This window comes from Phacochoerus africanus, chromosome X, assembly GCF_016906955.1.
Source record: "Phacochoerus africanus isolate WHEZ1 chromosome X, ROS_Pafr_v1, whole genome shotgun sequence".
Lineage (NCBI taxonomy): Eukaryota > Metazoa > Chordata > Mammalia > Artiodactyla > Suidae > Phacochoerus > Phacochoerus africanus.
This window is the reverse complement of record NC_062560.1, coordinates 20,547,827-20,836,184: the sequence shown is the minus strand read 5'-3', so window position 1 is coordinate 20,836,184 and position 288,358 is coordinate 20,547,827. Positions and strand designations below refer to the sequence as shown.

The 288,358-nt window shown below is 41.1% G+C and overlaps 1 protein-coding gene across 1 annotated transcript; it reads right to left on the bottom strand.

The window, feature by feature from the left end:
• Positions 1 to 55,660: 55,660 nt before the first annotated feature.
• Positions 55,661 to 281,843, bottom strand: PHEX (phosphate regulating endopeptidase X-linked). Its single transcript, XM_047765574.1, has 22 exons — positions 281,046 to 281,843; positions 274,316 to 274,384; positions 267,674 to 267,835; positions 238,561 to 238,647; positions 237,007 to 237,233; positions 230,565 to 230,633; positions 225,901 to 226,017; positions 222,912 to 222,995; positions 221,342 to 221,487; positions 215,349 to 215,442; positions 212,598 to 212,726; positions 178,523 to 178,624; positions 133,950 to 134,027; positions 117,903 to 118,006; positions 109,496 to 109,554; positions 86,068 to 86,122; positions 80,169 to 80,236; positions 77,782 to 77,912; positions 67,699 to 67,764; positions 66,222 to 66,326; positions 62,023 to 62,099; positions 55,661 to 59,014 (listed from the first exon to the last, which is right to left on the bottom strand). Exons 1-22 carry the CDS (start codon positions 281,161 to 281,163, stop codon positions 58,912 to 58,914), a joined length of 2,250 nt encoding a protein of 749 aa, XP_047621530.1. The 5' UTR covers positions 281,164 to 281,843; the 3' UTR covers positions 55,661 to 58,911.
• Between the last annotated feature and the right edge of the window lie 6,515 nt (positions 281,844 to 288,358).

Below are 288,358 nucleotides of genomic sequence, written 5' to 3'. Positions count from 1 at the left end.
GGAACCCACCTGCAGGTTTGACCAAGACTCATCTGATCTTAGAACAAGGTACGAAACTAACATTATTCTATTTGGGGGTTTGAAGAAGCTAAAATTCATAGAGACAATAAGAGGCAAATAAAAACTGAAGGTAAAGATAAAAAACTCAAGTGTTTGGGAACTTAACGTCTTTGCTCAGTAATATACCATAGTAAGTTTACATTTTACATATATGCACATAGGGATATATATTTACTGTGTCAAAAGGTAATCATGATTGAACATTTCTATATGTATACGTTTACATATGTTTATGTATTTACATGTATATATAAAGAAAAAACTCTCCTTCCCACCCCCTAAAATCCACAAGGATTCACTTTTATTAATTCCTCAAATAAATTTCCAGAATTTCTTTAGGCAAATAGAAATATAGCACTATAATTTTCTCACTTTTAACACATAAGATAGCATACAATACCTACCGCTCTCTACTTTTTTTTTTTTAATTCATAATATATCCTAGAGATCTTTCCATTTCAGGACACAAAGAACTTCTTCATTATTTTTTAATAGCCACATAATATTCCATCCCTTGATTGTTATTGTGGCCTTTTGAACTTCCAATAAGGCTGTGTTACTACTTGAATGATTCCAAGTTATACTTCTTAGAGAAAAATGGTTTATCACTACATTTATTATAAATGGGATAATAATGATTCAAACTGAAAATGTGGTAATTACAGGATGAGTTTTACAGTGTCTGAAAACAATCTCTGAGATGTTGGGAATCTCAATTTAAAAAAAAATTTCAAGAATCCCAAAGACTTCTTGGCAGAAAATATGAATTTAGGAGTAAGAAACTCCTCTGGGGGAATCACTGAAATAAAATAGAAGAACGAAGCCAGTAATGAAATGCCCACAAGATGAGAGCTAAGAGATCCTGTCCTTAGGTGGTCATGTTTTAAATCTTTTCTTGGGGAGCAAACTAAATTGGGCAAAGCCAAGTCTTGCCTTTCATTTTCTTTTAGAAATCTGGGAATATGACTACTGTTTCCATGGGTCTTTGGGGGTCATGTTTTCTCTTGTTCCATCCTTTCCAAGGGCTGGCATCTGGGTTGGGATTTAACGTCTGTTCAAACTTTAGCTTTTTTTTTTTTTTTTTTTTTTTTCATTTTCAGCCACACCTGCAGCATATGGAAATTCCCAGGCCAGGGATAGAATTCAAGCCACAGCTGCGACCTATGCCACAGTGGCAGCAATGCAAGGTCTTTAACCCAGTGTACCACAATGGGAACTCACAAACTCTCACTTTTATAAAATCAGATTCTTTGCTTTTCAGATACTGTGAGGTTTTCAAAATGGCATATCAAGTTCTTTCTTTTGATGTTTAACTCTTACAGATACAAAGATAACTACATGAAGTGATGTGTCAATGGCTTGATCGTGATCATCATTTCACAATGCATAGGTATACTGAACCATCACATTGTATACCTTATATATAATTTCTGTTGAATATAAAAAAGAAATAAAATATATTAAAAACAAAGAATTTAATGTTAAAGAAATTAAGTCCTTATCACACTCATCTGAACTATGAGATAATTCTGTTGATTTGAATCTGTATATACTATTAAAAGCACAAGTCAGCATAGTCTTACAGAGGATGAGGCAGGTATGTCTTCATCACATAGCCCTGTGCCCCTCCCCCTTAGTTGTCTCAAAATAAAATCCTCACATAATGCTCCAACATCCCCGAGAGGGGAAAGATTATAACTGTTTGGAACATGAAACAGTGTGACATGTGAAATCACCTTAAGAAGTTATGAAACCTAAGTGACAGTTGTACTTCCACTGGGATAGTGTGAGAGCGAGTTCAGCAGCGCAGATTCTGCAGATGGACCACCTGGGTCTGAATCCAAGTCATTCTCCTGCCTCTCCTCTCTAGTACCACCATATACTCCTTTCTTGGACTTTCCCACAGATGCTGACTGATCCATTCTGAAGTGGCCCAGAAGAGTTTACCTTCACTATGAAATACTTTTGAGAATTAAGCGCAATATTTGAAAATAGGGATTCAAAGATCACAGTGTGTTGAGGTATGGGGTATGGGAGAAGAGTGGAAAGAGTGATCTCTGGACATAATCTGATATAGTGGTGATAGGTCACTTTGGGAGACAGAGTTTTAATCTCTCCTTAATTTTTTCCAGTTTCTGGTACAAGGGAAAAAAATCCTAGTCATTGCTATTATAAATTACAAAAGCTAACACTGAACACCATGTTAAATGTATTAGCTGTCTACCAAATACTTGTGCTTTTCCTTCTGCAGTGAAATAATGCTGCTGGAAAGCTGCTGCCCAGCCAGGGACTACATTACCCAGATCACTTTGCACCTAGGAGGGGCCATGTGATTGAGTTCTGCCCGATTGGCTATAGATGGAAGTAATCTATACCACATCTGGACCGAATCCTTAGAAACTTCTCAAGGGATCCTCCATGCTCTCTTTTCTCCCATGTAATACCTGCATGACAACACCCATGGTGATTGTGGAAGCCACTTGCTGAAGAAGGCAGAAGAACATCCTTTCCCCTTGGACCTTGAATGCAGTGTCATCCTTTCCTACCTTCAACCAGTTTATAAGTTTAACTGATCTGATAAACTCCAATCAGATCAGTTTATCTGATTGGAATGATAAACTCATTCTCATGAATGATAAACTTCTCCTGTGTAAAGCCAGGCCTTTGGTGGCAGGTGATCTAGGACAGGCCAAGAGTTTTCTTTGGGGAGAAAGACGTTTTTTTCCACCTGGTAATGAAAAGTAAAACTTGGAAGAGATTAGCACCTCCTGCTTAAGAGAATCACTATCTAGGGATTCAAAATCCAGATGTATGTATGCATTTGAGCAAGTGGAACAGACTATTTCTGTGATTCAAACTGATCATTTATTAAGTCTTCCTAGGAAAAAAAGACTCTCCCCACACATTATTATTAGCCTTGGATTTGTGGACCCTAGGATGTCCATGGATGGTCTTCAGGTGGTCTGTACATTCCCTGAGCTAGAATGGAGATTCCCAGGCTAGGGGTCGAATCGGAGCTGTAGCCACTGGTATATATCACAGTCACAGCAACACAGGATCTGAGCCTAGTCTGTGACCTACCCCACAGCTCACAGCAATGCTGGATCCTTAACCCACTGAGAGAGGCCAGAGATGTGTCCTCATGGATGCTAATCAGATTCGTTTCTGCTGAGCCACAATGGGAACTCCACCAACTTTCTTTCTTTCTTTTTTTTTTTTCTTTTTATGGCCCCACCTGCAGCATATGGAAGTTTCTAGGCTAGAAGTAGAACGAGAACCGCAGGTACAGGCCTATACCATAGCCACAGCAATGCTGGATCTGAGCCACATCTGTGAACTACACCACATCTTGCAGCAATGCTAGATCCTTCATCCACTGAGCAAGGCCAGGAATCAAACCTGCATTGTCACAGAGATAACGTCAGGTCCTTAACCAGCTGAGCACAATGGGAACTCCTTTGGTAACCAACTTTCATACAAGCTGTTGAAACCACTTTCTGAACCACTGTCAGTCATGTACCATGGTTCAATGTGAATTACACAATGTCACATGGTATGAGTTAAGCACTAGGCTTTATTGGGGGGGGGGGGGAGGGAAACTCACAAGCCCAGGGTCGGGGAAAAAGAAATCCACATAGTCCCACATTCTCCTGTTAGTCCACTGACAGGCAAACTGAGACCTGGATGGTCCGCTGGACCTGCGGCATGGGTTTGTGCTCCACTAGAGCGGGGGTTCTCAGTCAGGACTGAATTGCATCTTGGGGACTTGTGGTGTGTCTGGAGACAGTTTTGATTGTCACAACTGGAGGGGGTGCTTTCAGTACCTAGTGGGAAAATGCCAGAGATGCTGGTAATCATCCAACAATAGACAGGTCTGCCCAGGGGTCTGTATCAATAGGAGTGGCCTCAAAATAACGCTGCACACAAGAGACTTTCCCAATATGGTAGTCTCTCTCCACGTGGATTCAGAATTCCAAGAGATCTGCTCTGTTAATCTTGCATCCTACGGTAAGACAGGCAAATTCCTACCTTCTGATTTTAGTTCTCCCCCAAAGCAAAGCCTGAGACAAGGCTGTCATGACATGGCTTGCATGTAAGTGGTTTAATTTAGAAAGTTATCCCCTCCCTCCCCCCCAAAAAAAACCAAAAGAAAGTGATCCCAAGGAAAAGCCAATCTAAGGGCACATTATTACGCTGTCACCACTGAGCAACAGGAGCTCAGACTTTCTGGAGATCCCCTGAGGGACCATGTAGAAGGCACTTCAGGACTGTGTGCCCTAAGGACTAATATTTATCTACTGACTGACCTTCCACCCAGCAGTCAAGGATTTTCCCACGGAGATTAACTCCCTTAAGGTTTGTACATATCCTTGGAACACAGAGGCTGCAGGGGAGCCATGGGTGGCTCATTAAGGCAAGATGTTGTTAGGTTCCATCTGCAGATTGCTGGCTGCTACTACAGGAAGATAATGTGGGCCAAGAGGATATGAGGCTGGGCACAGGATACGTCCCACACACTGTGGCAAGCCCTCCCTGCTGCCCACCAGTCAACTTTACAGATAGAAATAAGCAATCAAGTTTCTGGCAATTTTTCTAGTCAAGAGGGAGGCACTAGCCCGGAGGGAGCCTGAATCTCTTTCCTAGTAATGTTCCATTTCTATCTGTTCTGGATATTTCCAAACACCTCCTCGGTGGTAATGCTTCGGATGCCCCAGGGGCCCAGGCAGCATCCTGGGTGAGGCTTTTTGCCCATCCTCTGTCCCTAGGGCTCAGGGCTTGCTTTCAGATTCGTGAGGGAGGAGGGGAGGGTGCTTCAGCACCCAGGATTTGCTCTCACGGTGAGTCCACCACACCAGGATTTCCAAGTCACAGTCAACCTCAGACGGACAATGAAGCTGCTACATCCACCACTGGCCATTCCTGGGTGAGCGGCCTGGCCTGCCCTCTCACGAGCCATGGTGGCTCAAGATTACCCTGGCCATCCAGTGACCTTCCCTCATGCCTAATGACGCTGCTCACCAACCCTCCAGGTACCTTCTCTACACCCTCAGAAGGGGCATCTCCTACTTCCAGCGTGGCCCACTGGACCCTTTCCTGCAGGACAAGAGAAATCCTCTTCACTGGATATGCCAGGGGGGTCCACTTGTGGCCATCACATGTTGTGTTCAAAGACTGAGAACAAAGTCCACACTGTCGTGCCATATAGAGAGAAAGTGGCAACTTACAAGGCCAGGGTCATAAGGGAAGAGAGGTCCTAAATGTCCTCCCTTCCATAACCTACACGGAGAGCTAGCCCAGGGACAGGGCATGGGTTTGCAGTCCAGGGAGAAGCCTCTGGCCTGTTCACCGTCAATCTTAGCGCAAAGATGAAAGACAGTGGTCTTGTCAGGGAGACTACCCACACATTCCTGGGTACCAAGCTGTCTAGATGTGGTCCCAGTTCTTTGCAGGAGTTGCCTGGAACTACCAACCGGCAGGCATGTGGAGGCACTGGAGGCCCACGGGAAGCTCCAATCCCCTTCGTCCAGGTATGGGAACCACTGGTTCTAGGGAAAGCAGAGCTTAGGAGCAACCAGTCCCACTAGGAGAAATGGCACTGACCAGGCTGAATGGAGTAATCTATTTAGGAAGGTAATATTGTCACAATTTTCATTCTCTTCCCATTTCTGAGAAATATAAGGACTTAATTCATGTATTATGCAGCCTGTTTCTGTATTTATGTAAATCCTATCAATAAGAAACAGATAAGCTACTTTTTATTGGGTTGCCACTTAGTTGTCCTCTTTGTTTAGGGACTGTTATAGCCCGTGTGCTTTTTAAGAGATGAGCTGACATGATCAGATTTATCTTTTAGAAAATAATTTTATGATCAAAGAGAGGAAAAGGATTATCAGTAACTACTGGGTACCCAGACACTCCTGCTGGGAGAAAGAGGGGCCCCAGTCCAGCCAGCTCATTGTCCAGGCCACCCAGAGTGAGCCACCTGGGAGTTGTACAATCCAGCTCCTTCCAAAATATTTTGCAGAACCACTGCAAAACACTCGTGTCTTAGCAATGTCTCAGCGAAGCACTATTTCAGCCAGCAGTTCTAATTTTATTGCTCAAAACGCCCTCACATTCGTGTGCACCATTCACTTCTTTCTCTTACAACATTTTCCTTACTCTGCACATACACACCAGCTAAAACCCTCAGCTACCTACACTGACTACAGAAAAGAATGTGACTCTAAGTAGATTTCCTAGGCAACTAGCCATATGACACCCCAATCCCTTCAAAAATAACCAAAAATATCAAATAAATAAATAAATCAGAGTTTAATTATCACTGCACTAAAATTCCCAAGTAGATGCACTTGATTGCCAAAAGACAGCCTAGAAGAATTGCAAAGGGCTAATGCTGACTCTCAGCAGGGGCTGGGAAACAGTGGGAATTCAATGACAAAACATTGCCTCTGCCCAGAGTCTCTCTCTCTAGCCACTACTGCATCCATTCATTTTCTGCCCAGATGACAGCATGCCTCCTAATGTATGCTTCGCCACTTTTATTTTTTCCCCAATCAGCTGCAGCAATCCCCTTGCAAAAGAAAGTGAAAACAAGTGCCTGGTAAGGAAAACACAAAGAAAGCTACACTGGTCTTAGATAGACATGTGCGGTCATCAGCTCTGACAGCAGCCTGAGAAAAGGAGCAGCCAAAATGTTCCATTCTTAAAGTAAGGGGTAGGGGGAGTGGGGGGAGGAAGGAAGGAAAGATATAATTCTAATGCACACTGGGGAGGTTTCCTCAAATAAAGGAGGTAGTAAAAAATATTGCCATTGGGTTTGAACACAATTGATTTCCAGTGTGTTTCTAGCACAGCAGAAATCAACATGAGGAACGGCAAGTAAACAAAACTGCAAATGTCACTGGGTCCTGAGGGGTGCAGCACCCGAACCGCACGTGGAGAGCATCGGTAATCACGTTTTCCCTCAGCCTGCAGTTAACAAATCAGATCGCAGCACAGGGCTCTCTAGGTATAAGGGCGGTCTAAAAATAACCGCCTTGCCTCCTTATGTAACCCAGAGGCAATCTCATTCCGTTTCTAAATTTAGAGTCCTCCGCAAAGGCCAGTCTGGTGGGGAAGTGGCTGGTGGTGCCAGTTACCAGAATGACTCACAGAGCTCAGCTAATAAAAATTAAATTTATCTCTCTCTGGAATAATCTATGAAGTGATACAGGTATAGGAAGCATCTCTGAGAGCCCCAAATAAGATAAAGTAAGCTCCGTTACTGCAATCAGGGAGGGAGAGGGCAGCTGGAATTATCTTGTAATAGAAACAGAAATCATATTATGTTTATCTGGTAATCTTATGGAGAGGAATTCTGAAAGCATCAACTTGCAGCCGATGCTTGCAGACTGTTTATAGGTGTGGGTCAGCAACTGGGTTTGCGGTGACAATTTCAGATGCAAAAACAAGATTTAGGGACTTTGAAGTTTTCCATTAAACAGACACATTCTTTCCTGCTCTGACTCTGGCTGTTCATCTCCTGTATCAGTAAGCTTACAACAGAAACAAACACATACACTCTACAAAAGAATTTCTCCCTTAAAATATACTAGGTTAGTTAAATAATAAAATCAGCTTTGCTTCTCGTCTCTAATCACAAATTATTATTTACCCTGGTAAATTTTCCATTTATCCAGCATGCACATTACCAGAAAATTCTAATGGCCAGAACTGTTTTGCAGTCATGACAAAAGCTCACAGTGGTGGTTGAAGTGTTACATATTCTCAAGTAGCTTCTGAATCAGGACAGAAAGACAGTTTTCCGGTTTGAAAGAAATATATTAAGATTCTTTGAAAACTGTCTCTCTGTAGATACAGGAGAGGAATTTTCCATGGGCTTCAGGGCCTAAAAACACTGGTTCAAGTCCAGACCTGCTGGCAGTTCATTTCAGGATAATACATTTAAACTGTCTGAGCTTCAAAAATCCTCACCTATAAAATAGGGCTGATAATAATATCACAGCAAATACCATAAATCAAGTGAAATAATATATGCAAGAGTACTTTGGAAATTATAAACTCTATAAAATGGTTCAGTTTTGTTTTTTATGCTCTAAAGGCTATGGATATAAAATGTATCAGCATAACCATTTCCATAACCATTCTAGAGAAACATAAATTTATTGTACTTAATTTATGCATTTGTTCATAAAAAAATTGGAGATATACCCACAATGGAAGAAAACAATTGTCAGATTCATAAATCACACTTTTATTTACACATCCACTCCCACAGCTAATTATTTATTTAAATATGAGTATCTTCCCCAAGTAGAGCCTGTAGGGAAAAAAGAGGCTGGAAAAGAAAGAAACATGAGAGTAACAACTAACACTTAATATTGCCCTCACATTGTTTTAAGTACTTTACAAATATCAGTGAAGTTAACCCTTTCAACAAAACAACATATGGTCCTAAAATAAAAGACATATGATCACCCAGGTAATTTTCTCACTTTTCTTCCATTGGTTAAAGAATAAGAATTCTGGAGTTCCAGTCATGGCTTAGTGGAAATGCATCCAGCTAGGAACCATGAGGTCGCAGGTTCGATCCCTGGGCTCGCTCAGTGGGTTAAGGATCCAGCGTTGCCGTGAGCTATGGTGTAAGTCGAAGACATGGCTTGGATCTGCTGTTGCTGTGGCTTTGGAGTAGGCAGGCGGCTACAGGTCTGATTAGACTAGCCTGGGAAGCTCCATATGCCACAGGTGCAGCTCTAAAGAGGCAAAAAAAAAAAAAAAAAAAAAAAGAAAGAAAGAAAGAAAAAGAATCAGAATCCTTGCTTATCTCCACCATATTTAAACTGAAGGAAATTTCGATGCAGCCAATTTCAAAGGCTAAAGATACTGTTTGCTAGGTCTTTCCACTTTGATGTAAGGTGGTGACTAGAAGTGCCGGGTGGGCTCTACTGAGTACTCATTGTTCTCATGATAATATCTGAGGTCTCTCAGCTTATGAGTGACAGCTAAGGGCCCCAAACTCAGTTCAGCCCTTGAGTATCAGTGTTTAACCACTATGCACGTTGCCTGGACCTGGAATCTTTATTTTCCCCACAATGTGGAGGCAGCCTGCTGACCCTGAGTTTGATTCAAGATTCAGGACGGGGTCTCTTGTCACTATTTCCTGTGAACGATATACATACGTTGCCTGAGGAAGTTCCTCTTGAAAGTTCCCATTAGCCAATTATAAAATATATAGTCATAGCACAAAACGAAGCTCTCCCAGGCCAGCAAGACCAATCCCTGTCTCAGGATCCAAAGTACCAAAGGATGCTTGGCTAAGGTCTCCTTTCCATACCTGAAGCCCCTTCTCTTAGGTTAAGTTTCCCATCCTTGACTAAATCAATCAGGAATTCACAGTGTGGTGAGGGCGGGGCTTCCCACCATTCCAGAGCTGATAAGGAACTCATCACAATAAAGCCAGCCTGCCCTTTGCAAGTGTGTTTCTGCCTCCATGACAACTAAAATTCACAAGGAAGAACCAGTGTGACTAAAGTAATAAAAACACTAGATTACAAAACTAATCCAGGAATGCAGTTCTGCCACATCTCCATCACCAACTAGGGGGTAGAACTTGATTGGATCATTAATCTCAGCGCCCATGTGTCACCATCTGTAAACTGCTCATTGGAGAAGAACTCCAAAGCCTTTAATATAAAATTACCCTGCTCTAAAGACACAGGTTTGACTTAAGCAAACAAAGAAACTGAAAAGTAGTACTATACACTTAAGAAAAAGTATGGGTGATTGTAATGGACTTTCTGGTTGGGTTTTAGGGCCATGTTTGCCTCCAAGTCTCAAACTTGTTGGGGAATTTCTTGCCCAAGAGAAACCCCCAAAAGCACTTGGACTCTGGAGACAAATAGGGTCCTAAAACCCAACCAGAAAGTCCATTACATTCATCTTCGACTCTCATATGGGTCTGCCAACTTGACAAGGAACATCTGCTAAATATTAGCCTAACTTAAGAGAACACCCGGTCAGCTACAGCCTCTAAAATTCCAGTCGGAATCATAGAAAATACCCACTTAGTGAGTTAGATATGGAGGGCTTGGTGAACAGTAATACCTGAGAGAGAAATGTAATGGAGAGCCAACAACTAGAGTACCAGAAAGAAATGGTGCTGTGGTCGCTAAATTCAGAGGAAATAATTTGCTAAATTCAGAGTAAATAATTTATGAGAGAGGTATACACACACAGAATATTCTCTTATCTCCTGTAATTACCTGTCTAGCCAGTTCCACTACACAGAAAATAGGAAATTACAAGGCAAAAAAAAACAACCCTGGGCAACCAAAATAGATGGTGCCAAGTTCATGCATAAAGCTTATATACTTTACTCATAAAAAAGAGCCTCATTCAGGTCCTCATTCAGAATTTATGTGTCCTAACTTGACATGCTGTTCCAATAAACTTAGTCACCTGGATGTCATATTTTTAAAAAAGAAGAATGGCTGGAAGTTTGAAGGGGAAATTAGGAGAGACACACTGACTGGGATAACAGACAGAGAGGAAAAGACACAACAACTTAAAAGGGGAAACCCAGGGTAGTATTCAAAAGATACAGTAATGGCAGGCCATTGAAGGGCTCAAAGCCCTTGATTATACCAGTAAGGCTTGAAGCCTTGACACCACCACGGCTAGTCCTGGTGATCCTAAAGCATCCAAAACATTTAGGCCATGTTCAGAATTCTCAAGGAATCAAAGATGATAGAAAAACACTATTAAAATTTCCATCAAATAACTAACATGAATAAAATGTTGATGTGCATATGATTTTCTTATAACTGGAAAATTTTTTTTAACAGGACCATATCACTTCCTTATCATGTCAGCACATTTATTGGTGGTTATCTTGAAGAATCTTTGCAATGCACCATACTAGCAACCTGCCGTAATGGCATGCAAATTACAACAGTCAGAAAAGACATAGAAATGGGGTTTAGGGTTTGCTCTGCAGGCAAGGTTAATGGAGAGGCTGAATGTGATTAAGAAGGTCATAAATGATGAGGCAGGAGAGGGAAGAGCATTTGCTGCTGGAAATACATTATCACTTTAGATACAAAAGCCCTGAAGTGATGAGAACATTATCAAAGCTCTGAAATCATAATCAAAATCCTTATCATTTATGAAGAGACGCCATCTCCAAAATTTAAATCTCTGGACCTGCTTGCTTACTATTTCTTGAGATCGCAGCACAAATACCTAGGCTTTTAAAGAATGCTTGAAAGCCTCTGGAAGTCAGCAATTTGCCACAAAATCCAGTCCCATGCGGTGTCAATGTGAAGGAATCCCACATGGGGTGCTTGCTGTTATACCAGCACCTTTAAAGGCAGGTGAGCAAATGAAACAGCCAGAAGAGTTTTTTGGGGTGGGGAACTTGACTGAATGAATCTTATTACTTCACACTTCAAGCTGGCCATGAAGCACTAAGCAACATGGTGCTTGTTTGATACCACCAGGGCCAGGAAGCTCAACAAATTCTTAATATACATACAACATTTAGCTGAGTCCACAGTATAAACATTATTTCCTCTTAGAGGCACAGAGTATTGATTCCATTGCTATCCCTGGGCAGAGAGACAGAATTAAGATTTTGTCTAGTTGCCTTTGTACAGAAAGCATCTCCATCCAATGTGGCATGAAGAAATGACCCACACAAGCAGGGTCTGATGTGTTCATCTTTCTCTGATATTTGTATTTTCCCTATATATATGTATATAGACATCATAGTTTCCCTCATGACTACAATGAACTGAAAGAAGTTGGAATAAGGTGATGGAAAATCTCCTTACAGAAATCCTTACTGTCAAACAGCATCTCTTACTGAGTCATTTACTCCTCTAACTGCCTAGAAAATGGCCTCTTCCAGTGAAGTAAATGGCATCTCAAGTTGCTTGAGAAATCTAATGTACCTCCTTCTACCAGGCAATCTGTTCTCTTTTCATATGTAGCATTAGGCCTATTATCCTTAATTCCACGCCCACATGGGCTGTTGCCTAGGCAACAATAGCCCCGGATCACAGATTGGTCAAGCCAAAATTTCCATCCATCTCTGTGAGTCAAATGGGTAGCTAATATGCTCAAATATACCAAAAGTGACTTTCAAACAGTTATAAAAGGAAAATCATAAAATAGCTTGAATCTCAGTGGTCAAAAGGAAAGCTGATGTGTGCTGGGAGGTGTGGAGGAAGTTGTCAAGGCATAAGGAAAAGGTCCCTACAGGCCAGCTTGGTCTCTCCAAATCAAGTGGCAATTGAGAAGGGGCTGGTGGTTGTCTGAGGACTTTTCTCTGGTCCTTAGAGGAAAATGTATGATGTTCTATCCATCTGAAGTAGATCTTGAGTCAAGGATTTGGGTATGGGTACTACATTTAGGAGAGGTTCCTAGGCAGGCAGAAAAGGGGAAGAACGCCAACCGTAGATTAATGAACCAGTTATTGCTACAGCAAATGGGGCACAGTCCCACTGAATACCCTCTAGAAAGAGAATGAAACACAACTCAGGATGATCGGAATGATGGCAATGAAGCTGAGCTATCAATCCCCCTACCTCCATGCCTTCTTGGTTGACAGTCACTCTCAGGCAAGAACTCCTAAGCACTTTCAGCATTTCTTCCTAACTTCTCCGTGCTTCAGTTGCCTCATCTGCAAAAGGTAGTGAATACCAATTTCTACATTGAGATTGTTGTGAGAATTAAAGGAGACCGTTTTTATAATATCCTTAATATAATGCCTAGCAGACCCTAAGCAGCCACTAAATGGGGGTGGTTAGGGGAGGAGGAAGGCTTGAGTGGGTTTGTAGACTAAGGATATGGAGACTGTGGAAAGTGAGACGTTTTAGGATAAAGTTGGAAAGTGACATCCCAGAGGGAGAGAAAGGGGGTGGTATTAGGAATCAAGAGCATTATATTCCCGAGGGAATTCTGGTTAAAATCTCTCAAATAATGATTGATCCTATTGTATTATAATTAGCTGTTTATGGGTCCAAATTACCCCCACTGGACTTAGCTCCTCCATGACCTTATGCTTGCTGAACTCAACCTATATGTCAGACACTGCTCTAAGCACTAAAGTAGTGAATCAAGTGCCCTCATGGGGCTTACGGTAGAGTGGGACAAGATAGGCATAAATAAAGACATACACTAATATGTAAGAGGAAAAACAGCCATGAGAGCAGGAAGAAAGAAGATGAGGTCCCCAGAGTGGAGGGTGAGGATGATCAGGGAAGGCTTTTGCTGGTAAATTGATGTTTAAGCAGAGACTTGATAAAAGTGGAGAAAGGGGTCATGTGGATAGCAGGAAAGGGGCATTCCAAACAGAGGAGATAGCGAAAATAAAAGTTGTGAAGCAGCAGAAGCATAGAAGCATAGTGGAAGAGCTTGAGGAAGAGAGTGGAGGCCAGTGGGGTGGCCAGTGGAGCCGGACTGAAGAGAGCAAGGGGGAAGCTGTCTGAGCTAAGGTCCAAAAGGTAGCCGGAGGGTGAGGTCTTATAATACAGTTGATAGGGGAGAGGATCTCTAATTCCACTACACAATACAATCACATGGGATGCTTTGAAAAATCCCAAATTCCAGGCTGCAACACAAACAAGTTTAATCCAAATCTGGGGGTGGGACCCAGCTATCAGATCCCCAGGTACTGATGTGTAGCAAAATATGAGAACAACTGACTTAGGTCTTTAAAGGCCATTTAGCAAAACTCTGACTCTTACTTTGAGAAGGAAAACCACTGGAGGGTTTTGAGCAGAGAAGGGATATGATTTATATTTTAAAAGGCTCACTGTGGCTGCTGTATGTAGAATAGACTAGAAGGGAGAGAGGAGTGACACAACTAGCCCAAAACACTGTCTTACTGATTTCTTGTATCCCCAGCGCCCAGGACAATTACAGACATAAAATTAATATCCCAAAGACATTCCCTCTGCCTGAAACCTCTTCCTCCAGATATGTGCATGGCTTATCACCAGAAGTCCTTCTTAGGATTGCCATATAAAATTCGGCATGTCCAGTTAAATTTTGATTATGGATAAACAATGAATAATTTGCAGTACTGCATAAGACATACCCATACTAAAAAAATATATAAATTGTTTATCTCATATTCAAATATAACTGAACACCCTGTCATTTTATTTATTAAATAAGGCAACTCTACACTCAGGACTTAGTATCAAATATAAAAATGAGCACTCTATCCCCAGAATTTTCTAGCTCCTTTACCCCACTTCATTATTTTCTTTCTTTCTTTCTTTCTTTTTTTTTTTTAGGGCCACACCCATAGCATATGGAAGTTCCCAGGCTAGGGGTTGAATTGGGGCTGTAGCTGTCAGCCTGCATACACCACAGTCACATCAATGCCAGATGCAAGCCATGTCTGCAACTTAAAAAACAGTTCTCAGCAATGCCGGATCCTTAACACACTGAGTGAGGCCAGGGATTGAACTCATCCTCCTGGACACTAGTCAGGTTTGTTACCACTGAGCCAAAAGGGAACTCCAATATTTTTCAAAGCTCTGATACGATACACATTGACTTATTTCTCAGTTGTCTTTCCCACTAGATTCTCACAACCTCACTCACATTCTCTCAAGTTCTGCTCTACCGAAGAGCAGGAATTTGGTCATATTCACTGTGACATCTGCAGAAACTAAAACAGTGCCTGGCATATATCAAACACTCAACAGATATTTGTGGAAAGAAGAAAAATAGGGAGGGAGCAAGAAAATGAATAAAGATAGGAGAAACAAAGAAGAAAAGAATGGAGTACACTACAGATACGTTTTCTAGAGGAGGAAAGGAGTTTGGGCAACTCAGTTCTGACTTTTTTACCCCTCAGGGCATAGGAGCTGAGATTATCTACTAAAACAGCGGGAGGCAAAGTTGGGCAGAAAATTCAGTAAAAGAGACAAATGTTGAGAAAGTCATGGTGGGGAAATAGGAAAGTGAGCACACAGTAGAAAATATAAAAAATTGTTAGAGTAAAGAGTATCTACCTGAGGTTAACAAGCGTAATTTATAATGAAGCTCAGCTAGTCAGACTCACAATTATCACCAATGGGTCCAGAGGCCTAGGGTTAGGAGAAAATACACAGAAAGCAAAGGGCTGAGCCTTGAGAGGGCAAATGAACAAGAAATCCAGAAAATTGACTCATAATTTGAGATAACCTAGGATTCAGGCTGAGTTAGGAGGTGAGAGGATCTTGGGGAAAATAACTACACTTACACCAAAGAAAGTGGCTGAAAACCAAATCTGGGTGCATGAGGTGTAAAGTTAAGATACTACAGTCAGAGAGAGGAATTTGAGAGTAGCAATCATTGGAATAGGTAACGTGGTATCACAAAGATTAATTACTTAGCCTCTAGTAAGCTAGACTGCTGAATTTTGAATCCCAATTCTGCCAATTATTAACCATGCAACTTTGGACAATTGATTTACTATTTCTGTGCCTCAGTTTCCTCAGCTATAAAGTAGGAATACTCATACTTACCTCATAAATAATTGTGTTGTGATTACCTGAGCTAATGTATGTAAATTATTCAGAACAGTTCATGGTAGGTAGTTTGTGTTAGCTATTATAACTATGGGTGTGGGTTGTTACCATTTAGCTGGAATGAATGTGATTATAACACAGGAAGTACACAGTGAATTCTACAAATCAAATGTGCCAGATCAGTTTTCTCTTAAGGAAAAGGCAGGAGTTCCCATTGTGGTTCAGCAGCAATGAACCCGACTAGTATCAATGAGGACTTGGGTTGGATCCCTGGCCTCGCTCAGTGGGTAAAGGATTTGGCATTGCCCTGAGCTGTGGTGTAGGTCACAGACGTGGCTCGGATCCCATGTTGCTGTGGCTGTGGTGGAGGCCGGCAGTAGAAGCTCCGATTCGACCCATAGCCTGGGGAACTTCCATATGCTGTGAGTGTGGCAAGAAAGAAAGAGAGAATGGGGGAGGGGGAGAAAGAAAGAAAGAAGAAAGAAAGAGAAAGAAAGAAAGAAAGAAAGAAAGAAAGAAAGAAAGAAAGAAAGAAAGAAAGAAAGAAAGACAGACAGACAAAAATAATTCCAAGAAAAACTAAAGGAAAGAAAAAATAGAAGTAAGAGAGAGGTATAGAAAACAAAATTGAAAATGTCATATTAGGACTGATCAATTCAACACTTACTTAGTTCTTTGGATACCAAGGGTTGGTGAAGAAGTGAGGAAAAGTGTACCCTTGTGCTCTGTTGGGAATGTAAATTGGTACGACCACTATGGAAAACACTATGGGGGTTCCACAAAAAAATTAAAAATACACGAGTTCCAGCTGTGGCGCAACAGGATGGGCAGCATCTCTGGAGCACTGGCACACAGGTTAGATCCCCAGCCCGGCACAGCGGGTTAAAGGATTCAATCCCTGGCTCAGGAACTCCATATGCCGTGGGGTAGCCAAAAAAGAAAAAAAAAAGTAAAAATACAACTAACATATGAGATATCTAGAAATCTCACCTCTGGGGTACATATACAAAGGAAATGAAATGACTACCACAAAAAGATATGTATATCTCACATTCATCACAGCGTTACTCACAGTAAATAGGCAAGTTATGGAAAACCTAAGTGCCGATCAAAAGATGAATGGTTGAAAAAATGTGGTGTGTACACACAAATCCACAGAAGAAAATCTGCCTGTTGTGACAACATGTATGAACTTCGAGGGCATTACGCTAAGGGAAATAAGACAGACAAAGACAGCTACTGCATGATTTCCAAACTTATAGAAACAGAGTAAAATGGTGCTTTTCCAGGGGTGAGAAGTTGGGGGAAATGGGGAGATAGTGGTCAAACAATACAAACTTTCAATTAAAAGATGAACAGGTTCTAGGTATTTAACATACAGCAAGATGATTCTCATTAACAATACTGTATTATATACTTGAAAGTTGCTGAAAGTAGAGCTTAAATGTTCTTACCACAAAAAGTTAATTGTGCAAAGTGATGGAACTGTTAACTAACATTTTTGAGGTAATCATTTCATAATATATGCGTGTATCAAATCATCACAGTTGTATACCTAAAACTTAAACAGTGTTATACATCAATTATATCTCAAAGTTGGAAGAAAAAGCCTTAGTCTTTGGAAACTTAGTGAATCTTTTTGGCTGTACCCATGGCATATGCAATCCAGGGATGAATCCAAGCTGCAGCTACAACCTATGCCACAGATGCAGCAATGCCAGATCCTTAACCCACTGTGCCACAGCAGGAACTCCAGCAAATCTATTTTTTAAAGATGAAGCAAATAAAAAGAGTATACAGAACATAAAGTATAAGCTATTCATAATTTAATTCTAATCACCAATGACATACTAAGAGCAGGGATTTTATCTTCTTCATCTTTCTATCTGTTATGTATTACACTGGTGTCTCATCAAGTATTTGTTGAATAAATGAATAAATAAATAAATAAGTTTTTTTTAAAAAGAGAAAGAAGTGAAAGAAAGGAAGGAGGCAGGGTTGGAGGGAGGGAGGAATGAAGGAAAGAAGGACGGTCTGTTTGAAAGCATCAGAGATGCTAAGGCAAATAAAACTCTTTTAAAAAGAGGAAGCTGCGGCAAATTGAGCTGGTATTCTGCATCTGCTTTTTCCTGAGGGCAACTGGCAACTCCAGCCATGAGACAATAGGCTGAGAATACAGGCTTTTCCCTGAGAGAAGACTTCTATTAAAAGGCAGAGAAACAGTCATGTTTTGATGGTCTAAGGATCCCAATGAGAAGAAAGTAACAGAGATCTGAGTTTTGTACTTGACCAATTTTCCCCTCAAAATATTTGCCAAATTCTGAAGCTGCACAAAACAGGCAGCAAGAAGCTAAGCAGAAAGCCTCTAAAAAGCAAGGACTTGTACTTAATAGTTTTTCCATGCAGAGGAGACTAAGAGCTTGAGGTCAATAACACTAGAGGTGCCCCACAGAGTACCTCAGGTACTCAGAACCCTTGGGGGACTATACCTTAGGAGCATGACGCAAACAATTGATAGACACTTGAGAAAAAGCAGCCAATCTTGAATCCTTGTCTCTGATTAAACTAAGATAAATCAACCCCCACCCCTCATCTGCCGAGAAAAGAAAAAGATAAAACATCTCTGGGGGAAATGGCAAACTCCAGCCCTTCTAAAACTTTGCATAACATATCTGACATTTAATCAAATACTAAGAGAAGAGCCCCAAATCAAGAGGAAAATGGATAATATTCATTGATAACCCTCAGATTAACCAGATTTTAAAATTAGCAAACGAGAACTTTTTTTTTCTTTTTTGGCCACCCCCACAACATATGGAAGTTCCCGAGCCGAGGACTGAATCTGAGCTGGAGCTGCAACCTACACCACAGCCGTGGCAACACTAGATCCTTAATCCACTGTGCCAGGCCAGGGATCAAACCAGTGCTTCCACAGAGACAAGGTGGATCATTAATTCACTGTGCCATAGTGGAAACTCCTAGCAAGCAAGAACTTTGAAATACCTAAGATTAATATCTTCTAGAAAAATAGTAGAAAAGAGATAGAATAGATGCAAAGATGAAAAATATCATCAGAGAAGTGGCATCTAGAAACAGAAATCAAATGGAATTTCTCGAACTGAAAAATACAGTATTCGAAATCAAGAACTAAACAGTTGTATTTAGCAAGAGATAAGACATAGCAAAAAAGAGGATTCATAAATCAGAGGACGAGTTAAGAGAAAATATACAGACTGAAGCACAGAAAGAAGAAAAGAATGGAAAATTCCTAAGAGGAATAGAAGACACATATGGGAAAAGTAAAATATCTAACACACAGTTGCAGAGAAAAGGAAAGATAGGAATGGGGTAGAAACAATATTTGAAAAGGTACTGTATGAGAATTTTCTCAATTGATGGAAAGTACCAATTCACAGATTCAAGAAGCTTCGTGTACTCGAGACAAGATAAATGCAAAGAAAACCAAAGCTAGGAACATAACAGTAAAACTTGGAAAAATCAAAAAGAAGGTCTTAAAATCAGAGGTTAAAAGATTTATGGAGATAAAACATTAAGATCTCTAGCTGGCTTCTCTAAGGAAGAGATGGAGCCCAGAAGGCAATGGAAGTGACACTTTTAGAGTGCTGAAAGAAAGTAACTGCCAACCTACAATTCTATATGCAATAAAATATTCCTCAAAAAATGTAAGTGAAATAAAGATGTCTTCTAGCAAACACTAAGAATTCATCACCAGCAGGCCTATGGTACAAGAAATACTAAAAATAATTTTTCTGGAAAAAAGAAAATAATCTCAGATAGAAACCAAGAAATACAGAAAGGAATGAAGAACAACAGAAGGTAAATATGAAGGTAAATCTAAATAAGTACTGATTATATAAAATAAGAAAAAGATTTTCTCATGGAGTTTAAAATATATGTGTGATTGAAGTGCGTGACAGTATTATCACAAAAGGCAGAAGGGGAAGAAATAAAGTTGAACTCTTCAAAGATCTAGCACTGTCAGGGAAATGGAAAAAGTACAACATGTTAAACTAATAAATCAAGGAAGCATGTCACAGTCTCTATAGTAACCATTAAATGAATAGCAAAGTATATGTAACTGGGTTGTGATGATCACTGTACAACTATAAATGTAATAAAATTCTTTGAGTTAAAAAAATTAAAAACAAAAAAGGATATGTAACTAACAAGATAATCAAGGGGGTAAATTGAGTAATAAAAAATACTTATTACTCAAAGGAAGGTTAAAAAAGAAGAGAAAAAGGATCACAGAACAGGTAGCTCAATTAGAAAACATATACTAATATGGGAGAATATAAATTCGAATATATTAGTCATTGCGTTAAACGTAAGTGGTCTTAGTGGATTAAAAAATCATATCCCAAGAGTATGATGCCTGCAAGGGAAATATCTTGAACATAAGGACATATAACATTTGAAAATAACATTATTTTTAAAATATATACCATGCAAACAATAACCAGAAGAAAGTTAGTTTAGCTATACTAATGTCAGAAAATAGATTTTAAGGCAAAAAGCAATATTTGAGATTAAAAAAGATATAACAATAAAAAACCAGGAAAATATTAAAAGTTTATAGCCATATGAACCCAATCACATAGCTTCAAAATATGTAAAGTAAAAATTAACAGAAGTAAAAGCAGAAGTAGATAGAGCCATAATCATATTAAGAAAATTAAATTTAATTGGCCATTTATGCAATATAAAAATTAGACCTACAGAAGTAATATTTTACTTTAAAGTATGTTCCCAGTCTATTTTTCTTTAGGTAAGTATTACTTATATTCTTCCCTTTTAAATAGCTATATGCCAAAAGCTACTGTTTTAAACTGAAAAATTAAATAATAGAGATACATTTAACAGGGTCATGATAAACACTAATAAGTATGATACAATCAACTGAAACCAAGCAGTAGAGTGGGGTGAAAAAGAAATGCATTAATTTTATCATTTCTCAAATTAAAAGATTAATAGATGTTTGCTGGGAAAAGAGAGGATTAAAAGCATTATGTGAAGTTATAATTACAAAGCTAGCCGCCAAAACAAATACATGAACATTTCATTTCTAATTATCAGAATAGACTCCCACCAAAAATAAATAAATAAATAAAATTGACCAAACAATAAAGGATTTTTTAAAGATATAAACACCAGCAACTATGACCAAAATAAGATAGGTAGACTTCTGTTAATAACAGATGAGGTAATTTGGATGCACTCCCTCACTCAAGAACCACTAGAGGAGTTCCTGTCGTGGCTCACTGGCTAACAAACCCAACTAGTATCCATGAGGAAGCGGGTTCGACCCCTGGCCTCCCTCAGTGGGTTAAGGATCTGGCATTGCTGTGGCTGTGGCATAGGCCGGCAGCTGTAGCTCTGATTCAACCCCTAGCCTGGGAACCTCCACATGCTGAGGGTGGGGCCCTAAAAAGACAAGGAAAAAAAAAAAAACACTAGAAAAGTATAACAAAATATTTTTTTAATCTGCCTAAAGGCCTCATGATGTTAACAAGGTAGAGAAATATTACCTGGACAGGATCCAGGTGAGAAGAGATACCCTGAGAAATGAACACTGTGTTTATAGTCTCGACTCCTGGGAATGTTTGCTGGTCCTGGATGGGACAAATGAGGGGCTGAGAGGTGAAGCAATATTTCAGTCAACCTGATGGAGCTAAAGGAAGAGACACTGGTGTGGAAGTGGGGGAGGGGGACACTGGTAATTCTTCCTCACTTTGGGTTGGATCTCCAAAGGTCTGCACCCTAAAATCAGTGTCAACTGAAAGTACATGGACGACTGTGGGAAGTGCAGGTCATCTTCTAACCCCCTCAATCCCGGAAATTGGGCAGAGGAGATTAAAACTGCTAGTGGCTCTGGGCATCTGGAAGAAACACATGGGAATCCTCTCTGGAGGAAATCGCATCATCTTGGCCCTCAAATTATTTCTACAAACAAGTTTTCAAATACAATGTCCAAAATGCAAACCAATGCAGACAGGCTGGAGACAAGACAACATGAATTAAGACCAGCGGGAGAAAATAAAGAAAACAAGAATGGGAAGATGTTGGAGTGACCAGAAAAACACTTTAAATAAGTATGTTCACTCACGAATTCAAAGAGATAAAAAGCAACTGCAGCAGAGAAACAGAAACTATATAAGAGAATCGAGGCCCTTCTCCCAGCACCAAATTCTACATGCAAAGTCTAAAAACAAGTGAACATTCTCTGAAGCATTGATATGTAAAATTTTTGATTGATTTATTTCACAGGTATATAATGAGCTAGTTTTTTGTAAAAGCCCTGGTTAGACGCAGAGGGAGATAAGAAGATAAATAAAACATTGGTACCCAGCTATCTCAGACTTTAATAGCTTATGACTATATTTATTTATCATACATGTTATTCGATTCAAAAACAGCACTGATTGGCCATAGCCTGAGGCTCTGTTTTGTTTATTAAAAGGTAAAGAAAAAGGGCTACGTTTTCATGTTTAAACGGTCTGGTCCTAGATATATTCTGAAGGGAAGTTTTTAAAGATGAAAGGGGAGGGTGGGCATCATTACTGTGGTGTGTACAAGGGTTGATCACGTTCATCTGGAGTGGCGACAGGTGAGCCAGAGTCATTCATACCCCACAGCACAATGGCTACCGTCTAAGTATTATGATCATACAGGACTTTGGGGCAGCACCATCCTTCAGGCCCCATCAGGAGCACAAGAACCTTGATCCCATCTATATTTGAAATGGTATTGATTTGGGAGCTGCTGAAAGCAATATATTTCTTTTCAATTTCTTTAAAACAGGAAACTGCCCAGGCCTCCTGGAGAAAATAACCTCTTCTCAATGCTGAGAGGACACTTGAATGAAAGTGTAAGTTACTTAACTTTCCATGATAAATATCCCTCATAGCAAATATGGCCTTGAAAAGTTTCTGCTGAGAGCCTAGGAAGGAACAAAGTCATTTCTTAGAAGTGTGAACAACTTCTCTAAAGCCGAGTCATGAACAAAGGGAATGAAAACTGGTCTTTTAAAAGACAACACTCCTACAAATCTTCTTTAGTAAAGAATTATAGGAAGGCGAAGAACCAGTATCCTCTTATACCACTCTCCTTATCTATATTCCTGTATAATTGGGTGGTCCAACGTCTCTCACTCAAGGTAACACTTCTTAGGCGGTTAGGTAGCTGCTGGGTGCATTACTACAGACACATCCCACTTCCAGAGTGAATCCATAACCATGGCTCCTAAATGTTGGCAGTTATAATGATCTGGGTGATCATACCTGGCTCTAACCACACATGCGAAGCCAAGCCAAAAAGTTATCCAAGATCAGAACAAAACAATATATGGTCCTAAAATAAAAGATATATGAGTCAAAGAATTAGGGTTTTGTACTTAGATCACCCAGGTAATTTTCTCACAACTTCTCTTCCATCAGTTAAATAATCAGAATCTTTGCTATCTCCACCATATTTAAACTGAAGGAAATCTTGATGCAGCCAATTGCAAAGGCTAAAGGTACCGTTTGCTAGGTCTTTCCATTTTGATGTAAGGTGGCAACTAGAAATGCCAGGTGGGCTCTACCAAGCACACATGGTTCTCATAATGATATCAGGGTTTGGGGCAGGGTGGCTTTCAATTCAGGATTTTTAAAGATTTTGAAAATTAATTATTGAATTCACAGTACAAGATAAACTCAGCTTGGTTAATAGTTAATCATATTCTATAAACAAGCAACTACAGTTCCTGGGTATTAACAGTTACAGAGAGGTTCAGAGGGATTCTGGCTTTTCTACCAATCCTTTCTCACTAGGAAATGGAGGAAAACACTTCCCATTTGCTTCTGCAATTCACTTCCTCTCTCATCATGTTACTGGTGCATTTTGCATTGTCCACAAAGATATTTCTGTACTGCCCAATGCTGGTCCAAACTGGTCCATGTCAGACTGGTCCTGCCCTTAGGTCAGAGGTGATATGTTGCACTTGAGAAGTATTCTCAGTTTCCAAATGGTAACTTATCAAATCAAATATTTAAAATTCACAGGAAGTTCCCTTCGTGGCTCAGCGGTTAACGAACCCAACTAGGATCCATGAGGATTAGGGTTCGATCCCTGGCCTCACTCAGTGGGTTAAGGATCTGGCATTGCCATGAGCTGTGGTGTAGGTGTCAGACATGGCTCAGATCTGGCGTTGCTGTGGCCCTGATGTAGGGCAGCAGCTACATCTCCAATTCAACCCTTAGCCTGGGAACTTCCATGGGCTGTGGGTGCAGCCTTAAAAAGCAAAAAATAAATTTAAAAAAATATTTAAAATTCACAACCTTCATCAAATGCATTTCTGTGGCTCCATTTCCATTGTTATTTGCTAGTGCACAGATCTGTCCAAGTGAAAGATGAAGGTTATAACTATTCTGCAGTATAAATGAGTTCTATGATAACTTCGGCCAAGTCCCTGCAAGGCAAAGCCTCCTACAACATGTCTGCAGGAATTCTGTAGACTTATTCTCAGAGGGGGAAAGTAAAAGACTTGGCAGGTTTGAACTAAAACTAGGCTCTTAAGAAACATTTTTAAAAGCAAAAAGCATTTGCCTGTTCCTTCTCCGAAGATGTATTACTGTATAACATATTATTCTTCTTTTAAAAATATTTAAGTCTGATTCATTTTTAACATATTGATGACACACTTATTTTCATAGATTCCCCTGGTCTCCAGTTGACACCTGGGACATGTTTTCCTTGTTAACCTTGAGTGAAGCTCATATTTTATACTTAAATTATAAATCATGGGGGGGGGGACTCTTTTCCATAAAATGTTCTAAATCATCACAAAACTGTCACCACTTTCCTCACAAGAAATGACAATGAAAAAAGGAAATCCTAGATTTCTCCAAAGAACTCATAAGTTAAGGTAAAAGGCAATATTGATTTTATTAAAATCTCCCAAAGTCAAGAAGAAATGACATGGCAGGCAGAATAACGCCTCCCAAAATGTCCACATCCTAATCCCTAGAATCTCTAAATATGTTATGTTACATAGCAAGATGGAATTAAGGTTGCTAATCAGCTGACTTTAAAATAAGGAGAACAGCTTGGATTATCCAGACGAACCCAATATAATCACACTGGACCTTAAGTGGGAAAGAGGAAGGCAGAAGATCAGAACCAGAAAGAGAGCATCATGAGAAAGATTCAATCAGCTATTGCTTGCTCTGAAGATGGAGGAAGAGGTCACAAGCCAAGGAATGCAGGTAGCTTTGAAGCCTAGAAAAATTGAGGACAGGGATTCTCTCCTAGAGCCTCTAGAAGGAATTCAGCCCTGCCAACACCTTGATTTTAGCCTAGTGAGACCTTTTCAGACTTCTGACCTCCCAAAGTGTAAGAGTCAGTTTTTGTTGTTTTAAGCCACTAAATTTCTGGCAATTTTTTACAGAAGCAAATTAATACAAATGCTGGGCTTCCTTGGGGCATTTTGGACTTCCTTGATGTTGCCAGTGGCTTTAAGAAAAACTTGCATGGACGAAGTATTTGTGCAGTATTTAAGCATCTTCTAAATAATTTTCATGTTTCTTAGTATGCGGCTAGGGCCAGCCAGTCTTCCCCTACCATATAATATTAAATGATTTGCCCCCAACACAAACTGCTGGGCTCCATCCCCCAGAGTTTCTAATCTGGAGTGAAGCCTGGAAATTTGCATTTATAACAAATTCCCTGGTGAAGCTGATGCTGCTGGTCAGGGGACAACACTTCGAGACCCAGCAGTCTAGTGGAATAGAAAGGCATGTACACAATTACAGTACAGTTTGATAACTGGCATGATGGAATCTTACAGATGGTACAGTTGCCACAATGCAGAAGCATCAAAATCATGCACTTGGTTGGAGAAGGGTTTTAGAAAGAAGCAATGTTTCTGTTGACAATTGAAAAAGGTATGTAAAAAAACAGAAAAGACAAGGAAAAATGGATGGGGAAAAATAAGGAAAGAAATATCTGGCAGAGGGAAATGTGTATGGGAAGACACAAGGGAAAAAGCTGCCTTTTTTTTTTTTTTTTTGTAGGAGGACACAGATAATATATAAGTAGAGAAAAGGATGCCCACAGGCAAGTGATGGAAAATGAGGCCAGAGAGAGAAACAGGCCAGGTATGAAGGCTTTTCTGTGCTAAGCAAAGAAATGCGACATTGTTCCCAACTCTAGAGCGGCATGTTAGTGTCTAGAAACAGACTTAGGTGTTAGACGGCTTGCTTGGCAGCTGTGTTGGATGAGTGAAGCTGGTGGTGAGACTAGAAGCAGGGAAAGTGAGAAGGCACTTGCCAGAGGAGTGATGATGCCTGTGCTATGGTAAAGGCGGTGGCTTGGGTGGCGTCGCTGTGAGAGAAGCATAAAAGTAGAATCTAAAGACCTTGGCTACCAATTAAATAAATATGAGGAAGTGAGGGAGGGATGCGGAGGGCCCTCTGTTCTGGACTGGATATCGAGTTGGCTAAGGGAACCATTCACCAAGACAGGCAACCCAAGAGGAAGAATCTGCTGCCTGGGAGGTGATGATGCAGCAGTGTGTTCACTGGGGTTGAGGTGCCTGGATTAGAGCCAAGGGAAGTCAGCCGGATGCTAGTATTGAACAGCTCTCAGCTGCCTAGTGTATCAAAGCACACCGTGAAACTCAATGTTCAAATTAAATGAAAATGTTTACTTCTAGATTTTCAAAAAGTAACAAAAGTAGCTTTATTTTCATCAGATACTTTTCAGAGAACACTGCCTAAGGGTTCTCCCATTCCTCCCTGGCCTAGTGTGTGGCGGGCCCCTTTCAGAGTCAAAAGCATTGGAAAAGTAAAAAGACAATAGGAAAGGATACTAAGTGACAATCATTTATTTGTGGAGTTCTCTTGTGGCACAGCAGGTTAAGGATCCTGGATGGTCACTGGTGTGGCACAGGTTCAGTCACTAGCCTGGGAACTTTCATATGCCACAGGCGTACTCTCCCAAAATTTATTTGTGATGAAATCCACCTACTGATAATTATGCTGACTGAGATAGGTGCTCTTTCTCAAAGAATCTGTTCTGGGGTTGGCTACTACCTTGCTCCTTCTCCCCTACAAATATACATGGACTTGTGGATACATTCCAATTTCACCCTCAAGAGATAGCCAGGTATGGCAACTGCAATGAAACATAAGCAAAATGTAGAGTAAACTAATGTTTCCTATTTTAAGCCATGATATAGATATTGCACTAAGAACCTAAATAATTTATGTATATTGAACACTAACTAAAACATATCAAATGCTATTAGATGTTAAAATGCAAATAAGTCACGTGATTTTAAAAGATCAAAACTTAAAGTTGACTCTAACAAATTTAATTTAAATGATTAATTAATAAAGGAGACAGGTTATAGAAAAAGTGGAAACGAGAAATTTCTTTACAGAGTACTATATAAATATATATAAAATATACACAAAAATTCACCTATAGAATTACAGATAATTTTAATTTTTATTTATCCTTTCCTATACTGTTTAAATATTAAATAATGAGCATATATTGCTTTTTAAAAGTAAAACACATAAATTATTATTTTAATATGTGACTTTTTTTTTTTTTGGCTGTACCCTGAGGCATGCAGGAGTTCTGGGGCTGGGGATCGAATCTGAGCCACAGCAGCAACAACAGTGGATCCTTAACCCAGTGCATCATAAGAGAACTCCATAAAAATTATTGTAAGGTTATTTTCCTTAATTACAAAAAAAGTATTTTAAAATACATTTTCAAGTATATTCTCAACTGGAAATCTAAGATGATACAGACATCTGTCCCCAAAACAGATGTGTGCCCAACTGCCTCCTCACTGTCTAAAATTCAGCCAAGTGGTATCCAAAGCGATGTCTGTCTTGATGACAGGCATCTGGGCTTATGCAGAGCTGGGTGGCTAATAGCTTGCTTATATGTGCTTGAAATACAACAGAGAGAGATGGGAAGGCTGGACTAAACAGGAAAAGAAAGTTTTAGGACATCAGTTTAAAAGCCATTTCAGAATACTGGGAGCCATGAAAGGATGGGGTTAAAAAGAGGAGATGGCGCCAAGGTAAGCCATGCTAACTTGAGCCTCCCTAGATGCAAAGAACATACAACATGGTAACTGGCTTTATATACTCCCTGAATACCGATCTGTCAGTCAGAAAGCATAGAGCTAAACCATCAAAATCAGAGCAGGCCGCCATAGCACAGCTACTGCACAAATGGCTCCCACAACCTAGGAGATGCAAGATACCAATTCAGAAGAGAAAATCTGGACTAAGGATTTATGCTAATAAGCAAAAGTCTTTGCATATCATCTTCACTAATTTGATCACCAAGCTCTAGGAAGCACCAGCTGCAAATGTAATATCTGCTTAAGCCAAATCCTCCACAATTTGTTCAATGATACTAAGCAGTTTATTGAAGGTTAATCACCCTTATAACTTGGATATTAATGAGAAAACTAGGAAATGAATATGTGAAGATGACAAAACCTGAAGAAAATACTTAGTATATTAAACCCTTTCAAAGGTGAACTCTCTCCATGGCTTAACATCAGATATTTGTAATTCATGTTTTAAATACATTAGAGCAAATTTTAATAAAATTGGACAGTGTGTAATTCTCTGAGCACAGGGGAAGGTAAGGGTAAAAATGGCTAGTATGAGTTAGCTATCACTGTGCAACAAAGCATCACAAAACTCAGTAACTTAAAACAGTAAGCATTTATATTATTGCTCACAAAACTCTGGGTGGTTCTTCTGGTCTCAGAGGAGCTCATACCTGGGTTGGCAGTGAGGTAGGGGTTGGGTTGGTAGCTCTGCTAATTGTGGCTACACACTCACATGTTTTGAGGTCAACTGATTTTAGGCTGGTCTAGGATGGCTTCGAATGGGAAAATGAGCTCTCCTCAGTGTGTTCTCTCATCTTCCAGCAAGGACGGCCAAGTTTGGATTCTCCTGGTGACAGAGCTCTGAGAGGGTACAAGGACACACGGTCTCTAGGCTCAGAACTGGCACATGGATACTTCTGCCATATTCTAATGACCAAAGTAAACACCAGGCCAGCCCACATTCAAGGGGATGAAAAATGTACTCTATCTCTTGATAAGAGGAATTGTGAGGACACACTACAAGGGTGTAACTATGGGAACGAGTGAAGAATGGAAGCCAATACAATCACTCTATGACATGCAGAAACCAAACAGAAAATCCAAGTCAAATACTGGGAAGAAGGTAAAAACAAAGGAAGTTATGGTCAATGAAGTAAGCAATCCATCTCTTTTCTAATGTGTGACGACATGATGAAAAAAAAAGCAACAGAGGAAAAAAGGTTCTGTATCTCTACTTTATCCCAGCCAAATACGAACTCATTCTCTATTGCATTTTCACTAAGGCTGACCTTGAAAGATGCTTAAAGTATAATTGAGTTCTTCCCATGGGAAATGAAATATATCCATTGACTATTTTGTCAAAGAAAAAAAATGTATTATTTTATTCAACATAATATTGTATTTATGAGCTGTGCCAAATTCTGACACTTTTCAGAATGACTCAGATAAAACTTTGCCAAGAAAATTCCAATACCTGAGGCATTTTTCCTAAATTATCCAATTAATTCCCTACTTCTTCCCCTTCCTTAGTTTTTATTGACACAATCCAAGCAGATTGCATTTTCCCATCTGTAGTTCCTGAGTCATTTGAAAATCAAGACGAGCTGGATCCAGACTAATAACAAAAATATTTTAACAAACAAATATGGGCTGGCCTCGTGTTTACTTTGGTCATTAGAATATGGCAGAAGTGTCGATGTGCCAGCTCTGAGCCTAGAGACCGTGTGTCCTTGTACCCTCTCAGAGCTCTGTCACCAGGAGAATCCAAACTTGGCCGTCCTTGCTGGAAGATGAGAGAACACACTGAGGAGAGCTCATTTTCCCATTCAAAGCCATCCTAGACCAGCCTAAAATCAGCCAACCTCAAAACATGTGAGCGTGTAACTACAATTAACATAAAGCCCTGACCCCATTTCATACAGTACCAAGCAAGTAGGACCTTTTCTATTTCCCTCAGTGTCGGGGGCCCTGACCAACCAGAACATAGTCCTGCACTGGCTTTTGCTCTCTTGTGAGTCCCACCCCCACCTCTCTGCTTGCAAGAGTGAATGTGCCTCTTACTTCACCTCCCAGGAGAAAGACACTTTAAGGAGAACCTTGAGAAGGCGAAATACGTGTTCTCTGGAGCTTTAGGGGCATTCTAAACTGCTGTCTGGAAAACCAAAGTTGCAGGAGACAAGCTGAGTAACTTCTCTGACAGCTGAGGAAGAGGGAGCTGGCAAGATTGGGACTGGCCAGCCCTATCAGTTTATTAGGGAAAAGAAAGTATTTCTTGTGGGCCAGATCTCTCTCTCTCTCTCTCTCTCTCTCTCTCTCTCTCTCTCTCTCTCTCTCACACACACACACACACACACACACACACACACACACACACACACCCCTAGAGGGAGCTAGTGGGAAAGCATCTTCTTGTGGGCCAGATCTCTCTCTCTCTCTCTCTCTCTCTCTCTCTCTCACACACACACACACACACACACACACACACACACACACACACACACACACACCTAGAGGGAGCTAGTGGGAAAGCATCTTCTTGTGGGCCAGATCTCTCTCTCTCTCTCTCTCTCTCACACACACACACACACACACACACACACACACACACACACACACCCCTAGAGGGAGCTAGTGGGAAAGCATCTTCTGCCCTGTCCCAGAGGACTGCCTTGTGGGAATGAACGCAACTCAGTGGAGCGCAGCTGGAGACACTACCAGATTCTCAGGGGCTGAAGAAGAAATAAGAAACTAACTGGAAAAGAGATGTATTTATCTTCATCAAGGGAATTACACGGAGAGATCTGGAGCAATGAGAGCAATTCTTATCAACTACGAAAGTGCCCATGAAAGAAAGAATCAATTCTTTTTTTTTCTTTCTTTCTTTTTTTTTTTTTCCTTTTTTGGCCGCTCTGCAGCATACAGAGTTTGAGGGCCAGGGATCAGATCCAGGCTGCAGTTGTGACCTATGTCACAGCTGCAGCAACACTGGAGCCTTTGACCCACGGTGCCAACCAGGGATCGAACCTGTGTTCTGGTGCTGCAGAGACACTGCCAATCCTATTGTGCCACAGTGGGAACTCTGCAAAGAATTACTTCTTAAAACCCATAGTCAGGCCCATAAAGCACTAACCCTCTTTCCTATGGGACCAATCAAGTAAGACCTTTTCTATTTCCCTTATCTCTGCTCCCCCAATCCCTTGCGTTCCAATACTGGAGGACCTCTACTTAGTGAAATAGGGGAGAAGAAATAAAAGCCAAGATGGATAAGGCAAGAAGTTGACCAACATTCTCCCACAAGTGCTAGTTTTCTACCATCCAGAGCTGGGGAAGTAGGGAAAGGCCTCACTCTTAAATCAATTCCATAGTCTGACCATCACAGTGGACTTGCCACAGGGTTTTCTATCATCTAAGAGTAGACAGAAAAGTCATGAAATGGCCCCAATTTTCACCTGGGACAAAAGAAAATGTAAAAAGCAGGAAAGAAAAATCAAATTGTTTTATAATTACATATCACTCTTTGGCCTTCTCTGATGGACCACTACAAAGACCTACCTCTATTGAAGAAGACATTCCCATGGAGGAAACGAAAATAAGAAAGCAGATAGTTAGAGAATAATTTGTGCCACAAGGGAGTTCCCTGGTGGCTCAGCAGGCATCATCACTGCTGTGGCTCTGGTTATTGCTATGGCAGGGGTTCAGCCCCCGGCCTGGGAACTTATGCATGCCACGAGTGCAGTCAAAAAATAATAATGATAATTAGCACCATGAAGAAAAACCAAGGTGAGGAGATACAGAGGGATGGTGCTACTTCCCACAGACTAGTAAGGAAGGCATTTGAACATGAAGATGAGTGAGAAAGCCAGTCCTATGAAGATCTGTGGGAAGATGGTCCTGGCAGAAAAAACAGTAAGGGCAAAATGCAGAGGCAGGAATGAGCTGGGTGCTCTGATGATCAAAGACAAGCCTGTGTGGCTAGAATAGAGGGAGTAAGGCAAGAATGGGAGGCCAGGAGTTTGGGAAATCCACAGGGAGTCTGTCATCTATTGTCATGAAAAAGGAATCGGACCCGAAGTGCTTCTGGAAACCATGTGAGGACCAAGTTCCATCCTCCAGTGGTTACCTTGGCCGATGTGTACAGGAGGGTGGCAGGCCACAGAGAGAATGGAGACTAGTGCCCAGTAACTAAATTTGTCAGGCAGCAGCTTCCAAATCACCCAGTGTACTTAATGAAAGGACATATCACTAAGCCCCATCCATTCCCCAAACCAGAACCTTCTGGCAATAAAGTAAAGGCTGCTATTTTTAGCTGAGTCTCCAAGAGTTTCTCTCCTGCTGTCAGAATCAGGAATCGCTACCCTACATTACACAGTGGCCATTCTATGAGCATCCACAAAAGAACCTGGGTTGGCATCCGAATTAGGCTCTCTGAAATGCATGATTTTATCTTGCCTCTTTGCTTTAAAGACATCTCGTCCATCATTAACAACTGTGCAGGATTTTCTGGTTCAAATGTTTCTGGTTCCAACTATAACTTGGGCTTGATTTTACTATTCTATCTTCATTTTCCCTTTCCCTGATACTAATTTTTATTTTTCATAAATACTATTTTTAGTAAGTATGCATCCATTTGATTGTTTTTAAGAATTAAACTGCCACTTCAGCAATCGTCAGAGTAACATAAGGCACCGTACATACATTTACTTTGGATTTATGCCTATTCCAGCTTCAAAGTCTTCTCTGATATAAAGCAGCATTCACATTATTCTCTTCCTTAAAGAAAGAAACATTAACATTAATTCTGTTATCTTTCTACACATTGCAGTCATTCAAATAGCAACTGGGTGAATTCATACCTGATGCCATTTAAAATTTTTGTCTGCTACAACACATTTGTCTGATCTGCTTTGCTGCATAACATTTATTTTCTAAACATAACTAATAATCACTTTTTTAAAAAATTGAAGTATAGCTGATTTTCAATGTTGTGTTAAATTCTGCTGTACAACAAAGTGATTCAGTTATATATATATAGATATAGATATATACTTCTTCATATTTTTTTCCATTACAGCTAATCACAGGATATTGAATATAGTTCCCTGTGCTATGCAATAGGACCTTGTTGTTCACCCATTCTGTATATAATAGTTTGTATCTGCTAATCCCAAACTCCCAATCCTCCCCTCCCTCACGCGTCCTTCCACTTTGGCAATCACAAGTCTGTTCTCTATGTCTGTGAGTCTGTTTTTGTTTCATGGGTAAGTTCATCTGTAACATATTTTAAATTCCACATATACATGATATCATATGGTTCATCTTTCTCTCTCTGACTTAGTACGATAATCTCTAGTTTCATCCCCATGTTGCTGCAAAAAAAAATAATAAATAAATCAACATTTTATACCATTGGCACTCTGTACTTTCTCACTAGAAATATTGCATTAACACTGGATTCTCAAATTGCCAGGTATGAAAAATCACTTACTTTTTTTAGAAGTATTAGTTACTTTAGGCTGGTCAAGGTTAAAATGGCCATTTATATTATTTCTAATTTCAGCTCTAAGCACAGAGATGTGTTTGCATCTGATCAGCTAAAATGAGAGTTCGTTTTGCTTGTATCCAACAGAACAAAATGATAAATTATCAATAAGTTCATCCTTTGCCCTAAAGAAATATGTTCTAAATTTATATATTATAAAATGTATAATAAATCATATCCACATACTATATATTTTATATTTAATTATGCACCATTTAGGGGAGGAAAAACTTCATGAAGCTTTATTCAAATGACATATAATAATACCCCAAGAATATCAATTTATATATTATGAATTGTAAGCAGTTACCTTAGGAGGAATGTAACAAGTCCCTATAATGCAAAACTTGATTTGAAAGGCACCTCATAAAGCAATGAAATTCATATAACTATGCCATATTCATTCACATAATTTACTTTTCTCTAATGCAAAGTCATCTGCTAGTCTTCATTAACTTCATGCTAAAATGTTCCAAGTTTAGAATCTTTACCAATAAAAGAAATAGGAGAGGAATAACAGTTTTTTTATAATTTCAAGTTAGAGGGAAAACATTTATCACACAATAATGAGATCCAAGCAAACGCGAGTTTGTGACTATATAAATGCCCATCATTAATACAAATTCAAATTATTCAAATTCCTCCATGGCACTTAAATTGTAGTTTAAAACTCAATAAACAAGAAACCATAAGAACAGGGATGAAATTCTACCACGAAATGAGGAATTTCAGTAAAGTCTATTTAGCCCTAAGTATTTAGTTTAAGACAATGAGCAGAGTGGCACACACTTCATCTAAATGACACCATTTAAGCACTCATTCTGTTACTTAAGATTAGTAACTGTGGTGCGTTATGTGATTCCAACTATTCTGAAAAAAAAAAAAGTATTAATAAGTAACAGCATCCCCATCAGCTTGGAGCCTACAGTATCAATTACTTTGAACATATCTTTCTAAATGATTTAGTAATGCCTTTTAACATTACAAACATAAATCTACCATAGTACTGGAATTTCCCATGTATTTTGGTGCTTCTGAAGCTGCCTAAAAATGAGAAGGCATTCAAGTGAAATTCATTATATACGTACTATACCACAAAATTTCAGTGCCTAAAATATGAACTAATTCTTGGCCATTTAGCTTTTTGCCTTACACTATATTCTAGATTTTTACTTCCAGGATGTTTTATTGCATTTTGGAAAGTTAGAGGTAAAACATGGTTTTAAAACAACAAACAGTATGTCAAAGCATTACCCTGTACACCTTAAATTTATACAGTGCTATGTGTTAATTATATCTCAATAAAACTGGAAGAAAAAGAAACCTTTGTGACTACGCTTAAATTCACATAAAAAAATAGCATTTTTTACAACCATATTGAAATGTAATCCTTTTATGCAGGTTAACAAAATATATCACCGGAAAAAAAAAAAAAACAAAACCTAAACAAAAACAAAACTTTTGAAAGTGGAACAATGCAAATTTATTTCAGGAAGTCAAATTATAAAAGGTCACCTCTGGGTCTGTTTGTCCACTAAAGGAACAAAGTTGTTAAAATACAGCTATGCTCCACTGAGCCATTTATCCACACTGTAGTATAGAACTTGAAGTAAATCATAAAGTCAATGTTTAAAACCATTCTAAGAGATGGCTTACTGGTGGTGGAAGAGATGGGGGGAGTGCATATTCCCCTGGAGGGTGTGACACCACTGGCCAGCTTTGACATTCAGGATGATGGTGATCAGGTGTTGGGGCAGGAGGTGATAGTTCTTTGGTACCTGAATCTGAGTCAGTCTGATTAGGGATGATTATTAAATTGCTGTATTCTCTTGTTGAAAAGCTAACAGTTTCATGATGGACCAAAGGAGGCAGGGGTGGCGACGATTCTGCTGGGGATGCATGGGGATCCTTGTGTGGATGGTTACTGTGCTTGTGTGACACACGTTGGACAGGAGGTGGTGACACGAAGGTGTGCAGCTCTGGTGGAATATGGTTCATACGGTCCTTGTCTAGCAGCTTTCAGGGATTTCAGTTATTGGGGAAGCAGGACAAGGATGGACTTTTGTAAGTGGTAAGCAAGTAACAAGTTCTTTAGTTCTCTTATGGTGGTAGATATGAGCCTTCAAGGCTCTTTGAGACAAGTATGTTTTCCTGCATTCTTGGCCAGAGCTGCAGATGAAGACAGAACCTCATGTATGCTTCTCGGTTCTCAGCACAGGAATACTACAGCCTGGACATATCTTACCTCCATTGTTTTCATATAAATTAGCACAATCCTAGCAAAAAGCATGCTTGCGTGGAATTACACACCCATAGATTTTAATAGGCAAATCACATTTGTCACAGAAATGAACTGGTAAATCATTCTTTTCACCTATGATGTTTATCTTAAAATCATCCCACCTGCATTCAGGAAATGTTTTCTTTCTTCCCAATGGTTCACCTCCTTTGCAATCATACCACCATCCTCCATTACATTCAAATTCTTCTTCACCAGCAGCCATCCCATTCATAGTCCTTGGAATCTGAGACAGATTTGCTTTTGTTCACCTGCCTGGAAATGAGCTTTGAAGGAATTCGCCTTGGAACATTGAGACCACCCAACAATCTAGAACTCTCACCCACTGTCAGTGTCAGCAGGACGCAGTTTAAGGAGGAATGCACCTGGGGGCCCCCAAAGTCAGACTCTACATGCTCAGCACAAGCTTCCCAGCCAGGAGGCAGAAGTTAGATCAGATCCCTCCCCCCAGTCTCTCTAGCATTGACCTTGGAAGGGTTCCCTCTCCTTTTCTCTGCCGGATCTCACTATTCTGGTGAGGGAGTGAGACATAGTTTGGACAGGGGGAGAAAGCTTCAGTGTTGAGGTTGCTATGGCTGCTCCTCATGTACCATGAGAGAAAGAGATCCTGAATTGTAGAAAAAAAGACCGATGGCAATGGGGTGAGGGAGCACAGTGGCGGAAAGAATAAGCTCCCAGCAGACCCCACAGAACGCTACCTTCTGGGACTGCTTTATTTATTTTTATCCTATTGCATTTTTGTAAGTGGCCTTAAATTCCTCATGGTATGTGTCGGTGTGTGCTGGGGCGGGGGGGGGGGGAATGTGTGTACCAGGCACGCACATACACAGCCCTCTAAGATTTTATCATGATACAATGAATATAAAAGCATCTTCAGAGAAAGTGTTTACCTTGTCAAGGCAGAATCACATAAAAAGTCGTGAACTTGGTAATTTTACAGTGATTGACATTTGCTCTTCTGGCTTAAGGAATGATTACAGGTATTTAAGCCAAATTTCCCTAGGTCTCTCTCACCTTCCTGAAAGCAGAAACTGGCACACAAAAACAGTAACCAACCATATTTACCTGGCTCCACCCTACCCATAATTGTAACTCCTCTACATCTTAGGGGGTCTCTCGTGAATGTGTAGACAGTCACCCTTTTGGCTTTGTCCACTGCCAAGTCCCCCCCAAAAACACTAGAAAAAAAAACATTTCTCGATGAAAGCAAAGTTTTTTACTGAAACATAGGAGAACGCTAACTTAACGGACTCTAAATAGTGTCCCAGGAGTTCCCATCGTGGCTCAGGAGAAACGAATCTGACTAGCATCCATGAGGACACAGGTTCGATCCCTGGCCTCGCTCAGTGGGATAAGGATCCAGTGTTGCCGTGAGCTGTACTGTAGATCACAGATGCAGCTCGGATATGGCGTTGCTGTGGCTGTGGTGTAGGCTGGCAGCTACAGCTCTGATTTGACCCCTAGCCATATGCCGCAGGTGTGGCCCTTAAAAAAGAAAAAAAAATTAAAATAAAAAAAAATAAAATGGTGTCCCAGGGTAGAGTATCAGGGACCAGGTTGGGTGATTTGATTTGACTCGATTTGATTTGATTTGATTTTTGTTGTTGTTAGGGTTGGGTGATTTTAGAGCAGGTCTTGCAAAGGGAATTGGGTAGATTTTATAACAGTGCAGCTAAAGATGGGCAGGCACAGGAAATTAATGCTGAAGTGAGTATTAATGCAGAATTTGTTATTCTTGTTAAGCAAACTCTTTTAGTTGGCTCACAATTTTATCTTTCTGGAAAAAAATACTTCTTGGAATAAGTAGCTAAGTTTGCTTATTCTCAGAAGTTTTTAACATGGGAACAGAAAACTATCTGCAGTCGAATTACTGTTTTACATGGTGACAGGGAATTATGTTGGTTTCCTTTCCTCTAGTCTGCTTGTTGGAATATTGATCCTTGGCCACACCAGTGGTGAAAACACAACAATGCCCAGATAGCTACCAAAGGTACCAGTGGTCACTAATGCCCCAAGTCAGTAGTACCCCAACAGAGAAACAATAGTCACTGGAGATGCTGCAAAATCTAGGAAGATAAATGGACTTCCTGGCCTCTTTTAATTCCCTCTATTACATGGCCTACAAAGAACTTCAGATTAATACTTGCCAATGTGTGACAGAGATTTTTCTGAAATGGCTTTTTCAGTTTTTACTTGCTCTTAATTATTGCTCCTTTGGTAAGGACTCAGGCAGTGCCAGCTCCTGGTGGCTGGTTTAAATTTGAACATACAGTGCCACTCACCTCTGACATGCTCCCCTGGTCCTGGGACCTTTTCAGCATTCTAGCAATGCTATCCTCTTAGGATTCATTCACTCCCAGAAGGCAACTTCATTCCTCATGCAAATCAATTCCTTATGGGCCCATCTCCTGGGGTCTCCAAAAATGCCTAACCTGCCAAAACTCTAAGGCCAATACACTGTATTCTGTTAAACCAAACCTTCCATTATGTGTTGTTTGAAATTTTAGATAATTTGAAATTTTGTTGGCTTTTTTTCTTTAAATCAGTATTTAAAAAAAATAAGCCAAAGTGGTTCTTACTAAGCTATGGATGTTCTGCCCCTATTATGAACAATAAACCAGAATTCTAGGTAAAACCTAAAACTTACAGCATTAAGGCATATGCAAATGTTACTGTTTTATAATTACAATTACTTATTTCCAGGCACTTTATGAAGGTTCAATTTTTTTTTTTTAGTGATATGCATATAACTCAAAAATAATGAATACAAAGTGGGGGGGAGGGAAGTCTGTCAAATAAAACGCCCATAACTGATTTTCTCTTGCTTCCTGGAAACAGTGGTTTTCTGTCTAAACTGAGACATTCCTCCTATGACAGAATGCTGTCCTTACACATGACCCTGCATAAAAAGAGCTAGTCTCTTTCCTAATTGGCTAAATTTGCTTTTGTTGCTCATTGGGTCACCTTCAAATTATTTTAGAAATAAATTCTAAGTTCAGCTTTTGAGTCCTGAAAGAAGATCTTAATATAACTTGTCTTAGAGTAAAACATAAGTTACCCTCCCCGACCCACACTCAGAAGCTGCTCCTGGTTCTTGCTTCCAGTAGCTTTGCTTAGAGTATTTGCTTATTTACAGCTGAGAAGCCTGACCTGAATGCCCTTAATAGATATTTTTTGGTGAAACGGTTGATAAGATAAAAGGTATTGACCCTCCATTTATCTGCATCAGATTTAAGAAGCTATCTTGCCACACTAGGAAAGCAGCTTGTACAAAGTGATCCTTATTTAGTGCCTTTAAACAAAAAGTTAAGTGGGCTTCCATTCAGCCACCTCCTTCAGGGCAGAGAAATTCTGTCCTTCAATTTCATTGCTCTTAAAAGTTGTTAGACTTACATTCACTTGACAAAAGAGAGATTTGCTGTCTGTCCACCTGCAACAATGATTGGATATAAAAAGGTTTGGAGATTTAAAAAGAAATTGGACCTTTTGAAATGACTTGGCTTCCTGGAGGCCTGTGAGAATGTGGCTGCCTCCAAAAATATCTAAATGAGGTTGACGATGAATTATGGACTGCACAAGGAAGGAAGAACAATGTGCACAATTAATGCTAGGAAACAGGTTGAGACATCTCCGTTTAAGCCACATGCCATCTGGCCCAGAAGCAGTCATTCTACCAGAGTGACACCAAAGGTCGGCGGGGGTGAGAGCCGAAAGTCCCGCTGCCAGGCTCCTAGATTTTATTTCTCATTTAAGGAAATCTGATCTGTCATTCCTCTGGCTCCTATGGGCTTTAAATTCACATAATCAACATATCACTGCCAGAGACTTAGTAATAGCTGAGGCAGTTTAAAGGTGAGTGGAGAATAATCATGTTCCCAAGCCAGATGCCTTCAGTTCTGCAAAGAAATAAAAAAGTCCATCTCAAGTTCTAAAAAGGAAGGCAAATTGCCTCGTGTGAAAAAGACTTCGGCTGTCCTCCCACGTATACAAGCAGCTCTATTTTACCTCCTGGGAGGGCTGGCCATTCACAAAAGTTTAGAGCAGTGTTTCTCAAAATGGAGTCCACAGACCCCTGGGGATTCTCAAGGGCCTTTCTGAGGTCCTAGAGGTCAAAATTATTTCCATAATAATACCAAGATGTTATTTGCCTTTTCCACCACTTGACATTTGTGATGGGGGTGCAAAAGCAATGTGGAACAAAACTGCTGGCTTCTTAGAATGAAGCAAGGCAGTGGTATCAAATTATACTGGTGGACACTATTTTTTTAGTACCACACGGTAAAGAAAAAAATGCTAGTTTCACTTAAGGATGTATGAACTTTAAGAATGCATTAACTTTAAGAAAATATTAACTTTATTGAATCTGAACCCTTGAGTACACATCTTTTCCATATTTTGTGTGACAAAATGGAAAGTACACATAAAGTACTTTGGGAGCATACCAAAGTACAGTGTCTGTCTCAGAGAAAAGCATTTACACCATCATTTGGATGGAAGGTGAACTATCTGGGGGTGTTTTGTGGAGTATTATTTTCCTAGCAGACATTTTCTCAAAAATGAACAAAGTTAGCCTGTCACTTCAAGAGAAACAACAGACAATATTTGTTACCAATTATAAAATTCAAGCTTCTGAATGAAAATGCGAATTGTGAAAATCTTGTACCTGCCACCTCGATCCTGGCAGCTTCCCAGTATGAAAGATTTATCTGAGGTCTGAGACCAGTAGTAATCAATAATGAATGTAATTTTTTGAAACTGTATCATGAAATGTGTCAACACTTGGAAGTTCTGTATAACTCAGTGAACTGATACTTTGCAAATGACCAATAGTTGATGCTACAAAATCAAACATGATTAAAAGGCCCAATTAAAATCAAGACAGCAGGCAATGTGTGTGTAACCACAAACTTCACTGCCATGTTTCAAATTCCATATTGCAACCAACATTTAAGAAACTACCATTGGTTGAGTCTTGGTTTTATTTCAAAGAAGAATATCCACAATTATCTGAAAAGCTATTCTGATACTCCTCCCTTGTCTAACAATATATCTGTATGAGTCTAGATTTTCTTCTTAAATTTCACCAAAACCAACTATCACAAAAGATTGAACTCAGAAGCAGACATAAGAGCATAGCTGCTTTCTATGAAACTAGATAGTAAAGAGATTTGCAAAAATTTTAAAAAGTGTCACTCTTCTCATTTATTCTTTTTCTTTTGGAAGACATTATTTTTCATAAAAATGTGTAATTTATATTAGTGTATAATAACTTACTTTTTTGGAAATCTTATCTGTTTGTTTTTTCTTTTGTTTTGTGTGGGGTTTTTTGGGTCTTTTGTCTTTTTAGGGCCACATGTGCAGCATATGGAGGTTCCCAGGCTAGGGATCGAATCAGAGCTGCAGCTGCTGGCCTACACCACGGCCATGGCAATGCGGGATCCAAGTCACATCTGTGACCTACACCACAGCTCATGTCAACGTGGGATCCTTAACCCACTGAGCGAGGCCAGGGATTGAACCTGTGTCCTCATGGATACTAGTCAGATTCCTTTCCACTGAGCCATGAAGGGAACTCCAATAATCTATTATTATTATTTTTTGTCTTTTTTCTTTTTAGGGCTGCACCCATGATATATGGAGGTTCCCAGGCTAGGGGTCTAATTGGAGCTGTAGCAGTCAGCCTACACGATAGCCATAGCAACACCAGATCTGAGCTGCTTCTGCAACCTACACCACAGCTCATGGCAACACCGGATCCCCAATCCACTGAGGCCAGGGATCAAACCTGCAACCTCATGGTTCCATGATTCTTTTCCACTGCACCGCAATGGGAACTCCCCAACTTTTCATTTTTAAATGAAATGATAAATATTTTAAAGTTAGTGGATATTCCACATAAACAAAAGCTCTTTGGTGTCCTCAATAATATTTAAGAAGGTAGGGGAGTCCTAAGGGTAATCTTTAATGCCCTTTTACCTTCCTTGCCAGACACACTGCCTTCCCCAGCTTCACTCACCCAAACTCTGTCTCATCCAAATCAAAGTCCCCCAAAGGTCCCAGAATCTCCCCATTTTCAAAAATAGCTGATGGTGGCATGGAGAGGGGGAAGAAAAATCATGAGAGCATAACTGCTAAGCATTGTTCCAGGCACCTAATATAGGGTACCTCATTTACTCCTCCCAACAGCTGTATGATATCTCCAAATAATGGCGCAGCAAGACACAGGGGGAGCCAATGTTACTGTTAGGGTCAGCAAAACCATACATGTTCACTAAGAATTATCCACAGACCAAATAGATAAAAATATCTTACCAATACCATACTAGAGGTTGGTGTTGCTATACCCAAAAATTCATCGTAAATCGTTATCAAATTCACCAAAGCTATAGTCGTTATGTTTTTTAAAAAATTTCAACCAGTGAATTATGACACAAACATGGGAAATAAAAAAAAATAACAATGAAAAGGAAACAAAGAGGTCCATTGTAGCATCATAAGGACACTGAATCCATAGCAAAATCAGAGCCTTAAGGACAATGTTAAGCTGTGAAGGGTGACATCCTTACTACTAAAAGCCGACTTTTGCCATGCAAGGTATTTAAAACTCCAGACAGGGAATTTAGTATACACATATGAAAGGCCAACCAACAGCCTGGTACATTATAGGGTCGGATGGGGCACAAAGTGTTACCAGAATTCTGGGGACATAGAGAACTTCTGGCCAAGATGATCTTGGATGAGCTAAGGCTGGATCTGCATCTTTAAAGATAGAATTTAAATGGGCACATTTAAATAGATAGTAAGGAGGGAACCACAGGAACGAAGATAGATGTGGAAAGCAGGTGTGTTTAAGGGGAATATGCTTGTGTCAATCGAAGGCTCATATAAGGAAGATACAGTTGGCAAAGGCAGTTTTAGACCAAATGTCGAAGGGTCTGGACGGACTAATGAGGAGTATAAACATGTCCCTCTAGGCAATTCCAAATCGAATAAAGATATAAAAGAAAGGGAGCAGAGTGTAGGGTGGAAATGGCAAACTGGCACAGGAATCACCCCTACAGGGAAGCAATTTACAGTTAGTACTATTTTGGTTCAGGTCTGAGTGGGAAATAGAAGCCAAAAGAAATGAGCATGTGGGAGACACTGAATGGCCACAGTTTAGTGGCTAACTTAATGGCAGGGGGCAATGGAGAGGAGGAAAAGGGAGATGACTCCAGGTTTTCAAGCCCAGAAGACTATCACATGACCCAATGAGGAAGGAACCAATTGGCCTGGGGCATAGCTGCCTACTCAACATCCTCCTAAGTTCTGTCCTGGTTCACCAGGGAGTGTAAGGCCTACGTTTAGTGACACAGAGGAATTTTGTCTCAAAAGGTAATCAGAACATGATCCTGAACTCACTGCTGATCAATTCTAAAGCCGCATGGGCGATAGCTGCCCCCCCCCCCACCTTGTGACATAAGACTTGAATTTTAAGGTTGTGCTACCCCAGCCCACATCCAGGCTGCCCCCCTCCCTAAGCAATTCTGTTGGATTCTCTCAGGACTTTGGGACCAGCAATACCTTTGGACTTGGCTTTATTTTTTGAGGATGCTACCTTGGAATGGGGGCCTTGATTTTGTACTGACACCTGGGCTTTCTGATGCATGACTCAACTGTAAGTCGGCTCTACACCACAGCTGTGGGTAAGAGGCACCTGCCCTGACTTGCCCGGCTGCTCTCCCAGACCTTGTTTAACTCTACCTTTTCCGCATCAGCTGGAGAGCAAGATCAACTGGGCTTTCGGCAGAGTACTAACTAACTAGGTCCATTTCTGAAAAGTGCTTGGCCCTAGTTAAAAGGAAAGGGATTGTAGAAATGACACAAGGAAGAAGGACAAGGAAAAAGCTAAAGATGAGCATGTTCAGTCCGGAGAAGGGGAAGGCGAGCGGCATGATGAGATAACCATCTTCGGGTACAGAAAGGGCTCTGTGGGTGAGAGGAAGCCTGGCTGTCCTCCCATCCAGCCAAGGGCAGACCAAGGGCTTAGTTACAACACAGGGGATTTACAGAAGATAAAAGAATTTCTTGAACAAATGTGGAAATGGGTTTCAGAGGGGTTTTGTGTAATTGCCTTCACAGGAGATGGCTAAGAATAGCAAAGCTCCTCTGGCAGCCCGAATGTGAAGAGGTGTTACGTGGACAAGCAGAAAGTGAAGTTCGCTGTTTTCTCACCACCCCTTCCATAATTTCCCCTCTTCTTTTACTGAAGGAATAGAAATGTCTACACTCTGTCAGGCCCCCGTGGAAGAGCTCTGAACCCTTCTCCAGAGTAAAGACTCTTGGCCAATTCCTGATATTTTTAGCATAAAATCAGCAAGTAAGGCTGTTGCCCCAGTGGTCACCCGAACACTGTAGTAGTGATAACTCTGAAAGCCATACAGGCAATTTCTGAGTAAATGATATCATAGGCAGACTAAAAATTGTTTCTTTAACTGAAGGATTGCATGGCTGGTTTTTAAGTAGAATGGATTAATACAGTGTTCCCATTTATAAAAAACAAAACTGAAAGGAATTGCAATGAGGTAGTTAAAATAGGAAAATATCCTCCAGATCCTCCTCCACCTGCATATAGCCCTGAAAAAGAGGGGGGAAATTAAGTAAAATTTTTTTTTTGTCTTTTTGTTGTTGTTGCTGTTGCTATTTCTTGGGCCGCTCCCACGGCATATGGAGGTTCCCAGGCTAGGGGTCGAATCGGAGCTGGAGCCACCGGCCTACGCCAGAGCCACAGCAACGCGGGATCCGAGCCGCGTCTGCAACCTACACCACAGCTGACGGCAATGCCGGATCCTTAACCCACTGAGCAAGGGCAGGGACCGAACCCGCAACCTCATGGTTCCTAGTCGGATTCGTTAACCACTGCGCCACGACGGGAACTCCAAAGTAAAATTTTATGTCATCTTTATATACCTAGATAATCTCTGTATCTAACATCTCATAGTTGCATGTTTATAGTGTATATGTGTGTATATATGTGTGTACATTTATTCATATGTGTACACATATTTCTGTACCTGTATAATCATATAAACACATGCACAAGCGGATTTTTGTTTACAATGGTATATGGCAATGCTTACAGGCACCAGGTTTTTTTCTATTTTCAGAATAGCATTAATACAGGGCTTCTCAGATAAACTACCATTTCCCTCTCAACTGACTTCTTTGGCAAAATCAAGAAGTTTATGTACAGAAGTTCCCACTGTGGCACAGTGGGTTAAGGATCCAGCATTGTCTTGGTAGCAGCTCGGGTTGCTGCTGAGGTGGAGGTTCAACCCCGGCCCGGGAACAACATATGCTGCGTGTGTGGCCAAAAAAAAGTAGAAGTTTGCATGCTAGCGAACAAGATGACCTACCTAATCCTCCACTGAAAAAAATATAAAATGTGTCCCTGAGTTTTCATTCTATGAAGCAATGGTGAGTAGTTGGTAAGCTTTTTTTTTTTTTTTTTTTTTGGTAATAGCAACATCCTTTGAGCTATGTAACTGAAGAAAGGCATTAAAGGAGGAAAGAAAGACCAAGAAGACTGTATGTGTTTCATCATTTATTGAATTAAAGGTTTTACCTTTTTTACATATGTAGCACCATGCCTACATATCAACTCCAAACCCATCAATTTACCAAGTCCCATCAGAACGATTCTGTCTCCTCAAGAGCTTTCATATCTGTCCCCACCTCCCTGTCCCATGCCACCAGCCTGTCATATCTCCCATGGATTACTGCCAAGGCCACTTAACTGGTCCCTCAAGCTTCAGTCTTATCCCTCTCCAAGTGTTCTCCATTCCATCACCACTTACTCTTCATTAAACAGAAATCTAATTGTGTCACCAGTTTGACTTAAATTGTTCCATGGCCCCCAGATGCCTATAGAGTCAAGTTCAACTCAACAGCATAATCCCTCAGGCCCTTCTCCATGTGGCCTCTGCCAAACTCTCTTGCCCAGCACTAACCTCTCCTCAGCCACTCTTCAACCTCCAGCTCTAGCAAGCCATTTCCAGTCCCTCCAAGTGGACATTTTCCCCCTACCACATCTTCATGCTTTGCACCAGCCTGGCCTTTCTGCCAGGAACTTTCTGCTCTCCGCTTGCTCCCCTGGCTGTCCCCAGTGGACGCTACAACACCCAGGTCCAGCTCCATCTCTTCCAAGAGACCCCACACCCTGTCTCATCTCTTACATATGCTCCTATGACAGCTGCAGGATTACCCAAGAATACTAGCCAAGCAAGGGGTCCAAAACTGAGCAAAGATTTTTGAAAGAATTTGATATTCATTATGTCCCTCAGAAAGTATCATAGTAGTTATCATGGGGAACAGATCAGAACTTATGTGCACTTTGTTGTATTTATTTTACTATTATTAAAAAATAACCTTCATAGTGAAATACACATGTATCAAACTGTACAAATCGTTAATATAAGTAGCTTCCAGATCAGTCATTAATTTAAGTAGCTACTAATATTACCAGTAGCTCAAATGCCCCCTTGTGGGAACTTCTACTCACTAACCCTCAAAGGGCAACCATTGCCCTGACTTCTAATAGCACAGATTAGCTTTGCATATTTTTATGTTTCGTATAAATCGAATCGTAAAATATGCTCTCTTTTGTGTTTGGCTCCTTTCATTCAAAAGCATCATGTTTGTGATAAATACTCATATGCATCCAGCTGTAGTTTCTTCATTGTTACTATAGACTAATATTCAAGTATTTACTTACTCTACTGTTGATGGGCGTCAGGGAAGTTCCCAATTTTGAACTATTACAAATAGTGCTTCTATGAACATCTTCTACATGTCTTCTGGTGAACATATGCATGCATTTCTGTTGGGTAAACATTAGGTTGAACAATATGAAATTGCCAATATTCAACCATTTTCGAGCTACTAAGTTAGCAACTTCTTAATACCTAGAAGTGCAATTGCTGGGTTATAGGTTACACATATATTTAGCTTTAGAAGGTACTGGCCTAACAGTTTTCTAAAGTGGCCATACCAATTTATAATCACATCAGCAGTATACGAGAGTTCTGTTTGTCTATATCCTTTTTTATTTTAGCCATTCTGCAGGGAAGGGTATATAAAAGAATCACATTGTGGTTTTAAGGACTAGTAAAGTTAAGCAGCTTTTTATATATTTATTAGCAATTCAGATACCCTTTTTGGTGAAAAAGTTCAAGTCATCTGCCCAATTTCCTATTGAGTTGTCTGCCTTATTTACTATTATTTTTATTCTTTAGATTTCACAGCTGAGGGTATTGCAATTCTTATTGCTTAGCCACAGAAATATTTTTATCCAGTCCTATTCCCAAAGTACCCTGTGTTCACCTCTGTTCTATGATATACTACACTGTTGAAATTATTGTTTACATATCTACTTTTCATTATGAATTATTAAGTAATTTTTAAATCATTAAATAATTGGGAGCCAGAACTCGTATTCCTCATTGTATTCCCAGCCCTAGAATAATATCTAGCAAGTGGTTCAATAAATATTTGTTCAGTTAAATGATGTGCTTTTTTTTTCTTTTTTTTTTTTGGCTGCCCTGAGGCATATGGAATTCCCGGGCCAGGGATCAGATCAGAGCCACAACTTAAGCCACAGCTTGGCATTGCCAGATCCTCAACCCACCATGCCGGGTTGGGGATCGAACCTGCACCCCAGCACTTCCAAGACACCAGCAATCCCATTGCCCCACAGCAGGAATTCCCTGACATGCATTTAATATAGTATTCTTCTTAAATTTGTATTAACTATTTTATACTCCTTTGTCTAAAGTTATTTCCAGCAAGGAAAACTATATGAAGTAGAGAACTTTGGCCCTATCTCCACTTCTTTACAAAAGAACAGCACTAGTTGCAAAAGCAAAAAGATCAGAGCACAGCACAAGAAGCTTTCTACTTAAATTAATGACTACAAATAATAAACAATAAAAAAACTCATATAATTGAAAAGAAAAAAACTAACATCTATGGGAAAACAATCTGAAAAAAATGGATATGTGTATATAACTGAATCACTTTGTTGTACAGCAGAAATTATCACAGTGTTGTAAATCGACTATAATTCAATAAAACTTAAAAAGAAAAAATCAAGATCTTTATAGGTGAATGGACAAAAGGCATTAATGTGTAGATAACTGACATCAAGAGAAGTAAAAACCAAAATGATAATTATTAAAATTCAACAGTCACACTTTTATATATTTAATAGATGCAAAATATCAGTAATAGTTAGAAATTATCAGGTTTTAATAAACATGGCACCTTCTTATGTTTTTCTTCATTTAAATTGTTCTTCATTCTGCTCATGGTTATAGCTGTCAGCTTATACATCTACTTCCCCCAGCATGCCATAACTTTCTTATGGACAGGACCCTTTTCCAATGCAGTTCTGTTGTAAAACGAGTTATATATTCTCACACATACAACCTTGTTAAAAAGCAATCTGTCAGTATATTTCTAAAGCTTATACTTACATTGTACTCTTAAGTATATATTCTAAAGGAAACAATCCAGAAGAAAAGATTCTACACATTAAGATATTCATCTCTGTGTTATTTACAATAGCTAAAAAAACAATAAAACCAATAGTTAAAAACAAAACCAATAATAAATTTCTAACAACAAAGAAATGATTGACCAAAACATCACGGAAACTCTAAAGAATTAGAGTTTTAAAATGGCAGATCATTAAATACCATGGATGCATGCCAGTACTATTAAATGGGAAAAAAAATCATGCAAAATCATATTTTGCTCTAAAATTATGGATCCAGGGAGCAACATGGAAAGAAGCAAATAAAAAAGAAACAACTGGTTCTGAACTGTGTATTCATTACCTCCCCAGCTACCCTCTTAGACACAGCCACTCTGATCTCTCACCTGGATGACTGGTCTTCCTACTTCTTCCTTTGTTCATCCACAATCTCGTCTCCACACAGCCAGAATCATCCTGGAAATCATCAGTCAGATTTTGTCACTCAGAAGTCTCCAGTGGCTTTCCCTTCTCACAATGGACTACACGACCACCAACTATCTGAATGCCAGTGTGCACCTGAACATCATCTTGTTCCACAATCTTCCTTCCTCACTCTGCTCCAGCCAACCTAGGGTCACTCCTACCTCGATACTGGTGAGTATTTTATATATACAGTCTTTGGAAAATTCATTTCAGATGAAAGGAAGCCACCTCTGTCCTCCTTCCAGAGTTGCCCGAGAATGCATCTAGAAGAATGATAGGGTGGATTTGCCATGAATGCTCTAGAAGAAGTTTTTACTCATCAAGGGCCAGGAAAAATGAGTAGGGGAGTGGAAAGAACACTGGTTAGATCTGGGGGGCGGGAGGGGATATGTTAGGTGAGGTGACGGACTCTAAAGTGAAGGGCCCTAAGTTCAGGCTTCTATGAAAGACATGAAAGTCCCTAAGATTGAGAAGATAGGGAAAAGCTTAGTTAATTTGATAAACAAAAAGAAAACCAGTGTAGGAGTTCCCGTCGTGGCGCAGTGGTTAACGAATCCGACTAGGAACCATGAGGTTGCAGGTTCGGTCCCTGCCCTTGCTCAGTGGGTTAACGATCCGGCGTTGCCGTGAGCTGTGGTGTAGGTTGCAGACGTGGCTCGGATCTCGCGTTGCTGTGACTCTGGCGTAGGCCGGTGGCTACAGCTCCGATTCAACCCCTAGCCTGGGAACCTCCATATGCCGAGGGAGCGGCCCAAGAAATAGCAACAACAACAACAACAATAACAACAACAACAACAACAAAAAAGACAAAAAAAAAAGAAAAGAAAACCAGTGTAACTAGGGGAAAAAAAGCAATGGAGACATGACAACAGAAAAGCAGAAAGCCAGGTCATGCAGGGCCTTTAGGTCAGGGTAAACTGTTGGGACTTTACTGTAAATGCAGTGGAAAGATCACTAAAGGGTTTTCAAACAGAGGAATGACAATGCTGTTATTATAGTATTGTTTGTGAACTTCGGGTTAAAGTCACCAAAGTCCTGGATTAATAAAAATGCAATATGATGGCCAGCACTCTGCCTCATGTGTTGTAGCCAGATCTCAAATGACAGTCGATTTTTCTTATTCTACAGTAAATATTACTTTGTACATGTCACCAGTGGACCTAGGTGAGGGAGTGCCTTCATTGTACTGTGTTTGTAGAAAGTTTTAATATGCTGAATGCTTTAAAATAGTTTTTATTCAATGCTTACAATAAAATTGAGGCACTGAGCTTTCAGTTCCTAAAGAACCATTTATGCTTAAAAAGGCTTTTTTTCTTTTCTTTCTTTTTTTTTTTTTTTTCCTTTTTAGGGCTGCACCTGCAACATATGGAGGTTCCCAGGCTAGGGATCGAATCATAGCTACAGCTGCCAGCCTACAACACAGCTCATGGCAACACCAGATCCTTAACCCACTGGAGCAAAGCCAGGGATGGAACCCGCAACCTCATGGTTCCTAGGTGGATTTATTTCTGCTGCCCCATGACGGGAACTCTTAAAAAGGCTTTTGACTGATTTCTTCCCAACAAGCTATATGCATTAATTCAAACTCAATCTGCACAGGAGCGTGTGTGTGTGTGTGTGTGTGTGTGTGTCTGCTCAAATGAGAGTTGAAATGTGAATCTCCGAGGACTGTGTTTGGCTCTTGTTGATAAGTAAAAATTTCCTCCAGAGCTTTCGTGGCCTATCCACCTTAGCATTCTCCTAGACGCATTCCCAGGCAACTCTGGAAGGTGGACAGAGATGCATTCTTTTCATCTCAAATGAATTCTCCAAAGACTAAGTTTTATGCCTTTAGGAGAAATGGAAAATACCAGATGCTCATGCATGCTTGTTTTGTTAAAATAACTAAGAAAAAAAGAGGGTTGGCTTCTGTGTAAAATAAAACCCCTCAATATTCAGCAGTTAAATGGAAGCTTAGACTCTTTAGTTACAGATTTTGCTGGGTAAAGGCAATAATTCAGTAGAACTGTGGCTATATCAGCATTGCTTTCAAAATGAATTTTTGTTATATTTTACCATCAGAAAACAAAACGTAGTCTCCCAGTTACTCAGATATGAATCTACTCTCCCCCTTACAAAAAGGATACTAAAAATACTGAAAAAGCCACATGAGCAAAAACAATAGACCCCCCCCCCCCTTACTAGAAGCAAGCTGAAGTGGCCTACAGACTATCACAAGGCCTCAAGCTGAGGAAGCACAGGTAACAGTGATGCCAGTATGCATGATGGGGTTCCAAACAGAGTGACTGCTCCAAAGTCTATAATTTTCACAGGCCCTCAACTACCCACAGGCAGGGTCACAAAAGTTTTGTTCTCTGGAGAGAGTAAGCTGGAGACTTGCTGATTTTGGAAGACCAAACAAAGAGCACACAGGCAAACACAAGGCTGCCCACGTTGTTCACCTCTCCAAGTCTTGGTGCCCTTACCTATGAGATGGGGATAATAATAGGTACCTGAGTTAGTAATGATTAGATAATACAAATGAATCATTTAGGGTATGTCAGGCAGATGGTACACACTCACTAAATGGTAGCGAGCATCATCAGTGAAGGGCAGGTTCTGAAGAGCTTTCTGGAGGACTCAAGATAGATTTGATTTATACATCAAATACAAACACCTGAAAACTGACTCCCTCCTTCACTTTTTTTTTCCAACTGATGACCAAGGAATATAGCCTGAATTTTTCAATAAGTCACAGGTTAAAAGTAGGTTTGCAACGTTATTTCAAATGCCCAGTAGAGGATTAGAGAATGGGCTTTGAAATCTGACAAAATTCACCTTCTTCCTGGCTCCTCCAGTTACTAATGTGATCTTGGCAAGTCACACAAGTATTCCTCAACTGTGAAGTAGAAATAGTAACAAGTATCTGCAAGATTGTCGTAAGGACTGGCTACGATGCATGCAAGACCCTAGCTGACCATATGGTCCAGCGATCCCACTCATGGGCATATATCCAGAGAAAACTACAATTCAAAAAGACACATGCACCCCAATGTTCATAGCAGCACTATGAACAATAGCCAAGACACGGAAGCAACCTAAATGTCCACTGACAGATGAATGGATAAAGAAGTTGTATATATATATATATATATATATATACACACACACACACACACACACACTAGTATATGTATACACACACACACACAATAGACTATTACTCAGCCATTAAAAAATGAAATAACGCCATTTGCAGCAGCATGGATAGACCTAGAGATTATTATACTAAATGAAGTCAGTCAAAGACAAATACCATATGATATTGCATATATGTGGAATCTTGAAAATAAAGATATAAATGCATTTATTTACAAAACAGAAGGAGACATAGACATAGCAAAGGGAGAAGATTAGCAAAGGGAGAAGGGGGAGGAGATAAATTAGCAGTTGGAATTAACATATACACACCACTATATATAAAATAGATAACCAACGAGAACAGAGAACTATAGTCTAGCACAGAAAACTATACTGAATATCTAGTAACAACCTATAAAGGGCAAGTATATGAAAAAGTATATACTTATAACTAAAACATTGTGCTATACAACTAAAACTATCACAACACTATAAATCAACTATAATTTTTAAAAAGACTCTAGAAAAGTGCCTAGGACATGGTAGGTGTCAAGAAATGTTAGCTGTTTTCATCATGATCATTATTAAGCAATTAAAAAATCATTTATAAATGACTGGCCAATCTGGGAACAGATGTACCCTGGGCTATTCCTATATCAAATGTCATGGGAGTGGGAGGGTCATGTGACTGTTCTCAGTGGAGGGTTTCCACTGACTTCTCCTTTATTTTATTATTATTATTATTTTTAATAATTATTTCCCAATACAATTTTTTCCTACTGTACAGCATGGTGACCCAGTTACACATACATGTACACATTCTATTTTCGCATATTATCATGCTCCATCATAAGTGACTAGACATAGTTCCCAGGGCTACAGAGTGGATCTCATTGCTAATCCATTCCAAAGGCAACAGTTTGTATCTAAGCTCCCCAACCACCCTACTCCCTCCCCCTTGGCAACCACAAGTCTGTTCTACAAGTCCATGATTTTCTTTTCTGTGGAAAGGTTCATCTGTGCCTTAGACTAGATTCCAGGTATAAGTGATATCATACGGTAATTGTGTTTCTCTGACTCATTTCACTCAGGATGAGAGTCTCTGGTTCCATCCATGTTGCTGCAAATGGCATTATTTCATTCTTTTTGATGGCTGAGTAGTACTCAATTGTGTATATATACCACATCTTCCTAATCCAATCATCTATCAGTGGACATTTGGGTTGTTTCCATGTCTTGGCTACTGTGAATAGTGCTGCAATGAACATGCGGGTGCATGTGTCTTTTCTAAGGAAAGTTTTGTCCAGATATACGCCCAGGAGTGGGGTTGCTGGGTCATATGGTAGTTCTACATATAGATTTCTAAGGTATCTCCATACTGATCTCCACAGTGGTTGTACCAGCTTACATTCCCACCAAGAGTCCTTTAAATCAGTTTAGTTCACTTCTAAATGGTAAACTACACTGCTTTTTGCACTTAGGACACCTGCAGACATTTTAGCCTAAATGACAGCATAAATGATACCCAATATTTTAAGTAGCTTTTACACTGAGAATTTTAACTTAATCACTTAGTTCTTCCTCTGTAAAGTGGTGTCTGGAGCCAGAATCAATTGGAACAGTACTTTCATGGCTTGTACATGGACACTTGTCTTTGTTTCTTGGACTCTGAGCCTCAAGTGGAGAAAGCATAAAACACAAATATGAAGAATAGCACTTCTCAGCTCTAATCAATGGAGAAGTAAAAATAATTTTCATATAAATTCCCCAAAAAGCCTAGGAAATATAGCACATATTATTTCAAAGTATATTTTACTTACTGTCTCCATTGGCTATATTTTAAAAGCTTAGAGCATATTATAAATCCATGGCATAGCCACAAAATCTTATATTCAGTTATCTTCCTAATTGAGACAATTAACAAAACAAAATACACATTCAAATGAAATATGTAGCTAAACCATTTATAAATAATTAAAATTATAGATCAGGTTTTCTTTCATTGATCACAAATTATGGTAATGCTTTTGTGGTGCTCATTTCTGGGCTCACTTTGGTGTGTTTATTAAAGCACCGTATTGTCAGATCACAGGGAATATCTCATTTTCATTTTCATATCTCCAATTCTAAAGGGGATTAAATTATCCAATTAAACTGTTAATTAAAAAGACTCCTACAGAATAAACTGCAGGCTACCAGTGGCATTTTAAATTTTCACTGTGCTGTGCTCAAAAGCAATTTCCTAAATTCAGAAGAGCTCAAAGTTACTGCCCAGTATTTCACTTTAGAAGGTGTGGCTGGTAGTGCTAAGTAATAGCCAAAGCCATTTCCTCTTCTTTCTGGGCACACAGCTAGACTATATATCCCAGCCTCCCTGCAGTTAGGTTTGGCCATATAGCTAAGCTCTAGCCAATGGGTTATGAGCAGAAGTGATGTAGATAACTTCCTGGACTAGACCAAACCTTCCACTCAAGATCTTACACCATCTCTTCCCCTTCACCAGCTTCTTGAAAATGAGCATGTATTCAATAGGCAAGGAGAAAATGGCAGAATCAAAATATGGAAGGAACCTTGGTCTCTAAATCACCAGTTGCAGGAGAGAAGCTCACTGATCATTAGCCCATTTATATGTAATGAAAACAAGAAACTAACTTAAGTTGGGTTAAACCATTGAGATGATCTATTTCAATACCTAGTGTGATCTTAATTAACAAAGAAAGCCACTGAACTGGTGGGACATGCAAATACCTTAAACCTAATTAGAAATATCAGCCTCCTTCAAATTTCGATCAAGTCCACTTAGAGATCTAAACACTGAGGCAGACTAATTACCTCATAAAATTGATGAAACGGACCATAGCAAGAGAGATCCCAGACTTCTGGCCTCCATTCCCCCAAAGCCCCTTCTTTCTGTCCATGCCCCAGAGATCACTTATAAGCCATCGCTTCTACACATTTTTCCTTCTGTCATTACCCTATACACAAAAATCCTTATTTCAAGGATCAGCTCAGAAACTAATAATTAACAAGGGACTCTACTTGCACTGCCAGCCTAATCCCCAGATGGCCCACAGAGAAGTGGGGCTGAATGCTATGGAGTGCCTCTGGATCTGTCTAGACTCAGAGAAGGCAGCTGGGCTTTTACTGTCCTGCACCACTCAGTCCCTGTCCAAAGGTTACCAAGGGATATAAACTGCCAGGGGATATAAACTCCCTGGTACTTAGAGTTCTCCAAAAGTACATGGGGCACAGAGGCTCCAGTAGCATGAGGGAAGCCACCCTAAAGAGCCGGAGCCAACACAAAAGAAAAGCAGATGGAGGGTGAGGTTAGCGTGCTTCATAAAAAGGCTGGGATCTGGGCAGAGCCACCAGAAGAGAACCGAATCATTCCTTCTCTGCACACCAACCCACAACCTGATGTCCTTGCATGTCATCACACTTGTCGTGAAACAGGGTGACTCTAACAGTTTTCACATTGGTTCCCCATGTTTACTGAGGCCCAGAGACTGCATTTGATGTGTCTAAAGACACCTGGTTCAGTGATTTCAATATAATGGTGGTCATTCCTTGGGTGTTGAGTAAGTGACTATAAACTGACTCGATTAAAGGTGACAGCACACAGAGTCCTTGGTTTGATAGTAACTGTGATGTTCATTGTCACTTTTGCAAGACCAGCCCTACCATGGTTGATCATTTCCTCAGAAGCCTCTCTTTTCCTCAACAGAAATATTGTCACATATGCAATAAACCACATCTGCTTATATTACTGGAAGAAAATACAATGACCACTTTGCAAATCTCTCATTGTCTGCAGAGAAAGTTATGGCATTCAAATCCCACTTTCTTAAACCAAGAAACCTAGCCTGCTATAGTGCTTTGTGTACTTTGTAGGCAAATATTGTCTAAAACAGAACCGATTATGTTAATACATGTAATCGATTTTAATATACTGTTAAAAAGAGAGGAAACAGAAAATCTTCATTTTTTTATTGTCCTTAAAATGATTGCTCACATTGTTTCACAAGTAGGGGAAGAAAATACAATGACCATTTCGATATAATGCATAATCTAAGAAGACCATTCTTCAGTGGGCACCCCCACTGGCAATGAGAATATTGCTGCATGAAATAATCACATATTCTTCCATAATTTAATATGTAACTGAAACATCATGTTAAAAATATCAAGGAAGAAGCCTATCAAATGCTAAGTGATTACAGAAATAATGATGGAATAAATATATTCAGAAATGGGGTAACCTAAGAGTTGAAGGTTAATACAAAGGTCAGCAGCCTGAAGAACAAAGACTCTGCCTTTCCTGACCCTGGTATACTTGAGAAGCAATTTCAAACCTCTCCAACTGCTCTGGCACAAGCATAACCTGTGTAGCAAGACATAGTTCCCAGATGCTTCTTAGTGATGCTCCAGGGCTAAATAAGATAAAATTTATGTGCTGTGCTTTAAGCTCCATTGAGGAAAGGCACTGAATAAACTTAAGGATAATTTATGAATCCTGAGCTTGCCTTAGTCACTTCCAAGTCCATCTCATAAAAGGAAAAAATGGAAGTAGAAGGCCAATGCTGTGTGGTTGGTGAAAAGCTCAACAAACTTTAGGCAATGATGATAAGCCCAAACAAGACCATTTTATACACATAAGATCCTTAACTAATCCAAGAGAGTTTCACACACATACACACAAAAAAAAAAACCCTAACTCCTTCCACTGCCCAGACAATAGTTCACTGGCAGAACAGGTGGTGTATGAATCAGAGAAATGTGTTGCAGCAGTCCTAGTCTGAGATCCAATATCTAATTTCCTTTTAATTCTGCATAATTATTTTTGTAAAACTTTATGGCTCTACTCCAGTGGATGTGCTTCGCAAGGACTGCCCAAATCCTGTAGTCTCTTCAGAGTCCCATTCTTAGGTCAGCTTTTCCCGATTTCCTCCCCCTCCCTTCCAGTTCCATTTGACCTTCCTCTGTCTACCACTTAATCAGTGTCTGATGCTTTAGCAATCTGTACTGAAGAGAAAGGACAACAAAAATGTACTCTGAAAATTGAAACATGAGCATGTATTTGGAAATCCAATCAATGAGACAATTGTTCCAGCTAGTAGTGATGATTTGGGCTGCTTGGGCTTCGTTTTTAATAACGGCCATCCTATCTACAACTTTCGGTGTAACTGAGTTACATCAAGTAAAGTTAATTGGAACAAGGTAGCCATGCCACGTGGAAACTGCGAGGGCCCTGACTGTTCACCAACTAGTTTGCCTAAACCAACAAGTGACTGAACGAGTCCCATTTTCAAAGTCAATTATAATTCTCTGCTTTTATCAAATACTTTCTCCAACCTGCAGGAATGTGTTTATTGGGAATTTAAAAAAAGAAATCTAGAAGGAAAATACTATTTACATATAAGCCTAAAAAACCTCAGCTGACTTTAACTATCCAAGTATAGGAATAAAACAAGGAGAATCTTGTATGTCTAATCCAAATCAGAACAATTCCTCTAGAAAAAAGACATGTAAGTTTCCAGCACCTGTAACTGCTTGTGTTTAAAAGACAAACTAAGGTCACATTAAGCGTGGTTAACAGAAGGAAAAGGTAGCTGCCCTTCAGGAGTTTATCCATTCGGAGAGGAAGAAATAAAGGGGGACATTGCTCTCCTCTGACTAACACGGCATAATTGTTTGCTCATGATAGTGCCCCTTGCATTTTTCTCCTTTCAGAAGTTCCCATGGTTATACAAGGTCGGGGTACACATTTATATTAAAAAAAAAAAAAGATGACAAATCCCGGGGATGCAAAATGGCTTCCTAAATTTGCCATTTTGCTTTTGAGACTTTTCTATTGGCCTACTTAACCTAGAATCACATGTACAAGGACTAATGCGAAGGGGGATGGGTTTTTTTTAAGAAACCCAAAATGCCAGATAACCACTGTTACCATTTTATCCTCCATACACACCCTCTAACAAGAGATGGAGTCCTTCACCTGAGAGGATGGAGCTCAGAGGATCAGAAACCAGTACTGCTCTTTCTTACAGACTCTTTTAAAGACCTGAAGGGTAAAAATTGTTTCTTTGGACTAGGCAGGGGATTTTAAAACCAATCAATAACTTCTAAAATGTCTTCAATCAAGACATTCCTCAAAGAGGTTTTTTTTTTTTTTAAAGACAGGTTACTTTAACTGAGCCCAAACCAAAGGGCACTTTGCACCCTCTTCAGTGGGCACTCTGTCCCTTTGCACTAAAAAGGAAGGAAAGCCATACACTCCTAATGGGGAATTAGGAAATCATTTTTTTGATGCCTGCTCTTATCATCAACGGGAGAATGCACAAACATGGGGATAACAAGACCAGTAGGAACTGGACTGGAAGGGAAGTATCAGGCAGAAGACATCATGACCAAGGTTTGGGCAGACTGGAATCAAGCTTTGGAGATTTCATCTCCTAGCATCCCGGCTGCTGCATGACTAGGACTTGGGGCTTCTTCTGGGACTTACAGATGGACCCTTTTCTTTCTATTTGATAAACTCAAACCTTTACCAAGCAGCCTTTCAGCCAGCTTTGCTGACTCGGACAGGGCGATGGGCTACATCACACACAAGCTGTGAGGCACGTTTTCATCCCAACAGACTCCAAAGTGGAAGGCCAGAACTTCATCTAGAGTTGTGAAATGAAGAGTCAACAAATTTCTAATGTAACTGCCTTAGAGTTAATAAACGCTATGTAACAACAATACACAAAACCTAGCCCTGCGTCCCACGGAGCAGGAAGACCTCCCAGAAGTCCTCGTATCACCGGGGGCCCAAGTTGAAGAGACAGAATTTTTTTTTCTGGATAGTTTCTACTTAGGGCCCCTGCAGAGCTGCAGATTAAAAGGGTACATACCACGTAGCTGTGGCTTCCATGCTGAAATGGACAATAGCAACAACACAGCAGACAGCATTTTAACAAAAGCAGCCTAGGGATTTACTCCTGTTGGTTTGGTTTTCTAAAGAAACAGCCTGGGTTGAACATTTTGTATTCCACTTTGGAAGCCTTACAACTTTGGATAGATACTGTTTAGATCTAAGCGACACCCAAATAACAAAGATGCGTCAAAAAATAAACATTCTCCAGGGAACACAGGCCTAAAGCAGTAGGTGACGGGAGCTCAGTGAAGCCTCTGCTGGCACTGTACAGCTCTCCCAGCATAAACCATGAACCAGCAGTCCAGCTACCAGAGTCGGCAGGAGTCCGTGCCTCTGTTCATCGTGGAATTGGAGGGACAGTTAAAAGCTTTCTGGAATTCTTCAAAGTTGCTAACTGCACCATTGACCCTGAAAAAGATACGTCAAAGTCCACGTCATTTAATTCCTACATATCAACAGGTTCTGGGTAAAGCATATTTCTTGATGTGATGTTGCATTCATTTAATCTGGTTTTTCTTTTGTTTTGGTGCTTTTTAGGGCCACACCCATGGCATATGGAAATTCCCAGGCTATGGGTTGAATTAGAGCTGCACTTGCTGGCCTGTGCCCCAGCCATAGCAACGTGGGATCCGAGCAGCATACGCGGCCTACACCACAGTTCACGGCAACACCAGATCCCCAACCCAAATGAGCAAGGCCAGGGATCGAACCTGCATCCTCATGGATACTAGTCGGATCTGTTTCCACTGCGCCACAACGGGAACTACCTCATTTCATCTATTTATAGGTAGATCACTGAAGCTGAAAGTGGTTAAGTAAATTGCCAAAGAAATTAAGAGAGCTAAAGACTAGGTGCATGCTATTAATCTTCCAAGTATCTTCGAATTCCTACAAACTGTAGGATTTACCATTCCTGTCAATTGCACATGGGGCTGTACTTACCTATAAATTTATAAATTCCTACAAATACAAGATTTAGCAATACTCAGCTCTTCTATTTTTCAACTTAACTTTTTATAGAAGATATAACTGATATAGAGTCCACACATTATTTTTTTTAACAATTTTGGCTGTGCCCACTATGTGGAGAAGTTCCCAGGCCAGGGACTGAACCCGTGCCACAGCAGTTACCCAAGCCACTGTAGTGACAATGCTGGATCCTTACCCTGCTGGGCCACAAGGAAACTCCAAGTTCACACATTTTTAAGTATAAACGGCATTGATTTTTTTTCCACATGTAGACATCCCTGTTACTACCACCCAGATGAAGACATGGGATATTTCTAGCACCTACAAGGCTCCCCCATGTGCCCTAACAGTAGCACCTCCAAGGAAAACTACTAGTCTGACCTCTATCGCCATCCATTAGTCTTGCCTGTTTTTGAACTTCATGCAAATGGATCACATAGTATGTGCTCTTTTGTCTCTGACTTCTTTCACTCATACTATGTAAGATTCGTCCATGTTGTTGCTTTCTTTAAATTATCTTTACCCATTCAATCTACAAAGACCCTTTCTACCAGTTCCTATTACGTTCGAAGGTGCCTGTTTACCTAGACGTTGTTTCATGCAACAATAAACTAATCAATGGTGCTATTAGTTGTTGATGTGCTGATGAGTAATGTTTTACTGGGGTTAGCTCCAAGACCTGGAGTTCTGGCAAGTTCCCCGACTGCAGTAAAGACTGTGGATTCCTACTCAGCACTTGACTGTAGCTGCCTTTTGGAAGTGGTATTTCCATTGTGTGATTTCTGCTGCCCTCAAAATCTACGGTTACAGCAGACATCACTAACAAGCCAGCAAAAAATCTCCCCCCTCATCTCTTTCTTACACAACTGGGTGTTCAAAGGGTCGACTACAAACAGCATTCTCGGTCACTGACTGTGTCTTCTCTAATGACTTTGTTCCCTCTGGGCATTTGAATGAATATAATGGCCTGTATCCCAAACTCGCCATAAACTCTTGGGTTTTCGATGGGATGTATGGGGAGGGATGCCTATTTCATACTGTGATTACTCACCCTGGGCAAGTGTTAAGGACAGAATTTAGCTGACAATTAGTAAGTATATTCTGCAAATTACCAGCCAAATTCCGATATTACAGGCAACTAGTTAGTAAAAAGAAATAAGCTTCAAAAAACTTATGTGGTGGGTAATTAATCTACTGTGTGGTTTCATCTGCATCATTTGTCAGTGGGAGTACATTTTGGTCCATTAGAGACTGTCAGCATTCTTGACAGTTTAGCCCAGTGGGGGAGAATTTCTAACACAGTGATTAGATTTTTATGCTATTGGGTAGTTTATAGTTAATTTCTGAAACATTTCTAAGGCAAGGTTTTAGGAATAAGATTTTAAAATACAGGAGAAATTTTAGATGGCTTTCCTGCAAAATGCTAATGGATCCATTTAAACATTAAAATATAAAGATATTCAGATTATGTCTCAAGCAAAGAACAAATAAATATAAATTACTAGGGTTTCTTGGATTTCCTATTATAATTCTCTGTCCCTTACTATAGAAAATTCCCCTCAAACTATGCTAGAAACTTAGCACAGGGTAAGTAATATTAACCTCAATTTTGTTTTTACTTAACATTTTATACATTCTGACAATTAAATAAGAGTATAATTCATAATCCTTTTCCCTTCATATATAAGCAACTGTTCAAAAATATGACTCAAACTAAAAGCCAAAACGTAGAGCTTTTGCCTCTAGATATGAATTACAATAGCTAAATAGCACCATATATCCTCCTTTGTGTTCGGAGCTATTCAGAAAGTGGGCACTCATTCATAGACATGCTGGTTGGCTGCATGAAAGAACAAGAGGCATTAAATAGGATATTCTACAACACAAATTAAACCAGAGCTCTAGGTGTTTTAACACACAGTACATAAGATCTCATCTTTGCCTAAGAAAAGAGATTTGGGGGGCATAGATTTAAAAAAGGAAGTGGGTGGATAAGTCAACGATGCTAGTTTACTGAGCACCTATGGTGCGTTCATGGCACCCAAGGACTGCTGCCTTTCAAACAGTAGAAGGTAATAGGTGGGAATTAACACTAAAGCTATGATTTGGATTCTAAATAACCTTTGGAGTCTTGTAAAATCTCATAGATCTCTTGATACCAGAGATGTGTAAAAAGAGGCAACCACAGAAATGTAGATGAAAGAATGTTGACTAAACTGCCTTCCTACTCATTAAAGAAAAGATGCTTAGTTTCTGTTGGGACAGGTTTTTTTGTTTGTTTTTTTTTGTTTTGTTTTGTTTTGTTTTTGTCTGTGAAATGGAACTGTCAGTGTTCACACTGCAGGCTTTTGCTCAGATCATTTGTCTGTAGGACCCTGGGATGGCTGGGTAGGGGAGGAGATGGAGATGCACAGTTAAAAGCTCACGTCACCTATTTGCTTATTTACCTGAATTGAGGGGGGCTGTGAGCACCGACTTGGATTTGTTCTCGGGCGGCTTCTGGTCTGTAGGAATTGCACCTCACCTAGAAGAGGAAAGCATCCTAATAATTATGTTTCCATTTCAAGTACACATTTTCTACAGCCTTAATGGCTCCAAATTATAATGAAGAGTAATTTTTGACTCAATAGATGACAGTTTTAGTAGATCAGATAAAACCTTCATCAGTAGTAGCATCTATTATGCCAATGCCCTGAGTAGAAGGTTTTATCATTGTGAATACTTTCACAATTTGAGTAAATGAGCAAGGTTCCCAGACAAATGCTTTAAATCAAAAGAATACTGTATGCACCCATGAATCAACCAATGTATTCATTCAATTAATATAATGCTTGGGATTGCCCTTATCAAATTCAACCACACTCATTTGAATCAATAAAATGACTCAACCATCTATTTTTGAGTACGGTCAGGAGAAGTCAGTGTATTTGGCACCCTGGGTGCCTTGCTTGCTTCATCCTAATTCAGGCCATAGATAGGTAGACAGTGCTCCATCTCCCTTGACGTTAGGCATGGCTATATGACTCGCTCTGCCCAATGAAATGTGAGCAGAAGTGATATATGTCACTTCCTAGGGGAAGCTTTAAAAACCTGGCAGAAGCCGTAAGGGTCTGAAGAACAATTTAAGATGCTACATTAAGGGCCAGGGCACATTTCTTCACATTTCCTTCCTACTCCAGTGGTGACCATGGAAGCACATGTCAAGATAAAGATTCCCAAACCCAGGTCCTTCCGTAGAAACTATGCACAGAGCCTCACTGTTAACCCATGCTGGACATGGAGCCTGACCAAGAAAAAGCAAAATAAAAACTTGCCTTGTGCTGTTCTCTTGTGTACCATAACCTACTTATTCCTGATTTGAAGTTTGTCTTGAAATATGACACAGCTTGAAGTATGAATAGAACTAGGACACGTGAATATGATGGGGGGATTCCAAGTGGAGGAGAAAATGGAAACAAAGACATATTTGAGAGAAAAAAAAACAAGACATTCAGCTTGGCTGGACTGGGTGGTGCTAGACTGGGCAGCAATGGAGACCAGGGGAGGGTGGGAGGGAGCCAGATTTCTGAAGTCCTGAACAAGAGGCTACAGTGTTTAAAATATATTTAAATTGTTTTTTGAACACAAAGATGATAAAAAATTTTATTTTTAAAAGATCTACCTGGCAGGGGTATAGTAGGAGGAGGAACTTAGAGACTAGTTAGAAGGTTATTTACGGGCCCCAGGAAGGTTCCCAATGAATGTCTACTAAATAAGAGTTGATGAGAATAGAGAGAAGTAGAAGGATGAGAAGAATATCTGAGGGAAAATTGACAGGCCACAGAAACTACAGGGATACAGGAAGCAGCAAAGGTGATACGATGCTATTGCTTTTGATGAAGATAAACCATCCGTCACTGCGGTTCTGACTTTGACTTTGACGATGTTTTTGTAATGTGAGTCCTTAACTTTCTCAGAAGCTAGCAAAGGTGAAGCTGTTTCTCACCATCAATTTTACCTCACTTTTTCTTATTGTATTGCTTCTAACATTCTTATATAGTACTGTCTTTGCTTCATATATCATTTAAAAAATTTCTAAAAACACATTTTTATTCTTACCATTTTCCTAGTACCTTCTCAGGAGAGAAAATAATTTTACTCCTTATAAGCAGACTGATGCCAGTACACCAAAGACTAAAAATCTCCTCGAACCGTCAGGAGGAAAAACTCCAAGATAAATTTCTTGTTAGGAATATGAAATAGCTTGCCATTTTTCCTTAATCTCTTTAAAGGAAGTCAAATCTAGTTTGAAATTTTATTTGGAGACATTTCAAAACTAAGACTGTAATGTTGCTGTAAGTTAGTTTACTTCATCTACTAAGATGGACCTTAAGTAAGTAAGAACCTAAATGAGAACTGACAGACCTTGTACTTTGTCCTCTAGAGCAGAGGACAGCAAGCATTTTCTGCAAAGGGACAGATAATAAATATTTTAGGCTTTGCAGATCATAAGTCTGTTTTAACTACTCAGCCACTGTAGCACAACAACAGCCACAGACAATGTGTAAAGAGCATGGCTGTTTTTCAATAAAACATTATTTACAAAAATAGACAGCAGGCCATATGTAGCCCATGGGCTCAAGTTTGCCAACCCCCACTCCAGAAAGTTCTAACTGTATTCGTGTGCTTATTTTAGATAGCTGACCCAATACTGAACCAAAAGTCTCCTTAATTGAACTGTGTTAATCTTATCCTTTTCAAGCAATTCATCAAAAAATGTCAAGCATCTTCAATATATCCAGCATCTCTGCTGGATGCTATGGAGATAAATAAGAAGCCTAAGAAGATTAGCAATAGAGAGGAAAGTCTTCAACATTTTGATAACAATTAAGTAAGTATTCAGCTGCATGGTAATGAGGCTAAGTGAGGAGGAGGTGGAGTTTTTTTTTTTTTTAATGAGAACTGGAGTCCTTGGGGAAGTTTATGGAAGACATGGAGGAGGTGGAACTTACCTGGATCCTGAAGGGTAAAGACGGAAGTGAATAATCTGAGGGGGAGGAACAGGAAGAGGGTTACTTTATAGGAGGAAAAGCAAAAGCAAAACCACGGGGACAGTAATGAGCATGACACTGAAAGGTGGAAGTGGGGACACCGGCCCAGCTAAAGGTGCATCTGGTAGAACTATGAGAATGTGGAGCTGGTTGGGTAAAGTAGTAAGACTGAGGAGAGTTCAGAAGGGTGTTTGGCCTCGATGCAGTAGGTACATGGGAGCCACCGCAGTTCCTTTAGCAGGTCAGTGATGAAATCAAAGTACTATTTCAGTGGCATGTGCGACAGACAGCTGTGAAAAGACTCCAAAGTCAGGAAAACATGCCCTACCACTGCTGGGATATTCCAGAGTAGATGAGATTGAGACCTAGTCTGTAGATGATGAGATAGGGTAATGGGGAGAAGAAGGGGCTGAATCTGAAGAGTGGTGAAAAAGATGAAGCATCTAGGTTTGGGGACACATGTCCTAAAAATGAGAACAGATAATTCAAAGAAGACCTAAGAATCCAGGTTTTCTAACCAGAAAGACCCAAAGACTGAGGGTATGTTAATCAAAGTGGGAAAACTAAAAAGGCAAGTCACTTCACTGCAGACTCTACTTTTGCTGACATCAGGTAGATCAGTGATCATTTACTTAGTGTTGTCATGTCAACTTTAAGAAATAAAAGACCCAAGTCAAACTTTTTTTCTAGACTGTTAAAATTGGTAAGTGAACTTTTTTAAAAAAATCGTTTTAAAAAAAGAAAGAAAGAAAAGACCCAGACAGGTGAAAATCTTTTAAGCAGAGTCAACCAAAGAAGGCATGGAAATGAATTGAGCTTACTGAGAAGTGAATGAAAAGACTTAGGAACACAAGGTTGTACTGATGAAAACTCTTGCCTAGTCTTGAGCATACAGATACAGATTGGCCCACTGCGAAGCCATGCATCAGAACCATCATCAATACATCCCGGGCTTGTCTGAAAATGAGGCCTACATATTGGTTTTTGTGGCATAAACCAGTGCAATAACCGAGTAACAAAGAACAACTGACACCTGCCTCACTGGCCAGATACTTCAACTCAGAACTGTGCCTATTTAGGGGAAGTCTTCTTTTCATTTCTGCTCAGAGAGCCCATTAAACTCACAAAAGAGTGCCATGACTCTCCTCGCCTTTGTTGTTGTTGTTTTCAGCTCTAGCAGTCTTCACAAGTTCATCTGGCAGTTGGGAACATAGCCGTGAGGGTCCCCCACATGTAGACAGTGGTGGGATAAAAGCAGCCAATGAAGCAGAGGAAGAGCAACGCAGGAAAGGGCAGGGCCAAGAAAGCCAAAGAACAGGTCATCAGAAATGGTTATAAAGTGTATCAAATATATTAAGAAGTCAGGATATACCCAAAAAATATCACGTGAGTTACCCCACTTGATAAATACACCAAGAAACCTTGATTCAATCAGTCAATCAATCATGTTGATAAAATAATAAGAAGGTGAAATGTATCCTGAAAATAAGCAGCAAGATTAAACTTCAGCTGAAATCAAAGTTATGCCATTAAACTTCCGTTCCAAACCTTTGATCTAGGGAGCCAGCCAAAGACCTACACTCCATCTCTGATGCCGCTGCCTTGGTCTTACTCACATGAGCATAACTCAGGAAGAAAAGCTGGTTGTTAGAGAATTCGACACCGGGAAGGAGAGGCTCCTCAACGCCCTGCCTCTTGTCATCTATCCATTTCCTGTATGCCTGGGGAGAGAAGGACAAGAGAAGATCCTCTGTGATAAAGACTTCTCCCTTTTCTCAACCAGGGCAGAGATATTAAATGTATCCTCCACCAGGTAGGTGCAAAATGTATCCTGTCAAGTTCTCCTTTAAGAAAACAAACACCTGGATCACATGGATATGCACATCAATGCTGTGTGGTTTAACAGTGAGGGAGGTTTGCCCACAAAAAGACCTCTTCCTCAATAGACAGCAAAGCAGCTGGGCCAAAGTGCTCAAGTGTTAAATAACTCCCCCTCCCCTACACAAAGCTTTTTTTTTTTTTTTTAATGGCTGCACCCTCATCATATAGAAGTTTCCAGACCAGGGCCTGAATCCAAGCCACAGGTGCAACCTATGCCATGGCTGCAGCAACACTGGATCCTTTAACCCACTGTGCCGGGCCAGGGGTGCAAACCTGCACCTCAACAGCAATCTGAGCTGCTGCTGACGGATTCTCAACCCACTGTGCCCCAGTGGGAACTCTTCTTTTCTGGCCACACCCATGGCAGGTGGAAGTTCCCAGGGCAAGGATCAAATCTGCACATGGCAGTGACTAGAGCCACTGAAGTGACAATGCCTGATCCTTAACCCACTGCACCACAAGGGAACTCCAAAAAGCTATTCTTTCTATTGCTACCAGGGAACAAACATGTCTAATACAATGACAAGCCATGTGGAAATAAATTGGGGGTCAATCTATTGCCAATTTTTTCTTTTGCCAAATAAGAGGGAGGGAAAGCTATGATCTTCAGTCACCATCATTTTATAAAATATATTTTCTCTAGAGTAGAGGAAGGCTATAACCTCAGAATAACAGCTTGATCTTTACAGTGAATGCATTTAGCTTTATGAATATCTCTCTACATCATCCTTATGTGTCTTATTTAACTACAGACCAGTGGATGATGAAAACGTTATTATGGACCTGGTCCACTCTATGAGGACCACTAGCCTCTGACCATAATTTGGAAGTTTGGTATTTTAAGAGAAAATTATGAGGAGGGCTACAGAGAGTACACTTTAAAAAGACACCTATGAAGCTAGCCCCTGAGGAGTTTTCTGTAGCATGTTTTAATGTGGAAGCATTTTCTGAAAACTTTTAAATACATGACCCTTAGTAGCAAATATTTTAGGGTGACTTTATGCCCCAAAAAGAACAAAGAGAGAAATGCACCTCTATTCATCTAATAGAATATAATAGAGTCAATGGGGAAATACCATTCGATTTACAGAAATTCACAGAATTTACAGAAATCTAACTCTAAAGAAAATGTCCGTGATGTAAACTGAGGTGCACCCATACGGTATTTTATACTTTAATTTTAAAAATCACCGCAAATGTTGCAGCGCATACCCTAAAAGCTTGCCGCAGACCTCCATTATCGGCAATATTTTCTCCCAGGGTCCTCTTCCCCTTCACCTAACAAAAAAAAAGAGTGTTTCACAGTTAACTACCATTCAGCAAGAGGCATAAATATGATAGCAAGAAAAAGTGCCATATTTTAAAGAGAGAATTGCATTCAACCAATCAGAGGGAGTCACAATATACTGTGAGATGGGAAACTAATCCCAGCAAGGTGCTCCTGAATGTAATTTTTATTTCATTATGCTACACATTTATTTCTCACCATCTCCCTATTCTCACCAATTTAACCAGCTCCACAAAAATGTTAACAGTATTCCGAGTGACTCTGATTTAATGGGGGAAAAAACAGATTACTTTCTCTGATTAGTGCACATAATTTGAGTATTCTTTTTCATGGCACTTGTGTTCCCCCAAAAAATCTACCATCCACACAGGAACAAGGTTTTAAGACCAACCATTACCATTTTACCTTCAGCAATTTCCATGAAAAATTTAAAAGAGGATAGTTCTCAAGGGGCATGAAAATCAAATAGAAGTAGCGTAGACCACAAGGTCGAGGTTTGCAATATGTATGACAGCCAGGAAAGCATCGTGAAGAAATTCTTCCAAACATAGAAGGACTGTTTCTTAAACACTTAAATAGGCTAGGACAAAAAACACTGTAAACCAAAATGACCCACAAGCCAAAATCCAACCTGCCGCATGCTTTTGTACAGGCTGCAAGGTAAGACTGGACTTTGCATTTTTCAATGCCTGGGCATTAAATAGAAAGTACAATATTCTTTGGTGCGTGAAAATTATGCCAATTTCAAATTTCAGCACCCGTAATTCAAGTTTTACTAGAAAGTAACTACATTTGTTCAAGCATATATTGTCCATGGATATTTTCCTACCATAGCAGGGTTGAGTAGTTGCAACCGAGACCTTACAACCCACAAAGCCTAAAGTATTTACTATCCGGCCCTTTACAGAAAAAGTTTGCCAATCCCTGCATCGGAGACAAAATAATGCCCCCAAATAATAAAGATATCTATGTCCTAAATGCTGAAACATGTGAAAATATTACCTTATGCGGCAAAGGGGACTTCTAAAATACGATTAAATTAAGGGTCTTGAGATAGAGACATTAGCCTATGTTATCCAGGTGAGTCCAATGTAATCACAAGAGTCTGTATAAATACAAGGGAAGGAAGTCAGGAAAGAGTGTCAACCTGAGGAGACCCAGTCAGTCATCGCTGGCTATGAAGAAGCCAGGACCAAGGAATGTGGGTGGCCTCTAAAACCTGGAAAAGCCAAGGAAAGAGATTCTCCCCTAAAGCAGCTAGAAATGGAAGCAGCCCTGCTGACACCTTAATTTTAACCTGCTGAGACCTGAGTAAGAAATACAGAATTGTAAAATACCAAATTTATGATGTTTCAAGTCACTAGGCTAGTGGTGACTTGTTACAGCAGCAACAGGAAACTAATACACACTGTTCTAAATTATCAAGCCATAGACCCCACCAACTCTTGATTTTCCACTATCCCAATAACCCAGGTATCCAGCAATAGCAATGGATAAAAACAAATCTTCAGAAAACATTAATCTCTGTAATCACCCAGAATCCTCCTAGCTTGGGTCCCTAAAAATAACCATTCCTGCTTTATGTAAATTCTTTCTTTTACTACAGTCCTATGAAGTAAGCGCTATTATCACCATCCGTGCTCATTTATTAAAACGAGGACACTAAAGCTCAGAGTGTGTGTATCAAAGATATCACTGGTGCTACACCAGATCCCCTTTTCTACCAGGACTATGGTCCCATTCCTGCAACTGCTACTGGCTCAGGAAGATTAAGCTGGGCTTAGGGGGAACCCCTCACCTAACCTGGAGCAGTTGGAATAGCTCAGCCCCTTATCCCAAGCTGAAAAATTTCTGTAGTGCAATTTATGCTCTGGAATACTCTCTGGGATCAGAATGAAGCTAAACTTCTGAAACCAACATGTTTTACTCACTACCTCACAGGTTTCTCCTGAAACTTCCTGTGCAATGAATCTTTTATCTAAGAAATCCCTTCTTGGGTTCTGCTTCTACTGGACCTGACCTAAGAGAAATTAAGTGAATTGCCTGCACTCCACAGGGATTCAAACCCAAGCAGTCTCTGTCTGGAACCTTGGCTCCATAATATGTTAGCTTCTCAAGTCTTAACTCCTCTTGACTCTAGTGCTGCTGTTTATAACCACTCATGCACAGATTTAATCTCCTTTCTTGTTCCTTTAAGCCTTTTTTAAGAGGTTTGGGGAGTAGCCTCACCCCTCTGGCTCCTGCCACTCTGGACCACCTCAGTAGACCATATGGCCCTAGGCTTACCTCTCAATAGCTGCTTGCAGTCTGTTCTTTGATGCTCCATCAGCATCCCCCCACCCCCACCACGCACCAAGTCCACAGCAAAGAATGATTCCAGCACAGAAGATTGGCCTCCACAAATGGAGCCAGAAAAATAAATCATGGCCCTTTATATCCACAAAGGAAGCCTCCCCCTCTCCTCAGGGAATGAGACTGAAGCTGTTTTCTGATGGCTGAATGGATTTACACTGAGACAGGCATGCCCTTTCTACCGTCCTTGTTGTGAAAGTATGCATTTGTCAGAATTCAGTTTCAATATCTGACACTTTGGCCAAAATGAATGTTGTAGAATAGTCCCCTCCCTCTAACACAGCACCTAGGTATAAAATGAACTTCAAATAAGAGAACAAGAGCCTGAGATGGGAGAAGAGTAGGGATTTTGGAGTCTTACCAACCTAAGCTCTAATGTAGATTCTTTGAGAGATGATGTTTGTATGGCTGCATATAATAATCACCAGGAAATATGCATTCCCTTCCTCCATAAAACTGCTCTTCTATTTCTGTTTGTTTGTTTTTTAGCCCATATTGTTTTGTTCTCTCCTGGGATGGTATACCTATGAATATGTCACAAAGTATTAGGAATATTAAATACAATTTATTGAGCACTCACCATATAGCAGGCATCGTGCCAGTGCTTTACATTATCTCAGTCATTCTAATTCTTTTTTTTTTTCTTTTTAGATCCGCACTTGCAGCATATGGAAGTTCCTAGGCTAGGGGTCGAAATGGAGCTGCAGCTGCAGGCCTACGTCACAGCCAGAGCAACATGGGATCTGAGCCATGTCTGTGACCGCTCACAGCAATGCCAGATCCCTGACCCACTGAGTGAGGCCAGGGACTAAACCCATATACTCATGGATACTAGTCAGACTTGTTTCCACTGAGCCACAACAGAAACTCCTCAGACATTCTAATTATTACAACAAGCTAATGAGTTCAAAAATAGTTTTCCATTAAAAAAAAAAGAACACAAAAAATTTAAAAAAGGAGTTTCCTGGTGGCCCAGCAGATTAAGGGTTTGGTGTTGTCACTGCTGTGGCTCAGGTCACTGCTGTGATGTGGGTTTGAACACTGGCCTGGGAACTTCCACATGCCATAGGCACAGCCAAAACAAAAAGTTATCCATTTCACAGATGAAGACTCAGAGATACAGGAATGTTAAGTAACTTGCCCAAATTAAAACAAAACGGAACAAAACAAAACTTAAAACCTGCTATTGGTTGAACCAAAATTTGGACCCGTGTATGACTCAAAAATCCCTCCTGTATGCTTTTATTGAAGCAACATATATTCTAGAGGGATTTTCACAGATACACAGAAGCACCCTTTTTAGGTCTTCCCATGACACCATTGTAGATATTCTTTAAAATATGGGCAGAGAAGCGGCTTTCCAGGAAACTGACGAAGGAGCTAGAGATACTATTTAAGGACACAGACTCTGGTTTCTCCTCCTGAATAAGGAGTGGTCTCCCTTGTGATGAATACGTTTTAAGAAAACCAGGAGAACCAACTCAGTGTTTATAAATATTCCCTTTACAAGTACATGGATTTTTAACTGAATTCTTCCAGGATGGTGAAATAAGCCTCAGTATAATAGACTTGAGGCATAGCAAAGTTTTGGGTGCTTTCCCAGCCCCAGTAAGTTATCAGGATGGAGTATATGTCTGCCTAACAGACCAAGAGGTTCTAGGGAAACCACATGAAAATACACCGATCTCCTCCATTTCTGTGTGGTCCCCTGCTTCTCGTACATGCTGTGCCTTTGATTGGATGAATTAGGAGCACATAGTGTGCATGTGTGTTTTAGAAGATCTTTCTATATAGATCCGTAACCTACCAACAATTCTTCATTACTGGTCTCTTACTGTCAAATACAGTGACAGAAATTTGAGTCTTCTAATTATGAAAGCAGGGACAGAAAATTCAATGAAAAACTACAAGAAAAAAATTACAGTGGGGGAAGGTCATGAACGCGAACTTAACCAAACCAACGAAATAAGGAAGAAGAAGTAAAAACAATGTACAGGAGATACACTATATAGAGAAAACTCTAAAATTGTATTTGAAAACCTAAAACAAAACATATAGAAAGCCATGCCATGTTTTTGAACGAGAAGACTATATATCATAAAAATGTCAATTCTATATATTTAAAGTGATTTAACTTAGAATCTGAATGGGGGTTTCTTAGGGAATGGGTGGAGAATGGGTAAAATGACCTTGGAGTGTGTATACAAGTATATTTGCGTGAGAATAGCGAAGCCAAGCACTTAAAAGAGGAATGCGAGGGAGAGCTTGTATTGACAGATAGCAGGACAACCCACACAGTCACAGTAGTAATGCATTGGTATAGAAATCAAGAAAAAGATCAGTGGAATAGAATATATAATATAGAAATTTATCTCAGTATACATGCAATTCTAATATTTGACGAACATTCAATTCAGTAAGAAAAAAACCTTTTAATCAATGATACTGAATCAACTGACTCCCCTTGGAAGAAAAGTGAACTTTCATATTAAACTCCATAGCAAAATAAGTTTCACATGCATGAATATTTAAGTGCAAAATAACAAAACAATAAAAAACTTTCCCAGAAAAGCTAGGAGACAACACATATGACATAGAATGGAAATAAAGAAACTATTTTTAAGAGCATTAGGCGCATATATATTTACAACTGTTATATCTTCTTGGATTGATCCTTTGATCATTATGTAGTGTTCTACTTTGTCTCTCGTGACCTTCTTTATCATTAAAAGGCTACAAAAACAAATGCTGGCAAAGGGTGTGGAGAAAAGGGAACCCTCCTACACTGCTAGTGGGAATGTAAAATGGTACAACCCCTGCGGAAAACAGTATGGAGGTTCCTCAGAAAACTAAATATGGAATTACCACATGATCTAGCAATCCCACTCAAGAGCATCCAAACAAAACTTTCATTCAAAAAGATACATGCGGGAGTTTCCATTGTGGCTCCGTGGAAACAAATCTGACTAGCATCCGTGAGGATGCAGGTTAGATCCCTGGCCTCCATCAGTGGGTTAAGGATCTGGCCTTGCCGTGAGCTGTGGTACAGGTCACAGACACAGCTCAGTTCTGGCACTGCTGTGGCTGTGGCATAGACCAGCAGCTCTGATTCGACCCCTAGCCTGGGAACCTCCATATGCTGTGGGTGTGGCCCTGAAAAGACAAAAGACAAAAAAAAGATACATGCACCCCCATGTTCATTGCAGCACTATTCACAATAGCCAAGACATGGAAACAACCTAAATGTTCATCAACAGATCAACTGATTAAGAAGATTTGGTACATATATACAATGGAATACTACTCAGCCATAAAAAGAACAAAATAATGCCATTTGCAACAACATGGATGCAACTAGAGACTCTCATGCTAAGTGAAGTAAGTCAGAGAGAGAAAAAAAATACCATATGATATCACTCACATCTGGAATCTAAAATATGGCACAAATGAACCTATCTACAGAGCAGAAGCAGATTCACAGACACAGAGAACAGACTTGTGGTTGTCAAGTGGGAGTGGGAAAGAAGTGAAATGGATGGGGAATTCAGGGTTGGTAGATGTAAACTATTACATTTAGAATGAATAAGCAATGCGGTCTCTTGGGATAGAATGTGCTAGAACATAGTATGAGAAAAAGAATGCATATATATATATATGTAAGACTGGGTCTCTATGCTGTAAAGCAGAAATTGACACACCGCTGTAAATCAACTATACCAAATAAAAATTTAAAAAATAATCTGTTTCAACAACAACAACAAAAAAAGAGCAATAGGTATCTTTGAGTATAAGGAAATATTTAAATTTTGTATATCGAAAGATACATATGCAAAAAAAAGATGACAAATATACTAGGGGAAATACTATAATGTGAATAACAGATAAAATTTTAACATCTATAATATTTTTTAAAGTTCTCATAAACTGACAAGAAAATAACTCAATACATAAATGTTCCTCCATAAATTACTGGTGGGAATATGAAATATTATAACTTCTTAGTGACAGTAGGAATCTATCCTATAAGGGAAAAAAGAATACATACATAATAAGAGTGTTTACTGCAGCAGCATTACTGTGGAGAAATAATTGGAGACAGAGTGTAACCTCACAACAAGACATTAATGGGTGGTGTTAGAGTACATTCCCACTGTGGACTTTTAGGCAGCCATTGAAAACAATGAAGTAAAGGAGAGAGTGCACACAAAAATGATGAGAGGGGAGTTCCTGTCATGGCTCAGGGGAAACAAACCCGACTAGTATCCATGAGGATGTGGGTTCGATCCCTGGACTTGCTCAGTGGTTAAGGATCCGGCCTTGCTATGAGCTGTGGTGTAGGTCACACACACGGCTCAAATCTGGCATTGCTGTGGCTGTGGTGTAGGCTGGCAGCTGCAGCTCTGATTCAACCCCTAGCCTGGGAACTTCCATATGCCATGGGTACAGCCCTAAAAAGACAAAAAAAAAAAAAAGTGATAAGAGGGAAAGAGGAAGGAGGTGGAGATGAAGACAAAAAAGGAAAGCAACAACATTTCACACACACACAAAAAATGTATAAAATGACATTTGTGCCTTTATAGAAATGAATATATGTATACATAATAGAAAATCAACATGCTAAAAGTTATTCTTTTGTTCAAACTTCTTTATCTAAAAACTCTTGTTTTGTTTTGTTTGGCCACACCTGCAGCATGCAGAAGTTCGGGGGCCAGGGATCAAACCTGTGCCATAGCAGCAATCCGAGGCACAATAGCGATAACACTGGATCTTTAACCTGCTGAGCCACCAGGAAACTCCTAAGAACTCTTAACCAATTCAGAGTCATTACCTCAAATTAGTGGGGTTTTATTTCAATGAACTAAACTTAAGCAGTAGTTTGGAAGGAAATCTTTGTAATGATATAGAGAGTAGATTTGTGAGAATTCTACGGTTTCTCTTGCTACAGTGTTTTCTATATTAATCTGATTTTTCCTATGTCTGAGTGTACCAATTGTAGATTTTTGGTTTGCAGTTACCCTGAAGTCTTGATATAAGAGTATATATAAGAGCATATATATATATATATATATATATATGATTGTTTTAAGTTGGTGGTCTCTTAACTGTAGGTGTATCTCCAGTGTCCTGCATTTGTAACCTCCTCTTCTCATGATTTCTGATTTTGTAGGATATTTGTACGTGGATGATTTCCTACCTTTACTGTATATATGCCTTGACTGGTGAGCCTTCTCACTTGTGGTATTTTTGTTTCTAGTTGTGGCCTTTTCTTCTCTGCCTAGAGAAGTTCCTTTAGTATTTGTTGTAAGGCTGGTTTAGTGTTGCTGAATTCTCTTAGCTTTTGCTTATCTGTAATGCTTTTGATTTCTCCTTCAAATCTGAATGAGAGCCTTGCTGGGTAAAGTCATCTTGGTTGGAGGTTTTTTCCTTTCATCATGTTAAGTATATCATGCCACTCCCTTCTGGCCTGCAGAGTTTCTGCTGAAGAATCTGCTGGTAACCTTATTGAGGTTCCCTTGTATGTTATTTGTTTCTTTTCCCTAGCTGTTTTCAATATTATCTCTTTGTCTTTAATTTTGGTCAGTTTGATTAATATGTGTCCTGGGGTGTTCCTCCTTGGGTCTATTTTATATGGTACTCACTGTGCTTCCTGGATTTGAGTAAGTGGTTCCTTTCGCATGTTAGGGAAGTTTTCGGCTATTATCTCTTGAAATAATTTTTTCTGTCCCTTTCTCTCTTCTCCTTCTGGCACCCCTATAATATGTATGTTGGTGCATTTTATATTGCCCCAGAGTTCTCTGAGGCTCTCTTCATTTGTTTTCAATCTTTTTTCTCTTTTCTGTTCTGCACCAGTGATTTCCACTAGTCTGTCCTCCACCTCACTTATTCATTCTTCTGTCTCCTGTATTCTGCTGGTGGTTGCTTCTAATGATTTTTCTATTTCAGTTATTGTATTTTGCATCTCTTCTTGCTTAAGTTTTAAATCTTGTATCTCTTTGCTCAGTGTTTGCTGTAAATTATCCATCTTTGCCTCCAGTTTATTTCCAATGTCTTGCATCATCTTTAGCATCATCAGTCTGAAGTCTTTTTCCTGGAGGATGATAATCTCCAGATCACTTAGCTTTTTTTCTGGAGTTTTTTCTTTCTCCCTTGCCTGAGTTATAGTTCTCTGCCTTTTCATTTTTATAGGTTTTTGGTGTGGTCTCCTTTTTGCAGACAGTAGAGTTGTAGCCTCTTTTACTTCTGATGTCTGATCACCTTGTGGCCAAAGTTGGTAAGGGGGCTTGCTGTAGGCTTGCTGATGGGAGGGACTGGTGCCTGCCCACTGGTAGGTGGGGCTGATTCCTATCCCTCTGGTGGGTGGGGCTTTGTCTCTGGGTGAGATGAGAGGCATCTGTGTGCCTGGAGGCTCTTTAGGCCTCCTGTTCACGGATGGGTGGGGCTGTGATCCCACCTGGATTATTGTTTGGCCTGGGGGTTCTCAGTGCTGATGGGTGGGGCCAGATTTTCCCAAAATGGCCACCTCTAGAGGAACACACACTGATGAATACTCCCGAGACCCTTGCCTCCAATGTCCTTCCCCGACAACAAGCCACAGTCACTCCATTTTCCCAGGAGATCCTCCAAGCACTGCAGTCAGGTTTGACCCAGATTCCTATGGAGTCTCTGCTTTGCCCTGGGACCCAGCGCACATGAAAGTCTGTGTGTGCCTTTCAAGAATGGGGTCTCTGTTTTCCCCCAGTCCTGTAGAGCTCCTGTATACAAGCCCCACTGGCCTTCAATGCCAGATGCTCCGGGGGCTCTTTCTCCCAATGCCAGATGCCCAGGCATGGGGACCTGATGTGGGGCTCAGGACTCTCATTAATGTAGGTGAGTCTCTGTGATACAGTTACTTTCCAGTCTGTGGGCTGCCCACCCAGTAGGTATGGGGTTGTTTATATCACATAATTGTCCCTCCTACCATCTTTTTGTTGTTGTTGTTGTTGTTGTTGTTGTTGTTGCTATTTCTTGGGCCGATCCCGAGGCATATGGAGGTTCCCAGGCTAGGGGTCTAATCGGAGCTGTAGCCACCGGCCTACACCAGAGCCACAGCAACGAGGGATCCGAGCCGTGTCTGCAACCTACACCACAGCTCATGGCAACGCCGGATCGTTAACCCACTGAGCAAGGGCAGGGACCGAACCCACAACTTCATGGTTCCTAGTCAGATTCGTTAACCACTGCGCCACGATGGGAACTCCCCTCCTACCATCTTGATGTGGCCCCCTCTTTGTTTTCTAGAGTAGGACATCTTTTGGAAAGTTTCTAGTCCATTTGGTTGAAGGCTGTTCCTGTATTAATCTGAATCTGGAGAACAGACTAATGTCTAGGCCTGTGATTCTCAAACTTTAGCTTATATGAGAAACACCTGCAGGCTTATGAAAGTACAGACTGCCAGACTACTGGGTTCCACCCCTGCAACCCCCATCATACCTCCCTGCCTAAGAGTTAGTAGATCTGCAGTAAGACTAAAGAATTTGCATTCCTAACAAGTTCCCCAGAGGCTGATGCCATTGGCCTGGAAACCATGTTTTCAGAACCAATGGTCTAAAGCAAGCTAGTGTCCACATGAGGAAAAATGACTCACAAGATGCCCCCTTGACCAGCATAGTACTCACATTTAAGCCAGCTTTCTTCCAATAATAGTTGCTATACTGGTTAATCATGCACTTTGTTTTTTCCTTAAACTTTTCTTCTGAGTCAACAGACCACCAAGGATCCAGGTTTCCATTTTTATCGTATTTTCTACCTGGCAAAAAGCAAAGTTAAAAGATACTCATATTATTTATGGAAACAAATTTCTTTATCTTCCCTTTCCCTCACTTGGACAAGCCTTGAAGAAACAGTCTCCACAACAAGGACTCCTGGGAGCGGCACCCACCTTCACCCCAGTGTCACACTTTAAGTGTAAAGCGAGGGAGAAAGAGGTCTGAGGAAGTTTTTTCCTCCTAAGCAACAATGAATATCTTAAGTTTTATCAACTTATGGCATGTACCATTCTTAGACTTCCTGTTTTCACCTGCTCTGACCCAAAATCTTCTCCAAATTATGAAATGAAATGGCTTCATTGAGAAAGCCCAGGAAAGGAGTCACAGCACCACTACCAGGGAAATTCCAAACCATCCATAGGAACAGCTTGGGTGAGTCACATACCCTGCGACCATGGCCCCTGACTCAGCTCTAAGGGATCGTGTTTCCTCCAAGTTGCCAGGAGCCAAGAGACACATAAAACCTCTGTTATGAATCATTCTACAGCCATCAGTGTAGATGGAAGGCCCATCTGTCCTGCTTTGATGAGGAAGGTTGCTCTAAAAAGAGAACTTGGAACAAGAATGGAAATCTCCAAAACATAATGGGAAGAAGATTAGTTCTATATGTTTTTTTGCTACAGGCTCGCTTTTTTTCTTTTCTACACAATTCAAAAAAAAGTCTGGGTGTCTCTGAACTTTGACTATACTCAAGGTTACTACAGGTTTAAGCTGAATTATGCAAAGAACTCTTCACTGGGCTTACAAGAAAGGCCCCAAAGCAAAGGTGTCGACTGTAACAATCCAAAGCTCTCTGGCAAGGCTGGATGCCACTATTACCACTTCCTGGGAGAACACAAAGTCAATGTCCTCCACCCACGAAGCAAGCCATCATTAAATAGTTACTGGGGGTGTATTTATATGTGCCATGCACTGCTCTAAGTATTGGTTATAGAGTGAAATGCCACCTTTAGGTTCTATCCTTTAAGAGACTCCAAAAGGCTTCCAGAAGATTCTGAGGGAGAATTATACTTAAATTTCCTAAGAAAAAAGGCCTAGAACCAAGAGACATAGCACTACTGGCTTTTGTTTCTTAGCTAACACTCTGCTCTCAGATTACCCAAACATGCAAAGACTTAAAGTCTAGCTCTGGTGATTCAGACGACTACAAGGCAGCTACATCTTCAAAGGGAGGAGAAACCAGGGGAGCAAAAACCTTAGGTGATTAAGGAAAGACTGGTAGGAGTACAAGAAGAATCATCCAGAAGGAGAGGAACCAAAAGGGTCTCTGGCCCTGGGAGAAGCATCTAGGAAAGGATGGTGAATGGAAATCTGATTAAAAATGATGACTCTCAAAGGGCAATCATTTCTTTAGGTCATAGTCTGTTCTTTCCTTCTGCTTAAATGTCATCAGGATACATAGCATACTGTGTATTATGCATTATTAGGAAAACATAGCCTTTCTAAAACAGATCTAAAGGAGTTCCTATCACGGCTCAGTGGTAACAAACCTGACTAGTATCCATGAGGATGTGGGTTCAATCCCCGGCCCTGCTTAGTGGGCTAAGGATCTGGCATTGCTGTGAACTGTGGGGTAGGTCGCAGACACAGCTCGGATGCACATTGCTGTGACTGTGGAGTAGGCTGGCAGCTACAGCTCCAGTTAGACCCCTAGCCTAGGAACTTCCATATGCTGCGGGTGTGGCCCTAAAAATAATAAATAAATAAATATTAAATAAATAAATAAATAAAACAAACAAATCTGAATATATGACAGCATAGAGAAAAACAGAGATTAAGCACTGAATAATCCTTAACCCGTCAGCCAAGCTTCAGAGTCCTAACTTGCTGAGTCCTATGCTGGCAGCAGGTATAATCATCTCCAGAGCAGAGCTCACACCTCCAGGGAGAGCATCTCCAAACGGTGAATAAAGAAATGAAAGGAAGAGAAACTATAAAGTGATTCCTATAACTATTGTGGCAGCTACAGCCATCCAGATCTAAATGCGAAACCTGTAATTTCAATGAAATTACAAGGTCTTTTTTTCATTCTACCCCAAGTCCGAAAGGAACAATTATTTATTTATTGCAAGCTATCATAGCAGACGTGGGGGAAAGTTTTCAATCAGCAATTATTCTGCTTTGGATAATCGTCAATCTATGATGATGCCACCAGGCGAAAATAATAGCAACAATTAACATCCATATTGTCAACATGACCATAAAAGCGTCAGCTCCTACAATGAACCAGTACTTACCATTATTATCAAATCCATGTGTAAATTCATGTCCAACAATTACTCCTATAGCACCATAACTCAGAGATCTACGGCATAAATATATAATTGGGAGAAAATTACAAGCATGAATCTCAGAACATACCCCTTTAATTTTTGTCCAATGAAAAGCCAAGATAATCTGTTTTCTAGTAACCACGGTAATAGGAATCTAATAATCACATCCACAAAACTGTAAAAAAAAAAAAAAGTAAACACACCCTTCTCATTGAAATAGATAAAGAAAATGTAATTTCTAACACTGTCATTATGACCGTGTATGGGGCTTAGTTCCTACCCTGTGAAATTAAAGATGTGAATGAGATGGTTTCTGAAGCCCCTTCCAGCCCTAAGGCTTCTATGGTGCTATAACTGCTCTAGCTAGAGTTTATATTTCTCAACATCCAAGGCAGCAGCAGGGTTCGAAAAGATCCCTGTCTTTAAACACACTGTTTATTTTTTATTTGAGAACCTGTTGAAAAATCTCTATAGACTTAGAAGTTAAATTGTTTTCCAAATGTAGTCATAAAACAGGAATAGAGCAGAGATTAAAAGGGATCACTCTGCTTTCAAAGGTAGTCACATTCCTCTGCTTCTGTGACAGACAAATTCACAGCTGAACAGCAAAGACTGCGAAGCCAGAACCAGATTTGGAGAAAGTGTTATATTATTTTTCTTCACCTCTAAAGATGCATGTGGTAGATGATCTCCAAAGGCGATCACCCACAATTCCATCCACTCCAAAGGCCTGTGCCCCTGTGTCCCTCCTCCCATCAAGAGGCAATCTATTTCCTTCCCCTTGAACTTGGATGGGCTACAGGACTTGCTGGGATCAAGAGAATGCAGTGGAAGGGGCCAGGTGTGACTTCTGGGCGGAGGTCTTATGGCTTCCTTCCCCCCCCCCCCCCCGGATGTCTGCTGCAATGTAAAGAAGTCGGAGCAATGAGCTGGAGAGAGGCCAAGTGAAGGAAGTAAGAGATGTCAAAAGTTGAGAGACCTCTAAAGGAAACGAGAGGCCCAGCCAGGCCCCAGCCATTCGAGCCAGTCCAGCTGTGGCACCAGACATGTGAGCGAAGTCATCTTCCATCCTATGGCCCAGTCGAGCTGCCCCAGCCAACAGCACAGGAGCAGAAACAGACTGACTCAGCTGAGTCCTGCCCAAATTGCAGAATCATGAGCCAACAGTGGTGATGCTTTCTTACACAGTCAAAGAGAACATATACATGAATTGTGAGGAAATCAATGGCGGGGGGCGGAGGTGGGGGGGGGAAGCTGGGGTTCCTACGTGTGTGTCTGGGATCGTCTTTCTCAACTGAAAGCTCCCTGAAAGCCAAACCCTTATCTACTTGATTGCTGCTAAATTCTCCATACCTAACACACACTAAGAAGGTAACAAATGATTCCGCTAATGATTAATTAACTTTAGCATTTCTTGCAAGTGACAGATCAATATGCAACTTAGTCATTTAATGTGTGCATGAGGATTATAGACAACTTAGAATTCTTGTTGTAAGGATTCTTCCTGAGATCTGTAATTATACTAAAAATATTTCTTCTGTTGGTTCCTGACATGCAACATCAAAGTCACCCAGCAAATAGATAGGAACTATAAGTGGAAAGAATGAAAATTTTTGAAGCAACATGTTATTACAGGACATAATGATCCTAAACATGCTAATTGTTTGTCTCAACTATACCCAAGGAAGTGCTGTAAGATTTAATTTTTCCCCTTGGTGGCAATTCTTTCCTTTGTTATTTCTTTCCTGCAAGGTAATTTGCATTTGAAAAAATGCTTTCCTACTGTTTTTCCATCATTGCAAACCTTCATTAAAGAAGTAAGAGTAAAATTATGCATTTCAATCATAGAACTATCAGAGCAGTATGGGACAAACTTGTAATTTTACATAGTGCTAATTTTTGCAGCAGTAGCTATCACTAGGCAGCCTGTAACATTTCATTTTTTCCAGGACTCTCAGCTCTGAGAATAGTGCTCCGTCCCCTCCAAGCCTCGGTCAATGCTATTGACTGGATGAATTTCAGGGTTGAACAATGGAAGCAACTGCTCTGCAATAAATGTCCCTTAAGAGGGACTGCTCCAACGAGCTTCCTATTTGCAAAGGGTAATAGAGAATTCAGAAAATGATTGAATCATTGCAAGTTCCAATTCTCAGTTATATAATCACAATCCTTTGGACAAGAGACAAAGAAAAAGTAATTGGAGATGACTAAGCCTGACAATGATAATGCTTCATAATACTAAATTCACATTTTCCATTTCATCAATGGACATTATTTAAATTAGCATGTCATTAAAAAAAGAAATAAATAAATAAACCCCTGTGCCTTTTAAAATGTGACTAGCTGGCCAGAAACAAGAAGACTCCTGCAGAGAAAATCTAGCCTTCTAAAAATAAAATGGGGAAGATGACAATTTTTCCACCTACTCACTTTCTCTTTTGTTCTTACTACCCGATGGGTTTCACATATGCACAGGATTTGCTGTCAACAACAAAACCACCTCACTGCTGTCTGGAGCAACCATGATCTCACGCTGTCATCAAGTAAAGGCTACTCTATGCCTGAAGTGAAAATTCATAAAAATCTCAGAGTTGCAAGCAGCTTTAAGGTCACCTGGTTCAATTCCTGAGCAGAGGTATGGGCCCCCTTTCCAAAAACCCACTCAAATGGTCCTAAGATTCCTCCCCTTAGGCATTTCCAATAACCAGGAGCTCATCCCCTTCTGAGGCGGCTCATTCCCTCTTCCAGTAGTTCTAAATGAAAGAGCGCTCCCTAATGTTGATCTGGAATCTCTCTCCTATTTGCTGGTCTAGTGTAGTGGTCTAGAGTGTTCTGGCTGAACATCCTCTAAGCTCCCCAAATACAGTACATTATTCCACCACCTTAACTTTCCTTCAAAAATGTGAAGAAAGTTATGAGGTCATCCCTCAAGGGTTCTCTTCTCAAGTGTTTTCAACTTTTTCACTTTGGTCATGAAGTCTAGTCCAGCATTTCCCAAAACATGAGGTAAAGGGGGGTTGAAGAACCTCGAGTGAAACATACCTAGAGAGGTTCTTCTCGGCAAATTTCTTAGGGCTTTCTATGCTGCTAAGTATTGTGATTCTTCAAAACTAAAGGAAGGGGAGGACCACTTACCTCTATTACTACTTCACAGAACACAACCTTTGGGATACATTGTCTTAGGCCACTTAAAAACCTGTTTCCTCTGGAAACAGTTCAGCTGGCTGATGTCATCACAATTAGACCCAGCACCCATGGGAGGGCTAAGCTGACCAGCGTGAGCAGAAAGGATACCCACCCATTGGTTCTGAAGGATATCCATCTAGGACAGATGGAGATATGGGACCCCATCTCACTAAACTGGGATTCCCATCTCTCCAGCATCTCTGCATTTCCAATGCTGGGTGCCCCAAAGATGTTTAATAATTATTCATTGAATGGGTGTCTTAATAAAGGATGAATGGCTGCAATGGAAACACAGAACCCTTAGGAAAAAAATACAAATTGCTCTCCCACTCAGCATAAGGCTGAATACTGACATTTCCTACATTTCTAGCATGTTGACTCTTGTATCAGAAAATTCATCTCAGGGACCCAGTGAACAAATTCATTGAATCAGTAAAGTCAAAACCCAACCAGGCTATGTCCAAGTGTCCAGGAATATAACCACAATAACAGGAAATCAGTTAAACTGCCAATGGTAGGCAGAATCCATCAATTCCGGGACTTTTTCAGTTTGAGGTAGGCTTAACAAAGGACCTAGACCTTCAATTTTATGAAAATATGTACGAATTTCTAATCTTAACAAGAGAGAAAACTGATTCCAAATATCAGAGCACTGATGAAAATTATGCAGCTGAGACATGGGATGATTTTAATGGATTTGGTCAATATAAGCCGATAATTTTCATTTATGCTAATGAAAGTGGTTCCCTATAGTAGGGTTTATCCATGCCTGCTCCTCTCCCTTGGCACTTACCATTTTCTAGCACGCCAATATGACAGCTTCCAACTGCCAGCACCTGAAACTAGTCACCCGAGGAGTTTCTCCAGCCACCAGAGCCCTCTGGGCCTATGCTGGGCAATGCCAGGGAGTTAATACACCTGGTGGCAGCCCTCAACCAATGATGGCAAGTGAGTTGGAAGACAAACACTCTAGCTCTCTTGCCCCTGAGAATCAAGCTGAAGCATGCTCTACAATTCCCCAGCAGAATGAGTCCCAGGTGCCCACAGTGATAACTGGCTTTAAAAAAAAAAAAAAGTGGAGAGTTCCTGTTGTGGCTCAGCAGTAACAAACCCCAACAGTACCATTGAGGATGTGTGTTTGATCCCTGGCCTCCCTCAGTGGGTTAAGGATCTGGTGTTGCTGTGAGCTGTGGTGTAGGTTACAGATGCAGCTCGGATCCCACATTGCTGTGGCTGTGGTGTGGGCCTGCAGCTACAGCTCTGATTGGACCCCTAGCCTGGGAACTTTCATATGCAGCAGATGTGGCCCTTAAAAAAATAAAATTGAATTTTAAAAAATTTTTAAATAATTTTAATAAGTGGAGGAGAGAGCAAAAGAGGAGAACGAGAGATGTGACTATGGAAGAATGGTGAGAGAAATGCAGTTTTGCTAGTTTGGAAGATGAAGGAAGAGGGTCATGAACCAAGGAATGTGGGCTGCTTCTAGAAGCTAGAAAAGGTTAGGAAATAAGGTCTTTTCTACAGCTTCCAGAAAGAAGTACAGCCCTGCCATTACCTTGTGTCTAGACCGGTGAGACCCATCTTGGACTTCTGACCTACAGAGCTATAAGCTAATAAATTTACATTGTTTTAAGCCCTAAGTTTGGGATAATCCACTATGGCAGTCATAGAAAACTCATACAGCACAATTCACTGGTTTCCTTCTCTCCCTGTCCCACTTCCCCGCTGGTGCTTCCCGGGGACACCTCCCAGAAGAACTACTTGTATTTGAACCCCTGTCAAGAATCTGCTCCGAGGAAGCCCAAATCAAAACACTGCCACTGTATTTCTCTTATTTATGTATGTATGTGATCCCCTATCAATTAACCAGCATAATCATATTCAAATTTTCATTTATTCTACCTAAAACACAAGAGACTATTAAAATTAAGACTAAATTTTCTGCACATTAAAACACCAGAGCAAGCCAAGGCATATAATAAAAGTGGCGCTATTACTGACAATGAATATTATCAGAAATTCTAAATTGTATATATCTACAATCTGTTGCTATTGACAGCCTTTAAAGTGATATCCTTTACTCCAGACACTCAACTTTTGACCTAGGTTATACTTCTCAAGACAAATTTAATTATCTCTACTTGCTCAAAAACTTCAGTATCTCCCACTGCTTAATATCCAGGCTCCTTACCAGCATGCAGAACACTTCAATATCAAACATAGACCTTCTTCCCCAGACTTCTTTTCTACTACTTTCCGTCATAGACCATGTGGACTAGCCACTGGATATTTTAAAAGAAATTTTCTTTCCTTTTCTCACATTGTTTCTTCCATCTGGAATGGATTTAGACCCATCACCATCAACTCAAATCCCAAAATTCCTTCAAGGTCCAAATATTTACAGTAGGTGTCAATGCTTAAGTGAAGAAATGCATTAAAAAATGACAGCTATCTGTGTATAGGTTGGTCTTCCTGCCCAGTCATACACCCTAGCAACAAGAATCAGAAAACAAATACCTAAAATAGTGAGAGTGAGGCTGATCCATGTCAGGTTCCATGACCTCTTTTTGCTGAACAGCCACTGGCTTTGTTTTTGCGACTTTATATTCTGTGCTCTGCCAAAGCATCGTGTTCTTCCTTACTTGTCAGTAATTGCTTTCTTTATTAGTTTACTTACCGAGGATATTCTATTCCCCAAAAGAAAGGCTTCTGGAGCTCTCCTGCTGGAAATCCTGGGAGAAAGACACACAAACAAAACCATAAAGGATATAGAGACTGACTTGATGATGAATACCTGGTTCCGCTATGGCCTTGAAGTTGCAGAGGCCCATCTGAAAGGTGCTCCTCATAGAGTTGGGAGGCCTCTAAGAGATCCAACTGTCGTTAAGGTGATATAAATTCAACTGAGTTTGGAATCAGTGCATTACATGAGTTTCAAGGAAACCATTTTGCATGGATACACTATTGGCGCTGTCCAGATTGCTGTGAACTGGGTTCCTTTGTACACAGCACATGCAAGAGGCTTCCAGCTGTCTTACAGCTTCCCCTGATACAGAAGGAGCCAACTTCTTGGTTGTACAATTCGTGCAGTCACACAGGGCCTCCGTGGGAAAGGACTTGCACTCGACTTAATGCTCTGCCGTCACTGTCTTGCAAGTCTTAATAATTTTATCTTTGAATGTGATTTTAGACCAAGGGGACAGGAAAGCATGAATGTAAGTAAAGGAGCCACACACGGCACTCCTGCCCGTTGTTCCTATTATGCCCCATTTTCACACAGCATCCAATATACTCCCCAGGAACTCAGAACTCCAGAAGACCCATAGCATGAGTGAGTTCAGCAAGACTCAAAGCGAGCAGCAGCTAAGCACATTATATCTAGGGCTGAGTAGCTGGGGGCTCTGACAGCCCCAAGAAGGCTCTTTCTGTTGGAACCAGAATTTGCTTTCATCACCAAAAGGCACCAAGGAACTCTGTCATACTCTGAGTCCTGTTACCTCCCTGATTAGTCAACCACATACACCGAAAATGATGATGTAGAAGGGAAGATAGGGTGACCCATAGTTTGTTTTCCTTTTAGGCCTTCCTTACTCATCAGTAAGTCAAGGTAGAGAGTGTTTATAGAATGTACCTGTATTAAGAAATGAAATAGGAGTTCCTGCTGTGGTACAGTGGGTTAATGATCCTGCTTGTCTTGGTGGAAGCGCCAGTTGATCCCCAGCCTGTTGCAGCGGGTTAAGGATCTGGCATTGCTGCAGCTGTGGCATAGGTGGTAGCTCTGGCGTAAGTCACAACTGTGGCTCAGATTCTACCCCTGGCCCAGGAATGTCCATATGCCACAGGTACATCCAAAAAAGAAAAAAAAAAAAAAAACGAAATGAAATAAAAACTGCTGAGTGAGTTTTATGCAGTGTTTCCACTGTTCTGTTAAGAAGAAAATACACAGGAGTTCCCGTCGTGGCACAGTGGTTAACGAATCAGACTAGGAACCATGAGGTTGCAGGTTCAATCCCTGCCCTTGCTAAGTGGGTTAATGATCCGGCGTTGCCGTGAGCTGTGGTGTAGGTCGCAGACTCAGCTCGGATCTGGCATTGCTGTGGCTCTGGCGTAGGCCGGCGGCTACAGCTCCGATTTGACCCTTAGCCTGGGAACCTCCATATGCCGCGGGAGCGGCCCAAGAAATGGCAAAAAGATCAAAACAAAACAAAACAAAACACAGGCATGTACAAGCTAGAAAATACAAACTACAGTTTTGGTGATTCCGTATATAAGTTAAAAGTTTTTATATCTGTATTTTGGCATTGCACAATATAAAGATGAATGGTAAAATTAGGCTGATTTAAATTTTTAATTTTGCTTACAACTTATAATAGTACTAAATAGCGAATAAAAAATACTTTGACAAGTCTAGAGAAAGAGAGGCCATGGAAGGCAGGACAAAGCTTTATATTTTAGCCCCTTTACAATACTTTTTCCTGCTTTCTAAATAGGAGGCCCCCATATTTTCATTTTCTATGGGCATGGCAAATGATGTAGCTGGCCCTGGGTGCAGATGAGTGGGAGAAATCCCTGTGCTTAGCTCTGCCAATGCAACTCACCACCAAATTCTGTACCCTGAAGTTGTCCCAGGAGCTGCCCTTAAAAGTCATCACAACTTGGAATGCAAAGGATAGTCATCAAAAAAATCAGAGAAAGATACATCTTCTCCAACATCTTTGCCTGCTACAGAGCCACTGCTCAAGGCTCTGGGAGACTCTTTTATGAGTCCCCTCTCCCCCTGTCAACAACCTTGTCTACCTCCCCTTTGTGACAGGACATTATGAGAAGTGAGGGCAGAAAAGCAAGTTCTTTCTTCTTTTCTTTTTTCTTTTTTTTTTTTTTTTTTTTTTTTTTTGCCATTTCTTGGGCAGCTCCCGCGGCATATGGAGGTTCCCAGGCGAGGGGTCGAATCGGAGCTGCAGCCACCGGCCTACGCCAGAGCCACAGCAACTCGGGATCCGATCCGCGTCTGCAACCTACACCACAGCTCACGGCAATGCCAGATCCTTAACCCACTGAGCAAGGGTAGGGACCGAATCCGCAACCTCATGGGTCCTAGTCGGATTCTTTAACCACTGCGCCACGACGGGAACTCCGGATGACTTTTTTTTTATGGTCCCACCCATGGCAAATGGAAGTTGCTGGGCCAGGGACTGAACCCAAGCCACAGCTGCAGCAATGCGAGATCCTTTATCCCACTTCTCAGGGCTAGGGTCGAACCTGCACTCCACAGTGACCTGAGATGCTATAGCTGGATTCTTAACCCACTGAGCCACAGCAGGAATTCTAAGCACGTCCTTAATTTAGAACTGAAATGTTAATTCTATGTAATTCGTATATATTCTTTACAGTTTCCTAACATTAGAGTTTAAGATTTCAAGGTGCAAAAACCTAACTGCAAAACAGAGATGGATCCAGCTAGTAGCCCTCTCTCTTCTGCCGCTTTCACATAAAGGAAAATGCATCCAACTCAGAAGGGGCAATGTCAGACTAATCTTCGTAATTTCCACATTTTCTTAAATATCTTTGGCATCTTTACATCAATACGCCAGCCTCTATTTGGTGATTACTTTTAGTATGTCATTCTGACTTGGATATATATGCAAATATATATCACATATATATGTAAATCACAGTGTTTATATATAAATTCTAACATATCATCAAAAAGCAATGATACTTCCTAATAAGAACAATGATCATAGACTGATGTGATTTAGTTATTAAATCATTACGGCTTTCCTGCTTGGTAATGTGCCCAGCTGGAGGCATTTTATGTTCATTGCCAACCCCTTTGCAGGCAAACATCTGACACCTGCATGGGCCTCCTTTCTGCCGCTGCTAATGTTAGAGGCCCCAGACTCACAGGCTGCAGGCATCACACACACACACCCTCCCAGATCAGCTGTATCTTCACAGCTTGTCAGGGCCAGGGAACCCAACACTGATCAATGGAAGATTCTGATGCCCTTAGGACCGGTTTGCTGAAGTGAACGGATTAACAGTTTAAGCTGCATTTTTGGAGACGTCAGCTGGTGAGAGTGATAGATCAGATCCCAACAGGGCCAACTCGACAGCTTATCTCAGAAAGTGAGCGAGTTCTATTTAGCAAATGTAGAAGGGGAAAATGATGAAATAAATGGGAATGGAATTCTTTTGCTTTTCCTCTCCCCTTTTAAGAGGCTTTTCTTATCTTTTCTTGCATATCCATTTTATTTCCTCTTCTCCCCATTTCAGCACTGCCTCACCACCAGTTTTACATGTTTCAAGCTCCTTTTTCCTCTCATCATATTTGTGCCTGTATACATACGTACACATATATACATACATACACGCAGATATATATATATATATATATATATATATGAATATGAGAGATAGGAGAGAGGGAAGGGGAGGGAGAAAAGAGAAATTAACTATTGGACTGGCAAAAATTAATAACTTGGATAATAGGTAATATTAATAACTTGAATAGCTAATAACTTGAGTAACAAGTGTAGGAAGCATATTGGTGGGAGTGTACATTGTCGCGAGCATTTTGGAAAGCAATTTAGTCATCTCTTAATACTTTAAATGCCATTTTAAAGATTAACTACACGCTGATATGGAAAAGGCTCTAAGCTATTAAGCAAAAAAAAAAAAAAAAAATTAAGTGTAAAACAGCTCCTGTCGTGTATGAGTCTTTTCATGTGTACTTTATGTGTAAATGTATGTATAGGTATAGAGAGTCAGTCCTGCTATGACACGTATATTAACTTGATTGATAGAATAGGGAAAAGACTGGGACACAACTCCACATTTGCTTATGTGCAACTTTGTCCACAAGAAATGCCAGATGAAAGAAAATTGCACCCAAGTAAACTGAGCCACATAGGAGCACACGAAACGCATACATTCCAGCATGGACCAGCTACCTCTGTCCCCTGCATGTGTTAGAAGCCATACCCACCCATGTCTGGTGTTACAACTCTCTTACCAATTTCAGATAAACCTCCTTCCACCACTACAAAGAAACTCGCAAGCTGCAAGCCCTCCAACACCAACTTCCTCAAGCAAACTTCAGGTCTTTCCAAGACAGTGCCACATTTACTGTAGCTTTTTTTTTTTTTTTTTTTTTTTTTCCCAGGGCCGGCCGCACTCACAGCACATGGAGGTTCCCAGGCTAGGGGTTGAAGTGGAGCTACAGCTGCTGCCCTATGCCACAGCCACGCCAGATCTGAGCCACATCTGCAACCTACACCACAGCTCATGGCAATGCCGGATCCTTAACTCACTGAGTGAGGCCAGGGACTGTACCTGCAACCTCATGGTTCCTAGTCGGACTCATTTCTGCTATGCCACAACGGGAACCCCATACTGTAGCATTTAAGTATTTACCCAACTAACATGTATAAAACTGTGCTATCATTTTTATCAGGCTCCAAACTTTTGTTTCCCCATGTCAAAGTTGCCGTTAATTGTGTCCTTAACGCTATTTTTCCTATAAGTCTTATGGCTTATTATGGCAGTTTTGCACAGTGCAGTGATATTAAGGAATATATATGTTGCGTTATAGCCGAACTGAGTAAAAATGTACACATATGCATGTATGTTTATATGTACACATATATATTCCTGGAAGTGGTTCTCAAATTTTGTCATGCATCAGAACCACTTAGAGGCCTTACTGAAATACAGATTGCTGGGCCGCACCCTCAGAGTTTCGGCGTCAGTAGGTCCAGAGCAGTGGCTAAGAATTTGCATCGCTAACAAATTCCCCCGTGATGCTGATGCTGATGGTCTGAGAACCACACTTCCAGAACCACTGCCCAACCACTGGCTCATGTGCACTGTGGAGTCGTGACTACATATTATTGCTGCATTGCTGTAAGTGAGAAATGTGTGCAACAATCTAGATGTCCAACAGGAGGGGTATGACTTAATGATGGTAGAACCATATTAAGGACTGCTATGTGGCAAATGAAAAGAAAGAGGTAGGTCTCCACATTCTAGTATGGGAAACTCTCTAAGATAATGCTGTTGGAAGAAAGCAAGGCATAAATATACATAAGGAAATAACATTTATAGATTTAAAGTAACTATCCTATCAGTTTGAGTATACATATGAAAATTCACAGAAAAGGTCTGTAAAACACATACCCAAGCGATCAAGTGACCAAATCCCAATTAAATCCCAAGTAACCCTTAGGGTTACTTATCTCCTGGAGATAACTGGGATTTGGTGTGGTGGGTGGTTAAGGGGGCTTTGGACATAAACGTAATGTTTAAAATTTTGATTAATCAAGGTAATCAACTTGCGTAACTAAATGAATTCTTTGAGAAACTAGCATGTGTGTGTTTTATTTTTATTTATCTTTTATGTATGTATTTTTTTTCTCCTGTACAGCATGGTGACCCAGTTACACCTACATGTATACATTCTCTTTTCTCACATTACCTGTTCTATCATAAGTGACTAGACAGAGTTCCCAGTGCTACACAGCAGGATCCCATTTATTTATTTTTTTTGTCTTTTGTCTTTTGAGGGCTGCACCCGCGGCATATGGGGTGGAGGTTCCCAGGCTAGGGGTCTAATCAGAGCTGTTGCTGCCGGCCTACATCACAGCCATAGCAGCGCCAGACCTGAGCCGCATCTGTGACCTACACCACAACTCATAGCAACGCCGGATTCTTAACCCACTGAGCGATGCCAGGGATCGAACCCCCAACCTCATGGTTCCTAGTCAGATTTGTTTCCACTGCATCATGACAGGAACTCCAAGCATGTGTGTGTTTTAGAGAAAATTCTTCTAAAGGTTATCCACAAACACTTTACAGTTAACTAAGCTTGCATAGTAGTATTTTGCACTTATATTTGTCAATGCCAGCAAATTTCACTATTTCAGGCAAAGATGCAGACTGTGGTTAAATAATTCCAAATACTAAAATTCTGACAAAAGAAAATATGGTTTCCATATGTTGTAAAAACCTCATTATTTGTTAATAAAAAATTCTCTTTTTCAAATCTGCATGTAGGAAAATCACAAGGCCTGCTTTAGGCTTTCTACTTGGGTTAGCCTTTCATTTTTATTGGGCTTTCTCATAACGCTATCAATGAATATTGACTAACCTGGTTGGAGTCATAGCAAAATGGTGCCTATAAAAGGCAGAAAGTGCTTTTGTTTAGGACGCAACTGCCAAACAACTGATCACATTCAATGAGTCAGGTTCAACTATTTGGCCTTTAAAGTCATAAAGTTATATCCTAGTTGTAGCTACATCTTTCTGGGCAAAATTAAATGCCTCAATGAGTCAGGGTTCCAGTATCCGTGTTACTAGTGTAAAATTGCATTAATTAGGTTTTTTAGCATAGACAAACGTAGAGGAAAAAAAAAAAAAATTAGCCCATTCTCCCACAGCCGAGACCTAAGAAAAAAAAAAAAAACATATTCTCAGGGACAGCAAATTCAAACTGTATGGAGAGATAGAGACATGAGAAAAATTAATACTTTTCCTTTCTTCCCCACAGCCCCCCCCCCAACCCAGAACTTCGCACTACTATCAGCACAGCTACTTTCAGATATTTACTCAAATGTCATCTTCTCCTTAAGGCCTTCCTTAATGCTATACCCACCCCACCCCTCATCCGACCCTGCACCTGCAGTACATGGAAGTTCCCAGGCCAGGGATCAAATCCCAGCCACAGCTGTGACCTATACCATGGATGCAGCAATGCCAGATCCTTAACCTGACGCATCACAGCCAGAACTCCAGCCCTTCGCTAGTGCTTTTTAAAAAAGACAAGTATTATCCTACACCCCTTTCTTGCTTTATATCTTATCATGACACCATCTGTGATACTCCATATTTTACTTATTCTTTATGAAATATTATCTGTCTTTCCCCAACTGAAATGCAAACTCCATAACAAAAAGACTTTTCTTTAGACTGTTCTTTCACTGCAATACCTCCACAGCTAGAACAGTGCCTGGGATGTGGTAAGCCTTCAATAAACATTTGTTGAGTGAATAAAATCTGCACTTTGCGAAACTCTAAAGAGTGACTGAGGTTAAGCACTACCTATAATTATAAGTTTGTGTTAGCCAAAGTCTAAAACATTACATGATACTTTTATGTGCCACTTCTTTAAGTTTCCACATTTAATACCAGAATGGGATTTATTCTATTATTGAAGTTCTGTTTTCATTTTCCTTTTAGATTAAGGACTCTGTTGGTACCATTCCCTTATATTCATGGCCGAACTAGTGTAGTTTTGAGGTTGGCACCTTTTTTTTCCAATAAACTCTCAATCAGAATGCAGATATTGGAGTTCCCGTCGTGGCTTACCAGGTTACAAACCTGACTAGTATCCAGGAGGATGCGGGTTCAATTCCTGGGCTCACTTAGTGAGTTAAGGATCTGGCATTGCCGTGAGCTGTGGTGTAGGTTGCAGATGTAGCTTGAATCCCATGTTGCTGTGGCTGTGGTGTAGGCCAACAGCTGCAGCTCCAATTTGACCCCTAGCCTGGGAACTTCCATATGCTGTACATGCAACCCTAAAAAAAAAAAAAAAAAAAATAGAATGCAGATATTAACAAGATGAAAAGCCCCACCCAGCTCCATACAAGTTCCATCAGCCCTATTTCCTCTTAGCCCTCCCTACAAACAAGGGATAAAAGCAGGCTATTTTCCCTTTGTATGGTTATGCATATGCTACATAGAGAAAATCAGACAATACTGATTTAGATCAGAGTCCTTTGGTCGTAACAATAATGAATAAACTCTTTCCCTACATTCTTTGTATGCTTTTGCATAATTGCCACATTAATTTTAAGTTCCACATCTATCAGCATATGGTTCGGGAAAGTAATTACGTAGCAAGTATTTTGAAAGTATTACCTTCCAGAGTTTTATTATTTGTAAGTTTTGGGGTTTTTTAGGGTTTTATTTATTTATTTATTTATTTATTTATTGGACACTCACAAATGGTGATTATTTTAAGACACTTATAGTCAGGCTGGCACAGACATCATTTCCTGTTGTTTCCATGTTTGGTCAGATTTTTAAAAATGGGAAGCCTCCAACTTTCCATATCTGTCTTCAAAACACAGAGCACCTGCTTCTTCCCTTTCTCTATATTAAACTTTTGAAAATTTACTAATACCTACCATATCTGAGGGTGGATTTCAATCCTTAGTTGGTTAAACCCTTGGCCACAGGGCCTGTGGATAAGGAGGGTCAACTGTACCATTCCAGGCAACTCGAATTCCATCTAAATTTGGGAGTAGCCTGGAGTTCCTGCTGTGGCACAATAGGATCAGTGGAATCTCTGCAGTGCCAGGATGAAGGTTTGACCTCTGGCCTGGCAGAGTGGGTTAAAGGATCCAGCACTGCTGCAGCTATGGCATAGGTTGCAACTGCGGCTCAGATCTGATCCCTGGCCTGGGAACTCTAAATGCTGCAAAGCAGCCAAAATAGAAAAAACAAATTGGGGAGCAGCTCATTCTTAAATTTAACCTCTCCCTTGACTCCTTTGAAGGAATTAGCATTATTGAATTTGTTATGATCCGTCCAGCAGACTCAGGGGCAAGTAACAAAGGAAATTCGGTCCAAAACAAAAGTGATAGAGGGGAAATTCTAAAGGAGAAACCAATGGGATTGAGAATCTGTAGTCCAAGTGCACACTCAACTGCTTAACTAAATCTGTTACCATATTTTCTGCAGAGACATGCTTGGGTTTTCCATTGAGTGTGTATCTGTGCCTGTTTTCTTTCACTATGAGTGTGATAATTTTATTGAGGGGTTGGCTATATTGACACATTGTATTATACCATCAGCTTTGTCAAATAATAGGATGTTTGGTCTTTAGCATGGATTTCTTGATGTATTAATGTGACTTTATTCTATTACATGTGGTGACAGTTATTTTCAAGAGCCTTAAGTGTATGTTTATATTACTGAACATAATGTTGTTCAGTAATATAAGTATGATGTTGTCTTAGCAACATCATACTTCTTAGTGAGATTCACTTGTAGTCACTTCTGCTCACACTTTTGATTATTTCACTTGTTCTGTGCAATAGCTCCAAGTTCGGTGGTTGACTGAGTGAACATATTTTATGACCCTAATTTTGGAGAGATTAATATATTTAAATATCATTATGAAAACTACTGGGAATAGTTTGGTAATGATGGTGCAACTTCCATAGATAACCAGTAACCACTAACACTTACTGAGCACCTATGATGTTCTAAGCCATTCAGGTAAGCTTTTTTAAATTTTTATTTTTATTATAGTTGATTTACAGTGTTATATCAATTTCTACTGTACAGCACAGTGACCCAGTCATATATATACATTCTTTTTCTCATACTGTCTTCCATCATGTTCTATCTCAAGAGATGGAATATAGTTCCCTACGCTATACAGTAGGACCTCAGGGCTTATCCATTCTAAATGTAATAGCGTGAACATATAAATGTCCTCAAAGAACGTACAATCCAGTGAGGGGAAAGGGATGTAACTAGAAAAAAAGATTCTATTTTGCAAAATATAGAAAGGAAGATGAACTCATACCAAAGCTCTATAAAGTGTATTTTTAAATGGAGTATCTTTTAACTCGGTAAAGAAATACTGGATAGGGAGTTCCCATCGTGGTGCAGCGGAAATGAATGTGACTAGGAACCATGAGGTTGTGGGTTCGATCCCTGAACTCACTCAGTGGATTAAGGATCTGGTGCTGCCGTGAGCTGGGGTGTAGGTCACAGACGCAGCTCTGATCTGGCGTGGCTGTGGCTGTGGTGTAGCCTGGCGGCTGTAGCTCTGATTAGACCCCTAGCCTGGGAACCTCCATATTCCTTAGGTGCCGCCCTAAAAAGACAAAAAAGGAAAAGAAAAGAAATACTGGATAAACAGGAGAAGGTGAATAGGCATGTCTGGGGAAAGGAGTTATTTATACACACATGTATGCTAATGGGTAAAAGATTTGTGAGATCAGTGGACCAGAGGCTGCAGCAAGCCTCCAGGTTATTTTGGTGCATCCTAGTTGAAACCCACTGGCTTAAGTCAGGATAAAGATTCTTTTTTAAAAACCTTTTTTTAAAAATTAAAGTAGAGTTGATTTACAATGCTATAGATTAGAGATCCTTAACCCCAACTGTATGTATATCAGAATCCCTTGAGGAGATTTAAAAATATATACCATGATGGGAATTCCCATCGTGGCTCAGCGGTTAATGAGCCCAACTAGCATCCATGAAGACACAGGTTCGATCCCTGGCCTTGCTCAGTGGGTTAAGGATCTGGCTTTTGCCGTGAGCTGTGGCATAGGTCACAGACGCAGCTCAGATCCCGCATTGCTGTTGCTGTGGCGCAGGCCAGCGGCTCCAGCTCTAAATTGTCCCTTAGCCTGGGAACCTCCATATGCTGTGGGTGCAGCCCTAAAAGACAAAAAGACAAAAAAATTAGAAATAAATAAAACATATACCATGCCCGAACCCCTGCTCCAAACCTTTCAACATCACAATGTCTGGGATGGAGCCCCGAGCATCAGTGTGTTTAAAAGCTCCCCAGGTGATGCTAATATGCAAACAAGTTCAGAAATCTTGGAAAGACAAGGAACTGCTTATATATGTAACTTAACTGATGTATCTATATCAGCCCTCTTGTCTCGTTCTCTTGTCTTTACTGCTCCTCAACACCGTGCTTGTAACATACGATTAGATATTTTTATTATAATTTTGCAGACTATTCTTTCAAAACTGAAACTTTACATGGCTTATAAATTATGACTGTACAAAAGGACAAAAATAGTTTTAATTGCAACTGCTTTGGAAAATCCAGGATGAATGCTCACTTTAAGAGAGAATGATGGTTACATCTTATTGAGGATTAGTTCTTATAATCAGATAAGCCAGATACCATTCTTCTAAAATCGAGGGGGCCATCAGTTGGGACATGGAAATTGCTGCAATTACAAAGCACTCTCGGTTATGTTTTTTGCTGTAAAGGGATTTCATTGTCATCACTGCTAAGATTAATAGTGGCTTTTTTTTTTTTCAATTTGGCATCTTGCAGTAGTTTGGTGAATGCCAACCCTCCCCTTTCCAGAAAATATCAAGTTCTAACAGCTGTGACTCGTGTCAAGGGATTCAGCGAGATGCCTTAGCCATCTGCTGGCTTCCTGCAGGTAACCTCCTGCCACCATATCTATCAGCCTAGAATTGACAAGCAGAAAGCAGCTTCTAAAACCCACCCTCCATCTTGAAACCATCTCTTCTGGCCTTTCTACCATTTTCCTGCCATAATTATGTCCCGGGCTGCAACACAGAGAACCTTCTCTTCTTTACCAGGATGACCAACCATCCCTGTTTGCCCAGGCCTGAAGGGGCTTCCTGAGATGTGGAGCTTTTGGTGCTATAGTTGGGGCAGTCCAAGGCAAACCAGGACAAGCTAGCCTCCTGACCTTCGCCCAACAGAGCTGGACCTCCTCTGCATTTGCTGTATTTTTATAGCTCAGCAGTTCTCAAAATTCAGCGTCTAGCAGAGGTTGGATCGTTGAAATCTTCTTAAAACATAAGTTGCTAGGCCCACCCCCAGAGTTTCTGATTTGGGAGGTCAGGGATGGGACCAGGTAATGCCAACTTCTCACAAGTGCTGCTGCTACTGCTGATCCAGGGGCCACAGTTAGGGAGTTGCTGCTATAGCAACATCTGGCAGAGAAAACACAAATTTCCCCCCACTCGGCAGCTCAGTATATCATATTCTACTCACATTCCCACAGGGGTCCTTTCATATGCTCGACTACTGTCCTGGGTGTTCCAAAGTGACACTAGAGGTCAGAGAACACAGAGGACAGGAGAAGCTCAACAAATACTTGTGTGATGTCACTAATTGAAAACCTGACTAACATTTTCCCCTCAGAGGGGAGTTCCCATTGTGGTGCAGCAAAAACGAATCCAACTAGTAACCATGAGGTTGCAGGTTCAATCCCTGGCCTTACTCAGTGGGTTAAAGATCCAGGATTGCCGTGAGCTGTGGTGTTGGTCGAAGATGCATCTCAGATCCTGCACTGCTATGGCTGTGACAGAGGCCAGCAGCTGTAGCTCCAAATAGATCCCTAACCTGGGAACCTCCATATGCCATGGGTGCAGCCCTAAAAAAGAAAAAAAGAAAAAAAAACATTTTCCCCTTATCAGTTAGATCCACAAAACAGAGTCTCTTTATGCAGCTCTTCCAATGGTATCTTTAGGATGCCTAACTCAGCAAAAGAAAATCACCTAATCTAATGTTAATGAAAATATAAACTGGTACCATTTTTCTCAAGAGAAGTAGCATAATAGGTATTTTAAAACCTCTTAAACTGAGCATACCATTTGACTCTGCAATTCCTCCACATCTAGGAATTTACAGTAAAGAAATAGACTCAGTGGGGCTAAGAATCCAACATAGTATATTTGATGATGAGGGTTTGATCCCTAGCCTTGATCAGGAGGTTAAAGACCCAGCATTGCTGTAGCTATGGTGTAAGCCAGTAGCTCCGACTGGACCCTTAGCCCAGCAACTTCCATATGTCACAGTTGCGGCCCTAAAAAGAAAAAAGAAAAAAAAAAAAGAGCCTCAGATAGCCACAAAACTTATCACAGAGGTTTTTGGTGTTTTTTTTTTTTTGGGGGGGGGCGTTTTTGTTACAATAGTGGAACAGTTTATGGGTAGGAAATTAAAGAAATTAAGGAGATTTTATTTGGTGGAATACTATGTGCGATGACTTAGAAGAATATGTAATAAATGGAAAAATTATTCATGGTACAACTCTCAGTGAGGAACAACGGTATTACTGGATGAGTTCATATTTAATTTCAGTTTTTCAATACGGTAAACGTAAGTCTGAGAGATAGTCAACAAAAATTATTAACAGGAGCCATTTTTAAATGATTATCTTTAAATGTTTTTTAGCTTATCTAAAATTTTCTCGATTTTCCACAATAAATATGATCTACTTTTGTAATAAGGGTCAAAGACAGTTGATTTTTTTTCAAGGGAGGACAAGTGAGATCGTGACCATCGAGACCAATGAGTGCAATGGGCCCCTGAGTGACTCCCACCACCATGGCTCTTTTCCAGCTTCCTCAGGCTCCCCTCACCCTGGCCCACATCCAGGCCACTCCCAGTGCACGGCCCCCTCACACCACACCTCTTTCAGCAGACTGATCCTGAAAATCATCCGGTGCTTTCTACTCCCAGGCCTGGCGCAAACCTGCCCGGCCCTCTGCCTGCAAACAGCCACTGTCCTGCTCCACGGGGGTTTTCAGAACTTCATGGCAGGTGGTAGATATGCACCTCTGGGCATAAGTCCTGGGACTCACCAGTTATGGGAATACCACAAGATGGCAGGCTCCCCAGGTGAAAACACCTTTGTGCTCTGGTGGCACTACCCAGACTGTCATTCTCGGCCACCTCCTTGGTCAGGCCTCAGAGACAGGGGCCTGTGTCAGGACCTCCAGAGTCCTCGACTAGACCAGGGCAAGAACATCTTCAAATAGTTGCAGCAGGTGTCCCACAGCCTTGCTAGGTGCCTCACTGGGCAATCTGGCACACTATTTCAAGCTTGCTCGTGATTTAACTTCAACGCAACAAAAACTGTAATATGTCACAGTAAACTTTGTGAAGTAAAACATTTTGGGATAGTACAACAAAATATTCTTTTTAACGTAGGTTAGGAAACCTCTCAAATAACTCTCCCACCCTCTATCTGAATCCAAGGCTGGAAGGAAATCATGGGCATAGCCAAAGGGCTTGCAGAGAGCAGCACTCTTACAGATGGCGACAATCAACAGATGCGTGATGCCACGGGCCTTCAGGACATGAAATCCATGCAACCTGGGGGCTGCCTGACCTCTGACCCTCACACCTCCTGTAATATCTCTTTTCCATACCCAACAGAAACAATCCCCACCCAACATGGGGGAGGGCAGAATATAATAATGATTATTGTAACATACAATTACATCATGCTTCTATCCTCTTGCAAGTGTGTCCACATGTATCATTTCATGTAATTCTTACAGTTCTGATTCAGCATGGAACAGTGTAGGGTGAAAATTAAGAATGCGTAACCACAGAACCTGGATTATACTCCAGCCCTGCAATTTACTAGCTGTGTGCTCTTTGACACGTTACTTGGCCTCCCTGAGCTTCAGTTTCCTCTTCTATAAGATGGGCCACAATGCCAAGCTCAGAGACCCACTGTGAAGATTAGAGATAATATATGTTAAAGGATCCAGCGCAATGCATGACACATTCATGGTTCTCAGTGAAGAGTGGCTGCACAGAACAATTATCTCCAGTTCATGGGAGTCCTTCAAAGCATCAGTGGAAAAGCTGGGAAACTACCTGTATTATCACTACACTGTTATTTGAGAACAATCTTTTGGGATTTACCCTAACTCTTCTCACCACTGCCACTGCCTAAGTTTAGACCTTCTCCATATTTCCCTTGAATCATTTGCCAAACTCTTAGCTGGCCTAAGTGGCCTCAATCGCTCCCTGCTCCAAGCCATGATCTTTAAGACTAAGACCAAAGAATCACAACATAAGTTTCTTGCCTCCTAAAGAAAACTATACTAGTTCCCCGGGTCCTGTTCCTCAATGTGGTTTACGAGGCCCTCATCGACTTCTTCTATAGTGTCTCCCATCATGCCTCTGTCCTGTGGCACCACATGCAGTCTGTGCCCCAGCAATTGTGACATCTCACCATCTGTGCCTGTGCCACGCTCTGCCATGTGGTGTCTTTGCAACAGCCAGGACTTCTTCTGCCTGTTCCAACCTACCTTCTTTGCCTACAGAATTTTTTCCTTTCAAAGCCCACTCGAATGCCATTTCCACTGTGAAGCCAATCTTGACTCCTTCAGATAATGGCCTTTGCTCTGTGGCTCCCAGGATGCACTGCAGACCCTTCAGCCACACACTCGCCAGGATGTCTGATAAATGACTGGTAACAAGTCAGTCTCCCAACACCTCAAAAGCGAGGACCCTTATCCCCTAAGATTTACTGCCTACCTACTACAAGCCAGTCTCTCTTCCAAGCATTTTACATTCATTTTCCTCCCTTTTTTTTTTTTTGCCATTTCTTGGGCCGCTCCCGCGGCATATGGAGGTTCCCAGGCGAGGGGTCCAATCGGAGCTGTAGCCACCGGCCTACACCAGAGCCACAGCAACGCGGGATCCGAGCCGCGTCTGCAACCTACACCACAGCTCACGGCAACGCCGGACCCTTAACCCACTGAGCAAGGGAAGGGATCGAGCCCGCAACCTCATGGTTCCTAGTCGGATTCGTTAACCACTGCGCCACGACGGGAACTCCCATTTTCCCCTTTAATCTTCACGACACCTCTATAGGATGGTCATGACTATTATCTCCATTTTATAGACAATTAAACTGAGGCTTAAAGATGTTAAGTAGCCTTTATTAGTGCAAGTTATTAGTGACTTTGATTTTGAGTCCTCCCCTGGCCACTAATAACTTATAATGTCTCTATTATTCCTTTCTTGCTATATGACAAAGTATCCAAAAACAGAGTAGCTCCAAACAATAACAATTTACTTACTCACAGTTTCTCCAGGTCAGGAATTCAGAAACAGCTTATTTGGGTGGGCTGTCCCAGGGTCTCTTATGAGGTGGCTGTCGAGACAGCAGCCTGGGCAGCAAGCATCTGAAGGCTTGGCTGGACTAGAGGCTACACCTCCAAGATGGCAGGCGCACACATGGCCCTCTCTGCCAGCCCCCTGAGTGCCCTCATGACACGGCTGCTGGCTTCCCCCAGAGTGATCAATCCACGTCAGCAAGGCAGAAGCGACAGTCTTTTATGACATAGCCTCAGAATTCATATGCTGCCATTTCCACAGTATCCTTTTAGTTACAGAGATCCAGCCTTATCCCGTGTTGGAGGGGACCTCACAGGGGTGTGAACACCAAGAAGGGAGAATCATGGGGGCTCTATAAATATTAACTAAGTAGAAAAAATGACAAAGAATTGCTGCTCTGAGTGTCAGGATCTCCTCTAGATAGTGAGAAATCTGGATTAGGTGTCACTTAAAGTTTCCTACCTTCTAGCTCCAAAACTATGCAAGATCATTTTCAAATTCTCCCCAGAGTGTCACGTGGATTCAGGGATTTAATTTCATTAAAGTCCAGTAGGGGCCGCAAGTGAGTGTTTGCTAACTTGGCTTCTACTTTATGGTTTTAGGCAGGGTCAGCAAAGTATGAGAAATTGTCCCAGTCTGAAACACAGTTATTTTCTTAACAGCAAAACAAATCTATGTTTGATTTCAGGATTAATTTTAGAGTTTGATGCCAGCCTAAGCCCAGCCTCCGGACAAAGGCTTATTTTCTTTAGCACAATATCTGTGATTAAACTGAGGTAACTAAATCCTTTGTATATAAGAGCGAAGATAATAAAATCATTGGTTTTAGCCCTCAGGCCTTGCTTGTTTTCAAGCCAAGGTTTTATTTGCTTAAAATAACTCCTTAATATGATTTGAGACCTATGAAGATAAAAAACTAATATTGAAATGAAGCACTATGCAGACACACATTGATAGTGAATATATGAAATGAATTTTATTCTGAAGACCAGTCCACAGTAGTGGAAATAAGAACCAACTGTGAGCTGCCCACCCTCCCGCTTCTCGTACCACCACCCGGTTAGATCCAAAGTACTTTGGAAGCCGGGTCAGAACCCACTACAAGGCTCCCTGGATCCCATCCCCTCACAGTGCTCTACACCAGGGGTTGGCACTACAGCCATGGAGACAGTTTTCCTGGAGCATGGCCACGCCCATTTGCTTATGAATGGTCTGCGGCTGCAACGGCAAAGTTGAGAATTTGTAACAGAGATCATTTGGTTCACAAAGCCAAAGGTATATGCTGTCTGGCCCTTTACAGAAAATGTTTGCTGATCCCTGGTCTACACCTCTGGTGGCTTGGCCCAAGGTAACCTGTCTTAAGTCCAGATGTCTATGCAGGCTACCTGCTGTTCTAAACATGTTAAAGGGGGAATGGGGCTGTTACTATTTATGTTGAGGTACTACCTAGACAAAGGCAAACGGTTTAATGGTAGAACACAGTGAGTTTCTACACATGTGCCACCTGTGCAACCACCTCTCAGATCAAGAAAATGTTTCCTGTGCCCGCATCTCAGTCACTACCCTGAAATAAAGCGTTATTTTCACTTCTATCACTTAAGGTCACAGATTCGTTTGCCTATTCCTAAACTTTATACAGCTGAACCATGCAGTGTTCACTGAGCCTGAAGTCAGTGGCATTTCGACATACTGTAGCATGCGGCAGTTTGTTCTTTTTCATTGCTGTGCAACATCCAATTGTATGAATATACCACAATTCACTTGCCTACTCTTCTGCAGATGGAAATCAGGTTCTTCCCGGAGTTTTACCCTTACGAGGAAAGCTGCTATGAACATCCGTGTACCTGTCTCTTGATGGGCAGAGGATCCATTTATCAAGAGTGGAATTTCTGGGTAAGAGGAACATCAACCAACCGCCAAATACTTTTCCAAGTTAGTTGTAATTTTTAATGTACAAAAACATTGTTTTAATGTATAAAACCTTTTAAGAGTAAAAGTTCAAAATGCCCCCCACCCAATTTTCCTATTATGCTGTAAAACCTGTGATAGCCTGGCTCTCCCAGGCATTACTGGTGTGCCAGTTTTCCACATACAAAACCCTGACCTTGGCAGTATGCTGGTACTTTTCAAATTGATCTTGCTAAATCCTACCAAAAACTCTGTAGACTAGGTAACCTCAGCATGTGGCAGATAAGGACAAGAGGGGTCAGGAAGGAGAAACACCTTGACCAAGGTCATGCAACTCCATCAGTGGCCCTCCAGCTCTGCCATCAAGATCCTCACTGTTTCCCTACTAAAAGCAGGAAGACCAGATTTGCATTTATCACAGACTTAGGGGAACTCAAGCTTAGGCACTGATAACCCTAGCTCCTTGTTTTCCTGTTTAACCACCTTATCAGTTCAAATACAATCAAATTCTGCAACAGCTCCTGAGGGTAACTCCCCACCCCACAGACTTAAACCATTATTATTTCATAACATACTCTGTGCCTGAAGACACTGCCACCCAGCTTGTCAAGGGCAGGAAAATAAGCTTTAACCACCCTATAAAAATCTAATATGGAAAGATGGCCCCAGATCATAGGATATCACATACAGACATGGATTTGTAAAAAACAAAAAACCTACAGGTTTTTCTATTTTCTCTTCAAGGTTCTATTGCATGCAGAAGCTGACTTAAATGGCATCCATCAGAAAATGATAATGGGAACTGAATGAAATTCTCATAAATCACGTTACTAAGTATAGTTACATCTGAGATGTGAAACTCAATTAAACAGATGGCCACATGCTGTCAGAATCAGCCCCTAATCAATAAAGATGTTCATTTTAGAAAATCACCTCAATTTTTCACTTTTTCAGTGAAGCAAAAAGAAGGCAGTTGTGGGTTGTGGGGAGTCCCAGGAAACCCAATGGGGAAATGTAAAAGAAGGAACTCCACCTGTCTTAATCCATAGTCCAGAAAATCAGAAATAGAGAGAGAGAGGAAAAAAAAAAAAAGTCACCCAAAGGATTCCTTGTCATCTTGCCTGGGAAAGTAATTTACAATAAGAGCAAGTGCTGGTCATTAGGAAAAAAGAAACAGCTTGAATCTCTTAATTAAAATACTGCTCCAAATTGTTCATTCTAAAGCCCCTCTGCTCATGAGCTTTCAAGAAACCACTAGGTTATTCTGTAATGGCTGCTTGTTCAGTAAACTCCAATAAGATCAGCTCTTCCCACATAAGAAAAAGGCTGAGCTGGGGTAAATCCTGGAGGCAGAAGTATCACCAGGCATATTTAAATTCCCCAGAGAGCAGTAAGCATTCACTGACACTTTTAAGTGAAGGTGGAGACAATGGTGAAGAATCTCTCTCAATGCCTTTTCTTGCACAAGAACTGATTGATTACATTCACTAGATTGATGACAGTTACGTCTACCAATGACAAGAAGGGATGAAAGTGAGTTGACGAGAACACTGTATTTTGGAACACTCACTCTGGAAAACATCTGGTGTTATCTGGCAAGTTGAGTATTTGTATACCCTATAAGCCAGTAACTCCACTCCTAGTATATACCCCAAACACTTGTTTCTGGAGATATGTGCAGGATATTCAAAGCAACATTGTTCATAACAGCAAAAACCTGGGAAAAGGGGGAAACATAGGTCTGTAGAACAGATAAGTAATCTGGGGCACAGTCATACAATGGAATACTACACAGCAGTGAAAATGGAAAAACCTAATGCCACATGCTACCTGGATGAATCTTAAAAATATGTTGAATGAAAAGCAAAGTTGCTTAAGGCTGCATGTGATATAATGCCATTCTTATCATGCTAAAATTGAGCAAAAAGAATATATTGCTTAGGGATGTACATATGGTTTAAAATTTATTTTCTTTAAAAAAAATAAGAAAATGACAAACAAAAAAATGAGACTAGTGGGTACTACTATGATGAGGAAGAAGAAAGGGATAGGGAGGAACACAGACAGATGCAATGGCATCAGGAATGTTCCAGTTCTTGAATGGGTGGTGGGTTCATAAACATATATTTATTTTATCATATGTTTGCTAAATACTTTATAACTTTATGAGTTCTAGCATGTTATATATATTCCTTTGCATGTATATAATGACATTTTCTTTTAAAATAATTTTAAAAAGGTATAACCCAAAAATTTATTCCAAATGCTATTATAATTCACATTTATACATGTAACTTCTTATAAAGAGTAGTTATAAAATATCTAAAATATCATATGTTCCCATGTAACACATGGAGCTTAGTTCTCAACTGAGAGCTACAGAAAACCCCATCATGCTGTACATTTTAAATACATAAAATTTTTGTCAATTATACCTCAATAAAGGAGAAAGCAAAGGTATTTTCACAATAATAATACACCAGCAGCCGATTGTTCTCTTCACCACTTACCCTCCCACACCAAAGCCCTCCAGAGACTGCCATTCCCAAAAGTGGCCACACGAGGACGACTCTAAGGAGATGTGCTTGCTGGAAGTGGGCTGTCCTGTATGGCCAGGGAAACCTATCAGAATGAGGGCAAACACGGAGGGTGAGCAGACAGGAAGCCTCACTGAGAAGGTGGCATTCAAGGCAAGATTGGAGGGAACTGGGAGTGCAAAGCAGGCGGGTCACTTGGAAAAGTTCTCCAAGGCAAAGAGCATCCCAAGTACGAGAGTGTTTTGTGCTCTAGGATCAGGAGAGAGGCCAGCAGGGCTGGAACAGAGGGCAGATAAAGGCAGCATGATAAGAGGCCCCTGAACCATTTTAAGTAATTTGGCCTTTACTCTGAGTGAGATGGGATGCTGATAACAGGTTCTGCTCCAAGGAGGGACATGAGATGATAGTAAAACATCTCAAAATGGCTGCAATATTCTATTTGGAATAGATGGAAGGGGAGTAAGCTCAGAAGCAGGGAGGCAAGTGAGGCAGCCATGATGGGGCAATCCAGGGATGGTCAAGAGTGGCCAGTCTTTCTAAATTCCAGCCCCCACACGCAACAAACAGCACAGAGACATGCTTAAATCTGAGAGATGAGGTGTGCTCACCACTCCAGGGAGAGTGGTGGAGACCAGAAGCGGTGCAGGGGGATGAAAAACCATCAAGGGCTTCAGCCAAGCAGTCCACCCTCCCACAATAGGTCCTGCCAACCTGTACTCAGTGTCGGTCAGTCTCGGGACCATCTTCATACTTTTGCCACATATGGATCTCCCTGTAGACAATACAGAGAACTGCTCTGCATGCTTTTCAACTCTACTTATAAGGTCTCAAACTCCATATATTTTCCCAAGTTTTTCCCCCCATACAGCCTATTCCTTGTGGAATTCATCCATGTTAATACATCTCACTCTGGTCACTCCCTAGTCACTGTCGTGTGGCATGCCCTTGTGGGAACATGACATGTATGATTCGTTTTCCTTTGGAGACCCAAGTTATTCCCCTTTTGCTGCTTCATAAACAACACTGCTAAATAATGCCATTTGAAGCAACATGGATGGAACTAAAGGTTCTCATACTAAGTGAAGTAGGCCAGAAAGAGAAAGACAAATACCATATGATATCACTTATATATGGAATCTAATATACGGCATAGATAAACCCTTCCACAGAGAAGAAACTCATGGACTTGGAGAACAGACTTGTGGTTGCCAAGGGGGAGGGGGAGGGAGTGGGATGGACTAGGAATCTAGGGTTAATAGATGCAAACTATTGTCCTTGGAATGGATAAGCAATGAGATCCTGCTGTATAGCACAGGGAACTATATCCAGTCTCTTATGATGGAGGATAATGTGAGAAAAAAAAGGTATATATGAATATGTGTGACTGGGTCACTTTGCTGTACAATAGAAAACTGAAAAAAAACACTGTAAACCATCTATAATGGAAAAAATCAAAATCATTTGGAAAAAAAGTAAAATGTATGGTTGAGCTCAATGCTGCTCTATTCCACACACACACACACATACACACACACAAAATCACTGCTATGAGCATCCGCTCGTGGACCTCCTCATGCGAGACTTCTCTAGGCACCACTATCCAAACTGTGTTAGAGTCACCTCGAGGGCTTAATAAAACAGACTGCAGAGCCCCACACCCAGAGTTTGTGAACAACAGGTCTAAGCTTGGGGCCTGAAAAATTGCACTTCTAACAAGTTCCCCTGGGACATTGCTGTTGTTGGTCACAGGACCACACTTTGACTAACAGCATTAGGACACGTGGCAAGAGGTCACGTGATATTCACGGATATGTGTGCCCATCTTTGGCCTTTCTGCATGTTGCCAAACTACTCCTCGAAGTAAGCGAACCAATTTACACTTCCACTAGCAGTATGTGTCCCTGTTGCCAACAGCTGGTGCTGCCTGATTTTTAATTTGTGCCAATCTGATTTTTAATAATTTATAAACTTATCATGGTATTTATAATTATGTACCCAATTCACGTAAATACCAGAAATGTAAGATTTTACACCCCAGGATCAATTAGAGCATTTCAAAGCTTTCCTTACAGTCCCTTCAACTTTGAAAATCTGCCCAGTTACCTGATTGATTCTAGAAAAAAATAAAAGAGTATAGACAAAAATCATTAAGGCCATTAGTAAAAAAAGTGGAAGCTTGTTCCTTTTCATGGCCAACATCATTGTAGACTATTTATTGTTGTTTTTTTAAAAACAAAAAACAAAAACAAAAACTTAATGGTTATATAAAGCTTTTTTTTTTTCCCTTTTATTTTAGGGCCACAACCACGGCACATGGAAGTCCCCAGGCTAGGGGTCAAATTGGAGATACAGCTGCTGGCCTATGCCACAACCACAGCAACATCAGATCCGAGACACATCTGCAACCTACATCACAGCTCATGGCAACGCCGGATCCTTAACCCACTGAGTGAGGCCAGGGATCAAAGCCGCAGCCTCGTGGACACTAGTTGGGTTCATGACCACTGAGCCACAAAGGGATCTCCCTGTAAAGCTTATTTAAAAAGACTTATTATAAGGTAAAGAGGATGAGGAAAATTGGGCATATGGGTAGGGAAACAAACTTCCTTCACCAACATACTTGGCCACTTTTGGTGGGAAATAAAGAATGCTATACTCTTGGAATTCCCATCGTGGCACAGCAGAAACGAATCTAGCATCCATGAGGATGCAAGTTCAATCCCTGACCTCACTCAGTGGGTTAAGGATCCACCGTTGCTGTGAGCTGTGGTGGAGGTCACAGACAAGGCTTGGATCTGGTATTGCTGTGGCTGTGGCGTAAGCCGGCTGCTACAACTCCGATTTGACCCCTAGCCTGGGAACCTCCATATGCCGTAGATCCGGCCCTAAAGAGACAAAAACAAACAAAAAAAAGAATACTACACTCTTAAATAACAGTCATGGCAACATTCCTTCCACTGTGAGTCACATTAACAAGGAGACAAGGAGCCAGTACTCACGGATCTGGTTGGTGGATGCACTGTAGAAGGCATTGACTGTGGTTGGATTTGTAAACCACCTGTAGGGAGAGAAAGAAACACTACCAAGTGATCCTCATTACCCAGGCAAGAGGGCAGCAAGAACACATAAAATGTGGTGGCATTTATTAGCACATAACCAGGGAATGATGGGGAAGTGGGACACGCGGGGAAATTATCGCCTCAGTTTAGGGCTACTGCTTTGCTCAGCAAAGTCTTATCCTAAACTGAACATGGTTCAATGAGAATCTATTAACATGCCTGGTTATTCACTGTTACTAACTTCATGGAAAAAGCAGCAGGGCTTATAAAGAGCTTTAATGAAAAATCCTGAATCTAAAGGGCTCTCCCCACAGATGGAGACCCAGTAACAAACTGCTCTTTGGCAGGCTCTGTTCAACAGATCCATGGGGCTGAGCTTTCTATGCTGCATCACCTCTGAAGTGTCCATTAAATGTATGGGGCTGGTGACAAAACAGAAGTCTCCGTAGAGAGAAATGAAGCACAACCAGGCTAGCCAGAGGTTTGCCTGCTCCAGGAGAAAGTTTACTGACTTAAGCACCAAAAGATCTAATGGCTTATTCTGGCTCTATCACTAACTAGCTGGGTTGTGGTGGGAAAATGGCCTATCTTCCTGGGCTTCAGTTTCAGCTATAAAACTAAATTGTTGCATGAAGAGATCTTGGGAACCCCTTCCAGCTATGAAGAGCTGCCCGTCCATTTTAAATACACAGGAGGTCACTTAGATCAGCCTCAGCAAATTTTTTCTGTAAACAGATCATAAACATTTAGGCATTTCACGGGCCAAAACCAAGGATGTTATATAGGTATTTCTACAGTGAGAGAAAATTTTCTATATAATTTTATTGATGAAATTCAAAACATAATAATAATCAAGAGCCAAAAATGACAGCCAGCAAGGAAGTAGGGACCTCAGTTCTACAGCCACACGGAAGTGGAGCTGCTAACGCCTGAATGAGACTGGAAGAGGATGCTTCCCAGAGGCTCCCGCTAAGAGCCCAGCTAGCCGACATCTGGATTGCCCTTATGCAACCTGGAGCTGAGAAAACAACTGAGCCATCCCACATTTCTAACCTATAGAAATGTGAGGTAGTACTTTTGTGTTGTTGTGAGTTGCCAATGAGGTGGTGGCGATTCATTACAGCAGCAACAGAAAACTAAAACACAAAGAACCCAGCATTTGTATGTCTGCTCTTTGGGTCAAGAGGGGAGAAGGTGCCTCTCAACCTTGCTTCTAAATGACATTGGACTGAACCACAGTATGTTCAAAAAGTAACGTGTATTCTTAGAGCTGGTCTCTTCTCTTCCCCTCCTTCCCAACTCCCCTTCCTTAGCAAAGGATAAACTTTCAAAACATTAGGATAAGAGCCATGTGGAAACAGTGTTCCTAACTTCTGATGGACAAAGGAAGTCAAAACAAGGAAATCAAAAAACCAGATGGATCCTTATAGGGCGTCTGAAGCTTCAGCAAGAATTCCTCAAAAGCAAGATAAAAAGTGAGTTCCCTGGTGGCTCAGCAGGTTAAGGATCTGGCATTGTCACTGCTGTGGCTCTGGTTACACCTGTGGCACAAGTTCAGTCCCTGGCCTGGGAACTTCTGCTTGCCACAGGTATGGCCAAAAAAAAAAAAAAAAAAAAAAGGAATTCCTAAAACATATGAGATGCATGATCTCACCTTTCCTCACTTTCCAGAGCTCCTGCTGACTTTAGGACACATTTGGAGCCCTGATTATACCCAGAACTGATATTAAGTAGCTGCTTTAACAGAGCCTACCAGTTGTGGATGCTATGATTTCTTGTCATGGGTCAGTATCCACACCCAGGCAGCCGTTAAATATTCTGTATAGCTCCATGATTATATCTGAGCTCATTTAGCTTTACTATTCTCGAATATAAGGCTGCCTGTGCTGGTTTTCATATGTGTTTGCAATTTTTTTTACACTCCTCCCATTAAGAAGTGGATTCTAAATTCCTCTCCTCTTGATTATGGACTAGCCTTAGTGACTCACCTGTAAAGCATCAAATGCAGTAGAAATACCACATGACTTCCAATGCTAAGTAATTAAAGGTGATGCAACTTCCCCTGGTGCATACATGAACACTGCCCCCCTTCTTTTTAGGAAACTTGCTCTTCCAAGTTTCTTGCTCAAACAGTATGCCACAAAGAAGCCCAGTACACATGGACAGGCCATGGCAGGCATTCCAGTCAACAGCCAGCATCGACCACTAGACTATGAGAGGAAGCCTCCCTTATGACTCCTGCCCCAACCACCATCTGACTGTAACTACGTGGAAGACCAGGGGCGAGCACCACCCAGCTGAGCCTAGTGACCACCAGAGCTATGAGACAGAAATATGAATAATTATTTTTGCTTTAATCCTCTAAATTTGGGAGTGGGCCATTATACAATAATAGATAACTGAAACACTGAAAAGCTGGCTGTCCAAAGTCCTACCCAATGGATTGAATTTTCCCAGAAAAAAATGTTTTGTTTGCTCAACACATTGGCTTTTAAAAGTACCAAATATGAATTCCTTTCGTTTTTTTTGCCCAAGCCTGCAGCATGTGGAAATTCCCAGACTAGGAATCAAATCCACGCCATAGCAGTGACCCAAGCCACAGCAGTGACTCTAGATCCTTAATCCACTGTGCCACCAGGTAACTCCTGGAATTCCTTTAAATGAAGTGTACAATCACCAGTTCTCCACGGTCTCCACCACTCCCTATCATTTACAACTGTTTAGGTCATCGTTTGTTAACTGATTGGGTCCTGAAGGCATATGAGTTTGCACAACTTAACTCCCAGCAGAATTTTAAGTTCCTTATGGTCTAAGACTATTGCCCAAGTGGTACATGCTGATCAAAAAATATCATTAAATATATTTAAATGAATTTATTGCTATGTATGCATCTACTTGAATAAACAAAGAGTGTCATTCAAGTGCTTTAAATTCCTTTTAGTATGTCCTTTTTCCCCCACTTTTAGTATGTCTTTAGGGCGTTTCTGCAGTCTGTGTTTGGAGAAGGATTTAGTAGACAAGGTAGGAACAGGTCTCATATAAATTTCAAATCCAAAAATATATGGAGATGAAATTAGAGTGGACAATGGGATACAGGAGTATGATAATGAAATGCAATAATCTAAAGGAAAAGACACTGGGACCTTGGTTTCTTTGGACCATATAAAACATATACATCAGGCTAAAGTTTTACATTTTATCTACAGACTCTTAAAGATAGTCTAGGGAATATGGAATGGAAAAACTATTTATTGCTTTCTCATATCCTGTAGATTATATCCATCCCATTCCATGCTGTACATAATGCTTTTGCAAACAAAAATTCTGAGCAGGACCATAATTTGTATAGACATTCAGTATATTTTTACCTATTTTTCAAAAAATAGAGAAAAAAAATGCAGACATGTTTGGTCACAGTAGAATGAGAGTGAGTTAATAGGGACTGGCTTAAAATCACTTCTGTCAAAAAAAGAGGATCCTAAGGGAAAGAAATTACTTTTGACTCAAGCTGAGCAGTGAAGTAAATCCTCTATTTTTAAGCAAGCTGATGAAGTGACAATTCTGAAAACCAACCCCTAAATATGTACTTTCAGGGATGACCACCCAATTAAGTTCATTCTTGCTGACATTTCCCATTGCGTTAGAAAGTTCTTAATGCACATTAGAGCAGCTAAAATGGATTCCATGAGAATGAAAGATAAAGGGTGCTTATCTCCTATACCCACAGAGAAGCAAAATGTTATTTCAGGACTTTGTGGAAATACGATCATGATGTGCTGTTCAAAATAAACTAGTATAGTGGAGCTAGTCCAGAATCGCCCTCCATTAACTCATGAATTTTCAGACCTAAAAGATGTCAATTAAAGCCAATATGTATCATGAAGCCAAAGTTCCCCACTTGCCTGAAAAGGAGTAGCCCAAAATTTCTTTTTTAAAAAATGACCAGGAGCTCCTGTAATGGCTCAGTGGTAATGAGCCCAACTAGTATCCATGAGGATGCGGGTTCAATCCCTGGCCTTGCTCAGTGGGTTAAGGATCCGGCGTTGCCATGAGCTGTGGTGTAGGTCACAGCCACAGCTTGGATCCCACACTGCTGTGCTGTGGCACAGGAGCCCTAGCCTGGGAACATCAATATGCCACAGGCGTAGCCCTAAAAAGACCCAAAAAATTGACCATCATATCACTTTATCATGCAAAGATAACCTTACATTTCTTAACATTTGCTTTCCGTGAAATAGACACAAAGTCCGAGGAATTACTAGCACTGCACTGATTTTCATTCCTGGAGAACTTTTCCAGACACGTTAACCAATCTAACTTCCTTGTTAAAGAGATATTTGTTTTCATTGACAGAGAAAAAAAAAAAACAATACAAATCACAGTTTTCTTAATCCCACAAAGTCAGCTAGCACTTTTCCAAAGCATAAATATTAGGTATAGTCAAGGTCATAAAATCTTACACCCCATCAGTATTTTAGGATGATGTTAAAAATGACACATTTAGCTGTTTTTCAATTAGCAACCCAGGCCTTGCTACCCATCCAAATGAATAATGACATTTTGAAATTAAAGAATTAACTTGGCAGCATCACCAACATAGAAGAGTTCCTGAGAAGATCCTGAAAATTCACAAAAATACTGGTGAGACTTCCACAAGTTGTAAAAACAAGAGTTTGAACTTACCTGAAGTAGATCTGAAAGGGCAGGATGATTTAACTTACTTTGTAGGTACATGTTGTAAGAAAATTTGAAGGACAGAGGGCAGGATGGCTAGACGGGAGCCATAGCTAAGAACGAGAGGCTGTAATCACAGCTTAAACCAAGGAAGGGTAAAGGGCCTAGAGCAGGAAGTTTGAAGAGAGAGAGAAACAAGAAATGCAGAAACCATAAGAAGAACCAGACAAAGATCTGGAGATCAGAATATCAGCCAAGGTTAAAAAGTAGGACATGAAAAAAAAAAAAATGGCCATGGAAGTCAGGCTTCCAGCTATGACACAATGAAAAAGACAACAAATCCTTTCCACAAAAACCAAGCATAATAATGGACAAAAGTGTCAACAACTAACCACTTTAGGGGTCTGGGAATTAATCAAAGGCAATCTATAAACCGAAAAACATTTAATTTTGAACTGCTAGAACTTAAGAGGAAGTAGAACAAGAGTCTATAGCCTTCTTGTCTGGGACTGTTCCCATCCCTCCCAGCTCAGTCAGTGAGAATGTATTTTACTAGGATAGCGCTGGCTGGAAAACCATCAGTTTTGCTCACAGGGTAGGGGAGGTGGGGGATGAGGCTGAATTCAATTGGGGATGGAGGTGAAAACCTACTACTTTTCCAACTAAAAGTGATAAACTTGGTAGAAAACAAATGAGGAAAACCCACAGCTTTGCTAGCCTGAAGTTATAGTTCCCACCAGAGAACTATAGACCAGCCAGAAATTTAAAGAAGGTCCTGGAACTGAAAGAATCATAAAAGTGTGAGCTATGCTCTCCACATATCCTTGACTGACTGGGAAACTAAGCATGTGCACAGGGGAGACCCAAGAGAGCCCAGTGGAAAGTAAGCTCCAAGGGCAACTGAGAATTGCCCTAGGAACAGTGACTTTGAGTATCCTCCTAACCCTCACACAGATCAACTGGCAGAGGGCAGAAGCCCTGTAAGTTCAAGGTATTTAAGCACAAGCTCTACCCTGATCTCTAGCTGAGGACTAAGGTATGCAGACACAAGGAAAACCTCTATGAGGAGAAACTAAAAAAAAAAAAAAAAAGAATTTAAAATATGAGGAGAGGCGTTCCCATTGTGGCGCAGTGGTTAACGAATCCGACTAGGAACCATGAGGTCGCGGGTTCAATCCCTGGCCCTGCTCAGTGGGTTAAGGATCTGGCATTGCCGTGAGCTGTGGTATAGGTCGCAGACAGGCTCAGATCTGGCGTGGCTGTGGCTGTGGCGTAGGCCAGTGGCTACAACTCCGATTGGACCGCTAGCCTGGGAATCTCCATATGCCGCAAGTGTGGCCCTAGAAAAGACAAAAAAAAAAAAAAAAAAAAAAAAGAGGAGAGACATCCATGGCCACATACCATAGGAAAGACAGACTCTACAGTGTAAGTCCAGGAAAGCTGTTTTTTTTTTTAAAGCCTCAGAAAAATGAATCAGAATCCACAGTTGCTACAATATATATATTGGGGGGGGGGGGTTTCCAACAATTTTTTAATTTTTTTTTATTTCCCCAATATATTATTTTTTCCCTACTGTATAGCATGGTGACCCAGTTACACAAACTTTATACAGCACAATATATTATCTATAATGTTGTTTTCAAAAATGACAAAAGTTATGCTAAAAGAAAAAGTGTTAAAAAAAAAAAAAAAGCAATCAATAAACACTGAGTGAGCCCAGATCTTGGAATTAGCAAAGACTTGAAAGCAGCCATTATAAATTAGTTCAAAGAATTAAAATAAACTGTATTCAAGTAATTAATGGAAATATGATGACAATGAAAACAAAGAATCACAACAACAACAAAAAAGAAACTATTAAAAAGAAAAAAACAGGGGTTCCCATTGTGGCTCAGAAGAAACGAATCTGACTAGTATCCATGAAGCCACAGGTTCAATCCCTGGCCTCTCTCAGCGGGTTAAGGATCCAGCATTTCCGTGAGCTGTGGTATAGGTCACAGATGCGGATCAGATCTCGCATTGCTGTGGCTGTGGTGTAGGCCAGCAGCTGTAGCTCCGATTTGACCCCTAGCCTGGGAACCTCCGTATGCCCTGGGTATGGCCCTAAAAGACAAAAAAAAGAAAAAAACAAAACCAAAGAGAACTTCTGGAGTTGAAAAGTAAAACAATCAAAGTGAAAAATGTGTTAAATGAGTCAACAGCAAATTTAATAACGCAGAAGAATCAGTGAATTTGAAGACAGATTAATAGAAACTAACCAATCTGGAGAAGAGGAGGGGAAAAAAAAAACACCTTGGAGAAGTGGGCCAGAGCTGAACAGAGTAAAAATACCAGCAGGCAGAACAGAAAATAATCTAAATCTGAGCTGAAGAATTTCTCAGTTGAAGCCTCTTATTCATCATTTGCCTACACTTAATAGAATTGACAAGAGGATAAAATGAATTAAAATATGTAAGTCACTTACTGGCACATCATAAATAACAATTTTTAGTTGCTATCATCATCATCCACATTTTGTAGGGAAGAAAATCATGACTGGCCTAAACCCAAAAGTTCCTAGGGAAACTTCCCTACCTGTAGAAAAAGTTCCTACCAGCAGCTGGGAAGAGGGGTCTAAATCATAACTGCTATTGAAGGAAAATAACAGAGCTATCAGTTCTGTGACACACATTACCTCAATATCCTATCGTTACTTGATAATCACAGACATAACGTCAGAAACTGTGGGTTCAGTTCCAGACTACCATAATAAAGTAAGTATCACTAATTTTTTTTGTTTCCCACTACATATAAGAGTTACATTTAAACTATACTGTAGCCTATTAAGTGTGCAATGGCATTATGTCTTTAAAAAACAATACATACACCTTAATTAAAAATTATTTTATTGCTGGAGTTCCCATCGTGGCTCAGTGGAAACGAATCTGACTAGCATCCATGAGGACATAGGTTCGATCCCTGGCCTCGCTCAGTGGGTTAAGGATCTGGCGTGGCAGTGAGCTATGGTGTAGGCCACAGGCTCAGCTGAGACCCTGGATTGCTGTGCCTGTGGTGTAGGCCAGAAGCTGTAGCTTTGATTCAACCCCTAGCCTAGGAACCTCCATATGCCACTGGTGCAGCCCTAAGAAGACCTAAAAAAATTTTTATCGCTAAAAAATGCTAACCATCATCTGACAACACAGTGTTGCCATAAACCTTCAATTTGGAAAAACGCAGTATCTGCAAAATTCAATAAAGCTAAGTGCAATAAAATGAGGTGTGCCTATATATACAATTACTTCCACATTTGCAATCATACTTATTTTTTTATATATTTAAGTTCTAAAGTTTTTGCCTGAGTATGAAATTCCAGAGAAATTATACACACGCACACATATATAGAGAATCATAACATGATTTAGAAATGATTTGAACATTTGTCTATTAAGATGATAAGGTTTCTTTTGATATGTGTTGATGCTAGGAATGCAGTGGCCATAATTAGACTGAACAACCAATTCATACAATATTAGAAATAAGAGTTGCCAAAACATGATAGAGATTTTGCCAAACCAAGGTAACTGGCAAGCCAGCTACTCTGACTTGAGGGGAATTACAAAGTTTGATCTAGAGACCCCGCTTTCCACCATATTTATCTATTTTCCTTTTTTTCCCCCCCTTTTTTTTTACTCACTCTGTTTTTGGGACAGCTTTTCTCAGCCAGAAGAAATCAGTCTGTGCTAAATACTTGCGGGTTTGAAGGACGTTGCCAAAGTAGTCAGATTCTGAAAACTTGATCTGAATAAAACAAACCACAACCATCACTGTTCTAAGTGCAGATAAGACATGGCTCTGAAAAAAGGCTTTGATGCACAAATGAGCGACCAATGGTGAAGGTGCACTCCTCGCATCAACTTTCAGCCATCACCTATTAACCCAGTATTCACAAAGCCATGAAATTTAATCAGCGATTTTCTTTTAAAATAAAAAGCTCAAAAATCAATACAGTCATTTCTGGATCAGAGTAAAGCAAAACAAAAACAAGAGAAGCTGCAGTGATTTATAATGTGTTTCATTTGCTTTATAACTGAAAAATCCACTTTAACCTTTACAGAACATATTATCTTAGGTCTGAAATTTCTTTGCCCATGAGTTCTTGATCTTTATGTATACTTTATTTGTCCTAGAGGTTCTTCTAATAACATTCACTTTAGTCAGCTGAAGCTTCATTTGGTTTATAGATGAGGATTTAGTCAAATGTTAAAATCAAATTAACTATTATCAGTATTCATTCATGAAGTGAAAAAAAAAATGAAAATGATTCAGACTTATTTCCTACCCTAAGCACAATGGGGTCAGTAGAATAATTTAATTATTAATAGAAATTACCTACAACACTCAAAAAATGCTCTGGTCGCTAAGAATTCATTAAATTACAGAGGAAAATCAGAGATTTTAGCTTGCATGGAAAAACAGGAGGTTAATGGCTCACAACAATGTTGTCTACTAAAATAGGGAAAAAGGCATAAACGATTCTTGAGTTCCTTTTCTTTTTCTGGGAGGAGGATAGCAGACAGTTTCAATTCTATAGGCAATCTACCTAAAAAACTAACAGCACCTAACCTAAATATTATAAGCAATATCCGTGTAATAGTAAAAGCAATGGTTTGCAGTGATCTGTGATGCTTTGGTTTTAAAATATTGTGGCAAATAAGAAAAATACACATTTGAATAAGCAAATAACCAAGAGTAATCACATTCTTATTAGCTGTAATATTTTTGTAAATTTAAGCCATGATACTCTTTCAAAAGGAAAAATTAAAATATACTAAATGAAGGTATATGAAACCCACAGGCACCACATTACAGATATGAATGAATATACACAATGATGGTTATAGACTCGACAGCAGCCTATTTGTTGGTCAATGTCTGGCTCGGGTTTATCTCTTCCCTAACGTATCATGAGTACTCATTTTCTCTGCAAAGTAATTTTTGTTAATGACTCATTTTAGCAATCTTTTAGGAGACCAGGCCAAAATACAAAGAAAGGAGTAACATAACATAGGCTCAAAGAGAAAGGAAGAAATGAAAGCATCAATTCCTGGTATCTTTGGTGTTCTACTTGGGCAACAAGTTTCAGAGACTAGACTTTGAGCTGTCCCTCCCTCAATCCTCTTGGGGGAGTGACTGATAAGTAAATCGTGGTATAGTCACATAAAGGAAAACCATAGAGAAGTCTAAAACAAATGGCCTGTATGTATGAACATGAGATAATCTCAAAAGCATAGCTGAGTAAATAAGACAAGTTGTATGTATGAGAGAATTTATATGTTGTTTATGGGTACATTCTACGTAGCAGGAGCATAGAGAAATGTATGGGAATGAGAAACATTGAATTTGAGAGTAGCTAGGGAAGGAAACAGGCAGAGAGGAAGGATGTTAGGTCAAGGGGGATTATACAAACATTTTCCAATGTGTCTGTTTTATTCATTTGAAATGTGTCTGTGTGCATGTATACAGGTAATATGGCAGTATGTTTAATATTTGTTAAAGCTAAAGGTGTTCAAAATATGATTTTATATACTTTTCTGATGTTTGCCATGCTTCATAATAAAAAGAACTCTTGCAATTGGTTGTATTTTAGATAGATATTTATACTTAGCCTCAGAAGAAACAGAGCAAACTCCTTGTTTTAAGAAGCAACCTTAACTAGCAATCCTAATGCATTCCCAGATCACACAGTTTAAAGATGTGTCCACTTCAACCATTTTTCAGATTTTGCTTCCAAGACAGTTCTGCCAAAACTTTCAGAAGATGTTTGTAACTGACAGAAAATTTAAATGCGTTCCTGGGTTCAGAGTGCTTTCCAGAAAATTCTCCCAAAGGAATTTCCTTCAAAAATATTAACCATTTTTTTTTGTGTGTAATATAGGTGGAGTCTGTTGTTACTTTTAGAAGAGTTTGCTAATACGGATATTTTCCTTTTCTGCTTGAAAAACAAAAACAAAACCAAAAACCTGACAATGAGGTTGTTCTACAGACATTAAATAGAAAACCACTCAAAAATTTCCTAAAGAAGAGTCCCAAGTCTAAAAATACTTTAAATAAATACAATCCTACCATAACCTTGAAAATAATCATGGGGAACAAAACTCAGAGGCAAGTAATTACAATTTGCTAATAGCTTATCTATGTTTAGAAAGATAATTTTTACATTGTTTTAATGATTAAGAATATTTCTTATTTCTTAGCCTGGTTTAATTGGTCTAGTCCATTTATTTGATAGACATACAGGGGAAATTTTTACTTTTTCCTATAAGATAGGTTAAGTGTATGGGGGTATGGAAGGGCCAGGTGCTGTTACTCTAGCATGATAGATGGGAAACAGAGACAAAGAGATTATGGAACCTGGCGAAGTCATGAAGTCCAAATAATTAGGCTCCTACCTCAATGTTATTTTCAGTGGTCCTGGTAAGAAAACTAGTGCTTCAACAGAAAGAGCACAGGGAAGGAGGAGGAGAAGATAAGATTATGGTGGGAGGAGAATCAGTGATTAAATACGTCAGGGTACAGTTTACTTAGTATCAGACAGCTGTCAAAATAACAGTAATGAAGGCTATAGAAGACAAGGACAAAAACAATGTCAAATGTAAAGGTCAGTAAACAATATTATATATTAGCATCAATGACAGCTATACAAAATAAAAAGACAGGGAGGTACCATTGTGGCTCAGTGGTAATGAACCCGACTAGTATCCATGAGGATGCAGGTTTAATCCATGGCCCCACTCAATGCTGTGGCTGTAGCGTAGGCTGGGCTGCTGCAACTCCAATTAGACCCCTAGACTGGGAATATCCATATGCCACAGGTGTGGCCCTAAAAAGCAAAAAAAAAAAAAAAAAAAAAAAGTTAAAATTAAAATTAAAATTGAAAAATTTAAAAATAAAAAGACAAAATAACATACTAAAACAGAAGGAAGTATTATTACTTTTGAGTATCAATATTCAGGGGCTTTTTCAATTCTTTTATCTATTTCCAAATTTTCCACTTTTTGACAATACTTTGATAATTTCAAATATTTTGATAGAGCTTTGACTGAGAAAAAAAATATGAAACTGAGCAACCACTGGGCCAGCTCGGCTTGTTGTAGAGATAGCAGCAAGAATGAATGTATATGCATATTTTGGAACCACCGGTAATGTTCAAAAACAATGTTTGAATTCTGAAAGCAACAATAACTGGCTCAAAAGTCTCTTGTACTTTCTGCTACTGGTGAAAATCTAGGTCAAGTTGATAATGACTTTCAATCAACTCTACCTCCTGACTTTTCAACTGAGTGACCTTTGGGGAATTAATTTGGGCTTTCATGTCATTTCCTAAGAATAGCTGTCCAGATCATAAAATGTAGGGGAAACTGACTCTCTTCTTGGAAGTCCTATCCTGGATGCCTAGCACCAAATGCCCCAGACCAAATGGAAGAAAAGAGCTAATAGAGCTAGTATCTTCCCCAAAGGTGAGGAACACATCCTAACAACAGAACAAGGAAATGTGTTCAGCTTCTCTGTATGATTAATAAATACATGTTGATAAGATACTACATAAGCCAATGGGAAATGTAGATTCCAGAACGATTTTTAAGTTAAATCCATTTAAAGATACTCAAATACTGCTAAGTAACATTTTCGTTTCGGCACCCAAAAGTACTCTGAATACTTAATGGAATTCAGATTTTAGAATTATGTTTTCCCTTTTTTAAATCGCAAAGTAACAAGCAACATCACAGTGTTTAGCTGGCTCTTCCATGAGTGGTATGTATGTATACATGTATATATACACCTACATACAGGGGTGACGTATGTGCATGTCTATCACTCACTAGAAACATTGATATTCTCTGAAAAATTACCCATATCCAATGCTCCTAAGTAAATGGAGGGCAGCTGTGTTCCGACTTTAGCTCCTACTGCAATTCTCCATTGGCTTTCACCAGAATAGGTGAAGTGCCTGACTGGTGTTGATTATTTGCCTACTGTCTCTCAGATACATGACCACCCTTTCCCTCCGTTCTATAATGCTGGCCTGAGATTCTGAAAAACCATGTTTCCCAGGTTCCACTGCCACTTGGCTTCCTGCCAATAGGAGGCAGTGGAGAAAATCAGCAGGTGGCAGGAGAGGAAAGGATGCTGTGTTTATTCTCTTTTATTCCCTCTCTCTCCTCCTTCTTCCTTTGACAATGACTCTGCAAGCATCTTCAGTCCCTCTTCCACAGTCCTAGCTCTACCCTAGGGTGGCAGTTCCTCCTCTGCTCTCCTAAGCAATGGTACCATCACCTCCTCCCTTTTGCATCCCTAGATGTGGAGAGGAAGGGAAGGGAGTGGGTATCTGCTTCCTGAAAGCTATTACCTCACCTTCCTGATTTTCACCTTCTAATCTATTTCCTTTTGTTTTTGTTTTTTTTTTTTTGAGAGAGTGAACTATTTATTGCACCACTGTTTAAAACACCTATTTCTTATGTAAATCTAATCGAGGTTAACAAAGATTCATCTTTTCAAAGAGAGTTATGTAGGGAGTTCTCCTGTGGCATAGGTGGTTAAGGATCCAGCATTGTCATTGTAGTGACCCAGGTCACTGCTGTGGCGTGGGTTCAATCCCTGGCCTGGGAAATTCCACACACATCAGGTGTGGCCAAAAAAAAAGAGTTACGTAAATATATTAAGAGCTGAGCCCAATAAAGAGTGGGGATGATGGGGACATCCAAGGATGAATCATTCCTCTGAGAAGGAAAGTTTTAAAGAGATGAGGGAAGAGAGGACAAGATGGCGGAGGAGTAGGGGGACACGCTCGCCCTCTCCCACAAACACAAAAAAAAAAAAGCACATCTACAGAATAAATGACTCGCACAGAACAGCAACCAATCGCTGGCAGAAGAACCTAAACTCCAATAACGGCAAGAAGTTCGTGACATTACGGGGCAGAACGGGAGAAAAGAGGAGAGTGAGAGAAGGTGAATCCAAGCGGGACGGGCGCTCCCGAAAGGGAACTGCGGAGGAGAAAGGGATCCCGCACCCTGGAAAGTCACCTACACGGGGGAAAGATCAAACGAACTGGAGGAATCTCCAGATGCAGAGAAGAGTGTAGCAGTAAGTTGGAGTACGGAAAAGCCGATCAAGAACCCAACGGACCATCTGAACTACGGGCACAGTCACCAAAAATTGAGACGCCTGGGTGGGGGCTGGGCACCGAGACCTCGGCTCCAGAGGATATTCCCCGGGCTGGGGGGGACAGGGCGGAGCGGAAACTGCTTGGGAGGTCTAGAAACCATTTGACGGGGCAGAGACTGCCTGGGAGACTAGAAAACAAAGCTGTCGCAGAGGAAGGGAGCAATACTCTAGGGGCGGGGAAGTGGAAAGCCGCATCAGAGGGAACCTGGGAAAAGAGCCTGGTCTGCGTCCGTGCTGGGGAGGGGAGAGAAGAAGGGGTGGGTCCCCATAGAATACCCCCCACGCCACAGCAAGCTTACAGGCCCACTAGCTAGCTGAAAGCTGTGCTTCCCAGTGCATCCCCTCCCCCCACCCCTGCCACCCCCTACGCTCTCGCCGAACCTGGGGCTGCCTGCCATCCAGGAGGGCTGGCCTCAACAATTGCCTGAAGCCTACCACCACAGGGGCTCTCCCTGCACAGGCCTGCTTGCCCTTTGGAGGGGCTACACTTCCACAGAGTAGCACCAAACACCACCAGCCCCCGAGAAAAGGCCTGCAGCCCAGAAAAGCTAGAACAAGCCTAGCCAGGCAGTGAATAGATCTGCCTAATTCCCAGACGGTTTTTCTGAGTCGGGCTGCCCCGGGGAGGAGCCTCTTCAGTTTCCAGCGGCCCTGCTACCCGCCCAAGCCCCCAGGGGGTGCCTTAGTGGATCAGCTGTATAGGACTGCCAGCTCCAGGCAGGACCCCCTGCAGCCCAGAAAAGCTGCAACAAGCCTGCCCGAGTCAGGAAAAGATCTCAGGCGGTTTTTCTGATTCAGGCTGCCCTGGGGAGGAGCCTCTTGGGTTTCCAGTGGCCCTGCTACCTGCCCAAGCCCCTAGGGGGTGCCCCACTCCCACGGAATAGCTGCTCAGCACCACCAGCCCCCTAGAAGAGCCCCTGCAGCCCAGAAAAGCTGCAACAAGCTCAGCCAGACTGTGAAAAGATCCACCTACATTCTCAGGCCATCCTTCTGAGTTGGGCTGCCCTAGGGAAGAGCCTCTTAGGTTCTCAGTGACTCAGATAGCTGCTGCAGCCCCCAGGGGGTGCTGCATTCCTGAGGAACAGCTGCCCAACACCGCCAACCCCCTGCAAGAACCCCACAGCCTAAAAACACCAGAGCAAGCTCTGCATGACCAAGTGAAATCTGCTACCATCCTGGTGTGGACCTCCCAGTCCTGTCTGCCCTCAGGAAGTCCTCCTTTGCTTCAGAGACAACCTGTTAGCCCCATCAACACTCCAGAAAAGCCACACTACCTCAAAAAAGATTGACCAACAATGCCAGCCCTCAGGAAATATTCCATGGCAGTGACAAGGCAAACACTGCCCAATCACAGAGAGTACAACTCCCTCAGGAGAAAGAAAACAACAAGCAAGATGAAGAAGCTGAGAAACCACCCCCAGTCAAACCAACAGGAGAACTCACCTAAAACAGTCAACAATGAAACAGATCTCTGCAGCCTGACAGACCTGGAGTTCAAAAGAGAAACAGTGAAAATACTGAAGGAATTAAGAGAAGATATGAACAGGAATGCAGATACCCTCAGAAAGGAACTAGAAAATATAAGGAGGAGCCAAGAAAAACTAGAACATTCATTTGCAGAGATGCAAACTGAACTAAGGGCAGTAAAAACCAGAATGAATAATGCAGAAGAACGAATCAGTGATATGGAAGATAGAATAATGGAAATCACTCAATCCGGTCAACAGACAGAAAACTGAATCAAAAAACTGGAAAGCAATATAAGAGACCTATGGGATAATATAAAGCGGGCCAATCTACGCATAATAGGAACTCCAGAAGGAGTAGAAAAAGATAAGGGGATGGAAAATATATTTGAAGAAATTATCGCTGGAAACTTCCCAAATCTAAAGGATACTGGGTTCAAGATACAAGAAGCACAGAGGGCCCCAAACAAACTGAACCCAAACAGACCCACACCAAGACACATCATAATAAAAATGGCAAAAGTTAGTGATAAAGAGAGGATCCTAAAGGCAGCAAGAGAAAAACAGAATGTTACCTACAAGGGAACCCCCATAAGAATATCAGCTGACTTCTCTACAGAAACACTACAGGCCAGGAGGGAATGGCAAGAGATATTTAAAGTGCTAAAAGGAAAAAATATGCAACCTAGAATACTCTATCCAGCAAGAATATCATTTAAAATAGAAGGGGAAATAAACATTTTTTCCAACAAACAAAAACTTAAAGAATACTGCAACACAAAGCCCAGGTTAAAGGAAATATTGAAAGGGCTTCTCTAAACCAAAAAGAAAGGAAGGAAAGGGAAGAAAAAAGAAAAGAAAAAAAAAAAAGAAGAAGAGGAAGAACTAGGACTGAGGAAACCGCAATCAGAGAGCAGTCACTCAAATAAGCCAGCATACAGATTTAATCATGAACAGGCCTCAAACAAAATAAAATTAAAAAGAAAAAAATAAAAAAGAGTCATCAAAACCATAAAATGTGGGCAAGGGATGTTAGGAAGTAAATAACCCTTTTTGTTTGTTTGTATGTTTCTCTTCTTAATTTTAATATAGTAATGAAGTGTTTGAACTTACAGGACCCTCAGGCTAAAACACACAATTATGGGAAGGGGTTAGCATACTTAAAAAACAGGGCAACCACAAGCCAAAACCAAATATTGCATTTGCAAAAAATGAAAAAAAAATACACTCAAGCAGATGATAACAGGAGACCATCCAACCACAAAAAAAAGAAAAGAAAGGAAGAATGGAGAACCATAGAATCAACTGGAACACGAGGTTCAAATGGCAATAAATAATCATCTATCAATTATCACCTTAAATGTCAATGGACTGAACGCCTCAATCAAAAGACACAGAGTGGCTGAGGGGATAAAAAGGCAAAAACCTTCAACATGCTGCCTACAAGAAACTCACCTTAGGACAAAAGATACATATAGATTGAAAGTGAAAGGGTGGGGAAAAATATTTCACGCCAATAGACATGACAGAAAAGCAGGAGTCGCAACGCTCATATCAGACAAAATAGACTTTAAAACAAAAGACATAAAGAAAGACAAAGAAGGACACTACTTAATGATTAAGGGATCCATCCAAGGAGAGGATGTTACTATCATCAACATATATGCCCCAAATACAGGAGCACCCAGATACATACAACAAATATTAACAGACATAAAGGGAGATATTGATAAGAATACAATCATAGTAGGAGACCTTAATACCCCCTCACATCAATGGACAGATCCTCTAGACAGAAAACCAATAAAGCAACAGAGATCCTAAAGGAAACAATAGAAAAGTTAGACTTCATTGATATCTTCAGGACACTACATCCAAAAAAAGCAGAATACACATTCTTCTCAAATGCTCATGGAACATTCTCAAGAATCGACCACATATTGGGACACAAAGCTAACCTCAATAAATTTAGGAGCATAGAAATTATCTCAAGTATCTTCTCTGACCACAATGCCATGAAATTAGAAATCAACCATGGGAAAAGGAAAGAGAAAAAACCTACTTCATGGAGACTCAACAACATGCTATGAAAAAACCAATGGGTCCATGAGGAAATCAAGAAGGATATTAAAAATTACCTTGAAACAAACGATAATGAAGACACAACCGCTCAAAACCTATGGGATGCTGCGAAAGCAGTGCTCAGAGGGAAATTTATAGCAATACAGGCCTTTCTCAAAAAAGAAGAAAGGTCCCAAATGGACAACTTAACCCTCCACCTAAATGAATTAGAAAAAGAAGAACAAACAAGACCTAAAGTCAGCAGAAGGAAGGAAATTATAAAGATCAAAGAAGAAATCAATAAAATAGAGACTCAAGAAACAATAGAGAAAATTAATAAAACCAAGAGCTGGTTCTTTGAAAAGGTGAACAAAATTGACAAACCCCTGGCCAGACTCACTAAAAAGAGGAGAGAAAGAACCCAAATAACCAAAATTATAAATGAAAAAGGAGAAATCCCAACAGATACTGCAGAAATACAAAAAAACCATAAGAGAATACTATGAACAACTCTACGGCAACAAGTTTGACAATCTGGAAGAAATGGACAATTTTCTAGAATCTTACAGCCTGCCAAAACTGAATCAAGTAGAAACAGACCAACTGAACAGACTGATCACTAGAAATGAAATTGAAGAGGTCATAAAATCACTCCCTACAAATAAAAGTCCAGGACCAGATGGCTTCACAGGCGAATTCTATCAAACATATAAAGAGGAATTGGTGCCCATCCTCCTTAAACTCTTTCCAAAGGTTGAAGAAGAAGGAATACTCCCAAAGACATTCTATGATGCCACCATCACCCTCATTCCAAAACCAGACAGAGATACCACCAAAAAAGAAAACTATCGCCCAATATCATTGATGAATATAGATGCAAAAATTCTCAACAAAATCTTAGCCAACCGAATCCAACAACATACCAAAAAAATTATACACCATGACCAGGTTGGGTTCATCCCAGGTTCACAAGGATGGTTCAACATACGCAAATCAATCAGCATCATACACCACATTAACCAAAAAAAAGTCAAAAATCATATGATCATCTCAATAGATGCAGAAAAAGCATTTGACAAAGTCCAACATCCATTCATGATCAAGACCCTCGCCAAAGTGGGTATAGAGGGAACATTCCTGAATATAATCAAAGCCATTTATGATAAACCCACAGCAAATATAATACTCAATGGGGAAAAACTGAAAGCCTTCTCACTCAAATCTGGAACAAGACAGGGATGCCCACTCTCACCACTGCTCTTCAACAGAGTTTTGGAAGTCCTAGCCACAGCAATTAGACAAACAAAAGAAATAAAAGGCATCCATATAGGAAGAGAAGAGATCAAACTGTCACTGTATGCAGATGACATGATACTATACATAGAAAACCCTAAGGACTCAACCCCAAAACTCCTTGAACTGATTCATAAATTCAGCAAAGTAGCAAGATATAAGGTTAACATTCAGAAGTCAGTTGCATTTCTGTATACCAGCAATGAAATATTAGAAAAGGAATACAAAAATATAATACCTTTTAAAATTGCACCTCACAAAATCAAATACCTCGGAATACACCTGACCAAGGAGGTAAAGGACCTATATGCCGAGAACTATAAAACTTTCATCAAAGAAATCAAAGAAGATGTAAAGAAATGGAAAGATATTCCATGTTCCTGGATTGGGAAAATCAATATTGTAAAAATGGCCATACTACCCAAAGCAATCTACAGATTCAATGCAATCCCTATCAGATGACCCAGGACATTTTTCACAGAACTACAACAAACAATCCAAACATTTATATGGAACCACAAAAGACCCAGAATCCCCAAAGCAATCCTGAGAAACAAAAACCAAGCAGGAGGCATCACTCTCCCAGACTTCAAGAAATACTACAAAGCCACAGTCATCAAAACAGTGTGGTACTGCTATCAAAACAGACAGACAGACCAATGGAACAGAATAGAGAATCCAGAAAGAAACCCTGACACCTAGGGTCAATTAATCTTGGACAAGGGAGGCAAGAACATCAAATGGGAAAAAGAAAGTCTATTCAGCAAGCATTGCTGGGAAACCTGGACAGCTGCATGCAAAGCAATGAAACTAGAACACACCCTCACACCACGCACAAAAATACACTCCAAATGGCTGAAAGACTTAAATATACGACAGGACACCATCAAACTCCTAGAAGAAAACATAGGCAAAACACTCTCTGACATCAACAGCATGAATATTTTCTCAGGTCAGTCTCCCAAAGCAATCGAAATTAGAGCAAAAATAAACCCATGGGACCTCATCAAACTGAAAAGCTTTTGCACAGCAAAGGAAACCCAAAAGAAAACAAAAAGACAACTGACAGAATGGGAGAAAACAGTTTCAAACGATGCAACCGACAAGGGCTTAATCTCTAGAATATATAAACAACTTATACAACCCAACAGCAAAAAAGCCAATCAATCCATGGAAAAATGGGCAAAAGACCTGAATAGACTGTTCTCCAAAGAAGATATACAGATGGCCAACAAACACATGAAAAAATGCTCAACATCGCTGGTTCTAAGAGAAATGCAAATCAAAACTACCATGAGATATCACCTCACACCAGTCAGAATGGCCATCATTCATAAATCCACAAAGAACAAGTGCTGGAGGGGCTGTGGAGAAAAGGGAACCCTCCTCCACTGTTGGGGGGAATGTCAACTGGTACAGCCACTATGGAGAACAGTTTGGAGATACCTTAGAAATCTATACATAGAACTTCCATATGACCCCGCAATCCCACTCTTGGGCATCTATCCGGACAAAACTCGACTTAAAAGAGACACGTGCACCCGCATGTTCATTGCAGCCCTAGTCACAATAGCCAAGACATGGAAACAACCCAAATGTCCATCGACAGAGGATTGGATTCGGAAGAGGTGGTATACATACACAATGGAATACTACTCAGCCATAAAAAAGAATGACATCATGCCATTTGTAGCAACATGGATGGAACTAGAGAATCTCATACTGAGTGAAATGAGCCAGAAAGACAAAGACAAATACCATATGATATCACTTATAACTGGAATCTAATATCCAGCACAAATGAACATCTCCTTAGAAAAGAAAATCATGGACTTGAAGAAGAGACTGGTGGCTGCCTGATGGGAGGGGGAGGGAGTGGGAGGGATCAGGAGCTTGGGTTTATCAGACACAACTAAGAATAGATTTACAAGGAGATCCTGCTGAATAGCATTGAGAACTTTGTCTAGATACTCATGTTGCAACAGAAGAAAGGGTGGGGGAAAAATGTAATTGTAATGTATACATGTAAGGATAACCTGATCCCCTTGCTGTACAGTGGGAAAATAAAAAAAAAAGAAAAGAAAAAAAAATAAAGAGATGAGGGAGATGGAAATAACATAAGGTACAAATGGTAAACAAACACCAAGGGCCCCTTCTAGGAAATGTTCATCTTCTTAACAAGTCAAGTTGAACTGCTGCCACTATCTTCAGTTCATCCTACTGATCTCTAATTACTCGTTCTTTAAAAATTCCTATTGGAGTATAGTTGACTTACAATGTTGTATTAGTTTCAGGTGTACAGCAAAGTGAATCAGTTATACATACATAACATATAGCCATTATTTTTCCCATATAGGTTATTACAAACTATTGAGTCGATTTCCCTGTGCCATATAGTAGGTTCTCGTTAATCATCTATTTTATACAGTAGGATGTATATGTTATCCCCTTCCTCCTAATTCCTCCCTCAGCCCCTATGCCAACCTATTTCCTGTATTTAATCTCCTGTCTCTGAAATGCCTAGTGTGGTTTGCCTTTCCTGGCTGATACAGAAACCTTCCCCAAACTGGTATCAACTCACTCTTGCATCTATTTCCATCAAGGCCAGTGAAGGTACACTTTATAAGGTTTATGTGAACATGGACTGATACCTATCTTTCTAGGCTAACTAGTAGGCTTTCCTGCCTGCTACTGAGGGTTCGCATAAAGGACATTTCCTTTCTTCTTGTTCTTTGCAAAGACTACAGAAAGACTGTTGTTCAGAAATACTTTGCTAGGTATCTCAGTTTACCCTGTTATCCTCAGAAGAGAAAATTTTTTTTTCCTAATTCTTTCCATTTGCCTCCAAGTTCTCTTCCATTTGCCTTATCTCTACATGAAGCCAACTTCAGTTTTCAACCTTTCTCCTTGACCTTCATCTAATCCATTTCCCAATCTCTTGTTTGATTTGCATTTGTGCCTGATGAATCACATCTTAATTTGTGTCAAATAAAGCTGTTTTTCATTTGCAACAGTGCCGCGTGCTCGGAGTTTGTATTACTAGAAATTCCTCACAGTTCCCTACAATAGTCCTTATCTATGCATTTCTCAAAACTAAAAACACAGTCCCATTGTGTATCAGCAGTACTTTAGTCCTTTTGCTATTAACCTCAGTGACACTGTTACTGTGTGTCATATCAAGCATCCTTTACCTATTTTCTATTTGGGTTTTATTTGTTTTCTCTATCAGTTTCTGAACACATATGTGGTTTTATGTCATGTATTTGGATTTTTTCACTGTTTTTTAAACTGTTAGAAACTCTTGGGTGTAATTGTGTCTGCTTTGGCAATGAGTTGGATGAAAGCTATTTCTTCAGAAAAGTACTTAAAAATCTTGGTATATAAATGGCTTCAGTTCAGACCCTGGAGACAGGAGGAAATATACCCAACACTGCATCCTGTTTGGCATCTGGTTTCTTTCACAGAAGATGCTATATTCATTGAATCCTTAAATTTGGGGCATTCACTTTAAACAGCAGCAGACTGCCAACAAAACGTGATCAACTAAACACTGTGAGTGAGCCCTGAATGCTATCTTATCTGATTAAGTCTTGAGACTGTTCCATCTGTATAGGTTTTTGAATCAATTTCAGGCACATGGATAGGGCATGAGTTAATTCACAATGACTTGTCCAAACCAAAATAATTTACTATCATAAGAGAAGACTGAAGAAGTCATAACTAACACTTACAGTGTGCTTACTGTGTGCCAGGGCCAGTTCTACATACTTTAAATATGTTAATTTACCTGATCCTCATAGCAGCCCTATAAGGGAGGGAATATTACTATCTCCATTTTGAGATGAGGAAACTGAGGCACAGAGAGGTTGCATAACCTAATCCATTAGGTCGCACAGTTAATAAATGGTAGAATGGGAATTGAACTCCAGACACTTTGATTCCAGGGTGCATTCATAACCACTACACCAAACGGCGTCTGAAACCTTCTCTGCATCCCTGACTTGGAATATTTGCCAATCCCATGTACTTATCCAGGTTCTTCTGCTGAGGTACTTTGTGCCCTGGTGATGCTCTTCTTAGCAGCAAGAGTCCTCATACTGATCCACAGGGTTATAGCTACCATTTAAAGGGAGACAATTTATGGACCAGACATTATGCTAGGTGATTTGTATATGATCTCACTTAATCTTCCCAACAATGCCAAGACTTGGTTATTATTATCTCCAGTATTCAGCTCACCAAAGGGAAGCTAACTGAAGTTAAGGAACCTGCACAAGAACAAATAGCTAGTAAGTGGAAGAGGCAGAATCACTCCGCAGCCTAGCCTGAGCTCCTAGCCTCTTAATAGTATGATTTCCCCTCTCTTCTCTTATCCCATCCCAACCAGTTCTGGGAAAGTAGTTTCCACGCACCCTTCAAACCCACTCGTCTGCTCCTCCAGCATAGCTGCCTGATGAGAACCCTGCAAAACCCTTTCTCTGATTACAAGCAGAGCTTCTTGAGCCCGTATTTCAGTCCTGGCTCTGAAGCTCAGCATGGCACTGAGGAAATCACCTGACTTCTTTGAGTCTCTCTGTCCTTTTCTGAGAGATGGAGATAGACAACATCTTTTCCACAGGATCAGTGTGCAGCTTAAAAGACAATGTACACGAATGTGGCAGATGTTCTGTATCTTTAATTATCACAGTAATAGTAAGATTCTTCAGGATCAAAGCAATGTATAATAAGATGGGCTGTCTGAGCTTTGGGTTACTGAGAAGCATAATTATTTTCTTCCATAGCAACTGGATCGATACTCTGGGAGGCCCTATCTGGAGCCCACTGGAGAAACTTTCTAATTAAAGCTCTCATTCACTTTGGAATAATCTTGTAAAATCCTGATGTTCATCTAAAAAGCTAGGATTACGTTAATACACGCGACTGATTAAACAACAATTTCGGGAAAGAGCTACGCCTCAGAACCGTACTTATGTAATAAATTCAAAACAACTACTTTTTCAAGAAAATCTAGTAAGGGGTAAAAATAGGGGTTTTTGTGAGGAAGAAAAGCCTTTAGTGAGAATCATTTGTAGGAAAGAAAACAACAGTGGCTATGATTAGAAAGGCCTGTAATGAATGTATCTACTGGAAAATATACACCCCAAAATATTGGAACAGAAAAGAATTACTATTCCACCATCAGCAACTTATTGCAAATATACAGTCCAACTCACAAAAAATTATAGAGTCATACATATATGCACTTAGTTTGTCAAAGCACTCATAAAGTTTAATGAAGTTAACTTCCCGAAAGGCAAGATTTATTACTAGTCATTTAATATGAATGAAGCAAGTAAAGATTAACAACAAACATCATACGTTCACCATTAGAACATGTCCACTAATTGCAAAAGACTCTATCTGCTTAATTCTTTCCTTTTTGATCAAATTAAACCAAATCCAAGTCCATTTGCTTTGTGGTACCTACTCAGCTACGCAATTCTTTCTGACACCTCCTTTATTTTGAATATGTACTAAATCTTGTGATGTGGCTGGCGTAATAAGGCTTGTATCTAGCCAAGGAATGAATCAAAAGTTGGTGCTTTTTGGCAACACCGGGTTTAATTGCCTGGACTTGGGTTAGTTAAAAGGCATGAGGCCAGCAACCCTTGACAGAAAAAAAAAAAAAAAAAAAAAACAGTAAATTTAGCACTTACTGCCTTGAGGTCTTCATTAACATAGGTGTCATTCATTATAAATTCAGGATAGCCAACTTTGGCCAAAACAGCTCTTGCCTATAAAAAGGAAAAAGAAAAATGATGTCAGAGTTTCAGCACTTAAATCATTCATAATCACTGGATATAAGAATGCAACCTTCACCTGAAAACTCTGCTTAGTGAATATCTGCTATATGCAACCCACTGTAAAGGGCAAAAAACCCCCCCAAAACAAAACAAAGTTAGTCCCCACCCTCGATATGCTACAAATATAGTGAATATAGCAAATAACTATATAACACAAGACAAATAAAGGCTTACATACAAATATTATCTATAAATAGATAATTTTTTATTGCTAGATGCTATTGTTATTAAAGTCCAGGGCACAGACTATTTCCTCATGGGGAAAATGCTTAATGGAGAAGATGACCAAGTTGAGTCTCAGAGAATGGCCAGGATTTCAAAACCCAGAGCTGAGAGGAAGGACATTTCAGGAGAGCAAACAGCAGGGGCAAAAACAAGACAGGGAAAGGAAAAACAAAGAGCATCTGGGAGAGAAGGTGAGTTTCCTGTAGCTGGGCTAGAAAGCACGAAGAGTGGGGAGCAGAGAGCAATGCAGCCAAACCAGCTTTGGCCAGATCGCCGGGATTCCTGAATGTCATGCTGAGAGTCTCTATTTTATTTCACAGACAAGGCAGAACTCAATATTTTTAGCAGGAGTAAAATGAGATGAGTCACCCCTCAGCAAGATTATCTGTGCAATTCTGTGAACAATGGCCAGGATGCCAGAAAAATTGGAGGTAGGGGGTCGAAACTCATTTAAAATGCATCATAACCATCCTTTTGATAGACATACTATTATTCCCTGTTTTGCAGTATAGAGAGAATGGAGAGAGGAAAAATCACCTTAGGTACATAAGAGGCGCCTGCCTCCACAGGAGGGACTGGCAAACTAGAGCCTACGGGCCAAATGTGGTCTCAGCCCCCACTCCCTCCCATCTGTTTCTTTTTCTTTTTCTTTTTTCTTTAAATTATAGTTGATTTACAATGTTGTGCCGATTTCTGCTGTACAGAAGAGTGACATCTGTTTCTATAAATAACACTTCACTGGAACACAGCCATGCCCCCTGACTTACATGTAGGCTGTGGCTACTTCGGCACTATGAGGACGGTCAGAGGGGAAGAGATGGGACAGAAACCCTGTGGCCCACGAAGCCTCAAATACTTACTCTCTGGCCCTTTGGAGAAAATGTCTGCCATCCCTTACTCTCAAGAAACTCTTGTCTCTCTCCTCTCCCCAGATTCAGGGCTTCACAAAAACTAAAGACCAGTTTACTCCAATAGAAGCACAGTGTCAGGGATCTGCCCAGGTCCCCCACCATCCCTTTCACCACTCCAGCACATCCCTCTCCAGCGTCTCCATTCTGTTGCTTTTCTAACACCAAGCCAGCACCTGAGAGTCTGAAGGCCTGCTCTAGGGCCACCAAGACACTTTGCCTTCACTCAAAAGAATCACTTCCTGGGAGTTAATCTGCCTGGAGCCCCATCCCCACTGCCGTCCCAGCAGCCCTCAGCCTATGACTGACTGTGGCAGGGAAAGGGAAGTCCGGCTCCTCGGCTTCAGATCTGGATGAAGTAGGAGGTATAATTTGCATTCTGGAGTCCCCGAAGGATGGGGCTCAGACTTCCCCCAAAATAGCATCCCGTTCATCTCTCACTCTCCCTGGTCTGGCTCCCCTCATTCCTTTGCTGGTTTCTCCTGGGAGCACTGGCTGTAGAAGTCATAAATCACTTGCACAGGAATCCTCATCTCCACTTTTGTCTCCGAAAAACGCAACATAAGACCCCAGGCAACCCCCAACACACTGGCTACATTCCAGCAAAGCCCAAATCAGTGACCTTTGCACACTGCTCTTAGTAATGAGGTTTTTTTTCCTTTCGTCCCTTTCAATTTCCCTCACTCAAGAAATAAATAGAATAAGATAGCATGTTTTCCTTATCTGCCTTGAGATAATTCAAATATTAAATATCAGCAGAAACTGGAAACTCGGGACACAGAGAGGATTTTACCGGTGCCGGAGGACACAGTCATAATGGGTTTTGCTGTTCCAGAGACTCAAATATAGCACAGATCAAATTTTGCCTCCCAAATCCTGTGAGCTACACCGAAAACCTGATGTGACCCAGATAGCAGACAACCAGAGGTTACAACTCTCCCCCAATACCATATGACACAACATATGCCTACAGGTTACCTTGTTGCGAGATCATTCTATCATTTCCCTCACTGTATTTAATTTCTCATTGCATTTTATCAGCTCACCACAAGCCACAGACATAACTATAAGGAATAAAGCGCTCCAGAGAGTCTCCAAAAAGTCATGAAATAAACAAGCTGAGTCATGCACAATTGTTTTCTGAACACTGGTCTTTCCAGAGCATGCTGGTGAATTATGCATTGTTTTTCAAAACCTTACGCTCTGGGAGCCCCACTGCACTATGGAGCTTCACAGACTATATTACCTTCTGCACTACAGATGCAGGTCACTGAGTCCTTTTTTATTATTTATTCAGTAGCACCATGACTTGAAGAGGGCCAGAACAGAGATACAAAGAATCGCTATCATGCAACTAGAGATTCTCATGCTAAGCGAAGCAAGTCAGAAAGAGAAAGACAAATATCATATGATATCACTTGTATGTGGAATCTAAAATGTGGCACAAATGAACCTATCTACAAAACAGACTCACAGACATAGAGAACAGACTTGTGGTTGCTAAGGGGGGAGGAGGAGTAAGTGGGATGGACTGGGAGTTTGGGGTTGGTAGATGCAAACTATTACATTTAGAATGAATAAGCAATGAGGTCCTACTGTACAGCACAGGGAACTACATCCAGTCTCTTATGACAGACCATGATGGAAGATAACACATGAAAAGGAATGTCTATATATATATAGACATATATAGACATATATATATGACTGGGTCCCTTTGCTATACAGCAGAAAGTGGCAAGACATTGTAAATCAAGTATAATTTTTTAAAAAAGAATCTCTGTTCACCTAAGAACACACAGAAAGACTAAAGTAATAACACTAGCAGTAACATTACCAACATCTGAAAAGAATACTCTTCCTCCCCCTAAATGTGCTGTGTACCTGTGCCTCTATTCAAACAAATGCTTTCACATCATCCCACCCACTGCACCCCATTCTACATTCTTCCCCGAGAAGCCTCAGAACTACATCTCCCAAAACCCCATGGGACCTGGCTCCAGGTTAGACTATGTGAATGGGAGGCACTCATAGGAGACCAGAAAAGCCGAAGAGGAGGAGACACCATTTACCCCCTTGCTGGTAGCTACGAGCAGGCATGGGGCCTCTGCAGACAGCAGACAGAGCGCTTTGCCAGCCGCTTCCAAGCGGTTCCCTGAGAAGATCCTTTCTGTGCTAGCAGCAGAGATCACTGGCAGGTTGTGCCCTTCACCACCCAGCCTTCCTGATGCTTGCAAAAACCTCCAAATCCCCATATGAAATAGCTTTCCACCTGACACACTTAGAAGGGCACCCATTTTCCTCAATGAATTCTGAAAAATCCTCAAATAATGATCACATCACTTTTTAATTTTTTTTGGAATGGAAGAAGTGAAGCACCAACAACTCAATGGCTTGTGAAGGGCAAAGCACTAGTGAGGCAGGCCTGAAATCAATTACTCCCAGGGTTATATGGACAAAATGGAAAGGAAAGTCCCACTGTGTATACTGAGAGAACAGTGGGATCAAGAGATAATAGACTGCGTGTCATAGCCTGCAAGAAATATTTCCTAGCCGCCCTGTAGCTGATCAAAAACTTCAGAGTTTTCCATAACCAGTGCATGCATTTTCATTCCTTATTCACAGAGACTTCTAGAAAGGGCTGCACATGACAACTGAACCTCCTTCCTCAAAAAAAGGAGGCTCATATGATCTTCAATACCTGTGTGACCAAGAGCACGTACTGAACTTTTCTGAAGCAAATACTGCCTATTATCTAATCAATATCTAAGCTCCTTTCCCTTCCTCCCTATCAGATCCCAGTTCAGCTCAGGATGACAACAGACCCAACAAAAAATAACTGCATCACACAGCATCCTTTACAGTTAAAATTGCCTATGAGATGAGATTTTGGCCAATGACATATAACTAAGAGTCGTTGTTGTGCTCCCAGGAATCCATTTTAAAAGGGGAAGATCGTGGAGTTCCCTGGTGGCTCAGCAAGTTAAGGATCCAGTGTTGTCAATGCAGTGGCACAGGTTTGATCCCTGGCCCAAGTACTTCTACATGCCACAGGCACAGCCAAAATAAATAAATAAAAAAAAAATTAAAAAATAAAGGTGGGAGACTCGGCTGGCTTGTGCTCTCTGCCTTCAGTCCAGGGTTCCTCAGCCTTGGCACTACTGACATCTTGGGCCAGAGAGTTACTGTTAGGTAAGCCATTCTGTAGACTATAGGGTGTTCAGCAGCATTTTGGGCTCCCACACACTAGACGCCAGTAGCAACACCACCGCACAAGTCATGACAACCAAACATGTCTTCAGACATTGCTATCATCTCCCCTAGAGGCCAAACTGCCCACTGGGTGAGAACCACTGCTTTAGCCTGTCTCCTTCCTCCTTCCTGCTATGCTGATACAGTGCCACAGATAGGGCAGCTGTCCTGTAATCACAGGGCAACAAACATGAGGAAGAAAGTGACACGCTAGAGATGGCGGAATGAAGAGCTGGTGGCATCTGGAGCCCACCATATCATGACATTAGGAAAACAAATCCCTATTTGCCTGAGGCATAGATCACGTTTTCTATTACCTACAGCTGAATGTAATCCTAACATGCTCTCCTTTCCATCGGATGTACGTTGAGGGGAAAAAAAGTACGGATACTTCATTGGGTTGTCTGCACGGATTCCGGATGACACTACATGCAGCGCCTTTTTTTGGCTGTGCCCGCAGCTCAAAACACTTTCTTATGCCCTGGTCCAGAGTGTATGATGAATAAATGTTGGCTGAACATTACACAGAGAAAGCAGAAACGTGACTCCTTCCAAAGATCGAGAGTGACAGTGCTATGTACCTGTTTGGAGGGTCTCTTAGGCAAACCCAGGCCAGATTACATCCTTAACCAAATAGCTGAACTCCCTTGGGGAATAATGTCACTCTCTTCAATCACAGGGGAGCCACACAATGTGGCAAGAGAGAAAGGCTGTTGAAGCCACCTTGAGATCAATGGGAGACAGATGTGCCCATGATATTCTTGATGGAAGATCCCCTAAGCAAGGCAAGACTTTGGGTATAAGCCAGGAGAATCCAGGCTACTCACATCCCCCCCAAAAGTCTGAGGGCTCTTTTGAGGGCCACTATTTGCACACCTCAGAAAACGGACACAAACACTAGAAACACTAATCCTAGGAGTTCCCTGGTGGCCTGGTGTTAAAGGATCCAGTGTTGTCACTGCAGTGGCTCGGGTCACTGCTGTGGTGTAGGTTTGATCACTGGCCCAGGAACTTCCAAATGCCGTGGCCAAAAAAAAAAAAAAAAAGTCATCCTAGAAAAGATCAAAGCAAAGGTTGCCTTTAGCACTCACCATCTTGGTTTCTGCCCTCCCATCCTTTCTCTTCCCCATATCCATTCCTCCTAATTCCTAGCAGACCCTGCGTGTTCATACCACTTGCTCTCTGATCATATCCAAACCAGCCTTTCCACGGCAACACATTGAGCTCCAAAGTCATCTCCCCCTTTCGTCCTCATCCATCAAAACTGTTATTCCCTCAAGGCAGCTAACCCATTAACTGCCACTGGGGCCTCAAACTAATTTATAATAAAATGTGAGTGACTAATAGCAATCTAATATATCAACCCTGGAGAAAGACCTGTATTTAAAAGAGCAGTTCATTGACCAAAGGGATACATCAAATTATAGGGGAGGCTTCCATAGCTGAGAGAACCTTCTTTCTGATACTACTCAAATCAAGCCAATGGCCTTTTCCATTTTATCACCATTGTGTTCCCCATGTGGAAAACAGTGCTGGGCATACAGCAAGTGATCAAAGCTCAATAAATATTGATTTATATAATGAATAATTTAGTTGATAAATCCTTTCTAATCAATGTCAACAACAGTACCTGAAAATACGAAAGGTTATAGCCTAACAGATGACCAAGGAGATCATTCAATGCTGCTCCCACCAAGGCAAATTTCCATATTAACTGATCTCAGCAAAAGAGAAAAAAATTAGGGAAAAGAGAGACTTTTTGAGAACCTAGGGAACTTTCTGGGAAATGCAGCAATGTTTAAAATCCACTGGGACTGACTTTTGATGGCAACCGAAACTACATTTTTTAATAGAAGTTATTTCAATCAAACAGCAAAAAATACTTATTGAGAATGCCCTCAAGGCTCAAGACTCTCCTCAGTGCTAAAGGAATATAAAAATACATAAGATGATCCATGGCCTCACAGTATTTGCACTAAAAAACTGAGGAAAAACATTCTAGGATAACTTGCCATAATCACTACTACAAAGTATGAGCAGTACCTTAATTCTTTGACCCTCTCTCTTCTTCAGTTTCCTCATCTGTAAAATGTGGATAAAATTACTTCTAAAAGCAGTGCGGTGAAATAGAAGGTTGAAAGAAGTATTTAGATAACTAGAATTATCTAGATCAGGGGTTAATAAATTTTTTCTGTCAAGGCCCAGATGGTAAATATTTTCAGCTTTGCATGCCATATGGCCTCTGTCACAACTATTCAACTCTGCCTTGTACCTGGGAAAGCAGCCGTGGACATCACATAAGTGAATGGCTGTGGCTATGTGCCAATAAAACTTTATTTATAGACACGACTGAAATTTGAATCTCATGCCACTTTTGTGGAACAAGGTATATTCTTCTTTTGACTTTTTAAAGCCGTTTTAAAATGTAAATCCGTTCTTAGCTTGTGGGCTGTACAAAAACCAGACAGCACGCTCAATAGGATTCAAGTGCCATAGTTTGCGGGGCTGACACAGATAATTCAATGAGGGTAGACTGTTCACTGAATTGCCTCAATTAATGGCACAGGGCCTAGTATACTGTAAGTGCTCAACAGCGCTTGCCAAAATGATCCATGCTGAACAGGGTGGTGTGTGTGCATGTCTGTGCATGGCGTAGCTATTAAGTTTTTCATTTGTTTTTGTTTTGCCCTTTGTTATTATTAACATGCGTATGCAACAAAAAACTTAGTTGTTTGGGGGTTTATTCCTTGCCCTCAAGTCTTAGGGCTAGAACTTTTGAAATCACAAATAATTTCTGTGGAGATAGCAGGTAGTTCATCAAGTAAAGATTATTACTTTGAGAGACAGAAAAGCTATCACCAATGAACCCTGAAAACCAAGGAACACTGAAAACTTAAAATGCAACATGATTTAAATTCTCAAGTCACCCCTTCTTCCCAGAATTTTCCACAAGGTACACTACAACTTGATAGTGCTGGTGGAAAGAAGAGAACCAAACATAATTCTGCTTTATTTGGCTGTGAGCTCTGAACACAACTTTTACACAGATGACCAACCTGATTTAAAGAGTGGTTCGGGTGACTGCTTTACTCCTGAATTTTCAAAGCCACTTAGTTTTAAGCTGATTGGCAGAAATCAAGATGGAAAGCTCATTTGTTTTAATCCCCACTGACTTGGCTATTTAGGAGAGTCCAGTAAATTCTCACGTCTTGCATGTACTACATCAAAGGCATCGCTTTAATCACTTAATTAAACAGCTTTGTGTTTCCTCTACATAGTAAAGTTGCTTAGCATATCTTTTCATTTTTATTAGTTTAACATAAGAAAAAAAATGGAACAACTGATGATCAACTGCCCTTTTACAATTTATAGCACAACTTTCTTAGGCTTGCAACAGCTTTGAAAGCTTCAGTCAGGCTTTGCCATGCCAAGGTCTCATTTTCTCTAATGAGTTCTATAATAACTATTAAACATCAATCAAAATTCTGAGCATTAAGCACCAGAAGTTCAAGAGACTGTACATGAATTACGCGATCCCTCAAAACAATAGCAATTTCCATAATGCCAAACAAATGACTGACTAGTGTTGATGCCTTGGCTGAAGATATTATCCAAAGCAGAGCTAATGGTATTGATGAAAATGAGCCTGGGGAACAGGCTTTAATATCCTTTGGGGCTTTCTGGATTTCACAAATAATAACAATGCAATTATCTGACAAATCAAATTTTATCTTCTTGCTAAGACTGGCAATGATTTATTATGAGTTCAAAAATTTTAATTCTGCAAATTGCTTTTGGGTGTGGTTCGCAGCCTAGGGGGAGGACAGATAAGCAGCCCCATGGATTAGGGGTTTTCTTTTTTGGGCCACACCCACAGCATGTGGAAGTTCCCGGGGCCAGGGATCGAACCCACACTGCAATTGCGACCTGTGCCACAGCTGAGGTAATGCCAGATTCTTAACCCGCTGTGCCACAAGGGAACTTACCTTCAGAGGGGTTTTTGAATACAACTCGCAGTTCTGATTTTTCAAGAGCTGTTAGGCAGGAATGCTCAGATTTTAGGTCTTCCACCCTTAACCTTGCCTGAATGATAGCCCATTATAGAAGACAATCCCCGTTTCTCTCCAATATGGACAATGTTCAAAGAAGGTATGGCCCCAATTACAAAGCAGCTCCATCCATCCATACCTACTGCATGCCTATTGAAGGTGGGCAGTCCTCCCTGATCAAAGAGGGAAACTACCGGCACAGATGAATCGTAATTTACCCATACCAGCACTAAATGTTTCCCTGATAGCTTTGTGATGGTCCTGTCACTTGGGTGAGCCCTGCACCCAAGAGAAAAAGAAGAAGAAGAAAAAGAGGAAGAAGAAGGAGAAGAAGGTGATAATGATGACGATTTGGGTGTTCTTTGTAAAACAGAAGGTGCAGGGGAGTAGCAATAGACTTAAGAACCCAAAACCATCCTACGATTAATCCATAACACAATACATCTCCCTGATGGGAGGGGCAATATTACCTTAAAAATAGTGGCAACTCTCATGTATTCCCTTTAAAGATGAGAGTGATCAGATCAGGGATTTTTTTTTTAAATCAGTGGATTTTATTACTTTCAATTACATGTAGTCAACTGCTCACAAAGTTTTCACAAATAGAGCAGCTGCCAGACTTGCTCTCAAATAAATATCCTAAGCCTCAACTAACCAAATCCATTTGTCCAGACAGAGCCAAGATAATAAAAGCCCAGGAGGCGGAACAATCCTATATTACAGTTACTTTTTGTTTGTTTGTTTGTTTCTTTCTTTCTTTTTTAAGGCCCACATGCATGGCATATGGAAGTTCCCAGGCTAGGGATCAAATCAGAGCTGTGGCTGCCAGCCACAGCCACAGCCACAGCAAGGCAGGATCTGAGCGGCATCTGCAACCTACACCACAGTTTACAGCAAGACTGGATCCTTAACCCACAGAGCAAGGCCAGGGATTGAACCCGCACTCTCATGGATACCTGTTGGATTCATTATTGCTGAGCCACAATGGGAACTCCCTACAGGTAAGCTTTTATATGGGCCAGAGTTAATGGTATTTTTCTCAGTCCTACACACGGGGCTCACAAGGGTCGGCATAGGCCAAAACCATTCCACTGCCTATTTTTGTAAAAAAACAAACAAAAAATACTGTGTTCTGCAACATGGTGAAAGGGGTCCAGACTATTCCACTGTGGCATAAGAATTATTTTGAGCTGAAGGCATTTGAGAATCAACAGATCCAGGAAAAGGCCTTCTCTGAACTCCCCTTCTTTGCCTAAAAGCAGACTTTCCAAAAGAATTCCACTGTCATAAATCCTTGCTAAGGGAGGCTTCCCATGCCACAGGAGAAGAGTGACTCCTACTCACAGGAGATGAGAAGTCAACGTCAGGACAAAAAAATTGCATTAAATAGACCTTACTAAAACAAACATCACCTCCACTAGTTTCCCCCTTATATTTCTCAGTCATTTCCCACCATTTATTGTTCCTTGAAATCCTCACTCCCTCCACTGCTTAAGGTGGTATACAAGTACCATGCGTAAAATAAATAAGCTACAAGAATATACTGTACAGCACAGGGAACACAGCCAGTATTTTATAGTAACTATAAATGGAGTATACACTTTAAAAATGCGAATCACTATGCTGTATACCTGAAACTTATATAATACTGTGAACCAACTGTATCTCAATTGAAAAAAAAAAAAGTTTCTTTAACAAGGCCCAAACTCTCACTGCTTCTTTGAGCTTCATTTTTTCTGAGCTCCCACCTACCTAAGGGAATAAAGTTTTACCTTTTCTTCTGCTAATCTGTCTTCTGTCAGTTTAATTCACAGACCCCCAATTACCAAACCTCAAAGGGTAACAGAAGAGAAGTTCTTCCTCTCCAACAACAGCTATGCTCATTTCTTTATGGATTGTCTATGGTCACTTTCACACTATAGCTGCAGAGTTGAGGAGCTGAAGAGAGACCACAGGGGCCCCAAATACTATCTGGCTCTTTGAAGAAAAATTATGCCAACACGTCTTCTACATAAGAAGTTCCTCAATTTTTCAAAACTAGTAGTAAAAATAGCAAGGGACAAATAAGGGACAATGATTGATATTTTTGGAAAGTTTCACCAAGACATAAACATATGATTAAACTTGTAATAATGCTTCATGTTTTGTTGAGGTAAATACCCGAAAACAGAGCCAGCATACAAATATTAACCAGAAACGGGAATTAACACCATGGAAAAATCAATGCACTGTTTGTGGAAAAGGAAAAAAAATGTATAGAAATTATTTTTTAAAATCACTTTCAGGAGTTTCTGCTGCAACACAACAGGGTAGGTGGTGTCTCTGGAGCAATGGGATGCAGGTTCAATGCCCAGCCCAGCACCGTGAATTAATAAGGATCTGGTGTTCCCACAGCTGTGGTGTAGATTGCAACTGGGGCTTGGATGTAATCCCTGCCCAGGAACTCCATATGCTGCAGGGCAGCCAAAAAAGAAAAAAAAAAAAATTTTCAAATGTCAAGATTCAAAGGGCTTAGAAAGGCACAATGAACACCTAGTCCTTAACACCTACCTTTTCTCAGATCAAATTCTCAGATAAAATCTGCTACTTAAGTAACATCCTATTCTGTCATCAACCATCCAACTGATCAGAAATTGTCCTCATTTCTTCCACCGAGGTTTACCTCTGACGTCAACAACTCTTTACTAGCCTGAACAAACTTCAGATAGCCTCCCTCATAATGTAGGGGGGAGATCAAATGAGATAACTTTGCTATATTATTAAATTGGGTAAATGTAAACTGACATACAGTTTTTCCAAAAGGAGGATGCTATAGGGCCAATGCCCATACACACTGCTTTGTCCTTTGACACCAGAGTCTTCTAGTTCAGGGCTTCCAGAACTCCTGTCCTTGAACCAACAGCATCAGCATCACTTGTGAGCTCTTTAAAAATGCAAACTCATGAACCCCTCTGGGACCTACCAAGTCAGAATGTCTCTGGGGTGCAACCCAGGAATCTGCACCATAACCAACCTACCCATAAGGCAGGGTTTTTCAACCTCAGCACCACTGACATTTAGGCTGAATTATTCTCATCTGTGGGGGTCTGATCCATGCATTTTGGGATGTTCAGCAGCAGCCTTGGCCTCTACCCACCAGATGCCTGTCTACTCTCCCCACTTCTCAGTTGTGACCGAAAATATCTCTAGATCCTGCCAAATGTCCCCAGGGGTACAATGACACCTTGGGTTAAAAAATCCCCGCTGTAGGGGATTGTCCTACATGCTCAAGTGTGAGACACTCTCTGATCTAGACTGTGATACTTGTCAAGGCATCTGGCCCCACTTTGGAGAACTCCTGACATTGCATCATGCATTCATTAGAACGGGGGCTCATCACAGTTCCCCTCATGGCTCAGTGGTTAACAAACCAGACTAGTATCCACGAGGACACAGGTTTGATCCCTGGCCCTGCTCAGTGGGTTAAGGATTCAGCTATGGTGTATGTTGCAGACGCAGCTCAGATCCTGCCTTGCTATGGCTGTGGTGTAGGCCAGCAGCTGTAACTCTGATTTGACCCCTAGCCCAGGAACCTCCATATGCCGCAGGTGCTGCCCTAAAAAGACAAAAAAGAAAAAAAAAAAGAAAGAAAGAAAGAAAGAAGAGGGCTTATCCACTCCATCAACATTCCATAGGCATTTCATCAATGGTCACCATTATTATGCCATAAGGAGCACTTTATGGAGAAAACACAAGGATCTTCTCTCTCTTCAATTTTGTAATGTGCCTGAGGTATTTGCAGTTCAGCCTCATTTCTGGCCAATGATACCTAAATCCCAGGATGATAGACGCCAAGAACTAATCAACAACTTGAAAGTTCTTTGCAACTCTAAGTCATGATACAAATATATCCCAAGATTTCAGAGATGTTTAGATTAAAAGTTCTCCTAACTTTTCTCTGAGTAGCTTGGTAAAATCTATTTTTAAGTACTCGGAGGTATCTAAAAAGCCACATGAATATAATTACAGTTCACTGAAAAATTAGCATGCAATCCAGTCTGAAAGCTAAAATCAGTCATAGCAGGGTAATATTCCATTTAATTATAAAGATTAATTCAACCTTCATTTATCTGTGCATGTGTTTGGTCTTTTCATTTTTCACAGAACACCCGAGATTCAAATACCACCTGGTAGAAATGCCGCACAAGTGTCAGTAGCATCTATTAGAGTTGCAGATTTCATTTCAAAGTAGAATTGATAACAGGACAAAGGAAGAGAGGAAAAGAGGGAGGTAAAAGCAATAGAGATTCAATTTTAAAATGAGATTTTCAGAGTTCCCGTCATGGCTCAGTGGAAACAAATTCGACTAGGAACCTGAGGTTGCCGGTTTGATCCCTGGCCTCGCTCAGTAGGTTAAGGATCTGGTGTTGCCGTGAGCTGTGGTGTAGGTCACAGACGTGGCTTGGATCTGGCATTGCTATGGCTGTGATGTAGGCCAGCAGCTGTAGCTCTGATACGTTCCCTAGCCTGGGAACCTCCATACACCATGGGTGCGGCTCTAAAAAGCAAAAAAAAAAAAAAAATAAGAGGTTTTCCACCCATCTGGTGGAACTCTATCCCTCTACTGTGCATGCACAAACAGTCCTAAATAACAAGTCCTTCCATTCCCATTTCCTGTATTGTCTGAAACACCCAGGTGAAGATTCAAAAGGAATGTTGGGAATAACAGTGTGAACTCTAATTCTGAACTCTGCCCACTGCGCTTTTCAAAATATATGTTGCATCTTCCTTAAAATTTGGCTTGAGTCTCCTGGTGATTAAGAGTGACCATTTTTTTCATCATAATACCTGTTCAATATTCGATCTTTTACTATGTGATTTCCAACTGGCAAACAAGCACTGCAGACCAGAAAACATCTAATTAGAGTTTTTTGAGTTATACACAAGTATTCACATACTAGGTGTACACATCAATGATTTGTTTTGAAACACACATACACCTGTGCTAGTGGCTCTGAGACAAGATTAAAATATTTCTAGCACACCAAAAGCTCCTCTGGGAGCCTTTCCAGTCAGTAAGGCATCCGCCCCCAAGACAACCACTATTCTGACCTCTATCTCCAAAGATTAGTTCTATCTGCTCTTGAACTTCAAAAAAAGTGCGTACTCTTTTGTGCCTGGCTTCCTTCACCTCAATATTACATCTGTGAAATTCATCTGTGCTTTGTCTATAGCAGGAGTTGAGACAGCTTAATACAATGCATTCCTGTCCTCAAGGAGTTCAAAATCACGTGTGCAGAATGAGAGGCGAAAAAAAACACCTAAAAAAGAACAACAACAGCAACAAACCTCAGGGAATTCCTGCCATGGTGCAGTGGTTTAAGAATCCGACTGCAGCAGCTTGGGCCACTGCGGAGGCTGGAGTTCAATCCTTGGCCCAGCACAGCGGGTTGAGGGATCCACAATGCCACAGCCGCAGCTTAGATTCAACCCCTGGCCCAGGAACTTCCATATGCTGTGGGTGAAGCCATTAAAAACAAAAAACAAAACAAAACAAAAAAAACAAGAATGCAGAGGACAAGAAAGGACAGGATGAAATGGGTCCAGGTGGAATGGGAAGGGAGGACTTTGTGAAAAGGTTATTTTCAAAGAGGAGATCTCATAGCTAAACAGACTCAATAACAACAGAAATAACATTTTTAACAGTAATAAAAGTAATGTTCTTCGTTGAACCTCTGCTATGAATCAGGTACTGGGCTAAGTGCTACACTTCCTCATCAGATCCAAATTTATCTCACCTAGCTCTACCGGGTGAGTACAGAACAGCCCCATTGCATAGCTGACAGAGCTGAGGCTGAGAAAGGGGAAATAACTCTTCCTACGTCCTACAGGCAATAAGGGCCAAAACCAGCTTTTTAACCCAGATTAATTTAGCCTTAATCTGACTTCAAAAACCCCATGTTTCCCCAACATACACCATTTTTTGAGAGATAAAAAGTAATATCCTATTATACAAATAAGATTAATTTTTTAAAAAAATTTTCTAGGACCACATCTGAGGCATATGGAAGTTCCCGGGCCAGGGGTTGATCCAAGCTGTGGTTGCCAACCTACACCACAGCCACATCAACATCAGATCCAAGTGGCATCTGCAACCTATGCCACAGCTTGCGGCAACGCCGGATCCTTAACCCACTGAGCGAGGCCAGGAATTGAACCCCCATCCTCACGGACACTATGTCGGGTTCTTAACCCACTGAGCCACAGTGGGAACTCCAAGACTCATTTTTATAAATCCAGATGAACTGGTTAGTTTGTAATGTATGGACCATCTTTGCATCAGTAACCATATTCAATAGGCTAAGAAAAATGATATTTTTACATAAGAATGACAAGACACAAGACAGAGTTTAAGTATACTATTAAGAAGTTCTCCATTCCTCCCTAAAAATCACATTATTGAGCTTTTGATTCTGGACACCAGTGAGACTAAACTTTGACTGAGAGCCTGGAGCAGACCAAGACTTAGCCAAGGGAGGAGGTCAAAACAGAAAAGCAAAGGTAAGAAAGCATTTCTATTCTGCATTCAAATGCTCTACTACTGGGCTATATCCCCATAGTATTTCTATTCTGGCAACACCGCAACATACATTTCTCAGACTAGTCAAAGTAGTAAGGTAAATGAGATTTCACCAGCAGAAGGGAAGTTCCTGGGAATGGGGCTCCATGCACAGAAGGTTATCAACCTCGTGGAAGAGATCCACTGGCAAAAAAATACCCTGAGAAATGTGGTCCAGCAGTAGCATCCCTGGCCCAGGGATTTCTGGCCCTCATCCTCCCACTTGAAAAGAGGAAAAAGGTCTCTCCCTTAGGGATCTCATCACAGTCATAAAGCCCAATAAGAGCCAGTTTGAATCAATTAAGCTTAAGTCTAGCTGGTTTTGAGGTTAGAAATGCAAGAACATACCAAAAGCAGGAGACCAGGAACCTTGTACCTTACCCCAGAAGCCCATGAGATGAAATATGGGCCTTCTGAGCGACGAGTTCTTGGTGCCAACTTTGGGTCCCCCCAAACTCTGGCAACTTGGTGGTGCATCATCTGCTTGTCAGAATATATTATCAGCAACATGACACTTTCTACTGCCATAACAGCCATAAAAATGGATACCTATGTCACCATGAATTGGAAGGGCCCAGGTACCTCCACCTTTCAGCCAAAGCACCAGTCTCCATTCCTTCAGACTAAACACCACAAGTTCACAGTGGGAAAAAGGTAAAGGAATTGCCACCCAAACCCACTCACTGCCTTCACAGTTCAGACGTGGTTATTTATCCTGGGATACCCATGGGTTACATTTTAGAACAAATTTTGAGCTCTTTTTTGCACTACCATTGAAAAGGCAGTCGAGGGAAGGAAATCAGAAAGGCCACCTATACACAAGGCAACACAATGAGCCACAGCCAAGGGACAACATGGGCTATTTGTAAACAGCAGCCTAAATGTCATCATCAATTATTCATCATTCAACAAAGCTGCTGAGTAACTCATATAGAAAACCACTTAATTCTTTTTTTTTTCTTTTTTGTCTACACCTGCGGCATTTGGAAGTTCCCAGGCTGGTGAGTGAACCTGCGTGACAGCACTGACAACGTGGGATCTGTAACCCACTGTGCCACCAGGGAACTCCAAAACCACTTACATTCTTACCCAAGCTTTAGCCCAACAAGAGACGAAAGCAGCAAGGTGCTGGTCAAAACTTGAGACTAGTAAAGCTCTAGACCAGGTTATCAAGCCATGGCCTGCAAGCCATATTCCAGCTGCCACTGCCTGATTTTGTAAAGTTTTGTTGACACAGTCATGCCCATTGGGTCACATATGACTGCATGTGTGATAAAACATAGGAAGGTTTGCGTAGCTGTGGCAGAGACCACATTACCTGCAAAGCTCCAAATTTTTTACTATCTGGTCCTTGAAGTGAGAAGTTTGCCAACGCCTGCCCTATCCTCTCACTCCTCAATGTTGGGCCATGTTCCAGGGGCATCAGCCTCACCTGGGAGCTTGCTGAAAATGCCAAGTATCAGGCTCTAGTCCAAACTTAATAGGAATCTGCTTTTTTTTTTTCATTTGTGATGCAGTATTTATTTATTTATTTATTTTGGAATCTGCATTTTTAACAAGGTCCCTGGGAGAGTGGTGTGCACATCCAAGTTCAAGCAGCAATGCTCCAAAAGGGCTCTGCTTCTCAAATGTGGCTGCTTACTGGGATCACCCAAGGAGTTTGGTTTGGTTTTTGGAATACTGATGGCCTGGGTCTGAGGAAACTCCAAGCTAGGATGTTGGCAAGGGCTTCCAGCTCCTCCCCACAAGGTCATGTGGCACCCCCAGAGAGCTCTCACTCTCATTAGACCCTGAGAGAGGACACTCAAGCATCCAGCAATTAGGAAGGATCTGAAAAGGGGAGAGAAGAGCAGGGGAGGGAGTTTCTCCTGTCAGGTTTTCTCGTTCCAAAACTGCTGTCTCTGGGAAATTCCCTGGGGGCCTAGCAGGTTAAGGATCCCACTGTTGTCACTGCTATGACTCAGGTCTCTGCTGTCGTGCACGGGTTCAAGCCCTGGTCCAGGAACTTTTGCATGCCAAGGGCATGGCCAAAAAAAAAAAGACCACATTAATTGAAAACCTGCTCTCTCTGAAGTTGCTACTGTGGCTCAATAGGTTAAGGATCAGGCGTTGCCACAGTTGTGGCTTGGATTTGACCCCTGGCCCAGAAACTTCCATATGCCACAAGTGCAACCAGAAAAACAAAACAAAACAAAACAAAAAAACTGCTCTCTATGACAAGCTCCTTTTTTGTGAATAATTTCTTTTTTCTTTTTCAGCCACACCCAAAGGATATGAAGTTCCTGGACTAGGGATCGGATCCTAGCCACAACTGCCAACCTACACCACAGCTGCAGCAATGCTGGATCATTAACACAACTCCAAATAATTTTTAATGAAAATCAGAAATTATACAAACTACTGAATTTGGAGTAGATAAGCAATGAGATCCTGCTGTATAGCACAGGGAATTAAATCTAGTGACTTACGGAACATGATGGAGGATAATGTGAGAAAAAGGATATGTATATATGCATGGCTGGGTCACTTTGCTGTGCAGCAGAAATTGACAAAACACACACCGTAAACCAAATATAATGGAAAAAATAAAAATCATTTTATTTATTTATTTATTTATTTGTCTCTTTGCCTTTTTCTAGGGCCGCTGCCACGGCGTATGGAGGTTCCTGGGCTAGGGGTCGAATCGGAGCTGTACCCGCCAGCCTACGCCAGAGCCACAGCAACACGGGATCCAAGCCACGTCTGCAACCTACACCACAGCTCACGGCAATGCCAGACCCTTAACCCATTGAGCAAGGCCAGGGATCGAACACACAATCTCACGGTTCCTAGTCAGATTCGTTAACCACTCCACCACAACGGGAACTCCAAAAATCATTTTAAAAAAGAAATGACTTAGGACAATTCATAGGGCCATGTTAGAACAGGACTTTTTACAGATCTATACAAATCATTTTGGCAAACCTTTACTTTCATTTTCAAAAACCTGGAAGAACAAGCCAAATTATTCTGTACACTTGTAAGTTCATTTTATAACTTAATATCAGAATCAAGCAAAGGTTTTGTTCTGCAGCCCTAAAGGACACAACCTCAGTGCCGTCCTTTACTCTGCTCTGCTTTAGGACAGGTCCATTTGGCTCATTAGTTTAATCCCTACAAACCCCTGCAAGGCAGCTCTTGTTAGCCTGCACAGTGACTACAGTGCTGGAAACACCAGAATATACCAAAGGCATCAAGTCTGTCCTCTTTACCTTCGGTCAGCAAGGACACAGAGTGAAGCATGGCTCTTCCCAGTGCGGAGAGTCCACGGCTATAAAGTACAGGAAGTCAGAGCCTTGTGTACATCAACGATGTTAGAACATTCCCTCACACCATACACAAAAATAAGCTCAAAACGGTTTAAAAACCTAAATATAAGAAATGACACCGTAAAGCTCCTAGGAAAGAACATAGGCAAAATATTCTCTGACAAAAACGTAGCAATGTTTTCTTAGGTCAGTCTCCCAAGGCAATAGAAATAAGAGCAAAATTACACTGCTGGGATCTAGTCAAAGTTAAAAGCTTTTGCGCAGGAAACTATCAACAAAACGAAAAGATAACCTACAGAATAGGATAAAATATTTGCAAACAATGCAACTGACAAGACGTTAATGTCCAAAATGTACAAACAGCTCATGCAACTCTCTATAAAAAAAAATTAAAAAAAATCAAAAAATAGGCAGAAGACTAAATAGACATTTTTCCAAGGAAGACGTATAGATGTTCAACAGGCACATGAAAAGATGTTCAACATCACTAACTATTAGAGAAATGCAAACCAAAACCACAATGATATATCACCCCACACGAGTCAAAATGGCCATCATCAAAAAGTCTACAAATGATAAATGCTGCACAGGGTGTGGAGAAAAGGGAACCCTCTTACATTGTTGGTGGGAATGTAAATTGGTGCAGCCACTATGGAGAACAATATGGAGGTTCCTTAAAAAACTAAAAACAGAACTACCATGATCCTACAATGCCACTCGTGAGTATATATCTGGAGAAAACTCTAATCATGCACTTCAATGTTCACTGAAGAATTATTCCTAACAGTCTAGACGTGGAAGCAACCTAAATGTCCATCGACAGAGGAATGGATAAAGAAGAGGTAAATAGGAGTTCCCATTGTGGCTCACTGGTAACAAACCCAACTAGTATCCATGAGGATGCAGATTCGATCCCTGGCCTTGCTCCGTGGGTTAAGGATCTGACATTGCAGTGAGCTGTGATGTAGTTCACAGATGCAGCTTGGATCCCTCATTGCTGTGGCTGTGGCGTAGGCTGAAGCTGTAGCTCCAATTCAACTGCTAGCCTGACAACTTCCGTATGCCACAGGTGCGGCCCTAAAAAGCAAATAATAATAATAATGATAATAATAACAACAAGATGTAGTACACACACACACACACACAATGGAATATTACTCAGCAATTAAAAGGAATGAAATGATGCCATGTGCAGCAACATGGATGGACCTAGAGATAATAATACTAAGTGAAGAAAATCAAATATCATATGATATCACTTATATGCAGGATCTAATTTTTAAAATGATACAAATGGGCTTTTTTACAAAACAGAAACAGACTCAGAGACATAGAAAACAAATTTATGGTTACCAAAGGAGAAAGGGGAGAAGACATAAATAAGGAGTTTGGGATTAACAGATACAAACTATCGTATACAAAATAGATATACAACAAAGATCTACTGTATAGCACAGGAAACTACATTCAGTATCTTATTATAATCGAAAATGGAAAAGAATATGGAAAATGGAAAAGAATAGTTGCTGTACACCAGAAACTAATACAATATTGTGAATCAACTAAACTTCAATTTAAAAAAACACAAGGATATATCACTACACACCTATCAAAATGTATGAAATAGGAGTTCCCGTCGTGGCGCAGTGGTTAACGAATCCGACTAGGAACCATGAGGTTGCGGGTTCGGTCCCTGCCCTTGCTCAGTGGGTTAGCGATCCGGCGTTGCCGTGAGCTGTGGTGTAGGTTGCAGACGCGGCTCGGATCCCACGTTGCTGTGGCTCTGGCGTAGGCCGGTGGCTACAGCTCCTATTGGACCCCTAGCCTGGGAACCTCCATATGCCGCGGGAGCGGCCCAAGAAATAGCAAAAAGACAAAAAAAAAAATGTATGAAATAAAAAATAGTGATAATGCCAAATACTGGTGAGAATGTAGAAAAAGTACTTCAACAGATATTGCTGGTAGGAATATAAAATGGTACAGTCACTATGGTAAACAGTTCGGCAGTTTTTTAATAAAACAAAATATGCAAGTACCATCCAACCCAGCAATTACAGTCTTGGGCTTTATTCTAAAGAAATGAAAATTTATGTTCATACAAAAACCTGTACATGAATGTTCACAGCAGCTATACTCTTAAGAGCCCCAAGGTGGAAACTGGTCAGATGTCCTTCAACAGGTGAATGGTTTAAACAAACCGTCATACATCCCTATCATGGGATATCACTCAACAATAAAAAGGAACAAACTATTAATGCATACCACAAACTGGGGCTAGATCTCCAGAGAATTATACTGAGTCATAAAAAAAAACTAATCCCAAAAGGTTACAGACAGTATGATTCCTTTATGTAATATTTTGAAATGATAAACTTTAGACATGGAGAACAGCTTGGTAATTCAAGGGTTAGGGATGGAAGGTGGGTATATTATAAAAGGGTAGCACAAGGTGCTGGAACTGTTTACTGTCTTGACTCTGGTGGTGGCTACATAAACCTACACATGTGATGAAACTATATAATGTAAACAGAATAAAACAGGGGAAATGCGAAGATCTGTGAATTGTATTGATATCAATCTCCTAGTTATTATTATTATCTTTTTTTTTTTTTTAGATCCACACCTGAAGCATGTGGAGGTTCCCAGGCTAGGGGTCTAATTGGAGCTGTTGTTGCCAGCCTACACCACAGCTGCAGCAATGCAGGATCCAAGTCACATCTGTGACCTACACCACAGCTCACGGCAACGCCAGATCCTTAACCCACTGAGCATTTGCAGCAACATGGATAGACCTAGAGATTATCATACTAAGTGAAGTAAGTCAGATAAAGACAAATATCATATAATATCACTTATACATGGAATCTAAAAAAGTAATACAAATGAATTTATTGACAAAAGAGAAACAGACCCACAGACATAGAAAACGAACTTATGGTTGCCAAAGTTTGGGAGGGTGTGGGATAAATTAGGAGTATGGGATTAACAGATACACACCGTCATATATAACATACATAAAGAACAAGGATTTACTATATAGCACAGGTAACTATAGTAAATAGCTTATAATAATGTATATTGAAATAATATAGATATATATATTATACATGTTTGTGTGTGTGTATATATATATATATATATATATATATATATATATGAATCACTTTGCTGTATACCAGAAACACAATATTGTAAATCAACTATACTTCAATTTTTTTTAAGTACAGGAAGTTGATGTCAAGGGTATTTATATTGAAAAATTAAGTTTATTTACTAAGAAATTCAAATGTAAAACTATAAAAAAATGATTTGTCTACTAGGATGGGGTTGGATCCCTTGTGACTTAGTCCAGTTCTGGGCCCTAACACCTAGTAGGTATTTCTTATACCTATGCAGGAAGGTCTCACAGCCTGAGGCTAAGTCCTTTCCCCATCACAGTTCAATAATAATCATGCTTATTCAAATAGTTCTCTAAGTCAGTGTATATATTGGTTTTTAGCTATGGGGAAAAAAATAGTCAATAACAGGAAACAACCTAACCAATCTAACAGGAAACAGGGGGAAAATTTAATGACAAGCGGTGGTCAGATGATAAAGAGAGGGGGTGAAAATAGTTCAAAACATTCTAGTGTAAACAATGAAAAATGAACAAAGATGAGAAAGGCAAAGGATACAGACTGTAGGTAGACAGCTGCCAACAATGCCTCCCTTCCCTGTATGCTCACACTGTTCCTCAGGTCAAGAGATGGAATCTTGGGAACTTTAACACCCCACTTACATCAGTGGACACATCATGCAGACAGAAAATCAACAAGGGAACAAAGGCTTTAAATGACACCCAAGACCAGATAGACTTAATTGATATTTATAAAATATTCCACCCCGAGGCAGCAGAATATACATTCTTCTCAAGTGCACATGGAACATTCTCCAGGATAGATAACATCTTGGGCCTCAGATAAAGCCTCAGTAAATCTTTAAAAACTTAAATTACATCAAGCATCCTTTCTGATCACAATGCTATAAGACCAGAAATCAACTACAAAACAAACAAACAAACAAAAAACAGGAGTTCCCATTGTGGCACAGAGGAAATGAATCCAACTAGTATCCATGAGGATGTGGCTTCAATCCCTGGCCCCACTCACTGGGTTGGGGATTCCGTGTTGCTGTGAGCTGCAGTGTAGGTCACAGGCGCAGCCTGGAACACTCATTGCTGTGGCTGTGGCATAGGCCAGCAGCTGCAGCTCCAATTAGACCCCTAGCCTGGGAACTTCTATATGCTGTGGGTGCAGCCATAAAAAAAAAAAAAAAAAAAAAAAAAAAAGGGCAAAATAAAAACATCAAAAAACCACAAACTCCTGGAAGATAGACAATATACTACTGAACAACCAATGGGTCACTGAGGAAATTAAAAAATTGTCTGATGAGAGACAAATGACAATGAAGATATGACAGACAATCCAAAACCTATGGGACACAGCAAAAGCAGTTCTGAGCGAAGTTTATAGCAATACAATCTTTTCTCAGGAAACAAGAAAAATCTCAAATAAATAATTTAACTTTATACCTAAAGCAACTAGAGAAGGAAGCAAGACAAATCCAAAGTTAGTAAAAGGAAAGAAATGATAAAGATCAGAGCAGAAATACATTAAATAGAGACCAAAAAATAGAGAAGATCACTGAAAACAAAAGTTGGTTCTTCGAAAAGATCAACAAAATTGATAACCCTTTACCTAGACTAATCATGAAAAAAAAAAGGAGAGAGCTCAAGTCAATAAAATTGGAAAGGAAAAAGGACAAGTTACAACTGATACCACAGAAATACAAAGGATCACAACAGAGTATTATAAGCAACTATATGCCAATAAAATGAACAACCTAGAAGAAATGGACAGATTCTTACAAAGGTACAACCTTCCAAGACTGAACCAGGAAGAAACAGAAAATATGAATAGACTAATCACAAGTACTGAAACTGAAACAGTAATTTTAAAACTTTCAAAAAACAAAAGTCCAGGACCAGATGGCTTCACAGATGAATTCCATCAAACATTCAGAGAAGAGTTAACACCTATCCTTCCGAAACTCTTCCAAAAAATTGCAGAGGAAGGAACACTCCCAAGCTCATTCTATGAGGCCACCATTATCCTGATAACAAAACCAGAAAAAGATACCACCAAAAAAGAAAATTACAGGCCAATATCACTGATGAACACAGATGCAAAAATCCTCAACAAAATACTAGCAAACTAAATTCAGTAATACATTAAAAAGATCATACACATGATCAGGTGGGATTTATCCCAGAGATGTAAGGATTCTTCAATATCTGCAGATCAATCACTGTGATACACCACATCAACAAACTGAAGAATGAAAACTATATGATCATCTCAAAAGATGCAGAAAAAGCTTTTGACAAAATTCAACACCCATTTATCATAAAAACTCTCCAGAAAGTAGGCATAGAGGGAACCTACCTAAACATAATAAAGACTATATATGACTAAGCCACAGGTAACATCATTCTCAACAGTGAAAAACTGAAAACATTTCCACTAAGATTAAGAACAAGACAAGGATGTCCACTCTCACCACTGTTACCCAACATAGTTTTGGAAGTCCTAGCCATGGCAATCAGAGAAGAAGAAATAAAAGGAATCCCAAATTGGGAAAAAAAAATCTGTCATGGTTTGCAGATGACATGAATACTATACCTAGAAAATCCTAAAGATGCTACCAGAAAACTACTAGAGCTCATCAATGAATTTGGTAAAGTAGCAGGATACAAAATTAATACACAGAAATCTCCTGCATTCCTATACACTAACTACAGAAGATCAGAAAGAGAAAGAACACAATCCCATTTACATCACATCAAAGAGAATAAAATGTCTAGGAATAAGTCTACCAAAAGAGGCAAAAGACCTATACTTTGAAAACTACAGCACACTCATGAAGAAAATCAAAGAAGACACGAAGATATGGAAAGATACACAGTGCTCTTGGATTGGAAGAATCAAAATTGTCAAAATGACTATAAAACCCCAAACAACCTATAGATTCAGCACAATCCCTATCAAACTACCAATGGCATTTTTCACGGAACTAGAACAAAAAAATTAGAAAATTTTTTGGAAACATAAAAGACCCTGAATGGCAAAGCAATCTTGAGAAAGAAAAACAAAGCTGGAGGAATAAGGCTCCCCAACTCCAGACTACACTATAAGGCTACAGTCATCAAAACAGTATGGTACTGGCACATAAACAGAAATCTAGATCAGTGGAATAGCATAGAAAGTCTAGAAATAAACACACACACCTATGGTCAATTAATCTATGACAAAGGAAGCAAGAATATATAATGGAGAAAAGACAATCTCTTCAACAAGTGGTGCTGGAAAAACTGGAGAGCTACATGTTAAAGAATGAAATTAGTACACTAATGCCATACACAAAAATAAACTCAAAATGGATTATAAGACCTAAACCTAAGACCAGATACTATAAAACTCTTAGAGGAAAACATAGGCAGAACACTTTGACATAAATCACAGCAAAATCTTTTTTGACTCACCTGCTAGAGTAATGAAAATAAAAATAAACAAAGGGGACCCAATTAAGCTTAAAAGCTTTTGCATAGCAAAGGAAACAATAAACAAAATGAAAAGACAACCCACAGAATGGGAGAAAATCTTTGCAAAAGAAGCAACCAAAAAGATTAATCTCATACAGCTTTATACCAAAAAAATAATAATAATAACAGCCCAATCAAAAAATGGTCAGGGGAGTTCCCATCGTGGCGCAGTGGTTAACAAATCTGACTAGGAACCATGAGGTTGCGGGTTCGGTCCCTGCCCTTGCTCAGTGGGTTAGCGATCCGGCGTTGCCGTGAGCTGTGGTGTAGGTTGCAGAAGCGGCTCGGATCCCGCGTTGCTGTGGCTCTGGCGTAGGCCGGTGGCTACGGCTCCGATTCAACCCCTAGCCTGGGAACCTCCATATGCCGCAGGAGCGGCCCAAGAAATAGCAACAACAACAACAACAACAACAAAGACGAAAGACAAAAAAAAAAAAAAAAGGTCAGAAGATCTAAAGAGACATTTCTCCAAAGAAGACAGGTGGATGGCCAAAAAGCACATGAAAAGATGCTCAATATCACTAATTATTAGGGAAATGCAAATCAAACTACAATGAAATAGCACCTCACACCAGTCAGAATGACTATCATCAAAAAGTCTACAAACAATGCTGAAGAGGGTGTAGAGAAAAGGGAACCCTCCTACATTGCTGGTGAGAATGTAAGCTGGTACAACCACTATGGAAAATGTATGAAGGTTCCTTTAAAAACTAATAGAACTGCCAATATGATCCAGCAATCCCAATCCTGGGCATACATCCCGAGAAAACATAGTTTGGAAAGATACACACAACCCAGTGTTCACTCTAGCACTATTAACAATAGCCAAGGCATGAAAATAACCTAAATGTCCATCAACATAGGAATGGACAAAGAAGATGTGGTAAACATATACATTGGAATATTACTCGGCCATAAAAAAGAATGAAATAATGCCATCTGCAGCAACATGGATGGACCTAGAAATTATCATACTAAGTGAAGTCAGAGAAAGACAAGTATAATACGATACACTTATATGTGGAAACTAATTAAAAGATGATACAAAAGAATTTACAAAGTAGAAACAGACTCAAAGATATCGAAACCAAACTTACCATAACCAAAGGGGAAACATGGCGGAGGGATAAATTAGGGGGTTGGGTTTGACGTATACACAGTACTATATATAAAATAGATAGGTAACAAAGACCTACTATAGTTCATAGGCTAATCTACTCAATACTGTGTAATAACCTATGTGGGAAAAGAATCTGAAAAGGAATGGATATATATATATATATACATATATATATATATATATATATATCTGATTTACTTTGCTATACACCTGAAACTAACACAACTCTATAAGTCAATTACACTCCAATAAAATTTATTTTTAAAAATTTATAAAATAAAACTTTATAAAATTAGGAAAAAAAGAAACATTCTGAGACTTCTAAGCCCAGGCCTTAAGACTGGCAGCTTCTGCTTCCTCCCTCTTGGAGCCCTTAGCTCCCCCATGAGAGTACCATGCTACCCTGCTGTAAAAAGAGGCCACAGAAGGAACACTGAGGTGTCAGACATGAGCAAAGAAGCCACCTTGGATATCCAGCCATAGCTGCCATCATCTGACTGATACTGCCTGAGACACTCCAGATGAGACCAGCAGAGAAGCCACCCATTTGAGCCCCAGCCAACCCACAAAATCTTAAGAAATAATAAAATCCTTGCTGCTTTAAGCCAGCAGGTTTGGGGGTGTTTTGTTACACAGCAACAGATAAGCCAAACACAAACCACTGCAGCCAGGGAGCCATTCTCCCTGCAGGATGAAAATGATGCTCTCCTCTCGCTGGCAACTGTCAGAGCCAGAACCTAAACAGCACAAAACTCCAAAATCCTCTATGAGGAATCAATCCTTTCATAAAATCCTTTAAAAAAAACAAAAACAAACAAACAAACAAGGAATTCTGTTCATTTGAAATACCCAGAATGTTAATACTTAAAATCAAAATGAAGGGTTCCTGCTGTGGCACAATGGGATTGGCAGCATCTTGGGAGCACTGGGATGCAGGTTTGATCCCTGGCCTGACACAGTGGATTAAGGATCCAGCACTGCCACAGCTGCAGCTTAGGTCGTGACTGCGACTAGGATCTGATCCCTAGCCTGGGAACTCCATATGCCACAGGGAGGCCAAAAACGAAAAATAAATAAAATCAAAATGAAATTCATCTGAAAAGCTGTCAGCACCTCTACCAGAATACTTCAGTTACACCATTGCTTCCTAGCACCGCTTCCTCCATCTTTCCCCACCCAACATCTTTACCTTTTTCCCAGTTTCTTTTAGTCTTTCTTCTCTTGGTATCAGGTGGTTTCTCTGGCTCTTAAGTGAGATTCTGTCAGAAGTGGATTTGCTATCACGCCCTCAAGCCTGCCTTTACCCAGTGATGCTAGGGTCTAGAAAATGACAACTCAGAACACCAGGTTAAATACAATTTCTCTCTCTTCACCAATTTTCCACTATCTGCCTGTCTGGCCCTCAGGTTATTAATGGAACTGACATTCCCATACAACTGACTGAGCAGGCCCAGCAGCCAGATAAGAAGGGAGCCGCTGACAGCAGCAGACACAACCCCAGAGATAGCAGATAAGCAGACACGTCGTGGCTATTAGTTTCATCTTGGCCCGAAGAGAAGAAGCATCGCAAAATATACACAGAGAACTCAAACATTCCCAATGGACTCTTTTCCCATGAAATTAAAAATCGATACATCAAAACAGATTATTCATATCAAATGTAAATAAACATGTACGGGTAAGTGAATTCCTAACATAGCTAATTTGGATTTGAGCCAAAAAGGAATGAAGACAGGCCTTAAACCTCCCCCACTCGTCCATGAATAAAATTAATAAATATTCTCCATAAGTTTTAAAAAACACTGCTCTCCCTGCTGTATAGCACTGGGAACTGTATCTAGTCACCCGTGATGGAGCGTGATGGAGGATAATGTGAGAAAAAGAATGTGCATATAGATGTGCAACTGGGTCACTTTGCTGTACAGTAGAAAATTGACAGAACACCAAAAAAACCAACTATAATGGAAAAAAATAAAAATTATTAAAAAATAAAAACAACATAAAAAGTGAAATAAAAAGCAGCATTCTCCTCTGGGTCCCTGGAATTTCTCTCTGTGGCTCCCACAGCATTTCGCAACTGCTTTCCAAGTCGTACAACCAATCAGTTCCACAAGCCAAAATAATCCCTAATATACATTTAAACATTCGCCACTTTTACAGGATCACATTTAAACTATTACTGCTTACTGATATTAACAGTTTTGAATGTTTACTACTCCAAGTGTAATCTGTTAACATAGTTCTATTGTTTCACATTGTTCAAATTAGTTCTACTTCTTGACACTACCATTAATTCTTTTAACGTATGGCATGGTCATACACTAGTTATATGCTTATTTATGTTCTCTTTTTTTTGGCCGTGCCCACAGCATGCAGAAGTTCCCCCAGCCAGGGATTGAACCCGAGCTACAACAGTGATAACACCAGATCCTTAACCACTAGATTACCAGGGAACTCCCTACTTATTTACATTCTTGATTATTAACACTGAGAATACAACACTGCAAACATTTTCTAAAACCATAGACTATATGTCACATGCATGACATGAGCTAGTGCCCCTTACAAATGATAATTCACATAAACCTCTCAAACTTCTGCAGATTTGCTTAAACTGAAACTGTTTCTCAAGTTTATAAGGAGTGTCTCTTCCCCCATAACAATAACAACAAAAATCAATATACTGTTAATTGTTAGAAGAACTAATTAAGGCACTGATTTATAAATTGGTCAAAATAGTCTGTAATTAAATAGAAGTCAAACATTAACATTGAAGAGGGTATTTTTTTATGATTTTTATTTTTTCCATTATAGCTGGTTTACAGTGTTCTGTCAATTTTCTACTGTACAGCAAGGTGACCCAGTTACACATGCATGTATACATTCTTTTTTCTCACATTGTCATGCTCCATCATAAGTGACTGGACACAGCAGAATCTCATTGCTTATCCACTCCAAAGGCAACAGTTTGCATCTATTAACCCCAAATTCCCAGTCCATCCCACTCCCTCCCCCTTCCCACTTGGCAACCACAAGTCCGTTCTCCATGTCCATGATTTTCTTTTCTGTGGAAAGGTTCATTTGTGCCGTATATTAGATTCCAGATATAAGTGACATCATATGGTATTTGTCTTTCACTTTCTGACTTGCTTTACTTAGTATGAGAGTGTCTAGTTCAATACATGTTGCTGCAAATGGCATTATTTTGTTCTTTTTTATGGCTGAGTAGTATTCCATTGTGTATATACACACCACTTCTTCTTAATCCAATCATATGTCGGTGGACATTTAGGTTATTTCCATGTATTGGCTATTGTGAATAGTGCTGCAATGAACATGCAGGTGCATGTATCTTTTTAAGGAAAGTTTTATCCAGATATATGCCCAAGAGTGGGATTGCTGGGTCATAAGGTAGTTCTATGTATAGTTTTCTAAGGTACCTCCATACTGTTTTCCATAATGGTTGTACCACTTGACATTCCCACCAACAGTGCAGGAGGGCTCCCTTTTCTCCGCACCCTCTCCAGAATTTGTTATTTGTGAACTTATTAATGATGGCCATTCTGACTGGTGTGAGGTGGTACCTCATGCTAGTTTTGATTTGCATTTCTCTAATAATCAGGGATATTGAGCATTTTTTTCATGTGCCTGTTGGCCATCTGCATATCTTAAAGGGGGTATCTTGTTACAGCAGGGGCAAAAATGTCAGAAACAACTAGAGTCAGGTCAAAATTTCCTAAAGGAGGAGTTCCCTGGTGGCTCAGTGGGCTAAGGATCCAGCATTGTCACTGCTGTGTAATGGGTTCTATCCCTAGCCTGGAAACTTCTGCATGCTGCATATGGGACCAAAAAAAAAAAAAATCCTTAAAGGAAGAGCCACAAGTTGGCCAATGTGGGACAAACTGAGCTAAAAACATAATAATGATTGTAATGATATAAACAAATCAAGTACATAAAATTTCCTGAGTTTTTAAAATCGCTGATATTTAAAAAACAAATGGCTTTGGTACCTTTGGAAGTACTAGAGGACCAACTCACTGTGAAAATTAATAAATAACAAGACACTTCGGAGTTCCCGCCATGGAACAGCAGAAACGAATCTGACTAGTCTCCATGAGGATGCAGGTTCAATCCCTGGCCTCACTCAGTGGATTAAGGATCCAGCATTGCTGTGAGCTGTCGTGTAGGTTGCAGACACGTCTTGGATCCCACGTTGCTATGGCTGTGGTGTAGGCTGGCAGCTACAGCTCCAATTCAACCCCTAGCCTGGGAACCTCCATAGGCTATGGGTGAGGCCCCAAAAAAACCAAAAAAATAAATTAATTAAATAAAATAAAAATACCACAGGACATTTATGCTGTCTTTCAGCAACTTGTATCAGTATCAGCTATATGTCAGCATAATCAAGTAGTTGAGAGAAAATCCTTTTTTATAGCAAAATTTCAGCTAATAAATTCAGAAAGAAAGATAGAACTGGAAAGTAACCCATAACAATCCTTAATGAACTCATGTATCTATGCACTATATCAGTGATTGCTTAAATGATTAAAATAGTGATTTTCAACCCTAGCAACATATTTGTATTTCATGCGGAACTTTAAATACTGATGACTGACTGGGTCCCACCCCCAGAGACCCTGATGTCACTGGTCTGGGGTGTGGCCTGAGCATTTGGATTTTTTAGGCTCCCTGGGGGTGATGTGAAGGTACAGTCAAGAAAGGGTATCTATCCAGAGAAAATCATAACTCAAAAAGATAGGTGAACCCCAATGTTCATAGCAGCACTATTTACAATAGCCAAGACATGGAAACAACCTAAATTTCCACTGACAGAGGAATGGATGAAGAATAAGTGGTACATACACAATGGAATATTACTCAGCCATAAAAAAGAACAAAATAATGCCATTTGTAGCAACACGGATGGACCTATAGATTATCATAATAAGCAAAGTAAGTCAGATAGAGAAAGGCAAATGTAATATGATATCACTTATATGTGGAATCTTAAAAAATGATACAAATGAACATATTTACAAAACAGAAACCTACTCACAGACTTCAAAAATAAACGTATGGTTGCCAAGGGGGAAAGGTGTGGGGGGATGAATTAGGAGTTTGGGATTAACGTATACACACTACTACATACAAAATAGATAATCAACAAGACCTACTGTATAAACTCTACTCCATATTTTATAATAACCTATATGGGGAAATAATCTGAAAAAGAATGAATATATATGCATAACCGAATCACTGTGCTATACACCTGAAACCAACACAACATTGTAAATCACCTATATTCCAATATAAAATAAAAATTAAAAAAAAAAAAAAAGAAACAAAGAAAGAGGACCACCACCTGTGGTGAAGCTTTGATGAGTAAGTTACAAAGGAAGGATCGTGCTTATGTATGACTGGGTCACCTTGCAGTACAGTAGAAAATTGACAGAACACTGTAAATCATGTATAACGGAAAAAATAAAAAATTTAAAAAAAGGACGGCTCAGTCCGACAATAGATGAACCCAGGATCAGTCTGACAAGAGATGAACCCACTGATCAACTCTTTCAGTGGAAGGAGGACAACACAGCATCGTGGTAAAGCTCTGAAAGCTGTTTGGAAGAAAAACAACAGGAAGCACACGGCACTGCCCATGAAGTCTTTCTGCCAAAAGAAAATTGAAGCTGAGTCTAATCACACCTTTAGATCAAACTACCAATTTACAGGAAATGTGAGGGACAGAAGAACATGTTAAAAGACAGCAGTATGCATACATCAGCCAAATCAACAGTGCTAAAAATTCTACCAAATGACACAATGTCTTCAACAAATAAATGTCAAGGATAAAAGGGGAGGGGAGCATTTACATTTTTTTAAAGCCTTTAAAGAAAGACCTATTAATTGCAATTTGTACACCTTGTTTGGATACCAATTTGAGCCAACCATTAAAAAAAAATTTTTTTGAGATAATTAAAGAAAACAGGCAGGATACAGGTATTGTTGTTAATACTGTTGGGTGTGTTAAGGGCACTGTGGTTAGGTTTTTTTTAACCCTTACCTGTTGAAGATACGTAATAAAATGTTTATAGTAAAACGATACCTGAGATGAGCTTGAGAATTCTGAAGTATAAAAATAGGTGGGGTACGGAGAAGATGAAATCAAAACGCAAAGATTGCTCACTGGTGAGGCTGGGAGATGAGAACCTGGGGGTTTATGATATATGTTTTTGTGCACATTTAAAAATGTCCGTAACGAAAAGTTTAAAAATATTGAACAAACTTAATAAACTTCAGGGAGCTCCCGTCGCAGCTCAACCAAACTAGTATCCATGAGGACGTGGGTTCGATCCCTGGGGTAAGGATCTGGCATTGCAGTGAGCTGTGGTGCAGGTCGCAGACGCGGCTCAGATCCCGTGTTGCTGTGGCTATAGTGTAGGCCGGCAGCTGCAGCTGCAGCTCCGATTCAACGCCTGGCCTGGGAACCTCCATATGCCGCAGATGCAGCCCTAAAAGGACCAAAAAGTAATAATTAATGAACTTCCATTCTCCACCCCAAAGAAATCGGTGTAATTGGCATCAGCTTTTCTCCCCCAGTTTTAGTAAACTTTCATGGAGCATATGTTATTTGGTGAGGGAGAAATAAGTGGAAACATGGGGAAAATGAACATATCCTCTTAGTAAGCATTTGCTCTTTGCCAGCCACTGGACATGCAGTACTTGTTTAAATCCTCCCAAACACTCTGTGAAAACAGTAGCATATTTATTCTCCTTTCAGGGTGAGGAAACTGAGCCCCTCCCTGCAAAACTGTACATCTTGGCTATGTGTTTGGTAGAGCCATGATTGCTACTAAAGTTTGCCCAGTGGCCAAAGAAGGGAAGCCAGGTTAGGTTCTGGGCAATCAAGAATCAACTAGCTGGTCACGGTTCTTCCCCTGACAGAGGTCATTTCAATTCAGTAATCTATAGTTGGGGGGTAGATTTTTTCAGTTATAAATAAACACTATGATGCTATTTCAAAAGTTTAGAGAAGACCAGAAAGAACTCCCTATCAAAAATGCTAAAATGGATTTTCTCCAGAATTCCCACTGCTATGCCGTGAATTAAGGATCCATCATTGCCACAGCTGTGGTGTAGGTCGCAGCTGCAGTTCAGATTCGATCCCTTGTCCGAGAATTTCCATATGCCATGGGTGCAGCCTTCCCCAAAATAAATAAATTAAATTAAATGGTTTTTCTCTTTCTAAGACTATAAATCAGGAAATGGACTAAAGAGAATGAGAGGATCTAAGTTACAACATGCATGAATATAGAAGACATTATGCAAAGTGAAAGAAGCCAGATACAAAAAGGTCACATACTGTATGATTCCATTTATATGAAATATCCAGAATAGGTGAATTCACAGACAGAAGGCAGATGGGCGATTGCCTGAGGCCAGGGGAAGGGAAGAAGGAGGAGTGACTAATTAACAGCAACTAAGTTTCCTTTTAGGGTGGCGACAGTGTTTTTGAACTAGATCGAGGTGGTGGTGACACACAACACTGTGAAAGAGCTCGATGTTACTGAATTGTACACTTTAAAATGCTTAATTTTAAGTTATGTGAATTTTACCTCGATTAAAAAAAAAAAGGTGAAAAGGATGAGAAGCTAGGGGAGGAAAGAACTATGAAACAGAAATGGTAAAGCTCTGAAAGCTGTTTGGAAGAAAAACAACAGGATCTGGAGGCTTCCAGTTGGCTGGGAAGGAAAAGTGAGATTTCTGGTTTGGAAGTCTGGGTAGCTGGCTGTCCCCCATGGGATGATGTCATCTCCACTAAGGATAACACAGGACCTTAGAAGGAATGGGAGCCCAGTGAATGTTCAATTTCACCAAGTTCCCACTTCTTTAATAGAACGATAAATCAGAAAATCAAGCAGGACCCTAAATACAGTGTAAGGGGATTACAACAAGGCATTGCTAACTGTCTCCTGATCTCCTTGCAGGCAAAATGGAGAAATCAGATGACAACTCCATGAAGTTGTTCAAAGCAGAATAACTGGACTAAAAATCCACTGGTTAGTGAACCCAACAAAAGACCTACCACAGAGCAGGTTGTCCATGAATCTGCTTAATAGATAAATCCAGAAGGACCCTCCAAAGAATGAACAAATACAGAGATTCCAGTTCCATTTTGTGAGCACGCTCATTAATAACCCAGAGAAACAATCAAACCACAAAGTGGATGTATCAAATTATGAATGATACCCAGGTGGAGACAGTAATTGATACACTAAATGACAGACTTAACATTTTTAAAGGTCTTTCGAGATGCCTTTCTATGGAATTAGTGCTAAATTTGGGGGGAGCATTAGGCACAAAATGTTTATCATAGTAATATCAACAACAGCACAACCTAAATACCCAACTATGGAGAAATGTTTAAGTAATCTCCTGCATAACCACTGGAAGAATATGCAATTAACAGTGAAAATTCTTTCATAAAGACCATGCAGTCATGGGAGAAATGTTTAAAATACAAAAAGGAGGAGTTCCTGTCATGGCTAAGCAGTAACAAATCTGACTAGGATCCCTGAGGACCCAGGATTGACCCCTGGCCTCACTCAGTGGGTTAAGGATCCGGCGTTGCCATGAGCTGTGGTGTAGGTAGCAAACACAGGCTCGGATCCCATGTTGCTGTGGCTGTGGTGTAGGCCGGCAGCTGCAGCTCCAACTTGATCCCTAATCTAGGAACCTCCATATGCTGCAATGTGAGACTAAAAAGCAAATAAATAAATAAATAAATAAACAAAAGAGGGAAAAGAAGGAATCAAATTTATATATAAGCATTATTCGAGCCTATGAAAAACCAAAAAAATGTTAGGCTGTGATAATGTTTGGGTGACAGGGCTAGTGGTGATTTTTTTTTTTTCTTTCTACCTTTCTACTCTACCTTCGGGATTTTCTTTAATGAGCATGGATTTTTGTAGCAAAAATAATAAACATACAGGAGATCCAGAAATACACACTTTTTAAAAATCAGAGGCATGACCAAAGCTAAATGGATTTTTAATAAGAATAAATGTGATGTTTGGGGATGAGGATTTAAACAAAATGCCAGGTTTAAGACTGAAGCAACAGAGCTTAACAACAGTTCCTGTGGGATTAAAAAAAAAAAAAAAAGACCTAGAAATTAACTGACTGTAAATTCATTATGAGCCAACAGTGACATGGCTGAGGGGAAAAGATAGCCATAATATAAACTTCAGATTTCTAATACAATTTGTATGCAAAAGAAAGGCAGTAATAATATTCCCATTGTGCTGTGTGAGTTGGACTATATCTGGAATATTGTGTTCGGCTTTGAACTTGAGCTTTAAAAAAAAGATGTTGAAAACTTGGAGAGCAGCCAGCAGGATGAGGCATCAGAACCACAGCAGGGAACAGTGATTCCCACACTCTGGCTGCGTCAGAATCACCCAAAGACTTGTTAGAATGCAGATTCCTGGGTCCCCGCCTAGAGTTTCTGATTCTACAGACCCGGCTGGGGCCAAGAATCTGCATTTTAAGCTAGTTCCTCAGTGATGCTGCTGCTGCTGGTCTGAAGACCACACCTAGAGACTCACTGGCACTGTGGACAAAGACACAAATGCTAAAACCAGACAGCCAGGGATTAAGTCCCAGCTCTTCCACCTATGGGCTGTGTGACCTTGAACAAGCTTGCTTGTCCTCCCCGTGCTTCAGTTTTCTCATCTATAAAATGAAACGATTTGACCACCCTCATACAGATATTATGGCACTGACCTAGTTAATATCTGTACAGCAGTTAGAACATTGAGCCTGGCATGATGGTTGTTAATTTAACGAGGGATGCTAGAGAAGCTTTGTCTGAAATAGAAAAACATTTAAACATCTTCAAATACTGGAAGGGCTTTTCTGCATAGTTTCTGGGGACAGATTCGGAATCAGACAGTGGAAGTGACCAAGTAGAAGCCTTTGGATTGATAACAAGAAGGGCTTTTCAGCAGCTGGAGCAACAATGGAGTGGGTGGCCTGGCTGGGTTCTGACTACCCAGTACTCACTCCGGGCATTCCCCATGAGAGAGGGTGGACAGGGATTCATCTAGGGGGTCAGGCAGTTGCTTAATCAACGTTAGAAATACTGTCTGTATTGTATTGTTTTAGCAATAACAGCCTTGGCATGAGGGAACCCTCACCTGTAATCACCCGGAGCTCTCCAAGTCTTGGCCTCAGACCAAGAGCATCGCCGAGAACTTGTCAGATAAATACATTCCCAGGCTCCCCTCTCGAGCTACCGACTCAGAAACCCTAGGGGTGAGGCCTGGCAATCTACGGTCCCAGTGCACCTCAAGTGTGAGAACCAACCACCTACAGCACTGTCCACAATGAAATTTCCCTGAGGCTCTATCCCGAACACCACAAATTCATTCAAGTAACCTTATTCCAATAAGGTATGGGGTATAATATGCCTCTGCTAAGTATTTGCGGCCAACTTCCTCTTACATCAAATACTTGCTTTTGTGTTTAAAAAGCATATCACAAAAATAACATTGATTTCTACAAAACAAGAAAATCAAAATCCACAGAGAAAAGTAATGTATTTCTCCCCACCCCACCCCCACCCCCTCTTGGTAGAGGCTACTATTAACTGCCCTGCAGGGGTCGGGAGTGTGGTGAGGAGGGCAGTGTTGTAACGAGAAGCATCAAAGAGCCTGAAGGGTGGGAGGGGGCCTCAGAAACCATGGTCGTATGTCACCTACCTTCATAACCCAGAGGAAAACACAATGACCCGGACACACAGAACCTCACTTCCCAGCAGTTTGGAAGAAACAGCTCAACACACTTGAAGAGTCTTTCTCGTGCTCCAGGTGCTCTTCTAAATACTTTATGTATATTAACTCCTCATAACGAATCACGGAGATAGACAGTAATCGCCCCATTTTACAGATGTGAAAACAGAGGGTCCAAAAGGTTAAGTAATTTCCAAAGGCTGATAGAGCTAATAAGGAGTAGACATTGGCTCGGAGCCTAGGCAGTCTTTCTCCAGAGTCTGCAAGCTCCTGTACTGGATTTCCGGTTGGGCTCAGTGAGGGGTGCGGGGGGAGGAGAAACAAGTGTGAAGACCACTGCCTTGGCCCCTCTGTGTGTGAGAGAGAGGGATGGAGAGACACGGAGCCAGAGAGTGCCAGAAGCTCAAGATGGCAGCAAACAAGAGCCAGAGATCCAGAGCGAGTGGGGAGGGGGGAGCCCACGAAATACTGTACGTGCTATTTTGTCCGTCCTGGGTCCCCACCGGAGCAGATGCCAGAAGCAGGGTAACTGCATTCTTGAGCACTTCCACAAAGAGGCTTGCATCTGGCTGGCCTTGCCCTTGAATCTGTGGCAAGGGCCAAAGACAGTTTGACAAAAGCCCTTCCCTTTCTTTTCTTCTACCAAGAAACTCAAAAGAAACACGTGAGATGAAGCAGGAGTGAAGGTACCAAGGGAAAGCGACAGCTTGATGCAAAGTTGTTGCGATTTATAAATAAGGAAGGGCCAGAAGAAGACACACCCACAGGCTGCAAGGACAAGGGCTGAGACAGGAAGAGAGAGGAGGCAGAGTGGGCACGCCCCAGATCAGGTGGCCCCACACAGGGTGTTTGGGCTCCTTAAAGGCTTCCTCCTCTAGACCCCCAGCACCACTCTGTGTCTCCATCACATTCACTAACACTTCTCCTCGTCTTCCCGGAATCCACGTCATTGCTGTGCTCTCCTAGAAGGGCGAAAAACCCTGCAGAAAACGGAGTGCAACTGATCATCTCTGAATCCACAGGCCCGAGTCCAGCACCTGGCACACTGTTGGTTCTGGAAATGTTTGTGGCATTGAATTTGCTGAAGTGGTACTAGCATCCAGATGCAGTGAAATGCCTTGTCACCTTAAGGAGAAGAAGGACAGCCAAAGTGCACACCCCAAAGGCTTCATCCTAGTTGGGGTGCCCCCAGGTACAGATCCCAAGACAAGGACTGGAGTGTGAACAGCTCAACTTGGGCATGAAAGAAACACCAAACAGGGGGCTAGGGCTAGGGAAGCGAGTGGAGAAAGGCAGTCAAAAAAGGGCTTCTTAGGAGCCAGCTGTCCGGGTGAACTCCTGGAGCCTACCACACTGAGGAAGCTTCGGCAGCCTATGCAGAACACACTCAGGGAGGAGGGGCTGGGGCAACTCCCATCAGTCACCAGGTTGTGCTTATCCCCCAGACCTTCGGGCCCTCTCTGTGAGTGGCACAGCGTGCGCCAGCGGGAAGAGAAAGCTCTTGGGGAAAACGCAGGTGCTGGCAGCTGCAAGTCAGACAGGTATGCAGTGAAATGGTAACGGCAAGGGTGAGACCCACCCCCAGCTCACCAGGTCCTGAAAATTTGCACCTCTAATGAGTCCCCACGTGAGGCTGCTGCTGGTGCTCTAGAAGCACACCCTGAGAACCCCTGGGCTCGGATGTGCGCAGGACACCCACAAGGTTGGTACGGACTGGATGTGTGGGCAAATCCAGTACCTAGGTTTGGGCAGAGCTTAAGGAAAACCCAGTGACACCCCAAAGTACGCCTCTTTGACAGAGAAATTTATTTTGAGCTAAAGGCAACTGAGAAGCAGCGGGTACAGAAGAAGCTCCTGCCCTCCCCCAAGGTGCCTAAAAGCAGGACCTAAATTTTCAAAGTTGTTCCTCCTCCCTACTCTACCAGGAAGGACCTAAGTGAATCACTGAGAACTTTAGACTCTACAGGCCTGGAGACACCACCAGAGGGATCCACATAACAAGCGCTACTAACTAGCCTGTGTCTATAATCGGTTTCCCGTATATTTACATTTCCCCCATCTGCCACCCTTGGAAGACGAAAACCGCTTTCCCTTTTTCTTCCCATTTTTCTATAAATTTACTGCCTTTTGTTGTAGTTCCAAGCCACTTCTCTGAGTAACTCATTTATTTCTCTGAGTTTCTCTCACATGTGTATGAGACATCCATGTTAATAAACTTCTGTTTTTCCCTTGTGAATCTCTCTTTTGTTTCCTGGACCCCAGTTAAGAACTTACAAGGATGAAACGAAAGGTTATTTTCCCTCCTCACCAGAGACAAAGCCAAAGAGCTAAGCTGGACTTCTGGTTATTCTGCTTGGCCCTCTGTAGGGACACTCTTCTCGCCACACCCAAAGCATGTGCCTGGGAGTCATATGCTCGTGGAGATGGGGCCATGAGACAGACTTGCTGGGAGCTCTCTGTATCTGTTACGGCCAAGGTTAAGGCCACTCACAGCATCCTGAGGATGCTGCCTTCCTAGGAGTTCAATCAGGGTCTTTTCCTCTAGGGGTGGCCTGGAAAACAAAGGTCCAGGGGCAAAGAGCACAAACGAATATTTCATAAGGATCCAGTTTTTTTGTTTGTTTGTTTGCTTTTTAGGGCCACACCCGCAGCATGTGGAAGTTCCCAGGCTAGGGGTCAAATCAGAGCTACGGCTGCTGGTCTATGCCACAGCCACAGCAACCCGGGATCCCTGCTGCATCTGCAACCTACACCACAGCTCATGACAACACCGGATCCTTGACCCATTGAGCGAGGCCAGGGATCAAACCCAAGACCTCATGGGTACTAGTCAGGTTCGTTTCCACTGAGCCACAACAGGAACTCCAAGGATCCAGCTTTTGGCTACAGAACTGAATCCAGCTGGGCACCAGCCGAGTTCCTCCTAGTCTGACACAGAGCGTAAGCCTGGCTCCTGCCACCAGAGCAACCCAAGGCAGTGCTGCGTCCCTTCCCACTAGGCCTCACAATCATTAGGTAGTGTAGTGACCTTGAGATCCTCCTACTCTGTTATGGAAAAAGGCAAATCTTCCAGAAGACACCTCCCAAAATAATTTGTATCACTTACACTCATTCAACAGCTATGATAGCTGGGAAAAATAATAGGCTTCCTGTCCTTTGCTGCTTGTTTATAATAAGAGCATATGCTTGCAGGGAACACAGAATCCTAAACCAAAAATGATGCTGATTTCACCATGCTAAATTTCCAGTTGAAACCTACACTGCTGGTTTCACAATATAAAACTACTCATGACCTCCTGGGACACGAGAGGAGAAAGGCAAGGAGATAGAGGTAACAAATTTACCCTTTATTCACAGGAACAGATGCATCCTTATTTATCTTTGATGGTGATCACCCATAGCAAAGGGCACCATGGAGCCATAGCCCCACATTCCATTCTGAGACCAGAGTAACCAACACAAAAGCCAAGGTATTGGACCTTAGGTCACTGCAGGTATCTGGACCCTCCCAGTCCAGGAGGCAGGTCACTAGGGAATGCTGAGGACGAGAGCCCTTAGGAGGCACTGTAACTAGCTGCAGTCCAGAGCTTGACAGTGAGGGAAAGAAAAGCTTCTCCCCCTCACAAATCGGAACATTTTTCCAGCTTTCCCAATGGGTTGCCAAGTGACTCAGCACTGGCCCAGTGTGGGCACTATTATTGATGAGAAATCTTCTGCCTGGGTGATATACTGCACCCAACACATGCCCAAAGAACAGTGCCAAGTCATACCAGGAAGAGCGGGCAAATTATTCACCTCCACTTCGAATGCAGGCAAATCCTGTCTTAATGCAGGGGCTACTTAGTATCAGAAAGACAAAGCCCTAAGATAGTCAGAGATTTCCATCTACGATTCAAGGAATTATTAGGCAGAGCCTCTCCTTTCTTGTTGACTATTAAAAGGCAATCAAATCGAGGACAGCACAGAAAAAGGGCAAGAAAAAATAATAATTTTTCAAAAACAACCCCATGGCAGAAAGCTGCATAAAAGCCTCCAGCACCCTAAATGCTGTCTTTGTGAGTGCTACGAGCTCCACCCAGAGGTCATTTCTAGATCTGCAAGTTCATTCAATTTGGCAAAAGAAAATCTGCATCTTCTGGGGTCCAGGGCCCCAATGGCTTTGGAGAACTGCTAGAAATTCTTGGACAACATTCCCTCATTCTTGTCTTTCATGAAAGGAACTGCTCCGAACTCTGAAATGCAAGATATACTCAGGGAACCTGGTGAGATCCAGCAGAACAACTACCTTTGATATCTGCACCTGTCAAGGAACTAGTTTGAGTTCCTGGCAGGTTGAACTCAGCTCAAAGACAGCAGAGTGTTCAAAGAGTACTTTTAGAAGAAAAAGTGAGGGCTCTCATTGAAATAAAATATAAGACTGGAGAGCAACTCAGGAGTAAAGAAGAATGTGTCTAATATTAGAAGGACTGGGAATAATCCTCCTTCAAGAAGGACCCATGGCTACTTGCCTAGAAGGCACCCACTCCCTTAGACAACCCGGAAGATCCACCTAAGGCGATCGCCAGCCACACTCTCCAAAGACCTGAACAGAGTCCTCAGAGTATGCCTCTGGTATTCACCCATTCGTAACATGCACATGCCCCTCACCACTCCACCCCACCCTCCACGCCCGTGGCCCTCAGTCCACAAGGATTCAGGCTAGAGTCAAGAGCCCCCAGTGTACTGGGCTCTTAACTGCCTGGCGCAAGACATGCTCTGTTCCAGATACTATAAGCCAGCCCCGCAAATAAAACGAAGCCTTCAAAACAACAAAGACAATGACAGTATGTTGGTGCGGAGTGGTTCATCCACCATCTGGAGAGCTTCTCATCGCAGCTCTTGTGCTCCTGCCTTCATCAGCTTAAGCTGTATGTGACTTACGAAAGCTTTGACAGACTCTCAAGGGGGAAAAAAAAAATAAAACTTCCCCTTTGTCTTCCTCCAACACCCCCACTCCCTGCCACCCAAGTTCTTTCTTCGCTTTAAACTTGGAACAGCCTTTTCATGTCTATTGACATAAATATCTACGGCAATGTTTATGCATCTCGGGAGTATTAAAGCTCTGGAAAATATCCATGCTAAACCTCTGCAAATTCCCATTTCAACAAGGCTAAGCACTGTTGCCCTCTTTTTTTTTTTAATAGACTTTATTGTTTAGAGCAGTTTCAGGTTCACAGCAAAACTGAGAAGAACGTACAGAGTTCCTACAGACCTCTGGCCCCCACACATGCACAATGTCCCCCATTACCTATACCCCCCACCAGAGTGGGACATAGGTTACAAATGATGAACCTACAGTGACACACTGTTAGCACCTCAAGTCCACAGATTAACTCAGGTTCACTCTTGATGCTGGACACATATATAACAATATGTATCTACCACCACAGTATCATACAGAGGAGCTTCCCTGCTCTGAAAATCCTCTCCCTTTTTGTTTCTTGACCGTTCGGCAAAAATACTTGTGCTCAGCATGACTCAGTATGAGTCTAAGTAATGCTCCTGAGGTCTGCCTAGGGACATGAATCACCAAGGAGACTGTTTAAAATCACAAATGTTCAGACTGCACCCTCATTCCACTAAATCAGACCTTGCCAGGGAGAGGCCCAGAAAGCTATAGTTGGTCCACGCATCCTAGGTGATTGCTATGATCGGGAAATTTTCAAAAACACCTCTCTAAAGAAGGAATGTTCCCAACTTCAGCCTCCCAACTGTAGAACAATGTCTATCAAGAATGTAGAAGGTACAGAGTTCCCATTGTGGCACAGCAGAAACAAATCCGATTAGTATCCATGAGGATGAGGGTTAGATCCCTGGCCTTGCTTGGTGGGTTAGGGATCCAGCGTTGCTATGACCTGTGGTGTAGGTCACAGACTTGGCTCGGATCCCTCACTGCTGTGGTTATGGCTGTGGCCTGCAGCTATAGTTCCAATTCAACCCCTATCCTGGGAACTTCCATATGCTGTAGGTGTGGCTCTAAGAAGCAAAAAAAAAAAGAAAAAAAAAGAATGCAGCAGGTAGGGAACCCTCCTACACTGTTGGTGAGAATGTAAACTGGTACAACCACTATGGAAAACAGTATGGAGGTACCTCAAAACTAAATAGAGAACTACCATATCATCTAACAATCCCACTCCTGGGCACATACCTGGACGAAAGTACAAATCAAAAATATACATGCATCCCTATGTTCACTGCAGCACTATTCACAATAGCCAAGATATGGAAACAACCTAAATGCCCATTGACAGATGAAGGGATTAAGAAGATATGGTACATATATACAATGAAATACTTCTCAGCCATAAAAAGAATGAAATAATGCCACTTGCAGCAACATGTATGGAACTAGAAACTCTCATACTAAGTGAAGTAAGTCAGAAAGACAAATACCATGTGCTATCACTTATATGTGGAACCTAAAATATGGCACAAATGAACCTATCTACAAAACAGAAACAGACTCACAGACATGGAGAACAGACTTGTGGTTGTCGAGAGGGAGGGAGTAGGATGGACAGGGAGTTTGGGGTTAGTAGATGCAAGCTATTACATTTAGAATGGATAGGCAATGAGGTCCTACTGTATAGCACAGGGAACTATATCCAGTCTCTTAGGATGAAGCATGATAGAAGATAATATAAGAAAGGGAAAGTACATATATGTATGACTGGGTCACTTTGCTGTACAGCAGAAACTGACACACCACTGTAAATCAACTATACCTTAATTTAAAAAAAAAAAAAAGAATGTAGCAGGTGTTTCCTACCCACATGACATCTAGCTCCATCAGAACCCCTAGGGTTCAAGAAAGGTCCCATTCTTTATTTTTAAACACCAAGGCTACTAATACTTTTCTCACTTATTCCCTTATCTTGTTGCATAGTACTAGAAAGTTTTAAGAGGCCTAGCAAGTCTCCACTTCTATTATGAAATTTTTTGTACTCCTACACAATGGTCTACTATTGGTCTACAGTTTAGAAGCACTCTATTTGGATCCTTGGTGCAAAATGATGGGAAGATCTGTTTGATTACAGGAAAGGATTTGCCTGAGGACATTAGCACACATCATGCACAGAGCAGAAGGACACACAGCCATTATCGGTTCTTCTTTTTTGCACCTTGAGGGCTCTTCTGCCAGCTGCTCCCCCTGGCTCCCCACTGCTCTGCATTCTGCCATAGCCCATGATGGTTTAATGGTGAAATTCACTGGGCAGTAAGCCATGTGGCTCTTACAGACAGCAATTAGGAGAGAAGGAAAGGCTGAATTACAAGGTGTTTGCAAACGCAGTTTGAAAAAGAAAAAGCCCGATCTTATCTTCTCTTACCTCCTGGTAATAAAATCTATGGATTCATCCCAAAGCAGACACCTAACTCTAGGGTCACTTGGAGTCAACAGCTCAGTCAATATAAAAATCTACTACATGGTCAATGTAGAACATGAAAATACATTAAATCAAATAGCATATTTTTTTCACCAAAAGGAATCCTTACCTTTTCTTTGGCTTTCCTTTTTGTCCCTGCATCCATCCACTCATTTTCTTTCTCTAGCATGTCAATAAAGGCCCATCGAACACCCTCGATCAATTCCTCCATCTATAAGAAAATACCCAAAGAAGCAGGTCAAAGCTAAGAAGCTTCAGAAAAGGTTTCCTGGGCCACGATAAACAGCCCAATGCTAAACAGGGTGAGAAACAGACTCCTTTCAGCTTGGCTCTCTGCTCTGGTAATATTTCTTTTCCCAGGAAAACACCTTTTTTCCTCTATTGCTAGAAGAAACTCATCATTTCTTTCCTTGAGAATAATTCGATGGGCCAGCTGTAAAAAGATTATATGGGGAAAGCAATTTGCCATAGGTTATGACTAATAACTTACCTGTAGCTACTAAATTAGCCCCCTCTTGTCAAGGTTGCAACTAGATTCAATAGGCCAATAAGGGTTTGAGAGAAACAAGCAAAGGCATGGGCTGAATACTGCAGACAGCACTGCAGAAGCAAGTAAGTGAACAGCTGACAGAGATACTGTTAATAGAGAAACAGGCCGGGGGAGCCAGTGCCCCAAAGGACACTTCCCCAACATCAAGATTTGTGTCAGGATGCCAGTTCTCTCCAATTAAGTGCCAGTGGTTAATCTACAAGCTTGGCCATTCTGTCATCTTCCTACTCTCCTCTCTCCTCCCTGACAGCTCAGAAAAGTATCAGGTTATTTCAAATCTAAAATGGTAGGTCTAAAGGAGGCTCCCCAGAAAGGTTGTTTCAAAGAGGTCCAACAGCGAGACCATCACCCAGTGATGATGTGTCTGACCTGGCTGTTCTTCCAGTATTTGCGGGTCAGCGTAGTGGACCAGGGGGGAGAGAAATGCTAACACGTAACTTCAGAAGCCCACGTGGAGCAGTCCGGGAGGCCCTGCCTGTCTTTGGGTGCAAACCAAGGGAAATTCCATTCTCCTACAGAGATGCTTCCGTTTTCCTAACGGGACATTCAAGAAAGAATAAAATACTAGTTTTGGCACCAGAATGAAAATTTTCATTTGCGATTATGGGGTTGTAAATCCATTTTTAGCATTAATTCTAGAAGGAAAGAAGTTGAGATGTTTCCTTGGTTCTATAATGAATTGTCGGCACGAAGCTCAAAATAATTTTTTCTGTTTAATAAGTTTTCAGCTATGTTTTCAGTTCAATAACAGTTGTAAGGGAATGAGAGCTGTAAATCAGTGGGCTGGGTTCCATCATATGTAAACAAGAACAAACAGCAGATGGAAGGGGGGTACTTCACAGCTATTTCTTCCCAACTTAGTAAAAACATACAGAAAAAAGAAATCTCAACTTGACCTTGGGGCATGATAAAGACATTATAAATAATAGAGAGCAAAGGTCCTTTAAAATCATTAAGTCACTGGTTTTCAACCTTGTCTGTACCCTGGGGTCTTTTTTGTGGGTGGGGAGAGCTTTCAACAACGCTTATGTCACTGTTGCAGAGGGAGGCCGAGCACTGGTAGGTTTCAAAGCTGCCCAGGTGATTCTGAAGTGCAGCAGGATGAAGACTCACTGGTCTAAGTGAGGACACTCATTTTACAGATAAGGAAATTAAGAGCCAAGAGAGTCCATGATCCATTTCCGCTCTTACAACAGGAAAGGTCAGAGCCAGGATGTGACCACAGGGCTAAATGATCGTTGTGAGCTCAGAACGTCCAGGAGCAACATAGGTGTTCCTCATAAATGAGAAGAAAATGCCTGGAAAGGAGAAAACTGAGAGAGATGCAGCAGTGACCATTTCGAACAGAAAACCCACAGAAGGAGGGTGCTAAATCAAGGAAATCCTCAGGGACTGGATCTTTAGGCTGCACAGTCACCAACACCTCTAAGTATTTAGGACACCCCTGTAGAGGAAAAAACATTTGCCACTCTAAAATATGTCTCCTTGGCATAATGATTGTTTTAAGCTGGTTATTTTCTGAGAAAGAGTAGAAAAGGGGATCTGAAAAGCAAGTGGGAGAGGCCCTGTAGTAAGAAACATCTCCATTTGTAAGATGTCTTCCTTTCTGGACCTGGAAGAAGAGGATGACCTGGAAGAGAAATCTCTAGAAACTCGTTCAATGCAGAAGGCACTGACATAAATCTGCATCACAATCACCCTCCTTTACTGTCCTTTTCCTGGCCCATAAATAACTCTCCTTACCCCCATCTTCTTTTGTCTTTTGCTGAAGATGGTATATAAGACGAGGGCTCTGGCCACTGGTTGCTCAGTTTTCCCGGGTGTCTCTCATGTCTACATGTTATTTAACTTTGTCTGATTCTCTCCTATTAATCTGTCTCATGTCGATTTAATTCTTAAACCAACCAGAAGAACTTGGAAGGGTAAAAGAAAATTTCTTCTTCCCCACCATCACCCTGCAGCAACACGCATCAGCCAGCCCATCACCTTCACACACAAAGAGAAGCATTATCTTCCCAAACTAAGGGGGGGGGGGCGATAGGGATGGAAGGAAATGGGTGCATTAATTTGCAAGAGAGTCAGTGAGCAAATCAATGGAACCAGGTGATTAACTTTAGGTGGGGAGGTGAGGAAGAGTGGGAATAGTCAGGTTAATTCCCAGGCTATAGGCACAAGCAACTAGGTGGATACTGCCATTTCTTTTCTCTTTCTCTTTCTCTCTTTCTTTTTGCATTTTTAACAATTGAGGAATAACTGACACACATTATATTAAATTCAGGTGCACAACATAATCATTTGATATTTGTATACATTATGAAATGATTGCCACAGTAAGTCTAATAACATCTATCCCTATGTTACCGCACACAAGTTCGTGTGCCTGATAGAGTGAAGCCAAACAATGCAGAATTTCAGCGTTTAGAGCAGAGAAAGGTCTATAGCAGGGCCAAGCAAGGATATTGGGTGGCTTGTGCTCAAAAAACCCAAACTCTTCCATGGTTTGGGGGTAGAAGGGTTTATAGGCAATGTTTGGGGTGAGGGCAGCAGGGGATGTGACTTTCTTCTGATTGGCTGGGGATGAGATCTAGCAGGATAGTGCTTTAGGAAACTTGTGCTGAGCCTGAAATTACCATCCCCATCCCTGGGGAGGGAGGGGTTCAGTTCCTGTAGAAAAGCTCAGAGATACTGTTACGAATATTCCTGGAGGAAGGACCAGGACGTGCCCAAGGCTGCACTATTGTTTCTTGACTGCTCTTCCTTTGTTTCTGCATCCCCTCCCTTCCCTGATGAGAAAATGTTCATATCTGCCCTTTGGAACTCAGGGAAGGTCAAGGAGGTATGTGACTGTCCTTTTCCTACAACGGAGAAATGGGGGAATAAAAAGGATTTGTACCAGGGAGGGCCCCAGAGAGTCTTGCTCCATTTCAATCACACATAGTTACAGGAATTTTTCTTTCTCTTGTGCTATGAATGTTTAAAATCTAGTCTCTTAGCAATTTTTGAAACTGAGCAGGACCCTGCGTGGTCCCTGGGCATAGAAGCCTTGCTATGTCCCCTGTTTCTTACAGGGGAATAGAGTTCAGTCTCCATGACCTTCCCCGAGTTCCAAAGGTCAGGTTTAAACAGTTGCTAATCAGGGAAGGGAAGGGATACAGAGACCAGGGAGGAGCAGTCAAGAAACAACAATGCAGGAAGTTCCTGTTGTGGCTCAGCAGTAGGGAGCCTGACCGGTACCCATGAGGATGCGGGTTCAATCTCTGGCCTCGCTCAGCGCACTAAGGACCCCGCATTGCCATGAGCTGTAGTATAGGTTGCAGCCAGCAGCTGCAGTTCCATTCCAATTTGACCCCTAGCCTGGGAACTTCCATATGCCACAGGTATAGCCCTAAAAAGCAAAAATAATAATAATAATAAATAGAGATGAAGGAGGATGAATAAAAATCATATTTAAAAAAAAAAAAAAAAGAAACAATAGTGCAGCCTTGGGGCAGGGTCCTGGTTTCCCCTCAAGGGATACACACAACGGTATCTTTGAGCTCCTCTTCAGAATTAAGCCCCCACCAAAAGGAAGATGTTAACTACTTGATGGAGTGTTCTTCATTCCGGAGAGAAGGTCACAGACTGAGAATCTCAAGAACCACAGAAGCTCCTCAGGAGACTACCTGAGGCCAGACTGAAGGAACACAGGCCCTGTACACACCCTGATCCTTATCAGCAACCCTGCCCTTGAACCACTGCTTTAAAACTCCTCACCAAATCCTCCCCAGGCGGGACACACAGCTTTTTGAAGGCATGAGCCGGCTGTGTCTCCCTTTGCCTGGAAAAGCAATAAAGCTATTCTTTTTTCCATCACCCAAAACTCTGAAATTCAATTCGGTGTCGGTGTACAAAGGCCAGATTTCAGCAACACTTTCAAACATGCAATACAGTATTATAGTTACCATTTTCTAAAGACTTAGCATGTTGGAAGAGAAAGAGGGCTTAAGTCAGAGGCCATATCTCACTGGGAAGTGCAGATAGCAAGTCTGGACAACTCGGTCAAAGAGTCCGTCTATGAAACAGAAAAAGCAAAGGCAAGGTACACGCGGATAAAGGCTTAAAAGCGGGTTCTGAGGGTTTGGGGTTTGGGTTGTGAGCATTCTCTGTTGCTGCTACTGTTGTGGTGGAAGTTGACCATCTGAGAGATTTGACAGTATATAAATATCAATGGACATTCAACAAGAAGAAAGCAAACATCCAGATTAAAACATGAGCCGAGGAGTTCCCTGGCTGCCTAGTTAAGGATTCAGTGTTGTCACTGCTGTGGATCCGTCTGATCCTTGACCTGGGAAGTCTGCATAGTGTGGGCGTGGCCAAAAATTTCTTTTTAAATATAAATATAAAAACAACACAACAACGAAAAACATGACCAGTTCCCTACTGAAGACTGGTCTGCGGATCCCACTGTTCAGGCCACTAAATGGGTAGGAAGAACCACTGAGTGGGCTTAAGTTCTTCCACAAACTCTTAAAATACAAGCGCGTGGATGGAAAATAAATGGTTTCTAAAATTGTGGGGGGGGGAGAATGAGCCAAAGACCCTAACAGATGTATCAGTAAGAAAGGTACACAGATGACAAATAAACATGGGAAACGATGCTCCACATCCCAAGTCATGAAGGAAACGCAAACTAAAACAAGATGCCGCTACACACCTATTAGAATTGCCCAAATCCACAACATTAACAATACCCAGTGCTGGCAAGGAGGTGGAACAAAAGGAGCTCTCACTCACTGTTGATGGGAATGCAAAACAGAAGAGCCATTTTGGAAGGCGCTTTGGTAATTTGCTGTTTTTTATTTTTAATAAAACTAAACATATTTTTACCATACAATGCAAGAATCACATTCCTTGGTATTTACCTAAAGGAGATGGAAACTTTCAACCACACAAAAACCGGCACCCAGATGTTTGGAGCAACTTTACTGATACCTGCCAAATCTTGGAAGCAACTGAGATGTCCTTCAGTAGGTGACCAGATAAACAAATTGTGGTACATCCAGACAATGGAATATTATTCAGAGCTAAAAAGAAATGAGCTATCAAGCCATGAGAAGAAATGGAAGAACCTTAAATGCATATTACTAAGTGAAAGAAACCAATCTGAAAAGGCTACAGACTGTATGATTCCAACTACACAACATTCTGGAAAAGGCAAAACTATGGAGGCAATGAAAAGATCAGCAGTTGCCAGGGGGGGGGGTGGGGAGATATAAATAAGCACAGCACAGAGAATTTTCAGGACAGCGTATGATATTATATTTTATATATATGGCATCATAATGATGGATTCTTGTCATCATACATTTGTTCAAAGCCACAGAATGTACAACACCAAGAGTGAACTCTAAGGTGAACAATATACTGTGGGCAATAATGATGTGTCCATTTAGGTTCACCTGTGGTTTAAAAAAAATCATTCTGATGAGTGACGTTAATGGGAGAAATTATGCATGTGGGGATATGTGAGAGATGGCTCTACCTTCCTCTCAAATTTGTTGCTGAAGGAGAGAAGAGGCCACTTCAAAACAGCTCTTCGGCTTACGCATTATCAGAGAATATGTGGAAGGAGTCACCTTAGACATGAGATAGGATAATGAGAGGTGAGAAAGATAAAAACAGGAATGCAGAAGAATCTATAGGTAGACAGTGGATGGGTGAGAGTCCTAGTAGAATGGTATGTCTTTTCGCCAGGAGATAGGAGCAAGATCTTCTACTAAAAGGGAGGTTTCTCTAAAAAATTCAACTTCAGAGTTTCCTAGTGGCCTAGCAGTTTAAGGACTTGGCACTGTCACTGCTGTAGCTCAGATCACTCCTGTGGCTCTTGTTTGATCACTGGCCCAGGAACTTCCTCATGCCGAGGATATAGCAATCAATCAATCAATAATAAATAAAATTTAAAATTTGATTTCTTCACACACGGCTATGGCTATATGCATCCTGGTAGCACAAACATATTGGTAAAAAGAAGGACATTCACAAAATGAGGACAAAGAGGGCAAGGAAAGGTTTCCTCTCAACACCCTATCCAACATGTGGCCATAATAGAAAGCCCCCAAAGAATACCTAAGAAGCTGAAAATATCCAAGGAGAATGTTTAACTGGAGTACGGAGTACAAAAGCTAATCTGCCTTAATTATTGTTGAAAATAAATTAATCATGTAAAGCAAAACAAGCACTCTCCGACCCAAAGAGAATTTGGCAAATACGTATTTTGGAATTTTTGGATTTCCGTGGTGAATCTTAAAGTCATCTTGCCTCTCTTCTCTTTGAAACATGGAGTTCCTGTCATGGCTTAGCGGTAACGAACCTAACTAGTTTCGATAAGGATACAGGTTCGACCCCTAGCCTTGCTCAGGGGGTTAAGGATCTGGCATTGCCGTGAGCTGTGGTGCAGGCCGCAGACACAGCTCGCACCTGTGGCTGTGGTATAAGCTGGCCTGGGAACTTCTACATGCTATAGGTTCAGCCTCGAAAAGACAAAAAAAAAAAAAGTATTATTAAAATAGGCCGAATGCTTCCAGATACTTCTAAGCACCTTGGTTTGGCAGGACCCTCCCTGGCCATTCCTGGGTGTTAACAATAGCTTTGAAATTCATTCCCATTTTAAGCACAAGGCACAGGTTTTCAAAGCTCTCTGTACCTTGCTGACTGGCATTCCAAATGGAAATAAAGTAGCAAAACATTTCAGCCTACTGCGGGAATGAAGAATGGCAAATACTCGGCACATACGCAGCTTCCTTCTCCCTCTTCCTTTCCTTCTTGCGCCCCTTTCCTTCCCTGACCACCTCTATCTTTCCTAACCCCATGCTTTGATAACTCAATCTTTTTGTGGCCCATTTACAGATGTACAAAACAAGTACAGCACAGTTGGCCCTCTGTATCTGCATATTCTGCATCCATGGATTCAACCGAGCGCTAATAGTCAGGGGGAAAAAGTTTCAGAAATTTCCAAAATGCAAAACTGGAATTTGCAGCCTGCCAGTAACTATTTATATAACCATGTATCTTGTATTAGTGATTCTAAGTAAGCTAGAGATCATTTAAAGTATATGGGAGGATGTGCGTAGTTATACGCAAATACTACACCATTTTACGTAAGGGACTTGAGCATGTGAGATTTTGCTATCTGCCGGGAGTTCTGGACCCAATCACCCCCAGATCCTGAGGGATGACTGTAACCACTTTCCTCTTTTCCTTCCCTGTGAGTCTAGCTGGTCTCTGGCCTTGTCCTCTGAGGCACCACCATTCCTGCTCCCAGGCCCCAATGCCAGGTTCTCTTTTTTTTTTTTTTTTTTTTTGGCACACTCTCCAGATTTATTGTATGACATTTTCTGTGAAATGGTGCTGAACTACCCCAGCAGACTTGAAGAACAAGGGAAATCTTTGAAGGTGATTAATGTCATCGGTTGGCATGTCAATGCAAATAAGAGAAATAATGATTTTGGTAGGCTGGAACTAGGAAGATAAATCACTGAACACTTCCGATTTTTATCTTTAGACTACTCTACAGCATCACAGAATAACACTGCCTTCAGTCATATTCCCTGAGGCAGAAAAAGCCTGATGTAATTTTTAAATAAGAAAAAGAGAGAAATAGTATTTCTTCACCAAACTTTGACCTAATGCCCCAACCAGCCAGCATATAACATTAGTAGAAATCACTTAAAGGAGAAGTCATAAGGTGAAGTTACCCATAGAAAATATTTATTTAGAGCCATAAATCAAAATATAACATATAAAAATTAAGTGTTATTGTGGTAAAACATGCCACATGCAGGGTAAGAACCTTCCAGATAGAGAGCATTTGGTTAAGCATATACTTATTTCAGATTTTACAGATCCACATTGAGAAAATACAGTTCATTTGGTCAGTCTACAGGCAGTTTTTAGTTCCTCAACACTATTACTTAAAAGTGGATTCTCCTTTTCATTCTTTATGCTCCAGGGTTTTGCTCATAGCATTCTACATCAAACACCAGACACTGGTGACTCACATATGCATACGTGTACACCTGTAACCCTTCCAGGGAAGGTTTCTTTAAATGAGATTCTCCAATAATAGTACATTAAAATTGGCTCATCTGCTCTTTTTTTTTCGCTTTTTAAGGTCACATCCTCAGCATATAGAGGTTCCCAGGCTAGGCGTCGAACCAGAGCTACAGCTGCCGGCCTACACCACAGCCACAGCAATGCCAGATGACCTACACCACAGATCAGGGCAATGCCGGATCCCCAACCCACTGAGTGAGGCCAGGGATCGAACCCGAGTCCTCATGGATACTAGTCAGTTTCGTTTCCGCTGCACCACAACGGGAACTCCCTCGTCTGCTCTTCTTTTGACCTCTCCTTAGCCTTTCTCCCCTCACATGGACATGGGAACTTTGTGTTCTATATAAATGGGTTAAAATGGTTCTATTAGCTCATTTAAAGGGACATAAGCTAATACTGCTTTGAGAAGAAGTGAAACCAAGCAGGACTCTGCAAAGCCTTCCCAGTGACAGATAGCTCCATGCCCCCACTTCGTGTTGGGAGAAAAAGCTTTAGTCTCTGAGGCCTTCCCTGAGTTCTAAAGAGCAGATTCAAGCAGTTAATAATTACAGAAGTGAAGGAATATAGAAACAAATGCAAAGCAATTCCGCAAAAAGTAGTAATAGCTTGCACAATATTTCAGCTATAAAACAGAGTCACAGGACTCCTAGTTCCTCTTCAAGGGATACAGGTAACAATCTGACACACATCCTTGATTTACAGAAACCAGGACCCCACCAGATAGAAACTGCTGACCACAGGCACACAGACCCAAGACTGGCTGGAACGAGAAGACGGATACTTCAGATTCTCAAAACATCACCCTGTTACCTCACTAACAACCAATCAGAAGAATGTCCACAGGCTGATCAGACACCCTGCGACCCTCACCCCTAACAGTGCATTTAGAAACCCTTGCCCAAAACCAATCGAGCAGTTCGGGTCTTTTGAGCATTAGCTGCCTGTCCTCCTTGCTTGGCACTCTGCAAATAAATGCTGTACTTCCTTTCAACACAACCCAGAGTCAGTAGATTGACTTTGTTGCACACTGGGCAAGCAAACCCAAGTTCAGCTCGGTAATAGAAAGGGTCAGTTCACCCCACCGTCAGTTGTAGTTTCCTTCAAAGGTTTGTCTCTGTTGACAAGGAAATCCCACATGGCCATCTCAGATCCTACCTCATATCCGTGAATCCCAAACACTTAAAAAACACTTAAACCTACACTTTCAGTTCCTTGTCTGGGTTCTTATTCAGCTTATAATGAGAACAATATAGGGGTGTGTTTAATTGCCATTTGTAGTTATTTATTACTTATTTTCCCAACAAATCCATAAGCTTTGAGAACAGCAATCATGATTCAGATCAGATGAAGTCATGGATATGTAAGCTACCTAAAAAGTGCTGAAGGGGAGTGGAACTGGCCATCCCAAAACATGCCTCTTTGGCCTGAGGATTATTTTACACTGGGTACTAATTATTTTTAAGAAACAGCAGACTAGAAAAAGCTCAGAAAACAGAGAAGGTACCCTTTTGTAAGAGACATTTACATTTATAAGGGAAATCCCCATTTGAAAAGGGGTCTCCCTCTCTGAACCAGAAAAGTAGTCAAGACTAAATCTCTAGAAACTTTTGTCTATGGAGAAGACAAGACTTCAATCTGCCTAACGACCTTACTCTGTTCATTGTGCTTTGCCTGGTAACCTCCCATAAATGGTTTCCCTCCCCAACATCTTTTGACTTTAGCTAGAGATGGTATTTAAGGTGATAGCTTGGGCCATTTGAGAAAGTTACTCAGTTTTCCTGGGTTTCTCTCAGGTATACAGGAGGTATACATCTTATTAAACCTGTTTTCCCCCCTTAATCTGTTTTTTGTTTTATTACAGAGGGGTCTTAGCCAAGAACCTAGAAAAGGAAAGGTAAAAATAATTTTTCTTCCCTTACAATGATTCACAAATTTAAAGTTGTTAGTTTCAGGAGTTCCCCTCGTGGCTCAGCAGAAACGAATCTAACTAGCACCCATGAGGACACAGGTTGGATCCCTGGCCTCGCTCCGTGGGATAAGGGTCCAGCATTGTTGTGAGCTGTGGTGTAGGTTGAAGACTGGGCTCAGATCCTGCATTGCTGTGGCACAGGCCAGCAGCTACAACTCCAATTTGACCCCTAACGTGGGAACCTCCATGTGCCGCAGAAGCAGCCATTAAAAAAAAAAAAAAAAAAACCTACATAAAGTTGTTAGTTTTATGATTTCACATCTTACATGATATGATTTTGTATCTCATATAATACAATAGCAGATGTTCAATAAATACGATTTATGTTTTTCAAAACCTTGACTGCGTATCTAGCAAAGCAGTGAAATTTAATCAAGTATCTTTTATAACGGTTATTCCAGCAGTTATTCCAAATATAAACTCTAGGGGAAAACAAATGACTCAGTAAGGTCAATCCATGCTAAGGCTGATGATGGCAACATGGTACAGGATAGATGGCTAAGAATGGCTTAAAATATATATATATATATATATATATATACACATACATAATACAAAAGATATCTGATAAAAAGAGCTATAGGTTGATGGAGTTTCTAAAGAAGAAAAAAACCTTCATGGTTAATTATGTGCATTAATCTTAAAATACCGTAATTTTAATGAAATTATTAAATAAAAAGCATAATGTTAAAGAAATTTCCCTCTTTAATATATTCAGAAGTTATATCTTAATAAAACATAATTAAAAGTCTCCAGTCTCCCCAGTGGTCTAGAGCAGGGCATGGTTCCTTAAGTTGCAACCACGTGACTACTGAATATGAAAAATAAAAATTATAACTCATGAGGTTAATCCAGAATAGGCTGCAATCAAAGGAAAGTTACTAAAGCTTTTCTTTCTGATAAGTGTCACTTCACCAGAAATACAGATATTAAATAAATCAATGCTCTAATAGATATTAACTATCCACTGATTCACCATATTTATGAACATGAGCTTGAACTGGCTCCTGATAAAAATATAATAATGACATTGAAATAAGAAGTAAAGAAGTAAGTTCCCTTGTGGTGCAGTGGCTTAAGTATCTGTTGTTGCCACAGCTGTGGCAGAGGTCACAAATGTGGCTCAGGTTTGACCCCTGGCCCATAAATGTCAAGATGTCACAGATGTAGCAAAAAAAAAAAAAAAAAGTAAGAGACCCTTACAAAGGTGGGAGAAGTGGTTAAGCCAGAAAAACTAAGGATAATTAGAAAACGATCTATTTCCGGCAGCCAAACAACCTGATAAAATCATACCAGTCTGTCAGGATTAACAAACTTGCATAGCTATTCAAAATGTTGGCAAAAGAAAAAAATAATCAAGTTATTTGGGTCCTAGACATGCTATAAAGTGTGTTTAGCATGTTCTCTTATTAAAAAACCATAAGGCTGGGGTGGAAGTAGTGAGAGTAAAATTATATTTACTGGATGTGAATAGATAGACTGTGTTCTAATTTTCTAATTCAACTTTTTCTATTTCCTACTTTCCTACTCTGAAAGAGAACAGGGCTCAGAAAGCAGAGTAATATTTAGAAGTCAATTAGTCTCATAATGGTCTAGCCATCGGCTACTGGGTAAACTCCCTCCAGCAAGGAATTCTGCTGGGGTCACTTCTACAGCTCGGCTCTGTTGGAGGGCCTAAGCGCTTTCTTTCAGTGAAATGAACTTCCAGGACAGGGTCCTCGCAGCCCACAGGTCTGATAAGATCTGCTTGACAAGACTGTGGCCCATAATACGTGGCAAAGGCAACAGTGTCTAATGTTATCCCAGAGACAGAAACAACAAACAAGAAACTTGGGCCATGGAGTTCTCGTTGTGGCTAAGTGGTAATGAACCTGACTAGTATCCATGAGGATGCAGGTTTGATCCCTGGCCGGGCTCAGTGGGTTAAGGATCTGGTGTTGCCATGAGTTGTGGCGTAGGTCACAGACTTGGCTCAGATCCTGCTGTGGCGTAGGCTGGCAGCTGCAGCTCCGATTCTACCCCTAGCCTGGGAATTTCCATATGCCGCGGGTGCAGCCCTAAGAAGATAAAAAGAAAAAAAAAAAAGAAAGTTGAGGCAAATGTGTCATCACTGTGGCAGCACAACTCAAGGACGAGGGCAAGAGTAGTGTCCATACTTCTTTCAAAAGAATTCCCAAAGAGTTTTCTAAATTACTTGTTTTGCTGGCTGTCATTTTACCAAAGGTTGCTTAAAAAGAGCTGTCAGGACTGGGGTCTGAGAACATTTATTGTAATAAGATTTAGCCCGTAGAGAGTTGTGAAACCTGGAACTGTTAGAGAAATTATATTTGGCTCTTTGACTAGTTTCATGAGACTCTGGTAGGAGCCAGATTTAGCGGTAAATGACGGGACAGGTGCTGGAATGTGGCCAGGGCTCTCGCCTTAAAAGGATCTTTATCCCAACCAGAAGCTACCACACTGGGCATGTATGGAGGAGTAAGAAGAGCAAAACCCCCAGGTCCCTCCCTCCAATTCACTCTTTTGAAATTAGAAAGAAGAGATCTCAATGCAGAAGAGTCGCCACAGCTGTTTGGTGGTATGAATTCTGTCTTCAAGACTGACCCTGGGCACGGTGCACAGTGGTAACAGTAGCTCACAGTCACTGGGCAGGCACCACCCACCAGACATTATGCTACACTTTCTACGTGGACGATCCCATTCAGTCCTCATCACCAACCAGCAAGGTAGGTACTGTGTGTATCCCTACCTCTGATTCACTGCAACGATGGCTCTTAACCCTATACCCTCAGTCCACTATCCATGGCCTTTGCTGTGGGACCTTTCGCTAAAGATGCAGAGTGTAATTACCTGCTCTGTTCATCTGGGCTGGCCATGTGGCTTGCTTTGAGAAACAGAAAGCAGACACGACATTATGCAGTTCTGAGCCTGGGCCAAGGGAATGTGCCACCACCAGCTCATGTGCTCCTCTGCCATCGCTATTAAGAACATGCCCAGGCCAGCGGCTGAAGGAAGTAAAACACCTGGAGCAGAGCTGAATCCTCCTGATCCCCTATGCTGAAGCCAGCCTAGACCAGCCAAGCCCCAGACATTGGAGGCACCTAGCCAGAATAGGCAGAGCTGCCCAGGGGACTGCCAACCAACTCCAAGTGTGCCAACAATAACTGTTCACTGGTGAAGGCCACTGAAGGTTTGTGGCTGACTGTTACACAGCATTACTGTAGCAGCAAAACTTGCGTACCATTCATGAACAGGAAGACAGACAGAAAGGGGTTAACTTGCCTGAACTGATAAAAGAGTAGAGCTAGGGAGTTCCCACTGTGGTGCACTGGGTTAAGAATCCAACTGCAGTGGCTTAGGTAGCCACAGAGATGCAGGTTCGATCACCCTCGCAGTGCAGTGGATTAAAGGATCCAGCATTGCTGCAGCTGCAGTGTAGGTCGCAGCTGTGGCTCAGGTTCAATCCCTGGCCCAGGAATTTCCATGTGGTGCAGGTGGAGCTGGGTTACGAGATGCTACTGCAAGTTTTCAAAAAATCAGATGTAACTTTTTGGTAAGGTCAATTATCTTATAACTATATTTTAAAAGCTCTTTAAAACTTAGGTCACTTTGCTTGCCTCAATTCAGAGAGGTTTTCGCAAAGACCCAGAGAAACTGACTAACATGAGGGTGGATACCACTGACTAGGCGAACAGAAACAGGGCACTTGACAGCCAGATAGCATATCCTGTCTCTGCATGACCTGCCTTGCAGGGCGCTTTATCTTTGTCAGTACAATGGCTGCACTGAGAGCAACTCTTATGAGCAGCAGCGTCTGTAAGGAATGAAGAACCCCTCAGCCTGAGGGTTTTGCGATAATGCACGACACTTGACTTTCATGTGACTTCTGCCACTAACGTTAGAGTTACATCTCATTTACTTGACCACTGAGAGAAACAGTGAGCAGGGGAATTGGAGAACTTGAATATTAATGGCAGTACATCAATTCAATTATCTTGGCTAACTAATGAGGTGAACTCCTGGTATATGGAGGTTGCAAGTTCAAACTCCACCACTGCAATTGGACCCATGTGGGTACTTAAGTCTCTGGCACCAGCTGCAGCAGTATGGGGTGGGAGGAGAAACCTGTTCTTGGGCTAAGAATTACTACCAGAATTGCTCAAGCAAGAGCACACAGAATATTAGAAAATACTGTAGGTCATCTGTGGCATTACTCGGGGACATGAACGATGTCCTTACCATAAAGGGAAAAACAAATGAGCTACTAGACTACAGAAGAAATCAGTGTATTGTCTTACACAGCAAGTAAAGATTTCATTCTTCAGTTAATAAAGTCTGTATCTGAAATATAATAAAAGATTTGTTCTTCTTTAACTAATTAACCTTCTGCATACAGATTATTTTAATGTATAATAAGAGATCAGCGACTTTAGCTTTGATTTGAAAGATTCTCTCCTTGATCAAACTTTAGTCGGGCTCCGCTAAGCCCTCTTGACTAGTCCTCAGTGATGGCCCAATCCTATCCTTGCTAGGCCTGCACAGGACAGTTTTGGCAAAAAAAAAAAAAAAAAAAGTCAGTTGAGAGAGAATCCCCTGCACTCTCCGTATCTGGTCAAATTCCTTATCCCCCACCTTTGAAATGTGAGCACCCTGGCTTGCCTTCAGAAAAGTCCCCTGACCCTTGAATCAGTAATTTTTCCATCCCCTGATGACTCCACTCCGCTTGTTCACTCTAAGTGCCCAGCTGGATTTGCCAGATTCAGGGTTGAGCCTGACTTCCTCTCCTCTACTTTGAAAGTCTTGACACTCTTTGCAATAGTCCTGAATGAAGTCTTCCTTATCATTTTAACAAGTATCAGAATAATTTTTCCTGAACTGGGTTTGCTCTATAACAAAACCAGAAAATTTTAGGGAGCAGTAGTAAAATGCCTATTGGCAGAGTTGAGATATGAATAAAGATAAGTAATATGGGGACACGGTGTCTGCAACGAAATAAAACTATGTGGTTTAATAACTTAGCTCAGCCCAACCATTCAAATGGAAACTCCGGTTTCCTTGAATTTTCTAGAAATTAAAATTAAAATATAGAGCAGAAATAATTTTTTCCTTTGCATCAATACAATAGAAAATTGTTCTTGGATGTACACGTCTACATTTCCGCCTTAGTAACCAAAAAGAAATGGTAACCATTTTTAAAAGACTGGGGTGCTTTGTTTTTTTGTTTGTTTTTTTGGCCGAACTCGTGGCATATGAAAATTCCCAGACCAGGGATCAAACCTGCCCCACAGCAGCGACCCAAGCTGCTGTACTGACAATGCCGGGTTTTTAACCTGCTGTGCCACAAGGGAACTCCTAAAAAGACTGTTATAATGAGAAACCTTACAGAGCCTCAGGTCAACAATCCAAACATCGGGGATCACTCTTCAGAATGATAAACGTAGAAAATACTAGAAATTGTGCTCAGTGGGTGGACTGAGCCAAAGATAGACCTCAAAAGTGGCTTTTAAATAAAATCTCCGATAATTAGCTTGCTTATTACTGTTTCCTTCTTTATTCTGAATATTATAAGAACACCAAAAAATGTAATGTCAACCGGTTAGATTTGAATAAAAGCTTCACTCTGTCTTTAAAATATTAAGATACTAGAAGCAAAAATCTATTGCAACTGTTCTCTAACTATAAAATACCAAGGAAATAGGAGCATTTTATTTTTCTAAGATCTTAATTTATGAATAAATAATTTCCTGCTGAGGGTGAATTAATTATAGGACAAGGCACTAAGAAGGCTCCTCATTATAACTAGTCTCCTCATTTCAGTTATAAAAATGGTGAAGATCAAGTGTTTTTCAGAGAAAAGCAAGGGAACAGAACACTGACTTAAAGCTAAATTGTTTGGACCTGAACCCCACCTATAAACCATTTTCAGGCTGTATGACCTTGGGGAATTTACTTAAACTCTCTGAGCCTCGGTGTTTTCACCTAGAAAAATGAGGGCAGTGATGGTGAGGATCAAATAAGTTAACATACTGAAAGCACCTAGAATGAGTACGAGACATCCAACTAAATCTCAGTACAAGTTAGCTGTTTTAGGTCACCGCTGCAGTGTGGGTTTGATCCCTAGCCGGGGAACTTTCATATCCTGTGGATGCTGCAAAAAAAAAAAAAAAAAAAATTAGGTGTTTTATTATCATCATTGTATTTTAAAAAACATTATACAGCTATTATTGGGATCTCTGTTTGCCTGCCATAGACACGGATATCTATCTGGGGCATTTGCTCATACATTACAGATATAAATTATCATTAATAATTTAAAAATGGGGAGTTTCCGTCGTGGCTCAGCAGTTAACGAACCCGACTAGCATCCATGAGGACACAGGTTTGATCCCTGGTCTCGCTCAGTGAGTTAAGCAGCTGGTGTTGCAGTGAGCTGTGGTATAGGCTGCAGATGCGGCTCGGAGCTGGCGTTGCTGTGGCTGTGGTGTAGACCAGCAGCTACAGCTCCAATTGGATCCCTAGCCTGGGAACCTCCATGTGCCGCGGGTGTGGCCCTAAAAAGACAAAAAAAAAAAAAAAAATTGAATGGAAGAAGAGAAAAATAACAAGTAACAACCTTAGACATCCCTCCACACAAACATACATACCCCTTAATCTTCTTTCCTGTCACTGAGGTCCTGAGCCTACACGTCAGTTTGGCACAGGAGGAAGACAGCATGGCCTCTACTTATGTGACAGACAATATATCATGGATTCTCTGAGAAAGTTCCATTTTTATATCCTGTGTATAACTTTCCACAAAAGCAACTTGCTAAATATTTAGCTGATATGCTATATTTTAAAATTAGGCATGATCTTCTTCTAAATAAGATTTTAAAAATTAAAGAAGTTCTCTAACAGAGAAGGTCATGATTTTGGGGTCTGAAAACTAGAGAGAAAATGTTAGCATAAAAGGCACAAAATGGTATCCCAAGGACGTATTCAGTCTGGCAACCAAAATACCGACCAAGATTTAAAATGTGGGTGATTTCACATAAAAATCCGTATTTCTGACTTCTCTCTCAAAAAATAAACAGGACTTCCCAACGGGATTGGTGGCATCTCTGCAGTACCAGGACTCAGATTCAGTCCCCAGCCTGGCAAAGTGGGTTAAAGGAGACAGCATTGCCACCGCTGTGGCGTAGGTTGCAACTGCAGCTCAGACCTGATCCCTGGCTCTGGCCTGTGAACTCCATATGCCTTGGGCTAGCCAAAAATGGAAAAAAAAAAAAAAAAAACAAAAAAAAAAAAACAGAAAAACCCAGAAACCTAGCAACCTTGGGCAAGCATCCTGCATGAATACAGCCTGAGCTAAATCCTAAATATCACAGTCATTCCTCTTCATCACTGGGACAGACACCGAGGCCCAGGTGCCAATGCCATTCATCATTGCACTTGCCATGGCTTTTGTCGACACCCAGGCAGCTTTACTCCTGTACGGTATTTAACGTTCCTCGCTGGCTGTGAGAGTATTTGAGCTTGGAGCCCCTGGCTTTCGCCTTGACTGAGTCCTCTGCACCTTTCGGGCATAGAGTATCTTTAACTTGCACACTCCACAGTATCCGGTCCCTGAGCCAATGAGAACCAAGCCTCCCACGTGCTTACTTCAGAGTAAAGTCTGGAATTTGCTTCTCCCTCTACGCTGGTATCTCAGACAACCTGTGACATCCTCACCAAGGAGTAGCTTGACTCCAACTCCCACCCCTGCTCCCAGACCAGGAATCCTGCCCGGGGTTGCTTGAGTCCTTCTCCTCTCATACTGGAGCCCTCTGAGAAATCCAGTTGCTGAGACACCAATGACTCCACCTCCCCAGCCCTGGCCACAACCATCTACTCACCCAGGGACTATGCCCTGCCATGTTGAACTCAAAGGGTCCCTCTTCAATTCTTTAGACAGGCACTGTCCAATATGGTGGCCAAACAAAGCAATTAAACTCTTGAAATGGGGTTAGTTCCAATTGAGATGTGCAATAAATATAAAATATGCATGGGGTTTCAAAGACTTAGTATGAAATAAAGCCTATGGACTACTGCATTAATAATTTTATATCAACTGCTTGTTGAAACGATAATATATTGGATATACCTGATTAAACAAAATATATTGTTACAATTAATTCCACTTGTTTCCTTTTAGTTTTTGTTTTGTTTTGTTTTTGTCTTTTGTTGTTGTTATTGTTGTTGTTGTTGTTGTTGCTATTTCTTGGGCCGCTCCCGCGGCATATGGAGGTTCCCAGGCTAGGGGTTGAATCGGAGCTGTAGCCACCGGCCTACACCAGAGCCACAGCAACGCGGGATCCGAGCCGCGTCTGCAACCTACACCACAGCTCACGGCAACGCCAGATCCTTAACCCACTGAGCGAGGCCAGGGATTGAACCCGCAACCTCATGGTTCCTAGTCGGATTCGTCAACCACTGCGCCACGACGGGAACTCCTCCTTTTAGTTTTTAAAAACGCTAGTAGAAAATGTAAAATTACATACGTGGCTCATATCAAGTTCTACTGGACGGTGCTACCTTAGGTAACAAAGGCAACTAGTGTCAAAAGAGCTCTACAGCTCCCTGTTCTCACTCCAGTGGCCTGTCCCGCTAGTACTAGTAAAGTTTGCAGCCAGCCATATGGGTTAAGGCCCTGTCTCACCATCTGAAAGGCAGGCAATTATTCCATGTGGCCTCTTTAGGTGGCTTTTAGTGGAAGGATTCTCCTTTCTCTACATGCTATTCTTCCTGTTTCTAATTAAATTTGCGAAACTCCTATGGTTATGTATGAGTGAATAGGAACATACAATTGTGTAGCTGTGTGCACATGGACACTTGCATGTGGGAAGTCATAAGGAAATAGGAACTTTTCTATGATGAAAAGGCCATTTGCAGCAACATGGACGTGACTGGAGATTCTCATACTGAGTGAACTAAGTCAGAAAGACAAAGGCAAATACCAGATGACGTCACTTACATGTGGAATCTAAAAGGTGGCACAAACGAACCTATCTACAAAACAGAAACAGACTCACAGACATAGAGAACAGACTTGTGGTTGCCAAGGGGGATGGGGAAAGGTGTGGGATGGACTGGGAGTTTGCGGTTAGTAGGTACAAACTATTACATATAGAATGGATGAGGAATGAGGGCCTGTGTATAGCAAGGGGAACTCTATCTAGTCTCTTGGGATAGATCATGATGAAAGACAGTCTAAGAAAGGGAATATGTATATATGTATGACGGGGTCACTTTGCTGTACAGCAGAAACTGGCACAACATTGTAAGTCGATTATACTCTAACAAAAAAAATTTTTTAGGAGTTCCCGTCGTGGCGCAGTGGTTAACGAATCCGACTGGGAACCATGAGGTTGCGGGTTCGGTCCCTGCCCTTGCTCAGTGGGTTAATGATCCGGCGTTGCCGTGAGCTGTGGTGTAGGTTGCAGACGCAGCTTGGATCCCGCGTTGCTGTGGCTCTGGTGTAGGCCGGTGGCTACAGCTCTGATTCAACCCCTAGCCTGGGAACCTCCATATGCCGAGGGAGTGGCCCAAAGAAATAGCAAAAAGACAAAAAAAAAAAAAATTTAAGAAAAGGAGGAGAACCCTGGGAGGTTGGGGGAATAAGGGAGGATGCTTTCTCCTCTACAAAGGAAACCTTGAAATGAACTGCTGCTCCTCCCACCCTCTCTATAAAAAGGGTCCCAATCAGAGGCAGTAGCGCTAACCCGCCATTAAGAGGCTAGAGAATCAGAGATACTGAGGAGAAGCAGAGTCTCTTAGAGGAATCTAGGTACCAGTTTTCAAAAAAAAAAAAGCTAAATAGCCGGGGGGGGGGGGGGGGGGGGGGGGGGTGGCGGTGATGGGGAGGGAGCCTGGAGGCACTCATACAGGGTTTGGCACAGTCCATTTAAACCAATTTGTATCAGGGAAATTCTCAATGATATGAAAATCGAAGCGGATGCTTGCACTAACCCAACAGGCTCTGGTAAAGTACTGCTGCCCGAGTCAAATGCCTGCCCTGCTCACAGGATCACCAGAGCTGTTTTTAACACCGGTAACTGTTTGCAAACTAATGAACGATGCAAAGGCCTTGCTACTCCAAGTGAGGTCTTGGACAGGTAGCACCAGCAACACGTGAGACGTTGTTATGCAAATTCTTGGGTCCTACCCCAGCCTCACTTAAAATGCAATGAGATTGTGCATTTTAACCAGAAGATTGTCCGGTGATTCCAGCACATATTAAAGTTTGAGAAGTACCTAAAGTTCAACCCTCTCTCCAACTACATTTATTTGCTTAACAACTGTTTTTGAAAATAAAACAACGGCAGTTCTCCCTCTGAGTTAGTGTCTCTGGAATTTGTCCCATTGGGGATCTTTCTGTTTCTCTCTTTGGATTGTAGCTAATAATACACAATATTTTTCAAGTCAATCAGTGGTTCCAGGTGGTTCTTGGATGAGAGCCCTGTAACATGGCTATAAAAAGCCAGATATTTCTCTTATAAGTTTCCAACTTAAGTATTCCCTGAGGCAAAGAGCTTCTGCTTAAGGGAAGCAAATAATTTTATGTAAAAGAGATGAGTATCTGTGTAACTATCACATTACCTCCATGTCTCACATACATCAACATAAGAGGAGAACTGCCAAAATCAACTTTTAGAATGTCACACCCTGACACATGAAAAAGGGACTTTTACACCAAAACTGAGAAAAACAAATTAATCCACATACCTTTTATATTACTTAAATTTCTTCACTGCCAGAAAAAAAAATCCTGCTATATATAAAAAAAAACACCTCCATTATCCCTTAATTGTTTTTATATCCTTCCCAAGGCTTATAACGTTACCATTGTGATTATCTGATAAAATCTCAATCCATTTATTCCAACCAAGGAGTGAAAGAAAACACAATGGGAATATTGAGTATTTTAAAATAAGACATTAATTCTTCAGTGGAATTATCTGCAAGAAGGTTCAAATATAAAGTCTCAGACTTGGCAGAAAATTCTCCAAAGTATCAAAAGAGAAAAAATCCAAGTAAATGTACTTCAATTATGATATCTCAAAGCAAAATTCAGCACATAATATGTAGTTATGTAATACATATCAACACAATACCAACCAGTTGAATCATTATGACAAACTTATGGCTTTGCCTTTTTTTTTTCTTTTCTTTTTTGGATGCACCCACGGCATATGGAAGTTCTCAGTCCAGGGACCGAATCCAAGCCTCAGCTGCAACCTACACCATAGCTGTCACAATGCGAGGTCCTTAACCCACTGTACCACAGTAGGAACTCCTATTGCCTTTTTTAAAGTCAGTGTTTAATGACCACCTGCACCTGAGCTGCTTACATATTCATATCGGACTAACCACAGTGGATTGTTATTAGTGAAGCAGAGCAAAATACACCATCCCAAAATATGCTTCTTTGGCATATTGATTATTTGGAGCTGACTATTTTTGAGAGACTGCAAACAAAGGACAATTTCTCAAAACACAGTAAAAGTTACCTTTTGTGAGAGAAACTAACAGGGCCAGGGATGGAATCCAAGTTGCAGCTTATGACCAGCCAGTGACAATACGGGATCCGTAACCTACTGCACCACTGGAGAACACCTAATGCTTCACAAAGAAAATGAACCTTCCCCCACCAAAAAAAAAAAAAAGCTAAATTCAAATTTCTAATTCAAAACAGACCCTTCTCTTCTAATGCAGCTGAAACAGATGGAGACGAACACACAGCCAAGATGACGAGTGTTTTTAAAATTCGTGACTTCCAACCTCTCCTAGACCATTACTGCCTCCAGGCAGCCACACTATACTCCAGTCCACTCAGGCTCCCCCTCCCCTGGACGACCACTTCACACCTTCTCCTCTCTCCCCTAACCTTCAACCCCAACTTCTGTCCTAAACTCAGGGCTCATATACCCCACTGCCTCCTTGACATCTCCATGTGGAAGTCGGCAAACATCTCAAAGTCAACGCGGCCAAAACTGAACTCCTGACCTTCCCTTCCAAACCTGATCCTCCCCAGAGTATTCCTCCTCTCAGTTCACAGCAACTCCGTATTTCCACCCTTCCATCCACTCTCAGAACTCTTCTTCTCAGACCCTCAACAAATCTGTCAGCAAACGGTGCTGGTCCTATCCTTCAGAAGGTATTCAATCCCCCCCCACCCCCCGACACACACACACACCTTCTACTGCTACCACCTGGTGCGAACCACCACCACCTCTGGCCTGGTCCCTCTGACAGTCTTTTTTTTTTTTTTTAAATGGCTTATTTATTTATTTATTTAAATTACTCAAATGAATTTATCACCTCTGTAGTTGTATAATGATCATCACAATCTGATTTCACAGGATTTCCATCCCACAGCCCGAGCACATCCCCCCACCCCCCAAACTGTCTCCTCTGGAGACCATAAGTTTTTCAATGTCTGTGAGTCAGCTAAGTGGCCTCCCTGCTTCTATTCTTCACCTGCTACAATCTCATCTCAACACAGCAGCCAGGGTGATCCTCTCAACATAAGTCAAGTCACATCAGGCCTCTGCTCAAAAGCCTGCATTAGTTCCCCACTTCACTCAGGGTAAAAGCCAACATTCTTACAGTGTCCTACAAGATTTTTTTTTCTGCTTTTTAGGGCCACTCCTGCGGCATATGGAGGCTCCCAGGCTAGGGGTCGAATCAGAGCTACAGCTTCCGGCCTATACCACAGCCACAGTGACACCAGATCCTTAACCCACTGAGCAAGGCCAGGGATCGAACCCACAACCTCGAGGTTCCTAGTTGGGTTTGTAGCCCGCTGGCTCACAACAGGAACTCCCCCTACAAATCTTATAAAATGCCGCACCATCCCTGTTATTGCTCTGACCTCGGTACCAACTTCTCTCACCCTCACTTACCCTGCACCACGCGGATCTCCCTGCTCTTTCTTGAGCCCTCCTGGCACATACCTGCCTTAGGGATTTTGCACTAGCTGCTCCATCTGCTTAGAACACCCTTCCCCCTGATAGTTGCAATATCTCATTCTCTCAGCAAACGGTGCTGGTCCTATCCTTCAGAAGGTATTCAACCCCCCCCCCCCCCCACACACACACACAACTTCTACCGCTACCACCTGGTGCAGTAGAACCTTTGCCAAATGTCATCTTCACAATGAGGCTTTCCTTGATCATCCTATTTAATCCTACTATGCACCCCACATACCCATACCTTCCAGCACTCCTGATCTGTCTTTACCCTGACCTCATTCTTCTCTCTTCCAGGGTCCTTATCATCTTCTCACACACTTGTTAATGCATATGTCGTGTTGATTTTTTTTCTATGCCCTCAGTGAGGTCAAGGAGCTTTGTCTATTCTTTGCTGTATCTCAAGTGCCTAGAACAATGGCTGGTATATAATAAGTGTTCAACAAATATTTGTGGAGTAAATGAATGAAATTAAACCTCAGCCTTTATTAGTAGATATATCTGGCTGGGCCATTAATACCACTACCACAATTACAAAAAGCCACAGATTATGGGGACAGGGAAGTTCATTACAATGCTCTTTTCATATATGTTTAGAAATATACAAAATAAAAGGATTTCTTTTTAAGTTTATGAATAAACTGACAGTGTTCTCTGTGAAATAAATGTTGTACCTCTTCAGTTTTTAGAAAACAGCATAAGGAGAGGGGAAAAAAACCTGTATTTTATTTCTATTTCTAAGTCACTCAATAGTTGTCAAATATCAGAGGGTGTGGAGAAAAGGGAACCCTCCTACACTGTTGATGGGAATGTACATTGGTGCAGCTACTATGGAGAACAGTATAGAGGTTCCTTAAAAAAAACTAAAGAAAGAACTACAATATGATCCAACAATCCCATTCCTGGGCATGTACCTGGAGAAAATTTGAATTCAAAAATATATAAGCACCCCAACACTTACAGCAGCACTATTTACAATAGCTGAGACACGGAAGCAACCTAAGCGTCCGTCAACAGGAATGGATAAAGAGAATGTGGTACAAATATAAAACAGAATATTACTCAGCCATAAAAAAGAAATAATACTATTTGCACCAACATGAACAGACTGAGAGATGATCACATAAGTGAAATCAAAGACAAAATTATATCACTTATATGTGTAATCTGAAAAAATGATACAAATAAATTTGCAAAAGAGAAACAGACTGTTAGATATAAAAAACAAGCTTACAGTTATCAAAAGGAAAAAGGGGAGGGATAAATTAGGAGTATGGGATTAACATATACTCACTATGATACATAAAACAGATAAACAAGGACCTACTGTATAGCACATGGAATTATATTCAACATCTTGCAATAACCTATATGGGAAAAGAATCTGAAAAAGAATAAATGTATGTGTTTCAGTGAATCACTTTTCTGTACACCTGAAACTAATACACACTAAAAATCAACTATACTTCAATAAAAAGTTGTGTTTTCAACCTAATCATGGGCATAAGACTTAAATAGACATTGTTCCAAAGAAGACATACATATGGCCAACAGGCACAGGAAAAGATGCTCAACATTCCTGATTATTAGAAAAATGTAAATCAAAACAACAATCAAGTATCACCTCAAACCAGTCAGAATGGCCATCATTAAAAAGTCTGCAATAAGAAATGCTAGAGAGGGTGTGGAGGAAAGCAAACCCTCGTATACTGGTGGTGGGAGTATAAATTGGTCCACTCATTATGAAAAACAGTATGGAGGTTCCTCAGAAAACTAAGGATAGAGCTACCATAAGATCAACCAATCCCACTCCTGGGCATATACCCAGACAAAACTGTACTTTGAAAATATACAGGGGAGTTCCCATCGTGGCGCAGTGGTTAATGAATCCAACTAGGAACCATGAGGTTTCGGGTTCGGTCCCTGCCCTTGCTCAGTGGGTAAACGATCCAGCATTGCCGTGAGCTGTGGTGTAGGTTGCAGACGTGGCTCGGATCCCGCGTTGCTGTGGCTCTGGCGTAGGCCGGTGGCTACAGCTCCGATTCAACCCCTAGCCTGGGAACCTCCATATGCCGTGGGAGCGGCCCAAGAAATAGCAACAACAACAACAACAACAAAAAAGACAAAAGACAAAAAAAAAAAAAAGAAAATATACATGCAGCCCAATGTTCGCTGCAGCACTACTTACAATAGCCAAGACATGGAAGCAACCTAACTGTCCATCAACACATGACTGGATAAAAAAGATAAAATGGCATACTACTCACCCATAAAAAATGAAATAATGCCATTTGCAGCAACATGGATGGACCTAGAGATAATCATACTAAGTAGAGGAAGTAAGAAAGAGAAAGACAAATATCATACGATATCAACTATTTGTGGAATCTAAAACATTAAACAGAAACAGACTTGACATAGAGAACAAACCTGTGATTGCCAAGGGGGAAGGGTTGGGTGAGGGATGGAGTGGAAGGCTGGGCTTAGCAGATCTAAGCTATTATATATAGAATAGATAAACAACAAAGTCCTACTATATAGCACAGGGAACCATTTTCAATATCCTATGATAAACCATAATGGAAAAGAAAATTTTAAAAATGAATGTGTGTGTGTGTGTGTGTGTGTGTGTGTGTGTGTGTGTGTGTGTGTATAACTGAATCATACCCACAGCAGGAGTTCCCACTGTGGCTCAGCAGCAAACTAATATCCACAAGGATGTAGATTCAATGCCTGGCCTTGCTTAGTGGGTTAAGGATCCGACATTGCCATGAGCTGTGGTGTAGGTTGCAGATGCAGCTTGAACCTGGCATTGTTCTGGCTATGGTGTAGGCTGGCAGCTGCAGCTCCAATGTGACCCCTAGCCTGGGAACTTCCACGTACTTCAAGTGTAGCTCTAAAAAGCAAAAAAAAAAAAAAAAAAGATATTAACAGAGCATTGTAAATCAACTATACTTCAGTTTTACAAAAAAGGTGTGATATGTACATATACAAACATATACAATGCAATGCTATTCACTCATAAAAAAAGAATGAAGTGCCATTTGCAGCAACATGAATGGACCTAGAGATTATCATACTAAATGAAGTAAGTCAGAAAAAGAAAAATACCATATGGTATCAGTTATATGTGGAATCTAAAAAATGATGCAAATGAACTTATTTACAAAATAGAAATAGAGTCACAGACATAGAAAACAAATGTATGGTTACCAAAGGGGAAACGGGGAAAGAACAGATTAGGACTTTGAAATTAGCAGGTACAAACTACTACATGTAAAATACATAGGAAACAGGATTAACATGGCAGAATAGAAGGACTGGGACTCACCCTCTGTCACAAAAAACAACAAAATTACAACCAAATGCTGAACAACCTTCAACCAAATGGACTGGAAACTTTCCAAAAGATATCCCACTCCAGAAGACAAAGAGGCGGCCACATCAAGAGATAGGAGGGGTGACTTCATGATATAAGCAACCCCATACGCACTGGGTGTGAAGCCCACAGACTGGAAAGTACCTGTATCACAGAGACTCATTTACAGAAGTGAGAGTTCTCAGGCCCACGTCAGATCTGGCATTGGGAAAAAGAGCCCTGGGAACATCTGGCATTAAAGGCCAGTGAGGCTTGTGTGCAAGAGCTCCATGGGACCAGGGGAAAACGGAGACCCCATTCTTGAAAGGCACACACAGGCTTTCATGTGCACTGGGTCCCAGGGCAAAGCAGAGACTTCATAGGAATCTGGGTCAAACCTGACTGCAGTGCTTGGAGGATCTCCTGGGAAAACAGGGGGTGACTGTGGCTCGCTGTCAGGAAAAGACATCGGAGGCAAAGGAATCGGGAATATTCATCAGTGTGTGTTCCTCTAGAGGTGGCCATTTTGGGAAAATCTGGCCCCACCCATCAGCACTGAGAACCCCCAGGCCAAACAATAATCCAGGTGGGATCACAGCCCCACCCATCAGTGAACAGGAGGCCTAAAGAGCCTCCAGGCACACAGATGCCTCTCATCTCACCCAGAGACAAAGCCCCACCCACCAGAGGGATAGGAATCAGCCCCACCTACCAGTGGGCAGGCACCAGTCCCTCCCATCAGCAAGCCTACAGCAAGCCCCCTTACCAACTTTGGCCACAAGGTGATCAGACATCAGAAGTAAAAGAGGCTACAACTCTACTGTCTGCAAAAAGGAGACCACACCAAAAACCTATAAAAATGAAAAGGCAGAGAACTATAACTCAGGTAAGGGATCAAGAAATAGCCCCAGAAAAAAGCTAAGTGATCTGGAGATTATCATCCTCCAGGAAAAAGACTTCAGACTGATGATGCTAAAGATGATGCAAGACATTGGAAATAAACTGGAGGCAAAGATGGATAATTTACAGCAAACACTGAGCAAAGAGATACAAGATTTAAAACTTAAGCAAGAAGAGATGCAAAATACAATAACTAAAATAGAAAAATCATTAGAAGCAACCACCAGCAGAATACAGGAGACAGAAGAATGAATAAGCGAGGTGGAGGACAGACTAGTGGAAATCACTGATGAAGAACAGAAAAGAGAAAAAAGATTGAAAACAAATGAAGAGAGCCTCAGAGAACTCTGGGGCAATATAAAATGCACCAACATACATATTATAGGGGTGCCAGAAGGAGAAGAGAGAAAGGGACAGAAAAAATTATTTCAAGAGATAATAGCCGAAAACTTCCCTAACATGGGAAAGGAACCACTCACTCAAATCCAGGAAGCACAGTGAGTACCATATAAAATAGACCCAAGGAGGAACACCCCAGGACACATATTAATCAAACTGACCAAAATTAAAGACAAAGAGAAAATCTTGAAAACAGCTAGGGAAAAGAAACAAATAACATACAAGGGAACCTCAATAAGGTTACCAGCAGATTCTTCAGCAGAAACTCTGCGGGCCAGAAGGGAGTGGCATGATATACTTAACATGATGAAAGGAAAAAACCTCCAACCAAGATGACTTTACCCAGCAAGGCTCTCATTCAGATTTGAAGGAGAAATCAAAAGCATTACAGATAAGCAAAAGCTAAGAGAATTCAGCAACACTAAACCAGCCTTACAACAAATACTAAAGGAACTTCTCTAGGCAGAGAAGAAAAGGCCACAACTAGAAACAAAAATACCACAAGTGAGAAGGCTCACCAGTCAAGGCATATATACAGTAAATGTAGGAAATCATCCATGCACAAATATGCTAACAAAATCAGAAATCATGAGAAGAGGAGGTTACAAATGCAGGACACTGGAGATGCACTTGCAATTAAGAGACCAACAACTTAAAACAATCTCATATATATACAGACTACTAAATCAAAACCTCACGGTATCTGCAAACCAAAAATCTACAATTGATACACACACACGAATAAGAAAAATCAACTCAAATACAACACTAAAGATAGTCATCAAACCAAAGGGGAGAGAACAAGAGAAGAAGGGAAGAAAAAAGAGCAACAGGAATAAACCCATAATAGTTAACAAGGGGGTTCCCATCATGGTGCAGTGGAAAAGAATCTGACTAGGAACCACAAGGTTGCAGGTTCGATCCCTAGCCTTGCTCAAAGGGTTAAGGATCCAGCATTGCTGTGAGCTGTGGTATAAGCAGCAGACACAGCTCGGATCTGACATTGCTGTGGCTGTGGCAGAGGCTAGCAGATACAGCTCCAATTAGACCCCTAGCTTGGCAACCTCAATATGCCACAGGTGTGGCCTTAAAAAGACAAAAAAAAAAGCTAATAAAATGGCAATAAGAACATATATATATAAATAATTACCTTAAATGTAAATGGACTAAATGTTCCAACCAAAAGATACAGAATGGCTGAATGGATACAAAAACAAGACCCATTTATATATATATACTGTCTTCAAGAGACCCACTTCACTTCTAGGGACACATACAAATTCAAAGTGAGAGGATGGAAGAAAATATTCCATGCAAATGGGAATCAAAAGAAAGCTGGAGTAGCAATACTTGCATCAGACAAAATAGACCTTAAAGAATATTATAAGAGACAAGGAAGGACATTACATAATGATCAAAGGATCAATCCAAGAAGAAGATATAACAATTGCAAATATATATGCACCCAACAAAGGATTATCTTAATATATAAGGCAACTGCTAACAACCTTAAAAGGAGAAATCAACAATAATACAATCATACTGGGGGACTTTAACACCCCACTTACAGCAATGGACAGATCATCCAGACAGAAAATCAACAAGGAAACACAGATCATGAATGAAGCATTAGATCAGATGGACTTAATAGATATTTATAGGACATTCCATCCAAAAGCAGCAGAATTCACATTCTTCTCAAGGACAAAGAGAACATTCTCTAGGATTTATCACATTCTGGGCCACAAATCAAGTCTCGGTAACTTTAAGAAAATTGAAATCATATCAAGCATCTTTTCCTGCCACAATGCTATACATCTTGAAATCAACAACAAGAAAAAAAACTGCAAAAAACACAAACACTTGGAAACTAAACAACATGCTATGCAACAACCAATGGATCACTGAAGAAATCAAAGAGGAAACTAAAAAATACCTAGAAGCAAATGACAATAAAGATACAATACTCCAAAACCTATGGGATGAAGCAAAAGCAGTTCTAAGAGGAAAGTTTATAGCAATACAAGCCTACCTCAGGAAGCAAGAAAAAGCTCAAATAAACAACCTAACTTTACATCTAAAGCAGCTGGAGAGAGAAGAACAGACAAGATCTAAAGCTAGCAGAATGAAAGAAATCATAAAGATCAGAGCACAAATCAATGAAATAGAAATGAAGAAAACCATAGAAAAGATCAATGAAACGAAAACCTGGTTCTTTGAAAAGATCAACAAAATTGATAAACCCTTAGCCAGACTTAACAAGAAAAAAAAAGAGAGAGGACTCAAATCAATAAAATTAGAAATGAAAAAGGAGAAGTTACAATGGACATCACAGAAATACAAACTATCATAGGAGACTACTACGTGCAACTAAATGCCAATGAAATGGAAAACCTAGAAGAAATGGACAAATTCTTAGAAAAGTGCCATCTTCCAAGACTAAACCAAGACAAAACAGAAAAGATGAATGGACCAATCACAAGAACTAAAATTGAAACTGTGATTAAAAAACCTCCAACAAACAAAAGTCCAGGACCAGACAGCTTCACAGGAAATTTCTATCAAACATTTAGAGAAGAGCTAACACCTCTCCTTCTGAAACTATTCCAAAAAATTGCAGAGGAAGGAACACTCCCCAACTCATTCTATGAGACCACCATCACCCTGATACTGAATCCAGACAAAGATATCACAAAAAAAGAAAATTTCAGGCCAATTCCACTGATGAACATAGATGCAAAAATCCTCAACAAAATACTAGCAAACTGCATCCAACAATACATTAAAATGATTATACATCATGAGCAAATGGGATTTATTCCAGGGATGCAAGAATGTTTCAATATCCAGAAATCAATCAGTATGATACACCACATTAACAAACTGAAGAATAAAAACCATATGATCCTCTCAATAGATGTGGAAAAAGCCTTTGACAAAATCCAACACCCATTTCTTTTTTTCTTTTAACAGTTTAATGGCTTTATTTATTTCTTTTTTTTTTTTTCCCACTGTACAGCAAGGGGGTCAGGTTATCCTTACATGTATACATTACAATTACATTTTTCCCCCTCAAGTATTCTAAAGGCTTTTTTTTTTTCTTTTTGGTCTTTTTGCCATTTCTTGGGCCGCTCCCGAGGCATATGGAGGTTCCCAGGCTAGGGGTCTAACCGGAGCTGTAGCTGCCAGCCTACGCCAGAGCCACAGCAACGTGGGGTCGGAGATGCGTCTGCAACCTACACCACAGCTCACGGCAATGCCGGATCGTTAACCCACTGAGCAAGGGCAGGGATCGAACCCGCAACCTCATGGTTCCTAGTCGGATTCGTTAACCACTGCGCCACGACAGGAACTCCAACACCCATTTCTGATAGAAACCCTTCAAAAAGTGGGCAAAGGAGTTTCCCTCATGGCTCAGTGGTTAACGAATCTGACTAGGAATCATGAGGTTGCAGGTTCAATCCCTGGCCTTGCTCAGTGGGTTAAGGATCCGGCGTTGCCATGAGCTGTGGTGTGGGTCACAGACGAGGTTCGGATACCATGTTGCTATGGCTCTGGCGTAGGCTGGCGGCTACAGCTCCGATTAGACCCCTAGCCTGGGAAACTCCATGTGCCGCGTGTGCGGCTCTAGAAAAGGCAAAAAGACCAAAAAGAAAAAAAAAAGAAAAAGAAAGTGGGCATGGAGGGAACCTACCTAAACATAATAAAGGCCATATATGACAAACCTACAGCCAACATCATTCTCAGCAGTGAAAGCTGAAAGAATTCCTGCTGAGATCAGGAACAGGACAAGGATGTCTGCTCTCGCCACTACTCTTCAACATAGTTTTGGAAGTCCTAGCCACGGCAAGCAGAGAAGAAAAAGAAATAAAAGTAATCCAAATTGGAAAGGAAGAAGTAAAACTATCATAACTTGCAGATGACATGATACTATACCTAGAAAATCCTAAATACACTACCAGAAAGCTGTTAGAGCTCATCAATGAATTTGGCAAAGTCGCAAGATACAATTAATACACAGAAATCGACTGCATTTCTATATGCTAACAATGAAAGATCAGAAAGAGAAATTAGGGAAACAACCCCATTGACCATTGCTTCAAAAAGAATAAAGGAGTTCCCGTCGTGGCGCAGTGGTTAACAAATCCGATTAGAAACCATGAGATTGCGGGTCCGGTCCCTGGCCTTGCTCAGTGGGTTAAGGATCCGGTGTTGCCGTGAGCTGTGGTGTAGGTTGCAGACGTGGCTCAGATCCCGCATTGCTGTGGCTGTGGCATAGGCCGGTAGCTACAGCTCCGATTAGACCCCTAGCCTGAGAAACTCTATATGCCGTGGGAGCAACCCAAGAAATGGCAAAAAGACCACACACACAAAAAAAGTTTATTCCTAAGTATTTTATTCTAACTAAAAAGACAAAAGATCTGTACCCTGAAAAGTATAAAATGCTTTTATTCTTTTGATTAAAGAAATAAAAGATGACACTAACAGATGGAAAGACATACCATGCTCTTGAATTCGAAGAATCAGTATCATCAAAATGACTATACTACCCAAGGCCATCTACACATTCAATACACCTGACACCAGCCAAAATGGCCATCATCCAAAAGTCTACAAACAATAATGCCAGAGAGGAGTTGGAGAAAAAGGAACCCTAGCACACTGCTGGTGGGATTGTCAATTGGTGCAACCACTGTGGAAAACAGTATGGAGATGCCTCAGAAAACTAAAAACAGAATTACCATTTGATCCAGCAATCCCACTCCTGGGCATCTATCCAGAGAAAACCATGACTTGAAAAGACACATGTACTCCAATATTCACTGCATCACTATCTACAATAGCCAAGACATGGAGACAACCTAAATGCCCATCGACAGAGGAGTGGATCAAGAAGATGTGGTACATACACACAATGGAATATTACTCAGATATTAAAAGGAAAGAAATACCAGCATTTTTAGCAACATGGACAGACCTAGAAATTATCATGCTAAGACAAGTCAGTCGGACAGTGGACATCAACATCAAATGCTATCACTGACATGTGGAATCTGAAAAAAAGACAGAATGAACTTCAACAGATGCTGACTCACAGACTTTGAAAAACTTATGGTTTCCAAATATGACAGGTTGGGGGGTGGAGGGGTACGCTGAGTGTTTGGGATGGAAATGCTATAAAATTGGGTTGTGGTGATCGTTGTACACCTATAAAAGTAATAAAATCCATTGAGTAATTTTAAAAATATTAAATCTGGAATTTAAAAGCCAAAAAAATAAAATATATAAACAAGGACTGACTGTATAGTACATAGAATGATATTCAGTATCTTATAACAAACCATAATGGAAAAGAATATGAAAAAGAATATATATAAAACTGAATCACTTTTCTATACACCAGAAACTAACACAACATAGTAAATCAATTATACTTCATTTTTTTAAAGTTGTTTTTAAGAGGGAAAAAAATAAGTAAAATTGGCAAAAAAATTAAAAGCTGTTAAATAATAAGTCACTTCATCATTGGGTCTCTGGCTTCCTCATCTCTAAAACAAAGAGGTCTGACTGGAAAATCTCTACTTTTTGTAATTACAACAGTTCAAATATCCAAACATAAAATTATCTAGGCCCTCTTTTTTCCTAAGCATTGACTTTACGCATTTAATTTCTACAGAAGGAATTCTGACTCTATGTTGCATGATTTAACACTGTTTTCTCACTTCTAAAATTTCTTAATTTTCATGATAACATTCTAGCTTGAGTTTGAATTTTTAGTTAATATGGTACTGCAGAATTCCCCTTTTAAGCAAAACTCTTATTTAGATTAGTCGCTTGAAGATCTACAAGGGTGATACTAGCCTGTTGACCATATCCATGTCACATCTGGTTAACTGCCATTGTCTTTGTCAGCTGGGGAGCAGCACTTACCATTTCCTTCTTATCTTCCTGGAAGTGCACATTCACAAACATTTTTCCAACAACATAAGGAAGGGTGCTTTCGATAAAGTTTACACATTTGTCCCACTGAGGCAACAAAGTTGTGGTCCCCTGGATTACCTGTAGGAGACAATCAACCCAGATTGAGCTTCACTTGGATAAAATCAACGGCTGAAAAAGATTCAAACAACCTGAAGAAAACAATCTAGAAAACACTGCCCACCCTGATCCATATTCGTGTGTCAGATAGTAATAAACCAAAGGTAAAACTGGATGAAGAAAAATAATATGCTTGTGCAAGTTATATTTCAAACTGAAAGAAAATATTTTGAGAGTGGCTAATAATGTGTTCCTCATTTCCTTCCACTTAGCCCCATGAAACAAAGAATTTGGACTATAGCACACCTTTTCCGCAGTTAGCAAGGATGTGAGGCAAAGCTGTCCAAATGTCCAAATAGTATTTAATACCTACTGAGACCTGATATTCCACCAAGAAAGGTCTAAAGTCAATAGGTGATCAAAGTTCCAGCCCAGCGAGTTTCCTTGCTCTGGGGAGCATACTCACAAGGCAGACCAGGAGAACATGCCCCCCTGAGAACAACCCGCGAAGCATATTTACACTGTATCATAACAGAACACACTGGTAACCAAGTCAAAAACAGATGTAAATGTTTTTCCCATCTGTCCCAATTAAACCATTATAAGAAACATTTATAAACAAGTAAGGAAGTTCCAAAGCAGGACTTGGCAGGCTCAAGGGTTTATTCTTAGGGATGAAAGCAAAGAAATAAGTACCATTTAAGTTGTCCTTGTAGGCTGGGAGTTTGGAGCACTCAAAATGCAAGGAGAAGGCAGACAGCAAGGGAAGGAGGCTCTGAGAATGGCAGCTGGAGGTGTCCCTTGAACTGAGTTAGACCCAGGTTGTTGGTACAGAGCAAATGGGATTAACACTGACGTTCATCTATTCTTTCTCTACTTTCCGATAACACAACCCCTCTCAGAGGTGAAGAATGAACCTATTTTTAAAACCTCTAGAGAAAGAGATTCTACAACTCTCTTTGGCAATGCCATATCACATTTAGCACTTCATAATCAAGAAACATTTTCTCAGACGTAACCTCAAATTTTGACACACTACTTCTTACACCTCTCTCTCTCATTCCCTTCATAGTGGGGATGGAAAGCAGCTGGGTACCATCTTTTATGCGATCCATAGGAGTTAAATATACACACAGACACAGATATATAATTTACTTGTTTTGTAGCTTAACCCTCTGATGTGATCTCAATATATACAGTCATTTTATGCTGCTCTCTACAAAGCTCAATATTCTAGTGACTTTAAGGGCCAAAATGTATCCAAAATAATTGTGCCACTATTCAAGAGTAATGACCCACTGAGAACTTCTCTACTTACCACTTTCTCTAATAACTAAAATGTCTGTTAAATGAGATTATAGTTTACAAAATTTGCCATTACTTAACTCCAAACTGAGAAAATTAAAATATTTTTTAAAGTCACAGAAATTTTAAAATTTTTTTAAAAAGCCATAAAATCCTTAAGTCCTGTATTAGTAGGAGAATTACTCAGACAAAAGCCTCTGAAACAAAGAAGCTATGTAAGAGGAGAACAAGAATGGGAGAGAAGCGGAGTTCCTGTTGTGGCTCAGTGATAATGAACCCGACTAGTATCCATGAGGACACAGGTTCAATTCCTGGCCTTGCTCAGTGGGTTAAGGATCCAGCGTTGCCATGAGCTGTCGTGTAGGTTGCTGACATGGCTCAGATCTGGCATTGCTGCACCTGTGGTATAGGCCAGCGGTTACAGCTCTGATTGGACCCCTAGCCTGGGAACCTCCATATGCTGCGGGTGTGGCCCTTTAAAAAAAGAGAGAATGGGAGAGAAGCAAAGATCACAGGGCTGGTTAAGGAGGGGGAGAAATAAAGTGTTTCAGGTAGTTGAGCTACATCTCAGAAATGACTAATTTAAGGCCTCTTTGGCCTAGGAGAATTAGGACAAATTAAAAGACTGAAGGAGTTCCCTGGCAGCACTGTAGGTTAAAGATCTATCACTATAGTGGATTGGGGAGCTGCTGTGGCGTAGGTTCAATCCCTGGCCCAGGAACTTTAACATGCTGCAGGTGAAGCCAAAAAAAAAAAAAAAAATTAAAACAGATTTGTTTAAAAACATTAAAAATAAGAAAGAATGAAGATCCAGGTATAGATAAAGACAAAACTCTACCCTTAAATTAAAGATGAAACTTTACCATCTAATACATTTTTTTTTTTTTTGGCCATGTTTGCAGCATGTGGAGGTTCCAGGGCCAGGGATCCAAGTTGCTGCAGTGAAAACACTAGATCCTTACCACACTGCACCACAAGGGAACTCCTATCATGTATATTTTGAATATTCAGAATACTGAAAATGAAAGATAATTACAAACATATCACTAAGAAACATTAAAAGTATAATTACAGTGACCCAGTTAAATATACGGGGGAAAAGGAGAATAAACTGATAAAAAGGGGAGAGAGAAAACAACATGATGGGCCCAAGTATTTCCCTAAAGAGATAAAACAAAAAAAAAAAGAGAGAGAAAGAAAAGAAAATTAGAGCTCGAGCTGCAAAACTCCCTCTGTCCAATCCCTAAAGATGATTTTTATTAGATTAGTTAATATACAGATTGTTTCTACAGGTAAAGTTATCCAGTGATGTAACATTGCAATCTTCTTAAAACTTACCCGTGAGAATTCCAGCCACCTATACTGAAAGCGCCTGCTTAGGTTTGGAATTCTGGAATAAACCATCCGCCACACCAAATAGTTGGCAATGGTCCTGTTAACAGAGAGAGGTGCACATTTACTGTACTGAGGGTGATATCTAATGCTCTGCAGAACGCCTTGGGAAAATCTGTTGGCAAAGCTCCATGGAGGGACCTCTTGCTCACACAAAACTGCAGAACTGTCACTTGAGATATGACATGAGATGATACAATGTCAATAAGCTCAACCCAAATTGGCTTGCTTTTCGCCACCTAATCCAGACAGATGATATGAAAATTCCAGCCCAGGTCTCAGCGTGAACATTTTGCTTTCCCTCTCAGGACATGGAGTCCACTGTTACGAAGCCCTTCATATCTAGAAATTGTCAAAACCTTTGAATTATTAGGTGACTTGATAAAATGCAGATGAATTCTTACCTTAGGACACAAAATGCAATATATGAGTAATACCAATTATCTAGATAGGCACCCTGGTTACATACCTATCAGATGTATGAGCTTGGGCAAGTCACTTAAGCTCGCTGATTTTATCTTTCTTTGTCATATAATGAGGATGATCCCTTCATTCTAGGGTTATGGTGAAGTTAAATAACAAAATGCTTGACAGAATAATTCCAGATTTTTTTAAACTGTTGCTCACTGTCGAGCATAGGAACAACCCCAAGCATTCATGTCATGTCCGTAGCATATTTTTAAAAATCAGTTACATTTTGTTAAGTGTTGCCTTTTTCCATAAGCAAAAAGACTCCCTGACCTCAGAAGAATGGGTGATCTGAGTTAATTTCTAACTCAATACTGATGATGAATTTTTAATGACCCATCCCCTCTCAGCTGTGCCATTACCATAGTGACTAATAACACACATTCCTGAGACGGCTCTTGGGTCAGCCAGCCACGTGAGCAGCGTGACATGATGCTAGTAACCGGCCCATCAAGAACAACCTACTCTCATTTGCATGGCATGCTAACCCGGGGGGCACTCTTAGCAATTAAATTTACTTCAGCATATACAACCAATATTTGTAGTTATTTTACTTTACAGATACACGAGTAGACTAACATATCAGGAATTTTTTTTTTTTTTGGTCTTTTTGTCTTTTAGGGCCACACCCACGGCATAAGGAGGTTCCCAGGCTAGGGGCCCATTCGGATCTGAAGCCATCGGCCTTTGCCAGAGCCATAGCAACACAGGATCTGAGCCGCATCTGCGACCTACACCACAGCTCACGCCAGATCTTTAACCCACTGAGTGAGGCCAGGGATCAAACCCAAGTCCTCCTGGATACTAGTCGGGTTGGTGAACTGCTGAGCCACAATGGGAACTCCCGTGGAATTTTTTAACAAATATAGAAATAAAAATTTTAAAAGATAAAATGAAATAAAGGTATCTTCAAAAGTCCTTAGTTAATCCTTCAAACACTTTTCGTTAATTCTTCAAGATACATTATCCACACAGCATTAGGTTAAAACAACAATGTAAATCACAAGGACCCACAAGGACCCACAGGGGACCATAATCATATTTTGTAATAACTTATAAGGGAAAAGAATTGAAAAATACATATATACATATATGTATAAGTGAATCACTTTACTATATACATGAAACTAATACAACATTAGAAATGAACTATACTTCAATAAAAAGTTAAGAAATTTTTAAAATTTTAAAAATGTAAATCAGTATCTCGTAGTCTTCCTGCTGATTTCAAAACATTCTGACCATATCCTTCCCAGATCTGGTTAGATCACCACTGTTTTTACCTTGTCATTTGGCCAGTCAAGGTGGCATAACGAGAGTGGGAGAAGGGCCACTTCTGCCATTTTCTTGCCATTCACTTTGTGCTTTAGTATTAGCAATAGCTTCAATACCTATTTCTCTGCAAGAATTTTTAAAATCACTTGTCCACTTTGTGAGGATTAAACCAATAATAAAATTCATAAATCTACAGGTTCATGTAAATTAATTGAGATTTTTCAATACATGGAATGAAAACTAACCAGTGAGAGCAATATTGTCCCACCTCATATAAGCCATGTAGATGAAATGAAGGATCCATGGCCATCTATATAGCAAAATTCAATATAATCTAGATGTTTTCTCAGTGGAAAAAATAAATAGATAGAGAGGTTCTAAAATTTTCTTCTCAGACCCAGTGGATCTTGCTGAGGTATGCACACTTCCCCTTGGAGACCACCGCTCCCATCAGCAAAGTATAGCCCTTGTCCGTGGTCTTTTTCTTTTTTTTATGGCCGTACCCACGGCATATGTTAGTTCCCAGGCCAGGGACTGAATCCGAGCCACAGCTGTGACCTATGCTGCAGCTGCAGCAACGCCAGATCTTTTAACCCACTGCACCAGGTTGGGGAGCTAACCCACACCTCTGCAAGCAACCCTAGACACTGCAGTCAGATTCCTAGCCCACTGCACCATAGTGGGAACTCCTGCCCATGTTTTTTTGAGGAACCATAATAAACATGTAGTTTCGGGTCTCTTGAGTTCTCATCCCTAATCCTGCCCAAAATAAGAAGTGCTCACTGAGCACTTGCTGTTGGCTGATATCGTTCCAGGAACCTTGAGGCATGTAAAGAGATAGGAATTGAGCACCTACATTCAGAGAACTTAGAGTCTAGTTGGCGGACACAGGATTTCAGGTTTCAGCTTGTCCATAAAAATGGGTTTTTTAATTGAACGGGATCCATGATAAGTACATAAGGGATCTTTCTTTCCTTCACTCATCCAGCACATTCTGAGCACTTGATATTTACTAAGAGTTCTAGATGCTGGGGAGATGGAAAGGTGAGAAAGCTATAGTTCCTGATGTCCTGGAGCTTTTAGCCGAGCAGGGGGAAAAAAAGCAAGCACATAAATATGATCTGGCAGATGCCGGCACTCAAAAGTGCATGCCAGGCACCTGGCTGGAAAGAGTGTATCCCTCAAATGGAAGGATGAGAGGCGGCCCCGGGAGAGGTCAGGGCTTGGGCTATGCCTAAAGAATGGCAAGATGTGAAGCAAGAACATGAACTCTGGACAAGCTCAATCATGTAGGAATAGCTTATGCGCTGGAGGGCATGGTGAGCCAGGTCATCACTCTCAGAGCTGGGCAGAAAGGCCAGCTTCAGTGGGGAAGACACTGGCAGCCATTAAGGTTCAACATCTAGAATGTCAAAGGGGCAGAGCCTGACCCTAACACAAAGTCTGCATGTTCCTCAGCCTTAAAATACCGCTTTTGGAGTTTCCGTCATGGCACAGTGGAAACAAATCCGATTGGAGTTCCCGTCATGGCGCAGCAGAAGTGAATCCGACTAGGAACCGTGAAGTTGTGGGTTCGATCCCTGGCCTCGCTCAGTGGGTTGAGGATCTGCCACTGCCGTGGGCTGTGGTGTGTGTTGCAGACGCGGCTTGGATCTGGCACTGCTGTGGCTGTGGCGTTGCTGTGGCTGTGGCGTAGGCCGGCAGCTGGAGCTCCAATTGGACCCCTAGCCTGGAAACCTCCATATGCCCAAATGTGGCCCTAAAAAGTAATAATAACAACTAATAATAATAGTAGTAATAAATACTGCTTTCTGGGTGTGAGAACCGTGCAGGATCCATAGCTACAGATTCAAAGGAGGTCCATGGCCAACAATACGTTTCCATGAATTCAAAAGATAATCCCTCAAGGGGGCTCTGATGAGCCAGATTAACTGGGGAAGTTGTTAGGATGGGGCCTGACAGTGGCAGTAAAGAGGCAGCGTGATGGAAGTATGTTGGGGTTTTAGATATTTCAGCCTTTCCTGCTCCCTTGAAATGATACCGTGTAAGCTATCTTATTTTCTCTATAACCCCCACAGCACTGCCATAGGAGAGATGTTATTTTACACAGAAGGAAACTTGAGGCCTGGAGCCCTTAAATAACACCTCACGATCCCATAGCCAGCCGGCCTCCAACGTAATAGAATCACCTGGGGAGTTTGTAAAGTCCAGATGCCCAGGCCACACCAGCCCAATTAAATCAGAATGTCTAGGGTCGGGCCCAGGATAAATATTGTTTTTAAGTTGCCCCCAGTGAAGCCCAATGGGCAACCAAGTTGGCGAACGGGTGTAATAAGTGACAGAGGCTAGACCAGACCAAAGGTATGTCTGACTCTAAAGCCTCTGTACTTCTCTCCAGGCTACACAGTGAAGGATTAACCCCTCCAGTTCTGCCAAGATTTCCTGGCCATTCACAGAGACCCCCAAACACTCTGACAAAGGCACTTCACCAAAATCTGTGTGTATGAAGAGAAGGATAGCGTGTGATGCCTTCAAAGGCCAGGCATTCCCCAGCCGACAGCACAAGAACAAGATATCTGAGAGCTGAGGATGCAACACAGGAAGCCTGCACAGGTAGACAATGGCACTGATGAGTCAATCCAGTGTGTTATAAATATACTGAGAGAACACCGGGCGCACAGCTCTGGAGTGCTAATATTACCACGCCAGGAACAGATCTGTCCATAATGACTGAATTACTGCCACTTAACACCCAGATGCAAGAAAAAAAAAATGAAACAAAAATAAGACCAGCAATAGTCCTTGAAAATAACACACACTTTTTTTTTTTTTCAAAAGCATTTTCAGCAGTATGGTAATTTCCCCAAATGGCAACAAATAAAGTGGAGAAAAGCAAAGTATTTCAGGAAAGACTCCACCACTAAGAAAGCAACATGAAATTACTTCCCAAAGCCTCTGCCCAGGAAATTTTTTTTTTTTTTAAGATTTTCCTAGAGCACCCGTCATAGCTCAGTGGAAATGAATCTGACTAGCATCTGTGAGGACACAGGTTTGATCCCTGGCCTCGCTCAGTGGGTTAAGGATCTGGCGTTGCTGTGGCTGTGGCGTAGGCTGGCAGCTGCAGCTCTGATTCAACCTCTAGCCTGGGAACGTCCATATGTCGCAGGTGTGATCGAAAGAAAGAAAGAAAGTTTCAGGAAGCTTCCTTCTGGTGCAGCATGTTAAGGATCCAGCATTGCTGCAGCTGTGGCACAGACCACACTGTGCTGCGGGTTTGATCCCTGGCAGAGGAACTTCCACATGCCACTGAAAAAGAAAATAGCATCTGAAAAAGAAAAATAGCTCTTCAAAAGTGTCTAAGTGTTTTCACAGGTGGGGATGAATGCTAAATTTTATTCCTCAGACTTCTGCAGTTGCTTTTTAACATAGTTCCTGACAAAAAAAAAGCCTTGTCTAAGTCCAAATAAGAAAGTATAATTTTTAACCATAGCCCAGCAATTAGCCCGGCAAATTGTCTTTGTGAACTAGTTGACCTTCCTATGCTTCAATTTCTGTAGTCAAATCTGAACAGCTCGATGAAGATGTGAAATTCTCTTTCCTGAACATTTTTAGCATCTCCTTGTTTTGTAGTGCTAAAGGAACAAAGCAACAAAGTTTAAAACATTCTTTAAAATAATAAAAATCTGACAGTTCCTGATGTTTCACCACTGCAATTTTTCCACAGCTCTCAGAGTGGTCTTACGTCTTTTCAATATCAACACTTCGGTTTATTGCCACAAAGTGACTTATTGGCTAAAAAGAAACCGGGGCAGGGGGGGTGGGGGGAAGACAGCAAAAGACAAAGAATGAACTGGGAGGGGAAAAAAAGATGTTCATATTGTTCACATAGAAATCTCAGAAAATAACAACATTATATAACTAGTTCCCAAAACTAATAAACAATTTAGGCTTTTAGAGAGAAAAGTATGGAGAAAGACCAGAAATAAGGGGCAAAAACATTGTATATCTTTTGTCATCATAGCAAATAAATTACACGAGATGATGGTTTTAGCCAATCTGTCCCAAAGGGCACCACAACTTTCCTTAAGACTCTTTTGATGTAACTTTCTTTAAAAACAGTTTTCAAAGGACATGAGAGGGAAGGCCTTATAATTCAAAAGGGAAAGTCATAGTAAAATGCACAAGAAAGCTCTTACTTCTTCCTCTCAGAGCCTAAGATCCTAAACAAATCCTTAAAGTATTGAGGGACACGGACCACGACATTCTCGGAGGGGCCAAGGTCTTTCAGTTCAGGGTAGAGTCTGACATCGATGACCTTCTTGATGTAGCCCAGCCAGTCAAACTGAAGAAAAAGAGAGAGAGAGAGAGAGAGAGAAAAGGTGAAAGAATTTCTGCTGGGCAGCAAGCGAGGAGAAAGGCAAACAGCATCAATTGAACAGCCATTGCATGTGACTTCAGACCAAATCAAGAGGCAAGTGCTCAAATCTAGAAAATAAAGGCCTCATCACTGTCACCCAGACCAGCCTTACTGCCTGAATGATAAGTGGAACATGGATTCCACATCATCTGTGTACAGACCATGCATGCGCACACACACTCCCCTGCCCCCCCCCGCCCCCCCCCCCCCCCCCCCCCGCCCAGCACTCCCGCTCCCCCCTCCTTCCTCCACTCTCCCCCTCCCCCTTCTCTCCCGTGCTCTCCCGCCCTCTGGCACTAGGCCCCACCTCCCTCCCCACTGCACTCTCCTGTGCTCATTCACTCTCCCACCCACACAGACACAGATGCCCCATCACATTTCTGGTCTTCCCTCTGGCACAGCCTTTCTTACACAGAGGGAAACAAGCACCAACAAAAAGTAACATGTGTCCCCTCTTCTTGGCATTTTTACCCAGCTACCCCCAAAGTCATTTCCAATCTTTTCCCCTTCTTTTTGTCCCTTGCCTGCCTCAACTACTGAAATGGAAAACCAGTTACTCACCCCATGCCCCAGTCCTACTCAATAAGAAATAAAGGGAATACATCTAGGAATATTCTAGAAAGGCTTTGGTTTTCTCCTGGTTAGACATGGCCCTCACTGGTGCTGCCTGCCCTGATGGCAGAAGAGACAAATGCAGCTGTAGCAGCCATCTTACAACCCTGAGTCATCAAAATGAAGTCAAAAGCCAACACACTGAGAAGAATGCAGTGGAAAGAAAGAATCAGGATCTTTGACAACACTGTGCAATAGCTAAACCACCACGAATGGCCACTTATGTCTAGACTTTTGTCACATAGGAAAACAAGCTTTGGAGTTTCCCTTGCAGCTCAGTGGAAACAAACCTGACTAGTATCCATGAGGATGCAGGTTCAATCCCTGGCCTCACTCAGTGAATTAAGGATCTGGCATTGCCGTAATGCTCTGAGCTGTGTGTAGGTCACAGACGCAGCTCAGATCCCACAATACTGTGGCTGTGGCGTAGGCAGGCAGCTGCAGCTCCGATTTGACCCCTGGCCTGGGAACCTCCATATGCCATGGGTGCAGCCCGAAAAAGAAAAAAAAAAGAAAACAGGCTTTAAGTTTTTAAGCCACTCTTGCAAAAGTTTTTCTCTTCCCTATAGCAGAAAGCATCCTAAGGCACAGACAAGGGCTATTTTATGTGATGACAAAGATGATGATAACCCAGAAGGCCAATGGTAGGTTCTATGAGACAAAAGTTTACATACAGGTGAAAGGGAATTGCTTGTCAAATGACCAGGAAATACAATTCCTGGATTGTTTTCACCAACCTGGGGGATCATAGCACTCAGCTGGGAAATGTTCATTTTGTTGTACATGGCCTCACTGGTTCGGTTTTCATGTGGAATCATTATCTGTTGAAAAAAGACTTTGGTTATTTTTTCAAATGAGCCATTTCTTATAGCATGACTACTTTCTACAGGTGTCAAAACATCTGCATAGTATCATAAACTTTTTCAAGATTTTGGCGTGGAGCCAAACCTGGGAGAGAGCGAAAAAAGATGGCACTTGAGGCAAGATGAAGAGAATAAAATGAAACTTTCCTGTCCTGTTCAGGGTGAAACACTGTCCTTGGTACAAAAATAACTACTGGAATCCCTCCCTAACCTGTAACATGGATGGGAAAAAAATCTACTGGCTTGGGTTTCACAATCAACGGAAGGTCAGGCAATGGAGACAAACACCCCACCTTCACCTGTCATGTCCAGGTAATGACCTCAATAATTCATGGACTAGCGGCCACCCCTGCATTCCCAGGGCAACATTCTTGGTAAAGAGCACTAGACCATCTGGACACCACTGCCGCCCGTGATCGTTCTGTCTACTGCCCTCACTTCCCCTCTTCTCTCTCTTTTCTCTGGTCTTGAGATTCCCTGGCCCCGCTGCTAGCGAATGGGTTCAGTTACCACCCAGACTTATTTCCAAGCCTGCATCCCCAGCCCTGATTCTTCACACTTTTTCATACTTAAGCTCTTGGCCATTTTCACACTACCAAATCCAAGCTTCTAGCCTCTGCCATATTTAATCTAAGAAGAATGGCAATCATCACCTTCCTCAAGGGCCATCTTAATCACCTCCCTGGACAGGCAGTAGCTCCCCAGACCTCTGACCACATCATGATTTTGCCTTAAGGCCCTCCATCATCTGATGTCCTTGCATTAAACTTGTCACCTTTCAGCAGGTTAAGTATTCAGCATTGTCACTGCAGTGGCTCAGATTCAATCTGTGGCCCTGGAACTTCCACATGCCATGGGTGTCGCCAAAAAAAATCCCAAAATCCAGAGAACCACATAATCAAGAAGACCTCCCCTTATGCACACATCTGTCAAGCTGGGATTGGTTAAATGCACGCTTCCATGACTATATTTACCAGGATTCTTTTGGGGTTTGACTAGGTTGTCCTGCTGACCCAGCTTCAGTAGTTTCCCTAGGATTACCCAGCCCACTAATTCTGAATGTCCCTATTGAGCTGGGATGTAAGAAACAGAGGTGAGTATTACTGGCTGGCCAAAAACCCACACGCCATGAATTTTTCAGGACAAAATCAGAGAAGGCTGAGTAACAGGCATCTATCCCCTGTTTTCTAAATGCTTCGGGGCCCTCAGCTTCTCCGTCCTCACCCTCAACAGGAGAGACTTCATATAGCTTACAAGCAGCTTCCTGGCTCCATGTGCATCCCTGCCCCAGAGCAAGTCCACACTCCTCCTCTCTCCCCTCAGCCTCGCAGGCCCAGGTTGGAGCCCTTTGGCCTCAGAGCTGTTTGCAGCTCTCTGCCAGCTACTTCCCCCACCCATTGATTTGTCACTTCATTTAGCCTCTTGACAAATCCCAGTCTTGCCTCAGCCCAGCTGTTTCTAGTTCCCTTTTGGTCCAAATCCCTGGCTCAAGGCAAGGCCTTTCCCTCTGTATCAGAGCTTCAGTCCAAATTAGATCTTTGGGTCTCCTATTTGCCTGGGAAGGGACTGCAGATGGCCTCTAGATATGGCTTAGAGGCATAGTTTTTGACTCCAGAACATCTGCAACAGTCTTTGCAGTCTTCAAAGGTGACATGCAGGAATGAACTTTCTGCGCTGTGTGTAGGAGTTTGGAGAGAGATACCCACGGACGCCAGGGCAGCCAAGAGGCCGATTTCTTCTGACCCTGCTCATGAGCCCACTTCTCACCTCAACAACGCACCACCACCTCACCAAACACAAAACCAAGCAATACTTGGACTCCCACACACTTCAGGATTTTTGCCAACTTCTGTTATAAAAGACTACCATCCAATATGCAACCGTTTCTTGACAACAATAGCATTTTTTTTTTCACTACAAGGTATCTCCACCAGCAGATTTCACCATATTTGTTTCCCCTGTTCCTGGAAATGTATAGCGATTTTACACTTTGGTTCTTCCAGAAAAAAAGTTACTCTTTTCTTTCTTTTTTTTAAGGGTCATACCCAAGGCATATAGCAGTTCCAAGCCAGGGATTAAATCTGAGCTGCAGCTGTGACATACATCACAGCTGCCGCAATGCCAGATCCCTTAACCCACTGCACCAGGTTGGGGATCAAAGCCATGACTCTGTAGCAACCCAAGCCATTGCAGTCAGATTCTTAACCCACTGCGCTACAACAGTAAGTCCTAAAATAATTTAGAAGGTGACTTACACAGAACATACAATATGATACATTAACATTCATTTAAGTGGGGCAAGAAAAGAATGAAAAACCGGATTAGGTACAAAGTAGCACTATAAAAGTGGCTAATAAATGCTTGCCAGCCTGCCCTATACACTTTCTACATCAAATTTTGCATCCAGTATGGGCAGGTGGACTTCCCAAACCCCAAACATAGATCAGACTGATGCTGCATAGGAATAGTGTTAAGAGTAGACTAAAATTTAAAAAAAAAAAAAAAAAAGAATCTTCTACTCAAGCCAAATCAGTAAGGATTCATTAAATACATATTCTTCAGTTGAAGCCCAACAGGAGTTTCTCTAGAAAAACATAGTCAGAGTCTCTCCCTGCCACTGTTCCTTGGCCATAGCTAAAGGAGCATGTGGACACTGAATGGGCTTCAAGAAGAGAGGTGAAAGGAATGCAGAGCTCTTCTTTCTGTCATGGTTTTTCTTCCTGTGTCTTTCCAGAAGGAGATGCTATTAGTTCTACCTTGGACCCAAAGGAAAATGCCACAGAATGATTTTTATATATTTTTTCCTTCTGGGTTACTGCCTTTAAAACAAAGAAAAGAAAAAAATTTTTAAATTAAGACTTACCTCAGCTATCTTAATTTCCAATCTAAGTACTGACTTCATGTCATGCTCTGCCCGGGAGCTATTAGCTCCCAAAAGCACGGCAGTATCCACCATGAACTTGTAAAGGGCATCTCGATACTGTAAGAGATAAAGAAGCAAGGTGACCATGACAACAGCCTATTAGGAAGTATGTTTCAGGGACACAGAAGAGCAGAAACAGCAGGTGGAAACAAATGCCCTTCATTTTTCCATTTTGTATTCAATGTATGGTAGGGGCATTATGCAATATCAACCACCTACCCACACTTTAGGACAAAGAAGAATGATGGCTACTTGCGTACCATTTCCATAAGAGACAGAGATGTCCAGCCACCAAGGATCAAGAGAACTAGTTTTCTGGCAACCAGCGATATTATGGATACATGAAACATCTCCAAACGAGCCCAGAATAGAAAGTTAAAGGTCAGACTCCTCTTTTGAGGCAAGTGAGGCTTTAATAAAATAATGGGAAAGAACTATTGCTAAAAACAGGAGGAATGATCCATGAAGACCACTGAGAACTGTGGTTTATTTCCTTCCAGTTCAATGTACCCACCTCCACACTCAAAACCAAAGACTGGCCATCGAAGCCCTATGTTTTTTCAGTTTTGTATGGTTTTACAATGTTCTCCTCACTAGCTCAGGGGGAAAAGAAGGGAAAGAAGACAAAGACAATGAAGAGAAACCCAGCAAATACAGAATTTCTTTCCGGCATTTTCAGGCTATTCACATGATACTGGAAGGGGACCTTACTTTGTGGGAATTAAAGAATCTTGTTAGTGGTCAGCTCTCTTTTCAGATGTATTTGTGAAAACTCAATACGGCAGGTATTAAACTGTTTCACAGTTATGTTTGGAATAAGATTTCCTAATGTATACCTTGATTCTATATAGCTATTCTTATGATGTTTATAATCTCAAGATCTATATGGTGCTTCACATAGAGTGGGCCCTTAATAAATATTTGTTTAATCAGTAAGCAAGCTTTGCTCATAGTCTTTTTTTTTTTAAACTCAATTACCATTTATTGAATAATCTACCTTTTTTTTTTTTCCCACTGTACAGCAAGGGGGTCAGGTTATCCTTACATGTATACATTACAATTACATTTTTCCCCCAGCCTTTCTTCTGTTGCAACATGAGTATCTAGACAAAGTTCTCAATGCTATTCAGCAGGATCTCCTTGTAAATCTATTCTAAGTTGTGTCTGATAAGCCCAAGCTCCCGATCCCTCCCACTCCCTCCCCCTCCCATCAGGCAGCCACCAGTCTCTTCTCCAAGTCCATGATTTTCTTTTCTAAGGAGATGTTCATTTGTGCTGGATATTAGATTCCAGTTATAAGTGATATCATATGGTATTTATCTTTGTCTTTCTGGCTCATTTCACTCAGTATGAGATTCTCTAGCTCCATCCATGTTGCTGCAAATGGCATTATGTCATTCTCCCAGACTTCAAGAAATACTACAAAGCCACAGTCATCAAAACAGTGTGGTACTGCTATCAAAACAGACAGACAGACCAATGGAACAGAATAGAGAACCCGGAAAGAAACCCTGACACCTAGGGTCAATTAATCTTGGACAAGGGAGGCAAGAACATCAAATGGGAAAAAGAAAGTCTATTCAGCAAGCATTGCTGGGAAACCTGGACAGCTGCGTGCAAAGCAATGAAACTAGAACATACCCTCACACCATGCACAAAAAGAAACTCCAAATGGCTGAAAGACTTAAATATACGACAGGACACCATCAAACTCCTAGAAGAAAACATAGGCAAAACACTCTCTGACATCAACATCACGAATATTTTCTCAGGTCAGTCTCCCAAAGCAATAGAAATTAGAGCAAAAATAAACCCATGGGACCTCATCAAACTGAAAAGCTTTTGCACAGCAAAGGAAACCCAAAAGAAAACAAAAAGACAACTGACAGAATGGGAGAAAATCATTTCAAATGATGCAACCGACAAGGGCTTAATCTCTAGAATATATCAACAACTTATACAACCCAACAGCAAAAAAGCCAATCAATCCATGGAAAAATGGGCAAAAGACCTGAATAGACTGTTCTCCAAAGAAGATACACAGATGGCCAACAAACACATGAAAAAATGCTCAACATCGCTGGTTCTAAGAGAAATGCAAATCAAAACTACCATGAGATATCACCTCACACCAGTCAGAATGGCCATCATTAATAAATCCACAAATAACAAGTGCTGGAGGGGCTGTGGAGAAAAGGGAACCCTCCTGCTCTGTTGGGGGGAATGTCAACTGGTACAGCCACTATGGAGAACAGTTTGGAGATACCTTAGAAATCTATACATAGAGCTTCCATATGACCCCGCAATCCCACTCTTGGGCATCTATCCGGACAAAACTCTACTTAAAAGAGACACGTGCACCCGCATGTTCATTGCAGCACTATTCGCAATAGCCAAGACATGGAAACAACCCAAATGTCCATCGACAGATGATTGGATTCGGAAGAGGTGGTATATATACACAATGGAGTACTACTCAGCCATAAAAAAGAATGACATAATGCCCATAGTCTTAATTAGAAATGTTTTACAATTCCCAGTTCAATTCCAAAAATGCGTTCAATCAATACATATGCAAGATGTCTTGCTAGACCTTCTATGTACATAGTGGGGTGGGGTAGTACAGACAAAAAATTAAAGACTGCTTGAGTCTGGTTCTCAGAATGTGATCCTGTGAGGGAGATAAACATGCCATTACTAACACTAGTAAGACCAACATAAGGTCCTTAATAAAGGTGCTAAGTGCTTGGAAAATTGAGAACTGGAGAATTCCAGCCTCAAAAATCTGGGGACAGAGCTTTTAAAGGAGACAGGTGAGGAGTTCCCATTGTGGCTCAGTGGGTTATGAACCCAACTAGTATCCATGAAGATGCAGGTTTGATCCCTGGCCTCGCTCAGTGGGTTAAGGATCTGGCATGGCTGTGAGCTGTGGTGTAGGTCAAGAGATGAGGCTTGGATCTGGTGTTGCTGTGGCTGTGGTGCAGGCCAGCAGCTACAGCTCCAATTCAGCCCCTAGCCTGGGAACTTCCATATGCCGCAAGTGCAGCCCTAAAAAATGAAAATTAAAAATAAATAAATAAATGAGAAAGGTGAGAAATCCTCCTGTGAAATGTGTGGGCTGTCTTTGCTTGGGAAAAAGTAAAAAATAGATGAGACAGGCATTCCCATTGTGGCTCAGCAGGTTAAAAAACTAATATCCATGAGTGTGTGGGTTCAATCCTTGGCCTAACTCAGTGGGTTAAGGACCCAGCGTTGCCATAAGCTGCAGTCACAGATGGGGCTCAGATTTTGCATTATTGTGGCTGTGGCATAGGCCAGCACCTGTATCTCTGATTTGACCCCCATAGCCTGGGAACTTCTATATGCCACAGGTGCAACCCTAAAAAGAAAAAAAAAAAAAAAAGATGAGACAGCAAAGGTGGTTTGGGACCAGGTCATGAAGAGGCCTTGAACTCCCTCTAAGGAATTTATGGCCTAACTGGTGAGCAAAGGCACACTGAGAGCTGTGATTTGAGAAGAGAACTTGTCAAGTGGCGATAAGGAGGCAATGGAATGAGGGGGAGGAGAGAAGAGTTAAAAGAAGACTTTAGGATCTGCTTAGGGCAGTTAAGGCCAGAAAGGAGGTACCAAGTGGAAGAGAGGTTTTGCAGGCAGAGTCTACAGGACTGATCAGCTATAAGGCGGTGAGAAAACTTCAAGCCCAGGTGCTCAAAGGATGGTGACCACAGCAGAAACAGAGGTGACCCCCAGACTGGCACAAGTTCGTCCTCTCCACTTTCACGAAGGAAAACTAACCAACCTTCTTCGATAAGTGTCCTCAGCCAGAAAGTTGCCTGGGGTTTTGGTCAACTTCCTGCCCTCCAGAGCCTTCTAGAAATAGGCTTTCCTATCAGCAAAGAAGCAGGGATTTCCACCACAAGCCAGCGCTTCCCAATCTAAGGCCCTGCATCTCAGGCTGGGCCAGAAACCCAAGAGCGCCCTGGTCAAAGGTCTTCTGGGTCTAAGGCTCCTTTGGAAGTTCAACAAAGCTTCCAAAATGAATTCCAAGTGTTAGCAAAAAAAGAACCAGCTCTAATCCAATCTCCAGGAGAATACTAGGTTTCCAGGCCAACCCAAGAAGTGTGAACCGATTGGTTCCATCTCATTCTCATCAACCTTACATTAACCTGGGGCACCAGTTAAGAAAATAGATTCCTCGGCCCCCATTTCAAGTCTACTAAATCGGACTCGCCATGGCTGAGGCCCAAGAATCAACACCGAATAGAAGCTTCCCAGGTGATCGGTAAGCAGTACATTTTGGGAACCAATGGTCAGCTGGGGGTCCATCCCCACACTTCTGCAATGTATTGTGAGCTCTCCGCACTTCTGAGGAGTGGCTGCAAGCTCATTCCTTGGTCACTCCTTTTGGGTGTGCTGTCTTCCCAGCTCGACTACAGACTTGGCTTCTGTGCTATTATCAAGGTAGATAAATGACACTTCCTTTGTTTCCTACATTGAGAATATGGTCATCAATACCCACACTGCTCAATTCCAGTAAAGATCTTAGAACAACTTGTGAATCTACCAATGGCCAACAAGGTGTAGAGTTGATGAGTAAAACTTACAGACTTGGCTTCTGTGCTATTATCAAGGTAGTCTTCCCTCACGGCCAGGGAGAGTGCTGCTTGGTCCAGCTGTTGAAACAAAAAACAAAGCACTCTGCTTACACTTTAAATCCTTAAGTACCATGTTAACAGAAGTCATGAGCTCTGCATCCCAGCCATATTTTGCACATGTGCCACCTTAACAAAAACAACTCATTGCAGTCAGAGCTACCTGCAAACAGGCACTTCGGCAATGACAGATATCAGAGGCCTGGCCCTGCTTCCCTCATTCATGGTTTCTAACCCTTCTGAGGCTCTAGCAATACTGAATAGTCAGTTCCCATTGTGGTGCAGCCATGAAGATGTGGGTTCGATCTCTGGCCTCTTTCAGTGGGTCGGGGATCCAGCATTGCCATGAGTTGTAGTGCAGGCCACAGACGCGGCTCAGATCTCGAGTTGCTGTAGCTGTGGTGTAGGCCAGTAGCTGTAGCTCCGATTTGACCCCTGGCCTGGGAACTTTCATATGCCTCAGGTACGGGCCTAAAATGCAAAAAAAAAAGAAGAAAAAAAAACTGAATAGCATCAAAGCTATCTGAGAAGGAATAGATCTTAGAGATTATCTGAGTTTCTCCCTTATTTGATACTGTTGAAGAAACAAAATTCACAGAAGTGATGTGAATTCCCACGGTAACACAGGTGGGCAGAGCTCAAAGGAGAATATTTGTCTCCTGCTGCCATTTCCACTACTTTTCTAATTGTAATATTTGGCAAAATACCTATGTGGATAAAGCTGATTAATCAGATTTTACACCTCCCTGTCCCTAAAATACTATAATGCATCAACTGCTTTTATCTGAAAGAAATCAAATGATAATTTCGTTTTGAGAAATCTTTGCAAACTTAAGAACCCTCTCTAGAAAGTTTAGGATAGGTGATAAAAATACAAATAATAGGAGTTCTCTAGTAGTACAGAGGGTTTAGGGTCCAGTGTTGTCACTGCAGCAGCTTGCATCACTGCTGTGGCAGGTTCGATCCCCAGCCGAGAAACTTCCACATGCCACAGGTGGGGCCAAAAAAACACACAACTAATAATCAGACAACTAAACAACTAAAATTATTATTACAGAAAAGTATAACATAATTTCTTGAATTAAAGCTTTCAGTACTAAAGGCAATCAAAGGGAAGAAGATAATCTTTTCCAAAAACAACTAGAACAACTAGACATTCATTTGCAAAACAAACAAAAAAAGGAATCACAACTTGTACAACAATTAATTCAAAATGGAACACAGTCCTACATGTAAAAATAAAATTAAAACTTCTAGGGGAAAATATTTGACCTGGGGTTAGACAAAGAGTTCTTAGGTATGACATCAAAATCAGATCCATAAAAGAAAAAATAAATTGGATTTCATAATGATTTAAAATTTTTGCTTTGTGAAAGACATTGTTTAGAGAATGACAAAGACAAGCTACAGACAGGGAGAAAATATATGAAAATTACATATATGACAAAGGACTTGTATGCAGAATATATAAAGAGACCTCACAACTCAATAAGAAAACAAACAATCCAACTTAAAATTGGAAAAAAGAACTCAACAGATACTTCACCAAAGAAAACACTGAGATTGAAAGTAAATTCATGAAAACATGCTGAACATCACTCTTCATCAGCAAAATGTAAATTAAACCTACAATAAAATACCACTATACATCTACCAGGATGGCAAAAAAACAAAAAACTGCTAATACCAAGTGCTGATGAGGCTGTGGAAAAACGGAATCACTCATACACTGTTGGTAGAAAAGCAACATGGCAGAACCACTTTGGAAACCAGTTTGACAGTTTCTTGTAAAGCTGAACATACACCTACATATGACCCAGCAATCTCACTTCCTATTTATCTAAGAGAAATAAAATCTATGCCCACACAAAAACCTGCATGTAACTTCATTATTGCCAAAAACTGGAGACAACTCAAATATTCTTCAACTAGCAAATGGATAAACTGTGATGCACAATGGACTACTACTCATAAAAAGGAATGAACTACTGATACATGCAACAACCTGGGAAAATTTTAATCACATTATTAAAAAAGTAAAACTACAGGGATAGAGGACAATACTTAGGGATGGGGAAAGTGGTGACTACAAAGGGGCAACATGGGGTAAATTTGGAGGGAGTGATGGAACTATTCTCTTTCATGATTGTGGTGGTGATTACATGATTTCATGCATTTTTAAAACCTTAGAGACCTGTGTTTCACAAAAAGTGAATTTGACTGTATGTAAATTTTTAAATAAATTAAAAAAATTTTTTAAGTTCCAGACCTTTATCTAAAACTATGGCTGTTCTTTCTTGAGTATCAGCAACTGTCCAAAGACTGAATAAAACTGATCCCAACATAAGATTTTCTAACTTAAATCTTATTCACACACTAAAAACTTTACATCACATTAATATAAAATATAAACAAATTAAAAATTAATAGCACCTGAATAAAAACTGGATCCTACATGGCCGTATTAGTTTATATGCCTTTACACTGTTTTGATCTATCTCCTCTACTTCCTTCTTCATCTTACTATAATCTCAAATGTTTTTTAATACATAAAATCTGTATAGGATATTTTTCTATGAAAATCTCCTTTATAGGCAACAAATTCTACATAAAGGCCAAATTAAGAGTTAATGAAAAACTCAAGGAAAAGTACTGCTCTTATTTCTCTTATTTCAAAGGAGAAAAAGATATTTTCGTAACATTCATCTTGTCTGGGTGTACTGCTAAAAACCTCAAATTACTGTGTTCAATCTTCTTCTCTAATTGGCCCCAAACAACCAAGGCATAAGCCAGCCTGGCTTCATCCTATTCCAGTTCTCAATGGACCACCATTTCTTCCAAAAATTAAGTAAGCCAGGAACATGAAACACAATATTATGATTAAGATGTTTTGGCCTTCAATTAGATTTGGACCACTTGGACAATTTTTGAGCTTCAGTCTCAAAGGAAAGGAAACTGTGTAGACAATATCAAGAAAGCCAAAGCTTCCCTCTGACAAAATGAAGTTAAATCCACTTCCCGTAAGAGTTTAGATGATTCAAGTGAAGTTATTGGACCTTTCTTAAACCAGATTGCTATGGTATCTAGGGAACATCTCAAATACACCAAAGATTCTGAATAAGGTCAGTCAACTAAATCTCATTAGAAACATACAAACTTGAGGCAAAAAGCGTTCTCAAGAGGCTAATATTAGGACACTATGTTTTTTTTTTTTTTTTCAAACCTCACATTTATAACTGCCCTTAATACTGCAAGAAGAAAAAAATAGGTATTTAGGAAATCCAATACATTGCACTGAAATGTTTATTTTTTTTCTCCGGCTGCAATAAACCACAGGTTAGGAAATAAAGTAGTTATACAAAAAGAAGCATCTTACGAAATGGGATATAGAAAAAGAACAAAGAAATTAGAAAAACTTCGGAGTTCTTGTTGTGGCTCAGCAGTAATGACCCTGACCAGGATCCATGAGGACATGGGTTCGATACCTGGCCCCGCTCTGTGGATTAAGGATCCAGCTTTGCCATGAGCTGTGGTATAGGCTGCAAATGTGGCTCGGATCTGGCATTGCTGTGGCTGTGGCATAGTCCAGCAGCTGAAGCTCCTATCTGACCCCTAGCCTGGGAACTTCCATGTACCACAGGTGTGGCCCTAAAAAAAAACCAAAAAAAAAAGTTTGAAAAACTTCATTTCCAAGACAGTCTGTCCTTGTCATCCTTATGGATTTTGCTCAGAATTACACAAATGCAGGCCACTGGGTGACAATGACTTTAAGTCACTGTTTTAGTAACACACTGAGATGACTCTGGCCTTCTGAACACTCTTTCGGGATCATGTACAACCAAAAGCCTTTTTTTGACCCTTAAATCCTCATTCTTGCTATCTCCTTATACAAAATAAACTCCAACCCACGGAGCAAGATATGTTGCGACATTAACTTCTGTTGTTTCCTATATTTCCGTATTTCCTTTCTCCTATTTAAGCCTGTGGCAAATTCTGTGCCATCCTGCCACAGGGGAGCTTTACAGAGGACCATTGGGTGGGTGTGGGCAAGTCTGCTTGCCCAACTGCATGTCCTTGGCATGGGAATACATCAGCCCGTTGGAAAGGTGCTTTTTTCCTTCACCCAAAGGTGCCACCTGCTCGCCCAACAGTATGCCTTCCCAAAGGACTCCTTTTTCTTATCCCCACAGAGTTGTGGTATTAGAAAAGCTAAGAACACTGAGGAAAATAGAATGTGATGGAAAAGGAAGTCTAAATACACTGAGGGAGAAGAGTTTGGGATAAGAGAGAGCTCTCCCAGAGCAAAAAGAGGATTCTGCAGGAAGCCAAAGAAGTCACAGCTTCTTGTGAGCAGAGGGGCCGATCAACAGCCCCTAGAAAATGTCAGGATTTAAGAGAGAACAGGAGGCCCAGGGCCCCAGCAGCAGAGGGGCACACTTGAAGGGGCCACATGGGCTGGGATGGCAGGTTTCTTTTCAGAAAGAGGTAAGTGATGATCGGAGGGTCTCCCAGGAGCCTATGAGAAGGATGAGAAACGGAGCAGCTGAGGGGTGGGAAAGGTTCCATTTCCAACTAAAAGGTGGGGCGGGAGCTTAGGTCAGAGATGAGACTGACTAAAGAAAATGCCTATTTCTCGCACATCTGAACTTGAGATCTGAGAGATGTTTGGCACAAAAACTGAAGAGGAACATTCCCCAAATGGCTCTGTGTACCAGTATCCTGTAAGCTGTCTCCAAATTCATCTCATTTAAATCTCACAGCAGGAGTTCCCATGTAGCTCAGTGGGTCAAGGACTCCATGCAGTCTCCCTGAGGATCCAGGTTCAACCCCTGGCCTCCCTCAGTGGGTTAAGGATCCAGTGTTGCCACAAGCTGCTGCGTAGGTCACAGATGTGGCCTGGACCTGCCGTTGCTGTGGCTGTGGCACAGAGTGGCAGCTGCAGCTCCAATCAGATCCGCTAGCCAGGGAACTTACAAGTGCGAGGGTGCAGCCCTAAAAAGAAAAGAAATCTCACAGCAATGGTGAAAAGTAAATTCTAACTCACTCTTCGTTACACGTGGGGAAAATTACCCTGGGAGAGGTGAAACAATTTGCACAAACACATTCAATGAGTAAATCATAAAGCCAAAAAATGAATCCCAAAGCCTACTCTTTTTTCCACTTACAGCAATGGTTTGCAAACTAAGGTCCACAAAACCTAAAAGGTGCTTCGGGGGCTCCAAATATTAAGTGAGATTTTTTTATAGTTTTAACTATTTCTAATAAAAGCAACACTCACAAATTCTATAACTTTGGTAGCCCATTGATACACTAGTTTTTGTTACCAGGTTCATGCAGAGCTCAGAAGCTTTTCTTTTTTTTTTTTTTTTTAAGAAGTTTTTCTTTCCTACCAGTATCTAGACACAGGCTTGAACTTCTGGCAGCTGTGTCATGATGAGGAAGGCTGTAACCCTAATTTGTTAACTCAGGTGTGTGAATATTCACTCAAGAGCAGGGACATAATTAAGTAAACGTGCACTGCACCCAAATGCCAAGCCCTGTATCAAGAGAGAATAATAATAATACACTCTAAAGGTTTTCTATTTCTGTGATTTAAATATCAATGTATCATTAATATTTTCTGATCTGATAAAGAACAGAATTGGGGGAAAAAATGATCAGTTCAACAAAATGTTCATTGCTAAAGTGGAAGCAAAAAAAAAAAAAGGATCAAAATAACAAAACAATTTAAGTGCTATCTGCAGTCCAGCCAAGCTCTTTCTTTAATGAAACTTTTACTGTTGGCAGTTTTCTGACAGTCTCCTGATTTCACCAATGCGATCCTCCACCTCAGGGTGTGTCCTCATGGCCCAGGCTTTTATAGGGGAGATGTTTCTTTCCCAACAGAAAACGCCACCAAGCACTTAGAACAAGTTTGGCCATACCTTTTGAAAAGAAGGATGAGCAACTCAAGATTGAACTTGACAATGAAATTTCAGGCATGTGCACAAGGTGTTAGTGAGAGGAAAACAAAGAATCACAGCACGTGTTCATATCTTTGTCAGGGGAATGAGGAGAGGAAGGGCAGCGCCCTAAGGCCTCTGCAGATCTCTCCCCACTGCAGTTCAGGGTCCCAAGAGTGCGCTGGGTAGACGTGAGAAGCCAACCACAGATCCCTTGAAACTCACTCGCCAGCTTCTGGAAAGGCTGACAAACCAGCTTGTTCATGATTTACATTCTGCAACTCTGGGGGAGGGGGAGAGGGAGGGGCGGGGAACAGTCTAGATCCCAAGGTTTAAAAGAATTTTGAGCCTTATCACTTCACTAAGGGGGTCGGAGTCTCTTTCCCCGGGGAAGACAACCCAAGAGGCTAATCCTGGACTGAACCAGTCTGGAGAACGAGTCCGCGCTATACCTTCAAGATGTGTTCGTTGGACACCTTGTCATCAGAGGACACGTACAAACGGATGAACACAGAATTGCTGTACTGGCCACGAAACGTTGCAAGCGTCTGCAGAAGGCTGAACTTTCTCTCAGACCAAACCCCTTCAGGACCGATGTTAGACTCGAGCACAGGCCAGCGGAAAGGTGAGTGTCGCAGGATGTGCAGCAACGGCTTGGCATCTGCTTTTTCAATTGCTTCTGCAAGGGCGCAAACATGAAGGGAGTTAGGATTGCAAACGGCATCACCAAACTGATATGTCTTCCCAAGAGAAAGTTCCAGTAAGGCCCCAACCTAACTTCTGAGAAGAGGTGCAGTGGATTGAGCCTAAGCACAGAGAAAGAACTTCTGATGACGCAGGCTTCAGGGTGACTGTCTGAAGTTGGTGTCCTTAACAGGACTGCCGAGGAGGGAACCTGCGCAATATTTCCCACAATAAAGGCTGGGCTCACTACATGGCCCCAAGCCAATGAGCAAGGTTAAGCTGTAAATACTCAGCAAGACTAAGGAACAATCCTAACTAAAGCAAATGGCTCAAAAAAAAAAAAATGAACTACTTCCCAATAAAAATGAATTACTACTTCAGGCTCTTTCATCATCTTTTACTGCCCTCCTCTAGCTCACCAAGTAATACCCCCAAACCTAAACCCGTGAACACGCTTCCCAGTGGTACTGCTTTCTTCCTGCTACGGCCTTGACAAAGCAGACCAGGAAAAATGTCAAGTGTAGTTTCTTGTTTTTGTTTTTGTTTTTACTTTTTTGCTTCTTAGGGCTGTACTCGTGGCTTATGGAAGGTCCCAGGTTAGGGGTCGCATCAGAGCAGCAGCTGCCAGCCTACATCACAGCCGTGGCAATGCAGGATCCGAGCCACATCTGTGACCTGCACCACAGCTCACAGCAACACCGGATTCTTAATCCACTGAGGGAGGCCAGGGATTGAACCCACATTCTCATGAACACTGGTCAGGTCTGTAACCCACTGAGCCATAACGGAAATTCCTCAAGGGTCTTTTTTAATTCCAGGTAGACCCAAGATGCTGAGACCCAACAAAGATGTCTGTTAGGCTGATGGAGAAGCAGAAGGAACATGGCTTGCCTGGGAATCTGGATTTCTCTAAGCCCCAGGAGGGTCTCTTGGACACAGCAACACTCCCAAGGGCCCTTCCTCCAAGGCTCCTTCTCGAACCAGACCTAGCCTCCAGGTGCTGGTTTGTGCACTGCACACAGGAGGGTTTACCTCTATGATTCCACCCAAGTTTCTCACGGAGTAACTGAAAACCCAAAGAATCAGCGACATCCATAGAAATAAAATGTTCTTATTTTCTCCATCAAGCCAGCAACAGAACATTAAGACAGGAGTAGTCAAAATCCACTGGGATTCTTGGAGAATCGCTCCTTTCTTTAAACAACACCTTTAAACATTAATAGGATTCTTAGCAGTTCTCTTTTTCCTCAAACGGTATCTTTAGACACTAATAAAAACTGAAAAATAAGGGCGGTATATATTTCATTTTCTTTATTACTCACTCTCATTCATGCAAGATGAATAAAGGATTTTGGCTTTCTGAATGGCTTCAGTGTCCCGCCTTCTACTGACTGATTTCTCCAAAAGTGCTAGGAAAGTTAAAAAAGCATTCATTAGTATCAACCCAGGCTGAGGTGGAAGCCATTCGATGATCACAGTCCCAGCCTCCAGGAAATTAAACATAAAGACAGACAACCCTGGAAAAGATTCATCTACACAAGATATGTGGTCAGCAGAATCGATTCAAAGTTGCCTGAGGTTCAAATAAAAAATATTTAACATTCTCTTCTCCAAGGTCCACCTAATTCAAAGAAGCCAAAAGTTCAATTTCCAACTCAGACTGGACCTTCTGCAGGGGTTAATGCTTTCTGCCACCTATACAAAAAGAAACAGAATTCATTTATTCAAGAACCAAAATAACCAAATTCTAGTCCTTGTTTCTGCACCGAGTAATATTCTCAAGAGAGACAATTCCATCAGGATCGGGTTTCTGACGATTTCTTCACAGCCTAGCTTCTCAGGGAGGTCACCTGGAAGAAATTCCCCATTAGAAGTTTTATTCAATGTTGCATAAACATGCTTCGGACACAGAAGACGCAGTTTAGACAGGAAACGGTGAAACAAGAGTGGAAAGCCTCCCCAAATTGCCTGAAAACTTGCCCATTTACACATTCAAAGTTCTGGCCATTTAAAAGGAAACCATTCGATGACCACAGTCATATATATACAATGGTTGCCAGCATGGACATAAGCCCACCTGGAGAAATGATTTTACTATTTATAAAATCACTTACGCTATTGTTGGAAGGCAGAAAAAGACAGCTGTCACTATTTAATTAAATAAGGAAAAAGGAAAGCCAAGACTCAATAAAAACTACCCTCCCCCCCAAAATAACACCTTGGATGTACTTGACAGTATCAGTTTACCGACATGAGGTCCATGCGACACCATGGCACTGCCTACATCAGGCTGTGTCAAACTGCAGTTGTCAAGGCATTTGGTATTTATTTCTGAAACAACCTAGCAGCCTCCAAATGACAGTACAACAGATGTTCCTACAGTACTCTGAATAGCTTCAAGACACAATGTACAGTGTTAATCCAATTAATAAATAATTACATAATCCCTAAAGGGGAGTCTACTTCTAAACTAGAAGCTCTACATTTCAAAAAAGAATGCAACCCAGAGCTTCCATCCAGTTTTTTCTAAGCACCTGTACATCAAACAAGTCCATACAACTAGAAAGATTCAAATAAAGTTGAGTTGGATGTGGCCATTTCCAGTTATTTCAATTTGTTTCTTTCTTGTGTATTATCACAGCAATAAAAGTGGGTAACTTGCCCCAAGGACAGAGAAAAGAGATTTCTTTTTTTAATAAACAGAAATCTCTAAAACCATACCCACATATATTTCTGTTCCAATCATATCATGTGTCTTTCCCCCATATTACTTCCTCAGTCACTGACTTGCTGGGGAAACATATTTGAAAGTAAATAATCCAAATTTCATCCAGGGACGTAATGTTATTCTGATACTATAAACACTCCACAGGCTGCAAACATGATTACCCTGAGGATCAAAAACAAGCCATGCAGCAAAAGAACTCAAAATATTAAATATGTACCTGAGTGTGCACCCAAGGCACTCTGTGTATCGGGAGATGGGGAGAAGAGGACACGTATATGCTAAGCAAAGCAATTCCCAAACTCTAACCATGCACAAGTATCATCATTTTTGTGTGTCAAAATTCTAGTTTCTGGGAGTTCCCGCTGTGGTGCAGTGGGTTAAGAATCCGACTGCAGTAACTTGGGTCCCTGCAGAGGGGTGGGTTCCATCCCTGACCCCACACAAGTGGGTTAAAGGACCTGGCATTACCGCAGCTGTGATGTAGGTCACAGCTGCAGCTCAGATTCAGTCCCTGGCCCCAGGACCTCCATATGCCATGGGTGTGGCCATAGAAAAAACTTTTGGTTTCTGTACCAGAATTGACTTTTAAAACAAATTCAAATAAAAATAAAAATAATAAATAATAATAAATCAATCAAATAAAAAAGAAAAATAAGTAAATAAAATAAAATAAAATAAAATAAAATAAAAACAAACTCAGCTCTCACAGGTGCCTTGTCATATCCTTTTCCTTCTCCTCTCTTCCTCATGCCCAAGCAGGCAGGAGAATGTTGATATGCAAACAGTGTTGTGACAATCTGTTGGTAGCATCCGTTTTATGCATATATGTATTTCAATTAGTCTTAAGAAGAATAAAATCTAGCCTGGAGAGTCATTAATGAGCAGAAAACCAAGCCTCTCAAAGGCAACTACTCAGGTTATTAGAATGTCCCTAAAGCACTGGGAAGGGCTCAAGGGTCACCCGTGTAAGGGCATTCCCATAATAATCTGTGGTGTTTCTTCAAGATTTCAGTCTCCCCTCACCTCCATCCAAGTATCCCTAACCGTGTTACAAAGGAAAACTCCACCTCATTATAACCTACAGTGCAACAAACCTCAGACTTTAAAATCAGCTTCGGAGTTCCTATCGTAGCTCAGCAGAAATGAATCTGGCTAGCATCCATGAGGACACAGGTTCGATCCCTGGCCTTGCTCAGCAGATTAAGAGTCCAGCATTGCTGTGAGCTGTGGTGTAGGTCACAGATGTGGCTGGGATCCCGAGTTGCTGTGACTGTGGTGTAGGCCAGTGGCTACAGCTCTGATTTAACCCCTAGCCTGGGAACCTCCATGTGCTGCGAGTGCAGCTTTAAAAAGCCAAAAATAAAAAAGTTTCAAAGTGCCTCTGGTCATCAAAATTTGATATACATGTGTATGTGTGTCTAAATACATGTGTGTGTACATATATACGCAGCGTAATTACTTTTTCTATGTTCAAATAAAATTGGTTCTGCCCCCCCCCCCAAAAAAAGACAAAATAATAGACATAAACCAACAGGGTAAGCTTCCAATCACAAAGTCATGGGTTCCAGTTGCGGCTTGCTATTACTCTCTAGCTCAAGAGATTGAGCAAATTACTCAATCTCTTGAGTTAATCTCTGAGCTTCTTCATCTGTAAATCTGGATATATAAGAGTGCCTACCTCCCGAGGCTGTGGTGAGGGTCAAATATTTTAATGCACAGAAAGTCCCCATCTCAACGCCGCAACACAAGGTAAGTGATCAATCAATGGCAGCTTAAACAGGCTTTCAGGCTGAGTCAGCCATACACAAAATTGGCAAGTAATCAAGCTTGTTTCTAGAACTTCCTCCATAAATGTTTTTTCCTCCTCCCTTCTCAGGATATGTAGCCAAACGCCTTCTGCTAACCTAAGACACTGTCCCTCCATGTGGAGGACTCTTTCACAAACTGGACCTGCCTTAAAGCTAAGCAAAACCTCCTGCTCTCAACATTTCCTCTGGTTCATAGCAGAGGAGATGTTCCAACAAGAGAGAACCTCTGAAAATATTTTGCTCCCGTTCCTCATCCTGGACAACAAGGCCTTTCCTTTCTGTAAACTCTTTCAACGAGATGATAACATACATACAGAAACATGCACTGATCAGAATTTGAAGGATTTTCACAAAGGAAACACACTCACATAACCAGCATCGTGACCAGATTCCTAGGAGCCCCTGATGCTCCCTTCCAGTCACTATCTCCGATCAAGACAACCAACATCCTCTTTTATTTATTTGTTTATTTCTTTCTTTTTAGGGCCACACTAGCGGCATGTGGAGGTTCCCAGGCTAGGGCCAAATCGGAGCTATAGCTGCTGGCCTACGCCACAGCCACAGCCACTCGGGATCTGAGCTGCGTCTGCAACCTACACCACAGCTCACTGCAATGCTGGATCCTTAACCTACTGATCAAGGCCAGGGATCAAACCTGCAAGCTCATGGTTCCTAGTCAGATTCATTTCCATGGTGCCATAACGGGAACTCCCCAACATCCTCTTGTCAAGTGCTTACTCAGCTCTCTCTCTCCTATGTCTACTGGTAATCTACCTTTTCTTACTGATTTTGTAGAAATTCTTTATATATTCCACACATAAGTCCTCTGTTGAATATCTGTATTGCAAAATCTTCTCCTGTTCCATACAGCTCATTTTCTTAATGGATCATGTGATGAACCAAACTTAATTTAATGCAGTCCAATGTGACCATTTTCCCATCTATGGTAAGCATCTTTTGTGTCCCACTTAAGAAATCTTTGCCTACATGGAGGTCATGAAGATACTGTCTAATGTTTTCCTCTAGAACCTTTACTGTTTCACATCGAGATCTATAGTCCATGTAGAAATTGGTGTTGCCCACAGTGAGGACAGGCCTGGCCTCACAGGGGACAAAACATGTGAGCATTTTAATGAAGAAGGTATTTGTGGCCATTGGTCCTCAAATATTATCACCAAAAAAATACTTTCAGTGCATAAAATTGGCATTAACAGTGGTTATGCTCCATGAGACCAAGTGATCTCTGGGGCAGCGGCTGGGTCACATTCATCTCTGAACACCCAGGGCTTAGCACTTGATATGGTCAGTGTTCAGCGTCTGCCAAGCTGAATTCCTGGCGAGGAAAGTCTAAGAGATTTTCACCCAAATGAAAAGGAAATGCGAGATGCTGGACTAACTTCTTCTATTATTTCGTTTTTGAATCAGCCATGCCCTGATTATACTAATATCCATAACCTCCTTTTCTCACATTCCAGTCCATATATCATTCAATGAGAGCCAAGATTTCCCCCATTCTTGGGAATACCCGTTTTTTAAGCTCCCTAAGTCTTGCTTCGCCAATGGTCTCAGGTTAGTCATTCACTTCCACTTCCCAGCTCTTCTTTGGAGGCGGTGGGGTAGTTGGGAGGAGGATACTTAGTTGGCATTGGATCTGCTCTAAGCTCAGACCAGGAGGAACTATCAGTTTTACTGACTCAGTCCGCCTCTCCTGCTCAGACAGGGCCTTTACTGAGAACTCTGGAAGAGGAAGAGGGAATTCCAAAGAAGATACTCCTGAGGAATTGAGGGTCCCCTGGTAAATCAAGACATTTGCAAGCAGCTCAGGCCAGTCATGTGGAGTTTTTGCAATATTTAGGACTTTCCCAACTAAAACTGTTCTCAAAACCTCCACATGCACAAAGTTTTAGGCCTGTGAGTGAACACCTACCAAGAACCTCAGTGTTGAGCTGATGCATTTGAACAAGATGACTCCCGGAGCATAAGGATTCTTTCAAAACATGCTCCTTTGTGTTCTTACTCTGGACCCTGTAATCCTCTGGCTCCTTGCTAAGAGACAATGAATGCTGGAGCTGTTTACCCAATTTGCGTAATAGAAAGAGCAAATGCATCCTAAAACCTTCAGTCAAATGTCATCAAGGAGAATTCCCAATTTCATGTAGATTATGCCCACCTTTGCCGTAGAAATCAGGGGGAGTGTCCTCTTAACTCTAGTGAGAGAAAGAACATGAAAAATCAAAACTCTGGAAAATCAAATCTGCATTTTAAGGGAAGGTGTGCCATTCCACACCTACACAAGAAATAGAACGTTCTCTAGACACCTATATTTTTTTAAACCTATCATATCATGGGCTGGTTTCTCCTTTGGTGGTACTTAAAAACCACCTTCGGATGGTCCGTGGTTGAATGTTGCCTCTAATCTTACTATTTTTAGCCTTTGTTGATTTTCCAGGCTACGGACTTCAATTTGGTTTTCAGGCTCCTCAGTTTATTTACTGTACTAAGAAATTTCATTTTTCTAACCCACACTACATGGGTATTAAATTCTTATGCAGTCAGACCTGGAGACTCTAAATCAGCTTGCAGGGCTCGTTGTTATTCTTATTAAAAAATAAAATTCCAGTTAACTAAGTCATGGTCTGTGGATCCCATAACCCTCATGTTTTCACATGAATTGTGTGGGATTCGCCTCTGCAGTTCCTCAGCCCCAAAGCCGGTCAAGCATGGGATTAACTGAGTCTGTTTGACATACTGAAAAGACAATAAGAGCTGATATTTCTCATTCTTCTGGAAAACTCTCACCTAAATATAGGGCGAGAAGCTGTCAGAATGCTTTTCTCTGTCCATTTTTTATGTTTATTGGTTGGCATTAGCTTAAGAAAATGAGGCAGAGATTATTTTAGGGGCATTAAAAATCTCTAGCTCATCCATCTAAATCATAGGTTACCAAATAACATAAAAATATCCCCATTTTAACATAAAAGACCTCGTTGTCCATAATGAAATCAATTTTATACAACCGCCAGATACTACAAAAGTCTAATAGAAGGCAACTCTTTTATTATCTTCACTTATAAGTGAATTACTAAGGATTACACATATCAGGGTCACACTTCAAAATAAATTTTAACATTACTCTTTGATAGTACAGCATTATGATGAATCCGCCAACATGATATTTTAACTTATAAAAATAGCTTTAGAAAAATTTCTCTTATTTAGAAAATTTCTATCTTAGCAGATAATTCAATGTAAGGCCGATGCTGAACTTAAAGTCATTAGAATTCATCTTCAGGGCTTTTTTTTCCTATAGTAAAAACCTTCATTACATTTTCCTGACTATTTCCACCATCTTAACATTATAAGGTAAAGGCCATGCATGGTTACCTACCCCTTGCAGTCGTCCTTCCTGAACAGTCCTGAAACATCCAAGGACCTTAGTGACAGGGTTCATTTATTAAGCACCTGGTCTGTGCCACGTGTATTGGACAGGACTTCAATTCCCCACCAACCCTAAACAATATGTGTCATTAGCCTTAGTCTACAGGCAAGAAAACTGTAGCAACTCAGCTAGTCAATTTTAGAGCTCAGATTTGGACCCAGGTCTCTGATTCCTGCTCATATGACTATCAGGTACCCAGTAAAATTGTACAAGTTGTTTTCCTGTGAGAGAACAAGGCCCCCAGGTATCTAAATCAGAAGCAGTCCCCACGGACTTTCTGGACAGAGTTCTCGATCATAACTGGATTACATCAAGACTTGTTCTCACTGTGGTAGAATGACTCTGTGCTGAGCCATCTACCCCTTTATCCCTGTCACCCTATTTGTGATCAGGGATACACACTCCTGAGGCACCTACCCAGAGGTAGAAAGCTTGGGGAGATTAGATCAAAACAAAACTAGCTGGTCCCTAAAGCTCGACTTCACCTTATATCCTAGTCTAACCCAGTTTTCCAGACTTGACTGGGGCATCATTATTATCAGAGGGGCTTGGTTTTGTTTTTCTTTTAATTTTTTAATAGAAGTACAGTTGATTTACAATGTTGTGCTAGTTTTGGGTGTACATCGAAGTGATTCAGTTATACACATAAACTTTTTAAAATTATTTTCCACTATGGTTTACAGGATGTTGAATAAAGTTCCCTGTGCTGCAGAGTAGGGCATTATTATTTCTCTCTTTCATATAGAGTAGTGTGGATCTGCTAATTCCAAACTCCTAATTGATCCCTCCCTACCCCCTATCTCCTTTGGTAACCATGAGTCTGCTTTCTATGCCTGTGAGTCTGTTTCTGTTTCAGGAATAAGATTCATTTGTGTCATATACTAGATTCCACATATAAGTGATATCATATGGTGTGTGACTTTCTCACTTCGCTTCGTATGATAATCACTAGGGCCATCTATGCTGCTGCAAATGGCATAATTTCATTCTTTTTTATGGCTAATATTCCATTGTATATATGTACCACACCTTCTTTATCATTCATCTGTCAATGGACATTTGGGTTGTTTCCATTTCTTGGTTATTGGAAACGGTGCTGCTATGAACACTGGGGTGCATGTATCCTTTTGAATTATAGTTTTCTCTGGATATATGCCCAGGAATAGGATTGCTGGATCATAAGGCAACTTTATTTTAGTTCAGTTTTTTTTATTATTTCATTCTAGTTGATTTACAATGTTGTCTCAATTTCAGGTGTTCAACAAAGTGATTCAGTTATACATATTATTTTTAATTTTTTAAGGAACCTCCATACTGTTCTCCATAGTGGCTGCACAAATTTATATTCCAACCAATACTGTAGGAGGGTTCCCTTTCCTCTACACCCTCTCCAGCATTTGCTATTTGTAGACTTTTTGACGATGGCCATTCTGACTCGTGAGGTGGTACCTCACTGCAGTTTTGATTTACATTTCTCTAATGATTAGTGATTGAGCATCTTTTCATGTGCCTATAGGCCATCTGTATGTATTCTTTTAAGAAATGTCTATTTATATCTCCTGCCTATTTTTTGATTGGGTTGCTTGGTTTTTTTTGTTTGTTTGTTTTTGAGTTGTATGAATTGTTTGTATATTTTAGAAATTAAGCCTTGGTCAGTCACATCAGTTGTGAATATTTTCTCATAGCCCATAGGTTGTCTTTTTGTTTTGTTTGTGGTTTCTTTTGCTGTGGAAAAGCTTCTAAGTTTGATTAGGTCCCATAGGTCCCATTTGTTTATTTTTTTTCTTATATTTTCTGCTGCCTTTGGAGACTGAACTAAGAAAATACTGGTACAATTTATGTCAAAGAATATTTGGCCTATGTTCTCTTCTGGGAGTTTTATGGTATCATGTCTTATACTTAAGTCTCTAAGCCATTTTGAGTTTATTTGTGCATGTGGAGTAAGGATGTATTCTAACATCGATATATGTGCAGCTGTCCAACTTTCCCAAAACTACCTGCTGAAGAGACTGTCTTTTCTCCATTGTACATGCTTGCCTCTTTTCTCAAAGATTAATTGACCACAGGTGTGTGGGTTTATTTCTGTGCTCTCTATTCTGTTCCCTCGATCCATGTCTGTTTGAGCCAACACCATGCTGCTTTGATTACTGTAGCTTTGTAGCATTGTCTGAAGTCTGGGAGAAAAAAGCTGGTTATGACTCCAGTTGTGTTCTTTTTCCTCAGAATTGCTCTGGCTATTCTGGGTCTTTTATGGTTCCATATTGATTTTAGGATTATTTGTTCTAGTTCTGTGAAAAATGTCATAGGCAGAAGTCACATAGAGGTCACATTAAATCTATAAATTGCTTTGAATAGTATGGCCATTTTAACAATGTTAATTCTTCTAATCAAATAGCATGGAATATCTTTTGATTTCTTTGCATTGGAATTTTAATATCCTTTATTAATGTTTTATAGATCTCAGCATATAACTCTTTCACCTCCTTGGCCAAGTTTATTCCTAAATTTTTTGAAATGATGTTCAAATTTTAGAGGGGAATTTTTTTTTTAACTTTCCCTTCCTGATATCTCATTGTTATTGTAAAGAAATGCAACCAATTTCTGTATGTTAATCTTGTATCCTGCCACTTTGCTGAATTCATTTATCAATTGTAGTAGTTTTTACATTGGGTCCTTAGGGTTTTCTATGTATAGTATGTCATCCACATAGTGACAATTTCACCTCTTCCCTTCCAATCTGGCTATCTTTTGTTTCTCTTTTTTTTTTTTTTTTTTGTCTTTTTGCTATTTCTTGGGCCGCTCCCGCGGCATATGGAGGTTCCCAGGCTAGGGGTCTAATCGGAGCTGTAGCCACCGGCCTACACCACAGCCACAGCAACTCGGGATCCGAGCCACGTCTGCAACCTACACCACAGCTCACGGCAACGCCAGATCGTTAACCCACTGAGCAAGGGCAGGGACCGAACCCACAACCTCATGGTTCCTAGTCGGATTCGTTAACCACTGTGCCACGACGGGAACTCCCTGTTTCTCTTTCTTATTTGATTTCTTTGGCTAGGATTTCCAATGATGTGTCGAACAGAAATAGTGAGAGTGGGCATCCTTGTCTTGTTGCAGATTTTAGTGGGAAGGCTCTCAGCTTTTCACCACTGAGTGTTATGTTGGCTATGGGTTTGTCAGAGGGGGCTTGTTAGAACACAGACACTTCTGCCAGTGTCTGCTTCCATAGGTCTGGGGTGGGGCCCATGAATTTCAAACAAATTCCCAGGTAATGCTGATGCTGCAAGTGGAGGAACATACTTTGAGAACTACTACTTTCAACCAAGAGCACTCACCAGCCCTCCTTATTTCCCTCCAACTTTACTAAATTACACTTGACAGTTACCAGCAGTCCTTATTGATGCCTGTGGCCCAGGATATCCCCATCCCAGATCCCCTCCTCCCACAGTCCCCACATGACCCAAAGTCAAATCAGGAGCTTTATCATTTCTTTGCTGATTTCCTCGCTCTGCAGTTCTGTTTTAATTCAACTTCAGCAATCTTCAAGGAGAGGGGTACTTTGTTTTGTCCTGGAAACACTCTCCTTGCATTGGCCCATTTAGATCTAAGTTAGTCCTCACTTAGTCCTACAAAACAGCTTTAAGAAGTTCCTTTCTTAAAGGTGAAAGGTAATATGGGTTTGAGGTGAGAGTCAGTTCACTGGTTTAAAAGAAAAAAAAAATCAGCACTACCCCAGAAAGACTTCCACATTGAAAAAAAAACAACACAGGACAGCTATTTTCAACTCCTGCTTACACCACACCCTATGTACAAGGAGGAAGAGTGGGATAAATATTGCATCCCTGAAATTCTAAAAAATCTGAGCTCCAGACTTCACAATTCCTCTCTCATTTATGACAGCAGCATCAAAACACTGTAAACACAGGTTTAAAAAGCCACTTCCCAACTAACCCCTGTTTTCACTCCCACCTTCCACAGAAGGTGAAAGCAGCAGAGGTTCTATTTTTGGCTCTTCCAACCACAGTGTGTGGTCAAGGGAGACTGTCCCTCTAAAACTAGGACTCTGGCATTGAGGGGTTCAAAGCTGGGCTCTTTCCTTCTCTACCCAGAATCCTCTCTTGCAAAAGAAGGAAAGCAATAGCACCCGTGGCACAAGCAGAGGACCCAAAAGGCACAAGAGTTTAACTTCAGCACCCACTGGCTGTGCCTGCCCTAGCTTATTCTGCTGGGTGCCTGTGGGTGTTTCCAAAAACACAAGGGCTACTGAGAACAGACAATGACCCTTCTTTAGGCTGACCTGAGGAGAAAAGAGAGAAAAGGCTACCTCATAATGACTGAGGTTTTCTGAAGCAAGGAAGACATTCAACCTTGCTCTGGATCCCAAGCTAGAAAACAGAACAGATGCTGGGGCCTTCGGAACCAACCTCCATACGTCAACTCCCTCCTCCAAGCCTTGCAGCCATTGTGCTCTTTGTAAAAGCATCACTCATCGCACCCTCCATGCGACATTTACAAATGGCTTCCCATCGCCCGAGGACAGAAGCTAAAATCTTTGAACAGCCCACAAGCCCTACCTGCTCGGGCCTGTCCTCTCTCCTCAGTTTTGTCTAGTGTCCCCTTGCCCCTCCAACCCTGAGCCCAATCACACCGGGCTTCTTGGGTTTCCTCAAAGGCACCAGCTGGACAGAGGCTTTGCTCAGGCAGCTCTTTCCGCCTGGGTTAAAATTGGAGACATTTGAAATGTTAGACCCATAATCTGTGGGGGACAAATTATATGGCTGGATTGGTTTAGGCAAGTCACATAATTTTCTTGACCTTCGCTTCCTCGGATGTAGGGCAAAGACAGAAATAAATGACGATGACCAACATCACAGAATTAGAATGAGGAACCACAGAGAAAACAAATGATTCACCAAAGGGATAAAATTAGCAACACGAAAAGCTGGGGCCTTAGGGAAGCGAATTTATGAATTCAGAATAGACAGCAGGTAGGAGAAGTAGCTCGGTCTGGAACTCAATCTAAAACCCAACTCTAGAAAGTCTGCTTAGTGGCACAGGCAAAAGTGGAAGTAGCACCTATCCGTGAGGGTGTGTGTTTCTCTCTCATCAATGTAAGTTCCCACACCTCTCTTAACTGTTGTTGAAAATAAAATGCCCCCCTCGTGTGAAAAATTAAAAGGTTCCATGCATGTTTTAAAAAGGATCTCTCACTGTGCCAATATCAACACCAGTGAGGCTTTCCAAACAAACTTATCTAGTTTGTGACAAGCTATTATCCAGCCAGCCTATAATTAATTTTCCTGTTATGGGTAGTGCCTTTTTACATGAAATATTCTCTTGACACTTGAAAGCACATAGTCCGTCATTACTAATTCATTAAGTATTCACAGAGATGCTATTAATCACGATGAACTAATATGGTATTAATGGGTAGGTTATTAATCTGCCAATACATGGAGATTTCCTGATAAATTCAAGTTGCCCAAGTTTTTTGGAGGAAGAAGGCAAGGGAAAACATAATGAACAAATCTTGCAGAAAACAAAGGGAAGGAATGCCACTCCCTGTACCATCAGGAAGGACACATAAAATTCTTGTTTTCTTTTCACCGTAAGAAATCTTTCTTCTTACCCAACACAATGGCATTTGCAATATGTAGGTTTTCATCAAAACAATAATACGAACCGTGGCAAACCACCCATGCACCCTGGAGATATACTGAATTTTTTTTAATGACATGTCATGTCCTTAGAGGTGACAAAGTCTGGCTGCTCAATGTATGGTCCCTGGAAGAGCAGTACACGTTTCACCTGAGAACTTGCCAGAAATGCAGACTCTCAGGTCCCTTCTCAGAAGGACAAACTCTGCACTTTAATAAGAGTCTCAGGTGATCTATGTACACATTCAAGGTTGAGAAGAACAGTATCAAAGTACAGCTGTGTAGCTGCCAACTGGAGCAGCAGGAAGAGGCAGGGGGGGCATTGCTTATACACCTTGTCCTGTACATGAAGCCTAGGTGTGAGGAGGGAACATCACACAGATCGTGTAGAAACTGTTCAAAGTACATAAACACTGTGGCTGTGACAAGCAGTTGGGGAACATTGATTACTAGAAATACAATTTACGTACCCTATTTCATGAAATATAAGCAGCGCATTCTTTTTGTTTTCGTTTTTTGTCTTTTTAGGGCTGCACCCGCAGCATACGGAGATTCCCAGGCTAGGGGTCGAATCAGAGCTTGAGCCGCCAGCCCACACCACAGCCGCAGCAACAACAGATCCGAGCCGGGTCTGTGACCTACAACCACAGCTCACAGCAACACCAGATCCTTAACCCACTGAGCGAGGCCAGGGATCGGACCTGCGTCCTCATGGATACCGGTCAGATTCGTTTCCACCGAGCCACGACGGCAACTCCTAAGCAGCACATTCTTTACACATCTTAACATTTCTGAAATTGGAATCTATCTTAAAACTGTCAGCCAGGCACAGTCATGTCACAGATGCCATTGCCTGCCAATGCATGACCTTGAGCTAGCGGTTCTTATCAACAATTTGAGTTAGCTGGGTGCATGGCTAGGAAACTGTCACATGACATACCTTCAGAGAGACTTCACTACCACTTGGCAATGAAATTAAAACATGCTGCATATCCAAAAGGATAGCCTTGGAGGAAAATCCCTGAGATGATTGGTAGCACATTTTAGAGAATGATCAATCGCTGCTGTTATCGATGGAAAGAGGACAATATTTTGTGAGAAAACAAAAGTACTGATGATACGAAATCAAAAAGACTGTGAGGACATTTTAGGAATATCTTAATCCATCTCCTCTGCTTGCATTTTCCTTCTTAATTAATGCAAAAGACTAATATGTGATAAAAACTAATGTCTAAGTCTAAAAGAAATTTCAATGGACATAAAATAAAAATCCCAAATGATAAGAAACCACTTGAGGAATAGCTTAGTCTTACTTACTTCGCATGAAATAATGCTGCACCTTATACTTGACAATCTTTTTTGATTCGATGAAACATGGTATTAATTTTGTGGAGGCTATGAAAGACCCAGCAGCATGTGTTCTCCTGCTTAATCTTAAGTCAAATAAATATAACCAACAAAACTGCATGTCACTATAACATTACCACGACAGAAGATGCAGTTATTTTTCATTCTGGGAAATAATAAATGTGTCCAGAACATTCAAGCTGTGTTTGGATTCAAATAAAAGAAGGCAATAGAAGAAATTATTCCAAATGATGCCAAAAGCATTTTAAGGACAACTGAACCTCCGGGTGAGATGAGACATTTTAATTCCTGAATATTGGGTTTCACATCCAGGTCTCCGGGGCAAAAAAGACAAGTTTGGCTGAGCGGGGAGGCAGGCTGAAGGCCTCTGGCAAGCACAGCTCCGTGGGCGTCCTGCCACACCGTGGGCTGTGCAGCTTTCAGACCTCAGCCGGAGCCACAACTGCCTCCTTTCCTCACCCAGCACTTCCCACGCTGTCCCCACGAGACATGTTCCGTTCTGGCAACGATCCGTAGCTTTCAAACCCCAACTTCCTCTCCTCCACAGCTCAGAGGTTCCAGAATGACACCAACACCTTTGACCTCAATTAAGATAACAGAATCTTTACACCTTCATTTACTTGCACTGGGGTGTCTCTGGACCAGTGTGCAGCTCAAGGAGGGGGAAAAGGAAAAGAGAAACCTCTCTTCTTATGTTATCCCAGGACTTGGTTGAAATATTAGGAAATGTAAATTGAGAGAAATTAAGAAATTAGGAGTTCCCGTCGTGGCTCAGTGGTTAATGAATCCGACTAGGAACCATGAGGTTGCGGGTTCGATCCCTGGCCTTGCTCAGTGGGTTAAGCATCTGGCATTGCCATGAGCTATGGTGTAGGTTGCAGACGTGGCTCGGATCCTGCGTTGCTGTGGCTCTGGTGTAGGCCGGCGGCTACAGCTCCGATTAGACCCCTAGCCTGGGAACCTCCATATGCTGCAGGAGCGGCCCAAGAAATGGCAAAAAAAAAAGACAAAAAAAAAATGAAGAAATTAGTTAGGGCACTGGCCCACATTCTTTAATGTCAAGGACCAAAGCTGACTGCTAGAGAGGTCATTTTGAATGATTCTCATTTCAGAAAACTCACAGAACCTTCTCCAGGGGATGGTGGCCACAGTTTTCTACTCCTGGGTTTCACATCCAGGTCTCCAACCTTGAGCAGCTTCTTGGCCACACATCAGAACTGCCTGCAGCAGGAGGGGTGGTTAAAAATCCCGAAGCCCAGACCAATTATATTAGGACCCCTGAGGATGGGGCCCAGGCACCTTGGTCTTGCAAGCTCCCCAGTGATTTCAGTGTGCAGCCGGGGTTGAGAAACACTGATCTAGAACTGCCCTGTCCCACAGAGAAGCGGGGAGACACCAGGGGCTATTGAGCACCTGAAATATGGCTGGTCCACATGGAGATGTGCTCCAAGCATAAGATACATAGTGGATTTCAAGGACCTGGAGGCAAGGAAGAATGTAAACTGTCTCATAAATACATTTTTTAGATTGAGCCCATGAGATAACAATATTTTGGATATATTAGGTTAGGTAAAATACAAAATTTCACCTGTTTCCTTTTTACTTTAACGTAGCTAGTAGAAAATGTAAAATCACATGTGAGTTGCATTTGTGACTCACATTACATTTCTTTCGAACATCACTGCTCTGGAAGACGCCTTTATAGGTCACTAGCTGTGTGAATATGAGTGAACTGCTTAACCTCGCCAAGACTCAACGTTCCCAGCTGTAAAATGGGAAAATACCACCTTCCTGATTTTCAGGGCTTTTACTAGGTGCTAACAATCAAGCCATCTGAATTCTAATCCTAGCTCCATCGAGTATGAGCTGTGTGATCTTGCACTGGTTACTGTACTGCTTCTGTTTCCTCATTTGCAAAATGCAGATAAACCTTCCATCTCCTAGGCTTGCTGGGAGTTCAGTTTAGAGAGTTCAATAAATGGTAACACAGGTATTATTAAATAAGATCATTTCTATTAAGTGTTCAGACTGTTAGGCCCTTTACTCTGTGATGTACTCTTATGATTTTTTTTTTTGAATCTGTTAAAGGCTTACCTCACAGTAATAAGTAAAAATACCCCCATTATAGTAAATCAGAGGAGAAATGGGGATTTTTTTCTTTTTCCACACTGTAAAGTTACTCAACCCATTCACACCTTCAAGTTGCAAGTTCTCAGAATTGAAGGTGAGGGCCCAGCTAAAGCCATCTCACCAGGGAGTTTGGAAATGAGAGGAGGAAATTTCCTAGTACATTTGACCATACATCTGTGTGCAGCCAACTTTTAAATTTTTCTGGTGCCTGAGTCTAACCACTTAGGAGTACGGTCAAGGTAAGTGATTGTGCTGTTTCTCTATGGTTTCAAGGCCCAGGAAATGTGAGTCATCTGCTTCTGCTGGATGACCCTGCAAGTTCCTGCAAAAAAAAATCCTCTATCCTCCACTCCACTATTATGCCAGCTTCTGGAACACGTGGAGGAGACCTGGAGTTCTCCGCCAAATTGTTACCACCAAAGTTCACAGGGGTATGCCTCCAAACTGTTACCACCAAAGCCAGCTAGGATTTTTCTTCCCTTGCTAGTCATCCTCTTTCAGGAAGTGGCTTTTCAAAAATACACAACCCTTCTGAAAAAGTACAAAGTAAAATACATTATACATACCAACCATGCAAAATCGGGCCTGGGTGTGGGCAGGTTGAGAAGTGTCATAGATGTATATATGTCTTTCTCAGGATAGGAGCATCCTGTGTCATGAGCTGTGCCAAAAACCTTATATTTAGTCAAAAGGTCCTAAATTTAGTCGACAATCTTCTAAAGTAAAATGTTTCTATCTTCTTACAACATTCAAGCTAACTAGCAGGAAACTTTTCATAATGTGTTGCAATATTTATGCAACAAAAATGCCCCCACGTCTGTGTTCCTCTCCTTTTTTTTTTTTTTTTTTTTCAGTCCAGAGTCCCAGGCACAGCATTTCCAGGCTGTCGCTCCACTTCTCAGAAACCTCAGCATTCCTTGCCGCAAGTCAAAAATCTCACAAGTGGATTCTGACATCCTTCATCTGCCCATCTCACTCCTGTCATCTCTCAAACAGCCCCGCTCCTTCCTTCCTTCCAACACAGAGCCCAGGAAAACTAATTTGGTCTTCTCCTCAGAACTTCACTCCAGCACCTCCAGACTGACAGCCCCCTTCAACCCCCTGCCCTTCTAAGTTTAAACAAGAATCCCTGTCTTCAAGATCAGACAAGTGAGCTCTGCCATATACCACCTATGTACTTACGAATGAAGACACAACTCTGTGTATTACTATTTTCAATCATTTGCACTGTTTATAAGTATTTTTAACTACACCATGGCAAAAGCTGTATCCTTTCTAGTTGGGCCTTTCACTCTGCCTTCACAATAGGCATGTGGCAAGAGACAGTAATTTCATCTATAAATATATCTATCCTGTGGCATGGGTAATCCCATAGAGCTTGCACTTAAATAGTTCAAGGCTCGGCACTGGCACAAATCTCTAAACACATTTATCTGCTTTCATCTAATATCTTTACAAATACCTGTTACTTGTTGGTCATGTGCTCGTTACCCAGGGATTCTAGGCAGTGGAGTGTTGAAAGATTTGGGTATGAATGGACCCCAGCTATCTCTACTCAAAACGTCTGAATTAGGATTGAAGGGCTGAAGTGAAATAAAACTATGCCTTCTTGGGAGTTCCCACTGTGGCAAAGTGGGTTAAGGATCCAGCATTGCTGCAGCTATGACATAGGTTGCAGCTGCAGCTCAGATTCGATCCCTGGCCTGGGAACTTCCATATGCCGCAAGTGCGGCCAAAACTAAACCAAAAAAACTATGCCTTCTTGAGGCCTGCCTGAACAATCTTTACACAGGCAGGGGCTCTTTTTTTTTTTTTTTTTTGTCTTTTTGCCATTTCTTGGGTCGCTCCCGCGGCATATGGAGGTTCCCAGGCTAGGGGTCCAATCGGAGCTGTAGCTGCCAGCCTACGCCAGAGCCACAGCAATGCGGAATCCGAGCCGCATCTGCGACCTACATACACCACAGCTCTCTGCAACGCCGGATCATTAACCCACTGAGCAAGGGCAGGGACCGAACCCGCAACCTCATGGTTCCTAGTCGGATTCGTTAACCACTGCGCCACGACGGGAACTCCAGGCAGGGGTTGTTAATCTTTTTTGTGCCATACCTCCCCTGGGCAGGCTCTTAAAAGCTATGGGCCATTCTCAAATAATGTCTCTAAGAACCTAAGAAATGTAGGTTTACAATGGAAATCAGTTATTTAAAAACACAGTTAACGAAGCAGTTGTGTTACTCTTTGACAATGTGATATATGCACTACTTCATTAACTCATTAAGTACGATCTATAGCATCGAGTCCAGCCACTGCTATGATTTTGAAGTGGTGATGTATGCAGACATTTCAAGATACCCTCAACATCTATATTAAGATTTTTTTTAAATGATGATTCCCCACTGGTAACAAGGTCAGAGCTAATAATACCAGAGTCTACAGGCTACTTTCATAATTAAAGAAAATGCTCATGTTCCATCAGAGGTTAGTGAAAATGTTTATTTTTTCTCCTATTCAACTCCCTGCATTCTGTCAACAGTGCTCTTGAGGGGACAGGGGTCCAAGTTAAAGATCCCCTGGGGATGAGGAAAAGAAAAAGGAAATTGCTGTAAACAAACAAGGACAAAACAAAACTGTGGTATCTAAAGAGGATCTGGAGCAGCCTAAAGTGGCACTTTTTCTTATTTTTACCAATTCCTGTTTCCTCTTCTCTCTTTACTTGTAGGAGAGATTAAAACTCACAGACTTGAGGTTCCCTGGTAGCACAGTGGGTTAAGGATCCGGCATTGTCACTGCAGCAGCTCAGGCTGTTGCTGTGGCACGGGTTCGATCTCTGGCCTGTGAATGTCCACACACCATGGGCAGAGCCAAAAAAAGCCTCACACAGGCCAATGAGTGTGTTGTCTGACCTATTAGATTATCAAGACCTTCCAGGGTCTCAGGTCATGACCAAGGTTGGGCAACAAAAGCTGGGAGTACACACAAGTATCCTAAGCTAGAGTTTTCACCACCGGGCTAGCTTCTTTCATGATCAGCTGCCTCATCTAAAGGCAGGACAAGCCTTTTGGAAAAAACCAGATCATTATATTTTACTTAAAAAATGTTGTTAAAGTTTTCCTATCTATTAAAGTTCTAATTTTATTTGACTAGGAAACTAACATTTCTTAATCATCTACTATGTGCCAAGTGCTTTCAAAATGTTGATTTAAACCTCATGAAATGAACAATAACAGAGGCCACTTTTCAAACCCTGTAAGAAGACTTTTGATGCATCTAATTGAATTCATCCAACAGTACTGCCTGGTAAGAAACTGAGGCTCAGAAGGAAGTGGTTTGCCTGTGGTCATATAGCCTATAAGTGGCAAAATCCCAGTTTCTTTTCAGACCCTAAATTTGAACGCTGTTCTGTGAGTTCTTACTTTCCTTGTTATATCTTCCATAAGATCAGCGCCAGGGAGCCTTGGAGCCCTGGGAAGGGCTCCAGCCTGTCTCACTGTTCACTCCCATGTCCTGCCTTCCTGAGGCTTAGAACACAAATGAAGAACTGGCAATTACCCTTCCTCTCCTGGCAGGGGACAAGCTCTGGTTGCAACTCAGGGCTCTTCTGGGGCAGCATGCAGGGCTGCAGGCACAGGTGGAGGGGAGAAAGAGAAGAGGAAAAAGTCACCCCAGTCAGCAAGCTACCACCACGCTGCACCCAGCCACTCACAGAGGGCATGATCTTTCTCTTTCTTCAAGTATTTACTGAGCAACAACTATGTGCCACACACTATGCTGGGTTACAGTGAAGCCCAAAATGGACAAGATTCTGGCTCTCAAGAAATTTACCATCTGGGGGGTGAAGGGGAAACGGCAAGCATAGAGGAGAGAAAAAAGTAAGCAATTATACAAACAAGGTAATTTCAGATGGTTCTAGGTACCACAGAGAACACTAATGAGGTAACAGTATAGAGAGGGACTCGACATGGAAAAACTATGATTAATAAAGGTGTTCTCTGGGAGTTCCCACTGTGGCACAGCAGGTTAAGGACCTGGTGTTCTCTGTGGCCGCATGAGTTTGATCCCTGGCCTGCACAGATTCCATCCCTGGCCCAGGAACTTCCACATGCCATGGGTGCAGCCGCAAAAAGAAAATAAATAAATAAATAAAAGGTGTTCTCTGACCCTTCTCTATCAGTGAAATAAATTTGTTTGTTTGTTTGTTTGTTTGCTTTTTAGGGCTGCACCCACAGCATATGGAGGTTCCCAGGCCAGGGGTCAAATTGGAGCTACAGCTGCCGGCCTACACCACAGCCACAGCCACTCGGGATCCGAGCCACGTCTGCAACCTACACCACAGCTCACGGCAATGCCCGATCCTTAATCCACTGAGTGAGGCCAGGGATAGAACCCACATCCTCATGGTTCCTAGTCGGGTTCATTTCCGCTGCGTCACGACGGGAACTCTGAAATAAATTTGAATTTATTCACAGACAGTTCACCTTTCTAACAGACTATTCAGTTCTCTAGAGCAGCATGGTCTGACAGAAATATTATTTGAGCCAAATACATAATTGTTACTTGCCTTCTTTAGTTATATTTGTTTGGGTTTGGGGGATTTGTTTTGGTTTGGTTTGGTTTTTTGCTTTTTATAGCTGCACCTGCAGTATATGTAAGTTTCCAGGCTAGGGGTCAAATCAGAGCTACAGCTGCCAGCCACAGCCACAGCCACAGCCACACCAGATCCCAGCCGCATCTGTGACCTACACCACAGCTCATGGCATTGCCAGATTCTGAACCCACTGAGCAAGGCCAGGGATTGAACCTTCATGGATACTAGTTGGGTTCATTACCATTGAGCCACAGGGGGAACAACTCCTTGTGGTTATATCTGAATAGGTAAAACAAAACAAGTGAGATTATGTTTAATATTATGTTTCATTTAACCCAATGTATCTTAAGATATCATTTCAATATATAATTGATGAAATAAATCATCAATTCATTATATTCTATGTTTTCTAAATGAAATTTCTGAAATTTGGTGTCTATTTTATACTAAAAGCACATCTCAATTTCAGCTAGCCATATTTCAAAAGTGCTTGAGAGCTACATGTGGCTAGTGGCTATCACATAGAACAGTACAGCTCTAGAGTCCTGATTATAATACCTATGGAAATATTTTGTGATGTGCAGATTTTTAACTTCCCTATGGTAGTCTCAGGGACTGCACTGCCTTCTACATTCTTCTATGCCTAACACAATGCCTCTTGCTGGATGTAAATGAGGAAGTCTAAATTCTTATTTCTATTGCCAACAATCTTATGAACAAGCAGACTTAGAAAGCATGAGACAGTAGATGTCAGAGTAGAGAAAAAGAAAGAAATGTGATCCTTAATGGCATGGTTCAACCGCTGGATCAACCCTTACCTGAAGACCACATGAGTACTAGATATTTTGGTTACATGAGCCAACAAACTGTCTTTAATGTTTAAGCCAATTTGAGTTGGTGTTTCTGTTATTTGTGACTAAAAGCAATTAGTGTTAGGAAAAAAGTAAAATCTCAGTAAATAGCTCTGTGATCCCAGATTAATTGATGTAATCAAAATGTTGTGTATTTCCATCTATTTGAAGTGAGCATATCTGCCTCAAATCAAACAACATACATGGGAGAAAAACCTTTGCAAACAATGCGACAGACAAGTGCCTAATCTCCAAAATACACAAACAACACATACAACTCAACAACGGCAAACAAACAAACAAAAAACACCCAACTGAAAAATTGGTAGAATATCTAAATAGACAATAGGGATGGCCAACAGGCACATGAAAATATGCTCCACATCACTAATTATTAAAGAAATGCAAATCAAAACTACAATGAGGTACCACCTCCACCAGTCAGAATGGCCATCATTAAGAAGTCAACAAATAACAAATGCTGGAGAGGGTGTGGAGAAAAGGGAACCCTCCTGCACTATTGGTGGGAATGTAAACTGGTACAACCACTATGGAGAACAGAATGGAGGTTTGTTAAAAAACTGAAAATAGAGTTGCCATATGATCCAGCAATCCCAATCCTGGGCATATATCCAGACAAAACTTTCCTTGAAAAAGATATGTGCATCCCTATGTTCATCACAGTGATATTCACAATAGCTAAGACATGGAAACAACCTAAATGTCCATCAATAGATGACTGGATTAAGAAGATATGGTACATATATACAACGGAATACTATTCAGCCATAAAAAAGATAAACTGATACCATTTGCAGCAACATGGATGGAACTAGAGATTGTGATACTAAGTGACGTTAGCCAACAAGAAAAAGGCAAATACCATATACTATCACTTATTTGTGGAATCTAATATGACACAGATGATCCTACCTATGAAACAGAAACAGATCACAGCCAAGGAGAGCAGACTTGTGGTTCCCAGGGTGGGAGGGGGAAGGAGTGGGATGGATGGGCAGTTCAGGGTTTTGGGATGCAAAGTGTTATATTTGGAATGGATGGGCAATGGGGCCCTACTGTACAGCACAGGGAACTGTGTGTGACTGGGTCACTTTGCCGTATAGCAGAAACTGAAGAAATACTGTAAATCAACTATACGTCAATAAAAAATAAAATAAACAGCATACAACTCAGACTGAATGTAATGAACAGGTCTAGTTCTTATCAAGTATACCCAACTTATTTGTAATACTAACTGCTACAAAAGAAAAGCTACATTAAAGACATGGGGGAAAGAATAGATTTTAAAAAGTCTGGAAAAGACAGGAGTCAAAAAGTAAGACAAGGATATACATGCACTGGGGGTCGAAATGGATACATAAGAAGAAAATCTAAAATCCTGATTCAGATCTCCCAGAACACCAACTTTTACACATGGTGGCCATTCTCAAGGCCTCTATACTTCCTTAAGCCATTTAGAAAGAAGTCATATCCTAGAGCTCAACGCCTATTTTTCACAGAGCCTTCAGGAATAAATTCATTTCTGTTTTTGAAGTGAACGTCTCCTAAGAGGAAATTGCTAAACTTTCAAAAATCTGACAACGTCTTTCCCCTTTCTCACACTCCACGCACACTCCCATCCTGCCCACGCTCACACAGGGTCCTGCGATTAGGACAGATGAGGATCCCAACAACACCACACAAACTTTTTCAGGTAACATCATTCCATTTCCCATTCTAAAAGCCTTCAATCCAGGCCCCAGTCTTGACATGGCACCCCTCTGTGCATGTGGGACTGATGATGACATGTGCAGAACTTGACAATTTTGTTGCTTCCTGTGTGGCCACATAAATAAGAGCCAGAACGGTCAGAAAAAGAGGAACCTACTCTTGAGTGGGCGCGCTCAGTCCCTACAGCAGATTTGCTGGGACTTACAGAGGCTGAGTTCTCCCCAGGAATAAAAAGTGCGCCGTGCTGGCTGGCTGCTCCTTAGTGCTTCCCTGCCATGTCCCCATTTTGTTTTGGGGGGTTTTTTCCTAGTCTGACCTCATTTGTTCCAAAGAACTTGATGATGTCATGGCTCAATCTGGTACATCATTATACTGTGTTCGCCATCTGAGGAAAACGACATAGTTCACTATGTCTTCAAAAATCTAAACTCTCTAACTGGCAAATGACTTGACAGGAGCTGCACTGAGGCTTGCAGCTTTTTATTTTTGGCAAAAGACGGTCTGGCTAGGATCACCGATAGGAAAAACAAGCTTATGGGGGGGTGGTTATTTCATTACGAGAATCATTTGAATCTCAGCCAGCAGGAATTTACAAATAAATAACCAATCTATGAATCATATTTCTCTGCTCATTAATGCACAGACCCTACTTCATCTTATTGTTCCACTGGTGCTGTCTGCGCTTGAACATAATAATATACTGCATTTCTTTATAAAATATTGGCTAAGATTGCTATTCCAAAACAGGGATGAGCCGGCCCTCCCCTGAGTCATCGGTCTTCTGTTTGACACGAGTGTTCTATCTCACTCATTGCCTCATGTTTCCTAAGTGCTCATTTGCAAAATTTTCATCTGTTCGTTCATAAACAATGCATGCTGTGTCATCTTCATGGTCACATGAAGACAAATTTGGGAGGTTTGGGAGGAAGGAAATTTTAAGACATTCAAACACATGACTATATTCAGCCTTTAAAATAAAATTCTAATTCTTGGAGAGAACAAGAAATAATTTTATTTCCCAAGTAGAAATCTGAGTCTTACATGCCATTTAAAGAAAAAAAAAAAATCACGAAGCCAGGATGCTGACTTCAATCGAGGGCAATTTGTCATCAGCCAGGTCTGTCAAATCCATTTTATTTCACAAATTGGACAGCCGAATCTGTGTGTTCTCTATCAGCCTAAGAAAACGATATTCTTTTGATTGGTCATATTGGGTTTTATTTTTGGATGTTCTCTCTTTTTCTCAAGGGCGAGGAAAAATATCTAGACAGTATTCAATATTTTTGAAAGCACATGCTATTTACAAAGGATAAGAACAGAATAAAACTTAGAGCATTTGATAGACACTACTTCATGAGCCTTAGAACAATCTTTGAGACAAAATGGAGGCGCAAAGGACAAATATTCATCAAGAGCCTGCTGTATGCTGGCAACTGGACTGGGTAATGTATACTGGTCATCTTCAGTACCCACAAGTGCTATGAAATGGGTATTCTTGTCTCCATTTGCAAGCTAAGAAAGCTCAACTAGGAGAGTTAAGTAACTGACCAAAAGCAACACAAGGGAGAAATAAAAAGGAACCAGGATTCGAATCAAAACTCAGGTCTGAGTAGCCTACAGTGAGGAAAAACTCTGGATACAACTTAAGTCGCAGCACATGAATTGACTAAACAAATTGTAGTGTATCCAGGAGTTCCCGTCGTGGCGCAGTGGTTAATGAATCCGACTAGGAACCATGAGGTTGCGGGTTCGGTCCCTGCCCCTGCTCAGTGGGTTAAGGATCCAGCGTTGCCGTGAGCTGTGGTGCAGGCCGCCGACGCGGCTCGGATCCCGTGTTGCTGTGGCTCAGGCGTAGGCGGGCAGCTACAGCTCCGACTGGACCCCTAGCCTGGGAACCTCCCATATGCCGCGGGAGCGGCCCAAGAAATGGCAAAAAAGACAAAAAATAAATAAAAAATAAATTGTAGTGTATCCATACAAAGCAGTCTGGCAAATGATGGTATAGACCTCTTTTTATTGACCTGAAAAGATGACGTATCAAGTAAAAAGAACAGATCATAAAAATAAATATATGATCCCTTTTGATATATGTATATAGTTGTATATGTATATTTGCATTTAAAAAGTTATCACTAGGTAGTGGGGTCTGAAGTATGTTTCTTCTTGTGAGACATTTATAGTTGGTCTACAATAAGTTTGCATTACCTGATGGTTAAATGGATACGTACACAGACTGAGAGATGCACAGAAACACAGATAGATATAGAATTAAGAGACAGAGAGAGAATTTAAAGATCTAGTGTTTAATTCCTACATTGGCTTTTCCTCCCTTTCATCTTTAACGCTTCCCGGTCCCTCACGTCTGGTTCCTGGGATCACATCTCAAGATACACAAGTTACATACAAGATAAATAAAAGTCTAACGTTTTTAAGAAAATAAGATGGTCAGTGCATCTGATACTTGAAAAGTCCTATTTATCCACTTTAAGAATAGCTACCTGCAACATGCTTGCAGAAGTCAGAAAAATAGGTATCTATAATCTGTGTATCCATATCATCTATCCACTTATTATACATTTATACATTACTTTATATGTATAAATGTACAAATATAGACAGAATAACTATCTATACATTTATGGATAGAATGAAAGAATAATATGATAAAGCAAATGCAGCAAAACAGTAGCAATCAGGGAATCTGGGTAAAGGATACATGGATGGGAGTTCCTGTGGTATTCTTTCAACTTTTCTCTAAGTCTAGATAACCTCAAAATTTTAAGGTTTAAGAAAACATCTTTTATATTTCAAACACATACATCTGGTACAAGATGATACTAATTTAAAAAGAGGCCCTACTCCACCATTTGCTCTCCTTCTTGGCACTTGAAACAAGAGCCCCATGACTGATTTTTTAATTCATCCTTTACAGTGCTTGTCACAGAATAACTTGAGATTTATTTGCTTCTGTCTTTCCCCGAGCACAGAAATATACGGGACACCTCCCATTTTGTTGCACAAGGCCAGCACAATCTTGCTAACAGAATCTGACAAACCGAGCACACAAAAATCCATGGACCACTATGAATCTTAAATATAGACACAAATGGAAGAAACAAAATACTAGATATTCAATTCTACCCATGTCTTAAAAAAATAATAAATCATTCATAAGGAGGTTTTATTTCATGGTGATAAGGTTAATTCAGCCTAGAAAACTGAGAAAAGTTAAAAGAGATACTCCACGTGAGACTCTTGATAAATAGCAAAGAGACATTTTTCTTGAGCAGTATCTTGTTGCAAACTAGGAATGACAGTTTTCTAATAAAAAACATTAGAAACAAAGAAAAAAAAATCTATCGGGGAGAAAACACCAGAGATATTACCACCCAAGCTAGGAATAAGAAAAAGGTATTATCTATCACTGCTACTATGCAGCGCTGTTCCGAGGCTCTAGAAAATATACGAAAAGGAAAGGGAGAAACAAAAATCATGATGATTTCTTAATTTTATGATTACCTATCTAAAAATCCCAAAGAAGTCACCAAAAAGTTATCAATTAATAACACAGTTCTAATCACATCCAATATAGATATACCAAAGTTTTACAACAGGCATCAAGAGTTTGCAAACTTTATCCATGAAGGTCAGAGAGTAAATATTTTAGGTTTTGCGGGCCATATGGTCTCATATGGTCTCGGTAGTAACAACTCAACTCTTCTGCTGTGGTGCAAAAGCAGCCACTGATAATTCAAAAAGGAATGGGTGTGGCTGTCTTTCAATAAAACTTCATTTACAAAAACAGGGAGTGGGCCAGATGTGACCCACGGTCCAGTCTGCCAACCCCTACTTTATACCACAAAACACAGTTGATAAAGTAACTGCAAGAAAACATGCAAAGACCCAGAAATAACTTTCTAAAGGGCGATTCTACTATATGCAACAAAAATGAAACCACGAATACTCTTTCAACACAACAATTTCATTTCTGGAAATTTATCCTAAGGATACATTGAGATAAGGCCATAAAGATGTATAAATGTGGACATTTATTATAGCATTATTTATAATAAGGAAAGCTATCTACTGACATAATCCATGTGTGTGAGGAATACATCATTTGTTAAAATAGGTGACAGAGCAGCACGCATAATATCAGCTGATCTTTTAAATATGTGGGTGTGCATATGAGATTATGTGTTATGTATTCACGCACGGAAAAAAACCTGGAAAGATATATACTGAAATGCTTTTTGAGCACTTTTTTCTAGAGGTGGATTTATGCACAACTTTCTTCTTACTTTTTGCATGATATTTGTGCTCATTTTAAGTTTCATAACTGAGCCTGGAAATAAAAGTTCTCATTTTTTAAAAGTAGCAAGCAAAGGCAAAACAAAACAAAACAACCCCCCCCCCAAAAAAAGCCTGTGCTGCCCTCAACAATTTATTCTCATTTCTATGAATTTTAAGCCATATACAGGAAGTATCCTCCTCAAAACCCACCAAACCTGATTTTAGGTTTTTGCTTTCATATTTTATTTTGTTTTGTTTTGTTTTTGGCCACGCCCATGGCATATGGAAATTCCTGGGCCCAAGATCCAACCCGTGGCACGGCAGCAACAATTTATACCTAATTGTGAAATCTAACCCACTGTGCCACCAAGGAACTCCTGATTTTAGTTTTTACATTGAAACATTCCCAGAAAGTTCTTTAAAGTATTTTAACTGTTCCATGCCCTGAAGATATAAATATTTGGGCTATAACTAATATAAAAAGGACCAGCTATCTGGAAATCTTGACTTTCTCTTATCCTTCCATGATAATGCTACTTGTGTGACTGTGTATGTTTGTGTGTGTGCACACAAGCACACCTCTCTCTGTCTAGGAAGAAAAGAAGCCAGAGAAGGGAAAGAAGAAATACACAAGAATGGTAAGTAAGAGATTGACATGAGTGACTATCCTACAGAGAGGTAAGTCTCAGTAAATTTACGAGGTCCTATTTACAGTTCCTTAGTACAGGAATCTCACCTGTTGGGTTATGGGAAAACTCTGACATTCTTGCAAAGTTTTAGCCTTTTAGTAGAAAATATAAACCCATATAATTTATACCTAAATGTGAAATTTAAACACATTTTTCCTTACAATTGACAATAGGTATCTAATTATTTTACCAATGGTTTCAGATGTTATAATGTATATATAAACTGATGCAGAGTTAATTTTCATTAAAATTAATGAATTTAAAATTCTTAACGTTTTGGGGAAAAGGATATGAAAAGAAAGAAAAATGATGATTCTCAGAAATTCTCTGTAGGTGTGTTACTCAATCCAAGTTATATGCCATAACTCACAGTTATCAGAAAGAGGAAAAAAAAAAAAAAGGCTATTTTGCCTTCTCAAAAACAATTACCTTACCGGGCCTTGAAATCTCCCTACTTCCATCCTGAAGTGCTTTTCTCCAACAGCTCAGCATAAAAATTAGATCAACTGGGAGCAGAAGATCCTCTAGCAAAGACATTTCCAACTTCTGAAACACGTGTGTGCATGCACACAGATGTGAGTACGTGTGTGTGAGCTGGTCGTTGCTAGAGAGGCCATGGGAGAAAGGACAGTCTCCCCAGAGCCAATTGAGAAGTTAACAGGAACAATATGACAAACACAAGGTCATCCAGAGTTCTCAAAAGCGATGTCAAAAGACAATGAAGTATTAAACACATTTTATAAACCATGAAAATCCTGGACACAATCAACAAGTGATGAAGTTTGCTCTGAACACGACAGACAAATAAGTATATTGATATAACATCATTTTTCATTAAGTATTCCTTTGCTCCCAATCACAATCAAATGCTGTTTATCCTTCGGCAGCAGAACATACTATTATCAAAGGCAAACATAATGAGCTTTGCTAGGTTGCATTGAGATCTGGAAGACTGAAATTCCAGAACTTTCCTTTCAATCTTTCATTTTAAAAAATCTTGGAAAGACAAAAAGACAAAAAAAAATAAAAATAAAAAATCTTGGAAATGAATTTAATATAGTTAAAAAGTGAGTAGCCATGCTTCAAATCCAAAACTGTATTTTCTGGTCAAATACTGCTCTCTGTAAAAGTACACCACCAAAACCCAGCAGAAACTTACCCTTCAACTTGAGGTCAACATTACGTCTCAGCCAAGGATAAATCCCATAGCTTGGCATATCTTCAGGAATTGGATTACTGTTTATCCAGCCATCACAAGCGAACCGGAAGAAATTATCACATGGGTCCACAGATAGATTTACTTTACTCAAGATGGAAGCAGCTATTTAAAAAGAAAACGACAGGATTAATGGCAAGCACTGAACATTGTGTGCTGGTCTCTTCCAAATTAAACAACGATTTCATATCAACCAGTTTCCAAGCCTTGGCTTTTACATTTCCCCTCAAATGACTCCCTGAACCAACTTCACTATATTAAACTATTACATACAGGCTGAGTAGTTAAAAGTTTGGTGGTATTATTGTTACTGGTTTTTTGCGGCACCGCAGAATCGGTGGGACCTGGGACAGGAATACATATGGATGGCTCGGTAAGTTGTTTGTATTTCCTTCCATCTCATCCTTCTGCAAGGTGACTTTGCCACTCTTCCCACCAGGATCTCTTTCCCATGGCCCTGTATCTGGGCTGGCCTTATGACTTGCTTTGAACAACAGAGTAAACTCTTTATGAGTTTCAAAGCTAGGCCTTTAAGAGGCATTCCATGTTAACCCCCTTCGAACGGAGCCCTGAGACGGCCCTTTGAAGAAGCCTCCTGGAAGAGGTGAAGCCAGATGAGGAAGAACCAAGCCACCATCAAGTGCCAGACATGTGGCTAAGACTATCACGGGCCTTTCAGGCCAGGTGACCCTGCAGCTGAAGGAAGCTCTATGAATGAGCCTAGGCATTCTCAGCAGAGGAAGCCCTACCACATCCAAGGCATCATAAGAAATAACACTCTTGTTTCGAGCCTTTAAGGTTTGAGGTGGTTTGTTCCACAATGAAGGCTAACTGAAACCAAAGACCACATGTCATGTCTAAATACTGAGAAGATCTATTGACAATATCCCTTCATAAAGACCTGGAGGGCCAGGTATGCATTCTTGAGCCCCTTGACATTCAGTGCAGCTCTCCAGAGAAATCCACCTCTGGAAGAGACCCACACAGGCCCTGAAAGGAAGCTTGGGGCTATCAAGCAGGGAACTCTGGCTAGTAGAAAGAAAGGGCTGCTGCCCTGACCCCACAGACTCCTTGACAAGGAGAGAAGCATGGCCAGAGTGGGGCAAAGTGGAACATTCTAAATGAGGGGTCCAGGGCAGGGGCACCTCTTGCCCAGGTCTAGGGGCAGAAGTGGGTATCTGTGTAGGTTAACAGAAAGACACAATAGACTGATCTGCCATTTTTTCCTCATTCTGAAGCCCACACTTGATTGCATATGGAAGAGAGTCAATCGGTGAGAAGTTTGTGCATATTTAAATATGTATCCATGAGCTTTTAAAAAAAAGTCTTTGATACACAAAATGAGAAAGGTCCCAAAATCCCTAATATTGAACTCCAACTCTTTTCCAAACGCTGGCTACCACTCCAGCATAAAGCTATGCACCAAATGATTTTTTTCAAAAGGCAGCCAATATTTTAATGACATTGGAAAGATGACATCCTGGGTGATTTTCATACTTTAATTAATGCCAGAATACATTTCTGTTTGAAGCAATGAAAAGCCAATGAGTTTTCAGCTAAATATGAATGACTTGCCAAAAAAGTATAATCTGCATAAATTTAGATAGGCATATTACGGTTTGGCTGTATGTGTGGTTCCTCTAGGTTTAAAAGTAAAGCTATATAATTCTCTAGTCTAGACTTTCTATGAAAATTTCAAACAGCTTTTACAAATATCCTAATCGTGACAGAACTTCAAAAATCCCATCATTCTCAACCCTTTCCCATGGAAAAATGGGGAGAAAAGGCAAAAAAAAAATAGTTTAGAATCTAAGTTTCATAAATTTTAAATTGTCTTAATATTTTCTTCTTTCAAAATTAATTAGGTTACCTCCAATTATAATTTTACTTTCCACAACTATTTTATTAATATTTAATATGCAAATATGCTAGGACAAGTAAAATCTTCATTTTAGTTTCTATTCGTAGTTATTCTGGCTCTTCAGCCACAGAACAAATCTGCTATGTGACACCTCCGGGACCTGGATCATACGAGTTTCAGTCCCACACAGTACTGAGAGTCACACAGAGGACCCCTCACACACATTTTTATTCACACAAGCATATTGTTTTCTGGCCACCTTCCCAAACTTCCCCCTGCCCCCAACCGTCAAATGAATCCTCTCCATCTTCTCAGTATTCTAGCAGGTACCTAAACTGCAAGATCAGCTCTGACCTCAGCCCTGATATAAAGTAGGGGAATACATCACTCACCCTGAATTTGGAAGTGAGCCCACTAAGTGGAAAAAAACTCTAGCTTCAGCTTCTCCATTCATCATCCATATCTCACAGCTGGGCACAGGGCTGCACTTTCTGCAGGGAAACTGTGACTTCAAATTGCAAGGGACCACAGTTGTCAAGACACCAAAACGCCTTCTTTCCCCCTCCTCAGCTCCGTGGAGAAAACCCAGAGTCTTGTTTTAATAAAAGAAATACGATGATGAAGGAAATCTGTGAAGGGCCAGGCTATGTATTCCCTCAGGTCTTTGCATAGAAGGTCAACTGTCATGCAGTCTCCAGCTGGTGGTTATGTCGTGGAGGTGTAGACACTGCCCCATGTACCAGCCTGACTTTTTAAGTGCAATCAGGGCTCAAGGGAGAGGGTGGTGGTAACAATTAAATCACTAATATTGAGCGTTTCTTCTGTGCCAGGAACTGTGCCAAATAAGCCCCTTTCATGCAATATAGCCTCATCTCAGACTGGGAGCCAGACCACCTGGGTTTGAATGCTAATGACGTCATGAAAAAACTATGTAACCTTAGGTAGGTTCTTAGCCTCTCTGTATCTTTGTTTCCCCATCTGTAAAATGGGGATAATAACACCACCATGTAGGATCTTCATGAGAATTAAACGAGTAAATACATGTGAAGTACTTAGAACAATGTCAGGCACACTGCCAGATAAATATGGTTGCCTGATAAAATACGGAATATCTAAAGAAATTTACATTTCAGATAAATGACTATAGCATAACTACTATCAAATATTGCATGGGACATACTTGTACTCAAAAAAAAAAAAAAAACTGCCATTGCATATCTGCAATTCAAATGTAACTGAACATCCTGAATGAAATCGTGTAGCTAAATCTGGCAACCACACATATAAATTTGCTATTACAATTCCACAAACACTTATCAGAAACTCTTGAGGCCAGATGTTTGGAGCTCACGGATTCGAGAAAAGCCATACAATGCATATACTATAGATTCTATAATACCTCCAGCAATGTCTGGAGTGGCACTCCTGAAGCAAGCACACTAATAATTCTATAGGGATAAATGCCTAATCTCTCAAGTGGGATGAACAAAGTCTACAAGAGCCTCACATGAGTTAAGATCCAGTTTTGCCATCACAGGCACTGAAGTTGGGGCCCGTCTTGCCAAGTGAGCGTTACAAGGCTCTCTGCCTTCGGGGTGAAGGATCGAGCATTGTCGACACAGATCACCAGCACCACTGCCATCATTTTTAATTTCAACTGTCACAAGCGGTATGATAAGTAAACACTTATTCCCATTTTACAGAGAATGAAGCTGAGCCTTAGGATGATTCATGTATTTAGCCCAGGATCAGGGGGCCTCTAAGTGGCCAGATCATGCTTCAACCTCAAGTCAGCCTGCCTTTATCCACCATCATTAGCATGCCCTTTCCTTGTTTCCTCATTTCTTTGTATTCTTTCTCCACCTCTCTTTCTGAAAGAGGGATTAGCATAGATAGAAATGGACAAAAGGAGCAAAGGAAAGCTAAGGAGGGGAGGCATCTCCTAAAAGGTCCAGAGTATCCCTCTCCCGGAAAAGCTGATCTCTGACCTTAGATCCTGCTTCTCCATTCTTTGGCCACTGAATAAAGCTTGTGCGGTATCAATCTCAAAAAAACAAAAAGCAAAAGAAAATCCCTCTCCTGAACTTCAATCTGCATGCACCCATGTCGTGCCCACGTACACACAGCAGAGGTTCACATTACACTAAAGAGGGCTGTAGCCCTGGTGAGCCTTTTATTACAGAACAACAAAAATATCTTTTTCAGTATTAGAAAGCCATTTGCCAACATGAAAATTAACAGGGCAACAAGGCAAAACACACTAGAGGGCAGGAAACAACATTACCAGTGTTGCTCTTTTTTTTTAATTATTTTCTTTATTTTTCCTCTTTTTCAGGCTGCTCAGGGCGGGGAGTGGGGATGCATATGGAAGTTCCCAGTCTAGGGATCAAATCCAAGCTGCAGCTTCGACCTACACCACAGGTACAGCAATGCCTAATCCTTAACCCACTGCACCAGGCCAGGGTTCAAACCTGCCCCTCCACAGAGACAAGCTGGATCATTAACCCACTACATCACAGCAGGAAATTCCTCAGTGTCATTCTTTAAGCTAAAAGCTTGTGTTATGATTCATAATAAAGAGACAAAACCCATGAAACCAATGTGTACAAAAAGTTGACTCCAAAATTTCAATTTCACACATCTGTGAGAACCTTTTCACAGCAAAAGCACAACATGACAATGTGACATCAAGTCTAAAACCTGTCCTCTGATACTTCCACCCCTACTCCAGGTCACCCTCACTCCACTGGGGAAAATCCTAGGTCAGCTGCTCAAGCTGGCCACAGGAAAGGGTCTGGGAATTCCCACATCTTTATCACCCTTTCAGGGATGAGATCCAAAAGCTGCAGTGGCTGTCTAGACTCTAGCAGGTCTAATGTTAGGAGAAAGGAGCAAGACAGGACCAGGATCCAAGAGAGTTATCTGGCATGGCCTCTGACATCACGGTACAGATGGAGAGGAGCCAGACATGAACTTGAAGCCCAGCACTGCTGCTAACTCGGGATGTGACCCTCAACTTATAATTGGGTCTGGTGATAACACTGACTTCACGGGGTTCTTAGGAAAATTTATGAGATGGAGCATATAAGTCATTTAACACTTGCCCCCTTAAAAAAATATACTGACCACTTACGAATGGGGCCAAAAAAAAAAAAAAACTCTAATAACACAATTATCTACCACAGAACCTTTGTATAAGGCCTCAGAGTTTAAAAGCTCTTTCACCTAAGGCTGCTCTATCTCAATAAATGCCACCACCCAACCACCGTCAAAAATCTAAGCGTCACCTTGATTCTCTGCATTTTCTCACGACCCACATGCCATCTTTTGGCAAGCCCTCTATCTCCTAACCCCTCCAGTCTCCCTTCCCAACTCTGGAATTCAAGACAGTATCATCTCTTACCCGGCTGACCAAAATAACCACCTGCCTGAGCAACCTTCTTCCGGTCTTGCTCCCTCCTCCACCAGAAAGACTCTCCAGAGTCTAGCTCTTCACAGAGAGGTCTTTTTAAGTGCTAATAAGATCATCCCTCTCTCTGAAAAACCCTCCAGAGGCTTCTAAGCACACTTAGGAAAACCTCAAACTCGCTGGCACCTGGGTTCTGTACTGACCCTCATCACCTGCCCTCTGCCCAGACCCGGAGGCTCTTCCCACTTCTCAAGTCCTCCAAGATCTTTGCTCTGCGGGACCTTTGCCCCAGCTGCTCCCCCACCGGGAAAGCCCTTTCCCTCATCTTCCCCTGCATTCCTTTCTCACTATTCAAGGGCCGCTTCAATGTCATTTCCTCACGCTTTTCGATATCGCCATCCTGTCACCTGTCATCACATTATTCTAGTTTTCTGCCTAACACCAGCTAATATTTTTGTGGTGCGTTAATTGTCTAGGGTTTTTGTTGTTTTTCTTCCCTTTCCTCATCATCCTACCTCACTGGTGTATTCCTAAAACCTAGCTCAGCGCCAGGAAGTGCAATAAATATTTGGTGAATTAATTCATTAATCTCTTCTCTTAAAGCCAAGAGGAAAGTGAAGGGGCCATGTGCTTAACTTATCATTTTCCCTTTGGAAAACACACTAGCGTCCCTGGCCACTTAAAGATGGAAGCGGGGCTGGAATCCAGGTCCTGCAACTCAAGGTCCTAACACTGGTTTCTGGAGGGAAATTTAATAGAAGTGGCAAAAACTGAGGCAACTTTAGCCACTCATCTTCACTTTGGGGCACCTGCTGATACACAGCCTGTCACCTCCAGAAAAATTTGACTTGTAACATGAAATAGAACGACCCAAGGGGATTCCAGGTGGCAGTGGAAGTATGGATTTATAGAGGGTCCCTGCTTAGATACATACATACAGGTCAGACCTGGTGACCAGAAGATACAGAAAGGCTGCTTAAGATAAATCTATATCCAGCTAAGGTGATAGGAAGGTCGATGGTCTCTGTCTTCTGGTCTTAAGAGAGGCCATTCAACCTTCCAAGCCCCTTTCTGATTTCCTTATAATGACTTAGAATACGTCTCAGCTGTTTTATTGCAAGGAAAAGGAAAACAAGAAACCTACGCTCCACAACTTCACACCAAGACTTGAAAGTATACTTAAAATTTCATCGGAATTGTATTTCATACTCGGTAAACCTCAAGCAAACAGGATACTAAAAATACGACCTGTTTTCTCTTCCACTCCCCAAGGTACCGTAATTATAACTTGACACAGGATGAAAAACTGACTTACCAGCTTCAATGCATTCCGGCTTCAGGCAGTACTCAGGTTTAGCTTGGAGACTTAAGAAGCCTTGACTCACTGAAAAAACAGACCAAAATAAAAAAATGACTGGCTCGCAGCAGACCACCAACAGGTAACCCACTGTCAGGCACACATGCGAGACATTTGACATCAGTTCATCCTCCACAGTGTTGACACCCAACTCAAAAATCCACCGGGCACAGTATCACAGAACCAGACTCTGGTCATTAGCTAAGCAACCCCGGCGGGGCTCTTGGTTGCTCTTAAACTTGGTTCCCTTGAACAAAAGTTGAGTGCTTCTCGGAGTGGAGTCCCTGGGGCAGGGGCAGCGCCGCAACACCATCTAGGAGCTAATTAGAAATGCAAATTACCGGGCGCTACACACGCACGTACGCGGACGTAGGTACAAACGCACGCACGCACGCACGCAGAAGACCTTCTGACGCAAAAACTCTGGGGGTGGGGCTCAGCTATCTGTGTTTTAATGAGCCCTCAAGGTCCTTCTAATGCACCATCAAGTTTGAGAACCGCTGGGCTAAATGATGTCTAAAGTCTCTTCTGGAGTTCCCGTCGTGGCGCAGTGGTTAACGAATTCGACTAGGAACCATGAGGTGGCGGGTTCGGTCCCTGCCCTTGCTCAGTGGGTTAACAATCCGGCGTTGCCGTGAGCTGTGGTGTAGGTTGCAGACGCGGCTCGGATCCCGCGTTGCTGTGGCTCTGGCGTAGGCCGGTGGCTACAGCTCCGATTCAACCCTGGGAACCTCCATATGCCGCGGGATCGGCCCAAGAAATAGCAACAACAACAACAAAAAAGACAAAAAAAAAAAAGTAAAGTCTCTTCTATCTCTGATCATCTGTGGTTTAAGTCTCATCATTTCACTTTTTTTTTGTTTACAAGTACATTCTCTTTTAGTGATGGGAAATATGAAACTCACAGACTGTATGTCGTTTGGAGCAAATCCAGAGTGGAAGGAGAAAGCTAGCCTGTGTCACATTTCAAGTTCTGCATCTTATCTAAACCATCCAGACAGATATGGTCCATAAAAGAGGGAAGAGTAAAAATCTGCTGTGCATAACTCAGTCACCTAGCAAGAGAGTCCTTATCTGCCTGCCCTGTACCGCACACACCCTCCTCCCACCAGGCCCGGCCTCCATACCAGACAGATGCATCTTGCTGGACCAAGTTTCCACCTACTCCCACCAAAACAAAACCAAACAAAAACCCTAAAAGATAGAAGCAGCTTTTCACAAAATGCTTAATTTCCCCCATCTGGCTGGTAACATCATTTAATTGGATTTTTGCAGAAATACAGAAGGGTGCCCTGTGTGTAAATTTCGGGTAGCACCTGGGCATTAGCAGATACGAGTTTAGACTTCTTGGTAGCCAAGGAAATTATGGAGAATTTGTTACTGTTTTATTCCGTGAGCAGAAAAACGGGATCATTTGAAGATGTGGCTTTGGGAAGATGGATGGTAGAGGGGTGATGGGGAGAGTGGGAGGAATAATGGGGGGTGGGAGGCCAGCGCCTTTCCTGGCATCTTCAAGAGACATACGGGATCAGAAATCATGGTGGTACCTATATTTCTGCTAGAGATGGAAGACGTGTACATTACCTGCCAGTGTGGCAATCTGTATTATTTATTAACCCACATTCTAAGAGGAGCTTGCTTTTTCTTTGTTCTTTGTTCTTTTCTCTGCTGCCATCCTCCGAACAGCCTTTTTACCTGTGTTACATTAGAGAGTCAAGAAAACTGCCTAGGGAATATCTCAGGCCTATTTTTAAGAAAAGTGTCCAGCAGAAAAAAGAAAAAAAAAAGACAGAAAGTAAAAATATATATGTGGGGCATAAAAATTAGTTTGGAATATTTCAATATGCCTTGGTGGTGGAGCTATGGGGTAATTTTTCCCCCTCAGTCTACTTCTGTATGTTTCCAAATGTTCTTTAACAAGCATGTGTTTTTTTAATAATGAAAAAAAAACTTTATTGTAAATAATATTTTTATGATTCTGGACAATACCTTCTTGATATGATCCTTATTTTATTTTGGAAAAAAGGTAATGAAATAGTTCCTTCCAGGATACAAACTTCATTATAAAATAAATAGGTCATGGGGATATAATATACAACATGGTGACTATGGTTAATAATATTGCATATCTGAAAGTTGATAAGGGAGTAGATCTTAAGAGAAAACCTGTGATGATGGATGTTGACTTATCATGGTGATCATTTTGTAATATATACAACTATTGAATCATTATTTGTACACTTGAAACCAAAATATTAACATTCTATGTAAATTATAACTCATTTTTTAAGTTTTTTTTTTCTTTTTAGGGCAGCACCTGCAGCATATTGAAGTTCCCAGGCTAAGGGTCGAATCGGAGCTACAGCTGCCAACCTTCAGCACAGCCACAGCAACACCGGATCTAAACCGTATCTTCAACCCAAACCACAGTTTGTGGCAACACCAGATCCTTAACCCACTGAGCGAGGCCAGGGGTAGAACCCACATCCTCACAGACATGATGTCAGGTTCTTAACCCACTGAGCCACAACGGGAACTCCTCGTTTTTTAAAGGTTTAAAGAGTTCTTCTTTTCAAGGAAAATAATTATTGACTCAACACTTCTAAGGAAGCGGAACCAAAATCAAATATCTTTACCTGATGATGAGTAAAAGAAAAGTTTAGGCTAAATCAAATGGGGCACAAACAAACCCAATCCTTCAAGGAAATGCATTACTTCCATGGGGGGGTTAAGAGCTTGCAAATAAAGAAGATTCAACAAGCCCAGATAATGCGAAAGTTGAAGTGACAGAAATAGAGACAACAAAGAAAATATTTTTAATATAAAAAAGGAAAATGTCAAAAGTTCCCGTTGTGGCTCAGAGGTAATGAATCTGACCAGTACCCATGAGGACCTGGGTTTGATCCCTGGCCTCGCTCAGTCGGTTAAGGATCCGGTGTTGCTGTGAACTGTGGTGTAGGTCGCAGATACAGCTCAGATCTGGTGTTGCTGTGGCTGTGGTGTAGTCTGGCAGCTGTAGCTCTGATTCGACCCCTAGCCTGGGAACCTCCATATGCCACAGGTGTGGCCCTAAAAAGCAAAAAAAGGAAAATGTTACTTTTTGCTGGTCAGGAACTTCAAAAGAACTTAAAGAGCAGTTTGGTTTCTCATTTTAGATTTCTCTATAACCAGCAGAAATAACCTCAGAATGTGGTGGAGTCATCCACAGGTGGAGAGCACCCGAATGACCATAAAATGGGGGTCAGCAAACAAGAGCCCATGAGCCAAGTCCAGTCCATTGATTGTTTCTGAACGAGCTATGAGTCAGGAATGGTTTTCACATTTTTTTAGTGGTTGGAAAAAAATTATAAGAATAAGATTTTATGACATGTGAAAATGATCTGAAAGTTAAATTTCTTTTTTGGTCTTTTTGCCTTTTCTAGGGCCGCTCCCTCGGCATATGGAGGTTCCCAGGCTAGGGGTCTAATTAGAGCTGTAGCCGCCAGCCTACGCCAAAGCCACAGCAATGCGGGATCCAGTCTGTATCTTCAACCTACACCACAGCTCACAGCAACGCCAGATCCTTAACCCACTGATCGAGGCCAGGGATCGAACCTGCAACATCATAGTTCCTAGTCGGATTCGTTAACCACTGAGCCATGACAGGAACTCCTGCAAGTTAAATTTCAATGTCCAGGAATCAAACTGTACCTGAATACAGTCATGGCCATTTTTGTATATATTGCCTATGGTTGCTTTTGTGCTACAACAGAGACAGCATGGCCCAGAAAGCCAAAAATATTGTACGCATGAAATTTATATAATGTTATAAACCATTGTTACCACAATAAAAAAATAGATTTAAAAGAAAAAATAAATTTTTTTATTTTTATAAAATAGATTCAAAAATCTATTTTATAAAATAGATTTAAAAGAAAAAATAAAATTAAAAAAAATGAAATAAACTGGTTAGAGGCATATAGGTAAACCTGATGTCTTAAATCCTACTGCTGTAAGTTCTCTGAAACCACCTCAAGCCAGTGTCTCTCACTCTTACTATAGAAGGACTAACATTAAAAGAGAGAGAGAGAGATTATCCCAGAACCTAAAATATAAAGAAGAGGGAAGAGGAAAATGCTAGAAATTGCAGACATGAGACTGACCTTGGGTAGGCAGAAAAACTTCCACCCAGAAATGCCTTGAAGGGAAGAAGACTTTAACCAGAATGTTGTCATAAAGAGCACTGCCTGGCAGGTCCCAGGAGGCTCAGACAAGGACTTTGCTAGGTGCAGGGTGAAGGTGGGCAGCAGAGCCTGTGGAACTAGGCATTGAAAAGGGATGGCAGGAAGGGAGTTGTCAGAAATAATGTAGAGACATTTGACAAAAATTACTCTTTTTTTTTTTTTTTGGCCCCACCCACGGCATATGGAAGTTCCTGGGCCAGGGATGGAATTCCCAGCCACAGCTGCGACCTATACCACAGGTCCTTAACCCACTGCGATGGGAGGGGAATCGAAGCTGTGACCACACAACGCTGGATCCTTAACCTGTTGCAGCACAGCAGGAACTCTGGCAAAAATTACTTTTTAATTTGAGGGTGTGCATTTATTTTAAAGTGAATGTCTTGGAATATATACGTCCAAAAGGACTTGGTCACCTGAGGCCAGGCTTCTCAAACTTGAATTTGCACATGAACCACCGGGGGATCTTGTGCATTCTAAATCAGCAGGTCTGGAGTGGAGCTCAGGCTCCTGGGTGATGTTGATATTCTGATTCATGGACCACACTTTGAGTAGCAGAGGCTCAGAGAGGCCACACCCTTTTTCTGTAACACCATGACAGCTCCTTTCAAAGATCTGAAGTGAGAGAGAGCCAAGTTATTGGCCACATCGGCAAGTGATTTTTTTCTATTTTATGCAGGCCTCCTTACTCATGATAGCACTGCCTAGCTTGATGAATTTTACTGCGCTCTAAAAACTTTAGAGCATATCCCAAGGGATCATCTTCTCTCAAAGAATAAAGATGTGCTGTCATCAAGAATATTCCTATTGGAGTTCTCTCACGGCACAGTGGGTTAAGGATCTGGTGCTGTCACTGCAGCAGCTTGGGTGGCTGCTGTGGCACAAGGCACAGGTTTGATCCCTGGTCCAGGAACTTCCACATGTCATAGGCATGGCCGAAAAAAAAAAAAAAAAAAAAGAATATTCTGATAAATGCGCTACAGCCTCAGAGTATAGTCATAACAGTGGAATTTCAAAAAAGTTTCAGGCAGTGGCAACGTCGTTAAAAAGAGCACATGTTTTTACAAAAACAGTAATCATCTGGAGTTTTAAGTTTGCAAGTGTTTGCAAAACACAAAGAGTCTAACTTTGTAGTCACTTCCCACACAGCACACAGTCCCTTGGCATGCCCATATCATTTTGTCCTCCAGTTTTGAATTTCAGGGTAGGACACTTGCCTAAACCCCAAGTGCCAAGAAATCTCACAACAGTTTTCAGAGCCTCAAGTTCAGTTGCAGGAGTAGGAAGTTTAGCTCTACCAGAAAGTAATAAACCCATCGAATTTCTTACATCTTCAGCCACAGAAAACATGGAAAGATGGTGTGCTCATTTTAGCACTGTTTTCAACCACACAACCCTAATTCTTTTAAAGTTTAATTACTGGTTTTCCCAGGCCAAGATAAACATATGCAACATGCATTCTGCATGTGCATGCAGGCCTCCTGCTACATATCAAACTGCACCTAGAATCTCCTAAGTATCGGGCTTGGTCCCACATAACTTCAAAGCTAAAGAAATAGCATGGGCCGTACGAGCAAATAGAAAGGAGAGTAGTCAAGGGTTCAAAATGCCTGCAATTTTTTTTGGCCATGCCTGCAGCATGCGGAAGTTCCCCGGCCAGGGGAACCCACGCCACAGCAGCAATCCAAGCCCCTACAGTGACAATACCAGACCCTTAACCCCATGAGCCACCAGGGAACTCCCCCAAATGCCTACAATTTTAGAACATCCCTCTCCCCTAAGATATTTTTCTTTTTCATAAGAATATGCTTTTATCATCATATATGGGTACAGCATTCTCACCAAAAGTCATTCAAATAAATGAATCACAATACCTTTCAAATCTTGGGAGGAAAACCTCTGTTTTCCTTCATATTAATTTTTAAATCTAATAGAAAGGCAGAGTTAAATTTTTATGCCGCCAGAGCCCCTGGATTAGAAAGGAATTGAAGAATGCCATTAAAGGTGCATTTTTAAAGACTGATTTGTATTTTGTGACCTAAATTCCATGATTCATTCAGGTAAACATTGACAAAAATCAGACAGAAATTCAGCATGGCTTGAGCACAACGTCAAGTCTTTCCTCCCAAAATAAATGAAAGTATCTGACGATGAATTCACAAACACTCATTTTGCTAAATATAATGCATAAAAAATGTTTGCCCAATGCAAATGAATCCTCCAGCCACTCGAAGCCACTTTATACCCACTTCACATTCTGGACTATGCTTTTGGTTCTCAGGCGTTTTTATTTATTTTCCCTCCTAAAGAAAAAGCTTCATTTCATTTGCATTTGTAATAGAAACTAAGGAGGCACCACCTACTAACACAAGCAAACAACCTGCATCCTGACAAGATCTGCCAGAATAAGGCACAAGGAAACTTCACTACGCTTGCCCCATTCTCTGGCCTCCGGCGCCTCCACTTACCTAGAAAGAGGACCGTGCCCAGCACCAGGGTGCCACCAACAAACACAGCCAGGGCAATTTGAGTGCCTCTGTTGGCCTTCTTTCCACTCTCCATGCCGCTCCCCGTTTCTGCCTCCATCAGGAGAGACGCAGAAGCCAGGCAAGAAGAAAGTCGCTTTTTGTGGTTTAGTGGCTGCTCTCAAGAGTCTGTTAGGCGTTGACATCCAAGGTTCTCGTGCTCTTCTACTAATGGACAGGTTAAAAAAAAAAAAAATCCTGTCAGGCAATGTCCTCTTGCCACCTTTTTTCAAATAGTTCTTCACAAATGAAATAAAAGAAACCCAAAATATTGGTTGCCTGGGCTTTCTCCCCCTCCCCCGACCAGACAAAACAAACACTGGTTGCTTTATCTTGGTGCTCTCCCCCCAGCAAAGTCCCTCTCAACCGACTGCTTGGCAGGCTCTTCTCTCAGGCGTTCCGAGTGGACGTGTTTTACTATGTGGCTGAACAGATGTTTTAGCTATTTAAATGTATAGTCACTTGGGGAAGAAAAAACAATTGTCTTTATCAAAACTGGATTCTCGTCAAACTCCCCCAAACCATGATAAGTTAGGTGGCAAAGGATTCTCCGGACCCACTTCAAGATCTCAATGAATCACATCGTTCTTTTGCAATAATCATTCTCCTCGCCTGAACTGTCTTCATCAAAGATACTCTTGCAGTGTGCGAGCCCCTTTTTAAAGCCTTCGAAGAGTTCCTGGGATATCCTGGAGCATTTTATTTTAGGAACTTTGTGTATGACAGTATGTGCCAAAAATCAGAGTCATAGCCCAGTGCAGTTGCAAAGTAGCAATTAAGACAACCTACAGAGGCTGATGGTTTGGACTGGAACTTTTTTCTAAGGAAGAAGGAAAAGCACTTCCTTTCTGTGGTGCTAAGAATTATGCAGAAGGTGGGTAAGTATTCAAATTAAGTTTATTAGCAAGCACCAAAGATACAGTAAAAGGGTTTTACCCTGCATGTTTGGATGAAAAGTGCACCCGTGTCTTTTGTCCCCAAGTCCCATCTTTGGTTAGTTCGTTTTTGTGTTTTCATAAAGCGCCCATTACAGCAGATTCCCCCGAATGAACTCAGAGGCCAGTGGTTTCACAGGAAAGACCAGTTCAGGACCATACTCATTTCTTTGAGTATACTAATGATTTAAATTATGAAAATCTGCTTTCTTCATGGGGAAGGGCAACTGATATTTCCATGCCATTGAAATCATGTAGATTTTATTTTCTAAGGATACAGATATCATTAATTCGCAAAACAGTTAGCACCTACATTTCTTTGTTTTGCTGAAGGTCATAAGACAGTGGGAGTGGGGCCAGAGGATTCAGCTAGAAACCAGTTGAGCACTTGTCTAATACGAAACTTTTCCCATGGCCTTGGTGGGGGGGGGGTCACACCAGTGCTCAGCAGACACTGAGGAGTCCAGTATAACACAGGCACACGTTCATGGTCCTGTAACACATCCTTCCTCACTTTTTGCTCATTTCATGTTGCCCCCAAGCCAGAGAAACATAAGCCTTTGTCCAAATTATGACATCATGGCATGCTGTAGACATTATGTGCTCATTAGCTGTTGATGTTATTTTATTATTGTTCCATAACACATCTTAGCAGGCCTTTCCTTCCTAGGATGGGATCCTCCCAAGAGTTTTGGGACTTGACTCCGTAATACTTCTTAGACTGTGAGCTCTATGAGGTCAGGAATCATGTTCATCAAGGTCAATGCTGCAGCCCCATCATCTAAAGTTTATGGCCCATAACAGTGAAGGAAGAAATATGAGCAATGAAAATTATACAAGTGAGCTCCAGCCACTTATTCTTTTTTTTTTTTTTTTTTTTTTTTTTTTACTTTTTAGGGCCACACTCGTGGCATATGAAAGTTCCAAGGCAAGGGGTTGAAACGGAGCTGCAGCTGCCACCCTACACGGCAGCCATAGCAACGCCAGATCTGAGCCTCATCTGCGACCTACACCATGGCTCATGGCAATGCCAGATTCTTGACCCACTGAGAGAGGCCAGGGATCAAACCAGCATCCCCATGGATACTAGTTGGGTTCATTACCGCTGAGCTACAATGGGAACTCCCCCAGCCACTTATTTTTATTTATTTATTTATTTTGAATACTACTCAGCCATAAAAAAAGAACAAAATAAAGCCATTTGCAGCAACATGGATGGAGCTAGAGACTCATAATAAGCGAGGTAAGTCAGAAAGAATGACATATACCACATATCACTTCTATCTACAATCTAATATATGGCAAAAATGAACCTTTCCACAGGAAAGAAAATCATGGACATGGAGAACAGACTTGTGGTTGCCAAGGGGGAGGGGGAAGGAGTGGGATGGACTGGGAATTTGGGTTTAACGGATACAAACTATTGCCTTTGGAATGGATAAGCAATGAGATGCTGCTGTATAGCACTGGGAACTATATCTAGTCACTTGTGATGGCGATGATAATGTGAGAAAAAGAGTGTATATATGTATGCATGACCTTGCTGTATGGTAGAAAATTGACAGAACACTGTAAACCAGCTATGATGGAAAAAATAAAATTTATTTAAAAAAGGAAAAATTTTTAAAGTGTTTTATAAAATCTAAAGGGTTATGCAAATAATAACATTTATATAATAACCTGGAAGACTTTGGCCTTTGGTTTAGTGGAATATGGTCATAATTTAAAACTGTAGGAATTGATTGACAATAAAATATAATGCAAATGCCTTAATAAGTATATTCTAGGACAAAAAAAAAAAAACAAAACAGAAAGAAATTGTCTGTCCCTAACCCAGGGCCTTCCTGTCTAACACATCTATTTATTCATTTGGCATTTATTTATTGGGCTCCTTCTATGTGTTCAGTATCCTGGGGATGAAGGGCTACAGTGATGAGACAAAGCTTTTATGAGAGCTTGTATTTGGATTTGGGAAATAGAAAGTAAATAAGTATATAATTTTAGAGACTAAGAAATGCTATGAAGAAAATGAAGCAGAATGAGGCATACTGTGTGTGCTCTTTTACCAGCCACTTATTTTTAAAAAGCAGCCTCAGGAACCTCAGACGCCACTGTCTGGAGGGTCTTTCAACCTCCCAATTCCTTCCAGTTGCTCAAATGATAATGACATTTCCCATGGTTATAGCACTCACATGTCCCATTTTAACCTCAAAGTGAACCCATATACTTGCTGGCAAAGGTATTTCTATCCCTGTTTTGCACCTAAGAACACTCAGACCCAAGGACTGGCCCCGGGTGACATGGGAAAAGCAGGAAATGGAAGACAGCGAGGGGGATCACTGCCACAGCCTGCACGTCTCCCTGGGCACGGGGGAGAGGACATCCACGGAAGCATGACATCAAGACCCACTGCTTCCCTCTTTGCTTCTCCAAATCTCCTCACACCTTTCCAAGTTCAGACTGACATGCACTGGTGACCATGGATTGCCAGCTGGAGTAGCCTTCGCCCACCTTGGACTAAAAGTTCCCCCAGAGGTGAGGGCAATTGGGACTTAGCCTGAAGTCCAGCGATGGATCCATCACTGAACCACATGAATTCATTCCCGAACACTCCACTGCTAAGGGAAAAGCCACTAAAGCAAAAAACACTTCTGTTCCTTGTAACAGGAAAATTATGATGTATTCATCCCAAACTGAGATATGCAAGGGCAGATAGAAAAAAATGTACTAAGTGAACAATGAAAATAAGTCTATTTCAAGATGTTGAAGATAAATACAGTTTGTTCATATAATACAATGTAAGGAAGGTTTGTTTTACTCACCAAGGACCAAAGGAAGGCTTGAGAGTGAGTGGGTTATGGTAGATGAAAGGCTGCAGGTGAATCATTTGTCTTCAGGTGCACTCTTCATTCTCTGCCATTTTCTGCGTTAATTTTTCAACCTTTTGGGAGATGACCATTATTTTGCACTTAAACTGCACTTGAAGTTATGACACAGAAAAAAATCTTCAGAGCAAAATAAATAAATTCAAAAAACAGAGAAACAATGAGTGCTCACGGGGGACAAAAGCAGGGATCTGGGAGTTCCCTCTGTGACACAACAGGATCGGTGATGTCCCTGGAGCGCTGGGACACAGGTTCGATCCCTGGCCTGGCACAGGAATTAAGGATCCAGCCTTGCTGCAGCTGCAGCATAGATGACAACTGCGGTTCAGATCTGATCCCTGGCCTGAGAACGCCATGTGCTACGGGAAGGCCAAAAAGAAAAAAAAGTGGGAAAAAAAAATCAGGGATCTGCCAACTAGAGCACATGGCCCACTGCCCATTTTTGTGAATAAAATTTATTGGAACGAAGTCATGCCTATTCACTTATATATCATCTATGATTGCTTTCATGCTACAAAATCAAACTTGAGTGTCAGAGAGTTCCCATCATGGCTCAGCAGATTAAGAACCTGCATAGTGAGGATGTGAGTTTGATCCCTGGCCCTCACTCAGTGGGTTAAGGATCCAGCATTGCCTCAAGCCACTGTGTAGGTTGCAAATGCGGCTTGGGCTGTGGCACTGCTGTGGCTGTGGCGCAGGCCAGCAGCTGCAGCTCCAATTCAACCCCTAGTCCAGGAACTTCCAAACACTCTGGGTACAGTTGTATTAAAAAAAAAAAAGTTAGGTGTCAGTTTGTGACACAGCTATTATGTGAAGTTTAGACCATTTATTCTCTGGCCTGTTACAGAAAAGTTTACCAACTCCTGGATTAACTCGTCAAAGATGCTGCCTCTTCGCCCCACCTACTTGGCACGCATACACAAAGCAACATGTTCATCCACACTTAACCTGGTTCTCAAAATCGTTCCATTTGATGTTTTCTAAATATAAGCTATTAGGTCTGGGAAATCAGTAAATGTATCTTTGCCTGAAACTTTAACATTGAAACTATAGCATATTATTTACTGTGTTTTCAGGTGAAAAGTTATTATTCTGGTATAAAAAGGGGAGAGGGGCTGTCAAAAAATTTGTAATTTCTCCAAAGCTGTAAAAATTAATTAACTAAGTCACTATGCAGATAAGTCTATTAATAGTCTGATCTGCACCCACCCATTTGTTTCAATTAAGAAGCTTCAGGAGTTCCCACTGTGGTGCAGTGGGTTAAGAATCTGAGTGCAGGAGTTCCCGTCACGGCTCAGTGGAAACAATCCAACTAGTATCCATGAGGATGCAGGTTCCATCCCTGGCCTCACTCAGTAGATTAAGGACCTGGCATTGCCGTGAGCTGTGGTGCAGGTTGCAGATATGGCTTGGATCTGCCGTTGCTTTGGCTGTAACATAGGCCAGTGGCTGTAGTTCCAACTCGAACCCTAGCCTGGGAACCTCCATATGCCTCACGCGTTACCCTAAAAAGAAAAAAAAAAAAATCTGAGTGCAGTGGCTGGCGGCTGCTGTGACTGGGTTCAATCCTTGATCCGGTGTTGCCGCAACTGCATCATAGGTCACAGCTGTGGCTTGGATTCCATCCCTGGTCCAGGAACTTCCATAGGCCATGGGTTTGGCCATAAAAATAAAAATTTGAAAACAAAGCTCTAGGACTATCATGAGCCTTAACTGGAATCAATTAATGAATCAACCGAAGTTTCTGGAGCATTTCTCAGGTGCCTAGCCCTGCGCAAAACCTGTGAGGCCATGCTTGAGATTCCGGAGTGATAAACTGGGCTTGAGCAGCAACATGGAAAACCCTTGGCAACTTAGTTACAGAACACTAAAGACCAGTAAGTGTCCAGAGAAATAGAAGTCCCCAGGCAGTGGAAGGACCTGCAAGAACGGACAGTTGAAGGGAAAAAAGGAAGGCTTCCTTCCAGATAGGCCAGACCCCACCCCTAGATGGGACTTGCCTGGGCATTTACATCTTGGCCTGTAGGACTCATAGGTGAGACTATTTATCCAGAGACAAGTGACTCTCGCAATCCCAGCCCAACTCCAGTGGCCGGCAGGACAAGTGAAGATGAGTCTTTATGCCAGACTTGAGTGCATCTGGTCATTACTTGGATGTTCAGCGTTTTCTGTTTGCAGCAGTAAAATCCCACGTGGGCCACAATTTCAGTGAGAAAGAAGGAAATGATCCAAATCCTGAAAAATGTATTCACCCATCCCCTGCAAGGAAGAGGGAGGGGGTGAAGGGACAAGAGGGAACCAGAAGCTAAGGGCTGAAAACTCAGAGCTGGGAGCTGGGGCAGCTCTAGTGCTCATTGGCAGGTCCTGCAGGCTAGGGAGGGTTCAAGTCCCTAGGCCATCGGCTAATGAGACTCATTATTTACGTGACACCTTATCTTTTGAAACATCTTTCTTAGCTAGATGGTCTATGTCCTTTTACAGATGAGGAAACTGAAGTTGGAAGCTATTAAGTGATTTGCCCAAGGTCACTTACCAGGTATTTGTCTTAAGGCCTGAGAGGTTTCAAATTCCAATCTTTTTTTCTCTGTGCTGATAAGTCTGTTATCTACCTCAGGTAATTAGCAGAGGTAGGTATAGCATGTCCAAAAGACACTTGAGCTGAGGAAAAGCGATAAACTATGCTTCCTCTAATTCTCTTGTCGAAAAGACTAATTATCAAGTTTTATTTTCTGAACAAGAACAGCAGCTATCATTTAATACCGGAGAAAAAAGTTTTTGAGTTGGGGAACAAAAATAGCAATACATAAAATATTTCCTGATTTCCTGCTGCTAGTAACTGAACATTAGGAAAGATACTTACATTTGAAAAGTTATCTATCCATGTATTGTATGTTTACTTCTGAGCCTAAAGGGGAATTTTATTCCCTAATTTTCTTACCTCCTGGTCTATACAGCTCCTATGTCTTCAGTATGCACTCACTCACTTTATGTGTATTTTTTTTTTTTTTTTTTTGGCCATGCCCACAGCATATGGAAGCTCCCAGGCCAGGGATAAAACCCACACCACAGCAATGACCCAAGCCACTGCCATGACAATGCCAGACCCTTAACCCACTACACCACAAGAGAGTCCTCACTCTATGTGTGTTATCATCAGATCTGACTGGATTAGAGGAATCTGTTACTGGGTTTTATAGATAAAGAACTAAAGCTGGCAGAGGATAAGTAATATTCCCAAGGTCACCTGATGGGTAAACGACAGAACCCAAATGGAACTCAAATCTATCTGGCTCCTGTTTTGAAACGTACGTGGAATTGGTTCTAAACAGGTATGAGGAGTTCCCACAGTGGCACAGTGGTAATGAACCCGACTAGCATCCCTGAGGTTGCAGGTTTGATCCCTGGCTCTGCTCAGTGGGTTAAGGATCCAGCGTTA

What these genes read in the sequence shown, in the direction of transcription:
- PHEX (XM_047765574.1), bottom strand. Translation starts at nt 281,163, where the DNA reads ATGGAGGCAGAAACGGGGAGCGGCATGGAGAGTGGAAAGAAGGCCAAC. An exon ending in TGTTGACCTCAAGTTGAAGG is followed by an intron (nt 238,648 to 267,673) that starts GTAAGTTTCTGC and finishes TAACTTTCCTAG; the next exon opens with CACTTTTGGAGAAATCAGTC. An exon ending in TTAATGAAGACCTCAAGGCA is followed by an intron (nt 118,007 to 133,949) that starts GTAAGTGCTAAA and finishes TGTTTTATTCAG; the next exon opens with ATCAAGTTTTCAGAATCTGA.